At 40.7% G+C, this 288,358-nt stretch overlaps 3 long non-coding RNA genes, 1 other non-coding gene and 1 pseudogene across 6 annotated transcripts; 3 read left to right on the plus strand and 2 right to left on the minus strand.

Annotated features, from left to right (window-relative positions):
- Positions 1 to 3,773: 3,773 nt before the first annotated feature.
- LOC108351964 (uncharacterized) lies at positions 3,774 to 19,018 on the minus strand. Of its 2 annotated transcripts, XR_010054813.1 has the most exons (4): positions 18,862 to 19,018; positions 10,776 to 10,896; positions 6,808 to 6,915; positions 3,774 to 4,238 (listed from the first exon to the last, which is right to left on the minus strand). It is a non-coding gene; the product is annotated as an uncharacterized LOC108351964 (long non-coding RNA). The 2 variants fall into 2 exon arrangements; XR_001839869.3 differs by lacking the exons at positions 3,774 to 4,238; positions 6,808 to 6,915 and adding an exon at positions 6,923 to 9,278.
- A 53,453-nt stretch (positions 19,019 to 72,471) lies between these two features.
- On the minus strand, positions 72,472 to 175,901 carry LOC108351966 (uncharacterized). 2 transcript variants are annotated; one of them, XR_005489227.2, is made up of 3 exons: positions 175,577 to 175,900; positions 144,461 to 144,635; positions 72,472 to 72,867 (listed from the first exon to the last, which is right to left on the minus strand). It is a non-coding gene; the product is annotated as an uncharacterized LOC108351966 (long non-coding RNA). The 2 variants fall into 2 exon arrangements; XR_005489228.2 differs by lacking the exon at positions 72,472 to 72,867 and adding an exon at positions 137,459 to 143,344 and having other exon boundaries at positions 175,577 to 175,901.
- On the plus strand, positions 99,353 to 100,007 carry RGD1564536 (similar to Cofilin, non-muscle isoform (Cofilin-1); annotated as a pseudogene).
- A 688-nt stretch (positions 175,902 to 176,589) lies between the features above and the next one.
- On the plus strand, positions 176,590 to 207,685 carry LOC108351965 (uncharacterized). Its single transcript, XR_010054666.1, has 4 exons — positions 176,590 to 176,626; positions 177,890 to 178,015; positions 191,448 to 191,564; positions 207,424 to 207,685. It is a non-coding gene; the product is annotated as an uncharacterized LOC108351965 (long non-coding RNA).
- A 36,513-nt stretch (positions 207,686 to 244,198) lies between these two features.
- LOC120094891 (small nucleolar RNA SNORA43) lies at positions 244,199 to 244,336 on the plus strand. The gene has a single exon (XR_005489585.1). It is a non-coding gene; the product is annotated as a small nucleolar RNA SNORA43 (small nucleolar RNA).
- Positions 244,337 to 288,358: the final 44,022 nt, after the last annotated feature.

Below are 288,358 nucleotides of genomic sequence, written 5' to 3' on the forward strand. Positions count from 1 at the left end.
AAGAATGGCTTGCGCATGGGCCGGCTTCCGTGCTCGCCCCTCATGAGTGTCTCCATCATGATTTCCTAACACAAAGCTTGCTTCACTCTCAGATGTCTTGTTAAATTCATAACAATCCCCACAAGGTACTGACCGCTTGGGCCACATAAACAGCCTTCCATGGGAAGATCAGGGGTCTTTGTTTTCCTGGTAGGTAGTTGAGGAATGAGTTTCTAATGAGAACCTTCTGGCCTTCTTCAGACATGAAACTCTGTGATCTCAAGTTTCTGCAGCATGCCCCAGAGAAAGGGCTGTGGGTTTTAACGTGTGCAGTGATGCCAGCTAAGGGGAAATACAGGGACTGATTGTAGCCCCCCAGAGTCACCCCTCGGAACAAATGTTTCTACCTGGCTCTTATAATAGAGACATCAGACCTCTTTCGATTTTTCCCTCCCCCATCTCCTAAGCACTCCCAGATCCGTGGCCAGCTGTATTGTAGTTAAATTTCAAAATCCTCATTTGGCGGCTTTGTACAGTGGTGCAGTAATGGTTATAAAGCCCGTGGCACAAGTTGGAAAGTGGCAGGCACAGATATGCACTTTAAAGGAGGCATAAAACAAACGAAAGACATTACCGATGCAAGACCCAGTATTAACCACATTCACATGAGTTGTGTGTTTGTTCCAATAAACCAATAGTGCCAGATGTAAAATTAGCTTGTAAAACTTCTTTCCACTATACCATCTACCGTTGCTATGTTCAAACACCAATGAACAGAGGTGACATATTTCTTTAAACAATGAGTTAAACAGTGCACATGACTCAACAGCACACATATATTCATAGTACATACATGATATTCACATGTCAATACATATATAACAATACACAGCACATAGAAGGTACATGTGCTTATATAGAATAGGTACAATGATTTTTATCACTTGGGGAAATTGAAGGAGATTCTCATTGCCACTTTGACTTATGTCACATATTAAAAGAATCTAAAAAGTCTGCGTTCCCCACACTTGCCCCAGAACACTGCTCTAGAAAAAGAACCGAGGTTTTGTGGTAAAGTTCTCTGCATTTCTTCAGCCAGTGTAGTTTATCTATTCTTCAGATAGTAGTGTCTGCATTTTCCCCAGGGACCCCACCTGTTGATCAAGTCAACTGAACTCAAGAATGAGCACAGAAGCTAGGCCTGGATAAGTAGGTCACTTGGTTCTCAGTGCTCTAGTTCTGTTTGCCTAGGATGCCAGGTAAAGCAAACCAGCGCCGTGCATTGGGACATAATCTTCTTTTGTTCTCCCTCACAGTGCTATGGGTTGAACCCAGGCTTTCACATGTGCTAGGCATGCAGCTGACCGCCAAGCTACAGCCCCAGGCCTGGTTCACAATCTGATTAGAAGCTTTGGGAAATCAGGCATAGCAGAACACGTCTGTAATCCCAGCACTTGGGAGGCAAAAGCAAGGAGATCTTGAATTCAAGCTTTCCAGCCTGTGATCTATTAGACAGAAAGGGGGGAGGGAGGGGGAGGATGGGAAGGAGTGAGGGAGAGAGGAAGGTGGAGGAAGGGAGGGAGGGAGGGAGAGGGCAAGTGGGAGGAAGGGAGGGAGAGAGGGAAGAAAGAAAGGAGGGTGGGTGGAAGTGAAGGGGTGGGGAGGGAAGGGAGGATGAAAGGGAGTAAACATTTAGAAAATGTTCTGAACCAGGCCTGAGGCTGTAGCTTGCCTCATAAAACCTGAAGCTGTGAACATCCTTTCCTGTTACTAGTGGGGCATCTTAGGAGAAGGGGCCACCCAACATGGGACTGACTTAGGAAAACAGAATTAAAGTGTGAAGAAGAGCTAATCTATGAGAACATTATTGGACCATCTGGCTCCAAGTGTGACTGAAGTCCTCTTTGGACTTTAAATTGATTTGATAAATCATGTTCATTGCATAAGTGCTATGTTTTGTTAGGTTTTCTGTCTGTCATCGAAACTGTACTGATTGAAGTGTCTTTGTAGAGTATGTTAGTATACTCACGTGAGTATTCTCATGACAATCTGTGAGACTGATATTACCTTCATTTACCAGATTCTAAGTACCTAAGGCTTAGAGGAGACAAGTTAGCTCATTTACCTAAGACCACCCAATTATGAAGTCATAATTCCAAAACTTGCCTTTTAATGTAGGTAAACCTAAGGTTTAAATGTGTCTTTCAATGTAAATACCTTTGAAAGGAGAAATAATTTGTTCAAGTTGTAAATAATTTAAATCTCAATTAAGTGAAAGAGCTATGTGTACTCTCAGTTCAAAAACGAACTTCAAAGGAAGGGGAGGCCAGATGTGAATCTGTAGAAGGGACAAGCCATAGTGAAGAATAGACACTCACCAAAGACACATTTGGGTCAGTTCTATTCTCTACCAAGTCCCGTGAGATAGGTCTAATTTGTATTGTCATTGCAAAAGCCGAAGATGCACCCAGGTGAAATAGGAGATCCAGCATCACAGCATGCACAGAGACATAGGCATCCTTCCACATCTGATTCTCTCCAGGCATACACAGACAGGAGACAAGGGAGACAAGAAGGCATTGCCTGTGCTGACAAATATTCATTAGCTACTTGGGTGATAAACTCCTCTAGAATCCCACAGCTTCAGAAAGTTGGTTTGAGACGACACATAATCAGACAAAGGACTTCACTTTCAGACTTTAAGGAAAACTTGCTGCTGTGTAGAAACATGGTACAAATTATTACTTCCCACTTAGATAGCTAGAGACAGACGGAAGAACTCTGGGAAGATCCAGACTGCATGATCTCTTAGTATTGAAGAACTCATCTCCCAGACTCTGAAACCCAAAGATGTTTATAGTTTAGAGAGGAAAAAGAAAATATACCAAAGACCTTTTGTGTCCTAACTGCTGAAAATGTTAATGGCTATTCAATAATTACAGACTCGGTGCCACAGAACCTAGGGTAATCAGAAGGATTCTAGGCAACTCTTTCTCGTAATTCTGAAGAAGTTTGAGAAGAAGCAAAGCTGGGTGTGGGAAGGTGCATTCAGAGGTGACATACCTGAACTGTGATCTTCAAATCTTCAGAAAACTTATTGATAATGGAAAGGAGAAAAGGTCACCTCCGATACCCCTTTAAGCCTTGTGCATCTGAGTGGCCCTGTTCTCAGCCCATTTTCAATGGCCCATGGCTTTTAGACAGTTCTAAAAAGAGCTTTGTCTAAAACGAGTCTTTAGACAGTCCTGTGTGACCCTACCCTAATTTCCCAGTGACATTGGGCTGGCTTCTCTTTTGTGCCAAAGGTCACACAAGAATATCTTAAAAGAAGATGAAAGAGAGGTTGAAGAAACGAAGAGAATGTAATTCTTTCAAAGCCCTACCATAAAGCTACCTCCGTGTGCTAAGAATATTTTCACATTATAGATGCCTGCTACTTTCAGGCTTTTATGTATAAATAGTAACTTTAGAGAAAACTTGTATATGGTCATTTTTGTCCTGGTAGGCACTGTCCTTCTTGTTAGACCTTAGATCTCCAGCCAGGGCTTTCTTGAGCCTACCAAAATAAAAAGGGAGAAAAGGGGAGAATTATCTGATCCGTTCAAGACATTGAAAACATCCCATTTAATTATTTTATAAGAGTGTAAAGTCATGGGATATGTTCTTCTAGCTGGGGTTCCTTGACTGGCCTCAGTGGGAGAGGAAGTACTTAGCCTCACAGAAACTTGAAGAACCAGGGTTGGGGAAGATACCCAGGGGGTTTTCACCTGCAGAGAGAGAGAGAGAGAGAGAGAGAGAGAGAGAGAGAGAGAGAGAGAGAGAGAGAGAGAGAGAGAATCAATTCCCCCAAAGAAAACACATTACTTCAGAGAAATGGGCGTAGAATTTTCTACATGTGTCTTCTAAAATTTTTGAAATCATAGAGTAGAATCTCAAGTTGTTGCTTTTGTGCTGAGAGGGTTCTCAAATATGAAGGAATGCTTTTTAAAGAAAAATTTCTATTGATTTCCCCCACTTCACTAATGTAAGGGAGAAAAGAAAATGACTGAAGATGTGGGTATTTGAATCCAAATCAAAGAACTGCTTTGTTCAATGGGACGCTTACTTACATCAGCCTAGATGGATCTGAAATATAATCTGTTGCTAGAAATAAGATATCTTCAGCCACTTCTCGGGCAATGATTTACTGTTTGAAGTGTGTGTCAGGTGTTCCTTGGTACATCTCATTTGAGCACTTTTTTTTTCTTCTGGTTTTCCTCCTAGGAGAAGAGCAGAGATTTCCAGGTCTGTAAATAGGGAACCGTCTTGCCATCACATCTGGAAGGTCCACACTGTCATCAGCCACAGCCCATCCCAAGCGGTGCTGGAGGTGAGTCTCAGAAATGAGGAAAAATGGCCCCAGCCATTGTCTACTTACTCTGTATGAATTTTGCATCATCCATATTTTGGTTCTCCTTCATTTGAGTGGGTAATGGAGAACGGGCTGTAATTGTATTCAACTCGGTGCATCTCAGAGCTAAGGTCATTAGCGGGCTATTATTTCTTGGCATTATAAATTCCTCTTCTCCCATGATGAGTGTTCTTACATACCACAGATGCCTGGACCTTTTAAAGTTTGAATTTAAGAATTTTCCTAATACTCTCAGAAAATAAAGATTAATAAACGGTGCCCTACATTAGATAAATCAAGCATGGATAATTACATTCATTTAAATAATTTGCCTTTATAATAGTCTCCTATAAAAATAAATCAAAAGTACTTAGATTTGATTACTAATCGGCATCTCTCATACACAGCATACAATAAAATGTGATTTACTTAAAAATCAATACTTTAATGGGCACCAATTCTGGAATACCAAAGCATATAAGAAATATGCAAAATCCTTGGGATATTTTCTTCCACATGCATTTTACCCAGGACATTTTCTGTGGTGTTTCCAGGGCTGGAACTTCCTTTAGTTAGAAAATAATTATTACCAGAAAAAAATATGAAAATTCATATTAAATATCTACTCTTTTAATGTGCTGGTCACAATAGTAAATAGACACCTAAAATTATATAATCTACTTTATTAATTTAACTATATTTCATATCCATATATCAATATCTATTTGGATCGTGTTGGCCTTGATACATACAATTACCATTTCTTTTCTTTGAATTCATAACGTCCATCTTCACATACAAAGAATTCTTAAGACTGACAGTATAACCTTAGTATATAGGAGACATATTCAGCTATACAGTCTGCATTTGCATTTAGTAAACAATGTTCTAGAGAATGGGAGGTATTCTAGAAAGATCCCTTATTTATACAAGTCACACGAGAATTCTTTTTTTTTTTTTGGTTCTTTTTTTTTTTTTTTTTTTTTTTTTTTTTTTTTGGAGCTGGGGACCGAACCCAGGGCCTTGCGCTTCCTAGGCAAGCGCTCTACCACTGAGCTAAATCCCCAACCCCACATGAGAACTCTTTAAACTCAGCCAGAAGATATTGACAGATGTTCAGGTCTTTCAACTTTCAAAATTTAAGAACGGTTTATATTGCTTCACATGGCTTTGAATATTCTATGGTCTTTTTAAAAGTGTTTTGGCAATTTCAACTGCCTTTAATTATGTGTAACTTGCTGTATATACAATGAACTTTCATTTTGATTGTATTTTCGATCATGATTTTATTGGAAATAATGAATTTTAATCTTTAGTGAAAACTCAACTCAACTGCACTGTTGCCAAAAATCTAATTACGGTGACAAGAGAAGGAAAGTCACCTCTACACACAGCTGATCTCACATATGTGCCTTCAAAGATCAATGCTTTGCAACGACTCCCTGCATGGTACTGAAAAGAACACAAGATCCGGTATCTCAGTAATTTTTTTTAATGAAATAAAACTTGTACCTTGTACGTGGGCGTTTTCATTTTTTAAACCCCTTAAGCCCCTCCCCCATATTTATTATTAAAACTCCTATGAATTTTTCAAAGCTTCTGTGTCCTTCGGCAGAGTAATTTCTTTCTCCTGTAAGCTCCTCTAGTGCACTTTATTGCATGGTTATTTATGCATTTGTCTTATTTATTCTACTAAGTTGTCATGATTGAAGTATGCATGGAGGACCATGCTTCTTCGTGAACACTTCACATGGCTTCTGGTGCTAGCATATCGCATATTTCTGCATTGTTCATAGCGTTTTGTCAAACTTTCCTCAATGCAAAGTATGATGGTTTGGCCATAGCCATATTTCAATGTTAGAGAGTTCTACTTCGTGGAATATTTTTCTGGAAAACAATTTGGAAAATATTTAGTGATCGGCCTAGGTTCATACCTTGCAAGAGGTTTACCCAGGGAAGCACGGAAGTTGCAGCCTAGTGCAGACATAAGTGCATTAAGACTCAGAGTGTGGCCTCCATTTTAGGAAAACAGAATAGATATCTCAAAATTTGCTGGTGGGTCCATGTGCAAGTTCATGTTGATCGTAGTCAGCGCACCAAGTAGTGAGCCCTGCTCTTTCCAGCCCTCCTTGTGACAATACACTTAGAGTCTTCAGCCGCTCTCAGCTTCTACCTATTTCCCTCAGTCTGGTTCAGCATCCTCTCATTGTCTTGCAGGTGTGAATCAGATCTCCAGGTGGCAAACTTCTGTATCAGTCAGTTTCTCTTTGCTCTAGCTAAGAGGCTAAAGAATCATTGATAATTCCATCTTTTTAAGATAAAATGCAGAAATTGAGGCTATGAAGTTAGCTGTCAGTGAAAGCGCTTACCTTCCAAGCAATAGGACTTGGGTGCAGTCACTGGAACCTACAGGAAAAAAGTCAGACCCAGTCACTTACCAGTGAAATTCTAGTACTGGAGAGGAGGAGATAGGATGATCCATGGGGCTTCCTCAGCAGCCAGCCTAGACTACTTGCTGAGTTCCAGGCCAATGAGAAACGCTGTGTCTAAATAAATAAATAAATAAATAAATAAATAAATAAATAAATAAATTAGAAAGAAAAGGAAAAAAAGACAGTGTGGTTGTCCTCTGGCCTCTTCACACATATGCACATATATCCACAAGCCCCTGCAAGCATGCATACACACAAAGCACTAATTGAATCTGCATGAATTTGCACCCCTATATGTTTTCTACAAGCAAAACCCTGTTAGATGATGGTTCACGATCCATGTGTAGAATGCGCCAGGAGATTCAGGGAGGAGACTTTGAATTTATTCTCAGAACAGTTTCTGAGTTGTTGTTGTTGCTGCTGTTGCTGCTGCTGCTGTTGTTGTTGTTGCTGCCACTGCTGTTGTTGTGGTGCTCTTTCTTCCCTTTCTAATCTTCTTGCTCTATCTGTTCTTCCTTTTTATTTAACAGTGGCTGATATGATTGCCCACTATGCATACAAAGAAGGAGCATTTTCTGTTCTATTCATTTCTAAATCAGATCCCTGAGACTCATATTGGGGAGTCAGCAGAGTGTGACCCAAAGTGCTCAGGTTCCAACCCAGGTTGAGTCTTGAATTAGCTCCGCAAAAAATGATTCTTCCTTCCTGGCTATTGTGAAGCATGAACAAATACATGAAAGATTTTAACAGAATCTTTTAAGAGTTGGCTCTCCTAATTGGCCAATTACTGCAAATTCACCTACAAATGTAGACGATCTCTAGGGTTGGGTAGGGACATAGACTTGAACCTAGCAGATCACTGACTGAGTGTGTAACACAGATTAACAAAACATTAGTTGAATTGACTTTACCTGCATGCAAACAGAAGGCATTCTCTGTAAGTAGAAATTAAAGTGAGTCATAGAAATCTATTTTTGAGTTAGTATTGTTATCTGAGTGTGTGAATTGTAAAGACTATAGCTACTTACTACCCACTGAGTCATGATAGAGGACATACACAATGTGTAAGAATTCTTCATGCCATATGCTTCTCACTGAAACCAAGTAACACTGGAGATGCATATAATCCACGGAGAGGGAAACCCTTCTGTTTAATTCAAAAGGTGAGAGACTGACCACCCATAAATACCTATAATTATCAAGACTACTCGTGGTGCCTGCTAGAAGGAAGCCTGGTGTGGAGTTAGTCTGTACGGGTAAGAAACAAGATCACACAGGGACTATGGGACAGACATCTTCAGGACATCATGAAGGAGTCTTAGGGATTGACAGAAGTTATTGATTTTCACTTAAGTTTTATACTTAGTAATTTTCTAGTACCAATGAGCAGCTCTCCTATTTGTCACCTGTTCATGCCTTACACCTTCCCATTGCATACAAATGCCCTCGCACGCGCACGCGCACACACACACATATAAATACACATACACACATACCTGCACACATACACACACACACTGCTAGATGGTTGTATAAAAGATTCATAGACTCATAAAATAAAGGAGAGGAAAATGTATAATTGCTTAGGGCAGTTTTTATTTGACAGTGTCTTACTCGTTTTAACGAAAACAACACAGGCTCGATTTTTGTTACAGTTTTGATGTTGAGATTTTCACCTTTGCTTAAGCAGTGATTTGTGTGGAAAAGCAAGCCTCCCTCAGCTTTTTGAACCTCAAAGGGAGCCACTGCCAAGATGAACTATAAGAAAGTAAACTCCTCAATGGACTACTGCAATGGAAGAGACAGGAGGTATCTCACTGGTATTCCCAACACAAATCCTTCCAGCCCTGACTGGTTCAGCCGTCTCTCCTCTCCCTCCCCAGCACACACATATGCATGTTGTAGATGAAGCATCTGCAAAACATTTGGTCAGCAGGAGATTCAAACACATTGAGTCAAGTGATTGCCAAGAAACCTGATTTCCACTCTCATCTTCTATCAGAAGACCTTGTGATCATTCCGGGATGGTGAAGAGAAACAGACAGGTTTAGGACCCAAAATGAGGCCGTCTCCAAGTCCCTGAGCCATTTCTCACTCCAGTTTGAAATATGATGGTAAAGAGATGCAAATGGATTCCTTGAAAAAATAAATGGCCAGATTGGCTTCTGGCAAATGTATAAGGAAGGTGGGAGTGGACATTTTAGACTGTTCAGTTTATATTTCATGCTATTTCAAAAGAGTGGGGGAAAATCTCCCTTTAAAAGGAATGGGTGATTCAAATCAGGTTGGTAGGCATGTAGTTTTTATTACTGAACTTGGGTGTATGAATGTGTGTAAATCACATGAGCTGGAAGAGGGAGGGGCCCAGGAGTATGTTGCTCTTTGTCCTGATCTCCCCATCTTGTCTTCCGTCCACATCATGACTGAGGGCAGCAGGGGACACTTGTGGTCTCAGGGTAAAGTTCCATGCCCTTAATCTAAAAAATAATACACGTTGAAATGTAAGTAAATAAAATAACCAAAAAAAGAGGAAAAAGTAATATGGATTCTGTCTTCAACGATCTTGATTTTAAGGTGTTCATTATATGGGTTCTCTATCTTTGTCTTTGTCAATTCATAGGCATTTTCATAGCTTCCTAGTTTAAATGTGTTCTTGTCACCCTAACTTAACAATGAAGTTTGACATTATTCAACCTTCAGTGTCCAGTTATAGTTCTTATGAGCTCTAACCTACTCTGTGCTGCTTTGTCGTGGAAATAGAAAAATGCCTCAAGGATTGATTATCCAAACATCTGTTTCCCACTCTTTTACACCAACACAAGCTATGAATCAACAGGTAAACATGTAATTGTGTTTTCTACACCAGGGGGGGAAGCAAAAAAACCAGGTCTGTTTACCCTCGCCACCCTCACCCTCTCTACTTAAGAACTGTCTTGCACTCTGAAACAATGCTGTGAAAACACAAGCCCCCTTAGAAAGGCGCTCGTCTGCTTCAACTCTCCCACTTTGCCAATGATTCATCTCATACCTGAAAAAAAATGAATGGGTTTCTCAAAAGTCCCAGGGGCAGTGCCAGCAAAACTCACACTTTATACACATCTCTGAGCATTCTAAGTGGAACATGTTAGAGGTAGAAGCTTTATGTCCTAATTACTTTGGGTTCTTTCCCTCTTTCAAAAGTGAGTTGGAAGTCTGACACAGGATAAATATTTATTAATTAGCTGGGTCGATTTAGCAAGCCAGTCCAGAGCTGAGTGAACTGTTAATGGCAGAGAGTTGGGGTTTAAGTAAACAACCGAGCTATAGAGCGATGGAATGGGGAGATTAATCCTCAAGGGGAGGAGCTGGGCAGGTTGTAAATGTTGGGACCATCATGATGTGTTAAATTCCAAACCAAACAGATTCTAAGACACCACATTTCTCATTGTGAACTATTTCTTTATAATATGACCTAATAATACTATATGAAGTAACAAGAATGCCAATAATTAGACATATCCCATGCAAAAAAATTAATATAGCACAGTTTCAACTTCAGTATACATGCCTTTTGGATTACCTATGATTCTTAGATTATTCCCACATTGCTTCTTCTCATTAACACTAATGATCAAGGACTAATGGCAAAATTAGCTAAAGGGAGAACATCACATGCCCTAATAAATTCTTTCCATCTATGGTAACAAAGACCACACTTGAACGTTAACTCATTGAAAAGTCCTAGTCATAGGCAGACGCCATTGCATTTTATCACCGAAGCATTGTAGATACTCGGGTTTTGTGCATCTAAACCCAAGTGCTTTTAAACGAAAAAGTAAACAGAAAAATACAAGTATCAGCCATCGATGCAGTGATGAAAATTATGTTTGCATCCAACACTTGTTTGTTCCTAACTTCCTCTGCTGTCATGACTAAAAGTATTTTTTTTCAGTCACCGTGGCTCCATTTGGGAGTCGATTTAAATTGTTACTTACTACTGGGGCCATGTGTTTCAGATTTCCAAGGGGGGTGGTGGTCCTGATTTCCAGAGCAGCTCTGATTGCCAATATCCTGTCCTGTTATTAGACCATGTGTTCCATGATTTTTCAAAAATTTCTGTTAAAAAAAAAGTCACGAATGGTCTGGTTAAGTTGTTTTGGTAATAGGTCACCATTCTCATGCTCCCATTTTGGAAGTCTACTCAAACTAGTTTGTTCCAAGATTTGTTCTTCCCCAAGGGGAGTGAGGTGACAACCTGAACATTCCGACCTGTTGTGGAGAAAACACGAAGCATCTCTTGCAAATGACAGTGACCTCTGAGACCCTGAGACACACCACACAGGGCGAGAACAGTAGACAGATTCATTTTCTGCCCATTATTTACCGTTGCCCCAAAGCTGACATGTCAGGCTTTGGTCTTTCACTGACCCAAATCTCTGGGATGGAGCTAGAATCTATTTCAGTCCCTGAAGGGAAAGCTTATTAGTGAACCCCCTCCCTCCATTCTCTTGTTTAAATTGCGCACGAAAAGCTGCAGATTCCAAATCCTATGGTTTGATGAATGTAATGCAGATGGGAAGCATAAGAGAGGTCCATTGCCTTGGGGCTAAGGTTGGCCTGTTTTCTTGGAAGTGTAAAAGATGACTTGGGATATATAAGCTGTTGTTCACGTAGCACACTCACAAGCCTCCATTAGTGAACAATGGAACCCCCCGGCAGTGCGAAGTGTGTCATTTGGCAGTTCAGGGGACTTTAAGTCCCTTTCAGCCTCCCACATGTCCTAAGCAGTATCAAGACATGGAAAAATATGATGGCATTCGTGTGGTTGGGGTGTGTCTACGTGTCTGTGTGTGTGTGTGTGTGTGTGTGTGTGTGTGTGTGTGTGTGTGTGTGCGAGAGAGAGAGAGAGAGAGAGAGAGAGAGAGAGAGAACCTGACTGCCTTGATTCTATTTAGAAGCTAATGACTATAAATAGTCTGTAAGTATATGAATTAAATAGAGTGTATGTGTTAAGGGTGTGTACTTGTGTGTACCTGCATGTGGACATTAACATCAGATGTCTTCCTCAGTTACTCTTCCCTTTATTCATTGAAGCAGAGTCTTTCAAGTGAACCCAGCGCTCACTGGTGTGGGTTGTCTAGCTAGCTAGATCTTTCTGCAGAATTCCTGCCTCTGCCTTCCCAGAGGTGGAACCAGAGGCAGACTGCCATGTTCCTACCTGGCATTTACATGGGTGATTTTTAGTCCTCATACATAAGAGCCAAGCTCCCTACCTGCTGAGCCACCTCCCTAGCAGAAATTGTACCTTTTTATGGATGTGTGTAAATTTGCATGCAGCTGTGGGGGTTCACATGCACATCACATCCTGGTCTGAGAACAATTTTGTGTCACCTTTTGGAACTCCGGCCATCTCCTGTAGCACAGTCACTCACTGGCTTTTACCTGGCCAGTAAGCTCTAGGGATCCCTCTGTCTGTTTCTCCAGCACAGAGATTCCAATTGTGTGCCACCATATGTGGCAGTTAATACATGTTTTAGAAATCAAATTCAAGTCCTTGTACCTCTGCCACCTCCCATAACCTTTCTACACACCTGTATATTGTTTATATTCACTTATTTTTAATCTGTACCGGATTAGAGGATGAGGAGTCACCAACACTACTGTTCAAAAGAATTGTGGATTTGGAGTTTGTTTGACTTTGGCTTTTTTCCCCCTTTGTCTGTTAACAGTGGTACGGGACGGTGGTCCTGGACTTGAATGATTAGCTCCTCAGCGAGTTAGAGATCCTGGAAGGTGCTCTAACTGCCATTGAATCCTCAAGTGCCCTTTAACAAGCTTCCAGGAGTGGTTTCATGATCAAAAAGCATTAGAACCCCATAAACAGGATTTATCTTGGGACTTAGCTATGCAGCTGATTCCACAGCTGGGATACTGGACCATGGAACAGGCCCTCAACCCATTTGGCCTTTCCCATGATTACCAGTAATTGCTCCAGCTGTCCTGATGTGCAGTGATCAATATTCATGGTAAAGATGGCGAGGATGGACATGGATGCCCCCTTTGTCTTTTCATCTCACACATGTGGACCTGGCCTTCTATACATGGAGTAATTCATTCATCAGACAGCACCTGGCTTCTAGTTCCCCCACTGCAGAGCTGCGCAGTATCAAATAACTGTTACACCCAGGAAAATAAAGGACTCTAGCAACTGCATATCTCATCAACATAAAAACTAGCTTGGGGATGGATGGGTGGATGGATGGATGAATGGATGGATGGGAAGATGGATGTGTGGTTGCAGAAGATGGTAAAGTACCAGTAGTCCAAGAAGAAGTAGCAGACGCACGAAGTCACATCCTGGAAGAATCGGTTGAGTCCTGGAACTTAGGAGTAAGAGGAAATTTGACATGATAAAGAAGATTGGAAAATCGAATTGAATCCTCAACACTGGAGGATGACGAGATGGCTTCCCGACTTAGGCTTCAGTCAGCTGAGCCTCACTCAGTAGGCTGACTGTCCCTTTCTAACCTTAGCCCAGTGGTTCTCAGCCTTCCCAATGCTACAGCCCTTTAGTAAGGTTCAAGTCGTGCGGACCCCCAACTATCAAATTACTTTCATTGTTACTTATAACTGTATTTTCTACTGTTATAAGTCATAATATAAATATTTTTGGAGATAAGTTTGCCGAAGAGGTCAGGATCCACAGGTTGAGAACTGCAGCTCTTAGGGATACCTTTCTATATTATGTGTGAAATGAGACCCTCTAAAATATGGAGGCTTGTTGAGACCATTGCTAGATCACCCAGAAGCCTAATATTTAGGACAGAGGGATAAAAACAGAAAACAGAGCTCTTCGCTGGTACTGTAGCAATTGACCTTGAAACCTACTCTCTACCATTGAGAGGACCTGTGCGACCACTGTATATCCTAACATAATACCTCATCTAAATACCTAGTCTTGGGTCTACTAAATGGGAAGCTAAGTCCCTAACAACAGGTTTTACAAATTAAGTAAATAAAAGAATGAATGGGTGGTTGAAGTATAACAAAGGTCATATCTCAATACATAAGGAAAATATAATTTAATTTGCTTAAATGATAAAATTAAGATTTCAGCCAAGTTTTAGTATTATAGTCTAAAGAACTTTTAAAATGTTTAAGGTTTAGTTAAGTTATTATTGGCAAGCTGAGGTATTTCTCTGATTTGCCCTGTTCTTTGCAACATTACGTTGTTAATAAGCCTTAATCTAGTTGAAAGCTGTTCTCCTCAACATTAAGTGAGAATTTTAATCTGGCCTTTGCCGGGACTCAGCACTCAAGTCTCACACTCTCACCATAGCATCCCAGGCTTCAGTTATGCCAGCAACAGAAGTAAAGTTCAGCCATCTTTAAGTCGAGATAGATCGGTAATGAGAAGGTGCATACCAAGTAGGAGACAGCAATTCATTTTGTGTCGAGAAATGGCCTTTGCCTTTCTTTCTCTCTTCTCCATAACATTAATCTGTCCTCCTCCATGCATATCATATCGCTATCCAATATGTGTGATGCAATTGATCATGTAAAAAGCATTATACATACATATGTACATATACACATTATGTATATATTTTTATGTACATTTGTATACATGATGTACACGGTTAAAAAATCCAGGGTGGGACTCCCACTTAATGTTGCTGAGACCAGGTTTGGCTGGGTTAAAGCATAATAACCACATAATACCACAAAGAAAAGGACGAATCAGAGAAAAGAGCTCAGCTGGCCAGTGATAAGTGAACATCAGGTTTTCGGGGTTTTGGGGAGGTTGGTTTTTTGTTTTTTTGCTATCTGGATTATAATGCTAAGACTTGGCTGAGATCTATATTTTATTACTTAAGCAATTGAAATTGTATTTTTCCTTTGGGGGAAAATATGACCTTTGTTATATTTGTTACATATTTTGTTATACACGTGTGTACATTCTCTCTCTCTCTCTCTCTCTCTCTCTCTCTCTCTCTCTCTGTGTGTGTGTGTGTGTGTGTGTGTGTGTGTGTGTGTGTGTGTCTGCATAATGGGACCTGTGTGTGAAGCAGGTCAGGGGTTGGCACACATTGCTTTGTCAGTCACTTTCTGCTTAATTTACTGAAGTACAGCCTCTCACTGAACCCAGTGCTCGCTGATATTGCCAGTCGCACTAGCTTTATGTGGTGTGGGGGTTTTCATATGTTGAATGGCAGGACTGGCTCTAGTTCCCCGGACACATTTGTTTTAGACTGGCAGTTGCAAAATAACCAGCATTTTGGCCTTAATGATACAAAGAATTCCAACAGAGTCCAGGTTTAGGACCAGATTGCCACTGGTCCTGCACCCATGAGTGACCCGGAGCACTCCAGTGCTAGTGTCTCCTCTGAGGAAATTAGAGCTGAAATTTATTCTCTCAAACAATTTTTGTTTTGTTTTTGCTTTCTATGTTTAAAATGAAGGATCATTTGCTAAGATTTCAAACTCCCTTCAAGTTCTGGATTCATGGAGTAGGGTAACATAGGTTCTAGGTATTATGATTTCAAATTGGTGTACTGATTGTATTTCGGCTCTTATATTAATGTCCATATTCATGATGACCTAGGTGACTGAGTACTTGTTGAGTCCTGGAACTTGGTTTGCTTCGTGTAATGTCTTGTGACCTCTGTAACAACAGGGAAAATAAACTGTGCTAAACAGATTTTTTTTGATGGGAAAAAATCTTATTCCAATTACTAATCAATATTTATTCTAGAGGGGGTATTGGTACTTAATTCTGCATGAGACTCTAAGGGGTTGGTTGTCTACACCACATGTGATGCTGTAGGGAGCAGACAAGCTCAGAAATATTTGCATTATAGGAGGAAGGACACTGAACTCCAGAGAGATTGCTTGGTGAATGTTACCCTGCAAATGACTAATGAATTTGGGGACAAAACTTGTGTGTCCCTTATGTATCCAAAAGATTGTACTATTACTGCAATTTGTGTCTGGTTTCTGAGACAAGGTCTCACTCTATATTCTGAGATGATCTTGAAGTGACGATCCTCCTACCTCTTCCCCAATTGCTGGAACTGCAGGTGCATGACGTCATGACTGACTATGCCCATGTGCTTAATGTTTGCCCAATACTATTATCTATTATGACACCAGATGCTGCTCCATCAGTGTACTGGGTGTGTGCATGCACATGTGTGCATGTTCTTACACATGTATTGCCGAAAAGTCTACATGAAAATGAATAAATACGTGATGGGGAACTAGGCTGTATATATGCACGGAGGTAGCATTGTGCTCTTATATAGTCATATCTATAGCGAACAAACGCTTAGGTACACAGATTGTCCTCCAGATGCCATTGGCTCATTCTTCACCAACAGGTCTTCAAAGTAACTGCCAGCATCAAATTCCTTCCCTTTGTTGCGTTTTTAATAATAATAATAATAATAGTAATAATAATATATGCATATAAGACATTATGAAAGAAACTGTCTACCATTTAATAAGAGTCAGGATAATTTTTAACAGTGTTAATGGGATGTTGACATGAAGCCCTGCTGGCTCATTCAGAGAATTGATTGCACGTGGCAAGCCATTTTATTTACAATCTGGTGGCTTCATGAAATTGGGCATTTTTCTAGTAAAGACTACCTATTCAGTAGACGAGGTGGATATTCTTTAGAGTAACATTTTATTGTGACTAATATCATCACTTGAATTGATTTGTTGGGTAACTAGGGCAGGGCATGCAGGTCACCATTTAAAATGTGCACACCATTCCCAAATCTACCTGGACCGTATTCCAAGTCCTTAGTGCTTGTGAGCTATCGAGTGTCTAGAAACATATCTATCTTCCTGTCTATTAAGCAGCTACTACATCCTTTCTTTGAGAATAAAGGCCAATTTCATTTGGAAGTTATTACTCCTTAGATGACCAAATCCTGCCCCAAGATGCCTAATATTTACTTTGCCTTTGAAGCATGATAGTTAAAATTATTTCCCCATCTGCATGACTTTTGAAATGGCTTCTTAAACTCTTTCTAGTTAGGACAGAGACCAAGATTCCACAATGTAAATGTGCCTCATTAATCAACTCTATTATTTAGGGGGGTAATGAATATTTTGCTATTTGACATCTGGTAGTGATTTACAATAACCGGAATTCCTAGTTTGCAAAAGTACACATGTATGATTTGATTTCTTTTGGTGTATTAAAAAAATCCCCATTGCTTTTCTTGGCTAAAAAAAATTTTTTTTAACATAGGAGCAAAGGAGCTATCAGAATGGGGTTAGAGCTTAAATTGTGTATAGATTTATAAGCTACTAGCCAGCTTATTGCAAACTTTCATGTGTGCTGTGTAATGTGTAAAGCCTGTTTATGTAGGTCTGAGGCTGGCTCGATACCAGTCACTAGTGAGTGATAGATAAACTTAAAATAATTTCTAAACAAACTGTGGTTTTGTAAAAAATGTAAGCACTGTGTTTTTGTGTGGTCTGCAAGAAGGTGTTTCTTTTAAATAGATTATTAGTGTAGGGCATAATTTCTCTCTCTCCCATCGCTCCCCGCCCCTCTCTTTCTCTCCCTCCTCTCTCCTCCCTCCCTCCCTCCCTCCCTCCCTCCCTCCCTCCCTCCCTCCCTCCCTCCCTCCCAAGATTGATTAAAAGTTGGGCCTTTACCAAAAAGTCAACATGTACTTATAAAAATCTTGATATGTGATACTCTGACTAAAATGAAGTTTGTGATTTACTTCAACTCAACTTTGCTACTGTGCAGTGCAAGCTTTCCATGAATGCATAATCATTAGGAATGTGTAGCCTCCCACTAAGCTATTAGTGTGCAGGCAGGCATCTTGGTGGTGTTGCCTTACGAACAGCACTGATGCTATGTTAATGATTAAATACATATAGAAAAAAATCACTCAGCTTGAGGCAGAAAGAAAAATAAGATTAGAAAAGATTTTCAAATCATGAGAATTAAGCATTAATGGGTAGTTGTTTAGATTGAAGAAACGCAATACTGTCTTCTACAGTGGGCTATGAAATTAGGTATTTATCCCTGTTAACAAATTCCACATGCAATGCATTAATGTCAACATGCAGTCATGGTGTTTTCCAAAGAGCTCTTTCAAAGCTTCTTTACCCAGTGAGATTTCTTCTTGTTCTTTTCGTGAGAGTTATATCTAGCTGTGCATAGTCATCTCAAAATCTAGATAAGAGGGGTTGGGGATTTGGCTCAGTGGTAGAGCGCTTACCTAGGAAGCGCAAGGTCCTGGGTTCGGTCCCCAGCCCCGGAAAAAAAGAAAAAAATCTAGATAAGAGCCAATCCTAGAAGGCCACAGAAGGGATAGACTATTGGATACTGTTGGTGAGAACAAAGGTCAGCCCATGGGGGAGAATAAATCTAGAAAGGGATCAAGTCCAGTGCTTTCTTCCTAGTTCATGACTGCCTCTTGAGGTCAGAGCTGGCAAAACCCTGGCCAATAAGAACTCAGGAAAGAGAGAGTTGGATTTATGGTCTACCAAAGGTGGTTCATGTGCTGTTGCAAGTGACTGGATCTTAATTGAAAATGGCTGATGAAAAGTCCTGGTTTTATCAGATAGGATTCAGGAGAACCATCAGCCTTGAGTGCAGTGGGATTTTGGATTCAGGCCTCATCATGAATTAGCTCCATGTCCTGTTTTTCCTTCTCTCCATCGGCCTCAAGCACCATATGGTGATCCTTAGCGGCTCTAGACATGCAGGCAACATGCCTTAGAAGCAGACACATTAGATTTCCTGCAGTTCCACACATGCAGTCTCATGATCCCGTGTGCCACAGACGCAGTAGCTATGTGCTACTAAAAACACAGGATGGGCTGTGATGGGAAATGCTGGATGAGGATCTGGTGAAAGCTACCTTTGCCAGCCCTAGAAAAACAAATGTTTTTACCTCAAAACAATTAGCCATGGTTTTCAATGAGAACTATGGCATGTCAGGCTGCTGACACCAGAGGTGGACACTACTTTAGAGGACAGGAACTTAAATGGCACCACAGGCACCATGTAAGAGAACAGCAAAGCTTGTAAATATGTCAACCCACCTGGAAACATTTTTCCTAGGTGACTTCAGGGTACTATTTTCTGTCTTCATTTTGTATCTCACTCCGCAGATCTGAAATGACACTTGAATTATCACAGTACTTTACTATAGCTGGACACAGTGGTTGAGAAATACAATAGTACATTTTCCTATATTTATACACATTTATGTCTAGATAAAATGTATGTAGGTATGGGATGGACACTTGCCCTTGAATGCTAGAATAATTGTGTCATTTTTCTGAGACTACTTAATAAGTCTTGTTTTAAAAATTAAAGTGATCTCTACTTAAATATTCTCATTAAAATTATTTACAAGATAATTTAAATAGTTGTATGATTTTTAAATTTATGTCTACTTTGAATTTTAAGAAATAGTTCAGAAACTATACTTATATCATTTAATTTTAAGGTATAATTTTATTTACATTTTTATTAAAATTCCCTCAAATATTATAGCTTCATTTTACTCTCAGCCTTTTGGATGACAAGATAATTAGCTAAAAAGAAGAATAAATTTAAATAAGAATGTTTTAATCTTCCAATCTTATAAAATCAGTAGATTAGCCTGGTTTCAACTTTTTAAAGCACTATAAATGTCCAAATAGATGGGGAGTCAGAACATAGTTGTATTAAGTCACATGTTTCTGTTAAGGTATAACTTTAAGGTATGACTAATGTTTACCTGTGTTTCTGTACTTTATCCAGACTATAGACATTGAAAGAGGGTCTACTCATATAATTTCAGTACCATGACCAGCAGAAGAGCTGGAACCAAGGGAAGAAATGCTGCTTAAAGTGTTGAAATTCAGTTTACTTGTATTAAACCGTCTAATTTAATTACATCTTCCTGAATTAATACCCATCAAAGTTTATGCTCAACATGACCGTGAGAGAATGAGTGAGTGAGTTGATGCTTCTAGAGACCTTCAAGCTTCATAGACTAGGTCAAATGCCAAAGATTTTGACCCACAGTTTTAGAAAAATAATATAGTTAAAAATGTAGTGGTCATTGATAAGTGGCTATTAGCCCAAATGCTCAAATTACCCTAGATGCACAGAACACATGAAACTCAAGAAGGATGATCAAAATGCGAATTCTTCACTCCTTCTTTAAAAGGGGAACAAGAATACCCTTGGCAGGGAATAGTGAGGCAAAGTTTAGAACAGAGACAGGAGGAACACCCATTCAGAGCCTGCCCCACATGTGGCCCATACATATACAGCCACCCAATTAGACAAGATGGATGAAGCAAAGAAGTGCAGGCCGACAGGAACTGGATGTAGATCTCTCCTGAGAGACACACCCAGAATACAGCAAATACAGAGGCGAATGCCAGCAGCAAACCACTGAACTGAGAACAGGACCTCCATTGAAGGAATCAGAGAAAGAACTGGAAGAGCTTGAAGGGGCTCGAGATCCCCTATGAACAACAATGCCAAGCAACCAGAGCTTCCAGAGACTAAGCCACTACCCAAAGACTATACATGGACTGACCCTGGGCTCCAACCTCATAGGTAGCAAAGAATAGCCTAGTAAGAGCACCAGTGGAAGGGGAAGCCCTTGGTCCTGCCAAGACTGAACACCTAGTGAACGTGACTGTTGGGGGGAGGGCAGTAATGGGGGGAGGATGGGGAGGGGAAGCCCATATAGAAGGGGAGGGAGAGGGGTTAGGGGGATGTTGGCCCGGAAACCGGGAAGGGGAACAATAATCGAAATGTAAATAAGAAATATTCAAGTTAATAAAGATAAAAAAAACAATGAACATTAAAAAATGTAATGGTAAAGGCATTAAACTCTATGTCACTTGCAGAGAATTATATTCACTTTAAGGAGTTTTTGTTTGGTTTTACAAAAGCGAACCAAAAGAATAAAAGTATTTCCCACCCCAAATAGGCCTGCTCCCGGGTAAGCATGGAACCCAGAGGTTGGTGTTTGTATTACTGCACATGTAATCAGATTAACTCTAGCATAAAATGGATGGCCACCATTCAGAATACAACCACGAAGCTATCTGACCTTAAATAGTACAGTTAGAACAATCCAGAAGACTGCAAAGCTGGCAGAAACTTGATAACGATTAGAATGTTCTATTACCTTCTGAAAAGTTTTATTTACCTTTTTGAAATGGCCTAACACACACTGTCTTATTTGCTACCTAATTTCAACAATGTATTTTACTGACCTCCCTTGGTTTCCTTTTCCATGAAGAGGCATGCTCTCCAAAGGAAGGAGAGGCATTTCCTCAAAGCAGTCTACAGTCTAATAGGCTTATTTTTAATACCATGCATTTAAGTGTTTGAGAGGTGTATGGGTGTGTGTGTGTGTGTGTGTGTGTGTGTGTGTGTGTGTGTGTGTGTGTTTGGAAGACCAGAAGATAATCTCAAGAACACCCTCCATTTCCTTTGAGATGAGATCTCTCATTAGCCTGGAGCTCATCAATTAGGTTATACTTATTGGGTAAGTGACTATCTCTAGGGATCCCCCTGTCTCTCCCTCCCCAGCACTGGGTTAGAATTGCACATCACCGTGTCTGACATATTTCACATGGATTCTGAAAATCAAATTGAAGCTATTGCACTAAGCTATCTCCCCAGCCAAGTGTTTTACTTCAAAAATCTTTATTTATTTTGGCCTTTTTCAGCCATATCTGGAGTCCCTGGAGACTAACTAGAAGAAAGGACCAAGAGCTCTGAAAGGAAAACTTACTGGCAGTTATCAGTATTGGAATTACAAAGGACTTTATGTCCCATGGTTAATATTCACCTCCAAATATGGTTGAAAGTTTGATTAGGTTTTGTAGCTTTTGGAGGGTCCATTTATACCTGATTATAAGAGGAAGACATAACTCTTCAGTATAACTGGGTGACATGAAGTGTTTCACACCCTAGATTAAAACTGGCTTCTATGAAGGAGCATTCTTCTTTGAAGAGCATGTAATATGAGATTCACTTATCCATTTCATTTACTTACTCTCCCAAGAACTGTAGCTTGAGTAGCCTTCCTCTCAGCAAAGACTAGGGCTTCTCAGACAGTTACACAGGCTCAAGTTAGGTCAACAGAAAAGTAACTCTGCTTTGAAGGCAATTTGCCAACCGGCATCAAAACTCTAGCCTTAGGAGAAGGGAAGGACATAGGCTGAAACCATTTGTAGCGTGTAGTGGGGATAAATTTGCTTGGTGAGTCTTCAGCCCACTCCAGTCCATACTAGGCTCTTTCCATCTCATCTTCAAATTCTCTTTGATAATTCCACAGAGATTCTAAGGATGTTTCCAGATCTGGCACTGAGACTACCCAGGCAATTATTTTGTCTTCCACTGGTTACTCAACCATGAACATGATTTATAGGTAGAAAAAAATTCTTTAAAGAAATGCCTCAGGCTTCAAGTGCTTTACTCTCTACAAATAAGAAAATCAAAAACTCAGTTAAGAAATAATTTCAACCATTTTCTTTGTCTTTTGTCTCTTAGACTGCCTACTGGCCAAAAATACCAAGTTCCCCTCTTAGCCCTTAATGAAACTTCTCTGGAGAGACATCTTGATTAATTTTTGTTATCAAACTGACAGGATCTAGAATCATCATGAAAACATACCTCTGGGTATTTTCCATAATGTCTCGCTGAAGAGAGATGATCTCCCTGAATGTGGGCGGAACTATTTCATGGTTTACAGTCCTGGATTGAATAAAAATATAAAGCAAGCTGAATGCCAACATTTGCCATAGATGGCTTCCTCACTACAGTTGCTATGTGACAAATCACTTCACCTCTCCACTACCATGACTCTCTTCCTCGATGCACTGTTCTTTCCTCCTTTTCTTAACCTGCTTTTGCCAAGTATATAGTTTCACTGATGAAAAAAAATGAATAATTAGTAAGAGGAGGGCTAGAATGATTGCTTAATTTGCATACAACATTTTACTTAAACCAAGTGGGGAAATTTGTCTCTCAACTCAGTGACAGGATGTGTAGGTTTCATCCTTGTATAAGTACGGAAGGCTCAGAACTGAGTTTATAAAGTAAGTGAGAGATAATTCCTCATACTATGATATAACATTTCTCTGAATATTCTCAGTTATATTCTACACAGACACCCTAATTTTTTCTGTCTTGTGGAACATGGCATTATAGATACATGCAGATGAAAGTCCCATCAGAACAGAGCCCAGCCACACATTGACTGAGTAGCTGCCCATTAGGCAGGGCAGCCTCATCAACAGGAGCAGGGTTAAGAAGGTCAGGCGATCTTGTTGGTTTGCCTTCAGAGGCCATCTCCAAGAACTTCCCAGTCACTTCTAGTGCACATGAAGATGGTCTTCTTTGATCCAGGAAATGTGAGGATGAAGTTTGCTCACTAAGCTGCATTTACATTGTAAATTGTGATTACGTAAAGTCTAAGTTCACCAGTTTCTGACTAGCTGTATATCAAAGAAGCCCTCTGGCTCTTTGGCTTGCCCACGATAGTTCTATCCACGATTGTCACTACCATGTTGTTCTTATGGGAAAAGACATACCACAAGATGTCTTAACCAATTCCAATGAACTGGGTGGGTGTTGACTCACCAAACAAGTAGAATGGAAATAAAAAGAACAATCTGTTTTGGTTTTAATAAGCTCCTATTTTTTATGGTAGCCTTGAGTTCATCTTTATGATCCCAATATCTCTATAGTCAACACAATCTCGTTGTCTCCTACCTCTACCTGTTTTCTATAAAACAAAAACACACAGTTATGACACCATTACTATCATCACAACGAACAGAACAATCTAATTGTGTACGTTAAAGTTCTGTGACATGATATCTCAAATAATCAATTTAATCATCAAAAGGGTTTATGCTGGCCCCAATTTTCAAGAATAAAGTCCATAACAGCTTGCTCCCAAGAGCCAGGGTCAGGGGAAGGAGTGCATGTCAGAGGCAGCTTCTCGTTTATTATGACTGGAAGCAAAGAGATAGAAAATTCAGAGTCTAGGACCCTACTAAGACATTCAAGGATATTCCTTTCAATAACCTCACTGTCTCCTGAAGGTTCTAGGACCTTCTAGTAGGATCATAGGCTATCGGCCAAGCCTTCAACATCTGGGCCCTGAGCTATAACATTGGTTGAACTCTTTCAGTATTCAAATCAATTAGTACCTTGAATATCCTCAGACTAGAACACACTGTTGGGGTTTCTTAGGCACCATGGGAGAGTTTTTGAAGCATTACACTCTGCATTTCCTCTAGGGTTGCCCAACTTCAGCCTTGCACACTCAGTGTATCAGGTAAAGCCCTAGACCCACAAACCTGCCACATTTGCACAGAGCAAAACTCCATCTATGTCTTTGGTTTTCAATAAGTTATACACCGTTTTGTGAAAGACAAAAGACCTTTCTTTTTTACCACTGCTCAAAGACTAGGGAGTTGTTTCCTTTGGGGTGTGAACCTCTCTGATCTGTTTAAGCAAGAGATAAGCAAACAGATGACGAAAGATTGATTATATGACCTCTCCAGACCTGGAAAAAAACGTCCCCGGGGTGAAAGGAGAGTGAAATGGGTGCCTGCTGACTGTGGGAAAGGAGGTGGGGGAGGAGTGGGAGAAAGGGTGCTCCCTCCTCCTTGGAGGTGCCACCCAGCATTGGTTTTGGCTTCTCCCTATGCTGTGGGTTCATTTCGGCGCCCAATCCATCCCAGCTTCCATCAGCTGCGGATCAATTTCTAAATTGTTCTGGGAAAGCCACATAATGAAAACTTGTCAGTGAAGAAAAATGACTAGCGTCAGTTCTAGCCCTGACTCGTGACCGCTGACTAGCGGGGGTTTAATGTTCCTAGCATCTCCCTTAGTGGAATATTATATACGCCACCTTCCTAATGCACACGGCGGTGCGAATTAGCCTTCTGAAACTGCAGGAGAGCCTGTAATTTAGACACTCCAGGCCATAACCACAGCAAAGGAAAGGATTAGGGTCAAAAATAGAATGGTCCTAAAATATCATGAGAGGCATTTTTACCTAGTATCAAGGCTTTGCCAAAAGAAAGGACAGCCAGTATAGCTTCAATGTCTCCTTAGAGGACGTTAAACATAGAAATATGGTTTAGATTTGTCAATACGATACACAAAACCCAACACTCCATGACTATAATTAAATCACTTTAAATCCCCAATCTAAAACACCTTGTCTGTGGAAAGAACAAGGCCAGTCTATATTAGAGATAGTACATGAATTGCTTAAAGGTGGAATTGTATTGTATGCAAATGAGTTCTTGCTAATTCAACATGAAGGGGTAACTGGAATGGACTAGAAGGGTGTCTTAGAGTTTTATTGTTGTGAAGAGACAACACGACCACGACAACTCTCATAAAGGAAAATATTTAATTGGGCTGTCTTACAGCTTCAGAGGTTTAGTGTCTTCATGACGGGAAACCTAGCAGCAACATGCATGAAGATATGACATTGGAAAAGAAGCTGAGAGTTCTACATCTTGATCTGCAGGCAGCAAGAAGTAGACTGTGATAGACTTCCTCCAACAGGGCCACACCTCCAAGTGCCATTCCCTATGGGCCAAGCATTCACAGGAGTCTATGCGAGCCATTCCTATTCAAACTACCACAAGGAGTTTCTGTGAATCTGTGGGAGGAGTTATTCCTGAATTTCCCCTCTGTGTTATCAAAACATCATGCTAAGCAAAGTGATCGTTCTTATATTGTATTCTTATGGCAGAATCCAAGGGCAGAGTCAAAAGGTCCAACCCCAGAAAAGACATTTGCTTGAAAAGTCACTATAGATCTTGGGTGAAAACTCACAGAAGAAACATCACAAAGAATGCAAAGATTATTAAGCCAATTGCAATAAATCTAAGGTCTTCCTAGGAAAGGGGAATGTTGCAGACTCCTAGCTCAGTTTTCCTTTGCCCTGGGACCCCTTGCAGAAACTCGATCACATCGCAGCCACTATTTCATCCCTACTTCACTCTTGCTCTTCCAAAGCTTTTACCACTGACGTGACAGACCAGAACTTTCTCTCCTCTCCACCATCCCATCCCCTCATCTAGGCCTCACAGCAACTGATCTAACCCCCTGGCTCCCTTTCTATCATATTTACTGCCTTCTCTCATCAGTGACTCCACCTACCTGTCTAGGCCTTGTGGTCTTCCTGAGAGAAGTCAAGTCTTGCTCCTTATCAACCTCTCGGCCCCAAACACTGTTCCTCAGTTACTTTCATGAGGTTGATTCAAACTTTGGGGTAATTCCAATTTTATTAGTAAACTGAATTTAAAGTCCACCCTACTGCATCTCTCTCTCTCTCTCTCTCTCTCTCTCTCTCTCTCTCTCTCTCTCTCTCATCCAAAAGCACCTCACATGATTCTGTACTCTTTACAACTACTGCTATAATAGATGTGCGAATGTGTGCCATCCAATAGCCCCCTTTCCTCTGCTCGAGTGTCACATTCTGGAAAAGAAAAGCTCATTTGTATTACCTGTTCTATTCTTACCACCTAAAACCGAAAAGAATAAAGAAAGCTTGTGAGTAGAAACATCCATGAGTGTGAAGAAATGAACTGTAAGATAAATCAGGACACATAGAAATGCCACAAGAATGACCTTTGCACCAGATCTTCCAAATTTGTCAGATCACAAACATCATTTTGGTTTCTTGAAAAACAAATCAATAAAACAGAGTTCTTCAGACCTAGCTCAGACCTAGTAATTTAGTGACTCTGGAGTGAGATCTCCCTATTTGGTCATTTCTAGCTGCCACATTAAAATATGACAGACTAAGTCTTATTTGCTTATTTGTTTTTGTAGTTTTAAAAATATTTATTTATATTTGGACATAGGATCCAGGTTAGACTGGCCAACTGGAGTGAATTCCCAGACCTCTGAAACTTGTCCTTTTACATTTTGGCAGCATAGAATACCCAAGTCAGGATCTTGTAGAAGCCTGGGTTGTTTCCAGAAAGTACTTTTAACTTAGCCCACCAAAATAAATAAACAAACAAACAAACACCTTCTAACTGTTTCCTCAGTTGACTTCTTGTTTGCAGCACTGGACAGAGTATCAAGGCTCCACTTCCATTTGGAAATTTGGAAGGACCCCTGCCTTGAAGGATTAGGGTCCCAGCATTATTTTCTCATTTAACCTTAGGTACCTCCTTGGAGGTCCTATCATGAAATACAGTCATGTTACAAGGATCTAACATGTAGGAAGACATGATTCAGTTCACAATACCCAAAACACTGAATTTATAACCACATTCAAAGTTCCCAAGGAGATCCTGGCTAGAGAAGTGTGGGAAGCAGTACTTGAAAACAGACCTAACTCCTTCAGGCTACATTGGAAAGGGGTCCTGTTGTTCTCTGTGGCTAAGTCAGTCTGAGAATTTCGGATAAAATCCTATAAAAAAGAGAGAGGGGGGGGAGATTAACAATAAGGTAAGACTGTAAAAGAGGATCTATACATATATGAGAGACAATTGCTAAATTCTAGCCGAGCCTTTTTTAAAAAAAATTTAAACGCTTTTGCACAAAATCAGAAGGGTTCTCTAGTCTCTTTTTTACTAAGAAAACTGTAAGACACGGTGCTAGCATAAGTGTGACAGAAAAGAACTGTTCTAGAACTTGCCCTGTCTTCAGTTGTATCCCTTGGAATCTCCCATTGCTGACCTCAACCTCAATTGCAGGGATCAGAGATGGCAATAAAATGCAGGTATTCAGGAGGTGGGTCACATCCCTGCCAGCTGACAGCCTATTCACTGATCCACTGAGAACCCAGCCCTGCTCAGCCTCTGGGCTCACAGAGGGAGGGCTACAAAGTGCCCAGCCATGATGTTTCCTGGGTTAGGACAGAAGTAGAAAAGGAGGGTTGAAAGGATGGACCAACTTTGACCTAGTGGACGTGGCATTTTTCCTGTGGCTTCAGCTGCCCCTCCATGAGATAAGAACTCATATCCTTTCTTGTGGGGACCTTAATGAATTCTGTATCAGGCACCTTGGGAAAGGCCTACACCTGGTGGTTATTGGTTGAAGAGATGGACTGCAGAGCTCTTTGGAAATCCTTTAGCTCCCTCCTCCGTGGATTTATATTGGGTCTCTACCCATCCTTGTATTATCTTAGTGGCTACTGGGAAAATGACAAATCAAGGCCAAATGTTTTCTTTCTTGTTTCCTTGCTTCCATTCCCCTTTTCTCCATTCCCCTTCCTTTTCCTTCATTTTCATTCTCTTTCTTTCCTTTACACAAATCAGCAGGTATGCTACCCAAGTTTGCATCCAATGAGAAATGGAAGGGCAGTCTCTCTCATTGTAGATGTTCCTCATTGTGATGCACATTTACCCTTGGACCTTCTGCCATCCCATCTGAGAAGTTCCTGAGACCTCTTCTGCAAGCCAGTCTCACCCTAGGCCGGCTTGGGATTCCATTTCTGATTACCAACGTTTAGAGGGAGGGAGGGAGGTGTGACACAGACAACTGGTTGGATCTTCCCTGGTCCAAGAAAGGTTCATAGAGATACAAGAAACATTATTCTTGCCTTCAGTCTTTAACTGCAGTTTTGAAAACACTAAGAGAGGCCCACTCAACTCCACTTTCAAGCACTTTAATGATATTTTAAGTTTTGACACAGTGTCAAGAGTCTCTGACAAAGATAACTCAAGATATCATTGATCATTAACGTGTTCCTGGAAGCTTCTCATAGACTATTTAATACCAAGGTTGTTTGTTTTGGTTTTTTGTTTTTGGGGGTTTGTTTGTTTTGGTAGTTATTGTTGCGCAGAAACAAACACATTTGATATATCCAACTTGATCAACAAGTAACCTTCTTTGTTATGAAAGTTAAATACCACAGAGATATTGCATGACTATGTGTTGGCTAAGTCCTTAGGAACTTAGGAGAAATCAGACCATGTCTTGTGGAATTTCCTCTATCAGTTAACTTGATGTGACCATGTCTGTGGGGCATTTTCTTTATTTTTCATTTCTATAGGAGTGCCAAGCCATCGCTAGGCAGAGACTGGGCTTTATAAGAAAGGTAGCTGAGCAATCCAGAGGGAGCAAGCTGGGAAGCAGCATTCCTCCATTGTCTCAGCTTCAGTTTCTGCCTCCAAGTTCCCATCCTGGCTTTCTAGTTAATGAGCTGTGTAGCCTATAATGCAGATACACAACTTTCTCCCCAAGTTACTTCTGGTCACTGTTTTGTCACAGCAATCAAGAAGCAAATTGGGACAACCTATGAATATAATATTCTAATATTTTGCTACTGTATCCCAAGAAGTTGTCCCACCGAGAATGCATGGAGTAAAGGGAGGGCACTAAATCTACAGTTTCCAGCACACTCTGAAGTGTGATATTGCTTTATAAAGCTTAGTTAACATGAAATTTATCTGCTATAATAGCTGAAACGATTGGTGTGAATACTGTGTGTCTATTCTGCAGTAACTCCAAGGGTTGCACACCAGGGTCCTTGGGCTAAGGGAGAAACAATGAGTAAATTTACTTCCTAAAATTGAAATTGCCTCCGTCACCTGCACAGGGTCATAAATACATTTCCTCTTCAGTTTCCATTTTTAACACTTTAAAAACCTCCCAATAATTGCAGGTCTTTACCTACCATAGATAGCCTCTTTATAGACACAGGACTTCATTCTGTCTTAACCTCTTAGGACAGGGACAGCTATCTGCACCTTTTCGCAGGTGAGTGTTAGCATTTTCCAAATGTATTTCTCTACTGCAGTCTGTGATGTCAGAGAGAGAACCAGTGTGTGATTTTCTGCTCCACCTTCACTGTAAAGACGAACTTCAAGTTTCAATTAAAAGTAATAGTCTATAAACCTCCACATAAAAATGTACAATTTTCATTCCCAATATACAGTCTTATTCTTTCTCATTAGAGAGCCATATTGAACAATGGGGCTTTGCTTGTGTGCATTAATGGGAGTGCCAAGCCTGGGAAAAAAAGGCTATAAAATGGGAATGAAAACAAAAGGCTTGAGAAATTTATATAAAGATTTGGGGCTTTGTGTAATTCCTCTGGAATAGTGTTACACACGGTGCCTTTTAAATCTCCTCTGTGACTACAGGGAGGAAAATTGGGAAATAATAGACCAGTCCTTTATTCAAATACTCTCTTTATGGCCCCTCCCCCAAACTAATCAGCTGGGAATTCAATTGTAACAATAATTACAAAAGTGGAAGTTAGTGGAATTTGGACTTGTACAGAGAGTAGTTATATTTGCTATAAAAAGAACTCTACTGGAATAAAATACAATAAAAAAGCTGAATAAAAAATAATAATAGAAAATTAAGAGTAAAGAGAAAAAACCTGAGAAGTAATCATCACATTTTTATGTATTGTATTCAGCTACAAGTCATAGAAAGTCCAATGTCTTAATAAAAGGAAAAAACCCAGGATTGAATCAGAGTGGTGAATGGTTTGGTAATGGTGTCATGGACCCAAGTTTGATATACATCCCTGCCCTGCCATTCATCCACAGAAACTACTTTCCCTGTGGTCACAAGGTAGCTGCTACAGTCCCTAGTCAGACACACCCATGCCTGAGAAGGACAAAGCAAGAGACTTCCTTACGTTTTCTTTTATTAGTTGGAGAAACAGTCTCTGGAAGTTCACCAGCAAATCTGCTATAACATGTTACTGATGATACGGTACTACATGTATACTCTGGATGAGACAGACTTCCTAATTCAAACAGTGGAAATGAGTGGAAGATAGTCACTGACTTAGCTGACAACTCTGCTTGGAAGAAAGAGGGGCTAGCCTAAGATAGTGCTGCTTTGGCAGTCATCAATATCCAGTTTATAGTTCAAATTTTATTTAACTGAAATCATTTTCATTTCTCTGTTGCAAGAGATGACCCATCAAATTCCCAACTTCTGGTACTATTTTATCCATTTGTCTTATGTGTCCCTGTATTTGGTACTTACATGCAGACCGGATTCACCTGCAGTGCAGTTCAGTGTCCTTTTTTGGTATCATAGTGAATGTGGAGAAAAGACTCCTCTCATCATAGTCTTTCCCACTGAATCCTGCTGGTCTCTATTAGACCTCAAGCCAACCTCCTTGACTGTAGTGGATTTTACTGTTGATGTCTTCCTCTATTGTTTTTCCAATCTTCCTGACATCTCCCTTCTCTTGGTTTTCTAGTCTCTTTCCTGCATCACACATTTGGCTTCCCTTGTACCCATCTCTGATCAACCTTGGGCCCATCCTTCGATCAGGTTTCGCTGTCTCTGATTTTGTCCTTTTGGACATTGGCTTTCAGGGGATGAGTTTCTAGGTCTCTGAGACATAGCTCACAGCTCATTCTTCCTGCATGTTGCCTTTGCTGAAGAGAAGCTTCCCACACTCGATATGCCCAAAAGATATGGTTGCATATGGCCCCCCCATTTATTGAATCTCCAGAATTCATAAAGTCATTGTTCTCGTATTGCTAAAACTCAAAATTCTGTAGCACATTTGAGTACTTTTTTGCATTAGGTGTTTATATTATCAAGTACATTCTATGTTCTTCCTCCACTGAGCTATTTCTCAAATTGAGTCCTTAAGAAATTATTGCCTTAAAGTGTTCAATAGCAATGCCTACCACAGCATGAAGAAGCAACCCATGTTTGTCTGTAATAATGCTATCATAATAGCAAATACTATCCCACTTGGGTTACTGAAAAATCTTCCTTAGCATTTCAACTCCAATAAATTCATGTTTCAGATTTCCCTAAAAGAACATTTATCTTTCCCTTAAAAGGTTAAGGGAAACCTGTATCTTTTCCTTAAAAGGTTAAGCTGGGTGGTGTTGGTACCTGCCTTCAATCCCAGCACTTGGGAGACAGAGACAAGTAGATTTCTGTGAGTTCTAGACCAGCCTGGTCTACAGGGTACTTCCAGAACAGCCAAGGCTACCCAAAGAAACCCTGTCTCAAATCCTACTCCCCTACAAGAAAGTTTCACCTCTTTGAGACTTAATACTCCTATCTCATACAGCATGCCAGCATAGTTTATCATGATCTCCTACTGCAGAGGTTTCCCACCCACCCCAGCACACCTCTCAAGCTTTCCAATTGGTCAAATTTATAATCTTTCTTGCTTGCTTGTTCACGCTGCTTTCAACCCTTTCCCTTCATTCCTACCGTAAGGGGTTGCTGTACATTGGGAGGACTTCCTCCTAGTGTTGACTTGAAAACAAAACATCACAGACAAGTCCAGGAGCTGTGGTCACAGAGGGAGACAGAGTTTGTGTTCAAACTCCAATGTTCTATCTTTCCATTCAAAGATTTTCCTAATTCTTCACATGTATTCCTGTATATTGCTGTCAATTTACAATCGAATTCATATTCAACTACCTCTCTTATTGATTTTTACATAGTGAATATAAAATTACCCCAACTGGTATCTTAAAACTTTGACACTAAAAAGAGAATTTTAATAGACTCTCAAGATTTTTGTTAAAAGCTCTTGCAGCCAGTGTACTGAACTGACCTAGACCACCTCCATTCTTCTCATTTTAATAGTTTTTGGAAGCAAAACACCATTGTTAGCCAAAATATAGTAAACACTGCATAGGATTCAGTCTATCCCCCATGACTAACAGGGGAAGCTCCGTTAAGATGTTCACATTGGTGTACCTCTGAATACAGAGTGAGCTTTCTCTCACTCACATTTAAACCAAACCAGTGGACCCAACTTCACACAACTCCAAGCAGATTCATTACCCTATAGGTGAGCATTGTGTTTAGGGTGGAGCATGGTTACATAAGTCACCATAAACACATTTCACAGTGACTCAGTTCTATAAAGTATGCATGCTGGGATAATAAACAACAAGAGCTTAGTTTGCAAGCTGGAACATGCTTATCAATAACTCCATGTTCATTAGGGATGTTCTGTAACATTGGTCTCTTGCTGTCCTGAGATAATTCCAAGACAAACAACTAGGTTCTTGCTATCTGAATCTGTTAACTTTCCTATTTATATCATAGTCCATCAACAGAAATAAAATGTAAGATGGGACATGCCAGTTTGACTTTGAGATCATGGGAATGAAAATAATGGAACAAACAGTAAGAACATATATAGTCATTGCTTTTAAAACTTTGGTGCTTAACATCTGGGTGAATTCAGACCCAATATGTGACCCTGAAGGAGAAACTGATGTCTGTAAAAAAGAACAATAAGACAAACAGGGTAGAATCCATGTCCAATAAGCTATATCAATTGAAATAGTAACCAAAGCAGGGAATAATAAAGGAAAGAACAAGCTCAGGTTGGCAATATCCACATCATGAATTTATTCCTCAGTGCCTAACTTGGCTTTGCATCAGGGTAGCGATGGAGGATGTGACTTAGGATAAAGACTCTTGAAGATGCTTCGAGGAGTAGAGGCATTGATGATATCAAAGCTGGGGCCAGTAGTACAGTGGAAAGTCGGTTTGTGGAAGAACTTGTACTCTTGAATGATGATGATACAATGTGCCGTTAGTCCCCCATCTTCTGCTGATTGCATTATGCCATTGTGCTGACGTACAAGGGCATGCTGACAGGTCTCTGACACACTTGCAAAGTCCATGTGCATTGATATAACTTCAGTGTAACTTCATTTGTTTAGGAGTATCTACCTTTTAATGAAAAGGAGACTCTCCTGAGATATAAATTCCTTTCCAACAGTCTTTACGCTGACTATGAATTTTTGTAGCTGCCTCTTCTCTTACTCATATCTCTGACCTATTTTGTTTAAGTGCACCATCGCCTCAGGGGAACCACTCTTTCTTATTATGACACAAGATCCAATTATCCAATGAGTCAGTATCACCCAAGAGGTAACATACATGTTTCTCCCCTGAAGAATTCCTTAGACAGAATGACTTGGTTTCTCTCTATAAGGGACCAATGGGATTTTTCTCTAAAAGCAATCATTTATACCACTATTAATTCATGTTCAAACACTCCCCTGATGTGTCATTTGTCTCCTTTGTACAAAGCACATATCGATTAAGAATATTTTAGCGTCTTCAGATTTAATGATGAACTCCAAGTAATAATGATAAACTACTAAAATAGCTTGTGTTTCATCCTTCACGATCTCCATAATCCTTGACAACAGAGGATCAATTAATTTAGAATAAGTTTTGCAGGAAAGATCTATTTTAACCATGTTGTCTGAAGTTTTATTTTGTACTTCCAAGGAAAGAAATTGTCTAATCATTCATACACACAAATATTTTACCTTCCAGACTGAAAGAATAACTGTGCATCCAATCAGCTTCATTTAACATGTGATCCTTGGCTAAGTTTTCATATATTTAGTTTTTTTTTAATGATGTCCATCTTAGATAATCTTGAGTAGCTCAAAACTATTTGACGGAAACCAGTATTTATGTGGGAAATGCAGAATGCTTCCAGGTTTCTGTGTGAATGACAGAACCAGAAGGGAGGAAGGATAGAAATGGAAAAGCAAAGGGCAGGTGGTCATTTGCATGGTAATGTCCCTCGGAGCAGGGATGAGTTTCACCCACCTTTCACTTGTTTCCTTGCTTAATTTGGTTTGCTCAGCTCTAATCACTTGGGATTAATGGGTGGGCTACTAAAGATGTCAGTTTTGCTGTAGTCTGCAGCCTTAAATAATAACAGGTATAACATGTATGATTTTCCTGCACAACCATTTTGTTGCATATATCTGGCTTCAAGATCATTCCATTTGCCACCATATAATTTATTTTGAAGTATGACCAACATCAGCCTTCTAGACTTCCTCTTTCAGATATGTCCATTGACCATGTTTCTTTAAGGACAAGCCTCATACAATTTGTAGTGGTTTTTATCTCTCTGACAAGATAGGCCTATAGGAGACAGCCAGTCAGAAAATACAGCCAATGAAGAGACACAAGTATAGCCCAGCTTTGCGATGAGGGAACCAACCCACTGTGATAGTTAATGACTCTTAACTTGGCAGCATCTAGAATCACTTAGGATACAACATTTGGGCATTATCGTAGGATACCAACATCTGGCCATTTCTCTGGAAGAGTTTCCACATTGTATTAAGTAAGATGGGAGGGTCCATCTTAAATGTGGACAATTACACACCATGGGCAGGGGTCCAGAAATGAATAAACAGAAACAGGGTGAACTCAAGTATTTCTCCCTCTCTGCTTGCTAAGCAGCTGGCTCACACTCCTGATGTCATGCTCTCCTCATCATGATGGACTGTACTTGAAAACAATTCCAAAATGAACCCTTCCTCTCTTAAGCTGTCTTTTTTCAGTTATTTGGTCATATCAAAGAGGAAAGCAGCTAATACACCTGCCGAATTCTGCATCCATCATGCAGATGCTTTTCCAAGCAGTCATCTAACAATGGAACCGTCCTGTTAAGCATAAGGGGTAGAAATACTTCTTGAATTTGAAAATCGACCATTGTAACTTGTACATCATGAGAGATGCCTAGCCTGTGGTAAACAGGAAATGCCTGAATCATCATTTAAAATAAAACAAATTATTACTTGTTGTCCATGATGAAAGAAACTTAAACTTAGGTTTACCTTAAGTCTATGAAGGGGGGAGGAGGAGGAGGAGGAGGAAGAGGAGGAAGAGGAGGAGGAGGAGAAAATATAGCTAGAGACAAAATAATTAACTAGATATGCAATTATTCTGTTATTATGCTCTTTCTCCACTCCTCTGCTGCTTCAGTGGTTTGTAGTTACTAATAGGACATGCTGCCCTGAGTTGAGCGTGCTTCTACGTAAAGCCTGAGTTAGGGTTTGCTATTAGGTGTTTAAATAGGTTCCTCACTTTCCAGTTTTAATAAAAAGATTCACATGTAGAACATTATGTGTCTTTCTGTCCAGGAAGCCAAGTAAGAATGGACCCAGGATGAGGTCCACACAGAACCTGATCCTCTCTGTCTCGGAAGTCAATCAACTGGTTTCTCTAATATGAATTCTCAAGATCATATACTGGCCTACCTGGCTGAACATTTTGGCAAACTTTGATAATGGGGGTCTGCAAATGTATACAGTTTATGGTACATTGCTACTTGGAGAAGCCCTAATGATGTCTGCTGTGTAATTGTGTGTGTGTGTGTGTGTGTGTGTGTGTGTGTGTGTGTGTGTGTGTGATGCCTATGAGCTTGTGCATGTTTATGTGAGAGCTTGGGTACCACAGCATACATGTGGAGGTCAAAGGACAAACTCCAGTGTCAGTCCTGTCCTTTTATACTGTTTGAGTCTCTTGTGTCTGCTCCTGCATAAACCAAGCTAGCCTAAACCAAGCTAGCAGCTCCATGAGTCAGGCACCTCTGACTCTAATTCTGATCTCACTCCATGGAGGGGCTGGAATTACAGGTGCTTGATATATGCATGAGTTCTAGGGATCCAAACTCAGGTCAGTTGCCAGGCTTATGCAGTGAGCACTTTACACACTGAGACATCGCTCCAATCTTGTTTACACGTATTTTAACAACACATACCAATTAGTAATAAGTTCATTAGACTGATCTCCCTACTCTCACTTTGAAATAGATTGCCAGGTCTTTATAGTACTGTGAATTTAGAATCTCACATGAATAATGAGGAAGATGTTTGTTGTCCTCATGCTAAGGGGCACAATGTGAGAGTCATGCTTCTGATGAGCGTGAGATTCTGAAAGCCTGCTGAAGCCACATGCCTCCAAGATGGTGCTGGCACAGAAGCACCCTGGCCGGTGGTATTGTTATTTTCTCCATTAGCACTGGCAGTCAGAGGGTCAAGAGCTCAATGACTGTACATTGAATGAATTAAACGCATAATGATGTTTTCTTAAACAGAAGCACATTAAAAAACATGCCCCTTAAATCCTACAATTAGAGCCAATAAAACAAAGTAGGAAATTTGTGCCAGTTTAAAGTTTCATTGATGTCTCCAGTTAGTGAAAACCCGTCTCTGTTTCAAATGGGTTAGAATTCAAACTGTTTCGTTCCCCTCTGGAGCCATCTTTTCCAAGGGACATCTCAATATTTTGAGGCTTCTTCCAATGTGTATTCCTTTAAAATGCTAATAGTAAGTACGCAGGCACAAAACCTTGAGGCAAACATACATGGCTTCTCTTAAAACAAACAACCAAACAATCAAGAAACATGCTTTCAGGCTGCTTTGGAAGAAACACATGGACACACACTCTTGAAAACTTTCTGCATAAAGTAATTTTCATTAATTAAAATTTTATAAAACCAGTAACTGGGATACTTGGAAATTAGCTAAGATGAAGCTTGTTATTCTTTCCTAAGCGATTTTCTGCATTCAAAAGCTTAAGATTGAATATTTTCAGGCTGAATAGATGGCTCAGAAGTTAAGAGTGCTTGCTGAGCTATCATGAGGACCAGAGTTCGGATCTCAGATAACCAAACATATATAACGTCTTCTGGACTCTGTGCACATAGGCAGAAACACACACACACACACACACACACACACACACACACACACACACACACACGAGAGAGAGAGAAAGAGAGAGAGAGAAATAAATAAAATTGTTTTTAGAAAAGATATAATATTTTTAGTCATGAACTCATTCATTCTACAGAATCAATATGCATAATCATGAAAGAGGTAACCTTGACAATCCAGTTTTTGAACAAATGCACAGAGCTTAAGAACAGTGTTGTAGACAGAGACTCCTAGGTGCTTCTTAGAACTGCTTGGCAGCTGTCTATAAACATAAGCCCACTCCAGGGGGAAAGTGGCTCACAACATCAGAGCAAGCGCCGTTAGGAAGAAGGGGTTCCGAGAATCGGCGTCACGTTCTTAGAATAATACCATTGGCCTTTTGCCTCTGTTGTAACACACACATTAAATATTCATACTGATGGTTATTTTCTAAATGTAAAACGGAATTAGGATAACAACTAAAGTCTAGCATCTGGTGGTAATATTGGGTATGTGTTATAATTTTTTTTTGTTTTGTTGGGGTTAGATGTTTGAAACAAGGTAGCTTACTAAATAATGCATAAACATCTTTAGAAAATGTATTTCCAAAATAAATAAATAAATAAATAAATAAATAGATAGATAAATAAATAAATAGATAAATAAATAAATAAATAAATAAATAAATAAATAAATAAATGCATCTTCACAGATGAAGTTAGAGTGGGAGTCAGGTTCTCATGAACTAAAACTGGTGATTTTTATTCCAGAGAAAGGAACTACACTGAAGATAGCCGTCAGCAACCCTAACCAGTTTTGAGTCAAAATGTAGATTCCCTGTTCGTTCATGTTCTAGGAGTAAAGCACAGTGCAATTTGTTATAAAGGTTAGATTTCTTGAAACATCTTCCTGGACATAATGTAAAAATAATCTGGGGGGGTCTAAGAAATAGGTTGCATTTATAAAAGTTGACATTACTGACTGGTACAAAACATTGAAGGAAGAATATCTGCTTGTTAATGTGGTGCCTCTAGGGAAGAATCAGTTTCATATCTGTTCATCCCCAACTGAAGAGCACATTCCCCATTTAGCCCCGCTCCCAATATACTTTTTCTTGAGGGTAAAATGATTTTGTAGATTTCACCTCTTTGACGAGGACTTTCAAAGTAGCAACTACATTCACCGAGCTGCTAGACCCTGGGTCCTGTGACTGAGCTCTGAATGCAGAGAAGCACTGCGAGATTATTTATGCTCGGCTTGAGCTGACTTTAATTTGACAAACTCATTGAAGATGAACTGATGATACAAAGTCCCCCCGTATTATTTTTTGATGTGAAACCTAACCATGAGTTAGACTAAGCAGCTACAATAATTGGTAGTGTCCAGTGTCAAACAAAACCCTGCTTCACCTTACTCAAGAATATTAAGAATTACAAAATGTTGGACACAGAATATTAAATGCAGCCCCACAAAGAGTGAAAGATTTAAACAACTGCATGGTCACATGCTCATGAAAGTGGCCTTGATTATACACACACATGTCTGTCATAGACTGGGTGTAAGCATAGAAACCAGGGCATTTGATCACACACTGCATTTCCTCAAAGAGTAGCTTAGTGACTCTTCCCAGTGCTGGAGAATGAGGACACACATCTGTCCTTCTCACTGCCAGTTGCTTTTATTTAGCTTTCCTGCCTCCCTCTGTAGCAAGGCCATAACCCTCTCCCTATTGAGTTATAATCCAGCTGAGCTGCTAACATCTTTTTTGAAAAGTGCCTTGTCTTTTTAATTGGATTCCATAGATGATCCCTCTCATCAGCCACACTTTGACAACATACCTAAGTGTGCATTACATTTTATACATAATAGGCTGGCTTTCAGTGATTTCCATTTCAGAGGACTGTCATTCTCAGTTTTATGTCTGAAGTGTGAAGAAACTTAGAACAATAATCTTTTCACTGACTAGACATAGTCTCTCACTCAATATATCTTTATTCAGTACCTAGTGCTCATGGGTTAGGAGTGTCTGCATTTCATACAATTTTACATAAAACCAACAAATGCCTTTGCTTTTGTTGAACATGCATGTTACTTAAGACCATTTTAATTGCATTAGCAAAATCCAACTTAATCTATTCTAAAAATTTGATAGGCAGGTATTATAGTTAGTTAAATAGATGATAGATGGAGATAGATAGATAGATAGATAGATAGATAGATAGATAGATAGATAGATAGATGATAGTTTGATGAGTAGATAGGTAGTCAGGCAGGTGGATAGATAGGCAGATAACTTCCACATTTTTTAGATTTGGGAGTATAAGGCATGTTATTGGAACAGTGTTTCCCCACCTCTTCCTCCTTCTCCTTCTGTTCTCTTTCCCACTTTCTCTTTTTTTATTATCACACTTCATATGAATTGGCTTTCCTGTAAAAATGGGATTTTTTTTCCATGTGGTGAAAAAAAAATGTTTGTAAGTTCCCCCATGGCATGCACATCAGAAGGTACTGAATACCCTTGTCACCAGTAGTCAGGGTCTGAGCTAGTATTTACAGGTTTATGGCCTCTTAGCCAAAGAATTGAAAATGGGGGCTCACATAGATTTCAGAGTCAGCAAGATAATTGATTTGGAGCAGAGCAAAAATGCAGATCGCAGGGCCATACACTGCCAAGATTGACAGCAGGCCACTCATAGGCCTAACACTCTGGGGCTGTCTTTTAAGGGGTCCTGGAAAAGCAGTGGTTAGTAAGTGGTGTAGCTTGAGTGATTCCCTTTTACAAATGATAAATTAGGTCATATATTCATTTTTCCTACTGTGCATAATGTCCTTCTCATAATGCATCTGATTTTGATCTTGGGCTTTCCCAATTCTGCATAGGCACAAGATGGTAGATAGGAGATTCTTCATAAAAGATTAGTATAAAAGGTCAGTAGAGGACACACTTTTGCCTTAGTGTCTATGGATACAAAACCAGTTCCAGCCAGATCAGCTCTTTTATTCTTCATACCTGAATGCACTAGACTATACTTGAATAAACGTGTCTTAATTTTGATGCTGGAGGATGGGAAACTTCTACCATTGTTCAGAGATGGCAGTAGGAGTAGCCCAATGCAGGCGAGGGCTGAAGGGGTTTCTGAGGTTCCTAGATGCATTGCTTGGGGTGGGGGTTATGTATATAGTATGTGCAGGTGAGAGAAGAAACTAGGTCGCTAAATGAGTTATTATAAGAGGTAGTAGGCATAATCCAAAACCAAATTGGGGTCCCAATATAAGCTGCTTCCTATGCTTGCCCTATCTCAGTCTTGCTTGCAACACATGCCTGACCCAAAGAAATAGCCACTTCCGGATCCCTGGATACTGTCACTAGCAACTCATGAGACCAATAATCGACATTGCCCAATACCCAAGGTATTCAGGAGGCATTTATGAAAGTGGAAAGAATAGCTTTGGTTACTTAAAAGGAAAGAAGTGATTCAGGGCAGATGCAATAGCGAATGTCTACATCATGACTACAAGACCCACAGCTTAGTGCAAAAGGAGCTGGAGATCTAAACTCTGGAGGGAGGTGTGTGCTGCTGAAACTTGTTGTCCTGTGCGGATGTGAGCCAGTGACCACGGCAAGACCAGTGACTCATGTTAATTCTCAAGAGAAAGCATGAAGCTACTAGATCTACTCGTTGGCACTGTTCACAGAGGAGACGGGAAGCTTACGTTTTGTAAATAATTCAACTATTAATTCTGTCCTGTTTTGTACCATATATATGTTAATCACACACCAATATAATTGTATTTTCATATATGCATATGCATGTTATAACATTTTCATATATGCATATGCATGTTATAATATGTTCATATATGTATATAAAGTCCTTACTCAGTCACCATTACCCTCTCTTCTTCCTCTCCCACTCAAGACCTCCTTCTCAATTAGTCCCCTTCTATAGCCATGGCTTTGAGTGTGTGGGGCCCATAAATGCATTTAAGGTTGCTTATATGAGTAGCCAAGTTTGAAAATTTATATAAACAACCCTAAATAAATGTATGGGCACAACTGAAGTTATGAATTTGCTCAACGTGTTTAAGCTTTAGAAACCAGAGCTGCTAGCCAGTAAAATGGCCATACATTCCCCACATACCTGGCGAGCCATTCAACTGTGGAGAGTAGCACAGGGAATGGTGAGAAATCTCTCCTCATCTATCTCCTCATCCCTCTGAGAAGAACCCAGAGCCACTGGAGTTCACTGTCTTTTTCTTGAACTTTGACTCATATAGTGAACTCTGAAGAAAGGTCATAGTATCCCTGTAGAAGGGTGGTAGAGAAAAGCTTCTAGCAAACAGCCTTGTACGTGGAGACTAGATCAGCAACGTTGTCACCGGTATTTCTGTCTCCCTGCACAAAGACCAGAGAGCAAATTCAGAAAAGCCACTGTGCTCCGTGTAGTCACAGCCGGCCTCTCCTTCTCCAATGTTACCTCATCCTCCACACTCACACTCCAAGCATTTGACAGCACACTCTGACTCATGTGACAACATGCTGGGAAAATGTCCCTCTTGTATATATTCTTTACCTGTAGGGTGATGGAGCCCTTAAGCTTGTCTCCAAAACTTCTCAACTGCATCAGAGGACACTTCTAGGGGCCATGGTGTCAGTTGGGGTGCATCCTCTGCAGACAGAGGAAGAATGCGAGCAGAACACCCCTTCTGATGCTTTGAGAGATGCTTGAGGAAGTTGATGCCATGACAGGTCCCACTGGGTGTCAGTTGTAGAAGATTCTGAAATCCCAAGTCAGTGATTTGCTGAACTCTTGGAGAAGTTGAGCAAAATATGATGTCAATGACTGAAAGGATGGCCAGTTTCACATCACTGTTATCTGGGCACTGGGTATGGCTGGAATAATATGGCTGTCTTTGCAGGAGTCTCAGGCCAGAAGACTTTGAGTATTTGGATGTTCACCACATCTGACACTGGGCTAGGGACAGTGCCTGCTTGGAGGCACAGTATATGATGTGGCGGGTTTTTACTGGGGAGGAAATAAATGCTCAGTGTACAGGTATGGTGGGCAGGGGAAAAAGAGGAAAAGCTGTTTACATGTTCTTTTATAACTTCAGAAGAAGGGTAAGGAAAAGAAGAAAGGTAAGGAAAATGCTATAAATAGAAGTTTCAAAAAGCACTGAGGGAACCAAAAAAAGCACACTCCCTAAGTGACATTTGCCAGCCTGCCTGCAGTACAGAGCTTCAGGGCCTGTGCTATCCAGGGAAACTCCCATTGTCCCAAGAAGCCCATGTTTTCTAACTTTAATGGATCCCGTCAGCACACTAACATCCCCAAATATCTCGAGCTGCAGTAACGTTCCCAAAAGGCCAGTTGACAGGTGTCTGAGGGACAATCCTCTTCTCAAAATGGCACAGCCCTTCTGTGCTTCTATTCCTTCCTATGGGCTTTGAGAGCCACACAGGTGTCCTTCGGGTTCCCTGTAAAAGCAAAGCTGTGATTCTGTCACAGTCTATTTTTTTTTTTTGCCTCAAGTTGCTGGAACTTGAAGAAAAAAAAAAGCCCAAGAGGGCTTACCTTTCTGAAATGTCATTAAAACAATCTTGTTTGTATTAATGACCACAGAAATAGATGATCTGATACAGGCTTTTGATTTGATTTAATCTATTAAGAAATACCCACAATTCTTCACAAGCATCTGGTTTTAAACTTTTTATCCTGTAGTTTAGACTGGTCACATCAAAACAATGCTTCAGTTCAATCTTTTCACCTTGTAAGTTCAGAGTAGATCTTCAGTAGTGTGCTCCTCCCCCACCCTCTCCATAGACATTCATTCAAAGTTACTGCAAGACAATGTCGTGAAGATCCCTGGCTATGGTACCTCTTAACTGTCTTTCATCACCATCTCCCACCTTAAAAGACCCCTTGTTCTTCCTTCCCTCAATCTCACAGTGGGTTTTGCTCTTGTTTGGTTTATTGTTTGGTTTGGTTTGGTTTGGTTTGGTTTGGTTTGGTTTGGTTTGGTTCTGTATGAGTCTTAAGGAGCCTCCTCCATAGGGAGATCCTGCTTACCATCCTATGCCATGGCCAGTTCATGCCAGAGCCCCAAGGGCTGCTGTCAGGAGGGTGAACTAGAACAGACACCTTTCACTGAGAACCCCAAACTGTAGACCTCCAGGCAATGCCCGAGTCTCACCCTTCTCATGTGTAAAATAGAAAGATATTTGCTTCAGAATGCTCTCAGATGCCAGAAGCCCTCCTCACAGCTGGGTTTCACCTTGATCAGCCTCATACCTGCCTCTCCAGCTCTTTTCTGTTTCCTCTTTTCAAAAACAATCTAAGTCAAACAAAATGGCTCAGTCCCTGCCACTAAGCCTGAAGATCTGAAGACAACCCCGGGTCCCATATGGTAGAAAAGGAGAACAGACTTCTCGGTATTGTCTTCTGGCTTCCACATGTGTGCTATGTTACACACTAAACACATACACATACACACACACACACACACAGAGGGGGGGGAAGTTTCAAAATTAGGGGAAAAAATCTGTTCCAAGGGCACATAATAATTACTCCCATGTACAGAATATCCCATGATAATTCAATCCACATATTTCACATAATGAATCCATAATGATGATGCCAAGATAATTACATTTCCTATATGTTTAACATTTATCATTTCTTTCTGTAATGAAGTTTCAGATTCCTCTCTTCTACAGAATTTATATGACATTGGTTTCTGAAAACTGTAGCAGCCGCTTAAGCCGAAGAAGGGAGACCTTGGTCCTCCTGTAGACCTGTGTTATTCAGTCTCTCCATCCCTCCATGCCTCTCTCTACCCTTTCCAGGCTCTGGTAATCACTATTTCTCCATTTCTTTATTGTATCAAATGTCTCAGCTCCCAGATCAAAGTGAGATCATTTGGAGTTTCTGTTCTCCCTTTCCATCTGTTTGCTGCAGAATTTCCTTCTTTTCCAAGTATAATGGTGTCACACTCTGCACATCTACTGCGTTTTCTTTATTCTTCATCTTCTGCTGGCCTATGGATACCATGCATGTTGGCTCCACCATACAGGACAATTCTCTTATAATCTAGCTCTCCCTTACGTCAAGTCTCAGCTTGAAGTTTATTTACCTTAGGGAAATTATTCTCATCTGCCTAAGGCTATATGAAGAATCCTTATTTCTAGTAAACATAATTTGTAATTATCTACTGATATTTTATTTATCTTATCACTTATAGCTATTTTTAGGTTTGATATCTTATTCTGGTGGGTTATAACCTTCCTATATACTTCCTAGGGCTGCATACGGTGCCCAGAGTCAATGTTTTTGTTTGACCTTCACTAGCCGGTAGAGAAGACAATGAAGAAGAGCTAGTGGTTCCTTCACCCAGACTGCTCCTGCAGACGGAGTCAGGCACCACCCTTGTATGTGATAGAAATGTAAAGGCTATTAGCAATTATGAACAAGCAATTATACAGGGAAAAATATTTTTTAAAGCATGGTATCATTTAGATCTTGCTTGCCCCTTTAGGACTTGTATGTTGAAAGCTTGTTTTCATAGCCTATAGCAGAATTTGGAAAGAATGGGACTTCAAGAAATAGAGACCAGTTGAAGGCATTTAGACCTTTGGGTATGTGTTCTTGAAGAGGATATTGAGGCCCCAGACCTCCACCAACTGTTCTGTCATGAGGTAAACATATTGTCTTTGCGATATGCTATTCTCCCACATGCCCAGGAAAACACAGTCAGTTACAAGGCTGTGTATTAGCTACTTTTCTATTGCTATAACACAAAACCATGGCTGAGGTAACTGATAAAAGCATTTAATTTGGAAGCTTACAGTTTCAGAGGGTTGGAGTCCATGACCACTGTGGCAAGCCATGGCGGCAGGCACACAGGCGTAGTATTGGAACAGTAGTTGAGCACTTCTTATATCAGACCTACAAGTGTGAGGCAGACACAGAGACAGAGAGACAGGGGAGAGAGACAGAAAGACAGAGACAGGGATAGAGACAGAGAGACCTAACTGAGAATGACATGGGATTTTGAAATCTCAAAACCCACTCCCAGAGACAAACTTTCTTCAGCAAGATCACTCCTAATCCTTTCCAAATACCAATTGACCAAGCATTCAAACATATGGGCTTTGGGGGACAGCATTCTCATCCAAATTATCACAGACTGAGATCATTAAAACCAAGACCCAAATAAACCTTCCCTTTTAATATCTTTGGTACTTTACCACTATAGCACCCAGATCACCAACCCTAAAGAGAAAAACATGATTCAATTCTGAATGGGAACTAGAAGTTAGATGAGCCCTTTCCAAGGAATAGAATCTCAAGTGATTGGATTGAGGTGTTTGGTTTTCTGTAGTGGTCTTGGGTTAGATGTAGGAACAAAAAGTAAATGAAGCTGAAGTTGCTGACCAAAAGCTGGTGGGCTGCTGGGTTCTGGGCTCATGGCTACAGAGGTTGTATATAAGATGCGCATGGTCAGAAGCAATTCAGCCTCTGCGTGGACATTTAGCTTCTCTTTGGGCTTCTTTTTCTCTCTGTACCTGAATCATAACTTACTTTATCAAAACTCTGCAGATGAGCATGTGGAATGCATAAGCTATCTTTACAGATGTTGCTGAGAATATTTCAAGGCCTTCCCAATGGAAAAGGAAGTAACATTTATTAGAATTATTGAAGACTTAAACTAAGCACTAGACAAGAAATAATGAAGCCAGTGAGGTGAACATTACTGGGATGGTAGAAGGTTCTTTGGTTATTCTATACAAAGGCCACTGTAGAAATAGTTCTGTGATGTGTTTTTTAAAAATAAATACTGGGTAGAAGTTTCTAGCACTACTAAACCCTTATAGGAAAAGCAGGAATGTTACTCTTGATGCCTGGACATTTGGTGTAGATACTTGCCTCTGCAGTCCTTGTGTCTTGGACCTTCTGTCCCTTGTCAACCAAGTTGTAGGTTCTGCCTTTTGATTCATACGTGAGATCTGAGGAGTCCTCCCATGCAGTCAACAGCAGCAATGGGGACACAGCGCTTTCTCTGTCCTCTGGATTCCTGTGTCTTTTATCTGTGTCATTCAAATCATAAGAACACTTTGCATTGCACTATTTCTCATATCAGGGTTGTTTCTTACCAAGCAGATTGGAGGTTTCCCTGACTTTTGTGAATCCATGCCAGCAACCATTAACATGTTCCTTCTCCATTAATAACCAGAGGGAGAGAAAGAACAAGAAAGAACAGAACAGAAAGGAAGTGTGCCATGTAATATTTAATCACATGAGCTCAGGCTTCAATTCTATGGTTTAGATCTATAGTCTACAATATTGTGTGTATACTATAGTTGGATTTTTAATATATCATTAAACTGTCTTTTTATGAAATGAAAAGAATAATGTAATATTCCCCTTAAAGCCTATTGTAAACAAAATATTTGGGATCTAATAAGTGATGACCAATGTCACATCTTATGTTATTTCAAATATTAAAACATGTTAAAATTAAATATAAATAGTCTGTTTGCAAAATATGTTTACACATACATATAGATCTCCAAATGTTAGACTGTCATGAAAATGGATTGTTTTTGAAAATGTTCAAATTAACATGAAGACTAACTCAGTTGGTGATATATTTCTTCTATGTTTATTTACTTTTGTGTGAGGGCAAAAACAGATGAAACATTGATCTAGCAATGTAACATTAAAGTATATATCTATCAGTTCAAATATATATACATATATATTTATATATGCATGTATTTTTTAAAAGAATCCATCCAAATAATGTTCTTTTATGTATTTCTCAGGCAATATATTCACCAACTGGCCAAATGACCCAGGAGTCACATGATGTGTTTAAGAAGCCTGAACGTAAAATCAGAACTCACAACTTGCTACCCACTGTTATCTTATCCATGTAACCCTCTGTGAAATGTCTATCTTCATGAAATCTTTTAAATCACTTGTAAAATGGAAACAATAACTTTTAACTCTGAGTTACTGAATCATAAATATGATGTGGGGCAATGATTGGCATGCTCATATGAGAGTAAAAGTAGCACTAAGAATTAACTGGAACTTAGAAAATATACACGAATGTATTTCTATGAAGAGAGTGGGACATTACATAGGTTAACCACATTTGGAAGTTAAGGTCCTTGGGAAAAAGTTCGAGCCTCATGATGAACTCAACTTCTCTTCTTCCTTTCCTCTTGGGACTTGTTTGTTTCTGTCTGATTGAGAGTTTGCAAAGCCAGGGAGAAAGTGTCTGCCAGAGGGCAGGGGAGGCGGCAGTCTTGGCACAGTTAGGAGACTATGCAGACAAGAGCTAGAGTTCAGGCCAATGAGGAATCAAGGACTTAAGAGACCAAGGTCATTTAAAATAAAGAGGCACAGAGAAGGAAGCCTGGCATTCTCTGGTACTCCATCTCAGGCATGGGCCAATTCTTCATTGAGCAATGTCAGAGGTTAAGAAGCTCAGTAAACTGCAGCTGAACAGAGAAGTGAGATCTGGCAATCTCACAACACTGAGTAAACAGAAATCGGAATTCAGGGCTGCCAAGGAGAAAGAGGTCATTTGTAAACACTCCAGCCTTTTTAGTTTGTCTGGGCCCTTGGCAAAGCTGCTCTCTAGGAACCAGAGGGAAAATAAAAGGAGAGCAAGACTTAAAGGGGCAGCAAGCTCTCTGAAGGTGGACTGCATGCTAGGAGGGAGGGGTGAGCCTCACCTGCATGGAGGAAGTCATCCACACTCCATTAATGACTTGAAGGAAAATGATGAGAAAAAATTTTAATAGTTTGAAGACTGGTGCTCAATAATCAAATGTAATCATTGAGTTCTGCAAAGGCGGGTGGGGCTCAGAGATGATAGAAAAAGATCTGAGTAACAAAGATCTTTTAGTTAACAGATAAGGATTTTATTGGCATCTATATGAGATTATCTTTCCTCTTTTCATGTGAGTGTATGTATATATGTTCACATATATGTAAATGGGTATGTATGCACATGTGTACACATGTATATGGAGGCTTAGGCTGATATAGGAGGTATTCCTTCATGGCACTTCAGCCAAACTCTTTGAGGCAGCGTCTCTCAAGTAAATCCTGAATTTGGCTCTACATGAAGTTTTGACCACCTGCTTTCCTAGGAGATCCCCAAATCTCTCCCTTCCAAGGCTGAGATTACAGGCAGGCAACCATGCCTAACTCAGCACTTACATGAGTTTAGGGAATTCAATCTTTGGTCTTGCTGCTTACGCTTTACCTCTGAGCCCCCTCCTTCATCCTGAAATCATCTTATTTCGACTGAGTTCTTACTTTTCTGGGGGTGGGGGGTGGGGTGTAAACTGTAGCTTTTTTCCAATTGTGTAGCGATGACACAGCCTTTGCAAAGTGACAGATATCCTCCCTATGTGTTTCTGCTCCTCCCCTGTCCTATGGCCATAATTTTAGAACTGGGACCAGGGCCGCTGCAATGGATCCAAGTTCTCCAAGGGTCCTGCCCTCTAATGGGAGTCCACACGACGGCATGGGACTGAGGCAATTCTGTTCTAGAGGTTTTCATCGGTTTCCTTTGCTGCCTGTTCCACACAGTCTCAGAATCTGTAAAATGTGTTGATAGATATATCGGCTTGTGCTGGAGCCTTTACATCTTCCCTTTTGTTTTCCTGGTGTTACAGAACTGCGAAGTCTCTCGTTGGCCTCTTCCCTGCCTTTTCCCCAAGCATATCCTGGATTCTTGGCCCAGCGCCCACACCAAGAATCCTCCTATGCGGGGAAAGTACTTTGCTCCAAAAGAAAAGCCAACATTTATTCACTTCTCTTCTCTCAGGAATCTCGGCTGCTCTGCTTTGTGCTGTTTTAGCAACTTTCTCTCAGCTTCAGGGAATTTTTTATTTTTTATTTTCGGACAAGTTTGGAGTTGAGCTTGTGCAGAGGTTTTGTCTGCCCAACTTTCTCTTTCCTGCCAGATTAGACCAGGAATGTCCCCTGTAAATGACCACATGAGCAGTGATCTAACACTGTCACTGAGTATTAATTGCTACAACTGTTTTGGAAAAGTAACATAAGGTTTATATCTCAAAGGGATTAGCCAGACTTTTCTTCACTGTGACAACATATCTGAGAAAAAAAAATAACTTTTGTGGCTTACAGGTTGAGGGAGTACAGTCCGTCCCTGGCAAGAGTGTCTTGGCTGTAGGTTTCTCTGTACTAACAGGAGTATCGGGCGACTGGTTCCTCATAACTCAGAGGATCGAGATGGGAACAGAGGTTTTCTTGAAGCAGAACTAAGGGACATGAACCTCAGGACCCATTGTTTCTAGAATAGGCTCCACCTACCATAGGTTATATGAGTCCCCAAACAATACCATCAACTGGGGACCAACTATTCTTGCATAAGAGCTGAGGCAGGGTAGGAAGGAAACTTCACATTCAAACCTTATCTTCATGGCTACAGTAATGCTCCAACATGATCATGTATTGGAATGCACCACAGCCCCACTGGAAACAGCTCAAATTTCTGCCCCAGTAGAATGATGTCAGCTGTTCTATGTTCATTCGGATCAAGAACAAACTGTAGCCCCTATGGTGGTGAAGTCTATGTGTTGACTTAACTGGGTCATAAAGTGCCTCAAAAGAACAAAGGCAGTGAAAGCAGACATCTGCCTGTTTGGGGACATTGTTCTACCATTGGATGGACATTTACCTCTTGCCTTTCTGCACCTCCAGCTTGTAGGTGTGTAGTGTATCACAGGAATTGTCAGCCACTGTAATTACAGCAGCCAGTTTTTCAGGGTGAATATGTTTATACGTGTGTTGTGTCTGTGTGTATGCACATTTGTGAAACTGTTATTTCTCAGGAGAATTCTGTGGAGTACAATCAGAGCATGGTGGATTTCACAGTTTCTAGCAAATTTTTAAATCCTTATACATTAAATTACTTGAGTTCTGAGAAAGACATTATAAAACAGCAAACACCACATACTTACTTCACTTCTAATTATGTAATTTTTATAAGCAGAAATAGGATGGAAAAGAAAAATAAAGAATGCATTGTTGTAGAAATAAACTTAGCTATACATAGCAGTATTAAAATACTCTGTCAACCCACTCCAAAATTATCATTTTTTATTCCTGTAAGTTATGAATAATGCCAATATGTCCAATATTTCAGTATTTTATTTTAGTCTCCACTAGTCAAGTGCAAAAGTGCATTCTTCATTGGTTTTGCCCTGATATTTGTCTCTCAATTTCATTCCTTTTCTTTCAAAGTGTCAGCTTCTAATTTGAACTGCAGTGTCTTCAATTTGATGTGTCTGGAGTTTAATGGATGTAGAGGGCTCATTACCTGGCTCATCTCAAGATTTCGACAATAACAAGACCCTTTGTAGTAACCAACTGCTCTTGATCTCATTCTGTGGTCAGACATCAGAATCATGCCACTTTCCCGTGCAATATTCATTTTCCAGAGGGAATATTTGAGATAGATTTGAGAAGACGGAGACTTTTACAAAAGTTACACAATACCACTGTTTGCTCAAAGAAGTGGCTTAATATAAAGAACTATCAATACTTCAAAAAGCCTCATGAAATAAATTATACATGAGCTTCATTTTCCCCCAAATACTGAGTCTTGAGTTTAGAAATGCCAACATGTTTGCTAAAAGCAGCTTCGCTTGAAGTTCCACTGGTTACCAAGGCAGGCAAGAGAGCCGGCAACTTTGCAGACAGACATTGGAACTTAGAAGTATCATTTCTTAGTCCAACCTAGGGTTCTAGTTGCTTTTGTAATTAAAGGAATGTCTCCATGCTGCATGAAAATTTTCTCTTATTTCAGAGTTTTAAAACATACCTGTGTACTTTAACAGAATTTCAAACCTACAAAATTTACAATCATAGTGCAAGGGATTTTATGCATACAGATAGCCCTATTTAGTAATTGTTCACAGTAATTATATCTTTTTCACTACCTTTGACCCCTCCTTTCTCTTCTCTATATAAACAAATAAACATCTTTATTTAGGAATAAATAGAAAGTGCTATTTTCTCATACCCCTAAATATCCTAATATTTTTTTTTCTTTTTTTCGGAGCTGGGGACCGAACCCAGGGTCTTGCGCTTCCTAGGTAAGCACTCTACCACTGAGCTAAATCCCCAGCCCCTATCCTAATATTTTTTAAGAATAAGAAATCCTCACAAGTACAATTATCAAAAATGAACATTGATCCTATACAGTTTTCTAATCCAGCATTTATATTTTACTCTCATTTCTTCAATTTTTCCTTCAGTACAGGATGGCCCAGCATACTTGTTGTGCATGTTTCTCCAGTCACCCAGGCACAATGACCATTTGCTGTTCTTATTTGTTTGTTTGTTTACGTCCCAAATGCTGCTCCCTTTCCTAGTGCCCCCTCCAAAAGTACCTCCTGTATCCCCATCCACTTCTCCTCTGAGAGGATTGGGCCTACCCTGGGTATCCCCCCACCCTGGTTTATCAAGTCTTTGCAGGATTAGATCCATCCTCTCCCACTGAGGCCAAACATGGCAGCCCTGTTGGGGACCAATACTCCACAATCAGTCTACAGTTCTAGGGACAGTGCCCCAGCTGCGGTTATTGTGGAACCCACATGACTACTGAACTGCATGTTTGCTGCATATGTGCTGGTCGGGGCAGGGGACTCATTCCAGCCCATTTATGCTCTTTAGTTGTTGGCTCTGCTGGCTCAGTCTCAGAGCTCCCTAGGGTCCAGATTACTTGACTCTGTTGGTCTTCCTGTGGGGTTCCCATCCACTTCAGGGCCTTCGATCCTTTCCCCAGCTCTGCCATAAGAGTATCCGACCTCCATCTAATATTTATCTGTGGGTATCTGCATCTGTTTCAGTGAGGTAGCTAGATAAAGCCTCTCAGAGAACAGTTACTAATTGATTGATTTGATTATTTCTTTATGAAACCACGATTCCTAGTTTAGTCAGTGATGCCATACTGGTTGCAATCTATTAGAGAAATTATCTGGTTCATGCTCAAATTTTCGAACATTTGGCTACCCCTCCAAAAATGACTCATGTGTATGCGAATATGTATGTGCAAATGTCTCTTAGTGTGTATATGTATGTGGGCATGCTTCTATGACTTTAATATGTGAGCATTCATCTATGCATGTAAATGCATTCACCTATGCCTTTGTGTATGTGCCTGTATACATTTATCTGTGTGTATATAAATAAATATGTACATATGCCTCTATGTATGTACGTGTGCATGTGACTATGTATGTAAACATGCCTCTATGTATGTATGTGTGCATATGTGACTATGTATGTAAACATGCCTCTATGTATGTATGTGTGCATATGTGACTATGTATGTAAACATGCCTCTATGTATGTATGTGTGCATATGTGACTATGTATGTAAACATGCCTCTATGACTGTGCACGTAGTATCTTGGTCTGATGCTGCTAGGTATTCTAATGCTAAATATTGGCTCCCAAGGTCATTGTCCCCAATGAGCAGATTCTCACATATACCAGGTGATGCTTTGTAAAGCTGGCTCCCTAATTTAACTGATCAATAAAAGGCTAGAGCCTGTGACTGGGCAGTAGAGGGAGAAAGGTGGGACTTGTGAATCAAGTGAGACGTCTCAGGGGGGACAGAAGGAGAAGAAGAAAGGACATGGAGGAAAAAGGAAGATGGCATGACAAGAGATGGACCATGAGCTCATGGCCAGGAAAGACAAGTAATAAGGGACATTATGGGTGAGAGATAAGTTAGATTAGCTCTAAACCTGTCCACTCTAGGCTTATGGCTTGCAAAGAAAATACCTGGGTTGGATACCTTTTATATAGGCTAGCTAGAATGTTTACATTCTCTTTCCTGTGCTTGTGAATTTAAACACGCCTTTATTTATCTGTGTATGCATGAATGCATGCCTCTGTATGTCTGTGCATGTCTAAATACCTCTGTGTGTATGTGTACAAGCCTGTGGGTGTGTATTAACACATCCCTATCATTCATTGACCACTTCGTTACTCGTGAGTCAAAAATAAAGTTTATATCCATTTATCCTATTGTTCTTTAAAGATTGGCTGAGAACTGGAATCCCAGGTGATATCAATGATTTTTTTCCAATCTTTTGCTCTGTGTGCACTTGTGTATCTTGAAGTATACATGTTTATCAAAATTGTTTGGAAGATCATTTGCTGATCATCTTGAAAGTACTGGCTTACTGTAAAATGTAGATCTTCTAAATGTTGGCATAGTTCATAAAATATTATCAAAGAGAATCACATTTGTTAAGATGTAATTTTCATTAAAGTGGTGACTAATGTTACAAGAAAGTTTCTAAGTGCCAGGATGCTATCAAGTTCACAGGAATGGATAAGATTTTTCCAAAATTCTAATGTTTATTTGAAAGTTTGAGTTTAATGCTGACAGCAAATACTCTCCACCAGTTTCCTCATACTGACAGATTGATTTAAATCTATCCCAACATAATTCATGTGTCAATCACTTCATTACTCAGAAATGGTATTCCACAAAAAAGATGGTGAGTTCAGTTCACACCTCAACCAACTAGATAAGATTTTATGTATATTTCTCATCTTACCACATGCGATAATAAAAATCTGTGTACCTGGGCTCAGGAGACCGCTCAGTTTATCAAGTGTGCTATGCACATTTGTGAGGACCTGATTCAGGTTCCCAGACCAGATGTCACAGCATGTACATTTAATCCTATGACAGAATGGACGATGGAGAAAGAAGAAGCCCTGGAAGCCTTTGGGCAGCTAGCCTATTGTACAGAGTGCTAAACAATAAAAACACTGGCATATTTGAATCCAAACTCAGACATATAAACACACACTCACACATTCTCATTACTTACATACATTCATACTCACATACATACACACCCACAAATATGAACATACCCCCCCACTCACACTGACACATGAACACACACACATACACATATATCACACACACAAATACACCCACGCATATGAACACATGAACTCACACACATACATACACACACAACCATGAACATACACATGCTCTCCCATAAGAACAAACATCCATGATCACATATGAACAAACACACATGAGCACTCATAGGCATGTATTGAAGAGATATGTTTTGTTTAAATTAATCATTTAGGTGGTTCACCTAAGATATCCCTATGTGAAATTTATTCTTCCCCAGTTTTAACTATTAATACTAAGCCAAAAAAAAAAAAAAAGGTGATTTCCCAGCACAGGTGACACCAAAGCCTCGAGGCAAGCTAGGTGCTAACAGTTTTACTCGGTGTTGCTTTTCTCGTGTTCGCGAAAATGTTAACGAGACTTTAAGAAAATGCCACTGACCTTTCATAGTAGTAAAAAATAGTGTTGTCCCTTAGAGTCATTCTTTAAAAATCACCAACTGAACATTACAAACTGAGAAACTGAGGTTTTATTTCAATTACACTTAGTAGCATAGTAAGACTTTAACTAAGGAGAAACATGTCTTGATTTGAAGTAAAACTTGATAGAAAGGTTGTATAATGGAGGATATGTTTAATGGTGTCTTCTACAGAGAAGAGAGAGCCTGTCAGAGAAGGATCGTGGGAGAATGGGTGAAGGCTGTCTGAGCCATATTACATTATGACTGTCAATAAAACACCTAAATGGAAGGGCTTAGTAGCAACTTCTAAGTGTGGAGTTCAGAGATAGTTCTACCCTGGAACTATATAACTAGGAGTCATTTACATATAGATAGAATCCAAAATTAAGGTAACTGAAGCTATTAAATAAGAAGAAAATTAGAGAAGGAAGAAAAAATCCTAAACTACTCACACATTTCAAATGTGTTGAAATAGTTGATCCTTTGAGAGCAGATGTGAAGCCATGGAACTATAATAAGAAAAAAATTGTTTATACAGTGTTCACAAAGCCTAGGGAACATACACGTTTCTGTTTTTTTTTTTAATTGAAGTAAATCTATTTATAATGGGCACTCTGATTTATCGACCAATGAAACCAAGACAATGATCAAGGAGATGCAAAGGAGAAGTTTCGTTGTTACTCTTAGAGATCCGCCTCTGCTTTTCACTGTTTTGGGACAGTTACCATCAGCTAGAATAAACTTTATTCAACAATGAGACAATTGAAACAAAAAAACATAGTAGGTGTTGAAGTCTGGGAATTGCCACACAAACCACTCAAACACCAATCTTAGCCAAATATGGCTGGTTTACTGAACACCACACCCAAAGACAGATCAACTAGGGACAGGACTCAAGCTCCAGACTTGATCCATGATCCTGAGTTAGGGTCCTGCAGGGCTTTTAAAGCCTGAGATCTATAAACCTCTGTGTCAAGTTATTCCACCATGCAGGACTTAGGGATAGGGGTCTCCTTAGGAACATGTTGTACATTTGTTGTACATTTATCCTGCTTCCATTGGTTGGGGTATTCCATGGTGGCAACGAACCTGCCTTGTCCAACATTCATGTCTTAACCTGTCAACCAGGATGGGACTTGTCTAACTTTCATGTCTAAGCATGTCAACAAGGATGTCATTTACCCACATACATGTCTCTTTCTGCCAAGTAGGATGTCAGTTCCTAGGGAGGTCTTGGGAATTTTTATTAGACCCTTACTTAAAATGGAAGTGTTATTTTAAGTGGATGCAGGTGTCTCTCTTATGTTGGGGTCCATCCCAGGTGCAAATTATAAAGACACATACCAGAAAAGCTTATACACAGGTGCAGGAAGTATGCTGGGTGGTTGGTTTGGGTCTAAGCTTCTTGTGGGTAACTATACAAAGCAGTTCTACTGACTTCTATTGTGGTAGGTTTCCAAGATAACAGAATATGTAATCAACTTGGACATGAGAAAGTGTCCAGATGACAGCAGAAACATATAAGAAGGTTTCTTTATAAGGGTGGGCAAGCCAGGTAACAATTACCTAGGCCTTAACATTTTACATAGACTTTAACAGTAGACACTATTTATAGGAGATTAAAAGTTTGAGAACTGAACAGGCTTTCTAGGAATAGCTAACTTTTTAAGAATCAAAGAAAACTCTAAACCCAACGCACAGGCTTGCCAGTGGGAAGATTTCGCTCTCCCAGGTTGCTCCCGCTGTACCATGATCTTGTTTCTTTCTCATTTGACTCTTCCCAGTATTCTTTTTGGCAGCATTTGAAGGAGAACTTCTTGCCTGCAACTGAGAGTCACTCCTTGATATGGAGCATACAGTGCCTTTGTCTGTGACAGCTCCTGGGCAGTGCCACCAGACAGGATTATTGGGCCTCAGAAACACACCAAAGACACTTCTTCAATCCTCGCTTCTATCCAGAACTCCTGGTGGCATTCATATTTTATTGTTGTAAGGTAATTCAGCAAATACTACCTAAACCTGAAACTTTCAGACTGCAGATCTTTGATTGAAAAACAGTTTATCCATTAAGAAATGGGATAAGGTGCTGACGTTCATATTCCTGAAACTGTTTTCATTTGTAGATTATCCTTCAGTGAATTTCCCTAGATGCAGAGGTTGGGTCACCGATTTGAGTGGCCCCAAAACCTCCTGGATAGAGGTGATGAACTGAAATTACAAAGGGACAAAAATCGAACTATATTGTTCACTAAGTAGTCCTTGTGGACAACAATAGTTCAGTCTTGGTGACAAACTAGACAATGCCATAATCTGTGTCAGGACTGCCCCGTCTGAGGGTGAGGAAGATGAAATGCCCATTCTTTAATCACTTCTCAGAGAAACCTCTGAGATATCCATCTGCCTGTTGCCTGTGCGAGGGCCACACTGAGACCTTTGGTGTTGAGTCATGAATACTGACATTCACACAATTTAAGCGTGTGCTGTGTTAAGGTATGTCAATGTCTGCTAAGTGAACCAGAGAAAGGGAATTGAAACATTCAAAGAATGATGGGGCTTTATTCATTCTTATTACTTCACACGTGCTCGAAGCAAGCTAAAATGGGAATCTGAGGGCCTCTTAGATCAGGATCCATTTCTCAGGCATGCTGGTACCTGGCTATAGCAAGCGCTCAGTGAGTGCCTACCAGTGACTGTGTAACAATGCCTGGAAAGGCTTCTGGGAACCACACTCAGGGTAACTCGGAAGTGTATGTTGAAGTGGTGTGGACTATGTGCTTTACTCTCAGACTACTCGGTTGTATCTAAAATCCATCCTTTAATCAATAGTCTAGGTGACAAATTTCCTCACTTTTCTAAGTCTTGATGTGTTCATGTGTTATGTGAGCATAATCAGTTCCTATGCAGATGCGTTACTGAAGGTATTAAACGAGGTAGATCGTGGGAAACACTTATCATAATATTTGACACTTGTTAAATGTGAATGGTCTGTTAACTATTAACAGCACTTAAAAATAACCAATTGGATTGTCTGACATTTAAAGGGACTGTATTATGGTTGACTACTTAGAACTTCGCACATATATACAGTCACCCACAACGCTCCTGACCTTATCTGAGGCACATTTGTCAAACCCACTCACTTTATGGCAAAGGTAGACATAACTTTATCCCGACCATTTCATCCTTCAGTGTTATGTTTTCAAAGGTTTAATTTATTTGAGGAAGTTAGAGCTGTGTTTTGAGTCAGGAAAATAATACAAACCATTTGAGTAAGAGTTTAAATATTTCTTTCCAGCATTATACAGAGAAGATTTTTACATATCTCTAAAAGTTAGTCGCACCAGCTCTTGGATTTTATTTCTATCATTTCTATTTCCTTTTAAATTTTTTTCATTTTTTGATAATTTCATACATGAATACAATGTGTTATTTAATATCCACTCCCTTTTCTCTTTCCAGCTCTTCTAGGACCCTCCACCTTGATTCTAACTTCATGTCGCCTTATCCTTAGCAAAAGAAGGAAATAAAGAATACTAATAGTACAATTTGGGTCAAATTAGCCCTGTTTGCAGATGATATGATACTAAATGTACAAGATCCCAAAGATTCCAACAGGAAAATCTTAGAAATGATCTACATGTTCAGCAAACCTGTGGGGTCCGATATCATACAACATGAGAATGAAATCATGGAAACTGTCCTGTTCACAAAATCTTTCAAACAATCAATATCTTGCAATAAGCATGACCAATGAAAGGAGAGACACATATAAGTAAAGCTTTAAATCTGAAGAAATCCGTGTAGACACTTGAATATGGGAAAGCTTCCTGTTCTCCTCTGTAGACAATATTGGGCAATGACTGCCCCCCAAAAACGCAATTACAAATTTAGCGCCATCTTTCTTTAAAATCCCCAGGACATTCTTCACAGAAAATTTTTTAAAAATCTTAAAATTCTTATCAAAATGCTGCAGATTCTGGATAGATCCTGAAACAAGTCCTGAGCAAGAAGAATAAAGAGAATAAAGCTGGAGAGATTTGTTCCTCCTCCTCCCCATCCTCCCCCTCCCCCTTCTCTTCCTCTTCTTCCCCATCCTCCTCCTGCCCATCCTCCCCATCCTCCCCATCCTCCCCATCCTCCTTCTCCCACTCCCCCTTCTTGCCCTCCTCCTCTTTCTTCTTCCTTTCCTCCTCCCCCCTCCTCCTTCTTCCCCTCATCCTTCTTCCTCCCTCTCCAGCTCTCCTCCTCCTCCTCCTGCTATGGAGCATACCACACTTGTGCTCTAGAACTGTAGGAATTAAAACAGCATGGTTCTAGCACAGAGACAGAGAAGTGGATCAGTGGACTAGAGTAGGGAGGCCAGACCCAAGTCCAGGAAAGCACACCCTGATTTTCAGCAAAGAAACTAAAAGGACGCACTGAAGGAAAGGCTGCCTTTCCAAACAATAGTGTTGAGTTGTCCACGTGTAGAAGACTAAAATTGAACTATCTCTTCAACTTCTGTTGATACATCACATATCTTGCAATCTGTGGGTCTACTTTTCTTTAAAAAGCTAAATTCATTCTGGGTAAGAGGCGCCATGGTGAATGTTTGAGGTCAGCTTTTTAGCTTCAGCCATGTACTGACCTCACCTTGCTAGAAAGAATTGTCTCTAAGAGGAATTTTTGTAGTTTTTCTCAATACACGACCATAAGAAACGATTTTCTGTTTGCAGCATAGCACTTACATGTCTTTCTTTTCTCTTTCTCCTATCCCCAGTGGAACTTTAAAATTAATAATAATAATAATAAAAACCACAAATCCTTTGGAAGGTACTTAAAAATTGTCATTGATTATCTTTATTTTGTCTGGCCTGTATGGTCTGTGGTTGACTTTATCCTTTGAATAAGAAACAAAACAAGCAAGCAAACAAAAAAAAATCCGCAGGAAAAAAACCACTCATGTAGACAGAAGGAAATTTAAAGTCTGGTCTTTGCTTTTGCCTCCAAGCCTTTGATTCAGTGATATCACAGACAGTGTCGATGTTCCAACTGCGAATTACAGGGCTTTAGGTGGCCCTGGGGAAAGTCTTGATAAAGTCTACACATACAGGATTGTAAAAAGAGCCAACACTTTAAAGGAACATTTTAAATTAAAATTATTGTTTGAGAATTTCATATATATATATACATATATATATACATGTTTCTATTATCCCTTCGCCTTTGTTGTCCCATCTCACTACCTTCCCCCCTTAATACATGTATACTAACCCCTCCATTTTTGTGACGTCTTGTTTCATTTTAGTTGTAGTTTTGTAACACAGTGAGTTTAACCAGGTTCACCCACATGATATAAAGCATGGGGGACTCACTTGACAGTAGCTATGTTGAAGAAAATACTTTCTTTCCTAGCCATGACTGGGCCCACTGATGGACCCAGACTCATGCAGACCCAGCGCAGGTGACCCAGCTGCTATGAGTTCATGACTGTGACAGCCATGTCATGCCCAGAAGAAGGCTTTTCACAGCCCTCCTACCCATTATCAGGTTACTGCATTCTTCTCTTCAGGTTTTCAACCACACTGCCAGAGTCTTGATGTAAACACTTTGCTTAGGGCTGAGCTCCCAACAGCTACTTACTCTTACCACCTTGAGCAGCTATGAAATTTTATATAAATCATGCATTTCCCTCAAAATGTTTTTCTGATTAAGACTAGGAGAAGCACATATCTAAACACAGCCAGCACCTGATTAGCACAGACAGGATTCTGAAATGATAGATTAACTTTAGGAGAACTGGGAAAGACATCAGTAAAATTATTCTACACCTAGGCCAAGAATTAGGAGTAATGTTTAAGCAAAGCTTATGTTGATGCAAAGTCTCATCTCATAAACAGGAGTCCAGGAACACAAGGGAAACAGTCCATGACCTGAACAGGGCTGGAATTCAAGGGAGAGGACAGGAGAAAACCAACAAAAGCATTGGCCTTGGAAGAGAGCCAGCATCAGCATCCAAAGACAGATTATTGCTAAAGGTGAAGGTTTAGTGAGAGAGAATTGAAGAAAAACATTTTAAGGGTATTTTATGAGCAAAATCGTCAGAGGAATGAGGGCTAGTTTTAGTTAGAGGCGAAATGAGGTGGGAATATTGATAATCCACTGAGAGTATGGATAATCCACTGTCGTTATGATAATCCCCAGAAGACTCACCAGCTGAAACAAAGCATGTAGCATTTTACATTTTAAGTAGGACAGAATCGTAGGCAGGGGACTCCTCAGTTGAGCATCTCTCTAGGACAGCAATGATCTAGCTAGATTGAGACTGCGTTTTTTACATAGTTTGTTGTACCAGTCTAATTGGGTAGTAGCTGTGTAGTATCCATGCATAAGAGGCAGTTGTATTTATGACTTTGGTTTTCTTGCTAGAAGTTGAACCACTCTTTGTAATGTGGGTCTTCCCATAAAGCAGCTTTCTTCCCAAAGTCCCTAAGGATGAATGCCTACTATAAGGTGCGAGTCAAGTTCTACTGTCTAATAAGAAAATGAACTTCATCAATTTTACTGAAGTTTACTTGTTAGCCAATCTCAGGTCAGATATATATTCAAATGATAAGTGAATTATAAAGATTAGGAACATCCTAGAAATGTTGGAGAGACAACTGTTCTTCCATGCATCTTCTGATGCAGATTCAATGTCAAGTACTTTCGGTGTGGCTCTCAACCATTGGTGTCCAGTCCCAGAGGACCTGGAACCTCCTTAGTTATCAGTCTAACTAACCTTAGAGTCTAACCCGTAGAGCTCAAACTTTGATGAATAGGATAATTTGTAAAGACTATGAGACTTTTTAAAGTTACATTTTTACTTTGAGATCTTGAGAACGAATGAGAAAGGAACTGATGTGATTTAATGGCAATATGTTTGTTTGTATGTCAAGGAGACAAGGGATCAATTGTCCTGGATAGCTTAATCAAGTCAGCTTGACACAAGGGAAAGGCATCTGAAAAGAGAGGAACATCGATTAAAAAAATTTCCTGATAAGATCAAGTTGTAGGCAAGCCTGTAAGGCATTTTCTTAAATTGATAGAAATGGAGAAACTTATTGGGAGTGCCTACTTGGGCTGGTGGCCCTGGGTTCTTTAAGAAAGCAGGCTGAGCAAGCTATGAGAAACAAACCAGTAAACAGCTCGATTATCAGGTCCTGCCTCCAGGTTCCTGGCCTCCTTGAATTCCCAACCTGACTTTCTTAAGTAGTGGACTATGGTTCAGAAATGTAAGCCAAATGAACCCTTCCTCTCCAACTAGCTTTTGGTCATGATGTTTCATTATAACAATAGAAACTCTAAGACAAGTAGCTATTGTAGCAAGGTATAATGTTTGGAACTGCTAAGGTCCCCAGCCCTTCAGTCTTGTGAGGGATGTAGACATCTCAAAGTTTACCTAGAATCTGGAATAAAAAGGCCACCCTTCCTTTTTTTTACCTTTCTCCAGCTACAAGGAGACAAGAAATGTCTCATCCATATTTCTGGTTTCTTCTTTCAGGGGTCTTTGTAAGCATAGCACTAAAATTATTCCCACATTTTTCAGGTTTTGTGGATGGTGACATTGTCCTTCCTTTGAAAAGGATTTGCTGGAGTACAGTAGACATATAAAGGATTACTATATTATACAAAATACACCCCAGAAAACCAAACAATACATTTCTGTGAAACAATTTAAGCCACAATTTTTGTACACTAAAAAATATTACCATTAATTTACCATAAAATAAGCTCTGCCCTCCCCCAACAGAAATTTAAGTTAAAATGAAGAAATGAAGAATGACAAATGGAATGGGAGGAAAGACCTAGACACAGACTGGCATTTTTTTAAGAGCATCTGTGTACCAGGTAGAATGCAGAGACATTGCCCTTGCGACTTTATTTTGAAATGTGAGCAGTTACTTTTTCAAAGGCTCCCTTGTATATTTCATATGGATTTCTTGCCTTTTAAAGACTTGAGCCCAATCTGTTCCTTGCATTTCCTCCAAATTTTCAATTACCATCCAACTCCCTTCCTCAATCCCTTGAGGTTAATGTAGAAAATGTATTGCATATGCCTTTGATAGCAAATTAAACTTGTACATGTTTTTGGTCCCTCCCAGGATCCTTGTGATGACTGAGATGCCCATGAAGTCATGAAATCCAGCAAGGAATACATTCCCTTGCTGAACGCATGATAATGCTGACTGGGGCTAGAACAAAATGTGATGGGTGATGGGAGATATAGTTCTTGTCTTTCATGAGTCAGCAAAGGCTCCCATTTCTACTGGAACAGCCCCGTCCCTCTGGGTCAGCCTACTGGCTGGTTTTAATCATAGTTTCTAGTCTGGGCTTGATTCAGTAGCACAATGTAGACACAGCTTCAGTCCTTGGCCTTTTACTGCTCCTAAGACCAGTTTTCAAATAAATAACTGGCTAAATGGCTTCCAGATGCAAAAATAAAAACTACAGATGCAAATATATTACATTTAATTTCAAGGCTGTTTAAAAAAATTTTTATACTGTGCCTACAGAAGACAGCTATAAAAATGCACATCATTTCAACAGCATACTTCATCAATTACTCCATTAGCAATAACAATGTGGGAAATAAAGGGTGAAATTGAGTACAATAAAGCAACGAGGAAAATGAAAATAAACAAGAAATGAAAATCAAGCAATGAGCCATACTTACCCAGAATACATTTCGGGTCTTTTTCAAAAAATATGATGTCTCTGACCACTGATGAAAATCCTTGACTTTTAATCATCTTTTCTATGACACCAAAGTGCAGATACTTATGCAGTGATAATCATATGCCTTGTCCCGTCCTAGTGCATATTACTTACTCCCAAGATATCTCTTCGGGGTAGCAGTCACAAAATAAGAAAACCATCTGTCAAGTAAGTCCTAAAATATTGAATTCATTAACCACCAGGTAGGGTGTGCTTCAGCATTCACATGATGTGGGATGAGAAGAGATTAGGCGTCTGAAGTCACATATACAAGTAGGCACAGAAGCAGGTAGCCACTGGGAGTTGTAGACTTGTCTTCATTAGCTGATGATCTGCTATTCAATCAGAAGCTATTCAGGCCCTGCACTTATTTAAAAACATGTAAGACACTAATCAGATTAGGCTGCCATAGGAGAAGGCACCTGAGAGATATAATAGCTCAAGGAAGAAAGCAAAAGAGTGAAGTTCACACAAAAAAATGAAAAATTGTTTGACATTTGTTTTATGGAAACCATGACCTTAAAATGACATGATCTCAGTTTTATTAAGGTTGAAACAATTAATTCATGGTGTTTCCTGTGAAGGTAGAGGGGTGAACTGTTGTACTGCATAAAGCTTTAAAGAGTAACAACAAACACAGGGCATTTTGGTCTATTTCAAGTCACCTCTGCAGGAGAAAAACAGATCATAAAGAAGGGAAAAATAATCTTGCTTCTTATGAACTCACTGGACAGAGAGAAAATACTGAGTGCACAGCCCTTTTATAGTGATTCTTGATAAGGCATGGCAATTGGAAACCGTTTGGTTCCTTTGAAGTCATCTGGCAAATAGGCAAAAGAGAAGCTGAAACACGTCTGTGAGAGGACTTGGAGAGAACCAGAAGCCAGTCCCTCTATCATGCAGGAGGAAATGCTCAGGGGGGTTGGCAGTCGGACATTATGGCACAGATGATTCTCTGCACATGCTCAAAACTAAGGAGCGAGATAAAAATGTGCTACAGCTATTCTTTTATCTCTGTGAGCTTAAAACCCCATTGACAGCGAACACATCATGTGCTCTCCCGAGGTTACTAACTCATTGCTTCTACATCCAAATGCTTAAGATTGGCAACTTCCTATTTTGCTTTGTTAATCCAGTGACTTCTAATCAGTCTCTAGGTCCATTCACCTTAAAGGCTTCTCATGAAAGACTGCGGTCATCAAACCTTGTTCCAGTATCCAAAATAGGCTCCTGATATTTTTTTTATCTTGACCTCAAGATCTCAGTCCTCAACTTGCATAAAAAGAAAAAAGTCATGTATGTTCTAGCAAATCCAAACGGTGAGACCATATCCAGTTGTGCTGGATACTTGATCCCAGAGGATTAATGCATAGCTCTTGAGTTGTGTATATCTTTTATAGTTACTATCTTGTCCCTTTGGCCTTGCTATGTATCTTCCTAGATTACAAGAATCAGGCTGAAGAAATAGAAGGGAGGCCTTGAAACACAGGGTAAAAATTACTGGGGCAAGGAGTCAGGAGATCAAGACTCTAATCTTGAAATGCCATCTACTTGTATGACCTCAAGAAGACTCATATTTGGACCATGTGCCTTGCTTCAAAAAGTACAAGATTAAAGAGTCCCCAAGACTCCAAGGAAGTATTCTGCTTTGTCTGAGGAATCTGTTTGGCTACTTCTAGAGAGATGGAAAATTCTAGTGAAAGAATTTCTATTTCTTTGTTTGCAGTTTTCTCCCTCTGCTCAGCTCTCACCAAGATGAAGAAAAATGGAGTATCAGAGGCTGCATTTTATACCCTTGAAAAGTGCCCTCCAAGAGACTCTTCATTCGTGCATTCAGATTTACTGCACTGCAAACCTGTGGGAACCTGCGGCATTCATTTAAACTTCTGTCATCGTCATTGTGAATACAGCCAGAGGTCTCCTGTGGGCCTCTGGATGAAATGCTGAATGTCAACAAAAGTAAACAAAACAGAATCTCACTTCCTATTCCCGGGGCTGCTCCACTCGTATTTAACGACATAAGAAATACCCAGAAGCCTCAGTTGTGTTAAGCATGAGCATAAATATGGTGACAATCCACAGAGCAAGAATGGGAATATCCTAAATTCTGAAAGCAGAAAACTTCCTCTCTAGGTACCTTCAAACTCAAGTTATATTTTTCTACTGTCCTTGTGAAATTTAATTTAGTGCTAGGTCTTTCTAAAAGTGAAGCTGTAGCTTAGGAGATGGAGGAAAAATTGATGTGAAATCCACCCAAGTTCATGTTTCTTGCTTCTTCTAGTCATGTCCTACTCTGAAGGAGAATATCTTCATGGCCTTTCATGCCCCAGCCTACGGGACAGATGGATAAATGCGTATGGAATGGAATATTCTTAATATGTGAGCTACTGAAAACAACAAACTTCTTTTTGTACATGGAGCTTGTTTATAGGGGATCAGGAAAGTGCCTGGTTCTTTCTGTTTTATGACAAACTGGCACTCTGTCACAACTGGAGCCATGGACTTCCATTGGCTGGACAAAGAGAGAGGCATAGTCCGTTGGCGTCCCAGAATGGAAGAGACAAGACACATACAACAGTTCTGGTGAGTCCTGAGTTGGAGCCATTGTTAGGGTACAAGTGGACAGTGTTTAAGGAGGGTTGTATCAACCTGCCATCTAAGATTAAATGAGGATCAGGAGACCAAGTGTGTAACCTCACCTCTAACTCCAATAAATACTACAGTTTCCAGAGAGAGGGTATTTATTTCTATGTCTGTCTCCTTATCTGAAAACTCATTCATTCATCTAAAAGGAAAGTTCAACTTTACTTTATATTTTAAATATTGTTTTGGAATGATAAATTGGAATTTTCACGTATAGGAAAAGAGAAAGAAAACATGGAGATCTAAAATTACCAAATAGCTTTAAAACCAGTTAATTTTCAATGTGGCCAGATTGCATGCGTTTGAGCATGCAGCAGATGAAGTATGAAGAATTTGTAGACATTGGTTGGGAAGAAGCTTTCATGCCAAAAGGGGCATCAGAAGTCCCCAGAGCAGCAGAAGAAATGCACAGGTTATTTTTAAGAAGAAAAATTATATCCTTAAGTGTATACTTATTTTATCACTTGCAGGAGTGAGTGTTCACATGAAGCCCCCTCTAACACACAATCGCTATGGCGATAGTCTGACACAAAATAGGACATTTTCATAGAACAGTACTGGACCTTTCTGAATTTTGTTCTTGGAATTTGATTATATTGTAAGTCAATTATGTAGTGTTTAATTAAACATGAAATTTGTAGACAATAATGCCATTTTGTTGTGTCCAAATGCTGGACACCCTGAGGATATGACTTATACCATACTGTTTTTCTTATTGATATTAATGATGCAAATAACTTATATTAAGATGAGTAAGATTCTCCAAAGAGAATCAACAAATATCTAAGCAGAGAGGTATACCAAGGAGAAAAAAATGAAGGAATTCCTACTCTCCTTGACACCTACTGCTGTCCCTGCTTTTATGGTGATAGTAAGCTGTGTCTTTGGACAGCTTGTGTGTTCCTGTTCACCACAGCAAAGACTATGCTACTCACTCTAGTTTTGATCTCACATAAGGAGAACGGAGAAAGTAAAGGTTTCTGCTCACGTTATAGCTGCCCTTTCTTCCTTTATCTCAAACAGGGATCTCTGCATTCCTGGAAATGTGAACCTTCAAAATTCAATACTTAAAATAATAATAATCAGCTTCCCCAAGATTATCATAAAGTGCATCAGAGGAATTCTGATATCTGTGTCTTTCAGGGGCTAGATAACCTCCTCATTACAATTCCAAATCTATATTCATTTCCTTCTTCAGAAAGAATGACATTTCAGAAAAGCCACACCCACACATGTATACATTTATCAGATTGTTGGCTCTCTTGTTTGACCAATGGAGATGGCATTGGTAAACTACATTTTGAATAAATTCTCTGTTTTCTTCTCACATCAAAGTACAATCATGAGAAGGATTAGCACAGTTGTTGGGGCTAAAATGAAAGACCCAGAGGGGAGAAACTTTTCAATACAAAGTTCAAGAAACTCTGTACTAGAAAACTTGGTGTTTCTGGGGTACGTGGAGAGGCCAAACAGTTAGTAATGGGGACCAAGAAGGGATAAGAAATGTCAGATAATGTTTAGGGTTTCAAGGGCTGATCAACCTCTGATCCTCTGATCTTCTTTGTGAACTCAGTGCCCACAGGGAAGCAAGGTGTAACTCCAGAAGGAAATGGGATTGTAGAGTTCAGACTATTTATATTACACTTTACCCCAAGGCAGGAGTTCTGTGATAGTAAAATAAGGTTCACCCACAGCTTAGGTTTGCTAGATGGTAATCAAAAATTTTTAATCTCCATCTGTGATGCAAACGTAGTGTCTCAGGATAAACAGTGCCCTCCTTACATTTGCTTAGCTGGACCCTGAGCTCTGAGCTGCTTGCTCAAGGACAAGGCTGGCCCTAACCGCTATACTGCCTTCCTTTTTCCCCACTAGCTTCATTGATGAAAGTCAAGCAATGATGTGTTCTTGTTACACCTGATAGGGCAAAAGGCTTGTGAGCTCCGTTATCTATTTTGACCTTTGGAAGTTCTGGATTGTTTCACTATTTCTGAGCCCAAGAGAAAAAGGATGGCCAAGGAGGGTGTGGGGTTTAGCCTTTGTATCACCTGTCTGGACAATCCCAGGAAGTATAACCTGAAAATTTACAAAACTAACAATAATAGTGTGAACACTGAAAGATGAGACCTACTGGTGCTAAGACGTTGACCGGATTAATCTCTTGTCTTCTCCCACAATGAACTGCTCCAAGAGACAGTGATTCAATACAGTATGGCTAGACACTGACTTTTGCTCAGTGTTGTGACTATTTTAATGACATGCTGGGGGTTTTTTGTTATTGTCTTTGCCTGCCCAATTAGTTTCTACTATTCTGTCTACTTTGGGTTGAATGTAAATATCCCTTAAGGGTCTCTTTTCAGGGAATTCAAACTGAGTCAGATTTTATATCAGAAGGGAGGATTATGGTTTGGGCGGCTAGAGTATATTTATACAATGATGTTTCTTGGGATTTGGGAAGTTGGTCGTGGTGGTATGGGGATTCCTGATAATTGTTGTTAAAATCTAATTCTTATAGAAAAATTGTCTTTCTGATTTCTAACTTGAAGATCATTTTAGAATGGGATTAGGACCCTGACAACCTCTACATTTCAAGCGTAAGAATAGGAAGAGTGTTTATTCCGTTGCATTTCTTACTGTCCTGCTGATTACAAGTATGAATAAAGGCTTAGTAAATAATTGTCTTATACATATTTCTTTTAACAATTTATGTAATTGAAAAAAAAGGCTAGTAATTTACTCTACCTGACAACAAAACCACAATTCTAAGGGGGAAGCCTCACTAACCAGGATTCAGGGATCACCAGCCATTCAGAGGGTTGAAGCTTGCTGGTGCTGGAGTGAGGCTGATGGACCGTTGGACCTATAGAGGCTTAAACTTTTGCATATTACTGAAGATAGGCAGCTGTAGGAAGATGCCCCTCTGTGAGGCAGCCTCTCAAAGATGTGTCAGACATTACTTTGAAGGCATAGGTAAAAGATGGTGATGCAGACTTGCTGATTGATGTAAAGCAGTGAGGTTTTGGTTTTTGTTTTTAACCCTGTCTACATAGGGTTAATCATCAGAATGCAGAATGCAGTATCATGAAGAGTTGAAGAGGGAAAGTGAGGAAAACTATGGAAAGTAATGCCAGGGTCCCAGCCTCAGAAATTCTGATTCCCTTATTCAAAATCCAAGGTTTGGGGCTGTTTTGTTTTGGCCTTAATTTCCCAGAATGATTCTAATAGGCAGCAAGGTTTGAGATCCCTCATGAAAAGTACATACGACCGTGTAGATATGATAAATGACTTACTTAGGTAATAGGTCATAAGATAGTTACTTTCTCTAAAGAAAAAAATCAATGTATATGAATTAGAGGCTATCCAGAGAATAGAAGAGTTAGTAAAAAGTAAATGAAAAAGCACACAAATACTCAGGGGCTGGGCTGGAAATGATGCTTCTAAGAGTGAGGCCAAGGATGAAGACAAGAAAATCAAGACAAGAGAGTTTTTCCTGCTTCTCTTTCTTCTCCCATGGCAGCAACTGAGTGTTCATAGTTGTGATTATCATGAGAAGACAAATAACAGCAACTGTAATGACTCCAGCAATGGTAACTATCATAGGACAACTCAATAACAAGGCAGTCTCAAGTGCACAGTAGGAATGGGATTTTCCCTGTTTAGCTTGCAGAAATACTTCAAGGACTAGGTAAGAAATCAGAATTTCTAGTTTATAGTGCAGATTGGTCGTTACTTCTACAAGCCTCAGAGGTACTTTCATGATTTGCATTTTAAAGTTTTGCTTTATTAATATTGTGAGAGATGGAGATGGATAAAAATAATGATAAGTAGATGAAAGAGATGATAGCTAGACAGACAGAGAGAAGCACATAGAGGATATATAGAAAGATGATAGATGAGAGGAAGATATAGAGAAATAGAGAGAGATGATAAAGAGATAGATGATAGCCAGATAGATAGACCGACAGACAGGAAGGCAGGCATACAGAGAGATGAATAGATGATTGACAGATAGATAGGTAGATAGATAGATAGACAGACAGACAGACAGATAGACAGGTGATATATGGATATGTGCTAGGGCAAGCGAGTACACATTATGTAGATGCAGAGAGCTTGTGTGCTGTGGCCAGAAGACAAGTTTGAAGAATTAATTCTTTCCACTCTAGGTTCTAGGCATTGGACTCAGGTCATCAAGCTTGGTCAGCAGGTATTTTAACCCACTAAACCACCTTGCTTGCCCTGATCTTTAATAATTTTTGAAAAATGGGATTAACCAAATCAAGATAAAATGCTAATTGACTTCTGACCAAACACTATAGAAGAACCCAATCTAAAAATTAGCTAAACAATCAAATTAGACAAAATGGGTAAAGAGGAAGAAAAATAAAAACTAAAGAAACAGTCTCAAAGTTGGGTGGGAAGGGATGGACGGTGGGTGAATATGTTCAAAATACATTGCATGGAATTGTCAAAAATTAATAAAGACGGACTATAAAGATTAGTTGGCTTTATTGAGGAACTGAAAGTTAGTCCATTTATACAAAGTCCTTGAAAAGCTAAGGTTCTGCAATGCTAAAGAGAAGACGTCATAGAGAAAGGGCAAGGAAGAGAAGGAAGAAAGTGGGGAGCTCCCCTCTCTGTCATCACTGTTTATTCAAGACCTTGAGAAGAAGCCAAATCACCTTTCAGAAGTCAAAAAATTCTTTGCCAATTGCTGCTACATTGCAGGTGTTTTGAAAGTAAGGCTGACCAGCTCCATCAAGCATGTGAGACATTGGCCTGATATCATGTGGAACCTGGTGGTCAACCAGAACACTTGAGATGGAGTTCAAATCCAGTTGTCAAGGACTATGACCAGAGTAATTTCGTTTTGATTCTATTCTTTCTGAGATGAAAGCTATAGAAACCTTATCACTACCCAATCCTATAGCCCTGTTCCTGTAATCATATCAGAAGAACCATCTCATACTAAATTGCCCATGTCTTAATGTAATTGCAATAGTTTAAATATCCTTCATGACTTTCCAAGACATTTGCTATGTAGCCAGAGATGTGAGGTGTGGCAATGCCCTAGAGTCTGTTCCTCATGCCTCTGAATAACACAGATCTCCCAGTCAAACCATCTTGGAGATTTAAGTTTCCTCACTTATCACTGTTGAATAATAGAAAACAAACCTGTTCTCAGTTTCTGCCAAGCCAATGCACAGGGGATTTCCATTGTTCCCTGGCAGTCATTACTCTGTTTTGGTTTGGTTGGGTTCAGACCCCTGGAGATGGCCCCTGAGTTTCAGGTTCATTCGAACTGCTGAGCTAGGCCTGGTTTCCATCTGCAGCCATGAAATTGCTTTGAATTTCTCCAAACTCAGGCCAGGTTTTCTGAAAATGCATCTAAGAGGAGGCTAGGGTTCACTGAGAGGTTTGCAGATCTATTTGATTATTGAGCCTGTTCAGATCCTAATTTCTAAATTGCCAGGTGACAACTTTGTCTGCTTGGAGATTCTCTCCTCTCAAGGCATTTGTATGCTACTCAGGCCCAATTAAAGATTGATTTTTCACGATAATCTTTTCTAAAAGAGAGTAACTAGGGTATTGGAAAGGAGATGGTAAGTCTCCAGGTCTCAAACTACTTCTTGACTTTCCTCCCAAACAAACAGAAGAAACACTGGCTATCAAATCCTGTTTAGAGTCTGTCTCTACTGGAGGCCATTGAGATATCATCCAACCTACTCAAAATAGGAAAAAGACATAGCAAATATAAACGAATTTGAAGTTCTCCTCTCAAAATCAATGGGGACTAAGCCATGTGCGCAGGCTGTGGAGACAAACAAGTTCACGTATGTGAGGGGAAGGAGCTAGAACATCACAGTTGTATTGTTAAGAATCGAGGAAAAGGAGCGGGAGCCACTTGTGAGGAATGTTTAGAGCTGGTTCCCCTGAGGTAGCATACCACATAAAGAAGAGTGCTCCATAATTGTAAAAGGTTTAACACAATTTAAAATGTATCTTAGAAAACAAATTTTAGGACTAGCGACTCATTCAATTGTGTCTCAATTCCTCTTCTCCATGAGACCTCCTGGCTAAACTGGCATAAACTCACACATTTCAGATAGACAGGTTGGAGAGATTGTCATCGTCTTCAGCCATGTCTTCTGTGTGTGACAGGTTTTCACACGGTAGCTGTTGATCAGCTGTCAGTTCCCTATATCCAGAGCTGTGTACATGGGTGAAATGAAAACTAAAGATTCTGTGTAAGATTCATTTGAAACGATTACAGGTAATATTTTTAAAGATCTTTTTTGACAGATCACTATTTAAAACCCATTTGTGATGGTGCCAAACCCTAGTTTCATGTTTTCACTAAACACTTAAAAGTAGGTTGTCACCTCTTTGGAGGTAGTGGGACCTCGGGGAACAGAACTGATAAATGAGACACATAAAAGTCTTATGCAAAACCCAACTTTATTCAGAGCCCCAGACAATTTATACTCTGAGGGTTATGAAAGGTTACATGAGTAAAGTTCTCATAAGTTCAAGCTGCATACAATCACAAGGACAAGCTGCACATGGCAAAAACCAATTTTTCCTTAGAGGCATACAAAGAATACTTTAAATATTTAATTAAATAACAAAAACAAGCTGTAATGAGTGATAAGAAGTAAATTCACTCCTATCAGCTGTACCTGGGAGGAGCCCGAAAATATACTCCAAGAACAAGTCCTTGATTTTTTTTTGTTTTGGTTTAAAACAGCAACAAATCTGTATTTGCAATTGTCTTGTTTTCTTCAAGTGTTCTCTCTCCACTCAGACTCTCAGCTCTCTCCTCGCCAGACTCCATTCTATAAAAAGTAGATTTTTTTAAAGAAATCTATGAGTAAACATTAATATTTCTGAGTATGTTTCTATCAAGGATATTTTTTAAGTTCTAACTTTATTTTATATACTTTGGTTATTTTAATAGAAGAGGTTTTTTACATAGAATTATTTTTAAAATGTCTGTTGAATGACATTTTTATAAAGTAAATTCATTTCTCTTTACACATCAAGCATGTTCTTCTTCTTGGTCTATCATATTTTTAGTTTCTATTATTGGATGAGTTGTGTGGACCCCCAATTTCATATTTATTTTCCATTGACTCAGGACATGACCATATTGGAGATTAAAATTTAATAGAGATAAGCTAAAATGAGGTCACTGGGGTAGACCCTGATCCACGCTAACTAGAGTTTTTATAAAGGCCTCTATAAAGGTGATCATCCGTCAGCCCAAGAGAAAGGACCTGATAGAATCTTCTCTCCTCTCTTAGCAGCAGCTAACCTGTTGCTATTTACCTTTACTCTATGAAAAGTAAATTTCTATTATTCAAGCAACTCCAATTGTGGTACGTTATTGCTGCACCATTAACAAATAGCCTTGCCATTGGCAATAATATTTAGCAGTTAACTATAAGTGTGCTATTATATATTGGTAAGGGAACATCAAGAAGACTTCAAGAGATGGGAATATCCACTTATCCACCACTGACAGGTTAAAATAGGATAGGGAAGGGAAATAAAAGTGGGTAAAGACTGGAAAGAATGCCACATCCTAGGTTTTTCTGTTGATAGGATCTTTCTTCAAGGTGTCTGGCATGGATAGCACAACATAGAACATGTAAGCTAAGAAGCACCAGGTGGTCCTGGTAACAACTGTGGATGGATTTCTCTTAGTCTTCTGTCTTTTAGAAGACAGTCCTAATTGTGACAATCTTTCTCTTCTGTTTTCTTGACAAGGAAGGATGATCTAGACATAAGATCTAGACATTGTGTAGCTTGCAATTCACTGAATATGCGGGGCAACCTTGATAGATGACCTAGCTTTTCATGTGATGTACTAGATGTCTCAAAAGTATTTCCCTTCCATCCCCCCTGTTCCCCAGCTTCTATGAGGATGCTCCCCCTTCCACACACCCACTCCCACATCAATACCCTGGCATTCCCCTACACTGAGGAAATAGCTTTCCTAGGACCAAGGACTTTTCCTATTGATGCCAGACAATGTCATCCTCTGCTACATATGCAGCTGGAGCCATGGGTCCTTCCATGTGTACTCTTTGGGAGCTCTAGGGGAAGCGGGGGTCTGGTTCTTGATATTGTTGTTCTTCCTATGAGGTTGCAAACCCCTTCAGCTCCTTCAGTCCTTTCTCTAACTTCTCCATTGGGGTCCCCTGCTCAGTCTGATGGTTGGCTATAAGCATCCTCATCTGTTAGGTGAGTCTTATAAGGGGAGGTATTTCACTGGGAGTGGGCTTTGAGATTTCAAATGATCACACTAGACCCAGTCCTTCCCTGAGCCCTGCCTGTGAATTAGGATGTAAAACTCTCCGATATTGCTCTAGCACCGTGCCTGCCTGCCTGTGTCCCACCACACTCCCATTACTATGATAATAGACTAATGAACCTATCCTCTGAAATGGTAAGCAAACCCTTAATTTGATGCTTTCTTTTATAAGAGTTGCTTTGGTCATAGTATCTCTTCACAGAAATATATCAGTGACTAGAACAGATTTCTACATGTATGAAACATGGCAGTTGAGCTCATGTACTTACATATACATTAATACATACTATTCAAAGTAAACATTATCATCCAGTCTCAGACTCAAAATTTTAAGCATAAAGTATCAGTTTAGGTTTAAATGCAAGACTTTGTATTCCCCTGAAATGTGGACTTTTTCTTTTCTTTTCCTTTCTTTTCTTTCCTTTTCCTTTCTTTCCTTTTCTTTTCTTTTCTTTTCTTTCCTCCTCCCTCCCCCTCTTTCTCTCTCTTTCTCTGTGTGTGTGTTTGTGTGTGTATGAGAGAGAGAGAGAGAGAGAGAGAGAGAGAGAGAGAGAGAGAGAGAGAGAATAGGGATGCCTTTTGTCTTGTTTGAGGCAGAATATCTCAAGTTCACTGACACATAGGCCAAGGTAACTGATCCAAGAACTTCAGCATTCCATTGTCTTCCTATGACCTTCTGATAGGCATACACTAGAATTAGAGAGGTCTATGCTTCTGTATATGTATTTTGCATGGGTTTTGGGAGTCTGAGTCAAGTCATCAAGCTCAGAGGACAAGTCCTTTACCCACTGATGTCCCTATAAGGATAGCATAAGGCTATTTAACCCTTAATAATATTTTTTAAAAATTCATTTGTATCCAACTTCATGGAAGAGTGTGTGTGTGTGTGTGTGTGTGTGTGTGTGTGTGTGTGCGTGTGTGTGTCTGTATATCTGTTTCTGTCTGTCTGTGTCCTTGTATCAGGGTGGAGGAATCCTAAGCTCTCTTTCTAATTACACAAGGAACCACTAAAACAGAAGTGCTCATAATAATAGTCCCAGACATCAGGTTTTATCTGGCAATAGGCAAAGGCAAGCACCAAGACTATTAGAAATTATCTAGAACATTCTATTATAGTATCAGACTAGAAAACTAGTGGTATAGGAGGTTGCAACTCCACACTGCTGGGAAAATAGAAAAATAAGAATAGACAATGTATTTCAACAGAATTTTACAGCTAATTAAACTCTTTAAATGAATCACTAGAAATAAGCTTGAGAATTTCTGTTGAATCTTCAGATAGCATAAATTATTTGTATTAGTAACTTCTATCTATTAATAATCTAATTGTTAATGGTGTTTTAATTTTTTTCTTTGGATATGAATTGGTCAAACACTGCAAGAGTATTTAGAAAATCAAAACCCAGATACATACGGTTCATGAACAGCCAGAGCAACCTTCATTCACACAAATCTGACTTCCATCAAACCATTAAAAACCTCTTGCTGAGGACCTTTTTCCAGCCTTTACTTGAGCTTTTATCAAGCAAGAGTTGATCCCCTGGCCAGCAATTCCACATTGTTACTCGTCCGATTGCTAATATAATGCCTCGCTGAGAACTAAATGCTATCTTTCTTCCTTGGGCTAAACAAATTGAAGTCATGGATTTGTTATTTGAAAAATTCCAAATTCAACAAACAGAGATTTGGGTTACACCGCCACGCATGGACATATTTTTAAAAAATGGAAAACGCTTTATGGCCATTGATTTAAAACCACAACATGCTTCGAATTGAATTCAATATATTTCTTATTTGTTTCTGATTTTCCCTTTCTTTTCTTTTAATTATTATTAGAAGGTATAAATTTCGAGAAAACCCTGGCCTTGACAAAGCCCCATTATTTGCACATGACAAGGCTGATCAAAAACAGTTGGATTTCCCTAAGAAGTCTTTTATGTCTCTCCACAGAGTATAAATAAATGAAAAGGATTAAGCTGAGGAAACGGAGTGTAATTCATGACCAATGTGAACCACAGACAAGGAGTTGCAGATGGATGAACCCAGAAACTTGGATACTGCTTTAGGCAACAAACCCCTCTTGTCTGTGCCAACTTCACTAGCACCTTTAAGTTTCTGAAGAAGCGGGACTCATATTTTAGCCTGTGGTGTCATCTTGAGTTATCCACACTCTTTTGTACTTTAGTGCTCACTATATAAGTCTAAAGCTGGTTTTGACTTTCAAAAAAAAGAATCTATCATATTCTGACACTGACCCTAAATCACAGTTAAAAATCTCTACTGTGTACCTGGCCCCCAGGGCCCTCCTGCTGCCCTACACTCACCGAAAACCAGAAAAATAAAACAGCTTAAAACCCACAATATTTTGACCTCTGCAACTGCAGCAGTCTTGCTGATCAGGACACCGTGATTGAAAGTTTTTACGTCTCAAAGTCAACAATTGAAGTAATTTAGGGAAACGAGTTTTGTGTATAAATGCTATGCTTCTCAGACCATACAAAATCAAGCATCTTCACTAGCTTAATCTGAAACATAATGAAAATTATTTCAGTTTGGATATCCGCCGCTAATTTGGTCGGCCTGCTGGCTGTGCACTCTCCTTCTTGGTGAGATGGAAGTTCATAGCACAATTTCCCCTTCAAATCTGCCCGAACGTTCTGAAATAAGAGACTTTTCATATCCCATATTCTTTCCCTGAATTCCCATCTCTATCTAATAATAATAGAGTGCTTTATAGCATATAAATCACATTTCTGCTTAAAAGTGACCTTCCGCGTGGCCTTTTTGTCTCTGCTTGTCAGCACGCATTCTTCCAGCTATTATAAGCCCCGGCCAGGAACGGAGACTCAAATTAGAACAATTTCAGGGACTGCCCTTATGAAGGCCAGGACGCAGTTCATCTTGAAGATAAATAATTTAACGGCTTTTCCCAAAGTAGATATGAACTGGATGGTGTGGTTTCCAACAAAGAGAATTTGACTGATACTTTTGAAGAGGAGATAAAGAAAACATGCCCCAAACTTAGCGCTTGAGGGAAATGAAGTGCAAGTGGAAATGTCTCCACACTACAGTATCTGCTAGCCAGGGGGAACTAAAGCCTAAAGCTGGAGAGATGCTTCAGGGAGCAATAAGGCTGGCAGCCCAAGTGGGAAGACTGGGGTTTGGTCCCAGGCTCACATATAAAAAGCCAGCTATGTAACTTCAGACGTGTGTGTGTGTGTGTGTGTGTGTGTGTGTGTGTGTGTGTGTGTATGTGTGAGTGTGAGTGTGTGTGTATGTGTGTGTTAGTGTGTGTGTGTTTGTGTGTATGTGTGTGAGTATGTGTGAGTGTGTGTGTATGTGTGTGTTAGTGTGTGTGTTTGTGTGTGTGTGTATGTGTGAGTGTGTGTGTTTGTGTGTGTGTATGTGTGAGTGTGTGTGTTTGTGTGTGTATGTGTGAGTGTGTGAGTGTGTGTATGTGTGTGTTAGTATGTGTGTGTTTGTGTGTGAGTGTGTGCACACGCATGCACACATGTGCATGCACACACTCACACAGGGGTGCAGAAACAGGAAGACTGCTGGCATTTGAAATGATGAAAATTCTAGTGAGAAATCCTGTGTAATGTGGCAGAGAATGAAGGAGCATGACACTTCCACATGGTTGTACATGTGTCCGCACACATACACACACACACACACACACACACACACTCACATACACATCTCACACAGGCACAAACATTAAACAAAAATAAAATAAACTGTAAAACAAGCAATTACAATGTCAATTACATGGTTTTTGGTGCAGATACTATGAGCATACAATTTTCTTCGTTTAGTTTTTTTTTTTTCCAGTAAAGTAATGCCATTTAATGGCAGTATGTGATTTAATGGCAGTAACATTCATTTAGAGAAATTGGGTACAAAAGTGAACGTTTTAGATGCTGGCCCCTAGAAGCATTTTATAATGACTCTCTCACAATGGTTGGAGAGGAAGTTCGTTTCCTGTCAAGCAGATCAATTATTTTAAAACACTGTGTAAATTTTCCAAGCATGATGCTTCCTCTTGAATCCTAGCAAACCAAACAAACACACCTGTCTTCTACAGAATCGGTTGACTTGGCAGCATACTCAGCATTCGAGCTAAGAGCTTCCACCTAAATACAACAAGGCTACCTGTGCAGCGGCCCAAACCATAAAGGGCTCCCTCACTAGCTGGACAGTCCAGTCGAGACAGAAATGAAGGAGAAACTTTGTCCTTCTCCAGAATTAGAGGATCAGAAAATATCTTCTTGGTCACCTCTTAGTGATCTTCCCGAGGGTTAACAATCACATGATTTGATCAGAGAGTGTCCTGATGATCTGGGAGGTCTTAGCCTTCAGTCATAAAACACTGACCAGGAATACACAACAAGGCTGAGATCTTTGAAGGGAAAACAGCCCACTTACCTGTATTGACTCCAGCATTCCTTGACTTGATCTCCACATGAAAAGCTTGGCTCATCATAAGCCCTCAGATCATTTTCTTATATTAACAGTTTCCTATGTGGTCTATGTGCTGATGATTTAAAATCTGTCGTTTTAATAATAACAGAACAACGTTCAGAGGAAGGAGGTGCCAGCAGCTGCAGGCCCTAGCCCGCAATGCTAGAATCCAGGCCTTGTAAGTGTTTTCACACTTAGTTTACTGGACACTACGGAAAGGGGGCTAATTTACATACCACCTCTATACAGGTACACTCATTCCTTGTGGTTCACCTCTACCGCTGCTTTGGCTCATTGAGATTTTTCTCAGGAGAGCCTCTTTGGGGCCCCTTTGAAGTCCAAGCCATGTGAATGATCACGACCACTCTGGAAACATGAGCCTGGCAGTAACATCTTGTCCAGTCACACACAAAGACACATGGCTGTGCTCACTGCTATCATGAGTGCTGCTGGAAGATAAAAGACTCAACTCACTTTCGAAGACCCTGACTTTAATAAATGTTACCCTCACATCTGGATTGTTGGCTGGGTTCCCTGGGTATCTTCCTATGGACCTAACCATCGAGTTTTCTTTCTCTGGAGTGAAGGTTCCAGAATCACAGGCAGTGGGCGAGCTTCTTATTTGGTTCTCACATCTTTGAGTCAGTTGATCTCCCTCAATTAAAACTTGCCGGGCTCACAAGTCAACTCCACTGCTCAAAGTGTGAGAGAACTCTCGGGGTCAGAAATGATTACGAGTCTGGCATGGAATTGGACTGGGAGCCAAAGTTTAAAAGGAAGCATTGACAGGTTATAAAAACTCTTAATAGTAAGCAGAGGGAGCTCTCCGAAATCACTGCCCCCAAGGACTCACCACTGCCCTGGCTGTTCCTATCAGTGTCTTTGATCTCAGCCCACTCTTCTGAATGTCTAGATTGGGCCAGGTGGGAGATTCCCAGGCTCTCGGGGACTCTACAGGGCTGAGTCTAAAAAAAAATGATAAATGGCCAGATGGCAGCTGAATTATGAAGCCTCGCTTTCTTGTTTGTGTTAGTAGCAAGCTATTCTTCATTGTCTGTGTCTTGGAGACAAACTGCAGGCCTCAGTCAGGCCTATCAATGGCAGCGACGCAGAACTGTAAAGAACTCAGTGGAGTGAGAGACACCGTGCTTCCTTTCCTCCTGGGAATGGTTGTTGATCAAATCATCATGTTCAAGTTCCATGCCCAAACAACAGATGAAGAAAAAAAAAGCAAAACACCCCCTGGATTCTTAATCGTCTGTGGTACTGTGTTTTCTCAATGCTAGTCCTCAATTTCTGCAGGATGTGGTCTTTCTCTTGATTATTTTCCCTGTATGCCAGGGCAGTGTCTGTCAATATGTAATGTGCATACAAATCGTCAGGAGAGTTTGTTGAGCTCCAGCTTCTAATTCAAGAGGCCTGGGCTGGGCCCTGACACACCATATCTCGTAAATCCTTCCTGGGCTAACACTACTGCTTCTTCTCATCTAAACATCCTAAGCACCAAAAACTCTAGCATATTAAACATACGGCTGAATGACGGTCATGGTTTCTGTCATGTGTTCAAAATGATCATCAAGCAGTGGACCGGATTCCAAAATGGTTGCTAGGGGAATGGCCGCATCTTACAAAGCAGGATGCCTACTGAGGCAAACGAAATGAAACAAGAGCATTTCCCCCCTTTGAACCATTTCCCTTCATTTATCATCATAGTTCACGATCTTTGGAATTTTCCAGCTGAAAACTCAATGGTAAAGAGCACCCCGTGGCAGATTTCAAGAGGCACTCACTCAAACTTCTCTTTTTTGCACACTAACGGAGATATCAGACCTCAAAGGTACTTCCAAATTCTCCCTTGTCAACCCCACTTTAGCCAGGCAAGGCCAAAGAGCAGAAAGGGAATTGGGTCAACATTTGAATGAGTGGTAGATTTTTAAAATGTGATCCATTTGTATTCACTTTGGGTAATAAAAGGTTAGACTCTGAATTTGAAAGGTAGATCCATGCTGACTCTTTCCTCTTCTGGCCATCTCGTAAGTGTAGCCTAAAGTGCTCAGTCAGTTCCTTCATTCAGAACAACCAACCAAGGGTCAGGAAACAAAGAACAAATACTTGTGTGCTTGGTACTTTCCGTGTGTGCAATACAAAGTACGAATGGTTATGGAAACCACTGGACCCTCTAAGGACTGGGAAAAATGGAGACTTACCCATAGAAAATAGGAACACAAGGTCAGAGGGCACAGTGATGCTCACCAGTGCCAACTTGATGATGCCAATGTTAGCTAACCGTCAAGATCTGCTTTCACAATGTTCTGCTCAGCCCAGGTAGAGTCGACCTCCGCTTACCACTACCCTGCAATTAGGATTTCACTTGTGGTATGCATACCGCCTCTTTCCAGAGACTCTGACTAGCTTGAAGTCAGGAAATACACCTTCTTTATCTTTGACTCTCTCCAAGGAATATCACAGAAACTGGTGTTTGTAAAAGAGGGTGGAGTTGGCATGTGGTGAACACCTCTAATCCCAGTACTCTAGAGGCAGAGGCAGCTGGATCTCTGTGAGCAGAAAGGCCATATTTAGTTCCAAGCTAACTGGAATGACTTAGTGGGACCCTGTCTTTAAAAAAAAGATTGTGGGAGGGTGGGTAGGAGTTTGAGGGATGTCTTAGTAGTTAAAAGAACATAACTTGGGAGAGTTTGCAACTGCCTGTCCCTTCAGCTCTCGGGATTCCTTATTCTTTTGGCCTCGGTAGACCAATGCACTCATATGCACACTGGAGAATACACACACACACACACACACACACACACACACACACACACACACACACATACACACACACACACAGGAGTAGCATGCACATAATTTAAAACATTTAAAGACTAATGTTAATTTTTTAAAGGCACAGGTCCCTGGCCCTCACTGCACGCTTGTAATATCAATATTCAGAAGACAGAAGCAGGAAAATTACTTCCAGTCCCATGTCAACCAAGGTTATAATAATAATAATGCAAACCTTGCCTCAAACAAAATAATAAGAAGGAGGCATAGTTTTTTGTTTTTTTACTGAAAATATTTTTATACAATGTATTTTGCTTATGATTTTCTCTTCCCCAAATTCTCCTAGAGTCTACCTCCCTTTCCACCCAAGTCCACACCTTTTCTTGTTCTCTCATTAGAAAACAAACATGCATCTTAATAATAATAATAATAATAATAATAATAATAATAATAATAATATGCCATTAAAAACAAACTAACCAGAATAGGAAAGAGAGAGGAAAAAAGCACAGGAAATGTATAGACACACACACATGCACACACACATACAATCACACACAGACAAACACATACATGTTTGCACACACAGGAATCCCATAAGGAATCCCATATACATATGTATATACATATGTGTATATATATATATATATATATGTGTGTGTGCATTTAAAGTTAGAGAAAGCAAGAGACAGAGACAGAGAGAGACAGAGGGAAAAAACCTCCAAAATACATCATTGACTTTGTTTTCTGTTGGCCATCTACTAGTGGGATTTTAACAACTTTTTAAATATTTTTTTATTAGGTAGAAACTATTCTTTTCTGAGCTGATATCTTAAAAAATGAAATTTGAGCTTAACTTTGTATAAATCAAGATACATGTAAAATAGTCTTGCCAAGACTTTTTTTTTCTAGAAAAGTTTGGGGAAACTTTTGTTTAGGATAAAATACTGCCACAGACAACTCTGAGAAGTGATGACATCATTCAAAGGCTGGTGTGTTGTCAATGAAGGATGCTGTTTACCCCTGGAAGAAAGAATAGCCTAGAGAAAGTTTGTTTACTGAGGAGTCCTGAGTACTTTGAAACCAGACTGTAGTGAGATGGAAATTTCTATATTAGCAACAAAAAACGGATAGAAGCCTTTTTTTTTGTTCTGCTGTTGGCTTCGGAATTCTCATTAGATCAGAAGCAAAGGTGGGGAACTTTGGTCCCCTTGGTTTTTGATCCAAATAGAGGAATTCACCATCATTTCTGTCTTAAAGTCAAGATTTACTTAAATATAATAATTTTATGTATTAATCTCTAACACAGTACACACATATACACACATACACATGCAGTCTGTGTGTGTATATGTGTGTGTGTAAATGTGTGTATGTGTGTGTACGTGTGTATGTGTGTATGTGTGTATGTGTGTATCTATGTGTGCATGTGCATGTGTATGTGTGTGTACGTGTGTATGTGTGTATGTGTGTATGTGTGTATGTGTGTGTATGTGTGTATATATGTGTGCATGTGTATGTGTGTATGTGTGTGTATGTGTGTATATGTGTGTATGCGTGTATGTGTGTATATATGTGTGCATGTGTATGTGTGTATGTGTGTATATGTGTATATGTGTGTGTGTTTGCGTAGATGTGCATGTGTGTGTGTGTGTGTGTGTGTGTGTGTATGTTACAGGCAGTTTTGAGCTACCCTAGACAGATCCACTTTAAGGACACAAAGGGCTTTATTTCTTTATTTTCATTTCTTTGTTCTTCTTTTAATTCTTGCATGTGTATACGAGCATGTAGGCTTGAGACTGACATCACGAGCCCTCCTTGATCACTCATTCTTATACCTTATCTTTGGCACAAGGTCTCCGAATCAAACCCCAAGCTCACCCACAGTCTTGCCAGTCAGTTTGCTCTGGGCGTCCTCCAGGTCTGCCTTCCCAGCCTTAGAATTACAAGCAGGCTGCCAGGATACCTCCCATGTACTTAGATTCTGGGGGTCCAATCGCTGGTAAACAGCGAGCACTTAACCACGGAGCCATCCTCTCAGCTGTAATTGTTTCTCTTTAATAAACCGCACATCAGCGTTAGTCATGAGATGCTTTTCTAAGCACAGATATTCCTGTCAGTCCTCACCGCCTCTAACCTCTTCTAGTCTGCGATCTCAAGCAGCCAACTTTGCACTTAGCGCCCTGACTTTGTCTCTGATTTCCTTTTCTCCCTCCTCCCATTCTTTCCTTCTACCTTGTGGTCAAACCAAAATGCATGTCTGTCGTCTCCATTTATTTTAGGAAGCCTCAACATAGAATGTGACTTCAACTGAACATTTTCAGGAAATTTCCTGGAAGTCCTATCACAGAAAACAGAAATTGTAATGACATTAAAATTATATTTAAGGAAAGGTGGTGATTAGCACCAAATGTTATCAATTCAATGTATTATACGGAGCCCTTAGAGATCCAACCTGCCTTTTATGTTTAGCTTTATAGGATGCTCCTGAGAAGAGGGCCAGTATTAAATCTTTTGACGGTGGATTTAATTCAGTTTAACTGAACACACACAGACAAGTTTCCAGCAGCTAGAATGCTTGCTTCTGTTGGATACAAACTCTTTGTTCTTCGTGTTTCAGGGGACTAGTTTTTATTTGCTTTGTCTGCGCCCTCTCCTTTTCTTAATTACGCTGCTGATTGAGAGAAATATTCATCAACAGCAAGCATTTAATTTCTTTATATGACCTCTAAAAAATTACCTTAATATAAAATTAATCATTAAAAAAAAATTCAGAACCCTGTTGGTCTCTGGTATTCTCTGACATCTTTGCGATGTTTGATGTGGGCTGCAAAACAAAGTGGGGTGAAAACATTCAAACTTCCTACGTCTTTTCCTTCTAATCAAATCACTAAATAGTCTGCAGGTTAGCTATCCTGAAGGAAATTCACTTCTTCATAAAGGTAAGGTCCAGGTGCTGTAAACCTTGACCTTCCGAGGGCATAAAACAAACTGTAAAAGCAATAATCCTAAAGTTCTCAAGGTGTTAGGCCAAGTTTATGCCCTAAAAATTGATTTTATTTTCTCACCGGGTCATTAACATAGCCTGCCTTCACCTACTGAGATGGCTCCCAGTGTGAACTGATTAATGACGTCATGCTTTCCGTGGTTTAGCTTTACAGGGTACAGGTTATATTTAGAAACGTGTTTGTGAGCGTCAGTATGTACGGGCTTTCTTTTATACACAAGCCTTGTGGCAGGATTCATCTTATGCTTCTTATTGCTTTTTCTTTATTTTCCTCTCTCAGCCCGGAGACGATAAACCTCTGTCATTTACAGAGATTTGTGAATAAACTCCTTGGGAAGCCTTAAGAATCCTTAAGGCTATGCTCTGACTCTTGAATGTAAAGTGAAACACACGGGGCACCTTACTCTGACCTCAGCCGAGAGTCACTGTGGTCTTGAATGGCTCTCTCTTAGCAAAATTCTGCAAAGCTTCCATTGAGTGCAGACCTCATTCATATCCCTGCATGTGCATTGCTGTAGGTGTTGTCCTGAATAACTTATTTAAGTCGCTGCCATATCGCTCGCACCACTGAAAACCTGGCATTTGTAAACATTTCTTACTTTATGGGGTGATTATAGGGTGCTATGCCTTATGCAAAATTCTCTTACAAGATTTTTCTATTCATTGACTAATACCTAAAGTGTTTGGCATCCTTGAGTTGTTTTTTTTTTCAAAAATCAAAAGATTAAAATAAAATTTAAAAATAAATGAGAGAAAACAAGGCCGGGCTTGCTGGCATACGTCTTTAAACCTAGCATGTGGGAGGCATTGGTGGGCATATCTCTATGAATTGGAGGTTGGCCTGGTCTACATGGATAGTTTAAAGCCAGCTAAGGTTAGATAGTAAGACTCTGCCTCTAAAAAAAAAGTTGCTGTGTTCTTTAATATCAAATTTAAATCAATGGTCTTAAAACTATGTAGATTCGTAATTTCTCTAAATTAAAAGACAATCCAGGATAGAGCTTGAATTTACTAGAGTTCAAATTCATTGTATACATCAAGGGTGTCACACACTCACTGCTCAATGCTAACTGGGATTCCACTAACTACAAGTAGAATTTGGTCTTGACCCCATCTCAATGTCAAGGTTTCCAAAAGTGCACTCTTCCCACTGGCTGTCAGGAGTTCAGAGCAGTCAGCCTCTGCAGTGACCCCAGCAGTTTACGGTACCCTGTGAAGTGAAGCACACATGGATCAGGTTCAAGTTCATCTTTTCCCTGTTCATTCCTTTTCAAACATATGTGTGTGTGTGTGTGTGCGTGCATGTGTGTGTGTGTGTGTGTGTGTGTGTATTTCTGTGCATTCATTTATTTGAAAGCAGCTTCTTAATCCTATGATTAAGATTTGTTGGAAACTAAAAAGATGTATCATTCATTCCTTCAAAGCAAAACAAACAGGTCTGATGGTTAAAGAACACCTTAAAAAGATACAACCCTAGCAACCATCCTGCTGACCAGGTTAGAATTATCTGCAAATGCTTGACACAGCTTCAGCACAAGATTCAAATGTAGAAATGACAGTTACTCTACATAAAATGTGTTTCTCTTTTATACACACCAATTCTATGCAGACATCTCCTTATCAGAATTAGGATTCGGTGGCTGTTCCTCTATGGGAAGAGAGATTAAAAATATTTGAGAACTAAGCTCCAATTTACATGAGCTCAATTGTGGTTTAAAGCAACTAAATAAAAGTACTGGAGTCTAAGACTTTTTATGGCTCACATGAGGAAACGATTCTAAACCCCTGTTTTCTCTAACAAGGAATTCCTTCAGTGTATTTTGGAAACAATTCTATAAATGTCAGTATGTTTTATGCTAATTCTTCATATACAATGCATTAATTTTATGGGGATGTAAATCACTGGATTTTATTATTCCTTTTACATTCTGTTCTTCTTTGAGAGGAATCATGGCTCCCTGATTTATCTTTGTACAATGCTCTAATTGTCCGTACTGGCTTTTTAATAGTGGGTCAGATTTCCTCAGAATTGAACATGCTGATTATGTTTGTATAAATGCCAATACACAGGCTCATCATACGAGTATTAATAGTGCCTCCCAGGGCTTGCCATCTATTGTTAACATTTAACATTTAACTTTGCATATTGTGCGTGTGTGTATGTATGTTTTAATATGTGTTCTTGCATACGTGTGTGCATGTACATACACATATGTGTGCATGCACATGGAGGCCAGATGTCCATGTTATCTCCTCCTCTGTCACTTGCCACCTTATATTAAAGAGAGGGTCTTCTAGTGAGCCCAGAGCACACACATTTCTCTACACTAACTAGCCACTAGGTTCCGGGGATCTTGCTCTCTGCCTCTTACTGCTGGGATTACATGTACATCCTACAGTGCCCAGCTTTTTGTGTAGGAGCTGGGTATCCGAACACAGATCCTCATGCCTGAGTAGCAAACAGTTTTCTGACTGATACATCCTCCCCGACTCCCCAACGCTTTACGTTTAAATTCTTGATATATGTGTGCACACACACACATAACCTCATTGAATTATGTCGATTTTCTCATAGCTGGTTAAACATTCCCATCACTTTGCAAGTGTTGAAATTTCAGTTTAAAGAAATTAAGTTCTTTTTTGCTCAAGATCAAGATAAGATTCCAAGTTAGTTCCTTTCTGCCATTAGCTCCCCATCACTAAATCTGGAGTTGTATGCTGCCCAGACGGATAATATTTCCCTCCCCGTATTCCAGTGGAGATCAGCCCATCATATCCTAAAGTTTCTTTATAAGTTTTAGACTCTGGATCAAAAGATTAGCTTCATTTAATTTATTACACGCATTTAAAAGAGCTAAGTAAAGACCGGGCTTAGTGTTCCCAGACTGTGCCTCTTAGAAAAGGACGGAAATCAACTTCAGAGAATTATAAAAGCTACAATGTCCTGATAATATTTATATTAAAATGATTTATGGTTTGTTAATACTTATAAAAAATAAAAATTAACCACTGCTTGGATTTTAGTGTGTTCTTTAAATGTCATTTTGCTTTTTACAAAACATACACATTGTCTTCACTTAGAGATATATTGTAAGCACTTTCCTTTGACCATACGCACTCTGCTGACGTGTATTTTGTAATCATATATATTGTGTGATATATCTCATTTTTAAAATGTGCTGCAATAGCCTGAGGCAATTTGCTAGTAGTCTCTGCCGCTGCTTCCATTTCCCTTTCGATTTTCAGAGAAACAAATTCTGTTGTCGAAATCTTTCTATAGCTCAGAAAACACCACTATACTATAACTTTCCAAAGGGAAGCATTGGCAAAAGAGCTCATTTCTCTGAGATTTTTAGAAAACAATTTCTACTCTTACTTGTCAAAACTAAAGTGGATACTTTTACCCTGAGAAGACACTCGCAAGACTTCCAGACCCCAGCTAATTGACTAGCATTTGCCAAATCTTAACAATTTGCATTTTGATGGCTAGAGACTAATAATCGCTCTTGATATGCTGTAAGTAGTCATGATAATATTTTTCCCTACATATATGTTCGGTTATATTAGTACTTTTGTTTGTCTTTTGGGCATACCTTACTTGTCATTTTGTGAAAAGAGTCCCATCTCTTGTTTTTAAATGTCTGCCTTATTCTAATATTTCATAAACGGCTTTTATCCCAAGTTATCTTTATGTTAATAATTTTATTGGTGACCCTGCGATTGGGGTTGATCTTGCATTTATCTCGGTGTTTTATGTAAATATTTATCAAAGTTTTTTTTTAAATTTCTTCTAAATATGTTTACTGGATCACAGCATGATGAGGTTTTCCAAGTAGCCACCCAGCAGAGTCAGCTTCCGACGTGACTATGATTAATTGTGGGAAAGCCTTGTATAGAGCTTCTTGTTATAAAATATACACATATGAGTAGGAACTTCCTTGATGCCAAAAGTACTGGTCTGAAAATATTTATTTTAAAATTCACTTAAATAAATGAAAACTCATGAAATTTCATATTTGAAATGTCAGATTTACCATATTTTAAATGGTTTTATGTAAATGGTTTTCCATTCTTTCTCATGAATCACTTTCTTACACCATTCACCAATTTCATGATTCTGGGTGTATCCCAATTTTACTTAAATTATAGTTTTACATTTACTTAAATTATAAAGTATTGTATAATCTAATGGTAAATATCTTCTTAGCATCTTCTTTTAAATTATTTTCCTAGAAATTTGAATCTATTAGATTCTTCCCAAGGAAATTCAAAGCCATTTTGTCAAGCTCCAAAAAGGATTTAATGGTTTATTAATGTTATTGACTTTAAGACCAAAACTGATTTGAGAGAAGGCTTTTTGGTTTTAGACATTTTTCTAGGAAGAAAAAAATATTTCCAAAACATTTATTGACTTTCAGTCATTGTACACAGTGTTGGATTTCAGACAATTCTTTCAGTTGTATCAGGCATTTGATCATAATCATTTTCTCCCATGCACCTCCCCTCAGTTCCCAGCCCACTGGCCTTCTTCCTTCCCTTCCCATGCCTCCTACTTTTATATGGTTTTACATGTCCAGAAAGAACACTAGGATGCAAAACTGAGAGAAAATATGATATTTGTCTTTCATTTACTTAATTTAAGGTGAAGGTTCTCAGGTTCATCTGGTTTTGCTACTGGAATTGCTACTCCAAGTAAGCTCTTCTTTCTGTGGGTTATCTTGACCATGGTGTTTTCTCACACCAAGAGAAAGGTGATTGATACACCTAGTAAACAAAAGGAAGGATAAGAAGAAGAAAAGAGTGGAAGAAAGGAGAGGAGAGAAGGAAGGGAGAAGGGAGGGAGGAAGGGAGAGCAGGACAACCTTGCATCTCCGACTTACTTAGACCTGCCTCCCTATGTTTCTTTGAGGAACTTTTCCAAGCCTGTCAACGAATTTATCACCTTGGCATGGGACTATGATAATTGATATTTGTTTAATTGCAGAACATAGAGCGCTTAATACTGTGATTTTTCTAACAGAATATGCTCACATAAGTGATTTTAAAAGTATTAAATAAAAAGATGAATGAAGAAATCTACAGTCAGTAGGTTTTTTTCCCCTGTATCATGGCTGAATTGCTTTATTTTGGTACATTTCTACATTTTCTAGTTTATTTGTTTGAGCATGCATTGTTTCTGTGTTCTGAAAAACTCTTCAATAGACATTTTTGAGAGTAGATATATAAATGGGTTTATAGATAGAGACTTATGGAGATAATCTTTGCCAGACAGGCAGAGAGAAAATTTATTCACCTATACTAACTGCAAAAACATGGTTATATATTAAGTCTATCAAATCTGGCTTTTAAAAGTCCATTAATAAAATTTATAAAAATTAATAAAATTTTGTTCTGCATGAAAAGTAAGTTAAGTATGAAGGGATAAAATGACAACAAAATTCATCTCTCTCTCTCTTTGTTTCTCTGTCTCTCTGTTTCTCAGCCTCTCTGTCTCTCTCTGACTCTCTGTCTCTGTCTCTGTCTCTCTGTCTCTCTCACACACACACACCACACACACACACACACACACACACACACACACACACACACTTCAGACTTGTAGAATACCTCTTGGTTCACTAAGGGACCCAGTGTAAATCTTAGCATCCTGAAAAACTTGTTAGGCAGGGACCAGTACACCCTTCCTATGCTGACAAAGATGCAGACTCAGCCTCTCCGACTTAAAACTGTTCACTTGCATTGCTTTGAGGAACTTTCCCAAGCCTATCAGTGAACTTAGCATCTTTGGATGGGACTTCGATAATTGGTATCTCAAGTGAGTCTTGGGTGATTTAATGTGCAGCTAGGATTAGAAATAGTTTCTAAATATGCTTTTTTAAAATTTGAATGCCTATGCTAGTTTTATTGTTTCTGGCCCTGGGGGTAGACTGCCCCCATGGAAAAGTCAAACAAACATTGCTTATAAGATGTGTCATCTTTAGGATATTTAAGGGGCAGCAAGGAGACTCAACAAGTCTGACAAACTGAGTTTGAGTCCCAAAGCCCACAAAAGCAGGAAAAAGAGAAGGTTGTTCTCTGATGTGCATGCTGTAACATAAGTGCCCATGTACAAACACTACATGCATCATGCATGCACGCATGCACACATGCACTCATTGATAGCAAATAGTGTATAAGATACTGAACCATATCTTTCTTCTAGAGTTCAGAGCCTATGCTCCTCACCATTACAAACACCTTAAGAAAATAGCTGTTTAACTACAATGCTAATAAGGAGGATTCTAACATCATAATTTACTTACATATAAAATCAAAATAAATAATGATTTTAAAGTCCTCTCCATGAAAACAATAAACCACTATGGCCTTTTTCTACCCCACTGGAAAAAAACCACACTTTGACATCTTAGGAATTAAGAAAACAAAAGCTAACCTTTGTTGAAGGGCATAAAAACATATTTCTTTAATGTATTTATAATTATACTTGAAATTACAAAGTACTTATTAATTTACAGCAAAATATCTGATATGATTACTAAGTGTTCAAATGTTTCACCAGATCTCATGTGTTAATTTTTAATAACTATACTAATAATGAGCTAATGACCATGTTTAATAATTAATGTACTGAATTATATATTCAAGAAAATGTCTTCTTTATACGTTCATTGGGTAATTGATATCCACATTATTTTAGCATATGTTTTGACTGACCAAATTTATGACACCCACACCTAACTCACTGGGCAAGTTTATGTGGTGGGGTACATATGTTTGCCAATAGTGCTCCATTTTCTTTAATGTTCTGTAGTACTAATTAATAACCCTCACAGGGTAGAGAGCATAGATTTATTACAGATGCTTGGAAGACTTTCATTCCATCAGCAAAATCTGGAAGAATCAACATCATGCTTCTGCTTCTAAAAATGTTTAATACGGGGTGGCAATTGAAACAGAATTCTATATGTAAGGAAGAAGAAATATCCCATATAGGAAGAATAGAATGAAAATATAATCTCAGTTTAAAAGTTCAGTAGCGCACAGAAGACAGCACCCAGGAATTGACTCTTTCCCTCCAGCATGTCAGACCAGGGATAGATCTGGTCCTTTGGTTTGGTAGTAAACACTTTTACCAAGCTGAGCCATCTCCCTTGCCCCGGGAGTAATTTCTCTATATTAAGACTTATCTGAGTTCTGAAGTTTGGAAATCAAAGTTCAAATCTTAGGTCAGTTTTGATAAGTAAATTAACAAATGTTGATTAGGTTTTTAAAAAAGACTTGACCACATTCTATACCTATTACCGAGTGATAAAAAAATCTATAAGAGATGGGAAATATAAAGCAACTGATGTAGCAGAACTCAAAAGGATTTAGTACTTGTTGGACGAACAAATTTTATAATTTAATTGGTGGCACTTAGTGCTGGGCTATCAAAGATGGACCCCTCATTATAATTTAAACACATGGAGGGAGCAAGCCATGTGTCACTGTGTTTAGTGCACGTATGATCTATATGTAACCACACTATAGAAGCACTCGAGTAGCACTGACCATGTGTCCTTCTGGTAAGACATGTTGCTGGCAAGGAGGGTCTTTGTATATAATCAAGGACAATATTTAACCTACATTAAAAATACCAGCTCCTTTTGGGTATATGCCCAGAAAGGGTATAGATGGGTCCTCAGGTATAACTTTCCAATTTTCTGAGGAACCTCCAGACTGATTTCCAGAGTGGTTGTACCAGTTTGCAATCCCACCAACAGTGGAGGAGTGTTCCTCTTTCTCCACATCCTCACCAGCATCTCCTGTCCCCTGAGTTTTTGGTCTTAGCCATTCTGACTGGTGTGACGTGGGACCTCATGGTTGCATCTCCCTGGTAACTAAGGATGCTGAACATTCCTTTAAGTGCTTCTCAGTCATTTGAGATTCCTCAGTTGAGAATTTTCTGTTTAGCACAGTAGGCCATTTTTTAAATAGGGTTATTTGGTTCTCTGGAGTCTAATTTCTTCAGTTATTTGTATATTTTGGATGTTAGTCCTCTATCAAATGTAGGATTGGTAAAAAAAAAAAATTCTTTCCCCAATCTGTTGGTTGCCTTTTTATCCTATTGACATTGTCCTTTGCCTTACAGAAGCTTTGCAGTTTTATGAGATCCCATTTGTCCATTCTTGATCTTAGAGCATAAGCCATTGGTGTTCTGTTCAGGAAAATTTCCCCTGTGCCAATGTGTTCCAGATTTTTTCCCACTTTCCTGGTTTTATCTGGTTTTATGTGGAGATCCTTGATCTACTTGGTCTTGAGCTTTGTACGAGATAAGAATGGGTGAATTCGATTTCTTCTACATTCTGAGCACCAGGTGAAGCAGTACCATTTGTTGAAAATGCTGAATAGTTTTGGCTCCTTTGTCAAAGATCAAGTTACCAAAAGGGTGTGGGTTCATTTCTTCTGGGTTTTCAAGTCTATTCCATTGATTCTGTCTGTCTCTATACCAATACCATGAGGTTTTTATTACTATTGCTCTCTAGTATAGCTTGAGATCGGAGATGATGTTTCTTCCAGAAGTTCTTTTATTGATGAGAATGTTTTTTGATATCCTGGGTTTTTTGTTATTCCATATAAATTAAAGAATTGCTCTTTCTATTTCTCTGAAGAATTGAGTTGGAATTTTGATGGGGATTGCATTGAATCTGTAGATTGCTTTTGACAAGATGGCCATTTTTACTATGTTAATCCTGCAGATCCACGAGCATGGGAGATCTTTCCATCTTCTGAGGTCTTCTTCAATTTCTTTCTTCAGAGACTTGAAGTTCTTATCATACAGACCTTTCACTTGCTTGGTTAGAGTCACACCAAGATATTTCATATTATTTGTGAAGGGCACATTCTACACTATGTTCATAGCAGCCTTATCTATACTAGCAAGGATCTGGAAACAACTCAGATGTCCCCTAACAGAGAAATGAATACAGAAATTGTGGTACATTTACAGTATAGAGTACTACTCAGCTATTAAAAACAACTTCATGAAATTCATAACCAAATGAATGGAACTTGAAAATATCATCCTGAGTGAGGTAACCCAGTCACAAAGGAACACACATGATATTCACTCACTGATAAGTGGATATCAGGTGAAAAGAATCTCAGAATATCCATGATACCACTCACAGACCATATGAAACCCAAGGAGAAAGAAGATCACACCAAAGTGTGGATGCTACAGTCCTACTCAGAAGGGGGAAGAAAATAATCTTCAGGAAGTAGAGGCAGAAAGAGATCTGGGAGGAGAGAGGAGGGAGAGAGAAAAAGGGGGGACCAGTTCAGACATAGGAGGAGATGGGGAGAAGTACAGAGAGTCAGGAATCCGAAAGGAGGTATATAGCAGTGGGGGAGGAGGAACTGGAGATAGCCACTAGAAAGTCCCAGACGCCAGGGACCTAAGAGGTTCCCAGGACCCAACCGGGAGAACATTAGCCAAAATACCCAACAAAAGGGAGACAAAACCTGTAGAGACCATATCCGCAGCCCCAGGTTGAGGGCTTGGGCCACTCACCCACCTCAAAAATATGAATCCAGAATTCTTCCTTCAAAAGGAAATTTAGGGACAAAGAGTACAGCAGAGACTGAAGGAAAGGCCATCCAGAGACTGCCCCACCTAGAGATCCATCATATCTGCAGACACCAAATCCAGACACTATTGTATACACCAAGGAGTGCTTACTCATAGGAGCCCAGTATAGCTGTCCCCTGAGAGGCTCTGCCAGATCCGGAGCAATACAGATGTGTATGTACGCAACCAACCATCAGACTGAGCTGGGAAACCCCAATGGAGAAGTTAGGGGAAGGACTGTAAGAGTTGAAGAGGTTTGCAACTCCATAGGAAGAACAATATTAGCCAACCAGACCCCCCCCCAAAAAAACTCTCAGGGACTAAACCACCAACGAAAGAGTATACAAGGTGGGTAGGAGTCCATGGTTCCAGCCATATATGTAGAAGAGGATTGCCTTTTCTGGCATCACTGGGAGGGGACTCCCTTGATCCTGTGGAGACTTGATGACCCAGGGTAAGGGAATGCTAAGGCCCTGAGGCAGAAGTGGGTAGACAGTTGGGGGCACCCTCATAGAGACAGGGGGAGGGAATAGGAGGTCTTGTGGAGGGGAAACTGGGAAGGGGGATAGCATTTGAAATGTAAATAAATAAAATAACCAATAAAAATGAATATATATATTATTCATCCCAAGGGAGCTATGAATAATAGTTCCAAATGGAGGGTTTTCCCTATAGCTCTGCAGTCAGTTTCATACTTCTGAGGAGTAATTGAGCCCAATTCAATTAGTCACAACAGAGGGCAGGAGACACACCATTAAATATGCCTTCTGGAGCCCATTCACAGATGCGCTCTCATGATGATGCACTTCTATCCCAGTTTTTTCACCTCACCCCCAAATCCACACTGTGAACCCTTCAGTACATTCTCAGGAGAGATGGACTCATGAGGTAACGTTTTTCATAGGGATCAACTACCTGACTTGCTTAGATCGATGGATAGTAACAAAAAGGTTACAAGAAGAATTCTGATCGAATTCTGACTTGTTCTTTTCTGCCCTGGGACATTTTTATCAAAACATGCCAAGACCAGATTGATTAGAAGCTGCCCAAGTGACAGACATCTGACATCCAAATATGTTTAACTGCTGTTGAGAACAGGTACAGCCACCTGGCCAAACCCCAGAATTCTCCAAACACATGATAGCAAATGGATTGAATGATGCTAAAGCGGCGTGGCAGTTTGTCACACTGCTTATTTTGACAATAGGTAACTGTTAGCCTCAATTCCATAAATACCTGTGTGTGTGTGTGTGTGTGTGCATGTGCGCGTGCGCGCACGCGTGCATGCGCACGTGTGTATAGACCTAATAGTACTTTGACCTGAGAAAATATCCCCCAAATAAACTGTCATATGCATACTTTTTCATCTTTCCCGAAGCTTATAAAATAAATGGAGTAATTTCAGATTTTGATTCCTAGCTGTTTCTAAAGAGGAAAAGTGACTGTTCAGATGAATGTCGACTCCACTTTCAAAGTTAGTGGTCTACACCTAGAAATAACAAACTTCTCCCCAGTGACTAATCCTCCAACAGTAAGATGAGTCTTTATGTAAGGCCTATATAAATATTTTCAAAGGATTAAGTCTAGCATGGCTTCTAGCTCATGCACACAACTCTTGAGTAGACGCTGACGTCAAAGGCACTTTTCTTTCACAAGGCGATTATATCTTTAGGTGTCCTTTTCTAAAAATACCAACAAGCAATCTAAAATATTCACATCCTCTCATTACTCCAAGTCCCTTTATTTCCCAAAAATTCCAGGTCTGGACTACTAGCCTGAATTCCAGAAAAATATTTCAAATGGCCAACCCAACCAGGTATTTCTAGTGGGTGAGGTCATGCACCTGTAAACCAACACAGTATAGAAATAGTGGTTTTCCTCTGAAACCTGGAATCAATTCCCTAACTCTTGGTGTCTCCACCCACCACCAGGACAAGATTTGAAAATAATCCTTCATGATTCCTGTACCCAGAGCCCATCTCCCCAAGCTGAGAGATGATAAAAATGAAAATATCCTCTTGTTTGTTTTCTTTAGTAATCCATTTTCCTCAGGAGAAAGAAAATCAAACCCATTTATTTTATATGATAAACTGTTTAAGTGTTTTATCATAAACCTAGGGGATGGGAGGCGTAAGGCTCTTTTTTAAAAAAACCAATAATACAAATTCACCATTTGCTTTTATGGTTCTTAGTCCATGGACAGTTTTAAGAACAAAAATTCAGAAAAGTCTGGGGGAGTAGGGTACACCCCTCCATCCAAAATCAACTCTTTCCATGTAAGAGTTAAGGAGAGGGAGAACTTGAAAGTTAAAACATTCGCCCAGGGATCCGCCTCGAATGGACTGAAGAAATTGCTAATGCCTGCATGCTCCATGCTTTTCAGTGGCCCTGCTGCCTGAACTTAAACAGAGCTTCAATAAAAGTCACACAGAAAAAATAAATGGAATGGAATCCAAGGAGCTAAGCAATTATGTTAGAAATGTTTATCTAAGGACGAGAGAAACTAAACATCAATTTTTAAATCCTTTTTCATTATAAAATTTAAAGAGATTGAAAGTTTATCTCTGGATTGAACTGGGCAAATGAAAGGCATGTGTGTTTGCATTAGCCAGGTTTCTCCAAAGAAACAATATACATACATACATGCATACATACATACATACATACATACATACATACATACATACATAACACATGTAAGAGATTTATGATAGGAATATAAATATGTATGCATATATTTGAGTTTTATTAAAGAATGAAATATATATATAATGAGATGTATTATATGAATTGGCTCAGGTGGCTATGTAGTCCATAGTTTCTGTTATCTGTCTTTTGCGAGCTAAAGAATCAGGGAGCCTAGGGTGTCTAAAAAGCTAAGAAATAAGAAATGATGGTGGATATGAGGATTTTGCAGATCTGTGTCTGGGTTCTGAAGTCCAAAGTCCAAAGTTAATGTTCTAGAGATGTGGTTGCAGCTCTAATAGAGGGGACAGTTCTCTCCTCCTTGTCATGCTATTCTATTTAGCCCTCAATAGATGGATGGTGCCCCCTTCTGCTGCTTTTCTCAGGTCACCAATTCAAATGCTAGTTTCTTGGAGAAATATCACCATTAACACACAGAGAAGTGATTGTGTTTTACCAGTTATGTGGGTATTCCTAAGACCTGTTAACTAACGTTTTAACAGCTAATGAGGAGCATACCTAAATACAGCCAATTTGGTCATATAAAATTATCCTCTGTAGTGTGAAATATACATTGATGTTCCCCCAAATAATGAAACTGCCATGTGACTTAACCCCTCCCAATTGTGAAATGTTAAAGGCTCGCTTCTGGTCTTTAATCTAGAAATCTGAGTATATAATGTGTCTTGATGATACATGTTGTTCAGAGAAGATGTGTTTCTGTCCATGCGGAAGATAAGCTACTAATGGAACCAAAGTCATGATCACTTTGATTCACTTTGGGCTTTTAATGGGTAATATCACACTGACCCGATGCACCTGGATATGCATGTGTATGTTCATGTCTGTGTCTGGGAAGAGAGTTATTTAATGATGTGACACCATGCCCATTGTAGAATATGTGGTAGAGGAGACTCAGCTTTCCTACTAACCAAAGAGCACAGATTCACACACACTTGCCTTTACGTCTACATCTTGAATACAATACAGAGGGGTCAGAATTCTAACAGCAATGATCTTAAAGGGTCAATAAAACCACAGAACTATAAAATGATTCTAAGCAGAAATTATATGTGCAGCAGATAACACAAAAAAAGTGAGTAGTGCATTCTGGGCCTCAAGTACAGTGAGCACTAGTAAATGCCAAGGCCTGAGACGTGTTATTGTCTTAACATGATACCACTGACCCTGACATAACTCCGAGAACTCTCAAGGCATTGGATCAAGACAGTATGCATACATCTCTCAGGCTTGGATAATATATGGAGACCAAGAACCCAGGTTACCCTTCACAAAGACATAATGCTGGATAGTTTGAGACAACTGGAAAGGCGCGTTCAAGTTCCTTTATTAAGTACTGACAATTTGATAGATTAATAGTACTGAACTTAAAATATCTCCATGAAGTAATGAGGAATAAGTGCTTGTATTTCTATATCCTTGGTGCATAGTGAATACATGGTTAATGGAAAATGCCAAATGAATAGATTTGTTTTAGTACTTTGAAACAGGAATTTATGATTTTTAGCAAAGTCCTTAATTGCTTGATTCAATTTTGTTTTTCATTCCTCTGTAAACAGAAGATGCATGTACTAGCTTTGGGTTTGTTTATTATTATTTCCCTTGTTTTGCTGTATAAAAAGACCCTTAATTTATGGATGAAGCAATAGTTCTCTCATAATTTCTACATCGAGAGGCTGACTCACAAGAGGTGTGAGAGGAGACTAGAGTTATCTCAAGACCTGAGCATGGAAAATCTATGCCCAGGTCCCTTTGTGTGATTGTTGGCAGGGTTCAGTTTTCTCCAAGTGGTTGGACTTACGTAGCTCAGTTGAATACTAGCTTCAGGATAGAGGATTTCCTTTGTTATATGCCACTTGGACCCCTCTCTATGCTTTTCCTGACTGCTTCCTTCATCAAAGCAGCCAAAAAGGGAGACCCGGGCAGAATGAGTGCAAGCGAGACACAGGTCACGGTCTTTCCTGACCTGCTCTTAAAGTGACTTCCCAGCTCTGATTTGTGCCTTCAGTTCACACCCAAGGACAAGAGTAAACTGGAATGTAAGCATTGTAGGTCAAGGACCACAGGGAGCCATCCTGGAAGCTGTTGACCACAGAATAGGTTAAAAATAACACTCTGCAGACTGAAGTCTCCTATTTTATCTCAGAGATTAGAACTACCCAATTGCTTGGTTTAAGCATAGCCCCTCAGTGCTGTGGTCAAGAGCCAGGTTGGGATACCTCAGTAGCATTTCAGTCATGCTTCATACATAGTGCAACTGAATGAGATATTTTAAAAAATTGTAAACTTTTGCTTTTGTTTCTGTGATGTGAAGGATAGCACCAAGAACTTTGCATGCTATATGCAAATGCTTTTCCATGTAGTTGGATCCCAGCAGCAGCTGTGGCAGCTCAGTTTTTCTGTAGCTCTTTCTGTCTCCCTTTCGTTTCTGGAAACATGGCCTCTGGTGTGGCTGTCTCTGACAGAGTCATCATGGTGTTCGATGACATGAAAGTTTGGAAGTCTTCATGCCAGAAGCAGTGAAGAAATGCAAGAAAGCACTGCTCTTGTGCCTGAGTGAGGACAAGAAGAACATCATCCTGGAGGAGGGCAAGGAGATCCTGGTAGGAGATGTGGGGCGGACTGTGGATGACCCCTACACCACTTTTGTCAAGATCCTGCCAGACAAGAACTGCTGCTATGCTCTCTATGATACAACCTATGAGACCAAGGAGAGCAAGAAGGAGGACCTGGTGTTCATCTTCTGGACCCCCAAGGGTGCACCCCTTAAGAGCAAAATGATCTATGCCAGCTCCAAGGATGGCATCCAGAAGAAGCTGACAGGAATCAAGTATGAATTACAAGCTAACTGCTGCGAGGAGACCAAGGCCCACTGCACCCTGGCAGAGAAACTAGGTGGCAGTGTCATTTTCCTGGAGAGCAAGCCTTTCTGAGCCACCTCCATCCCCCTGTCTGGAGCATCTAACAGCCCCAGACCTGCTACTGGGTGTTGCAGGCTGCCCCGAATGGCTGGCGGGGAGGGCTATCCCTTCAGCCCAGTTGCCTAATATCCCTCCCACTATCTGGACAGTCCTGCTCCCTTCATCCCTGATGGTTTGGGCCTCTCCAAACTGCTTTTGATCTTCTGATTCCTCTTAGGTTAAAGTAGACCAAGTCCTGTCCTAGACCTCCAGTTTGGGGGGAGCCTGTATTTTTTAACAACACCCCTATTCCTCATCTGTCCCTATTCCATGCTGCCAACTTCTAACCACAGAAGTGACTCTGTGCTTGTCTATTTAGTTCTGTGTGTAAATGAAATGTGGAAAAGACCCTCCCTGCACCAGCTGGTTGCCCTCCCCTTTCCCTTGATCTTGGGCACTCTTAGAAGCAGGACTAGTAAGGGACCTTCCATTTAAACACACACACACACACACACACACACACACACACACACACACACTTAAAAGGCTAGTTAACAACAACAACGATAGCAACAGCAAAATGCTTTCCCACTAACCTCCAATCCAAGCCTACAAACTGGAAAAATTCTCCATAGTTTGCTTATCTATAAATTGTGAACAATTGAATTAATACTTCATACGATTTGTTGAGAGAATTGAGCAAATAGATACTTTTGAGTAATTTAGCCAGTAGCCTGGGCTAACAACTGTAGACTGTGTGCTTATTGAAAGAATGGAATGGAATAGTAAGTGGCAGTTGTTAGCACTAGATCTGGCCAGTTCACTTCCAACCAGTGCTATGCGCTCTCACTAACAATTCAGTCCCTTCCCTTGGCAAAGGAGCCTCCAACTCCACTTGTGCTGTGGGTTCTACTCCTTGCTCTGTTCTCCCCAGTAAGGAGAATTAACTAACTCTTCTTACAGAACACAAGTCAAAGAGTCCCCAAAGCTCACACTCACTGGTCAGCCTGTGACAGGGTAGCTCTTTGACTTCTAGTGGTTTATGACACCCAGCCAAGTACCAAGGGGAAATCAGTATAAATTGGTGCAAGTCCTCATCGTGGGCATAAAAGAGGCATCTACAATAATTCTAGAGGATTAGAGAGAGCTATAGAACCATAGACATGACACCAGATAGGACTGCAAGAATATGTATGGTTCTACACTGGAGAAGTGGCTCTTGGAGCAAAGGACCATGTGACCTGGCTCTAAAGTTCTTGGAAGAATGGGAAAATTTTCGCACAGTTCTGGGGTCCTGTGGAGCAGCTACTGGGAAAAAAACCATGCATCTGAGCAGCCTTCTCGGAAAGGAAACAGTGGCATTTTCAAGAGGGAAAATAAAGCCCCTCCGTTACTTAAGTCCAAACACTAGAATAAATACTAGAATCTAGGGTCCTTTTAATGTCATTTCAAAACTACAGAAAGACACACAATAAAAGTTGAATAAGGATTTATGTTCTATAGCCATCCACACGAGCAAGTTGCCTGACTCGCAAACACGGCACAGCGTACTTATTACAAGGTAGATCCCAGACAGTATGTGCAAGGAATTTACTGCACTGGGTAACTAAGCCTCCTATACTAAGTGAAGGACCCTGGACATTTAATATGCTTTTTACAGCCAAAACAGCTCTTTAAATGGAGAGCAGTGCAGTCATAGGGCAGGGGATGGGTCGATCAAACACTGAATTCTAGGGGGACCATACATTCAATGTTTCCCTTTACATAACAGTAAGATTTTTTTTCTATCTTTTCCTTAAACTCAAATTACCCCCCTGACCTCATTGACAACCTTTGGTTTTAGAGACCCCCCCCATCATGGATCACAAGACACATGAGAACTGGCTGAGAGCCAAGCAACCACATCTTATAAGTAATAATCTTATAATCTTATAAGTGTAATCTGTTAAACAAATTTGGACAACAATGGAAAAGCCCATAAGGAAAGTCCCTTGAGAGGAAAAAAGAATGCTTCTTATATGTAGTTTCATATACATACATATATGTATGCACATACCAGACATGTAGACATATATATGCACAAAACAAGCATATATATTATATGTATACATATACTTTAAGACACCAAATTTGTGTGTATAAACTTTGATGTAAATATATGCATATATAATGGTGGTCCTAAGAGCATAGTTAAAAAAGAAATAATGTATAAATATTAATTTGTGTGTGTGGTATATGTGTGTACATGTTTGTGTGTGTGTGTGTCTATATGCATGTGTAGTCAAAGGTTAATATTATCTATCTTCCTCAGTTGTTCTCAATATATGTATGTGTGTGTAAGTGTGTGTATGTGTGTGTATGTGTATGTGTATGTGTGTGAGTGTGTGTATGTGTGTGTGTATGTGTGTGTATGTGTATGTGTGTGAGTGTGTGTGTATGTGTGTGTATGTGTGTGTATGTGTAGGTGTGAGTGTGTGTGTGTGTGTGTGTGTGTGTGTGTGTGTGTAAAGGGGGGGCAGACTTTTTCAGTGACTGGAAGCTCAGCAATCCTACAAGACTGGCTATCCAGCAGTACCTGAAGATTCGTGAGTCTCTACCTCCTTGGTGCCGAGGTTACATGCATGTGCTGTTGTGCCCATGCCTGGCTTTTCCGTGGCTGATGGGACAAGACTCAGATCCTCAGGCTTGTGCAACAAGCAATTTACTGACAGTCATTTCCCCAAACCACGTAAATAAACACTTTTTGATTTTTCAGACAAAAAGGCCACAGTGGGTTTCGCATTGCAATGGAGTCAGTGACAGGCCATCTGCAGTTGCACTTTCCAGGAGTAGCTATCAGTGACATCCTTGGGCTGAGTTTTCAGTATTTAAAAGCTTCAGTTTTTCTAACAACTAAGTGGAAAATGTTGCCCTGTGATGAGAATATGAGTTGTTTTTTTAAGCAACATTTCTCAGAAGGAATGACTAAAATCCTGAACATCTTTTTGAGAATAGTGATTATTTTTGTTCGGCAGACAGACATTCGACTTAAAACCCTCCTTTGATCTCATAAAAGCAGACAACACAACAGAGGTCTCAGGAGGCTAGGGGAGGAAGAGGGTCTAAAGGGGTTGGATGCCATTAGCCAAGAGATGCTGATCCGGAGTTGATGGAATCCCGGAGTCTAAGATGTACTTTTACTAGATACAAGCAAAACAGAGTCATTAAGTGGAACCATGTCTACCTTGGGCTGGATTAAAACCAGATGCTTTACAGTAAAATATTTTACTTGTTACAATTCATTATAGCCCATTGGTTTAAGTTCAGTGACATATTCACTGTACGTATAATCATTCCTCTATGCAATATGGAATGACCAGCTCTTGGTAATTAGCACTTGTGTCTCCTTATGCATGCATCGTTTTTATACTAGGAATCTTTGAACTTTTCCAGTTCATTAAGAGATACATGACCCATGGCTGTACCCGATAGGTACCCGACTGTACTGCAAAGCATTTGAACTCTCCCTTCCTCTGTAACCCTAGGGATACTTTCATCTAATTGTCTTCCGCAATTCTCTCATCTCTAACCTCTCGCAACTGCTACTTTCTTCTCTGCTTCTATGGACTATCAAATGTTTAACTTCAACCTATTAGCGAGAACATGCAACATCTGTCTCTCTATGCCTACCGTAATTCACTTAAAATACCGCCCTACACATCTTCCATCTTTGTGACCTAAAATGACAAGATGTGGTCCACTTTTATGATTACTGAACTTCAGAGAAATATGTCTGCCTCAGGTAAAAGGTGTGGCTCTTCTGATACTTCAGATTTCTTTATAGTGCTTTACGTCAGTCTTACCCCATAAGACCACGTATTCTTCTGAGCTGATACCCAGGTCCACCAAGTCAATCATTCCTATAATCCCTCCTACGTGAGACAAGTAACGACTGCAGGATGGTTCAAGGGAATTCTTATCGAGTCTCCTCCATGTATCTATGACATCGGGCTGGGAAAGCACTTTGGTGAACTGCAGCAAACAGTGGGGCTCTGTGCAATGGGAATATTTTGTTGTTAAACACAGGGTTTTAATAATAATATATTATAATCTCTTATAGTAATGTGTATATTATTAGGTAGCGTGTGGATAACATCTCTTTAAGGAATCTACACGGAGCTTCCTTTCGACGTCAGTGCTTTATGGTGCTTCTGTTTCTCAGGTACTCTTCTTCTTGCTCTTGTGGGACATGCAGGTCCGAGGTGAATAAGAAATGAGTTTTGCTCTCTAGAACTATCCACGTCATCAAGTAAAATTTGGTGGGATTAAATACGCTGAGTGAAAGCGCAGGGTCCAGAGCAAAGGAGTTGCTTTTGCACGTGGAGACCGAGGAAGGCCTCCTGAAGAAGGTAGCATCTGAGCTGTGCCTTTCAACTCCTTACACAGTGTCAGTGTCCCGTGTCCTACGGGAGACGGAAGATGCCAAACACACTGGAGCAAAGTGAGCATTAGAGAAATAACAGAGAAGTGGCTTCAGAATGAGCAAAAGGGGCGAGAAGCACAGGTCTGTGCACAGATTCATTCTTTTTTTTTTTTTTTTTTTGGTTCTTTTTTTTCGGAGCTGGGGACCGAACCCAGGGCCTTGCGCTTCCTAGGCAAGCGCTCTACCACTGAGCCAAATCCCCAGCCCCACAGATTCATTCTTAGGGCCAGAACCAACCCTTGGAAACAGATTTAAGGGTAGATTTGAACACAGTCTCTCAATCACAGAACAAGGCAGATTGACAGTGTAGAAAATCTGGCTTCCAGAACAGCTGTTAACCCTTGATGCTCAGACTGACGTGATTCCTTCCCAACATCCTTGTACTCTACCAGCATTGTTAGGGTACATTTCAATACTTTTATTAATTCACAAAGTGTTTTTGAAATATAAATGCAATGTCCTTCACATGCATTGGGGATGGTAGATTCAGATCACCCTTAAAAACACAACACAGAAGGCCTAGTGTCAAGAGCAAATGACTTCAGCAAGCATTCTTTAAGACCCTTGGAGCTACTCTAGTCCTCAAGTCTAAATGTCAGCCAACACTGAGCTTACCACCACCTAATTTGCGACCCACCTAATGAGGGCTCCAGCCACTACCTGGAAATAGGCACAGTGTACCACACTCTCCTATCAGCCATGTGTACTCAGCAAAGAGTCAGAAGTCTACATGTCCCTTGTTTGAGAGAATTTGGACTCTTGCATTACTGTTGTATTTCACGGAACTAGGCCACCCGCCAGCAGCCTGAGATCTGTTCGTCTTACAGTCTTTACCCTATTGACTGTAGAAATATCTGATCTGAGAACACAGTGGAATAGCCTATTGCACTGCCCAGTTTTGTGAAGCCTTGAAATTTTTTTGTGTAAAGTATTTTCATGGAACCACAAAACCCATGCATGATGCTAGGTTGTCTGGACCAAATACATGGAGATGTATATAAAAGGTAAAGTGAATAGTGAGGACGTCATGGCCCTTCTAGGAAGTGAACAGAAATACTTGTGACAGAATCATGGAACTGGCTAAGCTCACTGACTGCTCTGTAGGGATAAAGGATTTTACAGTGAGACTATACAATACTCAAGTATATTGGTTACTTTGCTGTTGCCGTGATAAAACCTTCTGAACAAAAACAATTTAGAGAGGAAAGGACTTACTCAGCTTACACTTCCAGGTCATAGTCCATCATCGAGGGAAGTCAAGGCAGCAACTCAAGGCAGGCCTGCTTGGAATTACACACAACATTATCTGTGTCTAGGGAGCTCGAAGTCAAAGATGTACAACAGAAACCACTGAGGGATGCTGTTTACTGGATCACTTACTCACAGGCTTAGACATATATAATTTGCTTACACAATCCAAGACCACTCAAGGATGGTGCCCTGCTCAATGGTCTGTGTCTTCCTGCATCAATTAATAATCAATACACTTCCCTACAGACATGCCCAGAGGCTAATCTAATCTATGCAGTTCCTCGTGTGACACTTTCCCCTAAGATGATTTCAGGATGTGTCAATCAAGGCTAACCAGGACAAGGATTCTTAGAATATATTTCCATTAAGTTTCTATTATTTATCTGAAATTCAGACCCAACTGGGTCTCAAATCTGTTTTTTAACCTGGTAGCCCTGCCTCTGAGAAATGCTATGAAGAAAGGAGACATGATGCTTCTATAGGAGTCAGACTGACGTCTCCCTGAAAGAGAGTACTCTTTCCCCTAATATGGTGACAGTCTGTACGCAGACCTTCCTCCAAGAGTTGTGTCCCATAGAGACTGTCTTCAGTCTAACCCCCTACTATGTTTGTTAGCAATCTTTCCCTTTTCCATTTCTTTCTCCCAATATCATTCACTATAATATAGAGTTTGTAAGTTCATCCCAGGGGTACTATAGGGTAAATGGGGATCACAGAGAATCCTCTGTCTCTTTGCATGCCAGAAAGACTATTTTATGGTTTTCTTATTCATTGTTGGCTGCATGCTGTCCCCCAGTAAAGAGATCAAAGAATAAGTCACAGCACCAGAAATGGGGGACAAAAGGGCACAGGGAGAGCTGCAGTTCTCATATCTAACTTGGCTCTACGATGTTCGATGAGTACAGAAGACACAAGTTTCTTGGCCACCTACTCAGACTGTATCAAGAAAACTCATGACCACTTAAAGCAGTGCTGCTCAACTTGTAAGTTGGGACCACCTTTGGTTGCATATCAGATATTGGGCATATCCAATATTTACGTTATGACTTATAACAGCAAAATTACAGTTATAAGGTGTCAATAAAATCATTTTATGGTTCGGGTCACCACAACATGAGGAACTGTATTAAAGGGTCTCAGCATTAGGAAAGTTGAGACCCACTGATAGGAGGACAGACACACTATATAGAAAGGGGTAACACTTTGCCAAAATATGCTTTATTTATTACCCAGATAGAATAAGCTACATGAAAGTTCATAGCCAACCTCTCCCATGAAACTTGAGCTTCATCTCTCAAAGAGAGGTGATCTAGAGGAAAGTGAGTAAGACTGAGAATAAATATCAAAGGTCTGCAGCTAAAGTTTTACAGTTTTACTCACCCGAGAAACATTATCTAAGGAAAGAACTGAAAAGGATGGGAAAAGGGAGAAGACATAATCAGGAGAGTGGGGCATATTGAAGGGTAGGAGAGTGAGCATGGGCTGCAGAGAATAGGACAGGAGGGAAATGTGAATACTGAGAGTGGATGTGGTCAATGTATAGATGTAGGGAATGGTCAATAAATACTTAAAAATTAAAAAAGAAAGAAATATATTAATATTCAGGAATCACTATTAGGGTGTGTGTGTGTGTGTTTGTTTTTCCCCCTTTTTAGACAATGCAACTTCACCTGCTATAATAGAGCAAACATTGAAAACCTGTTGATGTGTTTAAGAAAGATGAGAAAAACTCTTCTCTTTGACAAAGGCTGAGACGTGATAGACACAGAAAACAGCCGAAATAAATTCTATCCCGGAAGAGGTTGGGGACCCCTATCAAAATGCATATGAAGGTGCTATTTGAGTATTTAGTATATGTGCAGTGTATACCACCTGGAGTCTTTGTTGTTAAATTGTTTTCTGATAGATGTCTTTTTATTTCAAAATAGATTTTACATGCATGTATAGTTGTCGCCATGACCACAATAACTCTAAAAATTCCTTACAGAATTCTCTGACCCAATCTCCTCATTTTGTTGATGAGAAAAAATCAAGATGACCAGCCTCAGACATTTACAATGAAAAATGTTTACAAATTGGATTAACTTAAAACATTTTCTAAATACTTTCTTCTCTTTTGTTGACTAAAAAATGCAGACATTGTGTGTTAAAATGCTTGTGGTTCGCCTTACTAAGATGTTCTAGCAATGTGATGTGTACACTAGTTCCTTCTGGTCTGGCTTATAATCCTGACCAACCTGAATGACAGTTATGACAGGCTGAAGAGAATCACACTGTTTATTTGCAAACCTTCGTCATTTTCACTTTTAGTTTTGAGTCACACCGAAACGAATTAGGATAGGAATACGTTTATGATTTTAGTTTGCAATTATTTGAAACAAGAAAAACAGATATTGAAATAAAAGTCATTTGGGATGAGTCTGATACAGTGTATTAATTTTAATTACATCATTCATGAGGATATTATGGTTTTATCATTTGCTTCTGCATTTTCTTACATGGGAATCTATTTGTCCAAGAATGTCTATAGTGCCTATAACAGAGTACTTAAGAGCCTGAGTGAAGAGTGAGATTAGTACAATAATAGCTCTCTTCTCTCTGTAAGGACATTTTAATGTAGATAAAATGAGAGCATATTAGAATCAGAATTAAAATTATACAGTAGGGTCTTATTTTTTTCTCAAATGTGAGCTTCAGGTAGTCCATCTTCAATTGAGCATCTTGAAAGTCTTAAATATTAAAGACAAATGTCTTGTGTCTTTCTTCAATCCTTATGGAAATGGTCATGCCTTTCCAACTTTCCATTTCACTTAAAGTGGTCATTCCATTTCAGTCGGGTTTTACCTTTCTGGTGATTTGTTTTTAAAAAGTATTTCTTAGGCTCTGTGAGATTTATTTCCATTCATTCCATCAGAAAGATCACATTCCTATTCAAATAAAATATTGCAGGGCATTGAAAATATTTTTTAAGTTTAAAGCTCCATAATTTAGGCTTATAGTTATTTCTGGCACATAAGAACAATCATGCAAATGCCATGTTAGACAAGCTTATATTTCCTGTCTTAGTGATATTTACAATTCAAAGTAGCTTAAGAATGTTAATAGATGAGGTCCTTGCAATAATTTTTAGACACATGGTGACAGTCATCAGGAGTCTTCTACTGGCTGGCCATGAAGGAAGCAGTCTCCCCTTGTTCTCTAAGTGCAGTCCTCCACATGTGTCTCTTGTTTGACTCAGGTGGTTGTGCTGCCTCTCAGCCCTTATCCTACCACCATCTCTCCCTGTCTGAGTGCTCTCACTATTTAGAATGAGCAGAAAATTCATCTCAAGGTTTGCTGCCCTGCTGTCACAAGGACAAACTCATGCATGCAGAGGTGAGACATTAGCTTCTTAAGGCGACAGATTTCCCTAGTCCACAGAGATGTTTGAAGAGTTAGTCAGAACATTAGAAATTAATACGTGATTTGTGTCTGATGTCTATGTTGGGAGAAAATGACAGTCCATTTCCTCATCCAAACATCTATTGATCTGTGATGCACCCTCAGACTAACAGACGGAGACAAGTTGGAACACAGACCCCCACCACTTCAGATGAGTAATGATTTTTAATAAGTCGCCCTAGGCCAAACTGTAAGTGAGTTATCTTCTCTTTCTTTCCGTCCATTCCTACTCAGTTCTACTCCACTTTCTAGCAATACGTGACATATCCTGTAACCTTTGAAAGGAATCCTCATATAGCCCTTTTTTGAAGCATGAATTCTCCCAGGCCATGAGTCATAAAGGCAAGGAGTACCTTGGTATGAGCTGGATGCAGGAATTTCCAAGGTCTGTATTGCAGAATGTATATGCGTCTTGAATTTTATCAAGTACCAAGATTAGGTGGGATGTAGATTAGTTGACAGGACACTGTGTGCATGTGAGTAGTAGAGTTAAGGGGGTGTGCCACCGGCATCGCTTCACTCAAAGCATTATGGGTCCTTAAGTTTATTATGATTTTGTATGTTAACTTGTCTAAGAAATTTTTTTATATATTTGAATTAAAAATACTGGAAATGTGGAAGAGGAAATAATGTAAGAGCTACCAGAAGGCAGGGAGAAGAGCTGAGAAATGCTATCTTCAGGCCACATAATACCACCCCTACACATGTGATCTCACAGCAACTGTTCTTGCCTAAAGTGGGCCTACTCAAGCTTGGGCCTATGAACAGCCAATCATAAAAGGGGAGGGGCTCATGCAGCACTGTCCTTCCGGGCTGACTTTTGGATTATGGATGAAGGACTCTATTCTAGTTGTGTAGCTGATCGTAGTGCTACCAGCCTCCAGTGGAGAGTTCGACATCTGTGACCCCACAGACGGTCCTGGGAAGATTCAGTGGGTGACAAAACAGAATAACACGAATGTGGCAAAGTACCTGCCAGGAAGGATGGAGTGCGTGTGGCAAGGGTGGCGAGCAGATAGTCAGGGTTGGGGTGAGAATAAATGAAGTGCACTGTACACATAGCAGAATCATCAAAGAATAAATCTAAACAAAATTAACCAAATACATAATCATGTATAGAATACTTGGAACTATAGTTCTAAGCAGATAGGTCCTGTACTAGCAAGACCTGGGCCCTTGACGAGTTCCTAGTTGCTTGAATGCTCTGAGCATCCACCTACAAACCAAGCCACATGAAGACATCATCCCTAAGTTCTTTCTCTTTCTGATAATAAATGTATAGACACTCCCACAGATATACTCCTGCGCTTAGGAAAAGCCTCACCTGCATGTTCATTGTCTACATTTTGTGACTTTTTTTCAGTCCTTCTTGGCCCTCAAATTTCCCGTCTTCTGCCATATTTTTAGATACTAGTATAAATGTGTAATAACACAAATTATAGAAATAAAGTACAGCCCTTTCCTTTCCTTTGCATGCTAATGGAAGAAATTAAGCTTGCTCATTTTCTTTGGATTCCTTACTTTTCTATGAGATTCCTGAATTTATAACTATAAAGTTGTGGAGAACGCCAGGAGGTTAAGAAGCAATGCCAGAAGGTTTTCTGGAAAGGGGCCATTGGGGCAAGATCACAGGAGAGCGATACAGGCACTGAAGAAAGACTTGAGACCTGTTTTGAAATGTTGAATCATTTTAAAATCATGTCACCGAGTACATAGGTATGTTTCCTTTTCTGCATAGAGTATCTTTATAAGATTTAAAATACAGTGATCATAGCTTTGTAGGTGTTCTGAAAGGTAGCATTATTTAGCAAACTTAATATTATAGCAGATTCTGAATTGTAAAACTATTTGGAACTTTCCAAGCTCACCATGGTTCCTCTTCTGCTTCTCTGTGATCCTCCCCTGCCTGCCCACCCTCAGCGGTGGCCATGCCAGTCAGAATTTTTCTCGGTGCCCCTGAGGAGTTAAGTCATTACCCTCCCAGCTTCAGCCCCACTATCTCCATCTCTCATTCTCCAACTTTCCTCTGTCTCCTCCTCTCTTCCCAGAATCCATCTCTGCCACTGTCTGCATATCTAATTCACTCTCCTCTCCCAGCCAAAGAGCTTTTACTGGCTCGATTTAGATTCAACTTTCTCAGTACCTCGCTTTACATGCTCTTAGTTCCAGACATCAGCATAAGCTAACTAGTGTCTTCCAGTCCCAATTCCAAAATCACATCTGGGAGAATGTGGTCATTGCAACTCTGCCATGCTATTCACACCTGGTGGTATCAGCATCAGCCAGACAGTTGCAGAAGTGTCCCCCCTAGAGCTGAGATCCGCAGACAAACACTGGAATTATTAATATGACTTATTTATGTCACTCTGTCCCTTAAAAGGTTCCGGGATCCTGTGATCTTCTCGCACAACCAGGTTGTGAATGTCCCACACTCCCACAATCCTCCAATTTGCCACATCATTAAGAATTACACATAGTCCATTACCCCACAAGCAAACAAATGCACACTCTGTAATGGGGAGAATCTGGGCACTCAAGCATGCATTCTCTCACTGCTCCAGCCTGGTTCTGCTGACATGGATTACAAGAAATTATTTACTCAGAGCTCCAGTCTCTGAAAATCAGAATTGTCTAGGGGGCCACAAGATCCATCAATGCCCAGCCTTTCCCTCGAGTGTCCTGAATATCCCTGGCCAGACTCCAGGCATGTCAAGAAAGCACAGGTGGTTTCTGAACAGCCCCTGAATGTGAGCTCATAATCCCTCCTTCAGATAGCTGACTAATGGGTCCTGCTGCCAACTAGATAATTAAGCAGTATCATCTAAACATGATGGAGTTAAGGCAGGGGATCATAGGAATGGCGCAGAGACATTTCAAAGGGGAACATCTCCCCTTCGAAAAATCTGCTGGCCCTTCCCAGTAAGGCAACACTCATCACCTTCTCCCCTGTGCGTTTGTCAGGGGTCTTGCATTTCCCCACAGGATGAACAGGGAACAAGACTGACTTCAATTGATATTGTGCTCAAGGGCAAAGAAGAAACCAGTTAAGGGGAAACCCCTTTCCCACCTGTGTATGCATGACTGGCTGTATGCATGCTTAAAAGTGTAGCATGTGTGGTCTATGTACAACTAGATCACCCAAAGTTATGTAATAGCCCAGGGTTAAGCAGCCATTCCACTCTTGCCTCTGGGGATCAGCTCCTCCCTCTGCCTCAACTCATAAAAAAGACCCTCCCCTCCAATATAAAATATAAAATAACAACTTTGGGCTCTGACGTTACACACTTGTCCCAGCCAATCTCATTCTATGGACTGTATTCTTTGCTCTAACCTCACATTATAAAAACAAAAATCTATGTTTTTGCTACTACTGCTGCATGTCCTGGCCAATCGTTTGTTTGAGATACAGAGAAACTGACCATTATGTTTTGAGAGAGCGCAAGGCTCCATCTGATGACGTATTGTCACCTCACTTACACAGGACATTTCCATCTGGTCTCATCTTATTTACTTAGCTATTCTATTGGACTGACTGACCTATGTGTGTGTCACCCAACTTACAGATCGACTGCTTAATCCCCAGTGTGAAGTGGATTTGGAGATAATACCTTTAAGGGGGGACTTAAGATGAAACGAGACCCTAAGGGTCTGTTTCTAATCCAATAAGACCAGTGTCCTTATAGGACGAGCTAGACATACCCGGGGAAGGTGTGCATAGAGGGGAAGGCACACCACGATGCAAGAAGCAGGGACTATATGCAGCCTAGGAGAGGCAGTGTTACCAGAAACAACCCAACACCCCAGGCAGCACCTTGATCTTGACCCAGTTTCTAAAGCAGTGAGTCAATAAATTTCTGTTCTCTAAGCCATTTGGTCTACAGTGTCTCCATATGGTAGCCTGGACAGATGAGCACAGTGGCCCCTCTGACACTCGCTCGAACATTAAAAACAGGACGCTCATCTGTGGCCCCGGCACCCTGAGAGGAGACAGTGCACTTTCCCTGAGGTGGTTTTCTCCAGTGACTTAAACATTCAATTACTGCTCCATTGATCTATCTGATCAGCTCTTAGCTGATCTGGACAGGTCACCAAAAATCTCGACTCAACCCTGCCAGCGTCTGCCGTGTTTCAGTTGTCTAGACATGCTCATAAATAGCTGGATGATTGCCCACTATAAATTTTTAATGGGAGATTTTGAAATTGGGAAAGGAGGGAAGCAATTGCGATTTATGGCCTGGAGTTATTCAATAAACTGGAGGTGGGGGGGCTTTGAAAGGCCAGCCCTGCTCCCCCGTTGGTCCCCTCGCAGCCTTAGCCCCCACAGTTAAGCAAACCAAGAACATCAGTCCTAGGCTTCCTGCCCTACTCTTCCCATGTGAACCCTATAGCATCCCCTTGTGAGCCTCAGCTTATGATTATCAAGAAAGCATGACATTTAAATGGGATGTGAATGACTGAGGATTATCTATCCATTACTATAATTAGGCCATTCTAACACTGCCGGATTCCTTTGAAAATAAGAGGATGGAGAAATTTCTGCAGAAAATATGACATATTGTAAAGCATTTTGGGAACACTCAGGTGTCCACATACCTTTGAATACCTGATCAGTGTTTAGACAATACTTCCTGTGTCTTTGCTCCCTTCTCTAGCGCAAGCCTAGGTATTCTAAGCTCTGTTTTTGTGTAAATGTTGAGATTCGGAGAGCAATATACTAGAACCACCTTGGATTTAAACTGGTCTTTGATATAGTACTCTACTCTCATAAAGGAAATATGTTTTAGATATGGGTAAAATGCTTGACAGTGTGTAGGTGGGGATTTTTTTTCTTCAGTATCAGAACGTGAGTTCTTTCTGTTATCAATGCATCATTTGCATGAACATACTGGTGATGATTTTTCCTTTCCTTTCCACAGACCTTCATGTCAGAGGCAATACAACAACACAATTTATTGTTTACCTTCTTTTTCCTGGGCACACAGAAATCCTATAGCTAAAAGATACTGCTTATCATAGTGAGGAATTTATTCTAAGTTCCTAGAGATTTTCCTCTAAGTTTGTTTTGCTATTTTTTATTATTTGAGAAATCTTTTTAAGATGTAGAGAGCAATAAAAATGATCAAACATCAATACGTTTTAAGTTTTAGTAAATAAAAAAGCCTGGGTTTGATAATTTCTTGTGTTAACTCAATAGAGTGAATGGCCCTCTCATCTGGATAGAATGGGGCTAGCCATGGAAGATTCTTGTGTTCTTTTCAGTAACTTGGATAGGACTATAATGAGAAGCCATATACTTTACCAGATGGCCATGGAAGGGAACAAATCAAGCACAGGATCTCATGGAATAGGCCATTCCTAATTTGGGAGACACATAGCCACCAAAGAGTAGGATAGATATTATAATGCAAATACTATAATGGGAATACCCAGGATGCAACTTTTCTATGTTTCTTCAATGAGTACTTAGCCCCCATCTCACCTGTGAATTACACCATCGCTCTTTCATTTACCATGAAGTCAACATCTCTAAGAGCTTTGTTTTCTCATTCAGTGTTCTCAATCAAGAAGTATACTCTCAGTTTGGCAAAGGACAAGAAATAGCCAAGTGTGTTTAAAAACTTAAGCTTCACTAAATATAATTTCAAGTTACAAGTACATATCTTTTCCTCTGATTAATTTTACCAAAAGTACGAAACAAAGGCAATATTTATAATGGAAAGTATCTAAAAATAATATAGAAAACACATAGTTATTGAAAAAGGTATTACAGAAAAATGTATACTGTCATAAAACATAAAGTTGTGGTACAGGTCTATAATTCCAACTACTTGGGAAGCTGATGGAAGAGAAAGATGTATTATTTATTGAAAACAAATCAAATTATAAAATCAAGCCATAAAATTTTTAAAGTTAAATTATTTATTTGATTCTATTTCTTGTTTTTTTTTTATTGAAAATAGGTTCTTCTCTCATACATTGCAGTCCAACCTCCCCTCCTAAGAGCTACCTCCTGTCTCCCTCTAGTTATAAAACTGGGGGGACTGCATGATTATGTACAGATTGGTAGATGGCATAATAGAAATGTATAAGACCACATGGGCACAAAAATCTAACAGTGATGCATTGTAGGTCTCTCTCTAAATCACCATGCCCCAGCTTTGTTCTTGGGCCAATAGCACAGCCATCCATGGAAGAATTTGGCAAAAACACAGACTATAGGATCTGAATTTCATCCCTCGAGTCAGAACAGTGAAGTGGGGCAGGTATCAGCAGTTAACAATTTTGAAGGTGATGACTGTGCAGAGAGGAATTATAAGAATTAAAAGAAATGATACGAATTCAGTTATCCAGTTAAAGTTGCCTCTGGATACCGGAACCAACTCACAACAGCTCTGAATGGCCACAATGGCCTGCTTAGCGCCACAGTATAAGTAATAATGGTGTGTGATTTTAGCCCTAGAATAAGATGTGAAAGAACGGTCTATATTTTTGTTCTTATAGAAGACTTCCAAATGAAGCATGCAAGGAGAAATGGGGGGAGGAAATCACCATCGGGCGAACACACAGCAACTGTGTAGACATGACCAATCAATAGCTGCTAATATCGATGGATATGAAATGGAGGACAGAAAGTTGGCTCCATGACCCCCAAGTCCCTTTCTAGAGACACTCACTGATTATGGAGTGAAGTTTATCTGTTGATAAGGAAATGTGACAGAAACTACCTTAATCAGGAAGTCAAGATTAACAACATCAGAAAAATGGAGCACCAAATGAACCCTTTGTGGGATGTACCAAGAATGCATTATGTCTGAGCCATTCTTCCCAAAATAAACCAACAAACAAACACAAAACAAACTCCTATTGTGCCACCAAAATACCAAAACACCTCAGACAAATCCAAACTGTGAAACAACTATGTGTTTAGTGTTTCTCAAAAGTACCAAGACAATGGGAGGCAAAGAAAGACAGAAGAAGAAAGGAAAAATAATCCAAAAAGCATAGACCCCTGCCTGTTATCTCGAATAACAAAAGGATGTTTAAAAGAGAGAGAAAGACAGAGACAGAGAGAGGCTTGCCCTCCAGGCTGATGACCAGAGAGCCATCCTTGGAATACAGATTGTGGAAGAAGAGAACCAATTCCGGTTGTCCTCTGACCTCCATATATGTGCTCGCTCTCTCTCTCTCTCTCTCTCTCTCTCTCTCTCTCTCTCTCTCTCTCCCTTCTTCCCCCGCCCCACACACACATACACACAAATAAATAATTTCTTAAAAGAACATTAATGGAAAAACTGATAAATCCCAATTTCAAAAACAAGTTTATTGTCACGCCAAAGTTGATTTCCCGGTTTTGATTATTAAGCTGTGTTTATGTGAGGATGCTAATGTTAGTGGGAGCTGGGTGAGGGGCATAAATAAACTCATTCATTGTAGCTCATTTTAATTCTAAAATTCCTTCAAATGCATTTAAATATTAATAAGTTCCTGGATTTGCATTTCCCAATTCTCACCAGTGATTTGATAAATCATAGGACTATCAGGAAACCACACGAACCTAACTTTCTTCCTGGTGCCATATATTTTGAAGCATTTCCTCTAAAAAGGGGTAGTGGTGTGAAAATGGGAAACCCAGCTGCTAGCCAGTAACAAACAGCTCAGCCACTAAAAAAAGATGTGCAGAAGGACTGAACAAAGGGGGTGAAAAGTTACTACTGCTTGGTACCTCCTCCAGCATCTGCACCTGGCCAGAAAATTCCAGGGCTCTCAAGGCAGAACGCCTGTCTATGCAGCGCAGCTCTCTAAGGCGGTGGGGGCTATTTAGTTCAGGCAGCACCTCCATGGATCTCCACTATCTGCTGGAAACACTGAGGTGGTTTGGCACGCTCAAGCCTCCAGAGACAGTGTGGCACTTGGCTCTGTGGTTCCAGAGCTATGGCTGCACCTGTGTTTGTTCGGTGTCCAACAGCCCTGCAGTATTGAGCTCTGGGAACCAGGGACCAGCTATGGTGGCGAGCCATCTTTTTTAATGTATCCAATATAACCTATGAAGAGACTTTCTGCAGAAAGTAACCCTGTAGGGGCCTGAAACCCAACCAAGGAAGCTTGATAAAGCCACTGGAAGTACACATCAGACATCCCTGGACTTTGAGAAGTGATTGAAAACTCTAGAGCAATATTTAACATACTGGTTAGTCGATGTTCATGTGAGTCAGGGGAATATGGTTTATTTCTGTGCGTTTGCCATATGTCAGAGACCCAATATGTGTGAGCTATTGTTTTGATTTTTTATCCCATTTGAGAGTGCTCTGTTCTGGCTAGGGATAGTTAACTGAAAGCTAGAACTGCAATTACCGCACTAACTAGTAGTGCACTAACTAATAGTGCACTAACCAGTAGTACAGATAATACTGTGGATCTTTGTCCTGTGAGCTGGAGACAGCAGCAGGGAGCAGGGGCACCTGCATTAGGGTGTGTGTTCTAGCGCTTTCGATCTAAGCCTCATGTCTCCGAATATAAGCTAGAATAATTCTAGGCACCAGGGTTTTGTTCAACCACAAAATTCTTCACGCACTTTCCATTTTCATTCATTTTCCTGAATCTTGATCACTCAAGTTCTTGACTTCTCTTAATTTCAGTAGAAGGCAGAACGCATTTCTTAGAGATGCAGCACCCAGATGTTCGTTCCAGCCCTGGTGTTGCTGAAACTCCAGTTGACACTGCTGCTTGGTAAAGTTTGAGCTGCTCAGCTCTGGACTCTTTATCATTTCTCAGGGAAGAAAATTGAGGTTCCACAGACAGATGTCACCCATGTAAAGGCCTAGAGAGCAGAGCAGGTCCTGACTCCACGCCTGCTTCTTTCTAACTTAAGTCCTTCTTAGATGTCAAGCACCAACCTAATAAATGAGTGAAGATACTGCATCTAATTCTTCCGGAAGCCCTATTAAGTAAATGTGGCTTCAATTCTGCTACTCAGATTAGTAAACTGAGGTTCTAGAGCTTAGGTACCATTCCAGAGGCCAGGCATGAAGCTACAAGTGGTAGTGCGTGATTTTCAGTTCAGTCTGGATAGAGAGCAAATCCAGAATTAGCCATAGCATCAGAGTGTCTGTCATTTCTCTCCTCCCTTCCTTCTCTTCTCATCTTCTATCTCCTTTCTCCTTCTCCTCCTCTTCTTCCTCCCTCCTCCAAGTCCACTACCATAATCCTCACCTCTCCTCATCTCTTCCTCCTACCTTTTCCCTTTCCCTTCTTTATTTCTCTTCTCTGTATCTTCTTCCGCTTTTTCTTGCTTCAGTGCTGATTCTTCTCCTTACTATAAATATAAAAGCAGCACAAAAGCAGAAGGCAAAAATGGACTTCTTTGGATTTAAATATGAATTTTTTTGAAGATGAAAGGGAGTTGCTTCAAATCTTAAAATACACACCATGGATTAATAAGTAAAACCAACATAACATTTTAAAATAAAGCATACAACTTTAAATAATGTCCATCGGGCATAGCAAGATGACTCACTTTCTGTACAAGCAAAAGAGCTAGAGGTTGGATTCCCAGAAGCCACACAAAAATTAACAACACAGTGTGTACCATTAGTTCCAATCCTGAGGCTGTCTTCTAAATTCCACATATGCAACATAATAGCATAGTGTGCATGTACCTGCAGACACACACACACACACACACACACACACACACACACACACACACACGGATAAAAACATGGTATGTACCATAAAAACCTATGCTTCAGGTTATCCAAGAAATGGTAGAGTTCAGAATCTAGTCTTGTCTGCAGGTGGAAACTCTATGGAAACAGCATATATAGTTCAAACTGTATTTGTTATGTCAATGTGTGATTTTTTTAACCAACAAGAGATTTGTAATGAAGCTTTGAATCTCATTAGCAAATTCCAGCCACCATGATTGACTCATTGGACTGGGCTGAATAGATACCACACGTCCTGTGCTTTGAAAGCTCTTGCCTCTCAGTTCACCTGTTGCTTAGCTTCTACCCTGCCTGAGCTCCTCAGGGAATTATCTCCAGCCTAACACAATCAGCATTGTGGGACTTTACACCAAATACAGAATCTCAGACTCCACTTATTTTCTTCCTGGTCAAAGTCTGCTCCTGCACAAATCTCAGGAGATGTCTATGCAGATAAAATCTGGGAAGCATTGTTCCTCTCATCTACCTACTCCCAAAGCAAGTATCATCAAAAGTGTGGATCTTAGACCTAGCAATTCAAAAACCTTGGTAACAGGGCCAGAATTCTGTGTGTTAACCCCTATAGATGAAGGTCAAACTGTGTTTCATATTCAGTTACCTGGAAGAGTTGGTTAAAATCCTAATCTTTAGATCTTTGCTTGGTAGCAACAACAATAACAACAAAAATTTCCCTGGACCAGTTGTTCTCACCTCTGGGTGCATGATAGAATCACTAAGAGAATTTTCAGAAACACCAATGCCTGAGCCCACTGTTCTGGGATCTCAACTTAATTTTCGCGGCTGATGTACAAGTATGAGATTTAAAAAAAAATAATTTCTCAAGTGTTTTCCCCCTGTGGGCATAACAACATCACTTCTAAAACTCTCAGTTTGCCTGTTCTACTCTCTGAGCACTTCTATTTCTGGCTTACTCTAGAATCCTATACTTTAACAGTCTAGCCCTCCCTGCCCCCTCAGATCTACTGGCAGTTATTATTGGTACCTATTGTTCTGTTAAATGCCGTCTCTCTCTCTGGATACACACTTTCCTCTATACCAAGGTGAGAGATCCACCAGAGGCTATTACTACAAACAGGGGCTTACATTTTTTAGTCCATTCTGGTGTAGCAATTTTCTCTGAGGCCTGAGTGTCCTTAAGACCCAGAAGTTCAAAAGAGGTAGTTAAGACTCAGAAAGTAAACATCTCAAAAGTTTGAGGAAGTCCCTAAAACTGACCAAAATCACAAGGCCCTTTATTCTCTATGGCTGCATAAGCAGTAAAGGACTACTGAGGAGATGCAAGCCAGCGGAGTTGCCTGGAAGAGGCACTAAGAGAAGATGAATGCTTCTCTAACCTATTAGTCTACTTGAAACTTGCCCAGAGAGCCTTGAGGCTCTGGTTTTTCTGGATGCACCTCTATTGGATTGAGTTTTTGATGTTGCAACTGCCTCTGTGGAGACTCTGCTCCTGTTAGTAACCATATTTCTATAGGTAACCCCAAATAAACACATTGGTTAACTCAAAGCTGTACTTTGGTGGTATCCTGAGTTCAATCTTTGTCCTTCTCTGGAATGCAGGATGTTTGTTTGTATCTGAATGGAAAGCATCATACAATTCCCTTGTCTCTTCTTTTCCCCTTGCTCTTTACCTAGAAAACTTCCACATTCTGGTACATTCCAACTTCTCCAGAGTTCTCTGACTGCACTTGCCTCTTAAACACCATCCACAAACATCTGACATGCAAACTAATAGAGGCCTTGTTGTGTACTCCTAATCATGTCTCTAGGGTCTCTCACCCTGTCCAGCAGCCTGACAACCATTCCTAGGTGACATCACTCCCCAGTCTTCCAGACTGCCTGGCCAACTCCTGCTTTCCTCCATTCCTGAAGCCTCGGATCTCACTGCTCACTGTTCTGCACTCGTGGTTCATGCCATGTTCTCCCACTTTAATACAGAAACAGAAGAAGTGGAAGAGACTGTTCTCCTCTGCTCACCAAGGCTTCATGGGGATGCAATTGGAACACTGTCACCTGCCTGCCTTCCTGTCTGTCTGGGTTTGGGGCTGTAGTGGGACAGACCTGCAACTCTTTCCATCCTCTTACTCAAAGGTGTGGTTTGTGGCTGTTCTTGTTTCCCTTCCCTATTGAATAATCCACTTCCCCCCCCCCCCGTTGGATTCAGCTTTGAAATATTTTCATTTATAGACATTCTTTCACCTTGTAATCAACTTCACTTCCAGCATCCTTTCTTGGTTTTACTAGAAAGCAGACGTTGTCAGGATTAACTTTCTCCATTGTCCACCCACACGGAATCGAAACCACTTGTAAGAACCTTTCTCCAACACCTTCTCTCCAACAGGGAAACTATCAGCAACATTGGGGACTTTCATATTGAATGATCTAATAGTCAAAATTTTCTGTATCTTTTTGAAAATTCTGAACAGTATTGGAGATAGTTTACTGATCTGTCTCTGGTGCTCTTTCTTTCCTTAGTACTTGTAAAACAAAAATTAACGGCTCACTGGTTAAGATACTTTCTGTACCCAGAGGACCTAGGTTCAGTTCCCAGCACCCACATGGTGGCTCACAAGTGTTTCCGGTAACTCCAGTTCTAGAGGTTCCTGTGACAGCTTCCTCCAGAGGTACCAGGAATCATTTGGTATACATACATTACATATATGCAAGCCAAATATTCATATATATAATAAAAACCAATCTTTTAAAAGGGACCTCAAAAAGCATATTGTTTTCTATGTTGTTTGTCTCTGTTTTCCTATATTCAACCATCAAATTTGTAGAGTCTCAGGTTTTAGTCTCACTTGTCATTTGTGTTGGGTTTATTCAATATTTTGTTTCAAGTCCTCGGACCCTATACCATTAACTCCCCCAAAGTTATGGCTCGATTATACAACCTGAAGAAGAAGAAAAGCACTCTGTATTTCTGCTCCTTGTTTCAAAGGGCTCAGTCCATGGTCACTAGGTCCATGAGCTTGCACAGAACATCATGATGGAATGAGCATGTGGAAGAGGTGGCTGTTCACTGTTTGGCAGACAGAAGAAGTAGGAAGGGACCAGGAACCAGGTATGTCCCAAGGCATGTCCTCAGTGACCCTCTTCCTCTAACTAGCCCCCATTTCCTGTGATTCTATCTCCTCCTTCAAATAGTGCCACCAAGGGTAACTGTGCACTCACCTTGTGAAGCTGTGAGAGATATTTCACACTCAAACATAACAGCTGTAAAAAATCTGCAATCTTGATAATTTTTCCAGTTGTCTTTGAGGCCTTGGTCTCCTCCGTGAAGTTCAGATGCTTACCACTTCCCTGATACCTTATGGCTCCTTACAAGTCATCTCAAATCCAGTACACCCAAACCCAAATGCTTGGCTTTTATACAAACCTTTTTCTCAGAATGTTCTGACCTTGTTTGTGGCTGAAGATGGACATATAGATACAGTCTGTAGGGACGGCATTGACTCATACTGCATCCACAGTTTATACAATTCAAGTTATGTTCTGACCTATCAGATTTATCATCAAGCCTCAGTTTCATTAAGAACAGGTCAGTCCCTGTTGGTGCCTTGTTCTGTCTGACCAGTAAGGTATGAACTTGACATTAATGTGGGAATGTCTATTTCTGGGGTGTCTAGATATTCAAGTATAGAATGAAGATAAGTATATAAATGGATCTGTATATGTGTGACTATAAATATTCATTATGTATGTACATGTGTAAGGCAGATCGACAGCTTCTGTGTTTGACTTCTCAACAGCTTCTTGTGCCTGGGTAAGTAGCAAATGCCTCTCTAAATTTCTCTGCTTCATTGACTATCCTGGTTCCATATTCTATTCACTACCTTCAACCTAAGAGAGAGCCTTCTTAATTACAAACTACTCATTCTCTTGCTGACATATCTTGGTCATTTTCCACACCATTTGAAACAGCACCTAGTGTCCTAATGCTCATGATGGTGGCCCTGCCACACTGATCTCCTTAATCCCTCTATCCCAGGTGCACTGGGACTCTAACCCCACTGTCTGGTTTCTATTGTGTTCCTCTAACCCAGCAGGGGCAGTTCCTCTTTGATGCTTTGTCCTGGGTATTCCCTCTCTCAGGGAATACATCCTCTCACACATCTGCATTTCTCATTTCCTTCCTTCATTGACATTCCTTTTCAAATCTCACCTCACCTCTTCACAGATGCCTTCACTGTCCTCCAGTGGTTTGCTGAAGCCAGCTTATCCCAGTATGCAGGAAATACCCTGACCATCTCAGCATTCAATGAGGTAGTCAGAACGTACACTAGTGAGAGAATTTATAGTATGAAGTCAGTAAGCACTGTCAATTGGAGATTCGCCACCTTTTCTCCTAAGAGCACACCACCACATCTGGAATATTACTGCTATCATTTCATTGTATTTTGTTTTATTTTTGTAACACTTAGAGCTACCTGTGTTACATACTTCTCCTTGCTGTGACAAAATATTCAAGAAGAAGAAATTTAGGGAAAGGAGCATTGTCTATGGCTTATCTTTTGAGGATAAATATTTTATCTCAGTGGGGAAGGCATAACTACAAAACTAAGAGGCAGGTTGGTCATATTGTATCCACAGTCAAGAGCAAAGAGTGAGTAAGAAGTAGAATCAGGCTATTAATACTTGAGGCCCATCCCTCAGTGGCCTACTTCCTCCAACAAGGCTCCACTTCCACATGGATCTGTGACCTTCCCAGACAGGGGGAATCAAGTGCTGAAATACATGAGCTCGTGGTAAACATTTTTCATTTAAGTCACAGAGCTGTCTCACACTTCATTAAAATACATAGAATCATTGACTTTTCATTGTCCCTGTTGGCATGTAAATGGAGTGAAGGCAGAGGTTTTTGATCTATGTTGTCAACCATTTTAGTTCCAGTTTCCAATGCCTAGAACAGCGCAGAGCCAATCAATGTTCTAACTTTTAGCCAACTGGACAAAGGCATGGACGGCACACTTGAAAAGTCTAAATTAGTCAAGTGGTCCATTAGCTGTCCTTTCTGTTTGTTCCTCCCACCCTACTCCATATGACTTCACTACTTCCTCAGTTCCTACTCTGCCTGTATGGCCCTCATCTTCTCTTCCTAATGTGCTAGCTATCTTACTTTGATCCTCAAACTCAGACTCCTTGACTGTCTAATTAAAAGCCTTTGAGTTGTACAGTCTCTAGTGCCATCAGGGCCCTTGCTGACCTGTCCCTCAAGTACCAGAGTTCCATGTAGTCATAGTCCTTTATAGTAAGATTTCTCCAACCTACATCTAAGTCCAACTCATAAAATCATGTATCATGAAAGCAAACAAAAGGACCTGTATAGTTACAGAGACAAACAGGGAGGGACGAGGCAGACGATACCCTCTGATGCTCGCTCTTTCAAGGAGGGAGAGCGGGTACTATTTTTAAACAAGAATTGCTTCTCTTATTTTCCAGGACATACCTCCCATTTTCAACTTTGTGATCCCAGTCCCACCCCTCCACAAATACAAGCCCTGTTTAAAATCCTTCCAAAGCACTGAAACCATATTTTAAAAGCCATTGACCTGAGACTGTTTCTGTTGAGCTCTGTCTGTTAATGGACTTAATGTGCACAGGAGTGAACAGCAAGGACACTGGGTCACTGTAGCTGATGCCCGTGTTTCATTACAGGGTCCTGTAGACAATCAATACGGAGGATGGAGATGTATTCAGGTAAATAAGAAAGCACGTTTGGATTCCCTTGCATCTTGTCAGCAGAGTCCTGTATTTGCTGACAGCTATTTGCGGTCAGCTACTCGATTGTTCCAGGGGATGAAATGCAAAGGGAGGCCGGCAAATGAGTGGCATGAGCTCTGTTTCCTGCTTTGCGCAAAATACCAAGATGCAGGACAATAACCAAGGGCATTTGCTGCAGTCTTATAACGTGAAAATTGGCAAGGTAATTTAATTAAGGATAGTTTAAAAACACAAAGGTACCATGTCCCACACCAAAGAAGAATTATATGACAACGAATCACACTATCATTTCTTTCTGTAATGTAGAACTCCTCACTCATGTATCATAAACACTTTCAACAATCAAACAGGTGTTTTAATAATAGACTGAAATTAGCTTTAATACATTCTGAGAGGTCTTTTTGGAAGGGTTTAAAGCTAATACACACACTGTAAGTATATCAAACAGAAAAGCCCCACCCTAGAGAAATGAGATCTGATTTGGGGTTCAGGTAGAATAGATGATAGCCAGACACATGTTCTTGGGCAGGCAGAGACAGCACCCTGACTTTAACTGCTTCCTCAGCTGATTCTATAAAACTCCAAATTGAAAAACTAAAACTTTTCTTTGCCTTAGTATTTTTTCTTGTGTTTGTCTATACATAAATTCTCTCTCTTTCTCTCTCTCTCCCTCCCTCTCTCTCTCTCTCTCTCTCTCTCTCTCTGTGTGTGTGTGTGTATGTGTGTGTGTGTTTATGCATACATATGTGTACAATTCAGGAGACATGTTTGATTTTATGAAGCCAAAAGGATTTTGAAGATCATGAAGTTTCTGTGTGTGCCTGTGTGTATATGAATGTGTACATGATATATGACTGTGTGTTTGTGTATATGCACAAGCAAGTGTCTGAGTGTGGTATTTTAGTGTCCTTGTGTATTTGCTTATATATACATAACATCTGTGATTGGAGTAAGCAAAGCTGTGATTATGAATAAGCATGTATATTGGCATGAGTTTACCATATGACTGTGTGTCTCTTCATGTGTGTTTCTGTATGTGGCATTTAGGGGTGCTGAGTACTATGCCTTTGTGTGTCTTAGATGTATGAAAACGCATATGTGTATGTGCAGATCCATATGTGGCTGTACTGGTACATTTTCAAAGGGCAGCTTTGGGTTTGAAGTAAGCAAATGAAACACAGACATCCTGGCACTCTGCTGAGGGAGATAAGCAAATAGAGAACTGTGGATAGAGAAGGGTTTTCAGAAGTCTAAACTTCAGCAGGAGGGAGAGGGCCATGTTTTCAACACCCCATTTCACTGTATGGACTTTCTCATATCAGCCCTGGTGGAGATTTTTCCCCCTTCCCAAGTTAGTCATGGTTTGACTCTTCTTTTTAAGATAGGAAACACAAAAGAACATAAATGTTCTAGTCAACAACTAGACAAACCCAGGAAGTTTCCATGGAATTGTTTAGTTGCTTACTGGCATTTTGCAAAGTGTGTGTTTATGTGTTTTGGTGTGTGTGTGTGTGTGTGTGTGTGTGTGTGTGTGTGTGTGTGTGTGTGTGTATGTGTGTGTGTATGTGTGTATGTGTGTTTATGAAAGGCCTCAAACAGCCCTCCTTCCTTTCTCCCACCCTGGTCATTTTCTCATTTGTAATGTTCAGAAGTTATTCTTTGTTCTTTGTCTATTGGGAGTCTGTTGCCAGTAGCATGTGCTCTCCCTGCAGCAGCAATAGTGCCAGGAGAAGCCCAGTTAGCACTTCTGAGGCCTCACTGCTATCCCTAGTTTCTTGATCAGCACCAGGGCTACAAAGGCAGAGAACAGCAGAATAACAGACATAGCTTGAGAGGGTGGTGGGCTTATCTGTGCACGGAGCCTTTACCCTAGACTTTCAGGAGAGCTCCCAGAGCACTTAGCCCAAGGTTTGGGAAGTCTGGGAGGCTTTGGGAACAAGAGAAAGAGACAGCACAAGGATGACCTAGAAACTACTTGTCCTCTGTGATTCAAATGATAAAGTCAGAGAAACCAAGGGGTAGAATGATCTGCTTTGTGACGGGCTCTGAGTCAGGCTCCCTGGAACCTAATACGATGCCTCATACTGTAATGACATTGCACAGGGCTCTCAGCTCTTTGTTCTTCAAGTTTCCAACATGGAAAGTGACATTAAAGCTCATGAAATAACAAAAAAAATGCTTTTGTTTGTTCGTAGATGAATAGAAATGTATAAAACAATTCCTACATGGTTTGGAACCTGTAGCATTCAGTAAACTTTGTTATCGTCGCCCCTATTATTTTTTATTGCCAGTGCTTGGATTTGTCCTCTTAATCTTCTTGCCGTTCTCACCATATCCCACAGGCTGGTTGGCCCTGGACAAACAGCGTCCCAGGTATTCAATTTATGAACTGGATTGAGGCTCTGTTACACGAGGTACAGGATAAAATGCTGTGGGAAAATATTGATCATCAAGAAAACACTGCCTGACATCTATTTACAATCCAGTAGGGTATGGAAGCCACACAAAATTACAAAGCACATCAAGGAAAGGCACTACTTGATAAATATCATAAAAGAGAGATAAACAAAAGGCTACGGGAACTGTAGAAGACAAAACACTTCCAGCTGCTGCTTCACTTATTCACGCTGATCCAAATATGGGTAGCTGGAGGGGATCGCCGGGAGTCACAGGATGAATGGGGAAAACCAGGTCAGGGGGTTGGAGAGATGGCTCAATTATCAAAAGGTTTGTCTTGCAAGCAAAAGGATCTGAGCTCATTGCCTCAGAACTCAAAAAAAAAAAAAAAAAAAAAAAAAAAAAAAAAAAGACAGGGAATGGAGGCGAGCATGTATAATTCCATCAAGGGTGAGATGGGAGGCCGAGGCAGTTGGATCCCTGGTAGCCTAGCCAAGCTGACAGTGTCCCAGGCCAGTAAGAGACTATGTCTGGAACAAAAGTATAAGGCCCTTGAGTAATAATAGCAGAGGCTGTCTTCTTACCTCCACACGCACATGCACACTTGAACATATTTATTCTCCTACACACAGGAATAATAAATAGATAAATGAATAAATGACATTTCATGAATGCAGACCCAATATGTTGCATGATACAAAAGCTATTGTGTTCAGAGCTTTTCTAAGCCCAGGAAGATGACAGGCAGATAACAGTGGCAATAATGAGGGAAGAAAAGTGATATTTGCTCATCCAAGGCGTTGTTGGGTCTCCTATTCTGATCATATTGCCCATTGGAATGGTCATCAATGAGTACATGTCCTCACTGTTGGGAGAGGATGTAGGTATATAAATAAAATGGCAAATCCTCTCATACATCTCCCTGCACCAGCCCAAAGCGACCGATAACTGCATCAAATCCAAAGAAACAAGTGAGACTTTTTGAAGCCAAATAATGTGGGGATATACATCACACCTGCTCCCTCCTAACAGATGCTTGTGTGGTGGCGACATATTGGCAGAAAATTCACACTCAGTGGCCCTTGTCCTTTTACTCCCAACTGTGCTGTGTGCTATTGTTAGTATTTTGGCTCAGAATAGAACACATATTGTAGAAATACCAGCTGGCTCCTGCATAAGACACTCAAGTTAATTTTTCTCCAAAGACTCTGTTCCTGTGTTCATCTGGACTAATTATTTTTGTGTTTATCCAAACAGAAGGGCATACTGCAGAAAAGAGAAGTCACTATCGTTTTCTGCACAAGCATTGGTGGCCTTGGTTGAGAAGAATTCAGGGCTCTCACAGAACCCAGACCCTGTGTTCAAACACCAAAAGATGCTAGCACCAGAGATTAGGCTTTATAGCTACTATTTACTTACAGAAAATGAGAAATAGAGACAAATCAAGTAGCATGACTAGTCCAGGACATAAATGGAGAGCCAAGGCTGGAATCTAGGTTTTGTGACTTCTCAAAACCTTAGTACAGAAAGAAAAGAAACATGCTGAAAAGAGGCAGTAGGCAGGTAGATACACCTGACTGTGGCTATTCCTCTCAGTCCTGAGCCTGGGTAAAATGGACACAAGAAAATTACACCATCAGTACGTGCTGGGACAAGAGAGCCTTGCCAGAACCTTCGGATTGGCAAATGGTTCTTTTCACATAAAGCAGGGCATTCAGACTAGAAAATCTGGAGGAATAATAGTGTGGTTTCCCTCCAAACATTTGCAGGGTTCTGAGTTCTTCCTAAAGCTTGCTGTCCTGAACGTGCTGACTGCAAAAAGTGCCCATCCACTCTGCAGTGCCACTGTTTCGTAAAAATCGAAGTAGCAAATTGGAAACTCTTGGAGTATGTGTTAAGGATCTTCCCCACCCACAGGTTAAATGGATCCGAGAGCAATCAGGTCAGCTCTGTCTGTCCTTCTCTTCAGGAAATGAATGCAGGAGCACACATCTTTTCAACCAGTGCACCCTTATTCTCCTCCTCTCAGCTCACTGGCCCCTTCTCTTCCCTTTTTACTGACACGGTTGAATCTGACCTGAAGTCATAGATGATAGCGCTTCACTTTTACAAAGCAGACTCTTGTGAAAGCAAGAAAAGGTTGGGGAAAAGGAGTCCAAGATATCTAAATGCAAGCATCAACCTCGTCTGGATGGTTCACGGACTCTCCTTCCTAACCTTCAAATGACCATGAGCAAATAAAAGCTGGATGGACAGGTATTGCTGGCCTTCTTCGGGACACAAGCAAGATGTAATAGAACACAGCTGTTAGCCATCAACATCCATTACATTCAAAAAGACCTGACTCTTTAGGCTTTTGTGAATTTGGCTATAAACATGGCGGCACAAGACACTGGAATCAAGGAAGACAGCAGCTGCTCTTTCTTTCAGATTAATGTCTCCTAATTCCCAGTTTCCTTCAGGGTAAATGCACTGGAGATTTTCAGGGATAAATAATTTCTGAAAGGCATTGACCTACCTTCGAATTTCCTGCTGTGGTAAAAAACGAAACAGCCTGTCCCCTGACAATGATAATCTTTTGTTCTAAGTCACAGCCAAGTGGTTCTCTTGGATGGATGCAGGTTTTGGTTCTAATGATGAAAAGACTGACTGCCTAACTCACCACAGGCTGTGGTGAAGAGGATGCTGCTTTATTCGTTCTCAGTAAGTGCAACATTCCAACTTCTACCTGAGAGCATTCTAGCCAGGCTACTTCATTACTCTCAGAAGGGAGGGAGAGGCAGAGTGGGTGAGCTGTCTTCCTTAAAGATTAAACCAGCCACGTTACTTCGTCCAGAGCGTCAGGAATTTTCTCGACTTCCCCCTTCTGTCCTGGTGTCACTCAACTTGGAATTTAGGGTTATGTCTGTGTTTTTACATAAAACAGGAGTCAAAGATAACCCTTCCAACATCAGCCCTCCCTGCTGGCCACACACTCTACCTTTTCCCCCACAGACAACAAAGTTCATCCTTCTGCCTTGAGCCTGACCTGGCTTATAAAGCCAGTTATAAACTGGTTCAACCAGCTGAATGAGGCCTTTCAACATTTCTTTCCTAGAAATAATTTCAGTCAGGTTCACAAGTGTGTGAACTACCCATTTCTTCCATATTACCATGGGCAACTGTTTGACTAATTATTCTACCAGATACTATATATAACCAAACCAAACACAGCAAAACATGATTTCTCACAGTATTTACATTCACCCACAGACCTTGAGGGTCCTCTGAGTCAGTGCTCTCCTTCTATGGTAGCACTATATTTCTGCTTCCAAGTCCTCACTAATTATATATTGCTATGAAACTCACTATCTCCACTCAGTGGGGTTTTTTTTCCCATTTTATTGCAAATGGATTTTTTCATACAATTTATCCTGAGGATGTTCTCTCTCTCTCTCTCTCTCTCTCTCTCTCTCTCTCTCTCTCTCTCTCTCTCTCTCTCTTTCTCTCTCCATGTCTGGCTGTGGGTCTTTGTATTTGTTTCCACCTGCAGCCGGAGGAAGCTTCTCTGATGATGACTGATCAGAACACTGATCTATTAGTAGAGTAGATATTATTAGGAGTCATTATTGCTACATTTCTTTAGTAGAACAGTAGTATTTCATTTTTCTTGGTCACCGAAGGCATATCAAATATGGCTTCCATCTCATGGAATGGCCCTTAAGTCACATCAGGTATTGCTTGTTTGATTCTCCAAGCATTGTGTGACCACAGAACACTATTGTAGATCCAAGGGTTTAATAGCTGGGTTGGTGTTTCATTTCTCCTTTGACATCATGCAGAATACCTTCCTATACCAAAGATGGATGGTAGAGGCTCTATTTGGGCACCAGCTTTACTTCTCAAGGTTCCATGAGTGGTGTAAAGTAGTCTTTAGCACTAGGGTTCTATGGACTGTGGCTTGGTTATCATTGACTTGACAGCTAATGTCCACATGTAAATAAATACGTACTATACTTGTCTTCCTGTGTCTGGGTTATCTCATAAAGGATGACTTATTCTAGTCCCACCCACCAAAATGCAAATGTCAGGATCTCAGGTTCGTTTTGCTTTTCAAGACAAGGTTTCTCTATATAGCCCTGACTGTCCTGAACTCACTCTGTATACGAGGCTGGCTTTGAGATCACAGAGCTCCACTTGCCTCTGCTTCCTGAGTGCTGGAGTTAAAGGCACGGACCACCTCTCCACAGCAAGAGTCTTGATCTTTTAGTAATTGAGTAACTTTATTGTGCATATGCACATTCCTCTGTTATGGGAGATCTAAGCGGTTTCCAGTTCCTGGCTACTGTGTGTATATCAGCGACGGACAGAATTGAGCAAGTGTTTGTGTGGTAGCTCGAAGCATCATTTGCATATACGCCAAAGAGTGATAAACTGGACCTTAAGGTATTTCTACTCTCAGCCTCCTGAGGAACCGCCATACTGATTTCCACAGTGGCTGTAAAAGGTTGCACTGCCGTCAGCAAAGGAAGAGCGTTCCCCTTATTCCACATCCTCTACAGCATGGACTGTCACTTGTTTCATTGATCTTAGCCACTGTATAAGATAAAAATCTCAAAGTAGCTTTGACTTACATTTCCCTGATGGAGAAGGATATTGAACATTTCCTTAAGTGTATCTCACTCATTTAATTCTCTATTTAGATCTGTTCCCCATTTTTTAATTGTTATTTGTTTTCTTGATAGGTAGTTTTTGAGTTGTTTATATATTTTAGGTATTGGTATTTTATTGGCTGTGTAGTTGGTAAAGAAAAATCTCTGCCCATTCTGTAGGTTCCTGCTTTGTCGGAATGATGTCCTTTGCAGTGCAGAAGCTTTTCAGCTACATGTGTCCCATTCATTAATTGTTGGGCTCGGTGCCTACATTAATGGTGTTGTGTTCAGAAAATCTTTTCCTGTGTCAAGAAATCCAAGGCTATTTCCTGCTTTCTTTTCTATCATGTTCAATGCATCTGGATTTATATAGAACTATTGGATTTTTTAAGAGGTAAGTTTTGTGCAGAGTCATAAGTGTTGATCTATTTGCATTTTTCTACATGTAGCCATCCAGCACTATTTGTTGGAGATGTTGTCTTTTATTTTTCTAGTATGTATTTCTGGCTTCTTCATCAAAGGTCACGTGTCTGTAGCTGTGTGGAATTATCTCTAGGTCTTCCATTCAGTTCCATTGATCAGTGTGTCTGTCTTTATGCCAGTACCATGCTGTGTTTGTTTAAGTTTAGGAACAATGATGCCTCCCTCAGTTCTTTATTATTTTAGCTATCCTGGGGCTTTTTTTCTGTGTGTTTCCATGTAAACTGAAAATTGTCCATTCAAAATATATGGAGAATTGTGTTGTAATTCTGATAGGCCTTGAAGGATAAGTTGTGGGGTTTTGCATCGGCTCCACCACAGGGCTCAGGCCGCTGGGGAGGCAGGATGAGGTAAGTTTGACCGAGGTTACCCCATGCCCACTGCTGGGTGGGTGTCGGGCTGAAGCCTCTGGACACTGCTCAGGGATAGGGAAGCACGGTCTGAGTGAGGAACACAGCTGGAGTTAGCTTGGGTGAAGGAAATCCCCCGCCTGCAAGGAGGCCAGGGCTGTCAGTTTGGTGGTGGGCTGCAGGCTTGGTGGCAGCCACCACTAGAAGCGCAGGTAGGCCTTCCGTGGGAGATTAGGGGTGGCTATGTAGGTGAAAGGCTTCTCTACAGCTCCCAGTGGCGGATCCCGTAAAAAGAGGCTATCCATGGTTTCAAGGCATTTTCTTGGTGGAAAATGGGTAAGAGTGGGCCTGAGATTAAATACCTTTCGCAGAGAGGCATGTCTGGAAGAAATGTTTCATTGGCTAAGCCTCCAGGCCTTTAGGTACCTCATTATAATGAGATCTGTCTTGAACCTAGTGACCGTATGGTCATGTCCTCTACCTGCAAAGGAGCTTGGGACGTTGCCCTTAAGTGACTGATGGTCACAAATCTATGGAGGGCTGTGGGCTAGTGACTGGACTGGCTTTCTGGGAGTCAGATGAAGCTCCTACCATCCCTTTCAGGTCTCTGGGACTAAAAACTCCTTAACTGGGAACCAGGGTGTCTCACTGCCCCACAGGCCTTGCATTGAATCTGTAAGTTGCTTTTGGTTGCATGGACATTTTTACTATATTGATCCTACCGATCCACAAACATGAGTGATCTTTCTATCTTCTGATAGCTTCTTTAATTTTTTTAATGTCTTATACATTATTTATCATACAATTTTTTCACTTGACTTTTAAGAATTACATCAAGGTATTTTATATTATTTGAATGTACTGTGAAAGGTGTTGTTTTTCTGATTTGTTTTTTAGTCTATTTGCCATTTGTATATCAGAAGGCTACTGATTTCTGTGAATTAATTTTGTGTACCGCTACTTTGTAGAAAGGGTTTATCAGCTGTAGGAGTTTTTCAATGAAATTTCTAAGGTCATTTATGTATATTGTAATGTCATCTGCAAATAAAGATACTTGAACTTCTACCTTTCCAATTTGTGTCTCATTGGTCTCTTTCAGTTGTCTTACTACTGTAGCTAATGCTTAAAGTCATATTAAATAGTTATGGAGAGATTGCATGGCCTTTTATTGTTCTTGATTTCAGTGGAATCACTTTGATCATTTAAGTTGATCTTGGTTATAGGTTTGTATAGACTACCTTTATTTTGTTGAGATATCTTCTTTGTATATTTAATCTCTCCAGAAAACTTTTACCATGAAAGGGTGTTGGATTTTTTTCAAAGACCTTTTCTGCACCTAATGAGATGACTGTGTATTATTTTTCTTTGAGTTTGTTTATATGGTTTATATGACTTTTGTATGTTGAACCATCCCTGCATCTCTGAATGAAGTCTACTTGATCATGGGAGATGAACTTTTTGATACGCTCTTGGATTCAGTTGGCAAATATTTTACTCAGAACTGTGTTCCTGTTCCTAAGCAAAATTGGTCTGTAATTCTCTTTCTTTGTTGAGTGTTTATATGGTTTGGGTGTCAGGGTAACTATGGCCTCAAAAAATAAATTGGATAATGTCCCTTCTGGTTTTTGCTTCTGGAATAATTAGAGGAATATTGGCATTAACTCCTTTTTGGAAGTCTGGTAGAATTCTGCACTAAAATGATCTAATACTGGGTTGCCCACCCCCACCCCATTTTAATGGCCACCTCTATTTCAGTAGGGGTTAAAAATATGTTTAAATTGCTCCTCAGACCTTGATTTAACATTAAGAAAAATATCCATTTCTTTTCTTTTCCTAGTTGTTGGAGTACATGTTTATAGAGTATGTCTTTATGATTCTTTGGACTACCTCAATGTCTTTTGTTATGTCCCCGTTTTTATCTCTAATTTTGTTAGTTTGGATATTCTGTCCTCACCTTTTAGTTAATTTAGATAAGGATATGTCCATGGTACTAACTTCCTCAGGGAAGCAATCCTTTGTTCCATTGTGCTGTATTGGTTCTTTATTTATTTGTTGATTTCAGCCCTGAGTTTGATTGTGTTATTATTTCTTGCCACTGACTCCTTATGTTGTGATTTCTTCCTTTTGTTCTAGAGCTTTCAGTTGTATTGTTAAGTTGCTAGTGTGAGTTCTTTTCATTTTTCTCAATTTAGGCACTTAGTGCTATGAACTTGCCTCTTAGAACTGCCTTCCTTGTACCCCATAAGTAGGGGTAGGTTGTATTTTCATTTTCATTCAATTCTGGAAGGCTTTTCATTTCTGTCTTGACCCATTTTTTAATTCAATAGTGAGGTGTTCAATTTCCAACTCTGTAAGCCTTCTCTTGTCATGGTATCAAGCTTTAACTCTTGAGGGTCAGACAGAATACAGAATATTCTTTCAGTTTTCTTGTACCTGTTGAGACTTGCCTTGTATCCAAGTATGTGGTCAATTTTGGAGAAAGTTCCATGACATACAGAGAAAAAGGAATATTTTTCTGTATTTATGTGAAAAATTCTGCTAATTAATATGTGTTGTGTCTCTTTGGTTTATGATGTCAACTAACTCCAGCATTTCTCTGTCTAGTTTTGCCTGGATATCTTGTCTACTGCTGAGAGTAATGAAGTCTGCCACTATCAGTGTGTGAGGGTCAATATGTGGTTTAAACTGCAATAGTTGTTTCTTTTATGAACTTGGGTGTCTTTGTTTTTGGTGCAAAGATATTAAGAATTGTAATGTCCTTTTTGTGGATTTTTCCTTCAATGATTCTATAGTGTCCTTCCCTGTCTCTTCTGACTAGTTGTGGTCTGAAGTCTATTTCCTCAGGTACTAGGTAGGATGGCTATAGCAGCCTGCTTCTTAGACACGTTTGCTTGGGATATTATTTTTTCCATCTTGTTCCCTGAACCGATGTCTATCCTTGATGTTAATGAGTGCCTATTGGATGCAGCAGAAGAATAGATCCTGTTTTTCATTCCTTTTGTTAGTGTGTGTGTGTGTGTGTGTGTGTGTGTGTGTGTGTGTGTGTGTTCCCCTATTTGCTTATCTGGGATTATTCATTCCTTGTAAATTTTGGATGTGCTTAACCTCTTTAGGTTTCAGCTTTCTTGTAGTGCCTTCTGTGGGGCTGGATTTGTACTTAATGTTGGCAGCTGACATTCAGATAATGGGGATAGACTCAGAGAAGGTCACTGAATAGATCCACAGGACAGACAAAAGTAGGGCATTCTACTGGGATCTGCTTAGTTCCATGGGAATGGCGGCAGGAGAGTGAAAAACATCACAACTTGTAGTCTGCTACAGAGCTGGAGATGAAACTTGGGGGCTTGAATTGGAAGGAGAAGAGGGAGAGTGGAGAACTGAAGTTCACCAACCTGCTAGGCTGGCTATTTGTTTCTTGGTGAGGCTTGGCTGGTGGGTGCCCAGAGAATGCCTGCTGGATTTGGGGCCTGGGATAACAGAATAAATGAGAATGTTGAAGGAGACCATCTGCTTGCTTTCAAAGGGAGGTAGAGGCAGAGAGGAGGGGGAGGCCATGACAGGTGGTCTGCTACAAAGTTGGGGGCAAAACAGGGGGATTGGATTTAGAGGAGAGGAGAGAGGGGTGAAGACCCACAAGGATAGGCTATCTGTTTCTCTGGCCTGGGTGACCCATGTGTTCCCAGGAAATCCACTCAGTGGTTTCAAAACAGCAACAATTTGGTTATCTGTCAAGTCTGTGGGCAGCTTCAGTTGAGATGTTCTGTGGCTCTGGGTAACCTCTGATCCAGCTTTCTGGGCTAAAAAACTCCACAGTAGCCTGTTTTTTTAGCTTGAAGGGGATTGTTAGGTCAGCCTGGTCTGTGTCCTGGGCTGTCTTCTTATGACCTCTCCTTGTAGCATGTCAATCTTAGAGCAGAAATGTTCTCAGGGGACCTGTCTCAAGAGTGAGCATTAACAAGGAAAAACTGGAAGATGCAGATACTCCTGGGCAAGAACCAGACCTGATCCATCAGCCTTTGCTGGGTTTCATGGGTTAGAGCTTTGGTGAGTGACATTCCAAAAGAAATGAATGAAATGATCCTTTTGCTGTGGAGAGTGTGCATTCCTCAATACCCTCCTTGTCTTGGAATAGTGTCTTCCTTGGGAGTTTCATCTAGTTTAGAGAGCCCCTGTCCTCTCCTTCCTCTTAGCTTTATGTCTGTTGCAGAGGCAAAGGCACCCTGTCTCTTCTCATGTCTTTGTGGCATCTGGAAACATCATCAGATTTTCACAGTGTAGGGGTTAAACAAGCAAACACCAATGTACATAACCTTGATAGCTGCTGCGGCTACACCAGATTATCTATCTTTGTACTTGTTACAGATTTCCCATTGTCAAAGGTAAGAATGGACTGCATATAAGCAATTGGGATGTAGTCTTAATCAATAACCTTGAGGCTGCGTCCAGCTGAGAGCAATGCCCTTGGCTGCTTTATAACTTCCTTTAAAAAACTTTTCAAAGTTCTGAAATTCATACAGTGTAGTCGCGGGGAGTCCAATTAAATGTGTGGATTTACCTGGTAGCATAATATAGAATACAGGAAATGAACATTGTTCCTAAAATATTTAATGGCCTAAACCTTAGGAGGCAGAACTGTATAATTACTATACCTCTAAACCTGCACAACAGAAGAGAACCCGGTGAAGACTTCCTCACACACTCTGAGTTAGAGCCACAGTGTATCCAGACAGATTTAGAATCTTCTTTATTATATCAAGATCTGATAATGTGCTATCTGAAACATAAGCTCAGAATACCTGGGCCACGTAAGAAACACAAAGGCACTTTCTACCAATGCATGGTGGGCAGCAGCATCAAGAAGTGACCGGGCCAGCACTGAGCAGTGTGACTTTACTCCGGGGGTATGGTTGTAGAACCACAGAGGGCAGAGAACAAGTCATTGACAAAAGCAGGGACATAAATGTCCGCATCTCAGGGATAAAGTCTTAGTAGGTGATTTCAGACTGACTTGAAGTCTACTAGCCAGTTGGACTATACTGAGTTCCTAAATCTTACAAAGGCAACGGATAAATTGACTAGAAATAATCACAAGTGTGCTGAAAGCCATTGTCCTGTGTCTGCAAATACCAGTATCTTTTTTAAAATTTTTAAAAATTGATTTACATTTCAAATGTTATCCCCTTTCCCTGTTTCCCATCCATTATCCCCCCATCTCATCCCCTTCCCACTTCTTCTATGAGGGTGTTCCCTCACCCATCTACCTACCCCTTCCTGCCTCCCTGCCCTGACATTCCCCTACACTGGAGGGTTAAACCTTGGCAGGACCAAGGGCTTCTCCTCCCATTAGTGCCCAGCAAGGCCATCCTCTGCTACATATGCAGCTAGAGCCATGGGTCTGTCCATGTATACTCTTTGGGTAGTAGTTTAATTCCTGGGAGCTCTGGTTGGTTCCTATTGTTGTTCTTATAAGATTGCAAATACCTTCAGCTCCTTCAAACCTTTCTCTAACTCCTCCATTGGGGACCCCATTCTCAGTTCAATGGTTGGCTGCGAGCATTTACCTCTGTATTTGTCATGCTCTGGCAGAGCCTCTCAGGAGACAGCTTTATCAGGCTGGATCCGGCGCAGGTGGGGCAGGGTCTGGGTGGCCTTTCAAACACCATATCTTTAAGCTGCTTGTTATGTTATGAAGCCCCCATTCTCCTTGGAAATCCTCCTTTTCTGACTGTCTCACCTGAGTTGATGAGTTGACAGCAACTGGACCCTGGAAAGGGGCCATTTAATTTTTTTTTTCATTAATTGGCATACAAGTTCCACCAGGGCACAGCTAACATCTGTCTCATTCTCAGTACCCCAATAATTGACTATAGGCTGAATAACATCATTTACCTATGCATTAGTTCAAAGAATTTCTGTAATTAATGAAGCTATAATTTTTCAAAATAGGATACATTAACTTTTATTTGCTCTCTAGGATGATTTTCAAGGTTGAAGGTAGATATCACCTTAGTGACATTGCTTTAATAGGGACTATTGTAAACATCTGTTTACAAGTGCTTCAAATAAACAAATAAATAAACTGATGGCATCGCTTTGGTTCCTTGTCTATCCGGCATGGGTTTTACTTATCCAGTAAGAAAGTAAAATCTATTTTGAAAGAACTCTACCTAAATACATTTTAGCTTTGAGTTTACTAAAGTTACCCAATAATATGTAGCATACACCTAAAAGCAAATCATAAAAATCTATTTTACATTTATATGTGCAAGTATACATAGTATATCTTTATGCTTATGTATATATCTTTAGTTTGCTACCCAAAATTATACCATAGACTATATATTTACATTTATCTTTCTATACAAATATATGTGTTTATACATGTATGTGTGTATATATTTTAACCTGTCTATTCATCCTATATTCTTATATAAAATATTAATTGGCTTTTTAAGTGACTGATCAATGTAAGTCTAAAGTGAGACTCAGTTGTGATTGTCAATTGAAGAATTATCAAAAATACCAAGCATTACATGGCCTTTGCAAAACACTCTGCCAATAAACATAGTCACTTGGCATTATTTTGCCCTGCTCATACCTACTAATGCAAACTACAGGCATTATTTTTCTAGTTCTTTAGAGCTGGGAAAGTACTTTCACGCAGTCATTTCCTTGACAGCATTCATCATAACTCTACAGCTGATGTATTGATTCTGTCCCAATCAAACCATAGCTATGATGCTATTTTTCCTGTCCTTTGTGTAAAAGTTGAGGATTGAGTACCTCGATTGACTTGCGGTATTTTTTTAACCTATTGGAATTCTCATTTATTTAAGTGCCATGCATTCCTGGGTGTCTTAATTACATGTAAAGCTCTTTAAATGCTTTCAGTCTGCGCAGTTACTAGACCCCCTCACACATCAGGAGAGATGAGGCTCTTTGCCTGGCTTTTGGGGTGTACTTGATGCTTGGACTGAACAGAGCCAAACCAGCTTACATGCCTAGACTGTGGAAGCATGAAGACGTCTTACGACTACGTTGCCTTCTCTCTGAACAAGTTTTTAATCATTTCACCCCTCTAAAATTCACATCTGTTCATGACATAATGCTGTAGGTCAGCCTGGGTTCTGTCAAAATGAAGCCTGTTTTACCAAATCCCAAATTACAGTATGTTTTACTAACCAGTTTTATAGACTAGACATTTCAGTCAGGCAGAAAGGAATTCCCAGTGCACTTGACGGGTAGCAGAACCTCATGAGCAGGCAGGGCTACTGGTTCTGCGTGGCTCTGTCCTGCCCGCAGCCTCCAGACACCGAGAAAAAAAAAAAAACCAGAGGAACCAGATACAGCTGGCGAGGGATGAAATGATGAAACCAGCCTCTTTGATTTTATTTGCTCTTGTTTGTGGATGTCATGACCTTGAGCTAGGCTTCAGGAAAAGGTTCAAATCTAAAAATAAGTCTTCTTAAAGACAGCAAACTCGATTCCTGGTGATTTGATTTTTTTTTTTGTTTTTGGTTTTGTTTTTGATACAAAACAAAACAAAACAAAACAAAACAAAACAAAACACAAAGACTAGAAGACTGGAAGAGCATCCTCCCAGGTACAAAGCAGAAGACGGAGTGTCTCAACTCTGGCTTGGTCCAAGACTGGTCGATGAACTTATTTTGAGCTAATGTCAATATTCTAAACAACTCAATTTATGCATTTCATTTGGCTTTTGCTTGGTGAAACAACATTACCGATAATCTTATCGGCCTAGCTCCCATGCCAGGGAGAGAAACTTTGAACCAATATGTGAAGCAGAAGGAGATGAAGAGACGCAAGGCTCATAACGTGAAAAGAATTCAGGCTGTGGTCTGAGGCCTTTGGAAAGCATGTTTATTCATGCACCAAGTTTGTTGCCACTCACAATTTTTTTTTAACAGAACATGTGTTTAAGTTTGTAACAAAGGTCCCAGATTTACAGCTTAAGATCTACACCTACTATAATTTTGTTTGTCTGTTCCTTGTCTGTTCATCTGTTTCTTGGCATGCCAAATAGTTACTGCATACCTAGCATAATCCAAGCAACATTCTAGGGTAAAACAGAGAATGGGGGATAAGTTGCCTGCAAACCTCCTACTTATTCTGTAGTGGGAAATATTAACAAGTACATAGGGTAATTTCAGGTATAAATCAGCACAGGACTTATATGAGTCTAGAAGGTGAGTTCGACTTGGCATAATTTTTGGGTCTAGCTTGGAAAGACCAGCTGAGCAGGCAGCATATGAAGAGAAGGCAGAGATTGGTCTAGCTGGTAACTAGAGAGAACTCTACGGAGCTGCACACATCATCAATGAATGGACTCCATACACTGATACTGACTCCCAGCTGAGTTTCTCAGTCACTGGGACATCCCCAGATATTTAACCTGGGAGAAGGAATTCAGGATGAGAGAAACAACCTCCATGTTCAGAAACTCAGAATCCAAGCATCACACAAGATGACACTCTTGAGCATTAGCCAAGGGTATGTACAGTCCCCAGATTCTCCAGTGGCTTTGAACTCTACATGTCAGAGGGCTTTAGAGATAAACTAGGAAAAGAGAGTTGTAACATCCACAGCACTAGGATTTTTTTTTCCACATTCATGACTACTAGTATAAAGTGATAGTTGTGTGGGAGAAAGTCTCCATTTTATGTTGGTGGCAGAGTACCTCTCTCAACACTTCACCGCCTCAGAGAAGACCATGAGAGGGGTGCATGGCAGTGGACACAAGTTTGTGTTCTCTCATATCCACTTTCCTGAGAAGAATTTACTCACTGTAAGCCAGTAGATCTAAACTCACTCACTGTGACAGCGACAACTTTTTTTTTTGGCCCAGTCAAAATATACTTTAAAATGAAAAAATATCACTGAGGGTGGGGTGCTTGACACACACCCTACTAGTGAGAATCCATGGGAGAATGTTTCTGAAGTGATTAGCTTTCAAGGGACAGTTTTTTATCTCTGAGAAGGCTAACGTTAAAAAGACGGAAGTTGCCAGCTGTCATCTATGACAGCCATTGCTTCATGAGAGAAAGTGCTTCTGAGTGGAGACAGACAGCATCCTGATGACATTTATGAGCACTGGCTCCATTTGCAGTTATAACCACAGATGCCCCAGGTACATTCCTGGTCTTGCTTTTAAACTAGTTTGGTTGGGGTTACTGTAATAATCAGTTGAGGGGAGGGGAGACCCACTTAGTAAGAACAGTGGATCTAGGGTGACACATTAGCATTAGGAAAGGGAGATGGTGGGGGGAGACCTCAGCAAGTGACCAAAGTCAGCACAATGGGCAATGCTATAAAATACAGGAATAATATACAAAACAATATGAGACCCACCCCTGTCCAGAGGCATCTGGCATGCACACGAAAACACCAAGGGCTAGAAGAAAAGATAATGGGAGCAACAGTCCATGTATTCTACTGAGAGTCCACCTAGAGCATTACTATTTATTATCCCTGATAGATCAATGTACTTATGTTAACACAGCCTTATCTTATTAGGGTTTCTATTGCTGTGATGAAACACCACGACCTAAATCAAAGTTAGGAGAGAAAGGGTTTATTCTGGTTATACTTCAACATCACAGTTTATCATCAAAGGAAGTCAGGATGGGAACTCAAACAGGGCAGGATCCTGGAGGCAGGAGTTGATGTAGAGGCCATGGAGGTGCTGCTGACTGGCTTTCTCAGCCTGCTTTCTTATAGATCCCAGGATCACCAGTCTAGGGATGGCACCACCCACAGTGAGCTAGGCCCTCCCACATTGATCATTAATTAAGAAAATGCCTTATAGATCTGTCTATAGCCTGATCTTATGGAGACATTTTCTTAATTAAAGTTTCCTCCACTAAGATGACTATAACTTGTGTCAGGTTGACATAAAGCTAACCAGCACAGGCTAGATTACTGGTGCTTGAACCCACTTTTTTGCTAATGGATCACAGAAAGTTCTAGAGTTTGACATTCATTCAGCACACATGTTCTAGGGCTGTGTGTTGTTGCATCTAGAGAACAGGGACAAGAGTGTTGCGCTTTGTTAAAGTTTGTCAAAAATGGCTGCCAGGCTGCCATACTTCATCCCCTTCCTTGCAAAGTTGGAAAAGTCCAACAGAATGTTTTGTTCTTACTTCACAGAGAAAAAGACCAAAATAAAAGAGAAAGAAAGAATGAATGAACGAATGAACGAACAAAAGAAAGAAAGAAAGAAAGAAAGAAAGAAAGAAAGAAAGAAAGAAAGAGAGAGGGAGGGAGGGAAGGGACAGAGGGAAGGCAGGACAGAAGAAGGGAGGGACAGGAGGAGAAATAAAGAAGAGAGAGAGAGAGAGAGAGAGAGAGAGAGAGAGAGAGCACAATAGTCAAATATTCCAAAAGAATACATATCAAATAAACATATAGAGTACTTAGAAACTTTGGGCTGCCTTGCAGAAATAGAGTGCTGCATTCAGGGCTATATTTTTGGAGAACTTTTAGATTACAGGCACATGGAGAAAGATATGGGAGATACAGATCTCCCACTGACTCTGTTCCCACAGAGACCTTCCTCATTGAAGTGGAAACTTCCAGTGTCTAATGTCAGTTATGCCAAATACCATTTCGCTGAGCACACAGGCAAAAGGATGTTTTCCTAAACCAAACATGTGAAGTATGTTTGGCTGAAGCAGACACAGGCGAAAGGATGTTTTGTTATGGCAAACATATAGAAGGACACATAGTATTTAGGAGGAATATAAATACAGCCCCGCAGACAGTAGGAACTCCACCATTGGTTTGTCTTGCTCTGCTAAGTAGTCTTCACTAATGACATGCATGTATCGATTCATGTTACATTGCATTGCTGGGCTTTGCTCGTGTTGACTTCATTGAGAGAAACTCACCAGAGAACATTTTGTGAGGTCCCTGCAGCTTCTTAGCACTTCTATGGAGGACTCGGGCCAATTGGCAAGCCCTGAGGTTTCTTCTGGATTGAACTGCCCTTACTGATTTGTGTGTGGTGTCTGGACTTCAGCTGCTGATTCATGTTTGGTGTTTGCTAGTGGACTGGAGTGAGAAAAATGAAGATCGGAATCACCCCAAAAAAACTATTTCCAAACATCTCTACTTCCCCCATATCCTAATAACCTTTCTTCTCCACTCCTTCTGGAGGGTGGTGGGCTAGAGGGGAGGTTGTACCTTCATTAAAGTAGGTTGCAAAAAAATATATATGCCTAAAATTCACCAAATGCATCCAGTTCACCCTAGGGTTCATTTTGGGCATTGGACATCCTATCGGTTTGGACAAACATATAATACAATCTACCTACCACACTATATTGGGCAGAATAGTTATTACACTGAGAAAGATTCTCTGTATATCAGACATGGTGAAGTATGCTTGTAATCTTGTCAACTTTGGAAGCTGACACATGAGAATCACAAGTTAGAAACCTGCCTAGACAACTTAGTGAGACCTTCTGTCAAAATACAGAGAAAGGGGGCTGGAAGTGTATCTCAGTGGTACAGTACTTGTCAATCTCCCATGAATGCTATTCTCTGTATAAGTATGTGTCATGGGATAACTATGGCCCAACCTAGAGGCAACAGCTGGCTCACGCTCTTGTTCCAGATGTTTACCTGAATCGATTCCCAAACCACTGGCAGTATTGCCTTTCTAAGATAAGATGCAAAAGGCAGGCCATCTTTGGATCTAGACTTCCGTTGTGTGCCTCCTCTTGAAGAAACTGATCTCTTCTCCCAACCCCCATCCCACAAAATAGCTTTTACTAAAGCACTTGCTGAACACAGCCCTGACACTCACAACCCTTGTGCTTTACCAAGCTGCCGCTGAATGAATGCTTTGATGAAGAACACAGATGGTGGGAGATACCATTGAAAATATCCTCAGCTGTCCTTCTAGTGCCTGAGATGCGTCACTGTGTTCAGAACGCAGGGATTTCGTAAGAGCATCGCCCCTGGCAAAGGTTTGTATAACAAAGAGCAGAGGAGAAGGGGGAAAATGGAAAAAAGGGTATGGAATCTCTTTGCTCCATCCTGGGTGACACACCCAAATCTAAAGGAAAGCCCTGGTGCTTAAAGGTACACTCCGAGAGATGAACTAACTCACGGAAAGGCACAGCATCCCTACAAAAGAGATCTGAACACCCATCCTCTGCTGACCTGGGTTTCTGGGGCTATGGTAATCCGTCCTTTCTTCTCACACTCCTGTATTGTTCCCCATGCACTGACCATGTAGTAGAAATCATTTGTGGTCCAGCACTGTGGCTCCCAAGGCAGTTCTGGGCATGTGGCCAGCCACCTCAAGAACAGAAGAGGGCAGCTGCTCCTGTATGCTCTGCAAAATATGAAAGAAGAAAGAGGTCTAAATGTCACTGTGTCCTCTCACAGGCGACAAAAAACAGAGCTTATCAGAGTTTCCGACAGGGCCTGCATAGTCCATTTAAACACGTTCAAATTAACAGGCTGTGTTGACTGAAGGGTGTACTTCTCTCTGTGTTGGATAAAACCTAATTTAGATGTGGTGGTACCAGGCTGGGAGCACATTCGTCCAATGAAGTAAACAAATGTTATTGCCTTCACTTAGAGAGTCTTGCCCAATTAGGTTGATTGCAGTGGTCACAAAGATGTATCCTGAATGTAGAAGTGGGGTAGGCATGTTCAGATTTGTTATGTAATATTTATAGACTGTGGTAAAACTTCCGATGATTCAAAATATACAATCACGGATTTCCGCAGACTAGCAGAATGCGACCCACATGTTTGCTAAAAGTGAGAAGCAGAACCAACAAATTCCTGACATTTGCGTTGATAAGACCTTCTCCGGGAAATTGTAAACTCCTGCTGGAAACTGGTATTTTAAACAATGGCAAAGCAGCTTGTCTCTGTCACCTGTGAGCTTTACCTTAAATCACAACTTGGTCTTTGCCTGACTTTCGAAACTCTATCATTTTCTTCCTGGCTGACTGACTGACGGGAGCACGTTCTGTGTGGAAATAACATGGCTTTCAGGTAACCTATAGACGTAATTATATCATACCCAAAGTCCTACTGGCAATCTGATTTTCTTAGATATGGCCATGATGAAATGCAGTATTTACCATATTTCTGCAACTATGATGGGCTAGGTCAAGGTTGTTGTTGTTGTTGTTGTTGTTTTTATTTTATTTTTTATATGAACCAAAAAAAAAACCTTTTAAACAACAGCTACTCATGTTTACTATAGGATATATATGTATAGTAATCGAGTTGATAGAATAGGTTTGGCATAATAATAAAAACATCAAAGGTAAAAGAGAGTGAAATTGTAGAGGTGGCTTTAACCTCCCCAGGCCTTAGTTTCTTCCTGTAAAGTTAAGGAGTTGTCCTGTGCAATGTAATAGCCATAAACCATCTGTGATCTTGGATTGTTTGGCCCTGTAGGCAGTGGCCAACTTAGAAAAAGACCTGGTCCACCATGGCACTCCCTTATAGCTATTTGAAACCAAACCTACCAGAGTCACAGAGAACAGAAACACAATCAAAACTGGAGCAACAGTAAAGGAATGAAATGAAGAACTATTACTAGGTACACATACACACACACACACATACACAGACACATATGCACACATACATTAATTGACAAATAGAAATCATATTGACATTTAAAATAAATATTTACTTCAAGTTCTTGTGCATAATAATCCATGTTTTAGGAGACCTAACTCACTGTTTATGAGAATGTCCCACTCGGCATCTTTGAGTGTAGAAATTGGACCTAATTTTGGAATAGAAGAGAGTCAAGGTGGGTATTCTCCTCCGTCTACATGACCTAAAAATGGGATAGAGTCACCAACATCAAACACCATTTTAATTGCATTTGGCTTGGTATCAAGCTTTTTTTTTTTCTGTTGATGGCTGACCTAATTGATTTGCTGTCTTGCATCTGTACATTCTTAACATGGGCTGGATCGCTAATAGAGTGCATGGTCTGTTCTCGGTACCAATATTTTATTCAACTACTCCATCCTTGCTTAAGTAATCATTCATCAGCTGCCAGAACCTATAAGCATATGGATCACTATGTAGAGACTGGATCAAATATGTTCAGGGTACTATCTCACAGACTTTAAATGTCTGAGATTGATAAGGGGTATATTTCTGGATCCTCCATGAGAGATATTGATTAAGCGAGAGTGGTGGGAGCCAAAAAAATTCAATTGCTACCAGGATTTTCAGGTGACTGTTGCAAATGAAGAAGGTTTCATTCTGAACATTCCTAGCATGCATTGATGAGGGCCACAGACCTTCCTACACTTGTTGCTTCCAGTCCTTTCCTAGGTCCTCTACCTTCCCCATCCATCATTTTTATGCCCAGTCTCTCTACAGCCCTGCCAACTGGCCTGTGCACTTGTCCCTTAAAAGGCCATGGACTGGCCTTGAACATCACCACAAAACAACACTATAATAGAGCTGTCTCTTCCAGGCTGAACCTGACCAATGATGTCTTTAGTCAGAGCGGCTGTGATCACTCCCTTAAGGAAGGAGTAAAAAAGCCCCCAATGTCCACGAGATCCTCTCAAAGCACCTTTCCTCCTTGAAATCCTGTAAAATGCACACGATTAACTGTGGCTAATCTCTTTGGAGGTATACCTATGTGGTGCCCAGAGGTCTTGTCAGGAGTGCAGTTTTATGTGAGTCATTCATGCCATCACTGGGGCTGTGGTGCAGCTTCCTCTAAGTCACAGATACTGAATGTGTGACTCGTCAACACGCATACTTCTGTATGTAACCCCATTAAAGGCATTTGTTCACCACATGGGATATGGATAAATCCTCCTATGGTAGGATGGAATCCTCTGTATCTGGAGGGATATACACGGGTATTTCTCACACAGAAAAACTCATGGAAGAAAGAGTAGAGATGAGGTAGCAATTATGCATATATCAATTTACTACCCTAGTCAAGGCAGAGTTTCAAGAGCCCCTTAGACTTGAAATGGTCTTTTATGAAAACAAAATCACCTTTGTTTGATGACATTTTACATAGTCATGTTCTATAGAAGACCCAGCTAGTATTTTAATAGATCTACTGGACTACCCTGGAATACGTTATTTAGGTAGTTGAAAGAAATCTAGATTCAATCAGCTTAAGAACCATTATGCTGGAACACCCTATGGTATATGAAGAAGATTTCTTTCTTAAAGTACTGAGCCACTGAAGTCAAAGCAGAGATGGCTAATTAGGAGAGTCAGAATGGTGCCACATTCTGGGGTAAATAATGAATCGTTTAATCAATCTACTCATAAGCTTTTATCAAACCTCTTTGCATGGGGTCACCTGGGCGTTTACTAAATCGAACCATCCCACAGATAGGAAAGCACAGATGGAAAATGATTTGAAGAAAAAAAATCTGAACTTTTGGGTATTTTGTTTGATTCATTCCTTTCCATAATTGTAAAATGCATGTGGGGGTAAAATTTATGATCCCCGTGCAGTAGAGAAGCATTGCCTTAGGGTAGGGGGTGACGGGACCAACTGCTGGTTCCTGAAATGTGGTTAGGATGTGGATTTAAAGAAGACCCTATCAGGCCTTTATTCTATAAAATACCTAGACAAATAAATCTGAGGCATCTAAGGGTAATGGCAGCTTGAGAGATAATGGATATTCAATCTGGGAGATGGGAGGGAGATAAAACCTTGGCGAGGGTATGTTTAAAAAAAAAAAGAAAGAAAAGAAAAGAAACTCAGACGGCCTGTTAAACTGCAGGATACACTAGTCTCTATAAATTTTCAAAGAGTGTCCTGGGTTTCATCCAGGAGGCTGCCGCAGATGAGATATACACTGCTAAAACTCTCCCTCGGTCTTTGAGAAATTTTAGGGCAGGTTCATGTAATGTATACCTCATGCCTGGGGTCAATCACCAGTAGTTCTTGGCAGAACGCATCGCAATCTGTAATGCACTTAAAAGAAAGGAGCAAAAGCCTCCACATTTTACTGCAAATCTGAGATGGGTTCCCTACCTGTCTCCTATCCAATATGGGCCAAACATTAAAAGAGAAAATAGGGATAACCCATTAATATTTGTGTATGTGTATTCCCAGGAAGGTTCTATTTTACCTAATTCATTTGCAGAAAATACTCTTTCAACTCATAGGATACAGGAGTTTAATGTAGTGTTTTGTATATGCTTCAAGGTGCTCAGTCATCTGTACTATAACCCTTTGAGCCAATACCTACACTACAGACAAAGTGGTTTTTCATTAATATTGATTTTTTCTCAGATTTCCTAGATGCTATAGGGATAGGGAGAGGGCATAAATGAATGAAGCGCTTTACAGTCTGTATATAGAACAAAAGTCAACTGACCTGGGGACTTGGAATCATCATGTGCTTGTTCTGGTCAAATGAGAAAGACTGCCCATCTGACATACAATGGTTAACATCATCTGAATGATAATAAATGCTCACTGTTACAAGACACATCTTTAGATTTTTTCATAGGCAATGCACTGATATTGCTGACCATATTAATAAATAGAATACTAGTTGGGGAGATCGGGTACATCTTTTTTCAAGGGGGCAAAAACGTCTATGCTATGTCTTCAAATTACCCTTTATGGTAAGGGACAATCATGGGACTCTTAGTTTCTAATGTGAGAAATATTCATTGCAAAGATGACGCAGTATTAAGAAATTACAAATGAAAAATCCCAAAGAAATGTAGATGGACCTTAGCCAGATGGACGGGCCTTTTTTGTGTTTACTGATATTTTTAAAAAGGACCTTCAGATGTGTGCCATACATTCAAGCTATGCATCTCATTATGCTATATATTTCATTAGGCTATAGGCTTCATTAGACACTCAAATCAAGAATCTCATTACACAAACCAGACACACATCTCATTATGCCGTGCATGTCATTAAGATCCCAGTCAGGAACAGATGTAAAATAGACACATTTCAGCAAGGCTTTGACGCTAACCCACATGGCACTCTCATCAACAACCGAGCAAGGATGGACCAACAATTGGGTGACTTTTGAATGACACTTGGCAAACAGAAACCAGCTCACACAAGCACTGTGAAATAACTGAGAGGAAAAAATAGCTTGGTGCCAAAGTCCACTTTCCTGTCCACTCTGAGAATCCCTTCCTACTGTCAATCAGAAATCACCTATCGGAGGAAAGCTGGTGATGGGCTGGAAGAGGACATGTGTCTGTAACAATGCAGTCATCTGTCATGAGGACACACACAACAAAGGGGACCATCAATGTCACCTTGTGGTCCCAGGAACCGTGGCTGTCTGACTTCCCAGTCGGCATCTTTATGGATAGACTCCAGGACGGCATTCTTGGTTAAGTAGTATATCTGTGGTCAGTAATGATAAAATCCCAACTCACAGTAACATAAGATTAGGCCATTAAAAAAAGTCCAGAGGTGTGAGTCTTTCAAGCCTGCCTAACACTAGCCAAAGGTAACACCATCTCTGTGGACATGTGTTCTCTGTCCCTCGGATCTGATTCACTGGGTGTCACCTTCATCATTAGCTACACTTTCTACATGAGAAAGGTGAAAGTGGTTCTAAGCTTTCCAGTCAACTCCATAGCTCACGATTTTAATAAAGTATAGTGAATATCTTCTAAAAGAGGCAACCCAATCCTGAAGTATAATTCTAGCAAGAACCTTGGAAGAGGGAGGACATAACCTCAGTTACTCCCACTAGTTCCTATGCCTTCTCTAAAGAATTGACAAGGACAAGGACCTTAAGCCAGGAGGGTGACTGATAGATGCAAACACATTTATTTCCTATCCCTGATTCATAGATAATAGGTATTGAGAGTGCAATAAATGTACAATCTGAGAATTTGGGAATCTTTGTTCTTGCTCACATAAAAAACAAATGTTTGTGACAGTGAGTAAGGGATGACCCTGTATCACAGGACCTGAATAAATAACAGGGCTCTATCTTAAGCTACTACCAAATGAGAATAATTCTTTCTTCTAGTAGTTTAAGCTAGTGTGACTTTTATAAGCCATCAAGCACATTGCTTGGAATAGCTGGAAGCATTTTCTGTAACTACTGGCTGATATATTTTAAGAAGGTTTAAACTGAAGAAGATGAACACACCAAAAAGTCCAAATTAGTGGCACGGCATTTGCCTAGCATTCAGCAGAGTTTGAGTTTGGTTCCTAAAACTGCCAAAAACAAAAGAAAAATCAAACACACAAAAAAACAAAAGCATTAAAAAAAACAACCAAACAAACAAAACCTAGGGAGAAAAGATAATTGATCAATTCCAGTCATGGGTGCAAATGACATGTTGAAGAGCTTCTACAAAGTAAATTGTGAACAGGACATTACGGAGAGTCCTCGAGATTCCTCTTTGGTTAAAATTAGGACAGGGAGGAAGACGTGGAATAGAGGAGGAGTGGGGAGGAGCCATGAAGGTCAAAATTACTGAAGGCAAAATGCTTCAACTTCATGGCCTGCCTGGGGCTTTCCCCAGGTAGCACTCTGCAACTCTGAATAAATACAAAATGTTCTCATCTAGAATGAAAGTAGTTTTGTTATACAGGACTGTGAAGTGATGTCCAACCAAAAACAGGTATTACAGATTTTTTTTCCAGTGGACTTTGCTGCCCGTATTACACTGAGAAAAGCAATATCAATATAGCTATGACCTACATGTCCTTGCAAAACTCTAGGCTGTGCAAACACTGAGTGTACACATTTCTTCTACATTCTTTTGAGATGAAGTGCTGCCTTTATGGCCTGTTCACAGCAGACAAAGCAGGTTCCTTTTCCAGCGGAGGAATTTTCTCTCAGAATGGGATGGCTGGAAGATGTTGGAGTAGAATATGATGCTGGGTCAACTTTAAGCTTCATGTTATAATGGACTCCCTGGGGTACCATGCTTCCCTGAAACCAAAGAAATAAACCATTTTTCCTTTGTAATTGATTCTTAATCTAAGAACGCCCAGGGATAGAAGAATTTGATACATTAGAGTTGCTAGAAGTTGCAAACATCTTACGTAGTCAAGAATCATTCATTCTTATTTATTATTAAAAGGTGAATACAATGACTAATAAATCAAAAATGATTAAAATTTTAATCTTTTAAAATTTAAATTTTTATCTTTCTTCCCTGACCCCTTTTTGTTTGATATAGTTTGCCTTTGAACATTTTGTTTTCAGTCTCCATTTAGAATGATTGACTGTTTCAATTCTTAGTTCTTTCTTGGCCCTTCGTAGCATTACCATTTCTTTGGTTCAATCACTAGTTTTGAACTAAGAGAGAAAAAGGACACGTGCCTGTAACAATTTTACTTGTGATTCAGAATCCGAAGCAGCTATCTTTGGCTCTTTTACTTAATCAGTATAATTTTGAAAACTCAGATTGGATTATAAGTACAGGGTTTAAAGAAAAAAAAAGTCCATTTGTTTGCTCAGCAATTGTGACAGGATGCTCAAGACCTGCACAGGTTTGCACCAGATAAAACCCCAGCACTGAATCAGGGGAAGTAGACATAAGCCTCACCCCTAACCAAGAAGCTGCTCGCAATTGATACCTGCTGGGAAAGAGAAAACAGTGTTCTCCAGTGGAGTATCAAAGGGTATATCAAACATACTCTGGGGCAGGCCCAATGGCCAAGAATGACCAACACAAAACAGACTCCAGGGAGCATGTGGCACGTGTGTGTGTGTGTGTGTGTGTGTGTGTGTGTGTGTGTGTGTTAGAGATGGAGAAAGAAATAGTTTTGTCTTGCTCATTTTCATTTTCTGTTTATTTTTATGAGAGAGAGAGAGAGAGAGAGAAAGAGAGAGAGAAATAACATGAAGTTGAATGGGTAGAGAGGTGAGAAGGAGCTGGGAGAAATTGGGGGAGTGAAATGAATATGATCAAATATCTTGTATGAAAAATATTAGTGTCGATATGTTAGCTAGGAGATTTATCGGTGAACAATCCTGAATAGAAGGATGCCATGTCACAATTTCCTTTCCTGTTACTGTGATACAATGCCCTGATAAAGCAACTTTAGATAGGAAGAGTTTGTTCAGGCTCAAGGGTTCAGGCCTTCAGAGTGGAGAACTCAAGGTGGCAGGAGCTTAAAGCTGTTGAACACATCACATCCACACTCAGCAAATAGAAAATGGTAGACAAGGGGCTGGGGATTTAGCTCAGTGGTAGAGCGCTTACCTAGGAGGCGCAAGGCCCTGGGTTCGGTCCCCAGCTCCGAAAAAAAGAACCAAGAAAAAAAAAAAGAAAAAGAAAATGGTAGACACATACTGACGCCCAGCTCACTTTATCTATACAGTCTAGAATCCCTACTAGGGAATACTGCCTCCCAAAGTGGGCAGGGCCTCTCAGTTCAACTAATACAATCAAGATAATTCCACACATACATGCCCAGTGGTCCTTTCCCTAGGTAATTCAAGGTTCTTTTAAGTTGACAATTAGCACTAAGCATCACCATGTGAAATTCTGAAAACCTTTGCATCTGTGCTGTCCGGTAATGAGCTTTTGAATGTGTGTCAATGACAATGATGGGTCTACAGACAGCTCTGCTTCTAGATATCATTTAGGAGATGGTTCAGTGAGAGTCTCTCTCAAAGAACCATTTTTGGTGGTGATGGTAGTGTTTTTGTTTGTTTGATTTGTTTTGCTCCCCCCCCCCTTTTTTTTTTTTTGAGTGGCAGGAAAAGAAATAGGGACTATGTAGCCAGGTCATTTGACAGCAATGGCAACATATATAAGTCTGCTGACCAACTGTCCCTTCTGGACCTTTCTTGATTTGAGCCAGAGTTGCCTGGCGGTATGTTTGGCTCAAAAATGTGAGCAGAAACACTTGCTGTTCGGAGCTGGAGTCCTTTACTTACACGGTCTCTCTGCTCTCCTAACAATCCCAGGTTGACATCTCCATGTTGTTGAGAAACACTTGCCACTTGGGTCTCCTTTTACATCCACAATAAATAATATTTAGACTTTCAAAGCTGGAAGGACTTGCTCAGAAGGCTAAGGTGGCAGCATATGTCGGCAAAAAAAAAGCATTCTGACCTTTGGGTGAACAGAAGAATTTAAAAAGCTATTGTTAAAATGTGGCACAGGGAAAGCATGATTTAAATGTAAATCTTTTATCTCCAAAGCCATAAAAGACTATGCCTTGGAGGTACAAGAAAATACAAGCTCTAATGTGCAGCATATAAAAAAAAATTAAAACATTTAGTGCTGCAGCAAATCTACTTTTCTGAACTGCATTTTCTCCATAAAGCGCTTAGAGTATATAGTATTTTATATATATTTAAAATGAGTTGTTCTTTAACCATCTCATCTCCAGTTTCTCAGGCTTGGGTTGTAAAACTTGGAATCTTAGCTCCCTGGCAACCCTGCCTCTCTCTTGCTCTTTATCTCCAAGATTGCCCTGTGCCTTTCAACCTGTAAGGACTTGAGTGCCCTTAGTAAGCAAATCAACACCTTGGATACTCTCCAGCCCCATAGGATGCAGAAATCTCTGGGAAGGAGAGAATCTAGATCAAAGGTCATAGTTCCATATCCACATTCCTTGACCTGCTCCATGGTTGGGGGGGGGGAGGGGTAAGAAATAAAAAGCAGGCAATTATTTGGACTAAGCCCCAGGTGAAGTGGGCTCCTGGCAGGCATGGTATATGGGCCGCAGATTGAGCTCAGTTGGAGCTCAGGTTCTTGCCCAGACTTTCCTCCTCCTTCTCCATATGGCTCTCTTGGTGCTGATTAGTACCTCTTTCTAAATCAAAGCTGCTTGCTCCTTTAGGAGTTCCCCACCCTTCCCCCATGCTCACCTTCCCATGGTGATGGCTGATCTACTTTGGCTCTTGGATCTGGCAGACTTCTTTCCTCGGTGTCTCCAAAAGAAAGACATTTCTTGTGCAGACCTAACTTGATATCTCTTTTATATGAAATAAAGCACTCAGAGAGCACCTTGACCTAGGAATGCCACCTTTTGGGTCTGCAACCATGACAAACAATAGACATTTGATCACTTTTGTCACAAAGAAATGTGATTTACACATTTTTGCATTCTGAATTTATTTCTTTAACACTCTGCATAACTTAAAGTTAATTTTCTCTACCAAGAAGACAGTCCTACTGTCCTCCTCTAAATCCAGACTAGAAAGGTTTATCTCCTATGAAGTCTTACCCACATTCTTCTTCATATAGCCTCAATGCCATGAGTGAAGGATGATATTCAAAAATGTTATATTCATTCCTTTCCCCACTTGACTCTAGAACTATTGAGAACAGACTATGTTTATTGCATTTTTTGTTGTGTTTATAATTCCAGAGTAGTGCTGGATATTTAAGGCCACAGTGCTATTTTTGTTAGCTTTGAAGGTTATGAGCCAATGATTTCCAAGAAGCCTGCACATTCATTTTTTATACTATTTGTACAAGGTATTTTTAGTTATTATTTCAAAATCTTTACATTTCCTACAAATTATCTGTCACTAGCCAGTCTTTTTCTGCTTACTGTTCTTCAAGTATCATCCTCTCACTTGGCGTTCACTTGCTCGGCCATGGTGGTCACACATATACTCAGAACAACTTCAATATATCCCCCACTGAGCTAGCTAGCTTTCTGCTAACTTGACATGAGTTAGAGTCATCTGGGAAGTAGGAACCTCATGAACTAGTACATCCTTCACATTGGTCTGTAGGCAAGCCTGTAGGAAATTTTCTTGATTAATGATTAATATGGAAGGGCCCTACCCACACTAAGCAGTGCTACCCTGGGCAGGTGGTCCTGAGGTGTATTAGAAAGCAGGCTAGCAAGCCCGCAAGTAAACAGTGCTTGCCCATGACGTTACTTCAGTTCCTGACTTCAGGTTGCTGCCTTGAGTCCTTGCCCTGACTTCTGTTCATGACAAACATCAACTGTATGCGAAGTTAACCCTTTCCTCCCCAACTTGCTTTGGGTCATGATGTTTATGTCATAGCAGAAGAAACATGACTAGCACACTCACACACATTCTTGTTCAACAATAAACATGTACCCTAAATAAATTTATTGTGAAAATAGGACCAGAAGCTTTTCCATATCCTTAAGCACATATGACTGTATATGTAGCAACTGTCTATCACTTTATCCCTTAAAACCATTGTCCCTGTGAAGTATTGCCATCCTTTCTCATATTTAAACAATATGAAGCTCCCACTACACAACAGATGGCTATTGATCCACTCTACCACATACAGGGCCAACACTACCATTAGTCAAATGGCTACAATTTTTTCTGTTGCCATCAAAATGCTTCTCGGCTATGGTTTCAACCTTCATCACCTCCAAACTCATGCTGGAGTTTAACTGTCACTGAAACACTCTTGAGGAGGAGAAATCTCAGTGCTTGACTAGGTCATAAGGGATCCACCCTCAGAGTCAGGATAGGCACCGGTGTAAAAGGGAATTGTTCGTCCCACCGTGGCCCCATGTCTTCCTTCCTGACCCTCTGCTGTGGAATGGTGCAACAAGAAATCCTTGCCCAGTGTTCAGAAGCAGCTCCTTGCGTTTGAATTTCCCAGATTCCAGAAGTATGTACCTGCCTATTTGTTATATATTGTTTAGTCTTGGTTTTTCTGTAGTAACACAAATCAAATAAGACATTGTCCAATCACCCAACAGTCTTCGTTTTTGAAATCTAGCCTGAGGTCATTATATATTTTTAAAAAATTTATAGAAATATTTTTCTACTGGATCAGATACTAATCTAGAAAATATTACATTTAAAGATAATTTGTGGAATAGATAATGGTATCATGTCAATATCGAATTTCTAAAATTTAAAATAAGATGTTGCCATGTAGAAAATTATTAATTTTAGGGAAATATAAAGGGAAGACTTTGATGTATTAGGACAGAAAGGGACAGTTTGTTCTCAAATAGTTTAGAAGTGTCTGTGTTGGTGTTGGGGCATGGGCATAAAAGAATAAAATGTAAACAATTGAGGTGAAAGCTAATGGAAGTCTCTCATACTGATCCTGCAACATTTTCTCTATGTTTAAAATTACGTGAAAACAAAATACGATCACACAAAGCTCTCCACTGAGTTATTTATAAAAGTGAGAGAGGAAAGTGGAAACAACCCACATGCTAAAAATAGGAGATGGGCTAATTAAATTATGCTGCATTTGCATGATGAAAGAAAGGCATTAAGAGTGTCTACCATAAAAACCCAACCCAACCCAAACAAACAAACAAACAAACAAAAAAAACAGTCAAAGAAATGGAAGGATGTCTAATTTATAGCAGAATAAAAATAGTTGAATAAAGTTGCAAATATAATATTAGCTTTCTAAAACCATGAAATTTATCAATCATTAATGGGGGATTTTTCTTTTCTATCATATCATATTGTTCCCTTTCTCATACATCTAAACTGACTATTGTATATTAATTTTATAGAAAATAAAAATGCCTTAATTCCTGGTCTTTGTTTTCTTTTTCTAGGATGTATTTGATGACTAGGTCATAAGGGATTGAAAACACTAGTTTACTAGAAAGGCTAGTTATAACGCTACTCAGTGTCAGCACGGTGCACATACATCAACCTGCTCTGTACGACCTTCTCCAAGCCTGTACTCTCTGTTCGCATAGTAAGCCTTCAGCGTGGGGAAATGCACTGTTGCTATTGTTTTCAAGTAGTTCTGAGTCACGTGGGAAAGCTGCCTGTGTGCTGGGAGGCTTTCTACTCTGGACCCTTGGCAGGGTTTGAAGTAACAGCTTAGTGATCAGGAAACCCGAATTTGAAAAGTGACTCATAACTGACTCCATGACCTTGCAAGAATTCTTACATCTCTCTGAGCTCTAGTTTTCTCATCCATAAAATTGGCATGTTAGCACTTAGCTTGTCATGTAGCTATAAAGATAACGGGATAAGTCGTGCAGTTGATGTGTGGTACACCTCCAACATGTCAGGCACTAGTGCCACTGAGGAGATTATCTCTTGATCTTTGCCATTCTAAGGCAAAGGAGAATGTGTATTCAAGCCCAGGTCCTGCACAAACATCCTGAGATTTGCTCGATTTTTGATGCTAAAGAAAAGATAAAGAGAGGACAAATTAGAAAGGCATCCTGTTAATAAGGTTGAGGTTTTAGCAAGTCATGTTCTACCTAGAAATTCAGAAACATGTTTCTCCAATTCCAAAAGAAATGTGTTCCTGTTCTTTTGCCAAAGGGCAAAAAAATTAAAGGTAGTCCACCAAACCAACCAAAGCATTTCTTTGGAATTCTCTTCCCTGCAATGCCACTCATAGAGAGCTGCTCGCTACAAATCTCTTCCTGTCCTACTTTTCTCCGTTCTGTGACAAGATGCAAAGCATGCGTCCATCCTGTCATCAACTGGAGCTACTCAAACTGTGAACCAAAAGAGGCTTTTCCTCTGTAAATGAGCTGTCTCCAGAATGTTGTTACAGTGATGGGAAGCTATCACAGTCCATGAACCCAGAAAATCAACTCGAAATATATTTCAAAATTCCCAAACAATGCATACATTCACCTTTCAGGAAACTTTGAGAATATTTGGGTTCCTGAATGAAGATGCTCCTGTCTTAGTGCTTTAATATTGCTAGCCCATTTGTGTGTGTGTTGGGGGCTGGGGGTGGGGTGGGGTGGAGACAAACAAAAAAATATTTTGTAAACTTCCAATAAACTAAAACCATTTTAGTACAAACCTGCCCAAAATTATATCCCCAGATCAAGTTGTTAAAGGGTAAAAACAGAAAGACCAAATAATTCTAATGGCCAAAGCAGAAAGAAAGGAGTCTGTGAGAGTGAACATGCTTCCAGCTTCTAGAGCCCTCCTCCTGGCCAAAAACCACCTTCCCTCTCCTTCCCCCTCTCCCCCTGCCTCTCCCTCTCCCACTCTTTCTCACCTCTAATTCTTCTCTTCCCTCTTTCCTTTCTCTTTCTCTCTCTTTCCCCCTCCTTTTCTGACCCCTTTTCCCTGTCCCCCACTCTTTCTTTACTCAGGCTCTCCCACTAGACCTTATTTCCTGTCCTCTAGCAGAGCTTAGCTGAAAGCAAATAAGTCCACAAATACCAACTGACAATAATGATGTACTCTGCTTCACTCCAGGGGTGTCTGTAAGGAAAACATGCATATGCACACGTGTCACAAGGAGATTAAGCTCTAACAATGAACTAATCAACGCTGAGTTTGAGGTTTAATCTTATGTTTTCATTCACTGTTTGTTGTGTGTATGCAATACGCATGCCAAATCTCAAAGAACTTATAGTGCACAGGAGTAAGGAAACAGTCAGATTGTCTGTTTGAGGTAGGCTTTTCCTGTGTAACATCCACTGGCTTGGAACTCACTATGTAGTCCCATTTGCCTTAAACTCAGGGCCAGCCATCCTTGTATATATGCATGTGCTACCTATCAAGCTTTCAAAATAATTCAGTATAAAATGAAGTTTATTTGGGAGATGGGAAGGGGATCTCGGGAAGAGAGTAGAGGCAGAGAAAGAAAGGGGAAAGGGAAGGACAGAAAGAGAGGGGAGAGAGAAACAAGAGGCTAGCTAGGAACACACAGGGAGAGGGGGGATAGGGGAGAGAGGACAGGTAGACAGTGTTGATCAAATATACATTAGTCCAACTTCAGTTCAGGTCAATACCGAGTTACCCAAAGCATGGAGAAAAGCTCCTCTGAGGAGGGAATGGAGGTGCCTGAGAATTACCAGGGAGCAGCCAGACAGCACTGCTCATTCCTCAGCCCCTATGTGGTATGTGGGATACCTGCCCCACAGGTGTTGATGGTGCAGCTTAGAGCAGAACAGTTGAGAGCTTAGCCAGGGTAAACCCTCCAGTTATGGCAGACAGAACGGTACCCCTACCCTTTTAGTCCCGGCTCAGTCTTCCTCCTCCAAAATGACACTAATGGTGTCACTCATTCTTCTTAGATGGAGCGTAGATCATGTGACTGGAAAGTCTCAGATACAATCTGAACAGCTTCACTATCATGTAAGAACTCAAACTAAGCCCCTTCTTCCTCCTTTTGGGGAGAATGGAAACTGGTAGTCCAATTCTTCAACCACCTGTTATTTATGAGAAAAATAGATAGAACATCAGCTCACTAGAAAAAAATACAAGTAGTTATTTTATGTTGTTTTCAACTTTTAGAAATCTTTAGGCCTGGAGAGATGGCTCAGAGGTTAAGAGTACTGACTGCTCTTCCAAAGGTCCTGAGTTCAAATCCCAGCAACCACATGGTGGCTCCCAACCATCTGTAATGGGATCTGATGCCCTCTTCTGGTGTGTTATAAACACCAGAAGACAGTTATGGTGTACTTATATATAATAAATAAATAAAAACGATTAAAAAAAACCGAAATCTTTAGATGTTAACAGAAAGAACATCTGATTTCAACAAAGCCAGAAAGCAAGTTTTTGACATCACTGTTTTGAAATCCCAAAACTCTATTTGTAGGTTCATTTAGTGAGAGTTATCTTCCTATTATAGTTGGTCACAGTAAGGAGACCTGGGAAATATAAATGTTAGCACTTCAGAGCTGCTGCCTTCAAATATGTCAAATATGTCTAACTCTGGTTGAAGGGACTGCAGTGGAAAAGAGCAACTTGTTTTCAATTAAGTTCTGCCAAGGGACATGTTAGTCACCTCATCCAGCCCTGAAAGCAAAGGACAAAGTGGACCACCAGACCAAAGAAGTGGCTGCTGATGGCCTGGGGATTGACTCAGTGATGGCCAACAGCCAGGTACACAGACACCAAAGTGGCTGCTGGGTTCCAAGAAAGAAATGGCACGGGTTGTCAGGAATTCAGGGGAGAGGTAGGGACAGTACCAGAAGAGAAGCTGAAGTCAGAAGTAAGTTGCAAAGCTTGATTCTGTTACTCCCGATGGTGAGGCACCCGGCTATTTAGAGAAGACATGCTGCACATCGGAATTGCTCTTTGGGTACATAACTAGGGATCTGGATGTGGATTAGGAAATGTTTACAGAAGGATTCTTATGATGAGAACAGGTCGAAAATAAAGGAACACACACACACACACACACACACACACAGAGAGAGAGAGAGAGAGAGAGAGAGAGAGAGAGGAGAGAGAGACAGACAGAGAGAGAGAGAGAGACAGAGAGAGAGACAGAGAGAGAGAGACGGAGAGAGAGAGACAGAGAGACAGAGAGACAGAGAGACAGAGAGACAGAGAGAGAGAGAGAGACAGAGAGAGGAGAGAGAGCTGAGTTACACCACATAAAACATGATCTCATTAACATATCCCTTGCTATTAAGAAAATTGGTGTTTCAACGTAGGCTGAACTAAAATTTACCTTTGCATTGTTACAAAAATGTTTAAGGAAAGTGTTAAATGAAGAGAATCTTTTATAGACAAGATTGCTAAGCTATTGCTTTTTAAAGAGAAGCTGGTTTGCTTTCTTTCTTTCTTTATTTTTTTTCTTTTCGATGCAGTCCTGGGGCAACCATTTAAACATCAAAAATGTACTTGGATAATTACAAATATTGAATGTTAGTTATTCATTAAGGCAGACCTGGCATTTCACTGATCTTAAAATTATAAACCTGCAATAAAAAAAAAAAACCTAACACATCAGTAATTTAGAACTGGCTTCTCTCCAAAGGTAAGGTTTACTTTACCAGCTTTAACTGATTTGCTCACAATGTTAGCAGGCAATTTTGGAATTGTGTAACCAAAATCTAAATGGCTTTTAATAGCCCCACAGAATTAATATGTCTTCTACAGTGTGTGCGATTTATTTCTGTATGCCAGTACATTCTGGTTCACTGATAATTAGCTTCTGGGATCATTTGTAGGAAAATAGGTGTACAAAAGATCTCTTGTAGATTCCCCCCTTCTTGTTTGATTTTGTTTATTGTCCTTGGATTTCTTCCATAGATAGTAAGTCATTCATTTCTCAAATATTGGACCCAATTGTGTGCCAGACATTACAATTCATTGTGGGACCTGGGTGAAGAAGATTCAGTTCCTGTCTTCAAAGGATCCACCATGTGGTAAGGGATACTAGAACAGAAATGAACTGTATTTAAGTGATGCACTAAATCCCACGGCAGGAGCTTAGCTCAGGTCTTGAGAACGTGGGAAAGTTAGCCGCCACCTGTGGACCTAGCTTCTCTGAGCAGGGTTGTTTCTTTAAGAGCCTGATTAAAACTTATCACTGGCAAAAGGCATTTTGGACAAAGAAATGGAGACACAAACAATGCTGAGTATGTTAGAGGAAGTTAATTAGTTAAGACTGAACAGAGGTGTTCTGTATAGAAGATGGAAGGGACATGGACTGCCAACAGAAGTGAGGCATCTCGCACGGGCTTTACATTCTGTGCTAAGTATCTTGGCAGGGGGGAAAGTGTCTGAACCAGAGTTCCATCCAATCTCCAGCTTCCTAGGCATAGGATGCCCTTGATGTCTGTCCTCAACATTCCCTGAAGGTGTTGGCATCCTGATTAAGTGACAGAGGAATGGTAGATTATGAGAAATCTAGAAGTGAAGCCCAATGTCCCTGAGGCAGCTTCCACCACAATCACGTCATACCTGCCTCAGAGTTTCATTTCCGATCCTTCATGTGTACCCCCACATAAAACTAAGAAACGGCTTTGGGATTTAAATCCCAATGATTTAATTTACAAAAATCAATAAAAGAACCAAATTAAAACAGAATAGCAGTGCTTTTAAGAATAGCTTCTCTGAGTGGGTTTCGTTGGGCAGACTCTAAGAAGACTGATGGAAACTTAGAGCTGACAGAAATATTTGATGCCAGGCAAAGACATAAAGACAATGGAGAGTGGGATATGAAATACAAAATGATATCTCAAATCATGCATGCATATGTCTGCATACATGCTTGAGCAACATGTCATATATGTACACATGTAAGTGCTCGTTTTCTTTTGCACCCTACGATTTAGGCAGTGGTATGGTTGTCCAGACAGATGTGGTAACTGTTGGGAGGGTAAGGTATCAACCACAAGCATTCACAGAAAAGCATTTCAAAGACTTAATTTGAATATTAAGAGCAAACACAGGAAGCCTCAAAGGAAAGCAATGACATCATCAATCTAAGCTTGGGGAAGAATTCAGGGAGGAGAGACCTCCCTGGGAGCTGTGATCTGGAAACACTCTCCATCTGGAACAGGAAGATGGAAAGGAAGATCTTGGCTTCCTGGACACATCTGGTTGCCCTCTATATGACTCACTTGCTGTCTTAAAATACAGAACAAAACACATCTTAAGGAAAGAATCATTTGCCATGGCTTACGGTTCAAGAGAATACATTCCATCATGCAGGGAAAGACATGTAGGGGCAGGACCAGGGTGGCAATTGCTCACTTTGGTCTCTACCGTGTAGAAGCATAGAGTAACATGGAGTCGGGCTAGGCTGTAAAGCCTCAAGTCCTGCCCCTTGCAACCCATTTCCTCCAAGGAGGCTCTGAGAACAGAACATCAGTTTGAGGCTGTTTAAAACATAAGCACTTAGGGGGTACATTTATCTAACCCACGACAGCCTCTGATCTTGTCCTATGGGTAGAATGGAGAAATTTAAGGCCTAAAGAAAATGGTTGCCATGTAGGATCTGGATGGGATGCTTTATTTTATTTTGTCTGTCTAAGATTCCTCCCTAAATCATGTTTTCTTACATTCATGGTCCTTCCCATTACAGAACCTCAGACTCTTATGAAGAGAGTATGAAAGAAGGGAACCCTCTTTTCAGAAAAACAAAAACTAAAGAATAAAAATGCATCGTTGCATCCAAGATCCCTCAAAATCAATCATCCTTGATAATCACCCCAGATAGCAGGAAGAATTTTTTTGTGTGTGTGTGATGCAAGCTGTTGTCAGATACTGTCTGTCATTCAGAAAAACTCAACTCTGTTCTCTAAACACCTAAGGCATAAATGCCTTTTGTCATGATAAAAACAGGTATAAAAAAAAACAAAAAAACAAAAAACAAAACAAAACAAACAAACAAAAAAAACCCTCAGAAGCAAAACCCAGGGCCAACTGGTCAACCTGGGGGAGGGCAGTCAATGCAGCCCTTGTGTTTTACTATGAACAACAAAACTGATCTCTACAAGTCAGGACCAAGAGAGAAGCATGAAGTTACTAATTATACACTCAGGGGTTTATTCTTCCCTAGATACGGATGCCTAACTCTCTTCAAAATGAACCAGAGTAGAGTCAAAAGTGGAGGGGAGGCTGGGCTCTGAGGCAGCAACTGCAGAGGTAATGAAATCCTCTTATAAGCCCATGTTGCCTCATAATGATGGGGTATTTTCAAAGCTGGGGTTTGTTAACTAGCAAGGACTCAATGCATCTATTCACTACACCGCCTTCCAAGGAAAAGCCCCCAGTGTGTATTGAATATTTTAGTATTTTCTTAGAAATGATTAGTTTTTTTAATTGCTACAAAAAGTGTTTAGGCAAAACCTCTTTCACAATTATTCCAGTAAGGAGTACAAGTCAGGAGCTAAGGAAAAACAGAATTTTACCAACTTTAATTTTGCTCTTTTTTTTTAACCGCATTAGTGAACAAATAATGAAATAATATCTGTGGTATGCACATGAGGTGAAAGTGTTGCATATTATGCGAGACAATGGTGTGATACACTTTTAATCAGAAACGTGAATTGACACTCAATGCTCTTATACACATTTTAAGGCAGTGTCCTCCTGCTTAAATGCTAATGCTTGAAGAGAAACTAAAAACTACAAGTAGAAAAACAACCTCACCCCTAAACTCTATAACCTTCAGATTATCAAAGATTTTCCATCTTTCAACTGTTTTTCCCCATAGATACTTTTAGTTTTACAAAATTGAGATTTTGGATCTATACAGTTCTGATTTATACTTTTTAATGTTTAATAGTATACCTTATTATAATTTTATTAGACAATTTGTGAAAACATTATTTTAATCAACCAGGTCAATGAAAGTGTTATTTCAATTAATTTAACAAGCAGGGCTATGTGGGTCCTCTTTCCCCTTTCCTTTAATGTTATAAATAGACCAAGTTCTACAATTTTTCCCATAACATTTTCTATGTCAAATACTAAGTTATTTCTATAAGTGAGATTTCTTAGAAGGACATTTTGATACACAATGCCTACTTAAAATTCGAAGACAATCAAACCAGGCAGATAGTTGAAAAAAAATCAGTCTATCAACTACCTTTTGTTAATAATTGTCTTTTTAGACACAATACACTACTAGGTTCTCAGCATATTCTCAGAAATATGATGGCATGAGTTTTTAAAGAAGACGTTGGTATATTACAGTAATTCTTTTCAGGTTTGATTTTGTGTTTGTTGGATGATGACTGAAGTTCTGAGAGTGAGGGATCTAAGGGTGATGAATGGGAGGAGCCATTGCTCTGTCTACCATACTTATGCACTTAATTTTCTCTCTTTTTTTTGTTTATTTTATAAACATTGGTGTTATGCCTCCATGTATGTCAGATCCCCTGGAAATGAAATTATAAACTCTCCTACACTGTCATGTGGGTACTCGGAATTAAACCTAGGGCCTCTGGAAGAACAACCAATGCTCTTAACCCCTGAGTCATTTCTCCAGACCCCATTGTTCTTCTTAAGAAAGACAAAGACATCAACCAAACATGGCATTACAAAGTACAATAAAACCAGGAACATACAATTGCATCAAGACTGGACAAAGCAACTCAGTAGAAGGAATAGGGTTCCACAAGTAGGCAAAAGAGTGAGGGACATCCCATACTCCCACTATTATGATTCTCATAAGAATACTAAGCTACATATATGAAGAGGAGCTAAATCAGGCTCCTAAAGGCTCTGTCAACCCCATGCCCATTAGGCCTGGTCAGTTGTTTCTGTGGGCTATGTTCTTATGGTGTCCCTGACCCCTCTAGTTACACTGATCCTCCCCACTACCACCACGTCCTCCACCAAACTCCCCAAGCTCTGCCCAATGTTTGGCTGTGGTACTCTGCATCTGTGCCCATCAATTCCTAGATGAAGTTTGAAGTCTCTGTCCTTTTTGATGTCAGGATGTAATTAATATATGAGAGAGGAGGAGGAGGAAGAAGAGGAGGAGGCTAGATTGAGAACATGTGTGTATATTTGTAATAAAAAATTAACATAGCAATCAAAAAGAAAAAAAGGAAAGAAAGAAAAACAAAGAGAAAAAGATGCTAATGCTGGGCCATCCAAAGCGTGTAAGCCACTCTTCTCCCTCTAATCCAGAGACTGCTTAGGGTGAGGTATGTGACAATCAAGGTGGGAAATCAAAGGCCATGGTGGCATTTGGATATTGTGGCTGGAACAATGACATGGAATCCCTGTCTGACAGTGCTACAGACTGATGTGTCTAGTCACCATGAAAGGAATAAGTGTAATTCACCAGAAACAGAACCAAGAAATACAACCGAGCATCCTGAGGTACTGTTTAAACCTGCAATCCAGGGACTAGATTAAGTGACTAGGTTCCAAAAACAATGATGCTGTTGAAAAACTAGCTTGAGCTATGGTTCTGCCACTTGTGTGAAAAAAAACAAAAACAAACAAACAAACAAACAAAACAAAAACAAACAAAAAACAAAAAAACAAAACCCAACTTCTATTCTAAGAAATGACCTTTTCTTGTATAATAGTCACTGGTTAGGAGTAAATACGAGAAGCTGGGTTTAGCCTCAGATGGATGTCAAGGTGAACTACAGAACTGGAAAAGATTTCAGGATCGCCCCCCTGAAACAGCAATAACTTGAGGAACTGAGGCAAAATATAAGACAAACCTTAGACTGAGCCTCTTGAGTGTGCAGATTGCTGTACGAATTGGAAGAGCGGGGAGTTTTGCAAACACTGCCTGGTGCACCATCCAGAGGAAAACATCGTAGCATCTGCCCACCCAGCCACCCTAGTGAGCTTTATCAGTCTTTCTACTTGCATATGATCTTTGGTTTTCTTTTGATGCTCACTTTTATTATTTAGAGAATTTAGAACGTTGAACCAGAGAAAGAGAAGCATAGGACTCAATGCAATTCAAACAACCCTACATTGCCTGGCAGGCAGTGCCTGCCCCTGAGATCTCCAGCAGTCATTTTTGCAGGTGAAGTTTGGGGGGTTTAGAAACAACTGCCCATCATTCATCTTTGGGTGACATCAGCGGGACTTGTTCTTAGTCTTGGGCAGATGGAGTACAGCAAAGACTCAATTCAAGAAAGATGTAATTGCTACAAGCATGCATCCACGCTCTAAGTACACACCTACCCAATTCACACATATGGATGCCCATGGAAACTCACACACTCAAAGGTATAAACACACCAGCCATGATGTCAGTGAGTTATCACTGTGATAACAGTTGTGGGAGAGGGAGAAAGAGCTGGAAGCCATCCATACACTTACACTTCTAATGTTTCACTTGTACTTGAGTTTACTCTAGTAGGAAGGAAAATGAAGAATGAACTAGCATTTTGTCATTCCTTGACAGTCATTATTTGTAATAAATCCCCAGGAAATTTGTAATCTTTAACGCTCAGACGCTCCCAATCTATTTGCACGATTTAGCTGAGATCTACAGATACCCACCCTACCCTCTCACATCTTGCTTTCTGTCCCCTTGGTTGAATTGTCAGAGAAAAGTAAACAGAGAACTCTGTTCAAGTTTCCTTTTTTACAAATGAGCCATAAAATTGTCCATTAATCAGTGCTGGTTCCCAGGAGCCAGTTTGCATTGTGGACATTTCCCTTCCCTTTCCTGATCCCCATTTTGTTGAAGAGATTATTCAGAGGGGTGTGGGGTAGGGATGACATGGCACACAGTAATAAACCTCAAAGAACAGAGTTAGAAAAGGCCAGCTTTTGTCTTTTCCTGTATGCAGTGGCCTGAGCCAAATTCTCATAATTCAACCATTCAAATTCCAGATTTTAGTCCTGTTCATTTGAGATATACTTTAGTGTTTAAAATACTCTTTCTCTTTCCCAGAGGACACGGAGTGCCCATCTACTCAGACAAGTGCTACATGTAAGTTCTTTAGTCCTATAAACATCCCCCAAAGGATCTTCAGGAAAGGAAGCCAGGAGCCCAGAAAGACTGAGACAGCCTGAGTCATCAGAGTCCTGCATGTCAGGGCTCTCGCCTATTGAGTGGCTGAACAGGCATCAGTTCTGATAGCCTCTGCTCTTATATTCAGAAGGTTTCTTGTAAGAAACAGAAGGAGGAAATCCATATGAAGGTTGAGCTGTCTGAGAGCACAACAGGGCCAGACTGCCCACCTTCCAGCCATGGCTTTCTCTGGGGAACTAGTGCAGAGACCAGCATGCTACCTGCCTACCCGATTCCCCACCACAGCCCAGTCTGATGAGACTCGCACACCCAAACTCAGACACTTATCAACAGACAAGTTCTTTTACATCAATAGATTTACTACTCATTGGTTTTGAGTGCAATAAAAAATATGCTAAACCCAGTAGCAAGTTGGTGCAAAGCATTGTTTTGTTTTGATTTTCTAGAAGGGTCTCCTATCATCCAGGCTGGCCTTGAACTTGCTATGTAAGCTACAGGTGATCTTGAACTCCTCATCCTCCTGCCTCTAACTCCTGAGTGCTGGGTTTAGAATGTGTTAACATTCTCTGTTTTGTGTTGTGCTAAGGAAGGAACCCAGGGTTTTATGCTTACTAGGCAAGCACTCTGAGCTGTATGCCCAGGACCCCAAAATTGTTTTTAATGGGTCCTTCACAAAAAAAAAAAAAAAACTTTCTTCATTTGGTTCAGGGTGGCTGGTGCCTTGTGGAACCCCTCTCTTTCTTTTGCATTTAGCCCCATATTTATGTTTAAAATAAAGCTCCCATACCCTCTCTTAAGGGATTTCTTTCTTTTGCTTCACCAATTTCAAAAAGCTAAACTGTTTGTCTAACTCTGTGGGGAGAGAGACCCACAAGGATAGAATAACTGGCAAGAATCTGTTTTTCTAAAATAAAGTCACCCTGAGGTTAACATAGAGGCTGAACGGTTTTAAAAGTTTATCTCACAAGCTTTAGAGCCAAATACCGACTACCCTCGGTAATCTAAATACATTGTTCTGAATTGATGAATTGTTCATGAATCTTCTCTTGAGAGGGTGGATGGCTTCGTGGTCAGCCTTCTTACTCCATAAGGATTCCTCCAATAGCACTGCCCATCTGAACGTCTGGACTTGCTTTGGTGTGACTCACTCACACCTTCTGAGCCTTTGCTCTCATTCAGAGAAGTGTGAGTTCCTTGAATCATCGATGTTAGCACAAACATGTTTGATTTCGCTAACATACCTTAAGACTTTATTAGTCTACCTTCCTTTACATCTCCTACAGGCTTTGGCAGTCTTGCACATTTAATTGAAACACACTGACTTCTATAAAAATTAAAAAGAGAGAACATGCTTGAATCCAAAAGGAATTTCTCATAATCTCTCTAATATGAGCATTTGGACAGTTGACAGTCCCTGCTGCCTTGCATCCCACAGCGTTGTTTATGAAGCTCAGATATGGTCTCATCTGACTCAGGATCTGTTTCAGTCAAGCTGTGTGAAATCTCTTGGCTTTCATGTGTGTGGAGATAAAAGGTTCGGGTGCTGGGGGCAGACGGCACTGTCCGGACTGGAAGCCAAGAGACATCTTCATTATGCATACTTCCCTTGGCGTCTGTGTTACCCAGGAAAAGTGTCCTGGAAAAGCAGCATGCGGATGGCCAGTTCCTCTGTCATGGGATCTGTGTCTGGACAAGAACTTGCCAAGTCTGTTCCATCCATCTGCCCGGCCCACTGACTTGTGTGGCTTCCTAAGTAACTTAACCCTGACTAACTGCCAGGTGAGCCAACAGCCACTGAGTTCCTCTGTGAGGCAAATCACGTTATCCTTGGAAACAAACGATGCATTTTAAGAGTAACATATGCAGTCCCTGGCCTCATTCTCTGGCATGCTGTTAGAAGTCAAAAGGGATTCCCACTAGGACAAGGTGGCCCTACTAGGAGTAGGTGAAAATCTCAGATAATCCACGTTCCCCATGCAGCCATTCCAGTAATTCTTTCCTTATTGACCTTCACAGGAGAGACCAGGTTGTTCTTGGATAGCAAAACAGGATTGCAGACAGACTCCCACTTCATTGAGATGTGAAGAAAATATACTACCTTCCCTACCACTATGTCACAAACCCACCCACGCTCTCGCAGAAACATGCAGATGGACCCACTCCAACAGAATTCAGGTCAGCAATTTAAATTGGTTTTTGGACATGAGGTGAATGTTCCATTTTCTTTAAAAGAAAAAAAATCTTTTTACTTCCATACATCTTGTTTTAACTAGGGGTGCTGTGTCCATAAAGAGAGGTTGTTTATCACTCCATGAATGAAGAACTGAGCCAGCTGAGAAACCCCTGGTCTGCCTCTACCTCAAAGCTCTTAGGACCATCTGCCACCTGAGGAGGGCAACCGAGTCCTGCTTCTGTATCAAGTAATTCTATGACCTCCAGGGTGAGCCTGTGAGTTCCCTGAAATCCTGGCCATGGTGTCTGTACTATGGTCCTCAGCAACTTCCTACTACTGGTTGGCATGAAGGGCCTCCCAAAGACCTTTGTTGCATTTCTAAAGTGAGAGACTTCGCTAAGAACATCAATTCCTTACCTCCTTTACCTGGCCAGGAGATTCCTCCTGAGGCCAATCTAGTGGAAGACGGCAGCTGAGACATATCCCTCCTTTGAAGCTCATGAAACGTCAACAGCTTTCTCTTAGGAAAAAGGGATAGGAGGGAACATTCTATACTATAATATAAAATCTTGTCCAAAGCTTAATATTGTAGAGGAATCATAATTTCAAGCAAAATATTAATTTTAAAAAACTGGAAAAAATGCCACAAATATTGTAAAACATAAGAAAAACATAGTTTATGTTGCTATCTTAATCACATCTCTAAAATTTCTTCCTCAAGTTTCAGCTATAAAGTTTTGATTGGCTTTCCATTTAACAATGATTCGTATTTTCCATAGAAGCAAGAAAAATGGTAGTAAGTTTGGATCGTCCATGGTGGATCAATATTTGCCCAAAGTGTTAAGTGGAGCAAGGTTAAGCTCACATTAATAACTTGGGGAGACTTCATGACTCCCCAAGTCATGAAGGTTTGCTGAAGTCATGCTGTAAGGTTTACTTCCTGAACAAACTCTTATGGAGCACGGTATTCTAGCTGTCTTGTTGAATGGCTAACTTTTTATGCTCTTTGGTCGATAGCACTAATTACCAGTGAGCTGGTTTCCACAGTTCACTTTCACATTGGAGCTTTCAAAAAGTCATTGTCCACATGGGTATGGTGCATCACCTTCACGAGAAAATCAAACCTTCCTCTAATGTGCTTTTCTAACTCCTGTCTCTTTAAGTGATCAACCAGGCCAAAAGCTGACTCACTTCAATGGGAAAATTGTTTGTTTTTCTCTTATCAGACTTGAAATAAGAACTTGCATTGCAATTTTATTTCGGGTGGTGAAATATTTTATCAGATTCGTAGAAATGCATCAGCATAATTCCATTGTGTGGTCCACTTATATATGCTGCTTACAAAGCAAATTCTTGGCAGAAGAGAATCTTAATTTTTGAATAGGAAGCACTGAAAACTGAATCTTCAGTTCTCGGACCTTATGCAAATGATCATGGGAAATATAATTTTACAGGAACTTCTGGTCTTGTAGCTTTTCACACATTGTTTTTCCTTTGCCAACCCGACTGAGAAACAGAATATGATGAGAGTTTTCTGGCTCCATGCTTTGATACCAACAGAGTTACTGTATAGTCAGTTCTAATATTAGAAGGCAGGGCAGTGGTTAAAAACTTAACTGCATAAAATCTGAGTGTTATTAAGCATTTTCCACCAAAGCCACACCTATACTTCCTCAGATTAATTCCTTAGCTCAATGCTACATTACTTCTTGGTACTTCAGTGATGGCTAAGAGCAGGGGAGACTGCTAACATTGCCTTACTTTATGGACTCACTGTTAGAGCTGGTTCTAGATGTTACAGCTCAAAGACCATTAACCATAAAGTCAACAATATATAAAACCTTCAAAGTAAATCCAGGTAGGTGACCACCATTTCAGAGGCCAGCGCAACTTGAGAAGTACAGTGAGGAAAGAGCAGTATGAGGGATATTATACCCCTATGGAGAGGTTTTGTGAAAATAACCAAGACAATGAATAAAAGAAATCCTGTTTATGATTACATTGACCCAACAACACTAAACAATGTCAATGCTGAAACTCTCCCTTTCCTCCAAAAACTTTCACTGGTTTAAGTTCCAAATGATTGCAACAGTAGGGATTAAATTTTAGTGATGTGCATGTGAGTCCAGCTTAGCAAAACTTTTATGATAGTCTTTGCCTATTGTATTCCTATGGTATGGAAACTTACTTGTGTAGAATTGTGTCCCCAATCATGCTCAGCAATGCAGAGACATACACATAGACATAGCAATACATAAATGTCTGCACCTAGAGGGTTCATGACCATTCAAAACTTGTGCAAATGTTAAACACCATTTTTACCTTTATATCTGTTTGTCCTCACCTTGCCCATTGCCAATCTTTGCAAGGGCTCTGTGTTTCTAATGTCTCAGGCCAAAACCCATGGGGTCTTTGACTTCCCTGTCTTTCAGTGCTCCACTATCGCTGCACTAGATACTGTTGGCTCTACATGCTAAAGATACTCAACCTACCCTGGCCCCGCCCTTCCACACCCTTCATCATCTTACAGCATCTCACCTAGACCACTCTAATGGAATCTGCTCCACGGTTTTTGTATACAATCATGCTTGGTAGTTAGCAACCCGAATCATCTGTGAAACACATCCATTGTCCTACGCTTCTCCCAGGGGGAACTGTTGGCTACTGATGAGTGCCGGGAATCAGGGTCGAAAAGGGTGACAGTGAGATAAAGGATGAGGGTAAGCAGAACTCACTCTCTATACATGGATGAGATTGTCAGAGAACAAATTGTATCAATTAAAAAAAGATAAGAAGGCCGCAAGTTTGTGTACAATCATTATCTGTTTGAAGCTTTCTAGTGGCTGTCCACTTTTCTTTAAAGTGGCAGTCCTCACGGCTCATAGGCAGGGTGCCCTGACTTCTTCTACAATTTTATTTAATGAAAGGTGATCAAATTAGAAGGGGAAACGGGACTTAAAATGTACGTGTCACTGATACTATTCCAAAGACCCCACCCTCAGGAGATAATCACAAACGGAATCTCAAATTCACACACATTCCTCCTATGCTGTTTACAGCATCCATAGTGACTGACGTGGAGGGAATGTTGTATGACACAACTGCCTCCACCCAGTGATATGCGCTTACAGGAACACGGCATGCCCATGTGTGGTGGCTGGGGATTTGAACTCAGACCTCGTGATTACATAGCAAGTCCTCTTATGCACTGAGCCATCTCTCCAAGTCCTAGATATAGTACTATTTTTAAATCTGTAATGATATAATATTTGTGAAAATGATAACTGAAAAATAATTCAACCACACAAGATAATCTAATCTTGACAAATATATGCACATGGATACACATTCTCTCTCTCAGGTGTGCGCACGCGCGTGCGCGCGCACACACACACACACACACACACACACGTATATAAAACAAAAGTCAAAAGGAAAAACCCCCAAAGAAAAATGAAGTTAATTGGAAAACAGTCCATTTGCTAAATGGTTGTTATCTTTATTTTTACTTTCTTAATTTCTATATTTCTTCTATTGTACATTTGTTTCAATGCCATATAGTTGAAAAGGTTAAATGTTTACCTTTAGACTGCTAATGAAATGAATATACAGTTAAGTTCACATGAAAATTATCATAGCTAGGTGTGTGGCACATGACTGTAGCCCTGGCATCTGTAAGGCTGAAGCAATAGGATTGCAGATCTGTGGCCTCCTTAAACAATTATATAGACTACAACAGTGTGTACCATGACCACTACACATTCCAATATTTTCCTACCAAGGAGAGTTTATAATTTCCCCCCTTTAAGTCCCAAAGTTTATAAGAATCATTCATTTTAAGATTCATATGTTTATTCATTTGTTTATGTGTGTGTATGTGTCTGCCCTTCTGAGTTTAGGTGTACCATGTGCAAGCAGGAGCCTTCGGATGTCAGAATGGAGGGTCAGAACTGCTGGAACTGGAGTTACGGGCAGTTGTGGGTCACCATGTCGGTTCTGGGAACCAAACCTCTGAAAGGATCGTAAGTGCTCTTAACCACTGAGCCGTGTCTCAGACCCCCAACTCCATCTACAGTAAGAGATAGTTTTGTATATTTTAAGCATTTAATATATATATAAAATATGTAGCAAATTGTTAATTTATTATATATTAACTTATAATTATAGTTACACATACATATTTGGAGATATAGATAGATATTGATATATATAGAGATATCTATAGGTATAGATAGCTAGATATAGATATAGATATTGATATAGATATAGATTTAGATCCAAATACACAGACTGAAAGGTTCTTCAAGGTTCTTGCCTCTGGGGCAAACCGAAAGGACCAATGTGTCTTCCTAGAATTCCTGCCCAAAGCAAGGAAAACGTGATTACAGATTGAGGTAAATCAGACAGGATAACATCACCCAGAAGTTTCAAGGTCACACATGCCTCTCGTCTCTACCTTTGAGAGAATTTTAAAGGGGGTAGCGGTTTACACGGAGCGAGGCTATGCGGACAAGGCCCCTCGATGAAAAGGCAAGGGAGAGCCGTGTTATTGCACTTGAACTATGATGTCATTTGGAATGCATTCTGCCAGCCTTGAGAAGCAGGAAACTGAGCGAGCACAGGCGGGTGCTCAGTCGTCTGCAGGCACACACATGTCCTGACTCTTTATTCTCACCACAGGAGGATACAGAGGGAGGAAAACGGAGGGATATGGGGGTTACGAAATATTGCCAAAATATATAGCTGTTAAATTGCAGAGCTGGCTTTCAGACTCAGGCATCGAATTCTATGGTCCCTTCCTTCTTAATCTCCCTCCCTGGGCACAAAAGAAAGAGGAACTCCCCAGATACTGCAAGATTCATTCCCTGTGATCGGTGGGAATTTTTTAAGTGGGGAAGGAGTTATATTCCGTTTGTAGAATGCTTTGATGGCAGGCGTGGGGCACGTGTGTGCATGTGTTTGTGTGTGTGTGTGTGTGTGTGTGTGCATGTGTTTGTGTGTGTGTTTGTAGGTGTGTATAGGTGTGTATGTGTGTGCATGTGTTTGTGTATGTTTGTGTGTATGTATGTGTGTATATGTATGTGTGCATGTGTTTATGTATGTGTGTGTGCATGAGTTTGTGTATGTTTGTGTGTGTGTGTGTGTGTGTGTGTGCATATGTGAAGTAAGAGATTTGCTAATGCAATCATTCTCCCATTCTTCCATTGCAGTAAGGCTGAAGTGCCTTCCCCTGACAGGAATAAACCAGCAAATGAAACAGGAGGCACAATCGTTCTCCTCTGTGAATCGCTTGAAGGGCAGACAATCCCTGGTCCATCCATTACCACGTAAATAATTAAATACCCAGAGCCTGCAGCCAGCCCAGGTTGGGCACTTGGTGAAGCAATTCACATTAAACATTGGTGAGCAACACACTTGGTCAGTCATTAGCTCCTCCTAGTGGCTTCTTTGGCCATTGGTCAGGAGGCAGCTAAGGTGTTGCTGTCTTAGAGGAAGCCCAAAGTTTCTTCTGCAGTGGTAACCTTCTCCATCTCTCAAGCCATGGGATATGGTCCCACCGTGGACAAGACCACACCCCTGAGCACCAAAACTGATTTTGTCAACAAGCTGTCGTTTCCCAGAGCCATAGCAGAGCCCTGACCCTTCTACCTTTGTGGCATTTATAAGTCTGTCAACCCAGATGCCCAAGCCCATCTAGAAAGGAAGCCCAACCACAATTATGTTCTCTGTTGGAGATGATTAGAACTTCAAATGGGAAAACAAGACAAGGAATATAGAGCGACCTACAGGTGCCTTGCCTTTCAGTTACACTGAGCTCCTGCCTGTGAAAGAAAAAGCAAGTGCCACAGGGAAGTTTAATCACTTCAAATACAGTAACCAGGCCATAGCTCCAGGGAGGGAAGTGGGGGGGGGGGAGGGTAGGGATGAAGTAAGAGAGACTGGCTACCCCTGATTTCTCCATTCGACCTCACACACACACACACACACTCATCCCTTCTATGGAAATGACTCCCCTTTGAGAAACAGCAGGTCCCAGGCCACACCATTCATACCTGTCATGGATTTGGCAAAGTTCAGTATTTAGGTCTCCAAGGACATCTTGGCATCTCAGAGGGAGGTGAGATAGTCTGAGTCCCACAGAGAGGATAAGTGTCATTAGCAAGCCAGAAAGTATAACCAACCGTTGGGCAAATCTAAAGTAGAATTGCCTGCCTCCAGGTAACTAGGACAGTGGCAGATCAGCAAGTCCAAAGGGCAATGCAGTCAAACACGTAGGGAGACCTCTACATTCTTTCTGGATCCAAGGCCACTGGGTCACCTAGGCTGACTTGTCAGGTCTCAATCTTGCCAGTCCGTGTGCAATCACAGTTAGGTCTAAGACCTGTAATCTACCCCACACTGAGTAAATATACATCGATTTTATTATTGATGTCACTGGGCATTAAAATTCCACCTCTTCCTTACAGTGGAAGTGACATAAATCAGATGGAAAGGTTATTTCAAAGGGTTATACAGTTATTCACTCAGCAATGCTTAGACACAATCATTCCCATCACACACACACACACACACACACACACACACACACACACACACACACACACACACAGAGCTTGGGTTGCTCACAAATGCTTTAGTCCTTCAAAACCAGCAAACATTCAAGACCCACTTCACTGTGGAGATTGTCTAGAAGAAAAAAAAAATAAATAGGAATGCTGGAATTAGTAATAAATCTAGGTTAAGTCCTGGCTTTGCCCTTGAGCAGGGTTCCCGTAAGCAAATCTGGCGACATCTGTTAGTTTCAGTGCTAAGGAGGGCCACTGTCACCCGATTTACAAATCTGCCTGTGGGAAAGGGTTGCTGCTATGTATTAACTGCTTAACAGAGCCTGGTTCAAGTAAACCCCTTCAAAAGCCCAGTGCTGTGCCCCGTTCCTCTTCTTGGCAAACTCACTCCAGTGAATCTCGAATGCAGGGAATGGGGAGGGTGTGGGTAGAGGTATATGTGTGCTCCAAGAGAACTCCAGTAGACAACAGAGGTGTCAGTATTGTGACCGTTCTAGAATGTTCTTTTCCTTCTGTCTACTGCTTTGGGATTGCCTGGTGAGATCTGCCCCCTCCCCTGCCCCCAGCAACCACATCTAAGGCTATCTACACATCCTTGGGTTTTACAGATAGATCAGTGTCCTCAGAATGAGGCAGCCTGTCATACTCCTAGACTGTCTCCTCCATTTAGTTTGTGTTTTTTCTCAAAACCTCTGACCCCTCCCTAGGTTCCAACAATGTGTCCTTACTCACACAGGCAATTATCCCAGAAATATTTATGATGAGCCAGTCACCCTGGGATACGAGGGTGAGCAGGACATCCTCAGCTCTGCCTTCACGGGGAGCCTGTTCTTGAGGAGGAAACAGACAAGAGAATAAAGCAGGCGCACCATGCTTTAATTATAACCTGTGACCCCTTGGGCAACGGCTATGACAGGGCTCCAGAAGACAACAGAGGTGTCAGTATTGGGGGTGGCTCATCACGCAGCATGTGATTAAGTGGGAATCTTTGGAAAGACAGAACCAGGAGGATCCACAGTAATCCTCAGTGGGACCTTGTACGGAGGAAGCGAGTGGGGGAGTGGGGGAGGGGTGTGAAGGGCACCCTGTCAGGTCACTTTCCTGTCTAGATTCTCTCCCACTCCAACACTGCTGAGCGCCTAAGGACTCAACCACAGAGACGATCCTGTGTGGCTTCCTCCCGTGTGTTTCCCTAGCGGCTTATTTTTGGTTGGTTTGTTTTAAAATTTTCTCCGAATGTGTCAAGGTCTTTTCACAGCCATATCCTCACTTCCCTCCCTGGAATCATCTGCTAGTGTCCCTCACAGTTTCTGTTGTTTCGCTGGTCTCACAGATGCTCCCATGGGTGATCTGGGCAACAAGATCCCAAAACTGCCTCAGCATACGGCTTTCCAGAGGCTCTTTACCCAGGTTAGACACTTCATACTCTGCAGGGTACGAAATGCTTCTGTTGGCAGTACCTCCCTGGACATTTCACAGCAGTCAGCTGGAACCCAAGAGTCACATGCTTCTGGTGGCCACCAGCTCGACACAGCCAATTCCAGCATTTTCTCCTGAAGGCTAACACTGAAGTCCACACCCCTTCCCCCCACACACAGCTGATATTCTTTTTAGAGGGCACCACAAATTCTCTTGGCACCTTTTCTACCTCCCTCCTTTCCCCCTCCACTCCTACTTGCTCTCCCCAACCCCACGCAGATCCTGTGCTGATTGACTAACGTCACTGGCTTATATACCAGGGAATCAATCAGAAGATGCCTTCCCACGCAGAGAGCAAAGCTCTCGTCTCTCCTCCAACAGGCTGCTGCTGCCTCTGACATTTCTTGCATGCCCAGACGGAGCCTTCGGAAGCCTCGCCCACCCCTGTCACTCTGGGCCAGCCAGCGGTTCTCGACCTACGGGTCCTGACCATCGGAAAACAAACAGGTATTTCTGATGGTCTTAGGAACTAAGACACCACTCTGCTTGGAAGCAAAATTGCAGTTATGAGGTAGCAATGAAAATAAATTTATGGTTGAGATGTACTAGTAGCTGGGCATTCGGGGACCTAGCAGTGGCTGCTTCGTCCCCACCAGCAGTCAACACAAGGGCTCTGCTGATCCTCCTCTGCACCCTCTGCTGAGTACAGACTTATTCCTGCTGGCTCTTTCTCACTTGTTTGAATGGGATCCAGTTAGGAAGGGCTCCTTGAAGCCCTAGGTTCCAGCAGCTCACCCCTTGCAGCCTTCCGGAGAAAGGATGTTGGCCCAGCTTCGCGGTCTTTATTTCACAAAAAGAAATCGGTTCACCAATGTCTTTACCCAGCCCACTCAAAGAGCCCTCTGTGCAGACGGTGCCTGCTGGCCTGGGTACTGTCCTAATTTGATTTCTCAGAAGCTCCTCTTTCTGCCACTGTGTGATGGGGCTCAAGGACTGAGGGAATTGATAAATGGATTGCATTTGAACCTCGATAAAGGATTTTTATTTTATGCCTCCTTTGAAGCCAAATCCTTCCTCTGCAGTCGAAAAAGAAAAGCGTTCCACTTTTTGCTGTCTCTTCCCACACAGATGTTCCCTTCTCATGTTTCAGGGTTCCATTCCAGGTAGAGGAAGAAACCACTGTTCCTTCTACCTTAAATCTCAGCTCCCACCCCCATCCCCAGGACAGACCACCTAAGAGATACTGAGAATAGCAAAGAATTCAATTTACAAATCATTCTTATCCAGGAATCAAAAGCTAATACCTGTTCACACATCATAGTATTTCCTTACAGTTTTTTTTTTTGCATTATAGATCCAAAGAATAACCAACTACCTGTGTCCCCCCCCCTCTTCTCTCTCTCTCTTTCCCTCCCTTCCTCCCTCCTTCCCTCCCTCCCTCCCTCCCATGTTAAGAAAGCATCACTTGACACATCTTACAGCCTGCTCTGATTTCATAGTTATGAATCTTCGAGCCAGGATTACTCCTTGATCTAGCTGCTGACCTTTAGAACAGACAAGTACATCCAAACACATGTTAGGGTATTCACTACCACAGCCATCATACTTAGCTGTCTGTAAGTTAGAGACCGTTTAGAATCCAACGAGTAACTGATAGGACAGAGAAACTGTAAGATTAAACATGGAATATAACACTATGAAAACATTATAAGTTGTAAATACACTTGTACGCGATACAAATACGTGCATAGAATCGTGTTTATAAAACGCATTATGCTAAGAGAAATGAACAGGCTCAGAACCATGAGTGGCACTCACTATCCCTTTTATAAGGCACCAGTTTTAAAATTATATTTAGGTACGTGTGTTTTCAAATGTTTATGTAGGTCATGGAGCGCTAGAAAGGGAGTCAGCAGAGGGGAGGAAGAGATGTTCGGGGTGATGAAAAGTAGAATACACAATGGATTCTGTGGAGAAGAAAGGCAGGAGGGAGGACTAACAGGAAAGGGAGTCAGGCTGAGGGAGGAGCCAGGTGCAAAGGGCTGATGACAGTAGACATGAATGGGCAAAGACGGAACAACCATGCCACAGTGGAACTTATTAATTAAAATAATGACAAAAAATCAAAAGCAGAATACCACAAATTGATACGTTTACTAAACTATGTGTACACTTGGGTCTTGTCTTTGACAGAAAGGCCCATGTATTAATTTTTGTTTCGTGCATATGGTGTGTTCATAGCCTGGCTATCTTAGTGCTTTAACAATCAACATTCAATGTGTGCAAAAAGGAAGAAAGAAACCACTAGGGATCATTCAAATCCTTATTTTTCTTAAAAATGGTAATCGCTGGCTTGGTGCTACAGTGTGTTAAACTACATCCTTATCTCAACTCTCTGATTTTATATTGAGGGGGTTGAGGGAGTGTGACATAGAGACAAGAATTATCTGACTAATTTAGGGACAAGCCTAGACTAGAATCCCAAGTTCTCAGTTTCAAAAGTCTAAAACCTCATCTTGTTTCATACATGTCATAAATCTGGAAACACATTATAACAATGGTTTTGTGTGTGTGTGTGTATGTGTGTGTGTGTGTGTGTGTGTGTAACAGAAACATATGTATCTCATACTGCTATTTTTAAAGGGCAATTGAATCTATACATTTACACATCAGTACTGTCTAACCCCTGGGATTTACTTCAACATTTTCTACTCTAACCTCATATGGGCTTTCTCTGTGGTCCCTGAGAGGGGGCCCCATTCAATAACATTAGTGTATTCATGTGGCATTATGAAGAATGCAGATTCTGGGGCCTCCTCAAGGTACATACAACTCCAGGGACAGGCCCTAGTCTACCATGCTTGAACTGGCTTTCCAGGTAACTGATACTTGCTTCAATGAAACCACTTGAGCAGAGGCAACAGGCAAGATAAGGACAAGACAAGCCAGGAGGAAAGTTACAGTGCCCTCAGTACCCATTTCTTTACTTTCTTTGCCCTCCTTCCCTTCCACCTCATCTTCTAAACTAGATTAACTAGAAAATTGTTCAGAACCTGGATTTCAAGGTCAGATGACTTACACTTATAAACCAATTAGTTCCCATGTTATGTCTACGTATTTGCATGATCTACTAACATCTTTGTTGCTACTTCTCCATTTACAAAGTGTGCTAAATGCCAGTTATACCCTGTTGGCATTACTATTTGGAGATCATTTGCTTCTGGTGAGCTTAAGGGTCTTTATCAGATATCTTGGTTATTGTCCCCAATCTCTGTACTGCCTTCTGTCTCATCAGATGTGTTTCACTCGTGCTCTGAGTACCCCCAAATGTTTATAGATCCAACATTGGGATTCCCATGTTTCGTAGATTCATAAGAATTTTCTTATATTCTAGTCTTTAATAGCGGTTAATTTTAATAAATTGAGTTATGTTTTCTGAAAAGCATTCTTTGTCCTGGAGCAATACCTGTGAATATGACTTCATAATAAGCATTGCCTTTGTACATTGCTATGGTTTGGGTCTTAGGTGTTCCCCCAAAGCACATGTGTTAAAGATTAAGTTCCCAGCATGGTGTTATTTGGAGGTGCGAGAAGCTTTAAGAGTCAGGGTCCATGGAAAGTCTACTGTTCATTGGAAGTGTGGCCCTGAAGGGGAAGTTTTGACCCTAACTACTTCCTCTCTTATTCTTTCCTGGATCTGAGGTGAGACTTGATCTGCCACATTCTCCAACCATGACATGTACCCTGTCACAAGCCAAAAGCAATAGGCCCATCAATCAGGATAATCAACAATGGACCGAATCCTCCAAAACTATGGGCCAAAATAAACATCTTTACAGGTTGACTTATCTCAAGTATTTGTTATTCTAATAGAGAAGAAGCTAACACAGAGATATTATCAAGCTGAGATGAAGTCACACAATATAAGGGCAGGCTCTATAGAAAGATAAGGGCTCTTCTAAGAGGATGAACATTCAGACACAGAAATATACAAGAAAAGGTCATGTGACACACTGGTAAACTATTGGAGTTACATTCTATAAATCAAAACCAAAGACTGTTGGCAACTGCCAGAAGGTAAGTGAAGGCCAGGAAGAATCCTCCTCCTCTACTGCCTTCAGGCTGAGAATGGTGCTGCCCAACACCTTAACTTTAGACTTCTGTGTGACAGTGTGTGAGTTTTATTCCATACATGTACACGCAGTTGGTGGCAAATTGTTGCACCCACCCCGGCAAACTGATACGTAAATGGCCTGACATCATAAAATAAGCATGCTGATACTTCAAAGATGGGAGTTTGGGGTCAGGTGATGTGCAGGGAAAAGCAATCTCCAGCAGGAAGAACTCTCCAGTGTATTGCGGTTTCATCAATCACAGTAAAGTGATTAATGACAATCGTTACGACTCCTTGCTGTTGTTGTTGCATAAAAGTTAACTTGCATGTGTTATGTCATTTTTGTGAGAGCAAGACTCTGTGTAGCATTGAGGAAATGGCTCTCTCCAAGTTTAAAAGCCAAATACACTGCAACACTAAGTGAGTAATCTTATTTTTCCAAATATTTTCTTCCCAGTACACAAAATACCCTCATAGTTTTAAGTTCAAGTGCATAAGCTCTTGCAAACCACTGAATTTTGCTTCCACAGATAACTGGTCTGTAAAAAGTGCTTTTAGAGGACTAATTAAATCAAAAGTGTGGAAGAGTAGATTGTTGGCTAATGTTTTGTGAAAATAATATGACTTAAAGAAGAAATGCCTCTTGAAGAACAATTTAATGGAGTTACACTGTTACTCTCTCAAACACCAGAATTCAATTTCAAATATTGTCCCATTTCTTATAAATCTAATATCTGTGGGACTCTAGTTACTATTATTGAATAAAAGATAAACAAAAATATTATCCCCGGAACACATAAGGTTAAACAAACCACATATATCTTTAAGGCCATGCAAATCACCAAGTATTAACAGCACCACAGTGACAGAATTTCATACTCAAAGCTTTTATTTTAGAGATTCGGCTGAGGGCAGAAATGTCTGCCCTGCCTTAGTTTCAAAAAGTCCTTACCAATGATCAATGGAAGCCTCGTCAGTAGGTCTGAATTTCACACGAGCACAAGCCGCAATAACAACCCACCATATTCAACCAAATATGCTTTATTCTAAATGTGTTCAGTTCTCAGAGATAAACCATTTTTGTCCTGTTTCAAAGCATAGGAAGATCAGAATGCAGAAGATAACCGCAGCTAGAAATTATAAGCTATGGGAACGTGAAAAATTGTAATTATTTATCCTGGAAAAGGTAATTAGCTGGCAGATGCCCTGCCCTAATTAAAACACTCTGTCAATTACTTGGCCCCATTTATCAAGATCTCCAACTTCTCCAGATGATTCGGTTGCTCAAATTATTATGTGCAGCGATATTTTTCCACTCCCTTCATTAGACTAATATGCTTCTCCTCTTGTATACTTAGAAATGATAGTAGAATCTGGTTCCACTACCTAACACCTCTCCGGGCACTTTCCCATGAGAGGAAAACACTTGAGACATCTTTCAAGATCATCCCACTTTAATTATAACAAGTTTAAAAATATTAAATAACGATCATGTACAGTCACCCAAATAAAGAGTGAAGAAAAAGTGAAGGTCACAAGGAGAGATTCATGTTGGAGAAGTATTTGTTATTGGATGATTTATTGAGAGTTAAAAATAAAAACACCACCCACATTGCTACCGGTCTTGCAGAAAGGTGTGATAGAAGTCCAAGACTGCCTTTAAACTTCAATATACCAAAAAGAAATGAGTTTTCAAGATTATTTCCTACATTGCAATAATGGGAACACTGGCTATGTATGAGGTCCACAAGGGCAGAGAGGAGACACAGTAGTAATTTATATATTTGTTTGCATTTTACATTGTGCTATGGGATAAAAAGAGGAAGACGAGTTCTGTCTTGATTTATGAGTTTGAAAAGGTATGGAGTTGTGGGTTGGTGAAATCACCCTGAGAATACCAGAGTCAAGTTGGGGCATCACAGCACCAGAGTGAAGACAGTAGATAAATTGGAAAGAGTTCAGACGTAAGCATGGAGAACGATAAAGGAATTAGAAGACACGGCTCATGTGGCAGATTGAAGCTCCAGCCGATGCATCCATGAGGAGAGTTTGCCAGGGTGATGACTAAGGTGGTGACATGATAAGACTTGAAAAGCATAAACAGCCAACCAGCACAGGAGGAAGGCTGGGGTTCGAGGTGCTTGTAACATGTAGAGATGAGTCACGGACAGGCTTTCAAAGACAAGATGGAGTAATCCGAATGTCAGGAAGAACTGTACTCACAAAGGACTTAATGTCCTTAGTCAATTTCTTATGCCCACATGATGACTCTTAGATCATTTGCTATATCAGAGAAAGGAAGAAAGCAAGCCCCGGAGGTAACCATGGTTACAGTGCCTTCCCAGGACCATCATCACTCTTGGGATCCAACCTGCCTGGTTAAGTCAAACTAACCAGGGTAACTTCTTACAACAGTGATGTTGATGCCACGTCTCCCCAAAGCTATCCATGCATGCTAAGCATCTGGCCCTTTTATGTAACCCTTTAAATATATATATATATATATATATATACATATATATATATATATATATATATAAGAGCTGACATAAACATCTGCAGAAATACAGGAAGCTATGGCATCTCCTTTCTTAATTCTTTTTAAGATTTCTTGGTCTACAATAATACATCGAATCCCTACTCCTCCGTTTTTTCTAGTGTGTGTAGGTTGAGAAGATCTACAACTCCCTATTTACAAAGTTTCAGCATCATGCTTTGAAGGCACTCATCTGGTTTAAAAATGTATGACCACATTCCCTCCCCTCCCGTGCTGTGCCTGTGTGTGCGTATAAGCTTGCATACAGTTTTTTGTTTGCTTTTAGAGGGACACTTTTTCATCTTATTAGTTTTCATTATTTTTTGGTTTGTCTGGGTTTTTTTATTAATTTTTTGTTGAGTTTTTTGCAGTTGAGTTTGTTTGGTTTTGTTTGGTTTGGTTTGGTTTGGTTTGGGTGGGGCACACTGTGATATGAGATTTGGAAATCAGAACTCAGGTCTTCACAATTGTGCATCAAGGACTTTTTCATTTGAGTTAGCTCCTCAATCCAGAAAACCATTTTATTCGGGTTAAAAGGTTAACACTTGCATCTATCTTTTTTCTGTGCTAACCATTTCGGGGCTGCTATAGCTGTGGGGAAAGAACCATGAAAAAGGTAGAGACGAGTGGGTGTGGCGATGGTCCAATAAAACTTTATAGAGACAATGTAGATATCCTATCACTTCATGGGCTGTACAAAGGGCTTGTCTTTTGGCATTTTATTCATTTAAATATTTAAAACATCTTTAGCTCGAGTGCTTAAAAAAATCAACAGGGAGGTGGATTTCCTAAACTAAGAGGCTGAGGAAGGAGTCTTTGATTTTATTTCTAGTCACACCATTTACATTATTGAGCTAAACAACTTCAGATCCTAAATGGGACATTAAAGTTTGTGAATAGAGAGAAAAGTCTTTCAGCCATACCACAGTCAATAGAACTGTATGAAGGCAAAGAACACAGAAGTATGGCCTCATCAAATGGAATCTCCAGGGGCCCTCTGTTAATCAGCTACTGTCACTTCAAAATAATCAGTTGGATTTCCTCAAAATCATGAACCAGGAGAATAACAGGCGAGCGAATTCTCTACTTACTTTCCACTCTTTTACCGAGTTGCCTTATAAAAGGAAAACAACTAAGAAAATAGCACTGCCAGCCAAAACCACCTACCTTTGCACCACAGAAGAAAACAATTCTACAACTTGTAACCTTCCTTTTCGGTGTTCAAGGCCGACCTGCTTCCTCTCTGCATCTTGGACAGCTGGTGGGCGTTGGTATTTCCCTGTGCTTCTGAGTTGCTAGGCTGCTGCTGAATAGTTTCTCACATATGGCGTTAGAACGAAGTCAGACTCACAACTGAGGTGATTTAGCCTCTGAGCGGTTCCTGTCAATGCTGAAATGTAGGAACTCTTCTTCTACGCTTTTCATGCGACTTTGCATTTCTTCCCTGTGGGTCGGAATGCCCATGGAAGGCTACTGTGACCCCTGTGTGAACAAGCCACAGTCTCAAAAGCAGCATTCAGAGACCGGAAGGTCTGGCCAATGGGATGATTGTTTTAAAACTGATGCCTCCAGTTCAGAGAGTGACTCACAGGGGTGGCAGCCTAAATGTTTATCTAATGTTGTCTAGGAGAGAAAGGGATGGCTTTGGCTTCTGGTGTCCTCAATACACTTGATGGGGTTGAGAGGGGCAATACGAATGGCTATGCAGAGACATTTGTAACTAAGTAGGAATGGCTGGTTTCCTTTCAGCTTCATTCAGCATGGTGAAAACAAGCTGGGGCTTCCCGACTGCAGCTTTCTCCCAGATTTATGGGGATAGTTTTGCGGTTTTCAATATCTTTTAATAGGCTTGTGGCATCAAAGCTGGCAACGTTTACTAAAGTCAATAAATAACTGCATGATATTATTTAAATGTCTGTGTCCCTAAAAGGTAACAAATTCACTGCTTGTGGGGGAAAATATTTCATGACACAATCGTAGAAGACGGGAGAAGAAAGATACCTGCGCTGTGACAGTTGTCAGGCTAGTTGAATTACTAGCATTTTGTAAATCACAGTTGGCAGTAAGAAGTTACAGCAAAAGAATATTGTCTCTGCCAAATGAATGGCAGGTTCGATCATTGCTACTGACTTAAAGGTAAAGCCCACACCACCAAGTGGTGTGCAGTCCAATGGGAAAATATCATCAATTCCACAGCAAACACAAACTAATTTTAAACAAATTTGTATGTTTATAAACAACAAAATGTGTTTAGTCATCAGTTCTCTATGAAAACAAAATAAAAGAGAAAGCATAAATTGGAAGACATTCTGAAGTTTAAGGACAAATGGAAGGACAAGGGATGTAGTTCAATCTGTGGAATACGTGCTTGGCATGAACAAAATGCTAGACTTGATCCCTAGCATGGATCCATAACCCCAGCATTCAGGAGGTAGAGGCAAGGAGATCAGCAGAGTGAGTTCAAGGCCAGTTTGAACTGTATAAGACTCTCTCTCAAACAAAACAAAATGACAAACAGAACCATAGGACTCTGGATGGACCCAGTAGATTTAATCTCAGAAGCTAAGGAGGGTCAGGCCTGGTTAGTACTTAGATGGGGCAGCAGTTGACCAGGGGCAGGCCTTGTAAGAACTATTGTAACAACAGGGCTTAATGTAAACTTGTAGAATCAGGAATATGAACTGAGTAAACTGCAGTTTTTTACTCTCTGTGTCCTGGAATCTCAGTTGCTGTTCTATTTCTCATGAAAAGACACCATGACCAATGACCCAGTTTTAGCTGGTTAGTCCATGCCCATCATAGCAGATAGGAAGCACGGTGCTGGAGAAGTCACTGGAACTACATTCTAATCTGAAGTCAGAAGGCAGGAGAGAGAGGCAGGGTGTGTGTGTGCCTGCCACGGGTTGAAACCTCTAAACCCATGCCAAGTGGAACACTTCTTCCAACAAGGCCACACCTCCTGGTTTCAAACAGTTCTTTTGGGGCTAAGCATGCATACATGAACCTATTGTGTCATTCAAACCACAACACCTTTAGGTTTTAGTTTTTCATCTCTAAATGGGAGTCGTACCTGTTTCACAGGTTTAAAACGAGGATGCATTGTTTGATATACATAAAAATGTCTAAAATATTAAGAGTAAAACCTATGAGTATTGGTGAATAGTAGTTTGTCTTCTTGACTTGGCTTCTCTTCAATAGCCAAGGTGATCACAGTAGTCCTGGAAGCCACCTTTAACCCACCCCCGACCCCACCCCATCCCCTGCAAAGGCAAGTCCAGGCTTCACTCAAATCTCTAATCTCATCCAATAACTCCTTCTTCTCTTACCAAAATATGCCTTTTTCCTACATCTTATCCTTCCAGTTTGCTAACTGTGACAAAATACTAGTAATAACCAGCTACGTTCTAGATGTAATGCCAAGCTTTTTCCCTAGATCAACTGTTGCCAGATATTTGATCATACTGTAAACACTGAGATTGTGTTATTTACTGGAAAACAAAAATCTGTTTCTAGTTGTGGTGTGGCTTAACCCTTAGCACACACCTTTAATCGCTCTGGCTGAAATACAGACACATCCTTAGTACATATTTTTTCATCTCAAACAATGAAAATAAAATTTATAGAAGGAAGCAGTCATGTTTGAAAGTGGTGTCTAGGGTTGGGGATTTAGCTCAGTGATAGAGCGCTTGCCTAGCAAACGCAAGGCCCTGGGTTCGGTCCCCAGCTCCGAAAAATAGAAAAAAGAAAGTGGTGTCTAGTGTGTGGCAAAGTGGTGAATCAGAGAAAGATTTGACGGAATATGATATACCCAACTCTCATTAGGAGAGGAACGGGAGGCTACTTAAGGGGCGATGCTGACAGAGAAGAGAGAAGGAAGCAGTTTTACACCAGGACATTTGTACATACAGAAACAGGTTGCAAAGAAAGAACAAGCTGGACACAGTTGAAGACAGAACAAGCCAGAGAAAGAGGAGACAGATCAGAGAATATTGCCAAAGATAGTATGAGGCCAAGCAGAACAACTCAGTCAGATGCTGAAAGGAGGTTAATTTGAATTGTCAGCTTGGAGAGAAGTTTTGAGCCAGAATAACTGAGCTGAACCATCCAGCCAGAGTTCAGAAAGAGTTAGAAAAGGTGAGCTTATTCAGCAATTCTTGGCGTCAGCTTACATAAGATTATAAGGAGGCTAGAAGCTTCCAGGACTAGGTCTAGGTTAGCAGAGAGAGACAATAAACTGAGATGACAATTACATCAGGAGAATAAAAAGTACTTTTACTATCAACACATTTGACCCTGCAGAGTCTGAGGAAGAGATTCTCTGAAGAACGAATAAATCGCACAGCATCTCACAACTAGCAAATGACAGACAGGAGGGAGTAAAGACCAAGACCCAGGACTGGGCTCTCCATAGGAGAGAACTGCTCCAATCCCGCCACTGTAAACCTAACCAGGAACCAACACAAGACATTCGCATACACGGATGTATTTGAACGAAGGCCTCTGAGATAGTGAAGAAACTCTGCATTTCAGTTCCAAACATACTAATAGAGAAATGCTAGTGGGAAGGTGGGAATCAAATCTACTACTCAATTAACTCCCTCTCATCAACTCTGCACAGTATGTCCTTTGCCAAGCTCCACAGATTTTGTATGAGTTAGGAGAAATCTGTCTTGGATGGAAGCAATGCAAGGCATTTTTGTTTCTCAATGGAAAGAAGACTTCTTCCCACCTTTAAATCCTGTAAATAATCAAGTTCTGTTTCTCAACATGAATGAAACATCAATCAGAATTGTGTGTGCAGGGTGTGGGTAGGGATCTTCTATGAAGAAGTGTTAAGAGTCTCAAAGAAAGAATGGCCTTGATCCCTCCAATTACAGCATTCCTAATAGCACCCTAGAATCTACATAAAGAATCAACCTCTCACACTGCTTTTATCAATGAAAAATATGCTTATTTAGTTACTTAGATGATTGATAGAAAGATTCCTATGTATAATAGACACACAGAGAAACATAGACATTTAGATACTTAGGGTTCATGTTTTAAGTCACAGTTAATTAGCTCTTGCATTGATTCATTTCTAGCTTTCTGATAAATGTTTAGCTTCATCAGGTGACATATGACACATCCGGCTCGGAGGTACTTTCTCCAGTGACTGTCTCAACAGTGGGGACTTGTAAAGCAGGTTGAGCATTTAGGATACACAGCGCTGGGCTCAGCATCTCTCAGCTTTGGAAAACCTGGCAGTAGTTGCCCAGTTTCTAGAAAAAGTGACCAGCCAGAATCTGTCAGTAACATCAAGAAATGGAAAAATAGCTTCCCCTGATGTAGACCTTAAGGGTTCTTTGGAAAGGCAATCGTGTTGGATGGTGTTTTCCTGGGGCAAACAGGTGAAGGAGTGTTTTCCTGAAGAAGACACAGGTGAAAGGATATTTTGCTAAGGCAGACATGTGAAAGAATGTTTCACACAGATGAAAGACTAAGGCAGACTCATGAAGGAATGTTTAACTGAAGAAGACACAGGCGAAAGGATGTTCTGCTAAAGCAAGGAAGTGAAAGGACATGTAAAAAAGGATTCTTCCCTAATGACACACATGTATTGGTCTGCCTTACATTGTGTAGTTAAGGTCCGTTTGTCAGGACTCCATAGAGAGAAACACACCAAAAGTCTCCCAGGGGTGGGCTGCAGCTTTTTTGCTACTTCTGCTGACTGAGGATGATTGGCAGAGTGGTCTCAGCTGAGACAGACTGAAGTGCTGAGCCATACATACCCTCAGAGGACACGTGATGTTTGGAGGGAGTATAGAAAGGACTCTATGGCCAGTGATGGAGGCTGGGCTTTGGGATACTCATAGAGCTAGCTGTGCAACACTTGTTGGTCTCACATCTTCGCTGATCTTTGCTTCTCTGAGAGGCACAGCTGAGAACTTTGCCAAGTGGCCCTTCTGGTCCCTCTTGCTGACTCATGTCCATCTGGCTGAGGCCTAGCTGTTTCTGCTAGTAGTGGCACCACTCCTGATTCATATTTGCTGTCCCAACTCTCCCAAAGTGACTGCTGGTGTATCCGTGAAGTGTTTCCAAGTGACTCGAGCTGTCATCGATGGTTGCTGATTTCCTGACAATGTAGATGAGATTTACATCAAAGAACCATTTCTAAGCAGGTCCACTTCCCCCATATCCTTCCTTTTCCACTACCTCCGGAGGGTGGTGGGCTAGAAAGGAGGTTAAAGCATTTAGGAATCATCATTAAAAATTAGCATTGGGAAAAATTAAAGTGATATTCTTCTCCAAAAATGATAAGAATTAAGGAGAAAAGGATCTGAGCAGTGTTTAGAATGGCACAAAAAATGATATGCATAAACTAAATAAGCATGTGTTATATAACCTAAAGTCCAAGTGTCATGGTGAACTCTATGTAACAAAAAAGAAAAATGAATATCCCTCAGGAGCACACAACTTCCCCGATGGCCAGCTGGTTCATGGTACTGGTACTCGCTGCTAAGTTTGACAACCCAAGTTTGGTTTCCTGGGTCCATATGGTGGAAGGATAGAAAAGACTCTTGAGAGACATTGCCTGACCTCCACACACCTATAGTGGCACAGCCACACACTTGTGAACACCAAATGGATAAGCAAACAAGTAAAAATAAATGAAATTTTTAACAAGAGTCCAGGGCCTCAGGCTAAGAAGTCTGATGGACCTTCCCACCGTGTGTGTGTGTGTGTGTGTGTGTGTGTGTGTGTGTGTGTGTGTGTGTGTGTGTGTATAATTATATACTTATATATAATATGTATAATTTATCTTGGGGGGCCAAAGAGGTTGTAAACACAAACATATACACACATACACAAATACAAGTGCACACGCGCACACACACACACATGCGCGCACCATCTTAGCTGCCTAAAATCCCCTTATGAATGAGGGCTAGGCTGGGCTATATCCAGAACTGACTCCAGTTCTGCTATTTCCTGGAGAAAAGCAAACTGCCTTTTGCTAGTGTTTGCTGATTGTTGCCTACCGTGGTACACAGATATCTGAACGACGTGAATACTGGGTTTACTTAATTCCACAGCATTCTGCATGAGACAAATGGTCAATCTTCACAGAAAAATAAAAAGAACAGAATGGCATACATTTGTGGCAGGCAAGTAGCTAGCACTTGAGAGGAAGAGAGACTAGAATGAGTGGCCACGGATGAGTTAGCACCATTTGGAAGCACACCAAGTCATTGAAACATAAACACTTCGCGTCTGACCATTTTCCCTCCTAATCTCTGCATTTTCAGATTCTGAGGCAATGGTTCCTTAAAGCTTCTTGGGATCAGTGAACACTGTAAAATCCTCCTGATTGCAGATCGAGCTGCAGTTCCGAAATGCTTTCTGAAGCATGAGCTATGTGACAGGTAAAGTCAAAACACAAAGTTAAGAAATTGCAGGTCCCTCTCCTCCTCCTCCCTGACCCAAATACTGACATGCCCAGACCACTCACATGATTTCCCTGCACACCAGGCACCCGGATTTCTTCCCATTCTAGTCTTCTCCCTTGTCAGTCATTCATTTGCTTATAACTCATCTTGGTGGGTTTGATTTTAAAATGAATTCCCCTACTAATGTTCAGATGCATGGCTGAGTATTTGTCTCTGAAACTGACTGCATTGTGGGGGTGGGGGGATACAATTGCAAAATAATGAATCTGGTGTTTCTAAACTGTCATCGCACTAGGTTTGTATGGGTTCATTTTCAATCCAATAAACTAGATCTAGTTTATGAATAAATCATTTTGTAAATGTATGCAACAGTTTTACATTTCCAGCAGGATAAATTCTCAAGAAGATACACGTGCCTTTAATTGTGGTAGAAAAAAAATTGCCTGTACCAGCAGGGCCTTGAAGAGGTAGGCTTCTGTGACTGATGTGTCTGGAGTGGACAGCCCCTCACCTAATCTCTTCCCATGCTTTCTGAGGAAGGTGTCCTTAGCTTGGTTTTATAGGTTGATAAGACTATTATTCAGGCATCGCACATCAGACAAATCTATGTGCGAATCCCACACAGCACCTCGAGAAGCTGTGCTTTCCTGTCCTGTGGGATGAGGGTCAGGGAGACATACTTCCCTAAAGTCTTTCTCACTCCAGTGCTTTGCACACTGCTTCCTCCCTGGCTTCTCGCCATACTTCCAACTCAGCAGATCATGCACACCCATGCTACCTGCAGCGACAGCTCTCTCTGCTCCCTCTCAGCACATGCTTCCCTTGTGCGTCACAGCCACGTTAGCAAATAAGACCTGGTTGTTTGGTAATGTCCTTCATCAGTTAACCAGACTGAAACCATCAAGTTGATTTTTGAAAAGCCTATTGTGCCCCCCAGCATTGATTGGAACACCTAATCACACAGGGTTCAAAGAACCAGTGAGGTCAGGAGGGGACGTCCTGGGGTCTATCTCCTCTGCTTCCATGGAGTTCTTGTTAGGGGGTAAGGTGCGACCCTTGAGTTTTTTCCCCCAGGTTCTCCAATTCAGGCACTTGTAGGGCACTCACCACGTTGGGTCTCTGGCCAAAGACAGACAGGGTGAGAGCATGGGGTGTAAGCATTACTGGGATGAAGGCAGAGATAGAAGTGCAAAGAGAACAGACTCCACAAAGTAAAGGGGAATAGGAGTTCAGGAACACTGAACGAAAGTTTCTCCAGAGGCCATATTCTTTTTTTTTTTAAACATTTATTTATTTATTATGTATACATCATACAGCTTTCTGCCTGCATGTATGCACCTGCAGGCCAGAAGAGGGCACCAGACCTGATTATAGATGGATGTGAGCCACCATGTGGTTGCTGGGAATTGAACTCAGGACCTCTGGAAGAGCAGTCAGTGCTCTTAACCGCTGAGCCATCTCTCCAGCCCCCCAGAGGCCATATTCTTAATCAGACTTGTCAAATATTCTTCGAGAAAACCTCTGGATAGGTTCTCCCGTGTTTTAGCATGAGGTGAATATATTATTTTTATAATTAGGAAAAGCACAAGCACTTCCCCTTGTGTTCTTAGGATACAAGGTGCCAAATTACTCTGCTTCCTACCGCTCCTTGGAGAGATACATTTGCCACTCATAGGCCAGCAAATGGTTTCATGAGATTTAGATGGAAGGTCTCTTGATTAACCTTTCCAAAGGCCTTTTGGGTATTTTAAGGTCAGAGCACACACATTTAAAACAATCAGACAAGCAAACAAACAGTAAAACATTTATTTACTCTTTCTCTGGGTCATTCTGCAGGGCCACTAATATATTTGGACAATATTCAGGGGTGTTTCTAACTATGACAGATAAGCACTCACCTTTCCCCTGGTTCATTTGGGCGTGAAAATGTTTCAGAACCCTTTAGACACATTCCATATCTGACAAAAAAAAAAAAAAAAAAACACTTTTGTGCTCTTCACAGGCATTTATAGACAGATATTCATGCGATCAAATAGTTCCTAGACACATCAAAGTTCCCTGACTAACCAATAAAGAGCATGGGTTTTTTAGCTTAGAAAAAATAAAATAAAATTCAGACTAGCAGGGTGTCTCATATTGATAGCTATTCAATGTAAATCTGAGAATTCGTTAGACACTATTGTGGGGTATTTAAACAGCCTCACAGCAAGTAAGGAAACAAGGTAATCCATCTTGCAAAATAAAAGCCTTGCTACCATGATTAAAGCCATAAACCACTAATCCAGGGGATGTGCACTTATGAAGAAGTACAGATTACATAAAGGCATGCACGTCTTTTTGTGTTTTATTCCTGTCTTGCATTTGGTTCGTCTTTAAATAATTTGATAAACATAACAATATCAATGGCTAAACATAATTTTATAAACAATGGAGAAAATAAACCAGGTTGTATTAAATATTAATACGCCATATGCTGCTTTAAAATTATACATAAAAGTTTTTTTTATATACAAATACGCAACTGGATAAAAAGTGAAGATTTAATTCAACTGGGATTTGAGGGCACTGCAGCTTTAAATAAACATCTGGATTTTCTCTGAACTAAATGCATTAGTTGGTTTTTAAACCACATACAATGAATATATTTAAATAATTTTTAGGAATATGGAAAACAGAAGGATCTTATAGAAAGACAATTAGAAAGAAATGAGACTGACTTTTCTTGTGTGTTCTATACGCCAACTCTGAAAGCAATTAAATAAAAGATTTTTCAAAAATATTTTTAGCATCCATGAAAACATATGGACGTCAGGGTTCACGTTTCATGTATCCCCTAGCTCCTCCTCCCCCCTAAAAAAGCCTCCAGTTCTTAGGAAACTGATTTAAACACTCTAGGCTGCTAGGGACTGCAAATTCCTCATCTGTAATGATAAGAATGGTGTCTACCCGCAGATTTATAAAGATTCAAAGAGAATGAACTTGAGAAGTTGGCATCAAGTCTTCCTCACTCCAAGTTCATGGTCCCTTCTGGCTTCTCTCGTTATCATTTTATTATTATCATGATTGCTTTCCAGGAATTTACTGGGCTTGTTAAAAAGCCAGCATTTCACTTACCGTCAAGCCCCGTCTGATCCTGCTTTTAAATACAGACAGAATAATGCATGATGGGTAAACAGACCACTTGGACAACCCGCAAACAATCTTCAGTGCCGTAGCTGTTTGCAGATAAGGTGTTAGGAAGAGAGGCGTTCTTAAGTTCAGAATGACTGAGGAAAAGCTGTGCTGTGGTGAGGCTTCATAGTGTTAGTGTGGCGTACACAGACAGTGCAAGGGTTTCTCTGTCCAGCATCTTGGATGTTTCCCCTCGTTTGCAAAGACTACAGCAAGAAATAGGACAATTGACTTGTTGCTGATGCCCACGCGCACTAAGCACTTAGAACAGCCTGTGGGAGCCTTTGAATCCTTCCCGGCTGGACTGGTTTCAAAATCCTTAGGGATTAAGCACTCATTGACAGCTAAGCCTGGGAAATGTCTTGAGGGTTACATTTGGTACCAGTTCTTGTTAATAAATGTTAAAATACTTCTCTAGAAAATTGAATACAAATCCTGAGCAGACCAAAATCCGATTCTAAGAACGGCGTTCAAGTTGGGAAGGATTTCTGTCTGTTTTAGTGAACGCAGAGGTCACATTCACTGCAAAGCACATTTAAATATAAAGGCTCCTGGGAGCCTTCAGTACTTCCCTATGTGAATTTTCAGTACCGAAAAAAAATGGGCCTTTCATGAAAAACAGTCTCAAACTACTCCCTTCCACTTGGAATTCATAATTATGCTTAATCTGCTGCTCTTCCTGGCTTGCTTACAGGTCCTTTTGGCAGGTAGTGAATGCAAGATCATTTTAATGGGGGGGGGGGTCCCCTGGGAGTGGAGCAAAAGTTTTGAGCATTTACTCGATCACAGTGGAGGGAGGCCAGCTGTTGTGGGCGGTGAACTCCCCATAGAAGCAGCCGTGCGCATGCGTGACTTCACATCCGCAACCTGGGAAAGACAGGCTGAGTGCGCAAAAGATGACCCAGTGTGGGAATGGGGAGTCAGCCAAGCACCCCATGATCGTGTGCCGGCCTGCAACAAAGCCAGACAGGAAAGCCTGGAGAGACTGAGCCTATACCCAGCATGGGGCATACTCCTGGGTCCGCTTTCCTTTGGCACAGGTCTGCCCCAAGGGGCAGGTGCTAATGAGACCAAGCAGTGGGAGATGGGGCAGATTTGGCCCCAGCAAAAGGCTCATTCAGAGTTGCCCTGTCTCTGCCACCCACTCAGGATCCGCCAAGCCAGCTTAAGTTACCATCCTCATAGCATACCTAAGGATATGGTTACTCACAGACCCTCCCAGGAGTGAAAGAGGCATTTCTCAGTGTGTGTGTGTGTGTGTGTGTGTGTGTGTGTGTGTGTGTGTGTGTGTGTGTGTGTGTGTGTGTGTGTTCCGTGTTTTGCTGTATTTTGTTGCCTCTGTGTATTTGCTACCAACTCAAAAGGCAGCTCTCCGTTTGCACCGGAACCGTTCTCTCATTTGTTCTTTTATATCGTTGGCTTTTGCATTTGAATAAATATGCTTGAGTATTTGCCGCACCAGACCGAAATGCACCCGTGCCCTTTTACAGACCGAAGCTGCTGCAAATGAAATCCCTTTAGCTATTTTGCAGAAAGACACTCCTCCTCAAGCTGACAGCTCTGTGTACACACTTCAGACAGTGTCTTATGTTTTCTCTTGGGGAAATAATTTACAAACAAAACACATTAATCTGTACTTTTGATCTCCATAGTCTCTTAAACCTGCATGTGGTATGTGTGTGTATGTATGTGTGTGTGTGAGTGTGTGTATGTGTGTGCGTGTGTGTGTGTGTGTTGTGTGTAAGCACATGGAAGGGAGCACAATGTTCATCATGAACTTCTCTGCAATGCCTCTATCTTGTTTTGAGGGACCCCCCAAATTACACCATGGTCCAGTGAGTGCTTAAGCAGCAGGGACCATCTTTGCTATGGGTTGTGAGAACTGAAGCAGTACTTAGGTGCACAGCCTGGAGATTAACTTGTGTACAGGTCTGGTAGTCTTCAGATGAGAAGGAAGTGTCTGGGATCATTTGTGGGGGTCCCCTGGCATCTTTAAATTCTACAAAGACCCACACTGGATCAATGTGCAATTTAAATAGCAAAGAAAAGGAAAGATCCTGATCATAGAGATTTCTCTTAGATCATACTGAGAAGTTTCCTGAAAACCACCTAGAAAGGATGGCACAATTCAACAGGTTTTCATTATGGGGAGTATTTATAAAATACGGTTAGGGACTGTTTATTTGTGATAATAGCTAGCTACAAGACAGACAACACAAACAAGTGCATATCCTCATTTCTAAGCAACGAACACTAACCAACGCCAGTTAAATCTACTCCCCTGCCATTCTGGTGACTGGCGTTTAGCTCCTATGTGTGTCCTTGGAACCTTGACAATTTGTGTATTACTTTGTCCAACCAACATTCGTTGAACTTACCTTTTGAGCCAGGCACTATTTGTGCCTCCCTGCCCTCACCCCACCCCCAAGAAGTTCACAGCTAAATGATTATAGTCAAGAAGTTTTTACACAGGACAAACTGAGTAATGGTAGAGAGAAGGTATGAATCGTGACCAGCAGTTTTTATTATTAATAGAAAGCCACTGAGCTCAAATAGGAACCCAAGAGCATATGCTAGTTTATGAATAAAGGAACCGGGAAAACAAAAATAAGTCAGCTGGAGTTGGCGGGAGCAAATGGCAAAAGGAAATATTAAGAAAATAGCTGAGAACAGCTAGTACAGTCTCGAAGTACAGCTAGCAACAGTACACAAAGGACAAGGATCTCTTGTCTCTGGTTTCATCCAACTATTTCCCATGATTCCACCTCAACAGGAACCAAATGGAGTTCTTTTCATGTAAAGTTTCAGAAATCCAAGAACAATGGAGTTCAGCCTGACAGTGCAGAAGGGCTGCATAAAGCTTGTTTTGTTTTCTTCGCTTCCTTTGTTTTTAGAGACAAGGTCCCAGGAAGCCCAGACTTGCTCTGAAGCCAAAGATAACCTTGAACTCCTAATACTCCTGCCCCTACTTCCCCAATGCTGAGAACACAGGCCTGTGCTACCAATCAGTGTTGGGTATAGAACTCAGAGCTTCATGCACACGAGGCAAGTATTTTTACTAGGCTCTATCCCCAGCCCTTTACACAGATTGCTAAGACATCTATATTGTGAGTAGAGAATCTATGAACCCATCATCAGTCCAGCAGTGGTAGAGGCCGCTTGCTGCATCTTTCTCTGCTGAGTTAGTGAGAGGATATAGTGTGAGTTAGTGTCAGTTGCAGTGGTATTTATTGGGCTGTTGTGTCTTAAGTATCTTTTCCTTGATGTTCATGTTTATTTCTGCTAGACTAAAAAATAGCATTATCAAAAACCTTCTGGAGCTCTGCAGCCTGAAAGAGCCCTGTTACATTTACTCTCTGTTTCCGAAGTGTGACATTGATACTCAAAGAAGGTGGCTATTATCAGCCATCTTCTCCTGCTGCTGTGTGCCCCCCTGACCTTTCTCTGCCTTGTCGCCACCATCCCTCTGATTTCTATAAATTTGCTGAAACAGAAATGTACATGCACACACATACCTATATACATACACACACACACACACACACACACACACACACACACACACACAAACACACCCCTCTGGATTGTGAGGTAGCCACAACTGGTCTTATTATCTATGGCTTTTTGTTTCAAATCTGTTGAAAAATCAGCACTGGACTGATTGATCCTTCCTCTCAACTGCTACTGCCTTACCTCCTCCAGCAATCCAGGGCAAGGGGTCACTTCATTTCTTCTTTGTAATGCTCTGTTTTTTCCTTACTTGTCTGTCTCCTGGCTCTTGACCCCTTGAGAGGATATTCCTCACTATAAAGGGAGGCAGGACTCTGTCCTTGTATAGCTATTTATGAAATATTTATGTAGTTAAATATATAATATCCATTACTCATAACTCTATGGCAACAATCCTGATTCTTTCTGATTTTGTCTAATGTGCTCTATCTTAAACAAATCTAGAACCACAGTGGTTTTCTTTCTGATCCTGAATTTGGCCAGGTAGCCCTATCTATGAACTATGCATGGCTTATTTTCTCCCTTTCTCTCCAGCTCAGTTATCTACAAAGTGTTCTACTTCTTATCCTTATTATCCTATTACAGCTCAAAAGATCTTACAAAAGACAACTTCCCTGCAGGGACTGGGCTAGTAAATATAAAGCCTGAGCCTGAGAAAGCCCTTGGTCAGAAAAGGATGGAGAATGGTGGGTTTAGTCAAGAGATGTGTATAAGGAACATGGCTGTCCAACATGACAGAGCTCTCAAGCAGACAAATCAAAGACATTCAGATCAACAAAACATATATATATTACTAGATGATTCAAGCTATTGAATAAAGTGGGAATCCAAGGGAACTCATAGATATAAAAAAAATTAAGTAAGAAAAAAGGGAAGGATAGAATCAGAAAACAGCATTTGGAAACTATCATCATAGTCAATGATTCGAGCAATAATTAGAGGAACTGTGATCATGAAACTTTCAGAGTTTGTGAAGTAATGGGAGCTCTCTGCAAAGCATCACCTCAAAAGGTACTTACTAATTACAAAGGGGAAAACAGTAATTTTATAGTAAAGAAACATTAGCTTTAACCAAATGATTTAAACTCACCTTATCAGAAATGGGGGCCAATCAATCTCATGTGCATATTAACATGATGTTTAAAGTTGTTTTTATGGTACATACATATGCACGCACACACACACACACACACACACACACACACACACACACTCTCTGCTATGATGTGAATGTTCAGTGTTCCTCATAGACTCATAGACTCTGGTTTTGTTGTCACGTGCTTCCCAGATGGTCATGTTGCTCAGAGAGATCATGGTCACTACAAGGATAGTGAGTTGTTCAAGACCAGCCTAGATTCCATAAATGAGAACCCTTGACAGAGAGAGAGAGAGAGAGAGAGAGAGAGAGAGAGAGAGAGAGAGAGAGAAAGGGAAGAAAGAAAGAAAGAAAGAAAGAAAGAAAGAGAGAGAAGGAGGGAGGGAGGGAGGGAGGGAGGGAGGGAGGGAGGGAGGGAGGGAGGGAGGGAGGGAGGAAGGAAGGAAATGAATTCTCCCTTGGCCATATCTTTCATATTCTATTTAATTTCTCTGTAATCCACTGGCCATTATTTCTTTGCTGTCTGACATTTTTTTTTCTTTTTTCTTTTTTTCGGAGCTGAGGACTGAACCAAGGGCCTTGCACTTGCTAGGCAAGCACTCTACCACTGAGCTAAGTCCCCAACCCATGTCTGACATTTTTTAATAATTAGTTTATCTTACATTCCCCACTAGAATATAAACTCCTAGAGAAGAAAATGCTCGTCTTTCTTATTTTTGCTAAGAATCATAGCTAAAGGTCTCCATTTACGATTCAAAACGTTCTTAAGGGTTTCACTCCATTTAGCATTGCTGTTGTCGGTTAAGTGAACCAAACCCCCTAGACAGCAAAAATCTAGCTCCTTTCAGATGGATTCTCCTCTCCCATTCCTGTTCAAGGGCAGTTACCTTACCAACAGCATCTCTATCACCTCTTACAGGTGCTAGCCAGATTCTCTTCAACAAGCCAGCTGACTCCCTCAGATTGAGAAGATACTATTGAAGTTGTTCTCCATGGCTTATGAGTCCCCTTGCATCCTCTCACATTTTCTTCTGCTTCTCTCTCCTTTTCTGGATCCAGGTCACTTAAAGAGCTATCTCCTGCACTATGGATTTTTTCCTTTCAATTTCCTCCATTCACTTGTAAACTCATTCAAATATTGTCTCCAACACTCCCTGACTCATTTAAACAGCCTTTCCTTTGCTCCCAAAATATTATAGCTCCTTACTCTAAGCGATTTGAGAATAAGCTGCTCCTGGGCCTCAAATATTTTAGCTCTCAACTGGAGATATCACTTCATATGCACTTCCAAGCCTAACTTTCTACAAGAAGGACTTACAGTTGGAGCAGGGATTTGTTGAATACTTTATCCTTAGCCCAGGGACACAATAGATGCTTCATTAATTTATATGAAAGAAATCAACATGTAGTGCTTACCAGAAGTAATAAATATGATAAAAGGATACACCTATAAATAAAATTTTGGATGTAACTGGTCTTTACGCCAGTGAACTACAGCAGTCAGTCAACATTTTTCTTGATAGATTTTTTTATGATGAAGACTCGTGGACATTGTCCATAATCAATATTTTCTAGCTTAGACAATGCCTTACTCAGCAAAGCAACTTTTATATCTATCATAGACTTCTTGACTCATTAGTGATAAATGCACGAATAATGCTCACAGGTATCCTGTGAGAGTTCGTTGTTCCCAGAAGCACATTCACAGTTTACCTCAACCCATAGAACTCTTGATATCCTGTGACCACAGGATCACTCTGGTCAGCCTTACGTCTGTAAGAACTGGCCACAGGTGACCAACTGTTCTATGGTTTCCATTAAGGTGCCAACCTTTCTCAGCATGTCCCTGGCATTTTGTGAGAGGTTTGCTCTTTTGCCTCCATAATTTGGGATAGGCAGAGACAGTTACTGTGGAAGGCACGGTAATGACAGAACTGCCTCAGAAAGTAAATAAAAACGATTGCTTTGTCTAGGGCCCTTCACTATTCTCTTTTGAAAACATCCCCTGCATCAGTGAAAAGGAGATAAAACCTCTGTGCTTATTATTCTAAGTCCTCACTTCCAGGCAAGACGATGGAGCTTAATCCCAGAGATGTGGTCCTTTACCTTCTTCCTGCCCCTTGAGTCATTTCATAAGAAAATAAATGTCATGATCTCATATACTATTATGCTAGTAGTCAGGATAATGTGCAGTCAACCAAGGAACCAAAGTGTTGTGTTGGGGAAAAAAGAAAAATTTTAGAACTACAAAGACTTGGGTTCTAACCCTAGTTTTACTATTGTGCATGACTAACAAGTGACCTTGGTTAAGTGACATAATCTCAGTGGCCTTTCAATTTCTCTGAGGCTTTAACTTCTGTCTCAGTAGGATTTGGGGAGGATTAAAAGAGGAAACAGATGTTTGCCACCTAGCATGGACTCTGACACAAAGTCAATGTCCATTGATTAGACTATGCCCATTCAAGGCACATGACAAATATTTACAGAACAAAGGAGCAATCAAATCCCTGCAAAATGTGAATTGCCTTCTCTTGCTACTAAGTCCTAACCCACCCCATCTCCTAACTTCCATAAGAATCCCAGAAAAGATTTACCAGCCTGATCGAATTAAAATCACAGCGTGAACTCCTCAGTTGATAATGATCATTATCTAAAGGATCGTAGAGATAAATCCATACAGAAAGAATAAATGAAAAACAAGTAAATAAAAAGAAGTGGGCAATAGCACTTTATTCAGTTCTGCCAAAATCTTAGGCCAGTTGGAAAACCTAACTTCCTAGCAGGTGACTCTTCCAGAAAGAAAACCAATACTAATAAAATTTAATTGATAATTAAAGTAGAGTGAAATTCCTAGTACTACATACATCAAGGCTCATCTATCACTTTATTTTATTTTGTTTTATTCCAAGTTGTTTGATACTTCAAGAAAACATCTTAAAACTGAACAGGCATGACTGATCACTGCACTGACCTGGCAGCCACTCCTCCCAGCCCCATTGTTTGTGGTAGAGATGTATGGTCAAGTCTCCAATCCTCCATTCTTTCCTTTAGTCTAGACACAGATGGACTACATTTCCCATCTTCCCTTGGAGTTAGGTGTAGCCATCAATCAAGAGCTAGTCAATAGAGAAGAGAAATACGGCCTATCTCACCTTGAGGCGTGGCCTACTGACATTCATCTCTTCCAGGTTTCCTTGCCTTGGGCTTCAGAAATGGACAGAACCTCAGAATGGCTCTACAACCTTCCCTCTGAATATGTCTGCACATCTTTAAAACTCAGTCCTCAAATCACCTCAGGAACCATCAATTCTGCATGTTTATATGCCCTGAGTGTGTATGTATAAACTAATCTGCTACTGTCCTGAGTCCTGGTGCAGATGGTGGCCCATTTGTGACAAAAATTACCCAGCTCTTCCAACATACTGCTGAGAAGCAGTCTTTCTGTTTCACACAGAAGTGATAGGATGGAGGACTCAACCAATATCACCGTGAATGTTTGACAGGTGCAGAATTCCTAAATTATCTTCCTTAGAATTCCCTACTCAAAGTTCTACCAGTCTCTGGTTTCTCATACTGTGGTCCCCCAGTGCACCTTGTACTGAACAACTACTTTAGTTAGCATGGACAAAAATAATAGTCATTCATTCATTTCTACATTTCTATCATCGGTGCTAAATAGAGACATTGCTTAAACATTCTTGCATGCAGCATGTGGCAAGAACCTGCATATTCTTCACTCCAGAGGAAGAATTACTGCAGGGCAGAGCCAATGTCACTTATCCCTGAATGCCTAGTATACAGGGAAGACACTGAGTAAATGTCAAATTCCTTGTGGGTAAAGACACATAGTCATGGGAAGTACATTCTATACTCATTAGTATACATCATATACGGTGTATAAAATGTTTGTGCAGCTATACCATGGGCTGCTCAAAGAATGGGATTAATAGGAAAGAAACAAAAGAAATGGCCTCTTTGCTCAGTAATGAGTTCTGGGGAAGACTTGGCACAGCAGGGATACTGAGCTGGACTTTGTAACCGCAGCAAAGGGCAAGTGCAGAACTAGGAAGCCCATGTGCTTCCAGCTCTGTGCCTAGCGCATTTGCACACACCACTCCTTCTGCTACAGTTCTTAAAGGCTATTTTAAGATTCAGCAGCCTTTAAGCCTTTTTTTTTTCCTTAAGAAGCTTCCCTAAGCCTTTTTTGTTACACAAAGAAAAAGCTGTTTCTCCTAAAATAAAGAGTTGCTGAAAGCCAGAAGCTTTTGATTTAACAGAAAAAAAAAAAAAAAAAAAAAAAAAAACTCCAAACTCATCGATTTTAATCAACGCTAAAGTGGGAGATCTCAAAGTCTTAGATTCGGTGCGTTTCTTAACATCCAGTGTTTTAGAGAATATTTAATTAAATCAGCCAACCTGGAAAAAATATGCAAGGAGAAAAATACAGAGAAATGTTTTGAGGCTTACATAGAAGATCCTTTTGTTCGTTGCAGAAGCTGAAGGTCCATGGGCCTAGAAGCCAAGAAAAAATAGTTCATTCATCTTTAACTATATGCATGGATATACTTCTCATATTTTTACTTGCCCATGCTAACTCATAACTGTCAATCAACTATTAAAAACCTTAATTACGTATGATGACATACAATGTCACTGTTCACCACTTAAACGGAATCTTCATTCTAAGGTCATATTCTCTACTCATTGCACATCCAGAGTTTTATAATTGTTATGAAAGTGATACACATGTATTATGCACAAAAGTCCAGAGGAACAATAAATTGAACAACTTGAATTATTAGTAAGGGAGTTTGGATTTGTTTTTTAAGTTTTATCAACCTTTCTGGAAGGTTTCATAATGTGTTTTCTTTTAGCTCCTACAATAAAAATTTCCTCTGATAGCACTTAGAACTCCCAAAATATTCTGGGTTTTGTACAGGAGCACAACATTCATAGCTACAAGTCCATCTATTCAACTTCATGGTCTCATGTGTACACCACCATACTTCTTATATGTTTGTAAACTCAAAAGTGGTCTTGCATAACTTGTTTACATGTAAATATATTATTTTCAAATTTTCTCAATGAATTCCAATTATTTACTGAACACCACACATGAATGAATATGGTTTTGCAGAATCAGGGCTAGGGATGGGTCTCATGATGGAGCACTCTCTCCTGCTTTGCACATGACTTGGTGTTTGATCCACAAAAGGTGAAATGGTTGTACAGTATTGTCCCTTTTTCTAACCCTTTGTCTCCATCTCTCATAAGCTTTTGGTCATCTACCTCTTGTATTTCCAGATTTCCCTTATGTACACACAAATGTAAAACTCACTGCTGCACATTTAACACCATCACAAATTCTACCAATTCCCTACGGTCCTTTTTCCTATTAAGGAAAAAGATGAACATTACCAATAAATTCTAAAAAAAATGTTCTCCATATATCCTCCTCTAAACAACAAAAGATATTCTCGCCTTATTATCATAGAGAGGAGAAGAAATTACTAAGATTAGATCAAAATGGTAAAAAAAAAAAATCAAAAGATACTATGAAGGCCAAGATTTACGTATAAAATGTTGATCTAAAGACAGAACAAAAAAAAAATGTTGGTAGACAGGAAGACTTGATTAGGCAAATCTTCTCTCAGCTGCTGACCAATCCTGGTGGGACTGGTGAGGTCAGACTAACTTATGAAGTTGAGGGCTAAACAAGAAACATATTTCAGACGTCATTGGATTCATATTGGATGGTCCCCTTTCTGATCACTGACAGTCCACTGCTAGGTGTATATTGGATGGTCCCCTTTCTGATCACTGACTGACAGTCCACTGCTAGGTGTATATTGGATGGTCCCCTTTCTGATCACTGACAGTCCACTGCTAGGTGTATATTGGATGGTCCCCTTTCTGATCACTGACAGTCCACTGCTAGGTGTATATTGGATGGTCCCCTTTCTGATCACTGACAGTCCACTGCTAGGTGTATATTGGATGGTCCCCTTTCTGATCACTGACTGACAGTCCACTGCTAGGTGTATATTGGATGGTCCCCTTTCTGATCACTGACAGTCCACTGCTAGGTGTATATTGGATGGTCCCCTTTCTGATCACTGACAGTCCACTGCTAGGTGTATATTGGATGGTCCCCTTTCTGATCACTGACAGTCCACTGCTAGGTGTATATTGGATGGTCCCCTTTCTGATCACTGACAGTCCACTGCTAGGTGTATATTGGATGGTCCCCTTTCTGATCACTGACAGTCCACTGCTAGGTGTAGCGACAGAAGAACAGATAGAAGCTCCTGGTGACACTTCCATGCCACTGGGATAAGTTCAAATCCTTGAGGTAACTGGTGAAGGCACTTCTCTGTGTGGAGACATGTTAGCAAGTTTATGAGATGATCTGTGGGGAGAGAAATCTGTAAAGGGAGACATAACAGGGGATGATGAGAATGACATGCCCCAGGCACCAGATTCAAGAGGAAGAAGTTGTGAACTGGCAGAACCTTGATGTTCTTGGCAACGAGTTAGAGCAGTACTTCTCAACCTTCCCAATGCTGTGACCTTTAATACAATTCCTCGTGTTGTGGTGACCTCCAACCATAAAATTCCTCTTGTTCCTACTTCATAAATGTAATTTTGCTACTGTTATGAATCATAATGCAAATATGTTGGAAGATAGAGCTTTGCCGAAGGTGTCATAGCCCATAGGTTTAAAGCTGCAGAGTTAGAGTCTTCTAAGAATTTAATGGAAAGACACTTTCACAAGAACAGAATGACATGCTCTTGTAACTGCAAGGATGTTCACGCATGAACTCCTTTCATACATTTGGTCCCTGACTTTCCACATAGCTGAATTTAAATAGACAAAATAACTCCTTTCTATTCTATTCTTAGGAACATCCCCACACCACAGTGAAAGAGTAGTAATATCACTCTTCTTTTTATACAAGTCCTGAACAAGTGAAACAGCCCAGCCTTTACCTCCTAGGTCATGAGCTTCTCTGCTTGTTTGTAGGAGTCTCTACGAAACATCCTTCAATCTTGATATCTGCTATGATCAGTCCTTTTCAGTACCACAATAACTCTTCAGTTGTAAGGGTTTCAGTGAGAAAAATTAAGGGCTATAGATTACAGATCCACAATGACCTTAGAGGCTTTTATCTGATTTTCTGGGGAGACTGATTTACCCACAGTTATATGTCTATTCAATGTTTCTATAATACTAGAACATCGTGTTGTTGGGCAATTATCTTTAGAAATCTGAACTTTTCTATTTCATTACTTATTTTGACTAAGAAAGGATTTTCATAAAATAAAGGGCAGATGTTTAAAATGCCTTATTACTAGAAAAGAATGATTTTTCAATTTGCTGATAAGATGCCCATTACTAGAATATGCTACTGTTGATAGCGAAGACATAGTATCACATGTTTCCACAGAGAGAAAGGAAGAAGAAAGGCGAATTCCCCGAGATGAAGAGGAAAGAGCCAAACAGCTTTCCAAGAAGGAGAAACTTAGGAGCAACAAAAACCTATCCATTTATCTGAAACCATTTAGGAAGGAGTAAAGAATCCTTGCCCACTTTGCTGAATGGTCTCAAAGCTATTTGTGGCAAAAACAATGGAGATGGGATAGTGAGAGGGCTCAAAAGAAAAAGATTCCTACTTCTAAGACCGACGACCTGATATTAATCTCTGGGAACTACATGATGGAAAGAGAAAACCGAGTCTTGCATGTTGTCCTCTGACTTCCACACATGCTCCATGGCACATGTGTCTCACCCACATACGTGTACATACACATAATAAAAAAAAGTAAGAATAAACTTTATCAAAACCAATGGTAGTTAGTGAATAATAGCAGATATCATTTTATACAGTATGTTTAAAGATTTTTAAGTGTGTAAATACATCTAAGTAATAAGTGTGATAAATTTAAAATCTTTTGAGTTGCACATCCTTCTTGCTCTTGCATTTCTGTATGAAAATAGTTTTTCTTTATATGGATATTACTTTGCATGGAGTAAGATAATGACTTTTTTTATATCAGATATGAAGAACAGAAACCAGGGACTGGAGAAATGGCTCAGGAATTAAGAACATGCACTGTTCTTCCAGAAGACCAGCGTTCCGTTCCCAGCACCCGCATCAGGCAGTTCACAACTTCCCGTAACTCCAGCCCCAGGGAAGAACGACCTCTTCTACACTCTGTCGTCCCTACACCCACTGGACACATACGAGCACAGACACACCCAGAAAGATACATAATTAGAATTAAAATAAATCTTGAAAAAATAAAAACATACAGAAAATTAAGTCTCAAAAGACAACAATCTATCTCCATTATCTATTACACTTGAGAAACTCATTCTAAAACTTGCTCTCATTTTTTTAAAATTTCTTGTTTGTTCCAAATTTCACCATTCCAAATAGGCAGAGTAATAAGGGAGGGGAACTATGAAAAGTTTAAAAAACAGAACAGAGCAAAAGAAAACAATACAAGGAAATATTTCCTTCTTGCCATAATAAATAACCCCAAGGTCTTAATTTACCAAATTCACATGTTCGGTGGATTATACTTGTGATTCTCCTGTCTCTGCCTCTGCCTCTGCCTCTGCCTCTGCCTCTGCCTCTGCCTCTGCCTCTGCCTCTGCCTCTGCCTCTGCCTCTGCCTCTGCCTCTGCCTCTGCCTCTGCCTCTGCCTCTGCCTCTGCCCCTGCCCCTGCCCCTGCCCCTGCCCCTCCCCCTCCCCCTGCCCCTGCCCCTGCCCCTGCCCCTGCCCCTGCCCCTGCCCCTGCCCCTGCCCCTGCCTCTGTCTCTTCAGAATATACTACTGCACGTGCCACCACAGCTGGTAGTGGGTTCCAATTGTGATAACATTTCTCACTAGCCATGAAATCCTATCTCACCTTTACCAAAACTTTGACAATAATCACTAAACTATATAATAGGCGACTACTGACTTAGGGCTCAAGCTAATTCTGTATGCCAGTCACAGTCCCTGTGAGACGTGCTGTCTGGGAATTAGATTCTCAGTTCCTAAGTTGCTTGATGCCATATTGGGGACAAATAAAAATATAGGTGCAAAGGCAGGCTGGCTTGTCTTCAGAACAGTTGGAAGAGCTAAATTCATGAGAGAAATCAGCACTGGCCTCAACAAATAGTAACACTGACAAGAGGTTTCCCCGTTACTAAAATCAGAAGAGGAACACGGGATCAGAGGCATGCTTCAATTTGAAGTCTTTCTTCAGATGACTCCAAGAAGGGGGAGGAAGGTCTGTTAATTATTAACAGGAGTTTTTCTGTTTCCTAATGACATGGGGGACAGGTGTCAACTGAACTGCGTACAAGTCCGGAGGTATATTGAAAGCTCCAAGAGTAATACACTCTGAAGCCTTGTCCCAGAACGAAACAATAAGGATACTTATAGGTCGATACCCCTGTTCAAGGATAACACTTTCTCTCTCTCCCTGCATCTAGTCTTGAGAAACACTTCTCCTTCTCAAACAGTAAACCTATGTATCTCAACCCAATCTTATGCATAAGACCTTGCTGCGTTGCTTAGACGATAAAGAAAGATTTGGTGATGAGGATTTAAGAGGAACGAAAAGAGGTTCAGGATCCATCTTCCCCTGAGTTCTAGGGGTCCTACTGAACCATTCTGACCAAGTACAGAGTGGGAGAATCAGAGGCCAAAGTTCACTGCCTTTCAGAGATTTCCTGCAGAGCAAGGCATCAGGTGAGCTTCTGTCGGGTCTTTTTTCAGAGAGGAGTAGAGCAAAGGTCACTTTAAACCCTGCTCACACACTGTGATACCAGAGTACCTGACACATAGGAAGCATTGGCGGCATCTATCAAAGTCTGAGTCACCTAGATCACAGCAGTGAGAAATTTCCTGAGGAGTATGGTTAGGGGTGAAAAAGCACGGGTGTAAGTTTCCTAATGATTCCACTTAGGGCTCATGGAAAGTGTTCCTTTAAGTATGACTCCAAAGTATAGGAGGTCGTTTGCATTGCAGGTGAGCTTGAAATTCTGCTACTTGGACGATGAACCAATTAGAGTAATGGATATTTGGTTCTTAAAGGTGACTATGGATTTTCAGACATGGAGAACTGATTATAAAATTCACCAGTTAGCCCTACCAGGTATTCAAAGGGTTACCTGAAATAATAAATAATTCCTTGGCATTATTTTTATCTTGTTTTAATAAGGTACCTGTAACATAGGTATCATATACTCATTAAAGAATAAAGACTTAAATGTATGTTATTATTATTATGTAAATAATACACAAAGTATCCTATTTAACCCCAATTTATACCTTAGTTATATTCCATCATTAGATAAAGGTATCTAGTGATAGAAAGCATCAGTAAGAAAGGAAACTCTCAGTCAAACGTGCATTCATTGCCTATCTTTACTGAGCTAAATTACCCAAAATTATAAAGTTATATTCAGTTATTCTAGAATTCAGAAATATAAATTGTCTGAAGAAATGCACTCCTCAGGGCTCTAGGCAAAATCTCACTTCCTCTCCTCCCCTGGCTTTGAAAAGCTGCCCACATGACTTGGCTTATGGTCTATTTTCAGTAAGAGACTCGCTGTAACCTCTACCACTGTCTTTATCTCCCCGGCCTCCGCTCCTTCTAGCACACCCTCTTTTCCACTAAAAGCTACCTGCTCCTTCTGAAGGGTTCCTGTGAGTAGATTCCTCTGGCCTGAATATAACAGAATGTTATTGTTTTGACCTTGAATGTTCTCTGTAGGCTCATGGGTTGAAAGTTGGTTTGAGATTGTTGTAGAAAATAATATAAATTAAAATCTAGACAAGTACCCACACTATCACTGGCACTGTAGGGCCACATGGCATCCGTAGAGTATTTTCATCTCAGTCAGCTGGACTCGGCAGACTCTCTGGCCCAGAGCTCTCAAAGCATCTCCACCCAACTCCAATTTCCATCCCACACTGCCATTGGCTACTCTCTGGGCCCTGCGGGGATTCACAATCCATCTAGTTTCCAAGGTGGGTCGTTGTCACACCGGTTCCATACACAGACCACCTATCTCGGGGCTCTCATTCCCAGCATCCACACCCTGTGGTTATAGTCACAACTCCCAGGAACCCATTAAAAATCAAAACTCAATAAGCTTGTACTTTATGGATCAGATTTATATTAGTAAATTCTCACCCCACAATATACCCACACCATAAACTCAAAACCAATCGATAATGGTACAAACTGCCAACCTAGATAAGACAATTATCCATCCCTCATGAAATATTCTTAACTACCTATGGCTATTTGAAGCCACATGGGAATGGATAATCCTCCTCCTTTATCTTCATTTCTTCTTTCCTTCTCTTCTCTCTCTCTCTCCCCTCTCCAAAACTCTGTACCTGCCTTACGTTTTCACTGCCCAATCACAGATGTTGCCTTTTCTTGTGCCTGCCCTCACCTGCATATAGACATCAATCCACAGAGGTCATGGGATTATACCTTCAAAGGATGCAGCCTGCCCCACTCTTTGTAATTCTCTATGACAGGATCCTGTTTCTAATGTTTTTTTTTATTTTTTTAAAGAGATTTATTTATTTTTATTTATATGAGTACACTGTAGCTGTCTTCAGACAGACTAGAAGAAGGCATCAGATCTCATTACAGATGGTTGTGAGCCACCATGTGTACTCAGGACCTCTGGAAGAGCAGTCAGAGCTCTTAACCACTGAGCCATCTCTCCAGCCCTCTAATGTTTCTAAGATATTCTTCATTCATTCAAGCCCAAGACAATGGAACCAGCTGTCCTTAGACTGAAACCTCTAAATTAGTGAGCTAGAAATAAATCTTTCCTGTTTTTCTTTTTTTAAAGTTATTTGTCTCAGGTGTTTGATCACAGTAAAAAAAGTTGACAAATACAAGTACTCTTCCAATTTTAAGGTCCTTCACTCAATGGCATCTGCATAGTTTCTTTGCTATGCCAAACAGTGTATTGATAGGTTCTGGGAAAAGAATATGTCATAGGTATTATGGGACAAGAAGACATATTATTCATTTTACCTCAAGGAAAACAAAGAGGAAGAGAGGTTAAAAAAACAAGATGAAATACTGATAGACCAGATGAGAACAATGAAGCTCAGTTGGGAGTCAGGCCAATCCAAAAGGCCTGTCTTTGCTGAACAGCCATGCTGGACACCTGTATGTACCTTATAACTGTAATGTAAGCCAATTGCCTATAGTTCTACCTCCAACTTTCTGCAGTGGTTTGAATATGGTTGGCCTAGAGAGTGGCACTATTAGGAAGTGTGGCCATGTTGGAGAAAGTGTGTCACTGTAGGGATGGACTTTGAGATCTCTATGCTCAAACTCTGCTCAGTGTAGGAGACTCTCCTCTTAGCTGCCTTCAGAAGAAAGTCTCCTCCTGGTTGCCTTTAAATCAAGATGTAGAATTCTTGGTTCCTCCAGCCTTAAGTCTGCCTGCATGACGCCATGTTTCACACCATGATGATAATGGACTAAACTTCTGATACTGTAAGTAAGCCCCAATTAGATTTTTGCCTTTATAAGAGTTGCCTTGATCGTGGTATCTTTTCACAGCAATGAAATCCTAAGACTTTTCCCAAGAAACTCTCTGTGAACCTAGATATTCATGAAATTTTCTTGCACATCTGGTACACAATCCACATAACCAGCTTTGGTAAATGATCTACTTACTATGTTGGTCACCTGGCTCCCCTAAGTGCTTTCCTAGCAGGACAACGGCTGACAATACCATCCACATCCATGAACTGAACACAACCTCTTCCAGGTACTACTTGAAGCATTGATGCTGTTAATTTTTTTAAATTATCCAATAAACCCCAGAGATATTATAACATATTCATAATTTTACCTTCAAAATTCTATTTGTATATTATCCAGTCCTTAGAAAAGGCCATAGGGAATGAGCCCATTTGCAGCAAAGCCTCTGGGTGGTCCAAAGAGAGAGTCTGTTTGCTAGACTCATGGGTTTAGCTAACAAAAGTAGACAAAGTTTGCATTGTTGAAGGTTGAAGAAAATATCTCTTTAAGGGGGAAGAGCTTAAGTTTGGAAATGAAGAGTGATTCCATAACTCCAAGCATATTTAAAATCTAGACTGCAGTGCCTTTTCTGGTTCTCCAAATTTGATACAGATTTAAGGTTACCTGTCTTGTTTCCTCAAATCCATTAAAGCTTCCTCCTGGTGAACATCAACTTACTTGTTGTTGACCAGAAATCTAACAAAGGGTCTAAGGTTCCATAGACTGACTCAGAACATTAAATATGGTCCTAAGAAAGTCTCAAGAGCTCTTGGCATCAATACTGGGGACTGTAAAAAAGCAAGAAGTTGAGAAAAGATGTCTTGACAAAGGAATGTGATAAAATTTACCCCAGAGAAAATGAGGTCAAGTTGGTGCATGAGAAGAATATTGGGAAAGTATTTTGATTGGATATAGTTAAATTTCTAAATCTTGTTCCAAATGGTAATATGAAGGACTGTCCAGCAAGAAGAGGACTGGATGAAACCAACCTGCATTTGATCGAATCTTTGTATATCCTCAAAGAGCAGTGCTTCAAAGTATTCTCTTGATAGATGTGGACTTTGGAAGTACAGAGACCTTGATTTAAAAAAAAAAAAACGAGAATGTCATAGGTGCACAAAATGTGTTTTGACTAAATCCATCCTCTTGTCTCTCAAGACAAGATTCGATTTCTTCCCTATACACACATCACCTTTCCTTTTCAATTTCAAGTTCTCTCTCTTTCTCTCTCTCTCCCTGCCTCTCTCCCTCCCTTTTCCTGTCCCTGCACCCGCCCCCATCATCTTAGGGCTGCCTTTATGTGCATAATTGTGGGACCATCTATGGACGCATGGGTAGCCTTTAGGGACCACATCTCTAAAGAAAACTAACTCTCCTTTCTCCATCAGATGTTCTACTAGGGGCTGCCTATTACGCACCATATGTCTTCTTAGGGGAAAGCTCCATATTCACAAACAACAGAGCACTGTTCCCATCAGAGTCGGGGACAGGCCTGCCTCTGATTAGTCACTGCTGGCACATCCACCAGCAATGATGAGGAAGGAGCACACATGTACATGGCACCTGCTCTGAGTGGCTGCTCAACAAGTTATTATTACTTTTTCTTCCCTTAACTACCAACAAATAGGTATATTCTCTCAGGAGCAAACTGTCTTCTACTTGTTCATTCCATTGCCCCAGTAACTAGAGCAAAACTCTGTGAGCAGGAGATCAGAATGGGAGCTCCTGCTATATCACCATGAATTTTGCCAGATAAACAGGACTTTAGACCATTATTCTATGGGGAACACATTTTTTTCTCCTAGAGAAAAGTCAGGTAGTTTTGCTGTAAACAAAGTTTGACACACTTTCTCCTTTTGTACAGTGTAAGAAATAAGAATGTTTTTATATATCTTGAAAGGGCTGAGGAGAAACCCCAAAGAGAAAATAATATATTTTGACAAAATTACGTAAGATTCAACTATCAATGTTGATGAATAAAGATTTTACTGGTGCACAGCCACACCTATTCATTTATACAGTTTCTGTTACCCCCGTGCTACAATGAGCCAATTGAGTATTTGTGACAAGAACTGTGAGTAATTAGAAGTAAAAAATATCTCCTATCTGCCCTTTCCAACAAGTTAAAATTGTTCTCCCCGATATTACAAAACATGTCTGCAAAGGGCTAGGCATATATATCCAGCATGTACAAGGCCCTTATTTGATTCATGGGAACCACATAAGCGAAAAATAGTCTTAGATTATAAATACACCACTAAAACTGCGAGAGTAGAGGATTAAAAGATCAAGGTCATCCTTGGCCACATAGCAAGTTCAAAGTCAGTAAGGAGTCTGAGAGATCTATTCCTCAAAAAGCAAATGAAAGAAGAGAGAGGGGGAGAGAGGGAAGGAAGGAGAGAGGGAGAGAAGGGAAGAAGAAGAGAGAGAAGGAGAGAGGGAGAGAGGGAGAGAGAGAGGAAAGAAGGGAGAGAGGGAAGGAGGGAGGGAGGGAGAGAGGGAGGGAAGAAGGAGAGAGGGAAGGAGGGAGGGAGGGAGGAAGGGAGGGAAAAAAATGGAAAATAATTTGTTATAGAACAAAAGATAACAACAGTGACATGGTGTAGGACACATTTGAGGAGCAGGTGCTGTCTTAGAAAGCACTCAGCATACTTTATAATAATATAAATTATCTTCTAACTCAATAACATCACACAACAGCTATCTATATTTATGTACAGCATTATTTATATACAACATGGTAAAATATGCCTTGGTATAAGTTTATAAGAAATATGATACAAAAGAACAAACTGTGTTTCTTAATCCCCCACTGGACCACTGAGTTATTCCAGAGAAAACTATGAACTCTGCCCTATTGGATGAATGGCATTACACACAATAGATCTCAGAGTGGGACTTTATTTGGAATGTGACTTTTAAATAGGTAGTGTAGGTTAAGGGGTGGCATATGGGTAGCTCGTAATGCTGCTGGCCTGCTTTCTTTTTAAAGAGGGAATTGCTAAAAAGAGAGATGCCAGGGATGCACAGGAACCAAGAAAAGTCCATCTGGGGATGGAAAGTTGGCTCAATGGTTCCAAACACTTATTGCTCTTGTTAAGAATCCATGTTAGATTACCAGTGCCTACGTGACAACACTCAACCATCTATAACTCCAGTTCCAGGAGATCTAAAGTCCTAACCTGGCCTCTGTGAGCACCAGACACAAACAAGGTACACAGACATACTTGTAGATAAGACACTCATACACATTAAATAAATTAATTAATTAATTAATTAAAAGAGAAGAAGAAGCTACATGAGGACATAGCTAGGCATTGAAAGCCAAGGATTTCATCCCTTATGAGTCCTCCAAGATTTTTTATGTGTGTTGGCTTGTGTTATAAACTCTCCTTTTCAAATAATTTTTAATTAATTTTTTACTTATTCACTTTATATCCCACTTACTGCCCTCTTCCTGGTCACCCCTCCCAATAATCCTTTCCCTATCTCCCTCCCCTTCTCCTCAGAGTGGTCGCCCCCCTCCCAGGTATAACCCAAAACCTGGCACTTCAAGTTTCTGCAAGGAAGGCACTTCCTCTCCCACTGAGGCCAGACAAGACAGACTAGCTAGTAGAACATATCCCACACTTTTGGAATAGCCCCCATTTTAGTCATTTGGGACCCACATGAAGATCAGGCTGCACATCTGCTACATATGATTGGGGAGACTTAGGTCCAGCCCATGTATATTCTTTGCTTGGTGGTTCAGATTCTGAGAACCCCAAGGGACCAGGTTAGTCAACTCTCTTTTAAAAAGGAACCTGGAATAGCAAAAAACCCAGGATAGCAAAAACTATTCTCAACAATAAAAGAACTTCTGGAGAAACCACCATCCCTAATCTCCAGCTGTATTACAAAGCTACAGTGATAAAAACTGTATGGTATTGGTATAGAGACAGGCAGGTAGATCAATGGAATAGAATTGAAGACCCAAAAATGAACCCACATACCTATGATCACGTGATCTTTGACAAAGGAGCTAAAACCACACAATGGAAAAAAGACAGCATTTTCAACAAATGCTGCTGGTTCAACTGGAGCTCAGCATGTAGAAGGTGGCAAATCGATCCATTCTTTTCCCCTTGTACAAAGTTCAAGTCCAAGTGGATCAAAAACCTCTACATAAAACCAAATACACTGAAACTAGAAGAGTTTCTAGTTTCTAATAGAAAAGAAAGTAGGGAAAAGCCTCAAACACATGGGCATGGGTGAAATTTTCCTGAACATAAAGAACACCAATGATTTATGCGCTAAGATCAAGAATCAACAAATAGGACCTCATAAAATTGCAAAGCTTCTGTAAGGCAAAGAACACTGTCATTAGGACAAAATGGCAATCAACACATTGAGAAAAGATCTTTACCAATTCTACATCCTATAGAGGGCTAATATCCCATATATACAAAGAACCCAAGAAGTTAGACTCCAGAGAATCAAATAACCCTATTAAAATATTGGCTACAGAGCTAAACAAAGAATTCTCAATGGAGGAATGTCGAATGGCAGAGAAGCACCTAAAGAAATGTTCAACATCTTCAGTCCTCAGGGAAGTGCAAATCAAAACAACCCTGAGATTCCACCTCATACCAGTCAGAATGGCTAAGATCAAAAAATCAGGTGACAACAGATGCTGGTGAGGATATGGAGAAAGAGAAACAATCCTCCATTGTTGGTGGGATTGCAAACTGTTAAAACCACTCTGGAACTCAGTCTGTAGGTTCCTCAGAAAAGTAGACATTGCACTACCTGAGGACCCAGCTATACCACTCCTAGGCATATACCCAAGAGATGCTCCAATATATAACAAGGATGGATATATGCTCTACTATGTTCATAGCAGCCTTATTTATAATAGCCGGAAGCTGGAAAGAACCCAGATGTCCTACAGCAGAGGAATGAATACAGAATATGTGGTACATCTACACAATGGAGTACTACTCAGCTATTAAGAACAATGGCTTCTTGAAATTCTTAGGCAAATGGATAGAACTAGGAAATATCATCCTGAGTGAGGTAACTCAATCACAAAAGTTCATACATGGTGTGCACTCACTGATAAGTGGATATTAGCCCAAAAGCTCAAAACACCCAAGATAGAATTCAGAGACCACATGAAGCTCAAGAAGAAGGAAGACCAAAGTGTGGATGCTTCTGTCCTTCTTAGAAGGGGTAACAAAAATGCCCACAGGAGGAAATATAAAGACAAAGTGTGGAACAGAGACTGAAGGAAAATCCATCCAGAGACTGCCCCACCTAGAGATCCATCCCATATATAGCCACCAAACACAGACAATATTGTGAATGCCAAGAAGTGCATGCTGACAGAAGCCTGATATAGCTGTCTCCTGAGAGGCCCTGCCAGAGCCTAACAAACACAGAGGCAAGATGCTCACAGCCAACCATTGAACTGAGAACGGGGTCCACAATGGAGGAGTTAGAGAAAGGACTGAAGAAACTGAAGGGGTTTGCAACCCCATAGGAAGAACAACAATATCAACCAACCAGACACCCTAGAGTACACAGGGATGGATCTATTGCTCCAGCCACATATGTAACAGATGATTGCCTTGTTGGGCATCAATGGGAGGAGAGGCCCTTGGTCCTGTTAAGGCTTGATGCTGCAATGTTGGAATGTGAAGGTGGAGAGGTGGAAATGAGTGGGTGGGTGGGTGGGGGAGCACCCTCATAGAAATAGGGGGAGAGAGAGGGTTTATGGAGTAGAAAAGGGACCGGGGATAACATTTGAAATGTAAATTAAAAAATCCAATAAAAGAAAAAAATGTAAAAAAAAAAAATTAACCTGGTACTCTGACACAGACTACTCTCCCTGACCTGTCAGCATGTAAGGAATTTGCACTCTCAAGCCCTTACACAACAGGTATGTTCTTTTTACATCTTTATTCTCAGCTCACTTTTCCTTCCTGGTCAGCAATAATGTGGGACTCTCCTAGTTTCTGGCCTGAATATTGCATGGATAACTTTGATCAAAGGTCTTTTGATGTAGACTTTTGTAACTATCTCTTCTTAGGTCATTGTACGTTCTCCTCTTAATTTAGAAAGACATCTCTTTTCTTCCTTGAAATGAGTTGGCGAATCCTTTAGCTATACAGCATTTCCCATGAAGCTTCAGCAAAGTTATGTGTCTCAAACTTTTCTAAGGAGACTCAGTTCCATTGTATGCTTAGGTATTCTGATGGAGGCAGGGGAATGCTTAGTGCTTAGAAGCCCAGTTTGTGGACCCTGATCCTGGCTTGCTGGGACTTGCTGGTGATGGGACCTTTTAAAGGCTGCCTATCTCTGTTCCTTACCTGTATAACTCAAGTAATATATGTGTATACATTTTGCAGTTATTGATCATGCTAATTTAGGTATGAGAAGGTAACTTGGTCCAGGGTAAGGTTTACTATGATTGAATTTAATTTATTTACACTGCCAAGTCCTCACACAACATGTATGTTTCTTTTACCTCTTTATTCCCAGCTCTTACTTGTCCTTCCTGGTCAGGATAAACAAAACTTTTTGTATATATACAGAAAGGTGATTTATACATCCTTACACCTCAACCCCTGCCTTCCCAACATGCCCCTGGTTACTGGTCACTAGTTTTAGCTAAAGCTAGTTATATGGTTTTATATATGCTATGTTGCATTAGGTCCAAGACAAAACTATTTGATCCCAAACTACATACTCTGATGTATAAAGGCTAGAAGATAATCTCTCCTAACACCTACAGAGGACATTCACACTATACAAATCTTAGAAATCATCTTCATATTTAGCACATTTGCAGAGTAGCAGCACAAATGCCTGTCAGTATCAATCAGTGGGAACATTTCTATGTGTTATGTTCATGTGTAATTTAAGATGACTGATCAATAGGTTTGTAGATCTCGGAGGGGGGATTACATTCATCAAGGAACACTTGGAGAAGGCAACCAGGAGTAATAAACTTAAAATAACATGCTTTCCAAGCCACTTTAATTAGGTGCCTGTGAGCGATGCATTTCTCCTCTTTTTTGATTTATTTCTCCTACAGTGGTAATTTCCTTAGATAAAGTAATGAGAACAGTTTGGGGTGGGATATTCACGAATACTTTCTTGACAAAGAAAGGAACTGATGGGGTCTTCAGAGACAAAGAAATGAAGACTTCAACTGAACGAGAGGATTTCTGAACTCGTAGTGAACCTGTCAGCTCTTTATAAGAATTCTTAAGACTTGTTCAAATTTCACAATTGAAATACATTTCCACTCAATTATTAAGCTTCAATGTTTCATCTTCTTGAGCGGTATTCATGCCTTCTCTTTATAAGTGAAAAAAGAAAACCACCGTTTTAAGGAGAACTGTGTATGTAGCTATTTGTCATATACTATACATATCTGTTTGAATGCTGTTGTCCTTAAATGGAGCAATTGTTCTGGTATTGTTGATCGCATAGAATTGTGGTCAAGTTCAGATGCATGTTTTTACTGAGATGGATCACGTTTGAATGCTATCTTTACCTCCTAGCAGTCTTGGGCAAGTTACTCAACATCTCTGAGGCAGGTCTCTCTTGCCCTATTTTAATGACATAGTGAGTGATGCTTAAAGAATCTTATAGCGCCTCTGAAAAGTGACATGTACTTCAGCACGAACAGTCTCTGCAGGCAGGGGGAGGCACCTCTGACATCTTAGTTCTCCATGAGGGTTAGTTAGGTGGCTCGGTGGTTGAGAACACTAGCTGATCTTCCAGCAGACCTGGGTTCAGTTCAGTGGTGTCTCACAACATTGTATGATCTTTTGGCTCTGTGGGACACCAGGCATACTTCTGATGCACATACATGCTTGCCAACAAAGCACTCATACACATAAAAGTAAATATATTTTATTTTCAAAGACTCTAGTTTATTTCAGAAGCATTCAGTCAGTTTTTGAGTGTTTTAGAAGCGGTTTAAGTAAAACAGGAAGGTTTTCGTAGAAGTCAAGTAAGTCGAGTTCATGAATCAGTGATATTTCGGAGAATGTATAAAGAGAACACATTGCGACTTGGATGTATTCGACATAACTTCTGAAGATATTTCCACGCAGCTCTATATGCTAAGCTGTTATACAGAGATACAGAATAGCCCTTCATGGATACAAGGCTTTCTTGGCACCTTTGTCCAGTCTGCTCTGAGTTGGGTAGGATAGAAAACTTGAAAAAATGACTACAAGAAGCTTCACAAATGAAAGAAAGATGTAAACAAATAGGGCGATTTTAGTATGACAGAGTGTACATTATCATAAATAGAATGTTCTGTAGGAAAGCAAAAGGAAAAGCCCACAGCAGGGGCTCCCCTACTAGACTGACTTGTCTCATTATGGTTGTATAGTCTGAGAACACTTTGAGGGAAAGGCTCTGTTCATTGTGACGGCTCCTAGTGTGTGGAACTGTACAACAAAGTAAAGGATAAGACATGACCGTCATCAAAAATGAGTACGGATGGAAAGGAAGCACGTAGCTGGCCTACACGGCACAGCCTTTGTGGGAGGGAAGATACGCACAGACTCAAGGCCAGGATTCTACAAATCCTATTGTATAGATTAAGGGTAGGATCTTTGGAGGCACATACTCCAGGTTCAGTCAGCTACTAAATTTTTACCTGTGCCTTGGTTCTAAACTTTACCACACCCCAATTTGGGCTTATAAATTAGAGAGGACTGGTGAAGAGAATTAAGGAAGGTAACAGAAACGAACTGCTGAACATGAGACAGTACTCAAGTAGCGTCTGTCTTAGCTTGAATTTCATAACAGAAAGAGAAGGACAGTTCAAAAGGCTAGAAATCCAAGATGGTGGCAGCACCAGTTCTAGGAGATGATCTGATCAAACTACACACACTTGCCCTCATTGTTATGCCCTCTGTCTACACCAGTTTACCTTCTAGAACCAACGGCTCCAATACCTACTTCTACAATTCAGTCAGTAACACTTGTTGACGCAGCACTGTTGTTCATTGAATATGTCTCTGCCCTTCCCTGGAGAGGACTCTAACCTCCCTTTTTCACAGGACAGGGGAGCAGCCAGTCTGCCGGCTTTATGTGCAATAACCCAAGGAAATGACCCCACAAAGATCACCTCACCACTACCACTGCCAGGTTGGCTACAGGCCCTCTCCACTCCTGCAGAACATTTACAAACCTGCATGTGCTTACTGCAAAGTGAAACAAGGGTGAGTCCCATGGTTCAGCACACAGACCCTAGAATGCCATCTTCTAGGCACAAATCCAAGTGGCACCAATTACTTGGTCTAGCCATTTTCTTCTCTGTACCATAGTTCCCTTGTCTAGAAAGGAGAGATAAAAAGTTATGATGCATATAAACCGCTTAGCATGAATAGTTGGCACAGTCATTGTTGTTGGCATGTAATTATCTAAGTCTTTGCCAGACCTTTTAAAGTCAGTAATAATATACCAGTTCATATTTGTATCCCCAGTACCTAACACAGAATCTGTCAAGACAAACACACACACACACACACACACACACACACAGACAGACAGAGACAGAGAGACAGAGACACACAGAGAGACAGAGAGATAGTCAGCAGACAGACAGAGACACACACACAAAGAGAAAGATACATACACACAAACATTCACATACACTGAAATGAACCACACATAAAAGATCATCTCAACAGCAGAATACTTTTCAAAGGCATTAAACACTTTGTTTTTTTACCATGGTCCTTGTTGACAGTATGAAAAGTCCACAGATTCACTCTCAAAACAATGCTTTTAAAGATACACAATGAACTGCATCTCGCGTTACAAAAACCAAAAGAAAATCCAATTATATTGAAATAAAGCCATCAGGAATATGTGAAAATAAATTCGTGGCACAATAATATTGTGTTTCTGATTCAATAACAAAAATCCAGCCGAAGATCCAGCTCCAGTCATTTAGAGAAACAATGAGTTTAAACAATACTGAGGGAGATGTTGAACAATGAAAGCATGCTGGGAGAATCACCACTGGCCCCGTTGCCAAAGCCAAGGTCAGAGTTAGTGCTTTGAGGGTGTGTTGTTTTGATTAGTAGTGGAAGGAAATGCTAAATTTCATTTAGAGAGTGGTGCAAACAGAGATCATGTTTTCCTGTCTGAGACTCCTTCCTCCTAGTTAAGGTGCACAAGCTTGAAGCTTGGGTTTGTGAGAGTCCGCGAAGCCTCCTAGCAGGAGTTGCACTGTGTCTAGATGAAAGGGAGGGCTGTGCTTTCTGAACCCAGCAGCTACACGCATTCAGCTCCCTCACCAGAGATGGGCACTGCCTGACTGTCTCGCCTGCTGGAGTTCCCTGAACGGATGGTGATACTTCAAAAACAAAGTGCTTTCTCCAGGCCTTTCCTGATACTTTCCTTCAAACACAGTCCAATTTAGAAGCCTCCTTCTTAATGGCTTAATTATTGCATTCAGAAAAAGTAAATATGATCCTTTGGCTTTGGTTAGAGAAGAAATATGTCCCCTCTGCAGTGCTGGCACCGTGTCGAAGTGCGAGGCAATCTGCACTAGAGAAAGCTCTCTCTCCTTTGGGCGTGAGCCAGGCAGTTCAATAATGCTCCCTTTTATCTAAGTAGATCCTGGGCTGTCGCCCTGTTAACATTCAACCTCTCCTAAAGGAGAAGTCGGCCTTTGAATAAAACACTGAAATTAGATAGGATTCCACATTCCTGGGACCTCTCTCTTCAATGTCAGCATTTTGCATCATTTTATTAGTGTGTATTAACTGCGCCGAGTAAAAGGTTTCATTATGGCATTTCCATACACACACACGTGATATACTTTGACCATATCCATCTGTTCTGTGGTCCTTCCTTATCCTCTTTCACATAGCACAGCCCTCCTTTTCCTGGTGAGTTTTGTTTTCCATATGTGTGTGTGTGTGTGTGTGTGTGTGTGTGTGTGTGTGTGTGTGTGTGTGTGTGTGTGTGTATGAGAGAGAGAAGTCCCATGATTCTTTGTTCTCTGAATTTGGCTTTTTTATTATTTTGCGGGAAGCGCCTCACAAAGTACCAGGCTCCAAAGTTAGATGACAAACTTTGCCATATGTTAACCTCCATTTTTTTTTCTCAAAAACAACACAATTTTGTTCTTTTCTGTGGTTGAATAATACCGCTTTGTGTATATACAGCACAAGTTTTTATCCATTCATCTGTTGATGGACACCTACTCTGGCCCCACACCTAGGCTATTGCGGCAATGACATGGATGTACGGTAACACCGTGGTATGACTGTGGTTCCTTCCGGTTTACACTGAGGGGTGCTACAGATGGGTCATCTGTTAGTTCTATTTTTAGCTGTTTTTTGAGGCAATTCCAGGGTGGTTTCTGCAGCAGATGTCCTAATTTACATTCCCACTGACAGGATATTTATGTTTCTTTTTCCTTCAAATATTGATCTGTTGGTTTATTTTTTTGTTTTTCCTTTTCCTGGGTGATAGCCACTTTGACTGAGGTGGAATGGAATTTCATCTCCACGCCGGTGCCAGTTAAAGATCTTGGAAAGTTATTTTATATATATTTATTGGCTATTTGTATTTTCCCCCTTGTGGGGATCATGTGTTCCATTCATTTATAGATTTGTTGATTGAATTCTTTATTCTTTTGCTATTTAATATTTTGAATTCTTCATATATTCTCGATATAAATCCCACCCCCTCCTCCCGTTACCAAAAGGCCAAAGGAAGACAAAGGAGAGAGTTATACTAAAGAAACATCTCCTGTGCCTATATTTACATTGTTGGTGGAGAGCTGAAAAACTTGGGGATAATTCCAAATTGATCTTTTATCAAGACCAGGGCAGTTAGATGAGAGTGACTATTTTAATTAAAGTGGCACCTGGCATGAGAGAATGGGAGATGTTAATGAGGTCCTCCCTGCAGGGCGACCTTGAGTGCATCCACTGCCCTTGACTGTACAGTGAGGTGGTGCAGCGCTCATCACCCTAGTGGGAGAACTCCACTAGTTGTCCTCTGTGGAAAGCACTTCACAAGCTAGCAGGCTCCATGACGGCTTTCGCTATATGCTGCCACCGTTTCCCTTTGCCAGAGAAGTATTACAGAAAAAGTAACAAAAGACAGGTGCTCAGGGTGATTTAGTAATGCGAACATGAAACGGAACTCCATTGTGAAAGCTATTTGATTATTCAGGAACATCGAACCCCAAGATGTAGTTTCACAGAACTAAGGAACACTTAAATTATCATATTTTTTTCCTCTTAAATACTCGGCTTGTTGACACTTAAAATGGTGATGATCCAGGCTTGCCTGACCCTACTAAGACTGGCATGGATGGTCTCACTAACCCAGAGCAAATTGCAAGTGCCAAGTGTCACAAGTCTTGCCTCCAGTTTGAAAGTCACTGTCGCATGCTTGGGGGAAGCTACAGAAAGTTGTTTTAACTTATCTGTTCTTTTATTATTTATAAAACAGCTAAAATATCAAACTAACCAGGCCATTGTCTTAAAGTATTATTAAACTGTGTTCTCTGGATTCTCAAAGGCTGTTGAATCCATAGACCAACTCAGAGAATTAAAAGTTTGTGTATTTACAAAGTGGCTAATCCCTAAGATCTTGGAATTTTTTTAAAACTCATAAATGATAAAAGGCAGAAGTCTGTCCTCTAAAGCATTGTAAAGATGTTTTTATTTACATGCCTGTGTCTGTGCCTCTCTGTTCATTAACTTTTCACTCAGTATAATGTTTTTGACTATTAATTCAGTCAATAAAAGCAGCTCAAAAAATTAGTTTTGCTGTATTATTTATCTTGCACACACACACACACCCCTCCATTATTTGAAATAGTGGGGCATTTATGAATAAGTGGGAAAAAGCTCAATACAACTTACAGATGTGAGTAGTTTGCAAGCAGAAACCAGAGGTCTAAATTAAATTTCTATCGGCCTGTGATTTGAAAGCCCTATTTTTCTTTGCGTCACATTATTAAAACCTAGTATGAAAACATGGAACGACGATGCCATATAAATTTGATTCTAGAAATTACAATTTGGGGCAACAGTATATATTTGGAACATCAATATCCAAAGCTATAATAATACAGTTATTTTAGAAGTATAAAATGTGATATGCAAGACTCCCATAAACTACAGTTTATGAAGAAGAGAGAGAGCAGGAGTTCATTCTTGGAGACTGGCTTGGGGTGTTTATTCTGGGTTTTCCCCCTTGGTTTTTCAAGAAAGGGCTTCTCTGTGAACTCCTACATGTCCTGGAACTCACTTTGTAAACCGGGCTGGCCTCAGATCTGCCTATCTCTGCCTCCCGAGAACTGGGATTGAAGGTGTGTGCCACCACCACCCAGTGAGAGGTGTCTATTCTTTAAAAACCAACTGAGTGGTTATTTCTCCCTAAAATGTAGCCTCGTACTTATCCCAGGTCATCCTCAGGACTAGCCTCATGGCTAGCCAGGGGCTGGGTGATGAGCTTTGCTGAGCCAGGACAGCATTATTTTTACAGCTTCTCATCCAGTTTGTTCTCTGTCATCACAACGGCTTAACATTGGGGACTGACAGGTTTCAGATATTGATAGGCAAAGGCAGGAAGATTTAGGAACTTGGGCCCGTTCCAAGAGAACCAAACCCTGCCAGTCTATAACACGAAACATGAAAACAGGCTATATTATGAAATGTCCTTAACCTGGTCTTTTCACGTGAGATATAATAAAATACCTAGAGAGGAAGGTGCCCTTTCGCTCTTTTAACACTTAGCCATCTTGAAAGTGTGAGCTTCCCGGTTTAGAGTCCCCAGTCAGAGCAGCCACTACATCTCTGTAGGAAAACCAACAAATTTAACCAAACGGACTTAGCACTCTAAAAAATTGACACGAGTCATTTTTATTCATTTTTGTTTTTCTGGATGCCTTTTAAAAAATATGTTTCTCCATCCACAGTGTTCAAAAGGGAGCATGAAATGTACTCCCTGTTTCAGAGATGAAGCCTCTTGTCAATATGGCCATGTCTCCTTTTGTGACAAGTGACAGTAGCTAGACTCATGTGTGCCTCAAATAAATATGTGTCCCTTCTTCTTTGTTGCCTCTGACCCCGTGAGTAGTTGGTGAAAAGCAAAGTTGCTTTTTGCTGGTTCTGTGTACAAACAAAAATGTGTGTGAGATCCACAGTGCCTTACCGTGAATAGTTAGCTTAATAATTCTATGCTAATGAATTGGGCATTAAGAAACAGACTACTAAAGAATCGTGAATAGCATTAAACGACATTGTGTACCATGTTTGCAAAAAGTCTATTCTGGGTGTGCATGTGTATGCATTTGTGTGTATACATGAAGTATGGATGTAAATGTAGTGTTGTATGTGTGTGCATGCACACACACGTGCATTTGGTGATTAATATAAAGAAGTAGTATCGGGAGCAGCCACTTGAAATTCTAGTGCTAAAGGAAAGAGCAGACTTCAGGATTTGAATAATTTCATTTAGTCAATAAAGGGATAAATTATCCTGCAGGAGCTATTTTTCCTTGACGTGACTTTGAATTAGGAAGTCAGTCCATCTCTGCACAGCACTTATGCTAATGCTGGTGACAGTTGTGTAGCTGATCACATTAGAGCCACAGGTTACTAGATTACCTATGTGGCCATGATGAAAAGATCGGCATGTCTTCATGCTGAGATGAACTGATAAAGCACATGGGTATCGTGTCATCAGCAAATGTCATTTTAATAGGGCCACAAATCATTGTGACATCACCAGTCTCAAATAAATCCTCTGGATAGTTAAAAATGCTGATTTCTGCTCCCGCAGGCCAAGGAAAGATGTAGAAGAAAACAAAGAGAATGTCTTCATAATGTAGCAACATCTAGATGGCAGGATACTCCATTTAAAGTGTCGTATACGGCTAGAAGACAAGCCAGGCTCTGACTCTGACTGTGGAGGGTTAGCTCTCAATAATTTTAAATCAACTCTCAACCTGTGTGCTAAACACAGGAGGTGATATGGACTTTTTTAAGTGGCAAGATAACCAGGAAAACCCAATATACATTTATATATGTATATGTATATATATGTATGTGTGTAAATATGTCTCTACATAGTTTTTAATTGATATATATATATATGGTGTTCATATATATAGTGTTCATTTCTCTTGTCCATGCAATCTATTATAATTATTTCTAGGCAGAAAGTACAGTCAGCAACATTTGTTACACAACCCTGACTTCTAAATGCCCTTACAGTTAAAGTGAATCCTAATAGATTCACTTTAAAAAACAAAAAACAAAAAACGCAACACAGACAAATAATTTATGCTCATAATATCTTGTGATCCTCCTAGGGAAAAAAAAAAAGATCATTAAATGGTACAGTTGCCAAATTCTCTGAACATCAGTTCAATCAGCTCACAGAACCCAGCTGAGTACCAAAACTACAGGAGAAAGAGACAGGAACTACTGACCGTTTCTCTAAAGAGCCATCGTCTACATGTTGTACATAAAAGCCTGTCGTATGACAGGGCATTTGCCATATCCTGGTCATCGTGGCCTATTTCCAGTCCCTAGAAACCTAGCAGAATAAAAAGAAGGAAATGGCAGAGCAGCGGTTCTCAGCCTTCCTAATGCTGCAACCCTTTAATGCAGTTCCTCGTGCTGTGGGGAACCCCCCAGCCATAAAATTATTTCCGTTGCTACTTCATAACTGTGATTTTTTGCTACTCTTATGGATTGTAATATAAGTATCTGCTAGGCAGGATATCTGGTAGGCAACCCCCAAAGGGGTCAAGACTCACGGGTTGAGAACTACTGTGGCAGAAGAAACTCAATTGGATTTTGTTCCTTTTAGTGTTCTTTTAAAAGTGAATTGAAGGTGGTCTTGGAAATTATCTGAAGAATGCCGTTCTATGCTCCATTCTAAAGTGCAAAGCAAGGCATGTGTGTGGCCTTGTGCATGTGCTATAATAGTTCTATTATAGAAGGCTCCGAAAAGTCAGGAAAGGTGCTCTGAAGCATGTTCTGAGAGCCAGGGTGAGCAGCCCTAGCTGGAAACGTGTGGATGGGACACTGAATGAGGCTACAGTCTATCTCCAAGTGAGGGCATTGCCTCCCACTTATCTGGAAATTTCTAGAATACAAAAGTGTTCATGATGTGTTCTGTCTACAGATGAAATGATCACACTTAAACTGGTTTCAGTGTGGAATTCTTTCAGGTGTGTGTGTGTGTGTGTGTGTGTGTGTGTGTGTGTGCATTTTCAGTGTGGAATTATTTCAGAGTTCATAAGACAAGACCATGTGAAGTGGCCAAAGATTTCTGAAAGTCTGATCGTGCAGAGGTTTAGGTAGGAATGAAAAGCACTTATTTTTCCACTGTGGGTTCTCTAAGCTCCCTCGCTGTGCAACCTAATCCTTGGTGCTTCCACCCACCCACAAAATTAAGCATCATAATTCCCAAAATTATAAGCAGAGTATCCATCTGGCCATCCTATACTATTTTCTTGAACAAATATCAAATGCTTTTCTACCTTTTATTTATTTTAGAAATATATGTCTCTGAAAAATCACATGTGTGTTATCTAGTAGGTGGAGGGAGAGGTATGTGCATGCATGTGTATGGTTCGTGCGTGTGCATATTCATATGTGGGTGTGCTCACCATGGAGATGCCAGAGGACAACCTTCAGTGCAGTGTCTCTCCCTGGAGCATCATTCAGTTTTCCGAGATGGAATTTGCCAAGTATGCAAGTTTGGCTGGCCAGTGAATCCCAGAGGTCTAACTGCCTCTACTACGTGTCATTGGGATTACAAGCATATAATACCATACCTGACCATATTTTAACACAGGTTCTGAGTTGGAACTCAGGTCCCTGTGTCTGCAAGACAAGCACTTTATCAACCCAGCTATTGCCCTGGTCCTTTCTCTTTCTTAGTCTACAAACGCAAGACCTGATATTACAGTCATTGAGACCCACGGGACTGCATTTAGACTAAAATACTTGAGTTCTAAGCATATGGTGTTATTTATCTAAATTTCAAAATGATGATTGGGACCTCTCTCTGTAGCTGCTGAAGATGGATATACTAGTGTACTATGAAAATAATGACATAATTTAACCACTCAGTTCTTCAGTCCCAAAGCCTAATGCAAATTCCTACTGACAAAAGATTTACTTCTCTAAGCAACTCACAGGAAGTGCTCATAATGCACAACAGATACCATAGCTCACATTTTATTCTTGAAACATTGAGTTTGTGCACATACACAATAAAGAATCCGCAGAGAGTTAATTTCTTAACTAACATCCACATTGGATCAGTCTAACAACAGAACACTAAATTTATGAGAGGTAAAAAATGTAGGTCCTTCTACTTTTAACAATACCATTGTAAGCATGGGCTCTAAACTATGGGGTAAGAGGTTGGCATCCTTAGCTTGGAACAGAGATCCTCCTCACATATTAACTGTGCTCATTGTTATGAATCAGTATTAAACCTACAGCTTAAAGGTACGCTTGGAGACTTAGACTCTCCAAATCAGTCAGGGAAAGAATATGTCTCTTCAGGACGTTGGAAGACAACAGTAGAGTCCAAACCATGTCCAAATTGGCTGCAGATGCAAATCCATAAGGAAAGGCTTTCCCAGGAAGTTGGGTTGAGGAAATCAACATTAGGATGTAGGAAGCTGGAAATTTTGCTTTGTTTTGTGTTTTTATTTTTGTTTTATTTTGTTTTGTTTTGTTCAAGTTAGGGTCTCAGTATGTAGCCCTGGTTCTCCTGAAACAAGCTTGGTAGATTAGGCTAGCCTCAAACTCAGAGACCTGCCATCTCTCTGCCCCTGCCCCTGCCCCTGCCCCTGCCCCTGCCTCTGCCCCTGCCCCTGCCCCTGCCCCTGCCCCTGCCTCTGCCTCTGCCCCTGCCTCTGCCTCTGCCTCTGCCTCTGCCCCTGCCCCTGCCCCTGCCTCTGCCTCTGCCTCTGCCTCTGCCTCTGCCCCTGCCCCTGCCCCTGCCCCTGCCCCTGCCCCTGCCCCTGCCCCTGCCCCTGCCCCTGCCCCTGCCTCTGCCTCCCAAGTGCTACAATTAAAAAATGCACCCAACTTGGAAATGTTTTTCAATTGTGCTTACCTATAAAGTTAGCTTATTGTGCTAGGCATTGAAGTTATTATGATATTATGACTTTCCAATATTATTTCTTTAAAATATTCCAAAGGCCAGAAAACCATCAAAAAGGCTTATAATTGCTCAGCAAGAGAAAGCTTTGTCATGGAATTGTGTCTGTTCTTGCACGTGAATGGACCTGTAGACATAGCTCATTTGCTCTGGTATCTTTCCCTTCTTAGACAACTGACACAATCCAGGCACTGGACTGGAACGGGCACCAAACCACGGACAAGTAAGGAGAGTTCCCTCTCCTCCCTAGATCATGGGCTAGTGGGATAGAACATCCCTCCTTTTAGCCGTTTGACCTCAAAACAATTTCTTGAACTATGGGCCCAAGTGAGTGTCCCCTTGGGTGACATGCAGACCGAAACAAACAAACAAACAAACCAAAAAATCCCTGTTGCAGAACTGAGAATCGAATTGACACCCAGAGTTGTCGTTCAGCTGAGAGGAAGAGGAGAAATGGCAAGTAGTTCTTGAACTATTTCTAGTTTTCTAGACCTTGAGCTGTGATAGCTGACATAAACATGTCTCTATTATGAGCCCAGACAGCCACTTCTCCAAAGCACCAGTGTCAGATATGGTGACCACTAGAGTCTGGATACATCTTTCATGGTCAATTTCGTCTGGTATCTGGAAGACATGCGGAAGTTCTCTTGCCTGAACTGAAATCCACAGTCTGCCGTAAGAAGTAGCCCAAAGGACTGCGATAAAAATATGAATGGTATCATAATTTGGTTTTAGAGCTACATTTTTGTTAAGCGTGGCCCAGCTTAGAAAAATCTAATAAAACATCTGACAAAAGCAATAGATTCTGGCTGACAGCATAGCTCGGGGGCATGTGCTCCCACTGACTAAGAAGTTAAGATGTCATGAAGTTCTCAACCCTTCCCGTCACTTTACCCCATAAGCATTGGCTGTGAAGTGCAGTACAGATGCTGTCATATTTAAATTTTAAATAGATTCATATGGGAAAACACTCTTTTTTATATTCTTTTAGCAAGATTTTTGTATTCATTTTCCATGGAACCAATAGTCAGGAGATGAACACAGTCTTTCCACAGATCACGTAGGGGCCTTTGATGCAGCTGCATTTACACCTACACAGAAATCCCAAATTGGCAAAAGTTTTAATTCCCACTGAAACAGTGTTTCCCGGGAGAATAGGTTTAGGATACGTTTTACAACCTCTCTCCTGGGTTTTCCTCCCCCCTCTCACTATGAAGCTGCTCCTGATTTGAGACCTATACGGACCTCAAATATCTGCTTATGCCCGGAGCAATATTATTATCAAGTTCCTAATTTTTCTAATGTACAGTAGACACATGTCCTTCCATTTACTTTAGGTAAGTATGTACTTAAAAAAAGCAAGCTACAAGGGCAAAAGGAATGAAAAAAAATTAATGAAGGTAGACCGTCAGGTGAGGTTGCGTTAGTTAGGGTCATCTCTTCTATGATAAAACCCATGGATTTGCCCTGAAGCTCAGACTCTGCCTAGTCTGATAGACCACCATGTTAATGGGATGGAGAAAGTAAAAAGTACACTGTGGTAGAAAAAGCAAACAGAACCCCCCCAGTTCTTACAAATAATTTACATAGTGGCCTTTTAATTACCCTGGAGGACAATGGGGGAAAATTAAGAAACAAAAACAAAACGAGAGAAATGGTCCCCCAGGGTCTTCGACATAAGCTCCAAGGCCTTTCTTTGAAGAATAGCAGAGAAGCAGTTGGAATTATTAAGAGGAATGGGATTCAGAAAGAGGTCAGGACTGAAAACAGAAATCCTAGTGATCTAAAGTCTCCCACAGTGAGGTGGGGTGTGCGGCCTGCAGTTCCTGAAGTGCACGCCCCATTTCATGAACCAACAAGAGACTGCTTTGAAAAGGGTCATTCGGGTTTCTCGGTAGGACAGACTGGATTCCAATTGCCTGGACAGTCAGTGAGAGAAAAGGACATGTTCAAACCTTTCAAAACAGAGAAAGAAACTACTGAATTCCTTTGTGCATTTCCAAAGACATGATAAAGGGTAAAAATGTGTAGCTCTAATACGGATCTTAGGGGCCAGAAGCTGACATATCATGGAACGGCCGGTCCTTATAAAGCAGAAGCCATTAGTAATTCCAGATCCAAGCACCATAGGACACAAAGCCTTATCAATTAAAGAAGAGAAATTTGGTTGTGCTAGATCCTATCATTCATTTTTAGTACTATCTGTTAATTAATCCCTCACATGCTATTTCATATATCTACCTCATTCTTTTACTGCTAACCCTCAAACAAAATGAACAGGATATTTTGGCAAAATAATAAAGAAATTGGTGTTATGAAAGATACCGATGCTTTTTGTGTGTGAGTAGTAGTATATTTCCTGAACCGGCACCTTTATTTTGTTTTATTTTATTTTTATTTTATTGGAAATAGTTTTTTTTTCTCACATAATATATCCCAGTTTTCCCTCCCTCTTCTCCTCCTCCCAGTTCCTACAAACCTCCCCTCCCACTGCATCCACCCCCTTTCTGTCTCTCATTAGGAAAAAAAACAGGCTTTGAAGGGGATATAATATAATACATAATTAATATAATACAAAACAAAAACTAACACATAGGAATGGGACAAAACAAAGAAACAAAATGAAAAGAATCTAACAAAAGATTCAAATGAGAAACAGATGGAGACACAAAGACCCACTCATTTGCACACTCAGAAATGTCTTAAACACTAAACTGGAAGCCATGAAATAGACTCACAGAACCTGTAGGGTAAAAAGAGAGAAAATATATATGAAATAAAAATAGCATAAACTTTGATAATGAAAACAGTAGCTTGGACATGACATTCTGAGAAAAGGAACGTCCACGATACCCTTGAGTTCACTTTCTCTTGACCATCTACTGCTGGCCATACAGCCTACCCTTAAGAGTAGTTTGTTTTTCCAGTGAGACACCCTTGTTGAAAACTAAATTTTCATGTTTAAGTGGTTATCATTTGGAAATAGCTCTTGGGTTACAGGATCAGGCTTGTGTCCACTTCTCCTTTATGTTTTAGGGCCCCATCCAGTTAGACCTGTGCAGGCTGCCTCAGTCTCTCTGAGTTTACATGTCCATCCGTCCTACTGATTTACAGAGCCTTGTTTCCTTGGTGTCCTCCATCCCCTCAAACTCTTACACTCCTTTTGCTTCTTCTGCCTCCTCTTCCATGGGTTTCTTTAAGGCCTGGGGAAAGAGACCTTATTGAGACATGCCACTGAGGGCTGAGCTCTTGGTGTGGGTCTCTGTATTTTGTTACCATCTGGTATAGGAGGAAGCTTCTCTGATAATGGCTGAGCAAGCTATTAATTTATGAGTATTTATTTTATTTATGAGTATAATTTATTTTATTGCTATATTCCTTTAGTGGAGCAGTATTATTTGCTTTTACCATAGGGCCCTGAGCTACTTAGTATTAGGTTCTTGGTCCCTCAACCAGTGCCAGGAATGGGTTCCATCTCCTGGAGTGGGCCTTAAGTCAAATCAGATATCGGTTGATTACTCTTGAAAGCTTTGTGCCAGCATTGTAGTGGTATGCCTTATAAACAGGACAATGTTACAGATCAAAGGGTTTGTAGCTGGATTGGTAATTATGATTACGTTTCTCTTTGGGTAACTTGCAGAGTACCTTCCTATACCCAAAACACTGGAACACACGGGTGAAGGCTCTATGTGGACACCGTCTCAACTTTTCCACATTCAGTGGGTTATGTGAGTGCTGACTTTAACAACAGGGCCTTGTTGTCAGTTTGTAGAGAGCAACCTATAATCCTAGCATCAACCTGGGTTGATTGGCCATTCCTGTGGGGCCCCTTTGGACAACATTTCAATTAGTTGCAACTAATTTCTGGTGCTAGAAGCTTCATTTGGGGAGAAGAAATGTCTAGTTGGGGCTCTGTCTCCTCAATTATTTGGCAATTTAATTTAGATCAACATAATGTACCTATATAATTTAGGAAGCTTCTACTGTGTTAGGTTTCCATATTAGCCCTCAAATGGCCTTGATTTTACCTGTGTCCCCCATATTTTCTCCCTTATCCTCATCTCTACTCCTTGTCCTGACTTGACCCTCCCATTTCAGTCCACACTCCCAGCCGTCCATGACTGTCTATCCTACTTTCTTTTCCTAGGGAGATTTATCTGCCCCTCCCAGACCCCTGCCCTATACCTAATCTTTGTGTTTCTATGGATTGTAGCTTGGTTATCATTGACTGAACGGCTAAAATCTACATATTAGCAAATACATCATATTTGTCTTTCTGGATCTGGCTTACCTCACTCAGAATGATTTTTTTCTTTCCTTTCATTTAACTTTGAATTTCATTTTTTTTAAACAGCCAAGTAATACTCCATTGTGTAAATGTACTGCAATTTTTTTTTATCTATTCTTTTGTTGAGAGGCACTGAGGTTGTTTTTGATTTCTGGCTATTATGAACAGGACAGTAATGATTGTGTTTGAGCAGATGCCTCTGTAGTAGGATAGAAAATCCTGTGGGTAAAGACCCAAGAGTGGTTTAGCTTGGTCTTGAGGTAAGTCGATTCCCAGCTTCCTGAGGAACTGCCACACTGATTTCCATGGTGGCTTTCTAAGTTCTCACTCCCTCCAGCAATGGATGCATGTTCCCCTTAATCTGTGAGTTTGTCAACAGAAGAAGCTAGTGCTTATTTTACTGATCTTAGCCATTCTGATGGGCATAAGATGAAATCTCAAAGTAGTTTGATTTATATATCCCTAATAACTTAGAATGTTGAACATTTCCTCTCACTTTCCTCTTTTTGAGAATTCTCTGTTTAGATCTATACCCCAAATTAATTGAGTTATTTGTCTTCCTGATATTTCGTTTTTTCAGTTTATGTATTTTGAACCTTTTAAACTTTATTGGTTACACAATTGGTAAAAATCTTTTCCTATCCTGAAGGATGCCACAACAGAAACTTTTATACTACAACGTTATTAGTTCATTCCTTAAAACAAAAGTAGTTCTAAATAAGGCAAAATTCATATAGTATATAAATATGTGTGAAAGTTTGCACACATGTACATGTGTGTGCATACATAACTATACAATGGTGTACAACACACGACTTGTGCCATCTTTGAAATTTTTTTAAAAAATAAATAAAATGCCCTAAACATAATAATGTTAGGACATTTTCCTTTTAGATTTTTTTAAGATTTATTTACTTTAATTTATGTGTATGAATTCTTTGCCTGCACATATGCGCATGCAACACATGCATGCCTGATGTCCAGGCAGAGTTCAGAAGAGAACATGGGACTCTCTCGAATTAGTGATGGACAAGAGCCACTGTCTGTATTCTAGGAATCAAACTTGGTTCCTCTGCAGGAACAATAAATACTGTGACTCCCTGAGCCATCTCTCCAGCATCTGGGTAGTTTTCTTTTTAAGTCAAGTTTTGTGGCCTTAATGATGGGGTATTTAATAAAGATTCCCAAGAGACCATACTTAAGATTAGCAAGGATATGGGTAAATAGATTCTTCCATAGATTGTTGACTGAAGTAAACTTGGTAAACAGTTCTTAGAAAATAATTTGATAATACAAAGTAAATGCTTTTTGAAAAACATATGATAGAAAGGCATCGAGCCATTAATTCCACTTCTTGAGATTTATAAGGCATCAATATACAGTCATGGATTTTCATGGCTATTTTTTATAATTTGGTCTGTAAAAGAAAAGTAGACCTGTTCAATGTATGATAAAGTACACCGTGATAGCTATAGAAACCACTTAATTCCATAGATCAGTTGAAATTATGACACAAGCCAGTATTTATTGGCATGGAAAGATGTTCATTGTTAACTGAATAAAGGATTTGTAAGAGGTAATAGGACCTGCTATTATATAGTGCTTTCAAAAGAGGGGTGTGCGTCCTTGCATCTAAGACACGGTAGTCGGTTTTTACCTCATTGATACTGTCCCTGGTTTATCAATCAAGAAACAAAGCCCTGAGATCTGAAGTGATTTGCCAAGAATAAAACAGCTAGTAAATGACAAATGTGAACCCTACAGGCAGGCAGTCTGGCTACAGAGATCGCTTTCTCTCTCCAGCGCAAGACCTGTCACTGTCTAGACACATGTGAGGACTTGCTCATAAATTCACTTCTGTATGCAGACATATAGAAAACAAAATATAGAATGACATTCATCAAGACTTCATGGGGTTATCCTTGAGTGACTAGATTCTTACTTTAATTTCTATTCAGCCGTGCAGTCTGTGGTGAACAGTATATTGTGTGTATCCATTTTTTAAGAGGGGGAAAGAACTACAAATATATTTTGCCTCATGTAACCTGAGCACATGCCAGAGGGATGGGGCAGTAGTGTTGTCTTCCTCACCAGCTCATGGGTGTATCAGTGAAGGAGTTATAAGGGCTAAAGCTAATGTGCTATACATGACCACTGCTCCTTGAACAGCATAATTCTCACAGCTTGCTTGAACGTAAGAGTGACTCTTATGGCCAATAGATTACTGCGTGTGTTCTCTCTCTCTCTCTCTCTCTCTCTCTCTCTCTCTCTCTCTCTCTCTCTCTCTCTCTCTGTGTGTGTGTGTGTGTGTGTGTGTGTGTGTGTGTGTGTGTAGTTTTTCAAAACAGGGTTTATCTGTGCAATAGTCCTAACTGTCCCGGAACTCTGTAGACCAGGCTGGCGTTGAACTTATAGAGATCCTCCTGCCTCTGCCTCCCAAGGGCTGGAATTAAAGGCTGTGCCACCATTGCTTGTGAGCTTTTTTCCCCATAGCTGTTTGAACAAATGCATGTCCCATATATGTATTCTATATTGGACGCTATAGTTTTCTTTAAGGCATTGATTTGTTCCTGTTAGATCTAATATGTTCCTGTGGGTGGTCCCACAAGTATGAATATACAGGCAGCTTAAACTGGACTTGGTGGTAAGAAAAAAATAAAAAACAAAACACAGAGGGCATGAGTTGAGAGTGGGTGGGGTGGGTAGACATGGGAGGAAGTAAGGAAAGGAGTAGGAAGTAAACACCATCATGCATATATGAGAGTCTCAAAGAATTAATTAAAAATATATAATATGTAATATATACAGACTAAATAAATATATTGTATAATATATATGTAATATATATTTTAATATATATACACTGATAGATAGATAGATAGATAGATAGATAGATAGATAGATAGATAGAGATATAAATAATCTGAGTCTAGCGCAAATATATTCAGGTTAACTTGTTAAGCTGTTACAAGTCCTACGGTTTGTTTCCAAGTCTAATGGAAAGTAAAATCCCATTGCTTACAATTTACATATAAGAGAGAGTGCCAAGCACAGCTTGCCACCATGCCTCTTCTGTTTTGCTTTCACATTTAACCAAGGTGGATTGCTCACTGCTATTTACATGCAATGAGCCTTTACAAAGGACTGTTGGAGACACCTGAAAAAGCACAACCCTTTAAGGCATCTGCAGGGATGGAGTAAAGCCCCAGTTGCTTCAGGTCTCTGGTAGAACAGGCTGACACTGCCTTCCAACTTAAAGCCATGCTTAGGAGCTTTCTGCTTCTGTCTCCAGTGGGCAAACAGGAGATTCTCCAGGAGGACAATGTGGCCATATATAAACTGTTCCCCTCCTGTTTTCTGTTTCTCTGTTGCCTTGCACACTGACCTAGAAGGAGGACACCATTAGCCCAGTTCCCTTCCAGGAAGCCTGCAACCCTATCCAAGCTTTCAGAAAGAGTTAGGTTTTCAGGGACTGAAACTTTAGCCACTCCTGCACACTGCTCTTGTCGGAGCTCTGCGATTGCTTCATTATTTCTCTCCTGGGGATTCAGTGGATTCGGTTCAAGCACTGTTGAACGCGATGCTGTATTAATTGCCCTGGAGGGTAGCGAGGCCTTTGAACTGTGGCTGTGAGGGATATTTTGCTGTAAGACATGTGTCAGCACTTGGCTGGTTAACTCCAGGGCTCTGCTCCGCAGCATGCTGGGACCAAGGATCTGGAAAACTACTCTCCACCCTAATCTTCCATCTGTTTTCCATCATGGAGAGAGATTGACTGGCCATTCCAACAGGGAAGCGTCATTCTGCAGTCGCCAGAATCGAAGTACAAATATTGGACTGTCAAAGAATATTAAGAATTTTCCATCCTCTTTTCAAGTTCTCCCAAACAGCTGGCATATATAGGTAAGTGGGTGATGCAATTGGGTTAATTGGCTAACCTTTCGCCCCCAACAGGAATCATATGTGTGTAAATTGTATGTCAGTATTACAATACTGAAACTCAAATTGAAGATGATCTCTACTCTACACTTTCAATAAAAAATAGAGCCTCATTTTTCATTGACCTAATTGTGAGCCCGCTCTAGGTTTCCCAGACCACTCCAAGCTCACTAGTACTTGGTTCAAAAGTACTTTCATCTCAAAGGCAATTGGCACCTTTATTTTAGTGGGCAGTGGATGGTGGATTCAGCTGGACTGGTCTCTCCCTTCCTCTAACCTTCTTCAATAGTCGCTGTCATCCGACTGCTACCGAAGCAGACAACTAAAAGACTGGATAGTTGTATAGTAAATGCAGGAAGTAAATTGTAGACTGTATTAGAAGCTGACTTCCCCAATTTCTGCCTTCACTGTTGATTTTAATATGGGATAAATAATAAGAGGTCTCCCTGTTGTTCAGCTCCCACCAAAATGAGGCTTTCCGAAACTGGTCAACCCTAATGACATTAAAAACTTGTAACAATGTGTTCATGCTAAATGCTAATCACAAAAGTTCTGCTTTTCTTAAGCTTCGCCTGCTTGCAAAAGCTATAAAGGACCTATTTAAGAAATTCTCAGCTATAGTTTGGATGGTACTTCATTCTCCTACTAAGGGGACTATAAACTTGACCAGGCCATAAAAATACAAGTTTTGCCATACAAATATCTCAGAGTTAACTCCTGGTTTTCAACCGCTTAACAAATTGTATTACTGAGCTGCATTTCTCCTGGCCTTGTGAAACAATACCAGGTTCCATTCGGTTTCATCTGGATGCTATAGTCTCTCAAACAAGACTGGTCAGTCTTTCTTTGTAGCATCTCAGATCTTCCAGTGTTATGGATGTGAATACATGTGGTGCTGGACAAAAAATCGGTGAATTCTAAATTTCTACTGATGTTGGCACTTGTGAGAGTCATTTGTTCTCAGAGGCCTATGACAAAATCAATGTAAAAAAAATAAAGACATCGCTCATCTTTCCATATGACTCTGCAACACTTGACCATACACACACACACACCTACACACACATACACACATACACACACATACCTACACATACACACACACCTACACATACACACACATACACATACACACACACACATACACATACACATACACATACACATACACACATACATACACACACACACAACTGTGTACTTCTTGCTCTTTGGAGAGATGGGAAGTTTAGGGAAAATTGGGGAAGGCTAGACCTATTAAGAATGCTTCAGCAGCAGGTGCTGTGCAAACTGCCAAGGGAGTGGAACACTCAGTCATCCTAAAAAAAAGCTGATAAATCACAACAATAAGCAGCACAGGGAGATATCCCCCAAACAACAAGTGGCATTTTTATCTTGGGGGTAACCAGTTGCCTCCAGTAGTCTAATTGGACTTGAGGCATAAAAACAAAGAGGAAATTCATGCTCGATACTGTAAACCTACCCAACTCTCTGTAGCCAGAGTGGTCATAGACCCTAGAGGAAAGCTTACAACAACTATTTTCCCAAATCTGTATTTTACAACTTTATTCAAATTCTAAAGTATTTTCCTTGTACCCATACATAAGTACAGCTCTTACGTATCATCAAAGAAACTTCTTCCTGCAACAGAGGACAAATAAAAAAGGTCCAAAATGCAAAGAAAATATGACTACGGGCTACCCAGCACCAACAGATACACCTGTCAGTATAATGCCGGTACCTGAGGCTCAGGTGAGAGCTAGAAAGTGAGCAGAAATATTGGAAGAACCAGAGCATTAGTACCCTGCTTCTAGAAGTATCCACTAGTACACGGCACTCCTCAAGTCTCGACAGCATGGCTGCCTGAACAAGCCCATCCCAATGACCACAGTTAGCATGCCAATGTGGACAGGGGAAATGTCACCCAATTCCCACCCTGAGATGAAGAGCTACAGGTGCCCAGTGACTGCTGCCAGAAGGAGAAGCGGGCTCCGCCAGGGATGAGCGTTTGCATGGGATGTCCAATCCCGAGTGGTTAGTCTGGATACATGGACCTATGAGTAATGCTAAATGAATTCAGAACGTTGTATACACATGTCTGTGGGGTTAGCAACAATAATAACAGCAGAGTGATTATGGGTTTTGTAGGAGAGGGAGGACAAGAGGAGCTGGGGTGATGCAGACACAATGAAACTTAATTAACTGTGGTGTTTAGAAGTTGAGGCTTAGAGAAGTGGTTAGATTGCATTAGGACGTTGGACTTGAACTCCCATGACTGACTTTACAAGGAAAAGGAGAGAGGCCACACACACACAGATGCACAGGCACTCTCATGTGACTAGCATGGGCTCTCACTGTGGCTAATGGCACATTCAGACTTCCAGTCGCCAAAATGACAAGCTGAAACAACTTCTTGACCACATATTTGGCCTCAGGTATATCCACATAGTAATAACAAGCTGACTAATACAGAAACCCAGAGCTTATGTTTTGTTATTGTTAATTAATTTAATTTATTTGGACACACTCGTATGACCAAGCTGACTATTTTCATTTTGTATGAATTCAGCAGAATATCTAGAAAATAAATATTAAAGCATTATAGAAAAAATAAACTTGACTGGTAGCCTCTTTCCTTTGGAAGCATTATTTTAAAGTTAAGGGACCAAAATGACTTTTTAGGAAGCTATTACTTAAGCCAAAAGTTTCATTTTGCAAGATAGAAATAGGATGTCACCTTGAAATATTTGATATATATATATATATATATATATATATATATATATATGAAGAAGTGGCATTTCTCTGTGGCAGGAGCTGTCTTTTTTACACAGCAGCTTCTATTGTTCACAGTGATTGTATGACAGATTGGTGCCCCAGGTTTTAAAAGATAAAAAAACAAAATAGAATCTTCGCAGTCGTTTAGTTCCTAGATGGGGAACAGGCATACAACCCACTGAGTTTGGTATTTTGGAGTCTCAGAAATCCTCTACCTTTCAATAAAGTAGTCAACAGGGGGAAATGGGAGGTACCCAACCATCTTAATCCTTTTTCTTTTTTACCTTCAGGGAAGAAGGGATGCGAAGACAAGACAGAAAGGTTGTGGCTTACTGAAAATATGGTAGATGAAGTAGAAAGAGATCCAGCAGCCTCCAAGAGGTTTTACAGCTAATAATTAATTAATTAATTAATATAACACAAAAACTTGATAGACTGTTTGTGGGCTAAGATCACTTTACTGCCCTTATAGAGGACCTGAATTCAATCCCCAGCACCCACACTAGGCAGTTCACAACTACCTGTAACTCCAGTTTGAAAGGATCTGAAGCCACCTCCTGGACTCTACACATCCATGTTCACACCCCCACACCTGGCCACATGTACACATATACACATAACTACAGATATAGACAACCTTAAGAATAAGGAAGTGCCCTGGTCTTAGCACCCTGAACATAACCACTCTTGTCTGATCTTAGAAGTTTAGCAAGGGTTGGCCTAGGTTAGTACCTGGATAGAAGAAAGTCGATGCTTTTTAAAGTCATATAGGACTAGGAAGAAAAACAAACAAACAAAAAAACCAACAAGCATACTAGTGAATGTATAAAGCTTTCATACGTTCCCCAATCCAAAGACAAGACTTTGAGTTATTTTCTACAGCTAATTAAAGATACAGTCAGCAATATGATGAATTTGGAAAATATCTGGGTTTAAATCATGAATACCAGACCTGACTGTGTTTAAGTGGATAAACTTGAATCTAGACCATTCCTAGGGTTTTGTTTTTTATTTTGTTTGACTTTTTTTTTAGTGTAGAAACAAGTATATAGTCATCCTATCTAGGCAATTTTTCTTTGGGAACAAGCATATGTATTCATTGGAAGTCACCCATCCACATTCACGCCTGGGTCCATCCACTGACGGCTTCCCACCCCTACTAAGTTGCTGAGTAGTTCCTGAAGTATCTATGAACAGGGTTTACAGGGTGGGGAAGAGAAGTAGAGAAGTTACACAGAGCAGTGTGAGCAAAGCTGTAGATTGTCAGACACTGGAGAGAGAGCTTTGAGTGAAGATCAGAAAAAGTAGCGTTGTGTGTAATTTTTAGAGCAGTCTCCATCATATCAGGAGACTTTGGTCCTGAGGTCGACTTTGTTGTAAACTTTATTTAAAAAAGTTTTTAAATAAGTTCTTTGATGAACATATAATGTATGTATATAAGTATAAAATATATGTATATAATACCTTCTGATTACTTTCTCCCTCCCATATTCTCTTATGTCCCATCTCACCTCTTCCATCAGTCTCTCTCGCTCTCTACCAGTCCTCTTCCAGATTCCTGAGCTTTGGGTTTCTTTTGTGACCTATTTAGTTTAACCAGGACCATCGGTGTGATCCCTAGATTGGGGACTGTTCCCCAGAGCCTGTCCAGCCACTGTGCTTGTTAGATGAAGGGAAAGTTCAAAGATTGTCCTGCTTGAACTGATCTCTGTTCACTTTCACAGATAAAAATAAAAGAAATCCTCTATGGGTATAGAACAAAACTAATGAATAATTCTACATAACAACAAATGCGTATCCATCATTAACAAGAATATCCCACCGTCTCCCAAACTTGAACATGGAAGCCACCATGTCTGGAACACATTCCGTGATTTAGAGTTTGACAATCTTATGCCAAAAAGCTAGATTTTAAAGCAAAAGAATAGTTAAACTTTTTAAATCCCAACTGTCAAACAATACATTTATACTGACTGTAGAAATACACTTTGGCAACCATTTACCAAGATAGCTTATTTGAGGGACACTTAACAAGTCAACTGCAGAATAAATCCGACAGATGAAATATGAGCGCTCCGCTTGACTCTGTCTTAGGAAGTTGCCATGTTACAGAGTTTTTCAAGCATTCTTGAAATTTTCAGACCTTGAGTTGATTTCCATGTTGATATTTAATCTGATTAAGTTTAAACCATCTGTCTATAAACATTTAGTATTTTTTTCCCTCTAGCTTTAAAAAAATCAGATATACAAGAAGTAAAATGTAATAAGCCAACTTACGGTGATTTCATTAAGCTGTGGTATTTTAGAATTATTTATTGCTTATGGAAATTGGACCCATTTTAGTAAATTCAGTTCTCCATACAGAGAGACAGAGAGAGAGAGAGAGAGAGAGAGAGAGAGAGAGAGAGAGATGGATGAGGGGAGGAAGGGAGGGAGGGAGGGAGGAAGAGGCAGACACAGAAGACAGTGGCTTTCAAACTAATAGGGTAGAACTTAAGAACCAATAAGAATAAAATTCAATATTAGGTTTATCTACATTTCATTTCTCCAAACTGTTTTACTTACTTGTATAAAGTATACTTGCTGATGGCTATTGACCTTAAGACCCTCTTAATACACTCCTATTTCTGAAAATAAATAACTCTATGACAAAGAAATATTCTTGCACTTATATTAAAAGCTGAATGCTAACAATAAAATATGCTTTCTAGGGCCAGAGAGAAGGTTTATCTGGTAAAGGTGCTTACCACCAAGCCTGACCTTTCCCAGGATGCATGTAGTGACAGAAGACTGACTGTCACAAATTGTCCTCTGTGGCATGCATCTATAACACACACACACACACACACACACACACACACACACATACACACACACACACACACACACAGAATACTTTTTTAAAATTCCATAAATGTGATGAAAAAATAAATCTATCTGTTTTTCAAATTATGAATACATATTTTGATATGACAGAATAAAATAAGGTAAGGCTTTAGAAGCAAAAAAAAAAAAAAAAGTGTGGCATTATCTGTGTGTGAACTCCAGTCCACTGGAGCCTGAAGGGGGCAGCCAGCATTCCTCTTTCCTTTAAAATCTGAGAACAACCACAGGCATGGCTCAGCTTTGCCTGTGACATCGGGGAAAAGAGCAAGTGGCTATTTCTACACTCAGTGTTCAGAAGCCAGTGAGCACTAAGAATGGTTTGTAGCCTGACATTTTGCAGAGCCACAGTGGAATGGCACTGGGGTTTGGCTTTGATGCTGTTGGTCAAACCCCAATGCCTCTAGGGCTCGCCAAAGGGTCACATGGTCAGCATTTTAGCAAGATAGAACTTTGAAGGTGTGTGTGAGTTTTCTGGGAGACATTCTGAGAGGCTGAGAAAATACAAGAAACTATCTGTCCTTTCTTCATCTTCCAGATCCAGAAGCCAGGAAGAAGGGGGCCTACTTATTGGCCATGATGGCTGATCAGGATGGGTGCAGATATGATTTTAGGCCGTGGGCCTGAGGTATGCCCTCTGACCTCACCAGTGTCTTACAGAACTCCCCATATGGCTTTGGGCAGCTCTGAACTTAACCCTGGTAGCCAGCCTATGCCTTAAGTCATGAACTGAATCTGGGTTGGCTTGGGTTTGACTGGTCTGTGGTAGTGGCACTAGAGATGGGGGACCCTCTAAAACTCAACATCTCTACCTAACTGTACACGGTCTTAAGAGATATAATTATGAGTTGGGGGGTGATAGCTGGTCCCTGTAGTTCAAGGCCAGCCTGGTCTACAAAGCAAGTTCCAGGATGACCAGAACTGTTACACAAATAAACCCTGCCTTGAAAAACTAAGAAGGAGAAAGGGTGCTATAGGAGGGTAACTGGCTGTAGTAGATGCTGTGACACAAATAAACTTGTCAATTCTTGAGGTTGGAAAAAAAAATAAATAAAATCTGGCTCATGTTGTGGCAATTGTAGTGGGTTATACCCTCCCTTCTAGTTGGAGATTTCTGGCCTCTTCTTGGCCTAGAAAAAGTTAGTTTAAGAATTCTGCTTTAACTGGTAGGAGTCCTAGTTATGGAGAGGTTTAGTGCTTCCCAAAAAGAACGGAAGGGGGAGAGGGGGAAAAAAACTAACAACAACAAAAAGCACCCCGCCATTATTCTTAAATATACCTTGCAAAATAAGAACCTGCAGGCTAAGGGAAGTCATACAATGGAAAGCGTTGCCATTTAGCTGTGTAAAGCCCACTTCTCTCTTCTCCCAGAATGCTCTTTGTATGTACTCTTATATTGGTAGGAAAATAGCTGCCACCCCTACATGAACAATATGGCCTGGGAGGCTCCAGTGTTTACAGGGTATTAACACCCACGTGGAATCCATACCTCTATTTGTGAGCAAACATTTATAGGGATCATTACTCAGAAACAATTTGAACTACAACGTGATAAGAAAAAGGAACGCCTGTCAGTGGACCCTTCACTGGTCTCATGATCTCGGCACTGAGTTTCTCTGCCAGTCCTCAGCACCAGCGTAAGTGAGGGAGGTCTCATTCCCATGTCTTCTAATGGTGACTGGTATGATCTTATAAGTTGTGCACAGACTACTTGACACTTAGAAAATTCCAGAACAAGAAGAGAGGGGAATAGAGAGAGATAGAAGCCAATTGCTGGGCAAAAGGAAAGAGGAGGGACGGACCTCCTTCCAGAAGAGGAGGCTAAGAGACACAAAGGAGACTTTTTCTGCTATGCTTCAGAGGGAGAAATGCCTGCCAACCATGTGAAATCTCAGGCAGTGCGACCATAGGCAGCTTCTCCAGGCTGGAGATTAAAGTGTTGAGCTGGGACTAAAGCTAGCTGAGCAACTGAAGCTACGGGCAGGTTGAGAGGTGCTGAGCTAAGAGTATTAGGAAGGGCATGCTAGACAGAGTAGATTAGAAGTGCCCAGCAAGTGAGCCAATAAGGCAGAGTGAAATTGAGCAATGGGTATGTTTGTGTGTTTTATCCACAAGTCCAATATTCTCTAGGCAGGGGCTGGTAGTGCAGTCTGACCAGAGCTTATAGAAGGGTAGCAAAAACTACACACTGCATATACACATGAAGAAAAATAAACATTTTTAAAGGAAACAACAGTGGCAGTAAGGATGTGGACAAAAGGAAACCATTATACACTGTTGGTGAAAATATAAGCCACTATGAAAATCAGTATCTCAAAGAAAAACCAAAAATAGACCTACCATAGGACCCACCTATATCAATCCTATACCAAATTCTTGAACTCCAAATTGGCACAGCACAGTTGTTCATGCACACCAGCATCGATGGCAATGCTACTCACAACAGCTGAGCTACAGGACCAACCTTGTATTCAACAGCAGAGGAACCAAGAGCAAAAATGTGGTCTAAATACACAGGGGGATTTTTCAGCTATAAAGAAGAATGCAATTAGGCTGCATGAAAATGGATATAGCCAAGGATGACAGTATTAAGAGAACTAGAAGAGTCCCAGAAGAACAAATACATATTTTTCCATTTGTGGTTCTTGTGTTTTATATTGTTTCATAGAATCATATATGCATAAATAACATGGAAATACAATTAAGTTGTCTACGGGAAGAAAGGAGACATACAAGAATGGAGAGGAAACAGAATGGGGAAGATACAAAGGTCAATGTATATTATATACCTGTATGAAAAATTTTAGTCAATTTTTTTAGTGAGTTCAAATCACCAAAATCACCAAATTTTGCTGCCATCTTTCTTGGACTCCATTTTCTGAGCCTTATTTGGACAAGTAGAAAACACTGAAGACAACAGTCTCCCAAATCCACCTACCTCTGCCACAGAGTAGACTGCCACTATGTATCATGGACTGTTGTGTAGTACACAGTAAGTTTCTCCTGTGTCAAGGCACTAACAATCATTTGTGAGTCTATCCCTGACCAACCATAACCTACCCGACTACAGCAGACACAATAGAGTAAACCTGCGAGAAGAGGTTACCTGGCTTTTACAGTTGAATGATGATACTTCTTGCCAAGAGCATTCATTTTAAGACTTTTGTTTGTTTTCTGGTTTGAGACAGAATCTCGTGCAAGACATGGCCTCAAATTTGCCATGTCACTAAGAGTGGCCTTGAACTCCTGATCTTCCTCCTCCCACTTCAGCAACATGGGTATTACAGGTTTGTGCATGCACATTATGAATTATTTATGAAAGGGCAAAGCCTGAATGCAGACAAAGCACACATGAGTATGTGGAGGAAACTGTCTCCTTGCTCATAGACATAGCTTAATGAAATGGATAAGCTGAGGTGTAGAATGAGACATGCACAAAGGTAGTGTACAAGAAAGAGAAACAGAATCTAGAAACGAATAGGACACTGATATATACATGAGGTGATGTTCTACGTAACGAGGTAAAAACCAAGAAATGTTACTGTGTACATTTACAAGGGGAAACCTTTTCAAATACCCCTATTTCATTCAATAAAAAATAACTCCAGTTCTAGTTAATAGAGAATGTGAATTTTACAACAACTTTAAAAAGCATAGCTAATATAATCAATCTTTTTTAAAAAATCAACATACTTAAAAAGCAGCAACAAGACCTCACCGCCTGATCAGGTGGGCACTCCTGAGGCTGCAGAGCGGAGGAGACCACCAACACTGCCCACCCCTGCCCACATCCCTGGCCCAAGAGGCAACTGTATAAGGCCTCTGGGTTCCCGTAGGGGAGGGCCCAGGAGCGGCAGGATCCCTGCGCCTGAGACACCGCCGGAACCTGAAGGAAACAGACCGGATAAACAGTTCTCTGCACCCAAATCCCGTGGGAGGGAGAGCTAAACCTTCAGAGAGGCGGACACGCCTGGGAAACCAGAAGAGACTGCACTCTGTGCACATCCAGACGCCAGAGGAAAACACCAAACGCCATCTGGAACCCTGGTGCACGGAGGCTCCCGGAAAGAGCGGCGCAGATCTTCCCGGTTGCTGCTGCCGCGGAGAGGACTTAGGCAGTACCCCACGAGCAAACTTGAGCCTTGGAACCACAGGTAGGACCAACTTTTCCCCTGCAAGAAACCTGCCTGGTGAACTCAAGACACAGGCCCACAGGAACAGCTGAAGACCTGTAGAGAGGAAAAACTACATGCCCGAAAGCAGAACACTCTGTCCCCATAACTGGCTGAAAGAAAACAGGAAAACAGGTCTACAGCACTCCTGACACACAGGCTTATAGGACAGTCTAGCCACGGTCAGAAATAGCAGAACAAAGTAACACTAGAGATAATCTGATGGCGAGAGGCAAGCGCAGGAACCCAAGCAACAGAAACCAAGACTACATGGCATCATCGGAGCCCAATTCTCCCACCAAAGCAAACACTGAATATCCAAACACACCAGAAAAGCAAGATCTAGTTTCAAAATCATATTTGATCATGATGCTGGAGGACTTCAAGAAAGACATAAAGAACTCCCTTAGAGAACAAGTAGAAGCCTACAGAGAGGAATCGCAAAAATCCCTGAAAGAATTCCAGGAAAACACAATCAAACAGTTGAAGGAATTAAAAATGGAAATAGAAGCAATCAAGAAAGAACACATGGAAACAACCCTGGACATAGAAAATCAAAAGAAAAGACAAGGAGCTGTAGATACAAGCTTCACCAACAGAATACAAGAGATGGAAGAGAGAATCTCGGGAGCAGAAGATTCCATAGAAATCATTGACTCAACTGTCAAAGATAATGTAAAGCGGAAAAAGCTACTGATCCAAAACATACAGGAAATCCAGGACTCAATGAGAAGATCAAACCTAAGGATAATAGGTATAGAAGAGAGTGAAGACTCCCAGCTCAAAGGACCAGTAAATATCTTCAACAAAATCATAGAAGAAAACTTCCCTAACCTAAAAAAAGAGATACCCATAGGCATACAAGAAGCCTACAGAACTCCAAATAGATTGGACCAGAAAAGAAACACCTCCCGTCACATAATTGTCAAAACACCAAACGCACAAAATAAAGAAAGAATATTAAAAGCAGTAAGGGAAAAAGGTCAAGTAACATATAAAGGCAGACCTATCAGAATCACACCAGACTTTTCGCCAGAAACTATGAAGGCCAGAAGATCCTGGACAGATGTCATACAGACCCTAAGAGAACACAAATGCCAGCCCAGGTTACTATATCCTGCAAAACTCTCAATTAACATAGATGGAGAAACCAAGATATTCCATGACAAAACCAAATTTACACAATATCTTTCTACAAATCCAGCACTACAAAGGATAATAAAGGGTAAAGCCCAACATAAGGAGGCAAGCTATACCCTAGAAGAAGCAAGAAACTAATCGTCTTGGCAACAAAACAAGGAGAATGAAAGCACACAAACATAACCTCACATCCAAATATGAATATAACAGGAAGCAATAATCACTATTCCTTAATATCTCTCAATATCAATGGCCTCAACTCCCCAATAAAAAGACATAGATTAACAAACTGGATACGCAATGAGGACCCTGCATTCTGCTGCCTACAGGAAACACACCTCAGAGACAAAGACAGACACTACCTCAGAGTGAAAGGCTGGAAAACAACTTTCCAAGCAAATGGTCAGAAGAAGCAAGCTGGAGTAGCCATTCTAATATCAAATAAAATCAATTTTCAATTAAAAGTCATCAAAAAAGATAAGGAAGGACACTTCATATTCATCAAAGGAAAAATCCACCAAGATGAACTCTCAATCCTCATCTTCGGTTGGTTTATATACAAGTGTGCAATTTCTAGGCTTGAAAGTAAAATGATGCTATCTCGTGCTGGATAGAGGAGCCTTATTTTTTATTATGGCAGCTTGCTATTTTTGTAATATGGTGATTTGGTTGAACACATTAAAGTACAGTAGTAACTGATCTCCCCCTCTTCCTGGATGAGTGAGGAGATGATTAAATGTTGATGTCAGCATCCATGAGCATATTCAGATGAGCTTCTGCTTCTGTTGAAAAGGATGCTGTGTTTGATTGTGGTCCGAAGCTTTGAAGCACTACTTGGCATCTCCTTCCTTGGAGGTCTCACTGTTTAAACATAACAGATTTGATAGCTTGTTGGTAAGGTGAGGTCCAGCTTGTCTCCACTAGGTCATCTTCATGTGAATCCGGTGGTTATACGGTTTTGTTCTAGGGATATTTCATTTTTTTAATAACGGTTTTAGCTGACATTCATGGAGAGAATGAATCCTTAGAAGTGTGCCACTAGTGAAAGGAAATCCTGTCTAGAGTATGTTTCTTTACAAAACTGTGTCACACCATCCTTTGGGCCCTCTGCTGGAAAAGTAGAATCAAGTCTCAAATAATGCCTTTTAAATTGTATCCTCTAGTATTATAGATGTAGGACAGTACTGTATCATACCTCTGTGGATGTAAAATAGCTTGTACCTGCTTTATGATACGTAGTAGTGACCGTGCTTTATCAGAGCTGTTTTTAATGATGTTGCTCAGAATGTTTTCTTTCCAGATGATGATTGAGAAGCTAATTTAAAAAAAAAATGGTGCCAGGTACCACAAGAGTAACAGAACTGTGCTGTTTTCTCGGGTTTTGTTTTTTTACTTTTTTTTTTTTTTAATGGAGTGTGCTGGATGTCTCTACAGTTTTGTTCAGATGACTGCAGAACCTGGAAAAGCTGTTGCTGCTGTTGATGCATAACACACTGCTATTATTGGTCTTTTTATATAAATATAAATATATATATACAGATATATAATTTGAATTTTTTGAAACTTTACCTGTGCTGTCAACTTTCGAAAAAAGTATCCCCGTTTACTGTGTTGAGTTGGCACTGTACAGAAATTAACAGCCATATTGGTCTAGAAATGTTGAACTTAAGTTTTTTCCATTTGTACAGGGGTAACACACTGTATTAAATATGTAAGGTCTTAAAAAAAGCAATTGAATTATCTTAAAAGTATTTAAAGTAATATGAAAATATAATTCTTATAATCAAACACAAAAAAAAAAAAGCAGCAACAAAAAGCTATACTGAGGACTAGAATGAATTCAGATTGACAGCATTGGGGAAACCATCACTCTCCTCAGGAGCCTAGAAAGTGTGCATCACAACTACATTGGAGCCTGTATTCCATTAGCAAAAACATGAAGTATGACGATTCTAGATGCTGTGTGTGTTAGTGTTGTGGGTTTATTACATGATCCAGGATGGTTCTTTCAAGCAGTCCACTTCCAGGGCCAGAAAGATGAGACAGTGAACGAAAGGACTTGCTTCCAAGCTTGATAACCTGAGTCTGAGAGAAAATACAAGCCTTTTACAACATAGAGCTTTTAAAGAAGTTTTAAAGCAGAGGTTAAAACAGCCTGTTATGTAGAAACCATGGAACCAAAACTGAACTGTGGCCAGAAGGACAAAACAACACAACACTGAGTACTAGTTATTGTGCGGGGAGGTAGAGAAACAATAGCTGGGGTCATAGTCGATAGTGTAATACTTTAGTTCTTAGCTACAAATACTATATTCCATATTATAAAACAAACATGTAAACAAGAAAGCTACCCAAAGCTAGCTGGTTATGAATCAAGGATTGTGCTTTACCCAGTTCTCCAGAACTACCTATATTAAGAACACACACATTCAATTTATTTCCCAGTGCGGCCTTCAGGCCTTGGCTATTCAGAGTTTTACTTGGTGCAGAGTCACCAAACCATCAACTCAAAGCCCAGCCAAGGAACAGCGCACAGAGACTGTGAAATTGTTTTGACCTGTTGAGTTCATTTGCCAGCATCAAGGGTTAGAGAGGCAGGATAACTTTAAGAAGGGTATGAATAAGGAGGAGGAGAGAGAAATGGTTACGAGAAAAGCAGCCAGATAACCTCTCTGTTTCATGAAAAATTAACTAGTAATCAGCCATATTTTAAAATATCCTGGGAACTGGATAGATGGCTGAGTCATTAAGGGTTTACGGTACATGCATAAGGACCTGGGTTCGGGTCCCTAACCCACACATAAAGTACCAGGTGCAGTGGCATGTGTTTGTAATCTCAGCTATTGGGAAGGTGAAGACAGCTGAGTCCCTGGAGCTCTCTGATAGAAAGCTTAGCCTTCCCGGTGAGCTCCAGGACAGTGGGAGACCATGTGTGACTGACTCCACTCCTGAGGTTGAAACACACACACACACACACACACACACACACACACACACACACACACACACACAAATCCACCTGAACTTACATATCAACACATATAAATATACACATACCCATATCCGTACACACACACATATGAATATACATGTCAAATAATTATCACAATTAAAACATGGCAGACCTTTTTTTATATGAGTATATACTAGCTACTTTCCTCATCTCTCTGACCATATGCCTGATAAAAATGACTTAAAGGAGATATTTATTTTGGCTTGCAGTTCCAGAAGAAACTGGCAATCATGGTGGGCGAAGCAACTCCGACTATCATGCCATGCATTTGAGGTTCTGCTAGCTCATATCTTATTGGGTCAGGAAAGAGAGAGAATGAAAGTGGAAATAAGACCAGGCTATAAGCCTCAAAGATCCAACCCATCGGGACCCACTTGTACCAACCTGGCTCCACAGACTCTCAAGTTAGTACCACTAGCTAAGGACCACAGGTATAAACATTCCAGGCTGCGGGGCATGTTCTACATCTAAAACCCAGCAATAGGCATCGGGCATCAAGCATTCTCCACCCAAAGAGGCTCTTTGTTACTGGCATCATATCACCCAGATTCCAGGCTCATCCTTTCTTTCATTTAAATTCTGGGGAAGTGGATCTGTACATCAGAACTAGTGCTAGCAGCCAGCAAAGTAATAATTATGCAATTCACTTCCACTAGCCAAATGCAACGGGATTCCAAAATCCTCTTACTTCACATGCCTTAATAATGCTAATTTTTTAAAACCATAAAATGAAGTACACAGTGTTTAAGGAGACAATTCATTAGCCCTCCAGATGAGTTCAGAATGAGAAAACAAGTCTGCAAATGGAATGGAAAGCGAAGTACAGAACACACTTGGAGTTCAAACTAGGGGTAATTTCTCCCATGGAAATTTATTTCCAATTATTCCATTCCCCACAAGCTACTGTTTGCTATCTGCCTCAAATCTTTGACCAGTTGCTACCTTATGCTTAAACAACCAGATTCTCAAATGCCATCTCTTTGGAAGGCCATGGCCCATCTTCAAGTCATTAATGCAGCATCCCTCTGTGGCTGCTTGTCCATTTCAAGTGGCTACAGTCAAGATTTATTCCCATTGCTTGTGGAGGTTTTGTCTGTTGGTATGTGTTGTAATGCTGGCTCCCAACGTCTAGTTTTCTCCAGGGATTGAGGGCACCCTCACTTATACCAAGTGATGCTATGTGACCTTGTTCCTTAATTTACAACTCTTGGTTGAATAAAGATGCGTACAGCCTATAGTTGGAGAGAAGAGAGATAGACAGTTTCTTGATCCCTGGCTTGGATAGAAGCCAGTTCAGAGGTAGAAACATGAATGAGGAGGAGAGAAAGAAGGCAGAGGAGAGGAAGTCGCCACAGGATAAGGATCGTGAGACTTGGCCATGAGGACTGGATAGTCCAAGTAAGAGGAGGCCAGGAGGAACATGGCAAGTCATATCTCAAGGTTATTGGCAGACAAGTAGACATAATAACATAAAAGGTTGATATCTGTCCAGCTCTAGGGCTTTAAAGGCTTATTATAGTATAAAGGTTGTATATTTTTTATCCGGGAACTAAATGGTCAAAGGTGTGGTAGAAACCCCAGATTGAGATTTACTACAATTCCTTTGACATCATCAATAAATATGTATTGCTTTTCAAACCTATAATCAATACATACAGGCATTGAACATAGGAATGAGGACTGGAGAGATGGCTCAGTGAGTAAAGTGATGGCCATATACCAATGAGCAGTAATACCTGTATACTTCCCAGGGAGATATGGTGTCCTGCCTATAATCCGGGCAATCAGATGTAGTAGACACAGGGATCCCTAGAGCAACTTGGCTGGCTGAACTAGCTTTATCAATGAGCTTGAGGTTCGGGTGGGAAACTCGCCCTCAGCATGAAGTAGGGAACAACTTGTGAAAATGCCTGATACCATTCTTTGCCCCTAACCATACCATATGTGTATTCATACCCCCATTTGAGTTCACACATATAAACAGATGTACACATACAATGCACTCCCCCCACACACACACAGACATGTACAGGAACAAAACGCCATCAATTTTGATGCAACATTTTTTGGCATTCTTGTATCCTATATGTCCACACTTTACTGTCAGGGTGGCATGCACTAATTTCTAAGGATTTGCATGCCGTAAGCTCTGACCCTGTGAGCAAGGTGCTCACGGTACACATGGAACCTCATAGCTATGTTTAAGTTTAGGACCTTGACACAGAGAGATTATTCTGCAAAATTATTGTGACATTTACATTCTATTCCTCCCCAAATACTCAATTCTTTAGTTAAATTTAAAAGATAGTCTTTCCTTTCATAGTACTTGCCATTCTTGGGTATTCTTTATCTCCCAGGATAATGAGACTATTATGAGTGCCTTTAAAATGTTGTAGGTGTCGTTGTTCCCAAGCCTAGCACTTGATTCTGTTTCCTTTGTAGATGGTGAATTGTGTTTCCCTTATGGTAAAAGAAACTTTTAAAACACATCAATCAGTCGGTGAGCAAAGATGAACCACAGTCCTGACCTGTGTACTTTGCTGGTTTTCCATACATTAAGAAGCCCTAAAGCCAGGGTTGAGTTATTGTGAAAACTTGGTTGCAACTGATGACTCAAAGTAACATTCCCCATGGGCAGGCCTGCTCACATGAGGAACTACCTCAGCAGACATGTGGGAGGCTGATGGTGACCACAGTACCCAATGTGTACACATGGGCTTGTCATGTGCTACACGACACTCCCATACTCTCCCCCCCCTCTTCTTCTGTCATTTCTACCCACAAGCATTGCCAGGCAGAGCCACCGATGCCAAGTCTCACCCTTGCTACACCCTGTTTGATATTTCTTAACTGCTTAGGTTTCCTTCCAGAAAACAAAGGTCTGGCATGCAGCTGTTTTACATGAGTCAGCACCATGGAGCCATGTGTGTAGATCATTATTTTCATGAGTCCTGAAACTCTCATGCCCACCAGACCACAGGCAGCCTTTACACACAGAGCAACCGCTGTCCTGGGTCATATAGCAAGCCTGCACGGTACATCTAAACCTACAGATATTCGTGTTCCTGTCCTAGCACAAAGACAGTAAAGAAAAACAGGGACCATATCCAAGTCCTCGGACCTCTCCTGCAGTGGGAAAGTACACATTCACGTAAGACTTCGGCCTACTTAAACACTTGGGCAGAGCAGAAGGGGTTCATCTATTCATGAAGGTACTCTATTCATCAAAACACTATGAATTATGTTTCTAAGTAAAAACAATGCCTCTGGACCTTTGGATTATGCAAGCAGGAAAGCACCTTTGTGAATAATTAAGAAAATGTATAAGTATCAGACGGTATCAACTTCTTTCAAATCATAAACTCTCACCACCAAGAATAGCTTCTGGGTACATTCCTCTTAGTAGGCACCTTTCACTTTAGCAAACGGGTATAAGAGATATCAAGATTTGGGACTTTGCATGAGTATAATTTTTAAATTACCTTTTATGTTACATTGTTATTATTTTTTAATTTCATATTCCTCCTCCTCTGACATTTATCTTTTCTCATGCACATGTAGTCATTGTAGCCACATGCATGTTGTGTGCATGCATATATACATATATACATGCATATATATACACACACACACATAAGTGTATATTTATGCATGTTTTAGGGTTATTTTGTATGTGACACTAAATATTTGCTTCAGAAGATGTTTCAAAGAAGTCTAGAATGACAGTGGTTAAGAGCATGCAATTCTTCCAGAAGACCTGGATTTGGTTCCTAATCCACATGAGGCACTTGACAATTGTCGTAATTCCAGCTCCACAGGATCTAATACCCTCCTCTGGACTCCATAGGGACCCACATGTGTGTGGTACGTACATACCTTTATACATACATACATACATACATACATACATACATACTTACATGCATGCATGCTAATAGAATCAGTCTTCCCCAGGGGTGAGCCACCTTATCAGTGCTTAGCCCTGAAATCATACACATACAAACAACACTAAAAGCACAAAGTTTTTCACTGATTATTAAAACTTAAAAAAATATTTTAACCAGTTTTAAAGTTGATGTCTAGAGTTTGTTGAAGGGGAAGAGCATCTGCCTAGAGGAGAACAATTTTTGGAAAGCAGCAGTAGCTTCCGGCGAACTAGGAAGCACAAGGCCTGCCACAGAGACAAAGCCAGAAAAGTATCTGAACTCCAGGTCCCACAGTACCAGAGGAGAAGATGCTGGACCGATGGGTTCTCCTAGTGCCATCGGCAGCTTGTTGCTTCAATGTACCTGGAGACAACTGCAGTTGGCATTTTCTATTGCTGCCCAAGCGGGATCATGTCATAATTCCCCTTTCTCACCTGCAAATCCACACTGCAGCTGGCCATGAGATGTGAGGAGGAGACTCCTCCCTTAGAGAAATAGAAGTGGATCAGCAACGGGAACAGGGCAGGGTCCAAAACCACCATGGAAAGAGAAGAAAGCTAGAGAAGAAATAAGCACAGAGAAGCCCCATTTTGTTCAGAGAAGAAGCAGCAGAATAGAACGTGGATGAGGAAAAATACTTTGAACATTAAAATTTTACTACCAAAGAGTTGTAAAAATTAGTTGTGGAATAGGCCAATGATTTGAATTATAATTTTTAAAAAGGTTGGCAAGAAAAGCTGTGAAGTCATTGATTATTATATATATAATATTTTTTAATTATAGGGTTGGAAAGTGATATGAGTACAGATTTTTCTGAAGGCTGGAAAAAGGCATCAGACTCTTAGAGATGGAGTATAGGTAGTAGTAAGACTCCTGAACTGGGTCCAAAGAGCCAAACATGCGTCCTCTGAAGACCAATATACACTCTATACCACTGAACATATCTCCAGACATATATATATATATATATATATACATACATACATACATATATACATATATATACATATATGTGTGTGTTATTATATGTACCTATATTTATATATTATTCATATATAATTATACTTCATCCATTTTATACATGAACTTTTTTAAAAAATATTTTATTTCTTTATATATATGTGTGTGTGTGTGTGTGTGTGTGTGTGTGTGTGTTTTACCTGCACTATATCTGTACCATGGACATGCAGTGTACATGCCAGAAGAGGGTCTTAGATCCCCTAGAACTGGAGTAAAAGATGGTTGACCTGCATGTGGGTACTGGGCACAAAACCTGGGTTCTCTGTAACTACTGACCCATCTCTCTGTCCACTGATTACATATTTTAATTCTATTTCATTCCATGTATTTTTAAACTTCTTAGTGTGTTTTTCATATCCAAAACAAAAGTGAACCTCTTTTGTTGCTGTTGTTATTGGCGGTGGTGGTGTTAATTTTACAGGTAAAAGATTATATAGCCTGAAAACATAAATTGGCAATCTTGGACTCTTAAAATGAAGATGATTTTTTTTTCTATTTCTTCTTCTCTCAACTTAGATTTCACAATATCAAATTCTAATTGTCTAATCCGTGTTAAAGGATTAGAATTGGGTTCCTCTTACTGAACACGTAAGTAAAAAGCTTCTTTGTTTATTTTAAAGGACAAATCTTACATTCATTTTTCATGAGTGAGTGCTAGAAAGCTGAAATCCATAAGATGGATTTGATCAACACACTTCTCTGTCCTGGTCAAGTGTTTTGTTTTGTTCTTTTCCTAAGAATGTTCTATTCTGCCCATGTTGGGCTGTCCATCTCAAGCATCAAGGAAAGGCAATATGATCCTTGCCAGCCTGAGTTGGGTTCTAAAACATGGATCTTCTAGCTACACAAGAATCTGACACCCATGGACATGTCTCTACAACAAGAACCAGTCCTAGACTCAACATAGAGAACGGTTATCCTGCTGTCACAAAAAAATGTGGACTGTGGTCTAAACAACAGTTCTGACAAGGTTGGTCTCCGTGAAGCCTTCCTTCCTGTTCTCTCTCACCTGGCATTCCTTCAAGCTCTTCCTGGTGTCTGATCCTCATTTTATATGGACACTTGTCCTGTTGAACTCATTCTTTACCTTGAAGACCTTATTTAATCTCAACTGCCTTCTTTCAGGAGCAAATGTCTCCAAACAGAGTCACACTGGGAGTTAAGCCTTCACATAGGAATCCTGGGAGGACACAAATCAATCTATACACACGAACCCCGATTTTATTGGTGTTGTGGGGCACATTTTTCCTGGAGAGACAGCACACACATATGCACTCACTCCTCCAGAAAGAGAAACCATGACAGACGAAGAGAACTGCAGCAAAACGCAAGTTGTTGAACCAATGTTTTGGGGTTGGGTGGGGAGTTACTGACAGGAAGTTCGGTGAGGGATTTCTTACAAGGAACAGACATGACTCAAAAGTAGCTGCATTACCCCAAAACTCACACTAACAACGGGGACAGCTCACAAAAGCTGTGTCCCCAGGGCTCACTGCTCAACTCTAAGGGCGGGTCTGAGAGATTGGCTGAGAGAAAGGTCAGAGTCTTCCCCCCCCCCACCCCCCCCGCAGCTACACTCCAGGAGCTTGCAAGTTTCAGCCTTCCCAGACACAGGAGGTTTGCTTACTTCCAGTAACATGTCTCAAGAGAGAATGTTTCAGTTCAGAGAAAACTGCCATTCAACATCACTGTACGTCATATCCCTTGGTATGTAGGCTCTTCTAGAAATAACAGCATACTATGTAGACCAAAGGTAGAATGCCATGCTCTGCATTTTTTTTCACAGAAGTGATACTTCTGGTTTTCAGCGGGAAATGTACAAGACTGGGAGTTAAAAAAATACTAATTCTACATTGAGTCATACAGTATTAGAATAAATAGTTGTGTATGTAATAAATAAAAAAAGCTATGCAAGTTTTAGCCACAACCCACATGGTCTTTTATTAAAAAAAAAATTACTCCCTATATCCCAAAGCTAAATGTATTAACATAACATTGCACATTGAAAATGGTTTAAACGTTTGAGGCTGTGTTAGCATAGGGCTCCTGTTAGGAAAACCAAGCATCAGCAAAACATTCCACCCAGGAATTTTACCTTCAGTTTTCCTGACATCCGAAAAGGTCTACTCCTCCCTCCTTTTATTATTCATAAGTCGGGGGGGGGGGCTTTACGGCTCTAAGGCATCTTTGAAGTTGCAATCTTCATAGGACTATTGACTTTCTCCAGCCTATCTGCCTAAATCCTCTTAGAGACTGTCATGGCCAGAGCTTTTGTTCTATAAAATCATTCCCTGATGGGAAGATCGTAGTCAGAACCAAGCAACCTAGCTGCCTGAGTATTTAAGTTCTATCCACCCCCCACTTCCAACCTTGATTCCATCCCCCATCCCACCCCTGGTGCAGCAAGGTATTACCAACTGTTCAGGATGGTGGTCAGGAAGAAGGCTCCATTTGAGCACTCATTGAAGAATCCTTACTTGGAAACATCGTTCACAGAAGCCAAGGAGGCAAACAGAAACAACAGGAGCCCCAGAAAAGAACGTTGAGAGCGGAGTAAAGGTGTTTGTATCTCTGTGTGTTTTCTAATATAGAGGAGCTCAAGGAGATGTGTTCATTTACTTTCCAAGAATTCCAGACATGAATATAATGTGTTTTGACTGTACCAACTCCTCACTCCTCCCCTCGATGTCCTGTCAGAGCCTCCCCACTGCTCAGGTCCTCCTCCTAATTTTATTTCTTCCTCTTCTTCCTCCTCTTCCTCCTCCTCCTTCTGCCCATCCTCTTTTTCTTCTTCAGTATAACTGAGTCCAGTTAGTGCTACTCGAGTGTGTGTGGGTGTAGGGCTGTCCAAAGGGGAAGGGACCTTCTACACAGGATCAGTAGATTGCCTCTCCCTCTCTCCCGTAGCAACCCCAAAATCACCTATAGTTCTTCAGCTAAGAGTGGGGCCTTGTGGGGCCTCCCCTCCTACATATTATAACATTGACAGGTTTGATCTCATGCAGATCTTGGAGTGAGAGTTAACAGGTACATGTTCCCTGTAATGTCTAGACAATTTGCAGCAGTCCTCCAGGTCTTTTGGCTTTTAGAATCATATGTCCCTTTTTCACTGATCCAAAAAGGAAGTGGGTTTGATATAGGTGAATCAGTGATAGGGGGGCACTCACAGCCACCTACTCTGGGCCCTTTAACCAGTTATGACTCTCTGTATTGACCTCTACCTGCTGCAAAGAGTTTCATAGATGAAGGGGAGAGCAGAGCCATGGAATGAGGGTCTCTTTATTTTCCCTTTTTGAATGCCATTTAGCACCTCCTGAAGGTTTGTTGATTTTCTGTCCTTGTATTTTGAGACAGCAGCTCATTCTGTAACCCAGGCTGGAAAGTCTTCCTACCCTTACCTCCCAAGTGCCAGAATGGCAGATCTGTTCCACACAGGGCTTTACCATGACCTTAGAGAAAGGCAAACACACACACACACACACACACACACACACACACACGCACACACAACCCATACACATGTGTATGGGTTATGTGTGTATAGGGGATATGTGTGGGTATTCACATGTATGTGTAGGTATGTGCCCCTGCATGCAGAGGCAGAGGAAGACATCAGATATCTGGCTCTATAGCTCTCTGCTCTTTTCCCTGGAGACAGTGTCTCTCACTGAACCTGGATATCATAATTTGACCAGGCTGTCTGGCCAGGGTGTTCTAAAGACCTATCTGCCCCCTCTCCTGGAACTGGAATTATTGACATATAGGTTTTTTTCATCTTTTCAATTAGGTGCCGAGGATCTGAACTCTGATTCTCATGCTTGCACAGCAATGTTTTTGACCACTGATTCATCTCTTCTACCTGTAAACACACACACACACACACACACACAAACATAAATATAATATATGTTAAATTTATATATTATATATACAATTATATATTAAATATCATATAAATATGCTAAAATCTGTGTGAAATCAATGACCAAATCAATTGTAGCAGAAAGATAATGTCATAAATATCATACTGTCTGGCTCTAAACTATGCTACAAATATATAGTAAGCCAAACAGCATGCCACTAACATTCAAAGAAAAGAAAACCACCAACTAATGAAACAAGAGAGAAAACACAGAAGTAAATCCATATATTTACATCCATGGGGTATAGAAGGATCAACCTTCCAATTAATATGCTGGGGAAACAGAGATTTCTCACACAGAGGAGTAGAAATCGCACCTCTCCCCCACACCACATAGACCAAAACGTAAGGATCAAGCTCTAAAACTATTGGAAGAAAGCATAGAAAAAGTTCCCTTGTATTGACCTGGACAATGGTATTTTCAGATGTGGCCCCTAGTTCAAAGGTATAAAACCACCTGACAGGAAAAGGGAACCCACAAAGGAAAGGAAACAAACAGCAGATAAAGAGGCTCTCAGTGGGAGAGGGATAATAGTTGTATATTACATAGCTCATCAGGAGATAATACTGAAATCATAAGGGGAACTTGTTAACAAACACTCAGATGACCTGATTTAAGCAAGATAAGTACACAGTAATAGCTATATAACCAGAGACATATAGAATACAGAATATGAAGATATACAAACAGAGACTCAACTGAGGCCATCACCTGGGAAGTATACACAAAAACCACAGTGACTCATCATCTTATTCCCACTGGATTGGCCATTACTAAAATATGCTGGGAAGTCTGTGGGGAAAGGGAAACTTGTTGAAGGTGTACATTAATATAGCCATTATGTAGCACAAAGTGTTCTTTAAATACTCAAAATTGAATTACCATGTGATCCTACAACCATACTGCTGAGTGTGGATCTAAAGGAAGTGAAATCAGCATGAACAGTATGAAATGTCTGCATTCTCCTGTTTGTCAAAACCATTTTGGACTAGAGAAGATAGGACCACCTAGCTGTTACTAGATACGTGCAGAATGAATACGGGGTGTGTCTAAACAGTGGAAACTAGTCAGCCATGAGAGAGAGGCAGAAACCCTGTCATGTACAGCACATGAGCAAACCCAGAGAACCTTACAGTACATGAAAGAAAGCCAGGCAGAGAACATAAATACCAAAGGATTTCAGAGACATGGAGTCTAAAGTTTACCTCAGAGAATATTAGTGACCAAGAACTGGGCCCAACACCTACGGGTAAACTTGGGATACATTGGTCAAAGGTGCCAGACTTTCAGTGCAACAGGTTTATTATACAGTGAAGTGATCATTGTTAGCGACAATATATAAAAGTCTTAAAAAATGGTAAGGGTAGATTAAAATATATATATATGTTCAACCCAAAATAGAAAGCATTGTAAAGTAATGTCCATGTTAATTAGGTGGATTTAATGACCCTGAAGTGTATCTCTCTATATACATGTATTTACACATACACACACACACACACACACACACACACACACACACACATATATATATATACGAAATATAGATATACTTCAAAAATCAAGAATATACAGTAATTGCATTTTAATTTTTGCCAACTTAAAAAAAATTCAATCAATTCAAACAAAAAATGAAACTCCTGAGTAGTTTTTGCTAATGAGGTAATCTAGAAGGATCTAGAAGATCAAAAGGCTCAAAGCTGACTGCTCAGCTCTGTAAGAACGGAACTAGGGGAGTTTCCTCAGTGCCCAGCGAGGGCTGGCATCTCTTCCACCACGCCGTGACCTTCATATCTCTCTTACGAATCTACCCCTGCTTGTTGCCTTTGAAAAGATGCAGCACATGTGCACAAAGTATTCTGTGAGTCCCGTGAGCCACTTAGTAAGTTACCAAACCTCATAAATGGAATGTGGGAACCTGTGACTTAGAGACAGGTGGTCAAAGGTACAAGAGACACAAGACTGTTGACTGTCATTTGAAGTAGGGCCAAGTGGCACTGAGATGGTCCCTATAACCACACAGTGTCAGGACTGAATTGAATCATTGGACATTTGTCTGGTGTCGGAGTGAGAATGTCATTGCTGAAGAATACAAATGAAAGTTGCTTTGCCAATAAAACATCCACTGTCTATGAAACATTAAGTTCATCTTATTTTATTCAGATTTAAGACATCGGAGACATAAGAATTTGTTGGGGATTTAGCTCAGTGGTAGAGCGCTTGCCTAGGAAGCGCAAGGCCCTGGGTTCGGTCCCCAGCTCCGAAAAAAAAAAAAAACAACAACAACAAGAATTTCAAAAGCCTTCAGATGCTCTATGAATGCTCTTAAATCAAGATAAATAGAGAACTATGAACCAATAAAATAGTATTTATCTGCAATGGTGCTAAATGAAGATGTCTTCTTATGAAATCCAAAGTAGCCTTTCTCAAGATTTTCCCAGAACTCAGAGTGTACTCAGCTGTCTTCATGATATCTGGATAGGCGTACTTGTCGATTGTCTAGCTGATGATTGAAAGAACAACAAGGTTCTACTTAAACATCACTTAACATGTTCTCTAACAGTACAGGATTCATGACCTCCTGTACATCTACCCCGGATTTTCCACCCATGAACTCTTTGATGGCCATTATTTCATTGGATCCTGCTTCTTAAGAGCCAGGGCTGCTCTGGAATCTTATACAGCACAGTCCAATGCAAGATTCTAGGTAGAGCTAAACAAAACAAAAAATTCCAATTTTCGTTTAGGTGTCGTGTTGTCAGGGTAGCTTATATACATAAATGAACAAGCTGGGTGGTCCCAGTCATTGCTTAGATTTTCCCGTCTGCCTTTGCAAAACTGAAATTGTGATTTAAGAGGCGTGCTGCACAGCTTCAGAAATCTGCCACAGAACATATTTCAAACTCTATTTGCTTCCATGTCTTTTGCCTAAAATGGAAAGCAAACATTCCCTGGTACTCTTCATATTTATGACATAAAAATTATTCTCCAAAAGGTATTTCAGACCATCAGTGATGAAAGTCCTTATTATCATAGGTAGAGAAGAAAGGCCTTTGATGGCTCAAAAACTTCAAAGAGGAGGGGAGAGAAAGGAAGGGTCATTCTAGACCACTTGGGGAATAACATTCTTATAAGAGTAATTCAGCAAAAATGAAATAAATACAATGTGAATAAAATATCTTCATATAAAAAGGAAGTTGTGACTAAATTTCCTGAGTGACTCTAAAAGGAGCCAACAACACTCGAAATAGAAACAATGTTAATCAGATCCCTTGCCAAACTCCAATACCTATTTCAGCCAATATACAAAGAATAGTTTTGTAAACGGAAGTACAAATTTGGGTAATAGAAAGTGTACATTCACCTCCCATCAGAAAACCAAAGGGATCTTTGGTCACCAGTCATTGGGTCACCTCCACAAACCCAGAATTAATCGGCATTCCCTGAACTGCACATATCAAACAAAATAAAACCCTGACAGAGGGAATAAGCAAATTGACTTGATTATACATGCTAGTTGGTTCAAGTCATTCAAACTATCCATACAAGGATGAAGCCCTGTAGCTTTCGTTATAGCTCTCAGTACCCAACAGAGAGATCAAAGCCATCAGCATTTCCTGTTCAGATAAGTTTTGTGTCACCAAAGCCATGGAGAAGCTATTGAAGTTTAAAGAAAGCAATTGGAAAATCACGAGAGAAACCTAGGTTCAAGCCACATCCAGCCTTGGAGAGCTAAACATGCTTTTCTGCTGAGTAATAGTGGAAACTATCACGTACCTGGGGTTCAAATCTCAAAACCAACCATCTAAGACTCAATAAGTTGATGAATTCTAAATTTGCCTTATGGGGATATGGGTAAAAATGGGGAAACAATGGCTTGTAAAGTATTAGACACTCAAATACTATTATTGCTACTAAGGTTGAATGAATCTATGTTTATCCAGCTGAGATCCAATATGCTAAGCTATGCTTAACACTTATGCTAAGCTTGACTGAAGGCAAGGGTGACAAAAATGACCCAGTGCCCTAGCACATGCATCCATTACTGCATTTACCAAGTGACTCCTGCATGCCAAGTGTGGTGCTAAGGCCAGGACCGTTATAAATAATCAAACAGAGCCCTTATCCCAGAATCCTTACCTTCACATACAACACGTGATATTAACGGCTTCATGGTGTTTCAAGTTATATCTGGTTTTAGTGGCTTGTCTGCCCTAGTTTGGAAGACACTGGGTTGGACATAATCCTTCACTTCTGAGCCAGGCACTGTTTACTGCATAACATCTATTAACTGAGTTTATGTGAATATCCAATGAAACAGTTGCTCATGTCAGCCTTAATTTCATGACCAAGTAAACACAAAGAGATCGAGGAAAGAGTTCAAGGCTACACAATGGGTTTTTGCTACTTCATGTGTGTTTTTAGTTTCTGAAAGTACATATTTTCTCAGCTTTTTTTCTCTTCTTTTTTTTTTAGCCTCTTTACATCTCCCCCTCTAACTAACTATCTATATATATATATATATATATGAAAATAACATATATATATATGAAAATAACACCTAGCTTGTACTCAGGATTTGCAGTAGCTAGACTATGCTCAAGGTCTTACAATACCTAGCCTGTGCTTAGGTCTTACAGAAGCTAGCCTGTGCTCAGGTGTTTCAATCACTTCTAGGGCACAGAGATACAGACGGGAAGCAAACTGGGCACAGAGCAGGCTCTTTCAGACCACCTAGCAATGACAGTGCCACAGAGCACAGGATCCTTAGTGAGCCATAAATGAGACGACGAGGAGGAATCTGACAAGACTTTCATAACAAGATCAAAGAGATTATGACAGATTGTGAAAACACAGCCTTATTTTGCAAGTTGTTAATTTCTCTCCCTGCTGCTTCTCCAAGAAGCTGCTTATGAAAGGCCTTTTATAGAGAATATTTAACATCAGTTGAACACTGGCCTTATCCACCAGTGGCTTGACCTTCTGAGCCAATAGGACTTTTGTTTGCCAATGACAAGGGGCAGAGTCAAGATGAATCTTTTACATTTTGTTGGAATTTGACACGAGGTCGTTGTTTTGTTTTGTTGGCATCAGTGAGGTCTGAAGCCAGGGCACCACACTTGCTAGACAACTATTGCATCATGGGGCTATATCCTCAGCCATGGGCTCTGAGTTCTCAAGCGACACACGTATGGTCCATTGTGGGCTTTATGGAAATAAGATAGAACGTATCAGAGGAAATAATGTTGTTATACTTAGCACTGGTTCCTAGTGGAATTATGATTACATATCAGTCTTCCCGATACCCTCAAATATAAACATCCTTTAAAAGAAAAAAGAAAAAAACACCAATGACAAAATGGTCAAACTGCTCATTACCCTGATCAAACTTAAGCGTTTTCCTCTGTGCATTACATGCCCCCCAGCACACATTTAATAGAAAGGTTTTATAAGGATGCCCCATGATTTTCTCTTCCCTTTTCTGTACAACAGTTTAATAGAGGTCAAATTTGAGGAACAGTTTTTAAAGAAAGGATTCCAAATACATTAGATATCTCTGGCCAAGAATTGTCAAACTGAAATAGTAATTAATATTACATAGACCTCTTACAGTTTACAAAGCTCAAAGAGAAGGCAGGGAATGTTGATGACAGGCAGGTGAGAGGTGTTTTGCTTGATAGTCAATCACCTCTCAGAAATATGAGCCGAGGTTACTACAGAAGGCAGAGGTCCCAGGAGCATGGAGTAGCTATCTGAGGTCTCTGACCAAACTATAAAGTGACGATATTCAACAACCTGTATAATTTTCTTATGTAACCCCAACTGTGTCCATACCCAGAGTACAGACAAGTATTTTACCCTGAATAGGTGTCTTAGGGTTTCCATTGCTGTGTGAAGAGACACCATGGTCAAGGTAACTCTTATAAAAGTAAACGTTTACCTGGGGGTGGCCTACAGTTTCAGAGGTTCAGTCCACTATCACCATGGCGAGAAGCATGGAGGCATGCAAGCACATATGGTGCTGGAGAAGGAGCTGAGGGTTCTAGATCTTGATCCAAAGGCAGCCAAAAGAAGATGGCTTCCAAAGGCAGGTAGAAAGAGGCTTTCATTCAATACTGGGTGGAACCAGAGTATAGGAGACCTCAAAGCCCACCCCATGGTGACACACTTCCTCCAGCAAAGCCACACCTCCTAACACTGCCATTCCTGGTGGACAAAGCACTCAAACACAGGAGTCTTTGGGGACCAAACCTATGTAAACCACAGGAGCAGGAATGGGTGATACTGAACATTAGCACAAGAGGAAAACAGACCAGGGGCAGTGGCTGAGATATGCAAGCATATGCTGTCTTTAAGTACAAAAGAATCTAATGTGGGGCGAAACCCTGGACAGGAAGCCTGGTGTGGTCAAGGCTACGACTGTGGGAGCCAGTTCCTTGGGTGAAAAGGAGAACTGAATCACTCACATTTTATACATCGTATCTCAGCTGTTCTTCATAGGGCTGAAGGGAATCATTTCATAGGTAAGAAAAATGAGGCTCTGAGAACTTCAATGTCTCCTTTAAAACCAAAGTGTAAATAATTATTGGGTCGAAATCCAAAACCCAGATTGGCAGGTGAGGTCAGAACTCTCAACCCTGGCTAAGAATCATATTCTGAGAAAATATTTCATAAAATCTCCAGTAGACATTTAGTCCATCATCTCCAAAATATTACAGGAGGAAACAAAATTAAAGGGAAAGGAGGTGCTTGGAATAAACTATTGAATTTAAAACAGCACAGATTAGAAATTCTATCTCAGCCAGGCAATGGTTGTACATGCCTTAATCCCAGCCGTTGGGAGGCAGAGGCAGGTAGATCTCTGTGTCTGGTCTACAGAAAGAGTTCCAGGACAGCAGGGCTATCTGTGAAAAACAAAAACAAAAACAAACAAACAAACGAAACAAACAAAAACCCTGTATCTCACTGTGAATATTCCCTATACAGTGTGAGAAAAAAATTGGGGGATACGAGATATAAAAAGTATTTTCAGGATATCATTATAAAGAGATCGATGTTTACCACAAGAATACTGTCCACAGAATCAACTAACCTGGACTCACAGGGCCTCTCAGAGACTGAAGCAGCAACCACGGAGCCTGCATGGGTCTGACCTAGGTTTGCTGCCATGTGTGTTGCCATTGTGTAGGGAGGTATTCTTGTGGGACTCCTAACAGTGGGAGCACCAGCCATCTCTGACTCTTTCTTTTTTTTTTTTTTTAACATTGCAAAAGAATGTTGAGGGATCTGCCTGCCTCTGTTTTTTTTTTTTTTTTTTTTTTTTTTTTTTTAATTAACTTGAGTATTTCTTATTTACATTTCAAATGTTATTCCCTTTCCCGGTTTCTGGTCAAACATCCCCCTAATCCCTCCCCCTTCCCTTCTATATGGGTGTTCCCCTCCCCACCCTCCTCCCATTGCCGCCCTCCCCCCAACAATCACGTTCACTGGGGGTTCAGTCTTAGCAGGACCCAGGGTTTCCCCTTCCACTGGTGCTCTTACTAGGATATTCATTGCTACCTATGAGGTCAGAGTCCAGGGTCAGTCCATGTATAGTCTTTAGGTAGTGGCTTAGTCCCTGGAAGCTCTGGTTGCTTGGCATTGTTGTACTTTTGGGGTCTCGAGCCCCTTCAAGCTCTTTCAGCCCTTTCTCTGATTCCTTCAATGGGGGTCCTATTCTCAGTTCAGTGGTTTGCTGCTGGCATTCGCCTATGTATTTGCTGTATTCTGGCTGTGTCTCTCAGGAGAGATCTACATCCAGCTCCTGTCTCCCTGCACTTCTTTGCTTCATCCATCTTGTCTAATTGGATGGCTGTATATGTATGGGCCACATGTGGGGCAGGCTCTGAATGGGTGCTCCTTCTGTTCTAAACTTTGCCTCTCTATTCCCTGCCAAGGGTATTCTTGTTCCCCCTTTTAAAGAAGGAGTGAAGCATTCGCATTTTGATCATCCGTCTTGCATCTCTGACTCTTTCGACTGCTGTGGAAACCCTTTTCCTACAACTGGATTGCATTTTCCAGCTTTGACATGAGGTATGTGCCTAGCCTTACTGTAACTAGGTAGGCCATGATTGCTTAATATCCCTAGGAAGCCTGATTTTTTTTTCTGAAGAGAAGCAGAGGGGAAGTGGATCTGGAGGAGAGGAGTAGTCAAGGAGAGGGTCTGGGAGGAAGGAGGGAGGAGAAACAGCTGTTGGAATGTAATATATCACAAGAAAAAATTAATTAAGTTTTAAAAAGAGACTCTAATGTTTAATTTTACATGCGACCTCTACTCAAGGACTATGGCAGCGATGGTTGGTAGAAAACTGCCAATTAAAACTCATGATTGCAAGAAGTTAGAGCCTGTTTCACGCATCACTGTGATTTTTTTGGTAGATAAAGGACTTGATTTAAAACAAAAGTGGGGGGCTCTCATTCTTCATTGTGATGATCGGGCTCAATCATTAACCTGGCTGTATTTGGAATCGATAAAGAGACATGATTCTGGTTGGGTCTGTGAGGATCGCCCCAGAGACGTCTAACTGAGGAGAGAAAACTCAGAATGTGAATCTAACTACCTTGCAATCTGGGGTACCCCAGGATAAAAAGATGGGGGAACAAGAAAGCAAGTTGAGCACCAGCCATTCATCTCTCTGTGCTTTCTCACTGTGAACACAAGGTAAGCATCTGTCTCCAGCTCTTCAGACCACAGCCTGAACTGCTGTAATCATCATAGGCCTTCTCCAGTCTGGTAAATTATACCCTCTAACTATGAGTCAAAAAACCCTCCCCTCCTTAAGGTGTTTTTGTTATAGCAATGAGAAAAGATAACTAATTCATGAGACATGGGAGGGGGCATCTTTAAGGATACATAGGAGAAACACAGCATCAGAACTCAGACTATTTATTAAATATGATGATGACCACAACGTGTGTGCCAAAGGTTTCATAGGGAGAGAAAGAAAAATGGATCTATTCTTACTTAATGACTAAAGGAAACAAGAAAACTTCAGGTAAACAAATCTTTTTCATTTCTGTATAGACTATAAATTCTGCAGAACTAGACAGCTATTGGGAAGTAAATATCACAAGGTATAGTGCACAAGTACACCAGCAAAACTTTACAATCCATTCAGTGCTTTTGCTTTATGAGCATAGAGACTGATTTATTTATCCTCTGCCTTATTTTTATAGGATATAAGGTACATGAATCCACACCGTAAAGTATGAGAAAACGTAAATGAGGGCACAAAAACCAGAACCGGGGAAGATGGATGGAGGAGTCAAAAACAAAGATAAGTAGGGAGGGAAATCAATGGACAACTGCACAAGGTAGAAAGGTCTCTCTTGCTCCTGGGATAGTTCTTCTACAAGTGTGGCTTACGTTTGCTAGCAGATGGGGGAGGGGTGGGTGGAGAGCTTGACAAAGTCACATTATTATTTAATAACCAAGGTGTGTCATTGGCAGCGCGGGTTTCAACTCAGCATTCTTCCTCTTGGGTTCCTCTTTCCCTTCCTCAGGGGCGAACTCAGGCTCATCCAACACCTGGCTCTTATATTGACCACACCAGAGGCCCCATGCCATTCTCAGAAGAGAACAGCTAAGTGTGTTTACTCAACAGCTGCTGGGCTGCTATGGGAGGTGTCTGTCTGATCCATAATTATCTCGGAGCTGTTTATGTTATTATCTCTGTTATTGATGGTGAGTTAGTTTTATGCCATCTTTCCCAATACCTGGATCTTCCAGCTTGGGGACCATCGTCCAGGTTTACAGATGGCTTTGTATTACCTGCAGGTGCACCATTTAGAGTCCCACAAAATGTCCACTGCCACTTCACTTGGCATCCTGGACTAAGGACCCAAAATGGTCCCGAATGTAGTTCAAAGTCTCCTCTCTCCATCTGTAGGACTTAAACGGAGTGATTTTGAAAAGATCCTATTGACTTGAAAACTACGAACTGACCTATAAATTGAAAAGTTATTGACAGTTTACCACATGGAGAGTATCCAATGTCCTTGTGAGCAAACCAAACCATCAATGAAAAAAAAAAAAAAACCCGTGAAAGAAGATTAAAAAGACCAGGCAATGCTTATATCTCTCTTTCCCGCAAGTCAAGGGCCACATGTTGTTGATTAACTATCTGATTTCATTTGCATCGTCTGTAATGTCTCCCTATGATAGGGAGGCAGGTAAAAGGCATTCACAATGAAAGCTGGCACCATGCCCAGCACACCATATAGTCTACACCGCACTGATTTCCCAATGATGAAAACTTAAGAAGGATAGGAATCATTCAGAAACTCTTTAGAAGCAGGCAACGAAGATGGCCACTAACTCTGTGGAGAGTGGTCTACACTCGAGGAAAAGCTGGTAGAAGCAGGCTAGCTAGCTAGTCAGCAGAAGAGGCCATGGAGAACAAAACTTGTAAATCCGTGTTGTTGTAACTTGAGAAGGAAATATCCCCTAGCAGACCCATGTGTTCACAAACTTACTCCCCGGCTGGCGGTACAGTTGGGGAAGCTGGGGAACTTTAGGACGGAGTAGCTGATGCATAGAAGCCAAGTGAAGCAGGCCTTGAGGGCTACAACTTCTGGCAAATTCTCTTTCTAGTACCATTTCTGCACAAGCCATCAAAAGATTTTTACCAACACAAAAAGGGACCCTTCCAGCTGCCGTGCCTTCAGGACTTTGATAGACTGTACTCTCAGAACATAGGAACCAAAATAATCCTTCCCTCCCCTTTAGTTACTAAGGCAGGAGAGTGACAGGACCGAGAAAAATAACATGTATGTATGAATACACAGTCTCAGCTACAAAGAAGGGCTTAAATAATAATTTTCAACCAATTACAGCATAGGGAGAAGGACAAGGATCAAGAAATACAGAAGTTCTACTTGGTACAAGCGGAGTTTTGGCCTTTGATGATGTTTCCCTAACCAGATTTGGGTCTTGTGGTAAGGAGTCTGTAATTCATCTTTGCTCAAACATTTCCTTTATCAAATGAATATCTTTATTGCTCACCAGCTTCAATATCCTTTCAGGGTTTTTATATTTTACATATATGCATCTATTTTGATAGCAGACATCTGGCTAAGGCGTGTGAGGTAGTTAGTGTATTTGATTTCATGCTTAAAAGCAGCCATTTAAAGTGCCCAGCTCTAACACCTCACTATTACACATCGACACTGGTCAATTTCAGTGGTCTATTTAAATCTGGATTATCTACTTCAAGCATATAAACATGCTAGCACCCAGAAACTGACCCTCTTCTGAACCCTTGTTATTATTTAAAGTTGTTATAGATGGATTTGGTTACTAATTTTTAATGGCGCCGGGACACATTACTTTATAATATAAACAGTTTCTTCTGGCACATAAATCACCCTTCCCTCTTTCCCAGAGTAGCCCTGGGGCAGCTGGTATCTGGGGAGGGCTATTTATTTGAGACTTTGTTCTCAAAGAGATAAGAATTGTTAAGCTAGGAAGTATGAGTGTACACACACACACACACACACACACACACACACACACACTCTTGGGGAGGGGGTTGGGGGGAAGGCCCTCCTCAGACTCAAGGCATAAATTCTCCATTATTTAGGATTCATTTCACATCAGTATTCAGAGATATAAATGGATCCTTTTGGTTAGATTTATCCTTGTTCAATTAAAGTTGAATTTCTGTAATATCGTCAAACATCAGTATTGACATTCAATGGCATTCAAGATGTTATTTACATTCAGTCCTGGACATCCGAGCCACTGTTTGCATTAGGTTCAAGCCCACAGCTCCTTGTTTGTTGGGGTTAACCTAGCACACTTTAGCCCCATAAAGATTCCGGAAAGAGGCTCTCCGTGCTAAGGCAACTCCACCAAAAGCCATGCATGTGCAGCTCAGAAAGCAGCGGCCATCTGTCCAGAAAAATGCATCCATATGCTTTCTAGTACATTTATCAGCTCAGACTTCAGCCCCAGTCCTCACAATCACATTGGAGAAAGAGACATTCTCAGCTCTCCCAGCACCAATGCTGACCTCAGAGGGCTTTCCGTTTGTTTCTCCTGTATTGTTACGTTTAACTTTCACAGGCTCCCACAGAAGTGGCAGCTTTTTCATGTTCTATGAAAAGAAACAAAGGCTGAGGAGGTCTGAGACTTGGCCCAAGTTGCATCAGCAGTAAATAGCAGAACTTTTGATTTCCCAGGAAGGGGACATACTTTGCTACTCTTGGCAGGAAGGGAATACTTGTATACATACATGCCTACATAACACAGAGACACAAAGGCACATGTATAGGTGAGGACGTATGCTGTACATATGTATCACATAATGCATGCATGTGTCTATGCCTATATCCATAGACCATAAGGCTAGCAAATGTCCCCATCTCTTTGGTCAAAGAGCTTAGGGGTTTTTTTTAAATATATATTTAATTAAAAAGTCAGGGTTAGATTACATAATACTTTGAAGTCCTTAGAAGAAAGGCCTAATAAATTGCAGACATTATTAGACTCAACTTTACAAATAGAAGGAGGCTTGCCCTGGAACGTTCTTGGCACCATAAAGAAGAGTCCTTTTTCTCTACCTCAAAGCCTCCCATATCGTTATCACATTCTAAATATTTATTGAACTGGATTTACTGATTTGCCCTCTACACTCACACTTCTCTGCTGCCAGCCAGGCAAGCGTGGACAATCTCTACTAGAATTTTTCTGGGTCTCAGAACATGAGTTACTCAGCTCTGGGACAAGAATACATTATCTAACGGAGGTTAAAATAGTTGTAACCTCTTGGTGGCTTGGCACAGTGAAGTTAAAATGTACCTAGATAGATAGATGGCAAGACGTCAAGAGATTGCAAGCTCTGGCCGATGCCTTCTTCCTTGATAGCTGGAAAGATCTAGAACTAAAGTGAGGTAGTTCGAGCATTCTCAATGTGCTTCCAAAAGATTAAGAGGTAGAATGATGGCCACAGAGTTCAACTGCATCGGTGAAAATGGAGAGTTGAGACAATGTGCCTAAGCAGTCATTTAGGGACAAAACCATGGCAAAGAGGAGAGAGAGCACGTCAGGGCTAGGTTTCTTTTGACAGGAATATTTCTGTGTATCCTGGCATTATTGCACATTTCTTTTAAAAAAATGCATTTGAACTACTCAAATATATGCAATGCATATAGCATTTAGCATTTTCATGTGTATAGTATTAATTCATCCAAGCTGTCACCATTATTCCTGGAAGGAATTTATAAAAGAGATAGAGCAGGGAAGAAGAGATCATGGCCTATGCCTACCACTTCTACTGCTTCCAATGCATGAGGCAAGTACAGGAAAATTCTTCCAAACAAGTGTTCCCAGGCATCCAGAATTTGGGCGTGATTTAGATAGCAAGAGCTGAAGTTGGATTACCTATCTGGTATGATGGGGTAATGGAAAGTATGATAATTTTAATTGTCAATTTGATTGAATTTGAAACCACTGAGGCAATCAGTAAAACATGACTCTGGGGAAAATTGAGCTTTTCCAAAGTCAATTAGAGGCTTCCCAAATTCTCCAGGGCCAGGTCAGTAATGCGCACAAGTATCAGGCATGTACAATCTCACTCAGTTTTTCAAGGTGTTTCAAGGATTTATCTATTCCAGAAAGACTAAGATGTATCGGCTATCCAAGCATGGTGTGGCCTGGCAGTAAATCCAGTACTTGGGAGGCAGAGGCAAGAGGAATTTAAGGTCACAAGACTATCTTTCATGAAATTCTGTCTCAAAAGCAACCCAACTGCAAAAGTTGGTAGAACTGGGACCAACTATTCAAACATGTAAGCCTACGATGGTGGAGGGCATTGTGATTCAAAACACCACATTCGGGTATTTACTTAGAGGGAAACAAGACTTAGAATCCAGCCCCAAGATACTGGACAATTCTGCAGAACACAGGAATAAGGGGTTCGTTTAGAATGCAAAGCAGATCTAGCTGTGCTCTTGCCTCTGGCGAAGGAGGCATTTCTTTCTTTGGATTCCTAGAACTTAAACAGGGCTATAAGACGGAGGTCATTGGGGACTGGATTGAGAAATTGCCAGAAGAGGGCTGGAGAGATGGCTCAGCCGTTAAAGGCTAGTCTCACAACCAAAAATATAAGAGAAATTGCCAGAAGAAAGGGTTATGGATTAGGTATGGTCTATGGACTTGAGGAAAACAGTCTTTGATCTGGACATCTAGGTGTGTACTCTAGACGCTACTGTTCTCTTCTGTGACTCCCACATGCTCACACAAGGAGACAATAAATACAGTCGTCGCTTTGCATTAGGAATAGTTTCAGAATGAAGGAAAGGATCTTGTTTTGGATTGTGGGGCTGGATGTTACCAAGCTGTGCATACCTAACTGAAGTCCAAAGAGGACTCAAGAACAGCAGATTAGGGCAACCCTGGAACTCTCGGGAATATTTGTTATTTGTGATACTTCAAAAAATGTAGCCAGTAGTTCTACACAAATGTGTGCACACGCATGCACACACACACACACACACACACACACACACACACACACACACACACGAACACTGAACAAAGAGACCCTTGGAATGGGGGAAACACCTGCCTACACAGAAGAAAGTATTCCAAGGACCAATATAAAGATACTTTGAGGGCAGGGTGAAGTGTGGAGAGAATGGAGATAAGAAAACCAGTTAGGAGACTTTTGTAATCAAGATAAAGAGATCCTGAATCAGGGTGGGGCCAGATGGTGAAGACAAAGAGACACATCAAACACTCTGGGAGGCTGGAGAATATTGCTTCCTCTAAACACAGGCTAGTGAACCTCTGATGACGTCATATGAGGAAAGCTCGATTCCCTGGCAACACAGTCAAAACAATTTATTATTGGTGATGGTCAAGTTACCACCTTGTGGCCTTGTTAGAGGAAGTGTGTCCAAATCTCAGGCCATTCCCGGTTATATTTTTTCTTTCTTCCTCGTGTTTGTAGATCAGATGTAAACTCCCAGGTTCTATTCTGGTGCCGGGTCTCCCTACTTCTATGCTCCCTGCCCTGATGCTCGTGTGTTCCAACCCTCCCAGATTAAATGCTTTTGCTTTGGTCGTGGTGTTTTGTCACAGGAATAGAAAAGTAACTAAGACAGCTAATGAATATTTTCTAAATTTGAAAATACCCATCCCCCCAGTGCTGTGCTTCCAGTGTTAGAAAGGACAGTTCTTACAGGAGTCTTTCATGCTTTCGTACTGCATCCCTAACCTATAAGATGTACTGCATACAGCCCAGCTGAAGGGTAATAAAGGGCAAAGATGAACCGAAAAGCTCGGCTGTAGTTCTACCATTTATTGGAAATGTGGACAGAGCCAAGTCAGTAAATCTCTGTATTTCCACTTTTCTCATCTATAAAACGAGACTATGATATTAAATGTGATATGGTTTAATTTATGATGCCCACATTAGGATGTCCTAATTGCCACTTCTCCTATTCAGGTATTCTGAGAACATCTCTCTCTATCCTTCACAGTCTACTACTGCCCTACACGAACAGTCTAGTCAACCCATTCTTCTTTTTTTTTTTTTTTTCTTTTTTTTTTTTTTTTTTTTTTTTCGGAGCTGGGGACCGAACCCAGGGCCTTGCAGTTACTAGGCAAGCGCTCTACCACTGAGCTAAATCCCCAACCCCTTAACCCATTCTTCTTTTAAGTAGCTTTAATTCGTGTTTGACAAATAGTAATCATACATGTTTGGGGGCACAGTGGGACACTTCAATACATATTAAATAGCTCACTTTTCCCCAGCAACTATGATTCTTTCTCACCACATGGCCCTTGCATAAGAGTGGGCTCTTCAAACTACAGCTAAGGAGCCATATCTACCCTAATAAACATTTTTATATGGCCTCATGAGCTAAAATGGCTTTTGTATTTTCAAATGTTGGAGAAAATTTCAAAATAAACAACATTATACAATTCCTAAAGCCTATGAAAATACAAACCACCATCATTGTAGTTTACTAAATATGTTTGTTTTAAAAAAATATATAGTGGTCACTGATGTAGCTCAGCAAAACAAATATTCTTTGAGAGTCTCAAAGTGTGTGTGTGTGTGTGTGTGTGTGTGAGAGAGAGAGAGAGAGAGAGAGAGAGAGAGAGAGAGAGAGAGAAAGAGAGAGAGAGAGAAAGAGAAGGGGGGAGAAGAGAGAGAATAGGAGAGATAGACAGACAGAGACAGACTGTTCATGTGTGTTCAGTGCACATATACATGTGGAGGCCAGTGCACAACATTGGCTATTTTTTTCTTAATCATCATCCATCTTTTTATTTATTCACATTTTTTGAGACAGAGTCTTTCCCTAGCATACAGCAAGTCCTGGAAATGTAGCTGTCTCACCAGTCTGGCTCTGGTTGACAAACAAGTTTTTTCTGTGTGAGGTCTGAGGATTGAACTCATATACTCATGCTTGTGTGGCAAGCAATGTACTGTCAGAACTATCTCTCTGCCTCCCTCAGTAGTTCTTTAAGGAAGCAAAGAATGTCATCTGGAAATAGGGCTGAGAACTGCTAATTTGGGTAACAGAAGGTCCTAGAAAGACTTCTGTGTAAATACCTGACCTTGGGAAAACTAACTAACCCTTGTGCGTTGCCAGCTCCATTTGCAGACGAGCCAGCAATCGGAGGGAAGAGACAAGACCGTGGAAGAAGCTAAAGGCTTTGCAGACACGCATTCTAGAGAGCCTAAAAAGCTCTTTGGCTCGCCCAGTTACATGGGAGTGACCAAGCTTGTTCCAGCCTTGCTTTCTTTTATGGAAGAGAAGTGTAATTGACACCATGACATATGTTACAGGGGTTGTACTTCATTTTCCCACTCTTTTGCCGAGGTGACCGTTATTGATTAAAGGTTCAGCTTTAGCCAATGAATTGAGCAAACGTGGCATAAACAAGCGAGACCGGCTATTCCTTTTGACCTTCCATGTTTGTTCTTGCTTCTCTCCTATGCCTCTGAGAGTTCAGACAGGAGAGCTGCTAGAAGAACGGAAGAGAAATGTAGCCACAAGCCACTGTCATCTCACGCCAGGTACTAGTCCGCAAGCCTAACCTCCAAGCTTTTAAAGAGACTAACCAAGATGGGCATGCCCCTGTATTCAAATGCAACGCCTCACAGATGCATAAGTGAGTCTTGCTGTATTAGTCATAGCATGGGCAGCCCACACCTTGAAGGCTGTGTGCACTCACTCCAGGACAGTTACAAATGCAGCTCCACACAGAATCCTAAACTTACTGAAGCCACGAGACTTTTGTGGGATTAAAAAAAATTTTTTTTCTTTTCAATTGTTTGATTCTGGAGTGTGAACTTTGTAGATAACACTATATGGCGATGTCAAAAGCTTGTGTGTGCCTGCTGGAGGAGCCGTTCGAATGGTTTATAGGCTCAGGAGCAAGAGAAAATGGTTAACTTTCAAGCCAGCAGTTTTTATGGGAATCGTTACATAGCAATAGCTAACTGACACAAAGGGTAACTATGAGCAGCGAATAAAAATTCTGACACAAGGCAATCATTTTAGACTTGGGACTTAGAAGGCTTACCTCATCCTAAGTCTCACGTTTGTCTTCTCTACTTATCACTCACTGCTTATGTACCAGAGTGTAGTGGGTTTGGCCTAATGATGCTTATATTATAATGTTAATCTTGGCCTCTAAAACTGCTTACACAGTCTCCACACTGTGTCACTGAGAGACCCTGCCCCCAGTTGGTTCTGATTGGAAAGTAAAGATGCTGAGAGCCAACGGCTGGGCAGGGCAGACAGAGGTGGGACTTTTAAGATTCCTGGGCTTGGGACTGAAAGGAAGGAGGAAGAGGAAGGTCTGCTGGGAGAAGGAAAGGAGAGAAGCTGTTCCTGATTAGAGTGAAGAGCAGGGAGGCAGGTGAAGGAGCCGGGAGAGTGTGGCCCAGTTTGGCAGCCCTCTGGGTCCAGGGCAGCCAAGGTAGAATATAGAATTTAGTAATTAATAACACAGGATTAAGGGTGGGAGGTGGATTAACTATGTGGAGGTTATGAAGTGGCCCAGCTGTTGCACTGTTTAAGTGTTTAAGGCATATCCAAAAATAAAGGCTCTCTGGCTCTCTCTCTCTCTCTCTCTCTCTCTCTCTCTCTCTCTCTCTCTCTCTCTGTGTGTGTGTGTGTGTGTGTGTGTGTGTGTGTGTGTGTGTGTGTGTGTGTGTGTGTTTTCATCCAGGAATGTGAAACACTGAGGGGATCAGTGAACCTGCCGGCAGGATTTATACATAAAAACTTATTGCTACACTAAAGTATATCACCTAGAGCTGAACATTCTTACCCTAGATCTAACCCATGAGACATGAGAGTCTGTTCTCTGACATGTGCATAGGCATCCTTGATGTATAGCTCAAGAATTACTTTTCTGCTAGAACTCAGTTGAGGAAGATTTGTCCTGGAAAGCTGGTATGGAATCATGTACCAGTGTGTCCTGGGGAACAATATTAATAATAATGGCAGGTTGTGCCCTCAACAGAGTATAGATTGAATGAGTGGCCATGAGCTGGGAAAGGAACTGGAACTACATACACTTGTTTTTCTCTACGTTTATGAATATGATGTCTATGTGTGTAGTATACTTATGTGTGTGTGACATACATGAATATGTGTAGGTGCACCTATGCATATGGATAGCGGATGGAGGAGGATGTTAAATGCCCTGCACAATCACTTTCCACCTTACTCCTCAGAGACAGGCTCTCTCACTGAATCTGGAACTACATTGACAGCCAGCAAGCCCCTACCATCCTTCCATCTCCATCTGTCATATCACTGAGGCTCCAGGGGTGTGCGGCCACAACTGGCTTTTTATCACACGTGTTGGGATCTGAATTCAGTTCCTCATGATTGTGCAATGAGCGCTCTCACCCACTGAACCCAACTCTTGAGCCTCCAGTCTACCTTCAACACAGGCATGTGAGCACATGCACCCACGCACGCTCGCACACACACACACACACACACACACACACACACCACACTTTTGCCTTTGGATTGGTTTCTTTAGATTCTGAGAAAGTCAACTGGAGACTGACTATACAAATCCTTAAAGTCCTTGAAACCAAAAGCCGTAAAATCACCCTAACAGGAAGCATTCAACATCCATTATGTGGAAATGACTTCTAAAGAACCCAGACTTGATTCAAAACAATTTCCTGCAGGCTATATGTTTTATCACTTACTTTCTCGGCTCTAGCCACAGACTGAAGTTGCTGCCACTGCTCCCAGCGTCCTCTCGTTCAGGCGCATTCCCTTTGAAGATCTGCCTTCATTGAGCAAAAGACATGCTACTCTCCTCAGCCCTGTAAAGACAGACGGATGCATAATAGGTTGTAATTGAAACAGCAAGGCTTAACTTTACAGACATTCAAATATTTGACTTAACAGTGTTCTAAGATGTATAATTCAAAATTGAACGGAGTCCACAGCGTGGAATTTTCTTGCTTCCGTGAATAAAGTCCTGCTATTTTGTTTGATTTTTAACTGATGGCTGCCTCTATGGGTTCGCAGGTCTTAGTTACTATTCTGGATGTAGAGTCTCAAATTGTTATCCACCATATTTGGTTCACATGCATGGAAGAAGTTAGCATAAGTTACTCTAACATTTGGGTCTTATTTCCCTTGGTCGTTTAAAAGAATATATAATGCTTAATTCCAAAATTCAGTGACAAAGTCGATAGGTCGACCTTTAAAGTAGCTTAGATCTTCAAAGGTCCAAGCAAACAGCATTTCTTAAGGTTAATTTGCAACCAGCCTTTTTCCTTCTAAGGAGAGAGAAAGGTAAGTGAGTATTTCCAGCATTAAGCTGGTGGCATATCATGCTTGTAACCACATGGATGGTCCTTGGCTATGTGCGCACGTTTCTGTATTTGGCAGGTAAGTTTCAAAAACTAAAGTGTTTCAGAAGAGGGCGTTTGTCCGGGCGTGGAGTAGATTTTTGTGGTGAGCATAAGCAGGTCTTTAACTTTACCACATACACAGGAAATTTTCTTTTAATTGAGGTTTTGCTCATAAATTCCTGTTTTGTGTGTGCTTGTGTGGTCTTTCATATGCATCCAAGGCGAGGAGGTTGGGAGATTTCCTAAGTTCCTTTTGTGTAATTCAAACTTCAGAGGAAGGCTCGCCAGGGAAAGACTAAACAGCCACGGATAGTCTTTCTGGCTCTGCCACCCGTGCTCTAGCCGCTAAGTTTCTTCCTGACTTTACTACCTGCAAAAAGAATCAGAGTCCTGTAGTAACAATGGCAGGAGGCAGCTCTAAAACCTCTCTCCATGTTCATCTTGTCTCCTTCCTTTCAGTCCTGTGCTTAGGGATGCATGATATGAGGGTAGAATGACTCGCAACAACAAACAGATCTCGTCTTCTTCATTTGGCATGGCCACCATGACTCAAAGGATATCTGTCACAATGATTAAGTTGAGGGTTTTTTTTCCCACGCCCACATGAGGAATGAAGTTTGGATATGAGCTCTGCTTAGCAAGAGATCCTATATTAATAACTTGAAAGCCATCAAGGAAGACACCTCACATGAGCTTTGGACCTCCACATGCATGTGCAGACATGTACACGGATGTCCATAGAGACACACATGTGATCATGGATATCCACAAGTGCACATCACATATACATACACTTGTAGAAAATAAGTAAAAGACCCAGAGGTGGACATGATCACCAGTTGGACCATCCAGGCAGTGATTTTTAGCAAAAGCACTGAACATGCATGTGACTGTGCTAAACCCCATAGCATTTCAATCCTGAAACGTTAGACTGAATCATCAAGACACCTCGTAGAGAGCTCTAGGTGGGAAAATTTAGAACAAGTTTGCTTGTGAGGCTACTCAAATCGTAGGAAACAGTCTCCTCTCAGGTTTGAAAACGGACCCATTCCCAGGGTCTTTTTTTCCCATCTTCCTTGGGGCTTAGCGGAGTTCAGGGGAAATTTCTGAGCTCGTTTGCAATTGTTTTCCTCCCTTCCCCCAGCATACCAAGATGCTCTCTGAACTTTTATAGGAATGGATCATCTTTGCATTGTGCTTCATCCTGTTCCCGCCATCCCTCAGCCCCAATTAGAAAGCATGATCTAAGTCAGGGACAGTAATAGCTGGCGCAAATCTGGGAAGGGCAGATCTAGAGCTCAAGGAAGAGTCTGTAAGATGGTGATTGTCAAGTTCAGGCTCCAGAGAACAACACTGAACGCACAGCTTGAGTGTAAGATTTTAAGAGCAATCAGAATCAAATACGTGGTCCAGCTTTCTGGCTGGATGCTGACAGCTATTTCTTGATGCTTGACATCTTCTGGAAACTCTAGTCTTGCACTCTGCATGTATTAGTTCTTTTTAAACCTCAGCATCAATAAGTTTGGGGACACACACAGATATTAGGTAACATGTTCAGGGTCAGACATCACTGGAGGTATCAAAGCTGGAATTTGAACCTAGAGAACTGGGTTCTCTTCTGCAGTTTTAGCCCTGCATTGTGCAGTCTCATGGGACAGTCAGGCAAGCAGATGGTCAAATCTCAAACAAACAAGTCAGTCATGTTGTCCTGCAGAGCTTCCTGTAATGACAGAAGTAGCTTTTATGGGCACTACCCAATACTAGTGGTTCTCAACATTACTTTCAAACACCTAAGATCTGGTAGTGGAATTAAGTAGATGAGGCAGCAGGAAGGGGGAACACTGTTACATTTTTACTTAATTCTCATTAATTCAGGTTTACATCTTCATAGTCACAGGTAGCTAGTCGCTACTAGTGCAAATGGATGGGCAGCTTAGAGGCCAAGAACGCACCTCAGTAAGAACTACTGGCATATAGGCAGTCAACCTCAAAAGGAAGGCAAATATTTGCCAAGCCAAAGCCATATCTCTGATCAAACACATTTCCCGTTTAAACCTTCTCCGCTGCTTTCAATGAGAAAACACAAATCGCTTCCTGCCCTTCTCAGCCTCTTCACAGAGCATTCTTAGCTTCAGAGCAGCACCATTCTCTGCGGGCTGGATACCAGACCTACCTCCACTGCCCTCTGCCTCGGCATGCCCCTGATGCCTCTGGGTACAAAACCACAGTTTGTTTCTCTTGCCAGGACAACGCACTTGCGAAGGTTTGCCTACTCCATTTTCCTTACTCTGTCCAACTTAGCTTTTGAGGGGCGAGGTGAAAGTTATCTCTTCAAAGAAACCTGCATGTGTTTGACAGGCTCTCCTTCCACTGCACCTATACTGGAATCTTTCTCACACCTCCATTCTGTGTCTGCCATGAAGCTTGTGTTTTCAACTCTCCCCTAGGGATTCAACCTTCCTAAAGACCACTACGGGGCTACGTTTTCATGTCTAAATTCTCAGCTTCTAATCTGTCAATCACTCGGCCCACAGTAGGTACTCTGGAAATGTTTGCTGAATGCATAGCTGGAAGTCTGCCTGCAGTGAGCAAGCAGGACAGGACTTTTAGGAGAGCAGAAAGAGTTCTTAACTTACGGCTTATGGCTTCCTGGACCACTCCTAGGAGACTGAAGGTCACAAAAAAACCACATTGTTGAGGGGATCAGCAGCTCCTGACAGGCACAGTCTGATATTTATTTCCTTTATACCTCATTTCATATTTAGATAGCACCTTGCTGATATTATCTCCCTAATCTTTCCATTAAGGAAGTGAGAAGGGAAAAGAGAAATGACTTGTTCAAGGTTATAAAAGGCAGAGCAGGCAGGAAAAATGCTTTAACAGCCCCCAACTAATCCCAGGTCCTATGTGCATAGGATTTAGGATGTGCCATATTAGCACTTAAAAACTAACTTTCTAGAAAGTAATTATGAGTTGGCTCTGTGCCTTGGCTTTTGTACCTGGGAATATCCAACAGGCTATACATGCCTGCAACTTTGTGGAAACCAGTAGACAATACAAGTGGGGAATAGGGTAGTTGGCAATGAAGAAATGGTAGTGGGGTGTGGGGTCCACTGAGATCATGCTGAGGAAACAGCATGGGGAGAGGGGCAGGCAGAAGGTAGAGCCCCAGCCGTAATACCCTGGCAACAAGCAACATGATGATACCAAAGACAAGGAAGAAAAGCAGCAAAATGAGAATAGCCAAGATGGTCAGCCTTCCTTGTGAGTGGGGCTGGATTCAGACGCACCTAGTGTTGGTATTCTGCCTAAGCTCCACCCCACAGCTACCTGGGAACAGCCAGGTATGCTCCGCCCCACAGTTGCCTAGCAACAGTCAGCTGTGCTTGACCATAAAGGGAGCTGTTTGCCCCCTCCTCTCCCTCTTGTTCTTTCTTGCTCTTCTTCTTCTTCCCATGTCCTCTTTGTCCCTGTCCCTTCTCTCCCCATCTCCCCTTTTCCCCCCACATGCTCGTGGCTGGCCTTTCCTCTCTTCTCATCTTCTTCTTTCATTAAACCTCTCCAATTGGAACCATGTTGACTTGGTGCGTTCTGTCCCGGCACGGGCCGCAATTTAAACCCTAACACCTAGGAGACACAGATCAGGGCTTGTCTGTGAGGGTTTTTCCCCAAGAGATTTAAGTGGGGATTTAAGATCCATGTGGCTGGCATGACCCCAAGAACTGGGATTTTGAGCTAAATGAGAAGCTGAATTTGAAAGCAAGAGACCCAGCATCCCTGAATACGATGAGATGAGCTGTTGCCTCACACTCTCTCCACCATGAATTCCCTGCCACAGACTATTTCCTCAAACCGTGAGCCAACTTACACGCTTCCTTCCCCGAGTTGCCTTTGTCAGGTGTCTTGGCACAGAAAAAAGAAAAGGTAACTCTGATAGTTACTTTTATAGCAAAATGGACAACATTAAAAAATTATAATGGTAGCTACTCCATAATAGTTAAGTATTTAGCATACATTATTATAGTTTTCCCTAAAAGTCGAAAGGCAAATTACAGCATTATGTCCACTTGAGGTTGAGAAAAATTAGGTGATTTCACAGCTGTTAGAAGGCAGGGTCTGGCAGGGTCACACAGTTTGCTTGAAGCGGCTGTTTTCTGCTTCGATGCTCTCATGCACTGAGAAATTCTGTTGCCCAGGGTCACCCATCACAACTTTGCATTGAGACAGATGCTCGTCTTTAGAAAGCTCTTCACCTTCCTGCCCACACCCCTACGCCTTGGGTAGATCCTACTGGCTCAACAAGATATTTCAGTAATTGACTTGCGTATCTTGGGCTGCAAGAATAATCACACACACACACACACACACACACACACACACACACACACACACACACACACACACCATGAAGACTGGACCATGATGTGGTTTGTTCTCCTGGAATCATTCTCATCCAGAGGGAGTGTTTAAGATAAAGCACCGTGATGGAAAACTCATTCCTTGACAGTCTACACAAAGCCTTTGGCTAAAAACGATCCTGTTGTGTGACAAAAATAAGTGTCTTTAATTAAAAATAACAACATGGGACTGTGTTTTTAAAGCACAACAAAACACTCCTGCCTACTGCCATATGTACCACATATCAGTATTCCCCCCCCACACAACCTTGTGTTTACTGAGAGAGAGACAAAGGATCTGTTGGACCCGGTGCCTGTCTCAGCAAGGAGGGAGATAAAACAACATCCCAGGAGTTACCGAGTTTTCTAGCATCCAGAACATGTATTCACTTCCAATGCAGGATTCTCCTTCCTGATATCTTTTTAAAAACAGAGAGAAAAATGAGGGGATAGTGTGAGGTCCACACATAGTTCTCACTTTATGTGGTCCTTTATTTTTATCCTCATTAAATAGATCAGGATGCCGAGGCTCAAGGGAAGACTGAAAGCTGAAGAGGGAGCTGGAGAGGGAGCTAAGCAGTTTAGAGCACTCATTCCTCTGACAGACGACTTGGATTTGATTCCCAGCACCCACATGGTGGCTCACAACCGTCTGCAACTCCACGGGATCCCATGTTCTCTTATGACCTCCTCATAGACACCTGGTATGCACCTGGTACAAACACATACATACATACAGAGTGTTAATACACATAATGCAATGTAAATAAACTCTTTAAAATAATTAAAGAGATAAGTAAATGGAAGAGGGAAATTCAACTTGTAGCCTTTCTCTGGTCTTTAAGAATTAAATGGGTAAATAAAATGGAAAATTCAGGGGAACATAGGCTAAATAAATAATCTGTAACCTAGGATGCTTGCTGAGTTTACTTCAATATTTTATCAGAAAAGTTTTCCTCTGTTACTGCTGTGTTACAGCTCCAAGCCTAAATGTTTCCCACATTTTCATGTGGTGAAGCCTTAGTTCCTAATAAGCAGCAGAGACGGGGGATTTGGAAAAGCGATGGGATTGCAAACCTCTGCCCTCATCCATGCACTGACTTGCTGACTTCATAGTCTACTAGGGAATCATGGAAACTTTGAGATACGGAAATGGTGGTAGATGTCAGTCACTGGGGGATGTCCTCAAAGGAAACATTTTGTCCTCTACCCCTTCCTCTCTTGTGACCTGGTTGTTATGATATGACTAGCTTTCTCCTACCACATTCTCCCTGTTGTAAGGTCTGCCTCACCACAAACCCCCTGAGTTGGCTTCCTAAATAAAAGCCACCAGAAGATGAATGAAAGAGACAAGAAAGAAATCCTGTTCAATATGACTTAGCTGAGCTGGCTCAAACTTCTAGAGTCCGACCATAAATAAGCAGTCTGTTTTAGACAAATTTAGGTACAGTTGGATTTTTGGAAAATGTTTTCTTGTGACGATTATCACAATAAAGCTTCAGGTGTGACTACATCAGAACTCTTTTGCAAAGCACACATGACCTCTCCCACAAGAATGGCTTCTATAATTGAAGAGCCTAGGGGAGGAATCTGGTGTGGCCCACATCATCACAGAGGTCACCAAGTAAACATAAACATGTGACATCTCTCCTGAGGATAGGTTCTATTGACTGAGAAGCAAGTCTCAAGATAAAGGTCTACGGAGGACGAATTTAGGATAAATGTAATAGAATGGGGGATTCAGGTGTGACCCCACCCTATAGCTAGCACAGATAGCCTGGGTATTAACTGCATCCACTCCTGCCTTCTGGGTGCAATATGAGCATGCACGTCACTTCTGTTGAAGAGAAAGCATGGGTGTTTCACATTCCTGGTGTCTCCAGTGCTGGTCTGTGAGGACCTCATGCTCTCCACATCCCTCAAACAAAAGTCACGTGACCATGGATTGAAACCTTTGAAAACATGAAGTAAGCTTTGCTTCTCATATGCTTTGTCACAGCAGTGGAAAGTTCACAGCAAAACTGTGAAGTAATAAATCCAGGATGCCTGTGTTCCACACTGCTGCCACCTTCCTCTCTTCACCCATATGCAGAAAGCCTTCCCATTATCCCATGACGTGGCCCCAGATTATTTGGAAGTGTGGTCCCATGAGCCTGAAGCACTAATATGGCCTGGGAGCTTGCAGAAATACTGAACTCCTGGTCTCATCAAAACTTACTGCACCCCACAAAATCTCCATCTTTTCAAATCCGAATGCCACTACCCTGGATTGTCATAATCTCAGGTTCTTTTTCAAGAAGATGGATTCTGTATTGCTTTTTACCTCAGTCCTGAAACAGCAACAGTGAAAGTCTCCTAGGCTGAGATAAAGGCTGTCTAAAAGTCAAAGATGCCCAGATTTCCATTGAAAACATACACATGTACACACACAGGCATATATACAGTCCTGAAAGACTCAAAAGAACACTACTGTTGGAATAGTAACAGTCCAGAAGGGGATACTTTGAGTTTTCTCCCCACCCCCAATATAGGATTTTGGCAGTCATACCTTTGCCTTCTCTTCTTGGGGGACTTGCTTCCTGGCGAGAACTCTAGAACCGGTTTAATGAACAGAGAATATGCCCAACCTGACTTCATGGTGGGTTCAGTCTTTCTAAGATAGGGGTATGGGAAAACAGATATTTTTTAAAAGTCTCCCATAGATAATTACCTCATAAAGACACATATACGTATGTGCAGACATTTAATTCATGTGGGCTACCTTTGAACATTTTAAAATGCATTTTCATGTTAAAGACATTCAAAAGGCTGGGGAGATGGTTCAGCCAGCAAATTGCTCCATACAGAAGCACAGAGCTCAGATTCCTAGTGCAT

The sequence above is a fragment of the Rattus norvegicus genome, chromosome 9, assembly GCF_036323735.1.
Source record: "Rattus norvegicus strain BN/NHsdMcwi chromosome 9, GRCr8, whole genome shotgun sequence".
Taxonomy (NCBI): Eukaryota; Metazoa; Chordata; class Mammalia; order Rodentia; family Muridae; genus Rattus; species Rattus norvegicus.